This window comes from Eurosta solidaginis, chromosome 5 (genome assembly GCF_040869045.1).
Source record: "Eurosta solidaginis isolate ZX-2024a chromosome 5, ASM4086904v1, whole genome shotgun sequence".
In the NCBI taxonomy this organism is placed as follows: domain Eukaryota; kingdom Metazoa; phylum Arthropoda; class Insecta; order Diptera; family Tephritidae; genus Eurosta; species Eurosta solidaginis.
In genome coordinates, this window is record NC_090323.1 from 234019493 (window position 1) to 234307850 (window position 288358).

General features: G+C 36.3%; 1 long non-coding RNA gene and 1 pseudogene across 1 annotated transcript; one reads left to right on the forward strand and one right to left on the reverse strand.

Moving 5' to 3' along the window:
• Positions 1-12685: 12685 nt before the first annotated feature.
• LOC137252801 (phosphoacetylglucosamine mutase pseudogene) lies at positions 12686-243207 on the forward strand (annotated as a pseudogene).
• On the reverse strand, positions 22870-24936 carry LOC137252802 (uncharacterized). Its single transcript, XR_010953661.1, has 2 exons — positions 24683-24936; positions 22870-23939 (listed from the first exon to the last, which is right to left on the reverse strand). It is a non-coding gene; the product is annotated as an uncharacterized lncRNA (long non-coding RNA).
• Positions 243208-288358: the final 45151 nt, after the last annotated feature.

Below are 288358 nucleotides of genomic sequence, written 5' to 3' on the forward strand. Positions count from 1 at the left end.
AAACCTTTTTCTTATAGATTTCAGGAATAGTACAAAAAAGCATCTTGTTTTTTTTAATTAGTTGAACAATCGGATTTTTTCAGGTACTTATGCATATTCCTGCGAAATGAAATGAGCTCAGCTTTAAAAAAACACTTGCTTCACTTTTTCAAAAGAAAATTTCCTAGTAAATAGTTGATTATTTATGTATTCGCAGAGTTGAATAGTGTTACTAATTAGATATGTGTACAATAGCCGTATTTTTAATGAATAAATACAGAAAGGAATAAAGGGTCCAATTAATTAGTTTTATCTGTTTCCAAGCTATTTTTAAATATAAGGTACTACGTGATAAATTTTGTTGACGCGATTTATACCGAATTGGGTCTTGTATATAAAAAATAAACAAAACCTTTTTCTTATAGATTTCAGGAATAGTACAAAAAAGCATCTTGTTTTTTTTAATTAGTTGAACAATCGGATTTTTTCAGGTACCTATGCATATTCCTGCGAAATGAAATGAGCTCAGCTTTAAAAAAACACTTGCTTCACTTTTTCAAAAGAAAATTTCCTAGTAAATAGTTGATTATTTATGTATTCGCAGAGTTGAATAGTGTTACTAATTAGATATGTGTACAATAGCCGTATTTTTAATGAATAAATACAGAAAGGAATAAAGGGTCCAATTAATTAGTTTTATCTGTTTCCAAGCTGTTTTTAAATATAACGTACTACGTGATAAATTTTGTTGACGCGATTTATACCGAATTGGGTCTTGTATATAAAAAATAAACAAAACCTTTTTCTTATAGATTTCAGGAATAGTACAAAAAAGCATCTTGTTTTTTTTAATTAGTTGAACAATCGGATTTTTTCAGGTACCTATGCATATTCCTGCGAAATGAAATGAGCTCAGCTTTAAAAAAACACTTGCTTCACTTTTTCAAAAGAAAATTTCCTAGTAAATAGTTGATTATTTATGTATTCGTAGAGTTGAATAGTGTTACTAATTAGATATGTGTACAATAGCCGTATTTTTAATGGATAAATACAGAAAGGAACAAATGGTCCAGCTAATTAGTTTTATCTGTTTCCAAGCTGTTTTTAAGTATAAGGTACTACGTGATAAATTTTGTTGACGCGATTTATACCGAATTGGGTCTTGTATATAAAAAATAAACAAAACCTTTTTCTTATAGATTTCAGGAATAGTACAAAAAAGCATCTTGTTTTTTTTAATTAGTTAAACAATCGGATTTTTTCAGGTACCTATGCATATTCCTGCGAAATGAAATGAGCTCAGCTTTAAAAAAACACTTGCTTCACTTTTTCAAAAGAAAATTTCCTAGTAAATAGTTGATTATTTATGTATTCGCAGAGTTGAATAGTGTTACTAATTAGATATGTGTACAATAGCCGTATTTTTAATGAATAAATACAGAAAGGAATAAAGGGTCCAATTAATTAGTTTTATCTGTTTCCAAGCTGTTTTTAAATATAACGTACTACGTGATAAATTTTGTTGACGCGATTTATACCGAATTGGGTCTTGTATATAAAAAATAAACAAAACCTTTTTCTTATAGATTTCAGGAATAGTACAAAAAAGCATCTTGTTTTTTTTAATTAGTTGAACAATCGGATTTTTTCAGGTACTTATGCATATTCCTGCGAAATGAAATGAGCTCAGCTTTAAAAAAACACTTGCTTCACTTTTTCAAAAGAAAATTTCCTAGTAAATAGTTGATTATTTATGTATTCGCAGAGTTGAATAGTGTTACTAATTAGATATGTGTACAATAGCCGTATTTTTAATGAATAAATACAGAAAGGAATAAAGGGTCCAATTAATTAGTTTTATCTGTTTCCAAGCTATTTTTAAATATAAGGTACTACGTGATAAATTTTGTTGACGCGATTTATACCGAATTGGGTCTTGTATATAAAAAATAAACAAAACCTTTTTCTTATAGATTTCAGGAATAGTACAAAAAAGCATCTTGTTTTTTTTAATTAGTTGAACAATCGGATTTTTTCAGGTACCTATGCATATTCCTGCGAAATGAAATGAGCTCAGCTTTAAAAAAACACTTGCTTCACTTTTTCAAAAGAAAATTTCCTAGTAAATAGTTGATTATTTATGTATTCGCAGAGTTGAATAGTGTTACTAATTAGATATGTGTACAATAGCCGTATTTTTAATGGATAAATACAGAAAGGAACAAATGGTCCAGCTAATTAGTTTTATCTGTTTCCAAGCTGTTTTTAAGTATAAGGTACTACGTGATAAATTTTGTTGACGCGATTTATACCGAATTGGGTCTTGTATATAAAAAATAAACAAAACCTTTTTCTTATAGATTTCAGGAATAGTACAAAAAAGCATCTTGTTTTTTTTAATTAGTTAAACAATCGGATTTTTTCAGGTACCTATGCATATTCCTGCGAAATGAAATGAGCTCAGCTTTAAAAAAACACTTGCTTCACTTTTTCAAAAGAAAATTTCCTAGTAAATAGTTGATTATATATGTATTCGCAGAATTGAATAGTGTTACTAATTAGATATGTGTACAATAGCCGTATTTTTAATGAATAAATACAGAAAGGAACAAATGGTCCACCTAATTAGTTTTATCTGTTTCCAAGCTGTTTTTAAGTATAAGGTACTACGTGCTAAATTTTGTTCACGCGATTTATACCTAATTGGGTCTTGTATATAAAAAATAAACAAAACCTTTTTCTTATAGATTTCAGGAATAGTACAAAAAAGCATCTTGTTTTTTTAATTAGTTGAATAATCGGATTTTTTCAGGTACTTATGCATATTCCTGCGAAATGAAATGAGCTCAGCTTTAACACAACACTTGCTTCAGTTTTTCAAAAGAAAATTTCCTAGTAAATAGTTGATTATATATGTATTCGCAGAGCTGAATAGTGTTACTAATTAGATATGTGTACAATAGCCGTATTTTTAATGAATAAATACAGAAAGGAATAAAGGGTCCAATTAATTAGTTTTATCTGTTTCCAAGCTATTTTTAAATATAAGGTACTACGTGATAAATTTTGTTGACGCGATTTATACCGAATTGGGTCTTGTATATAAAAAATAAACAAAACCTTTTTCTTATAGATTTCAGGAATAGTACAAAAAAGCATCTTGTTTTTTTTAATTAGTTGAACAATCGGATTTTTTCAGATACTTATGCATATTCCTGCGAAATGAAATGAGCTCAGCTTAAAAAAAACACTTGCTTCACTTTTTCAAAAGAAAATTTCCTAGTAAATAGTTGATTATATATGTATTCGCAGAGTTGAATAGTGTTACTAATTAGATATGTGTACAATAGCCGTATTTTTAATGAATAAATACAGAAAGGAACAAATGGTCCACCTAATTAGTTTTATCTGTTTCCAAGCTGTTTTTAAGTATAAGGTACTACGTGATAAATTTTGTTGACGCGATTTATACCGAATTGGGTCTTGTATATAAAAAATAAACAAAACCTTTTTCTTATAGATTTCAGGAATAGTACAAAAAAGCATCTTGTTTTTTTTTAATTAGTTGAACAATCGGGTTTTTTCAGGTACTTATGCATATTCCTGCGAAATGAAATGAGCTCAGCTTTAAAAAAACACTTGCTTCACTTTTTCAAAAGAAAATTTCCTAGTAAATAGTTGATTATATATGTATTCGCAGAGTTGAATAGTGTTATTAATTAGATATGTGTACAATAGCCGTTTTTTTAATGAATAAATACAGAAAGGAACAAATGGTCCACTTACTTAGTTTTATCTGTTTCCAAACTGCTTTTAAGTATAAGGTGCTACGTGATAAATTTTGTTGACGCGATTTATACCGAATTGGGTCTTGTATATAAAAAATAAACAAAACCTTTTTCTTATAGATTTCAGGAATAGTACAAAAAAGCATCTTGTTTTTTTTAATTAGTTGAACAATCGGATTTTTTCAGGTACCTATGCATATTCCTGCGAAATGAAATGAGCTCAGCTTTAAAAAAACACTTGCTTCACTTTTTCAAAAGAAAATTTCCTAGTAAATAGTTGATTATATATGTATTCGCAGAGTTGAATAGTGTTCCTAATTAGATATGTGTACAATAGCCGTATTTTTAATGAATAAATACAGAAAGGAACAAATGGTCCACCTAATTAGTTTTATCTGTTTCCAAGCTGTTTTTAAGTATAAGGTACTACGTGATAAATTTTGTTGACGCGATTTATACCTAATTGGGTCTTGTATATAAAAAATAAACAAAACCTTTTTCTTATAGATTTCAGGAATAGTACAAAAAAGCATCTTGTTTTTTTTAATTAGTTGAACAATCGGATTTTTTCAGGTACTTATGCATATTCCTGCGAAATGAAATGAGCTCAGCTTTAAAAAAACACTTGCTTCACTTTTTCAAAAGAAAATTTCCTAGTAAATAGTTGATTATATATGTATTCGCAGAGTTGAATAGTGTTATTAATTAGATATGTGTACAATAGCCGTTTTTTTAATGAATAAATACAGAAAGGAACAAATGGTCCACTTACTTAGTTTTATCTGTTTCCAAACTGCTTTTAAGTATAAGGTACTACGTGATAAATTTTGTTGACGCGATTTATACCTAATTGGGTCTTGTATATAAAAAATAAACAAAAACTTTTTCTTATAGATTTCAGGAATAGTACAAAAAAGCATATTGATTTTTTTAATTAGTTGAACAATCTGATTTTTTACGGTACTTATGCACATTTCTGCGAAATGAAATGAGCTCATCTTTAACAAAACACTTCCTTCATTTTTTCAAAAGAAAATTTCCTAGTAAATAGTTGTTTATATATGTATTCGCAGAGTTGAATAGTGTTATTAATTAGATATGTGTACAATGGCCGTATTTTTAATGAATAAATACAGAAAGGAACAAATGGTCCACCTAATTAGTTTTATCTGTTTCCAAGCTGTTTTTAAATATAAGGTACTACGTGATAAATTTTGTTCACGCCATTTATACCTAATTGGGTCTTGTATATAAAAAATAAACAAAAATTTTTCTTATAGATTTCAGGAATAGTACAAAAAAGCATCTTGTTTTTTTTTTAATTAGTTGAACAATCTGATTTTTTACGGTACTTATGCACATTTCTGCGAAATGAAATGAGCTCATCTTTAACAAAACACTTGCTTCAGTTTTTCAAAAGAAAATTTCCTAGTAAATAGTTGTTTATAGATGTATTCGCAGAGTTGAATTGTGTTGTTAATTAGATATGTGTACACAGTCCCGACGAGTTGGGAGGGGGAAGGAGGGGATTCCCCCAGGCCTGGGGTTAGTTAGTTAGTTATTTATTTATTACGGCTTAAAGCCTAATTCAAGATACAAAATAGTACTATTCTATCTTATAGGTAGAGTTTTACAAAATTCATATAATTTTGCCTTAAAAAGTAAGATTTCATTGCAGTTTTTAATTTCCAATGGGAGCTCGTTGTAACTCTTTAGCCCTTTGTAAAAAATGTTTTGCTTATCTATTTCTGTTCGAAAAAATGGCAATTTAAAATTATGTCTATTTCTAGTATTTATATTGTGTGTTTGCTCCACTAGAACTACGTTACTACTTAAATATTCAGGTACATTTCCATGTTTTATATTAAATATCAATTTCATGGTATGAAAATAAATTTTTTGTTTGACACCCAACCAGTTCAACTTTTTTAACATATCAGCCGTTCTAGCATCTCTACGTTTTTTAAGTATAAACCTCATACATCTATTTTGAAGCTTTTGTAGTTTATCAATTTCTTTGTCCGCTATTATGAATAATATCGATGGGCAGTACACAAAGTGTGGTACAATAATAGATTTATAAATAATTATTTTATATTTTTCTTATATGTACTTGGTAGATCTCTGCACAACACCAATCTTTTTCGCGACTTTCCCAACTGTGTGTGTTTACATGTTCTTCAAATTTAAGTTTGTTATCAATTATAATCCCTAAATATTTTATGCTATTAACTTTTTGTATGCTTTCATTATTTTTTTTTTTTAGCCCACTTAAGTCCTCATCATTAATATTTTTCCTTGTTATGACCATATATTTCGTTTTGTTTATATTAAGCTTTAGCCTATTCGCACATAGCCATGTGTATAAGTTGTTGAGATCATTTTGCATTTTTAATACCGCAGTAGTAATATTATTATCACTGATCATAAGTAATACATCATCCGCAAATTGTTTGATATCACAGTCTTGTATCGCATTAACTATATATATCATTTATATATATTAGGAACAATACTGGTGCTAGGACCGAGCCTTGTGGTAAGCCTATGGGCACTTCCAATACATCAGATATCGCTGTTTTTATAACTGTTCGCTGTTTCCTATGTTTTAAATAACTGCGGAACCAAGCAAGCTCTATGTCTTTAATACCAATTTGTTGAAGTTTCTTGATAAGGATTTCCCTATCTACCGTTTCGAAGGCTCTTTTATGGTCAAGAAGGACAGCAACCTCCAACTTCTTATTATTTAGATCATCTTTCCACTCCGATATCACAAAGTTAAGAGCTGTTTCACACGAATGTTTTTTCCTAAAACCCGACTGTTGATTGACAAGTATTTTGTTTAAGTATAGATATTTTACCAATTGATGCTTATCATACACTTCAAGGATTTTAGCGTCACTTGGTATGGTGTTTATGGGTCTAAGCTCTTCTGGCTGTATTGTCTTTTTAATTTTTTCAACTGGAATCACCGTTGACATTTTCCACTTTTCTGGTACAATACCATCTTCCAAACTGCTATTAATTATTTGGGCATAGAAAAATTCTGTATACACTATAGAGTCCTTCATTACGCCATCCGACAGAATGTTCCTGCCGCCTATTTTGTATTCAAACTCTTGCAGGATTTTTATAACTTCATCAGTCGTTATTTTAGGAAACTTAAATTCAGAATTGGCTTGACTACCATTGAGTGCTATATCGAAATATTCTATATTGTTATTTATTTCTATCACACTATTTATAAAAAATTTGTTAAGGCCATTTACCAAGGCAAGTTCATCTTCTACCAATATACCGTCGATTACTGCTTTGTTAATACCATCGTTATCCCGCGGTTTAGAGGTACTAAGAAATTTTTTTTAATACAGGAGAGTCTTTGGTAGTTGCATGTGCAAATTTTAAACCGAATTTCAAAAGAAAGGAATATTGATTTTTTGCCTGGGTCTTCGAACAGTGAGGAGAAAATAAAAACATAAAGCAAAAATGTATATTTACATGAATCCGAAATCGTAAAGTATTCGTGGTGACACTGATGAGGTTCATCTTCAAAAAGTCTTCCAACAATACCACCAACTCTGTATCAACGTCCAGATTATTTAAGCGACTTCGATACCGGTACCGCGAATAATGAGTTTTTGCGATCTGAAGAAGTCAACGAAATAGTTCGTCGATGTCATCAAAAGTGTTCTGTTATTTTTCCACGTGATTGTCATGACGAGGGATTTCCTACCGCTTTGTCAAACAGAATCTTGCCAAACGGAGAGAAAGTGAAGCGTAACTGGTTAGTGTGGAGTGCCAGTAACAATGCTTTTTATTGCCTACCCTGTCGTCTGTTAAGCACTAAGACTTTAAATCGACCTTAAATTTGTAGTCCTGGCGGATATTCGAAATTTCAGGTATGGAAGAAGCTATACGATAAACTGTCATCACACGAAAATACTCAGGATCACATTAAATGTTATATTCAATGGCGATGTTTACAAAATCTAATTCAAAAGGAGGCTACAATTGATACACTTATCAATGACCAGCTAATCACTGAAACTCAAAAGTGGAAAGAAATTTTATAAATAATTTTGGACACTATTTTATTTTTGGGTGAAAGAGGCCTAGCTTTCAAAGACGAAAGTATATATCTTGGTGAACGAAACAATGGACATTTTTTTGGGCATCTAGGTTAGGTTAGTTTGAACTGGCCGGTCCATGAGGACCTCACATAGACTGATTGAGTCCGTAGTGTTACCAGAAGTTTGTTTTAACGACCAAACTGAAAAAATAACTCCGTCCGCTTCCTAGGACTTACGCCACTTGCTGCTCTAGATCTGACAGCTGTATCACTCCTAATAGCTGGAGTGTTAGCCTGGCAAGTGCAGGGCACGAGCAACTTCCTACATCTGCTATCACTGACCAAGCCTAATTTAAAGGCATGTGACGCCAGAAGGCAGTGTCCAGTCCTAATACCCGTCATGAGTCTACAGTCCTCTCTTTTTAATGATAGAAGCAACTTGGTTTGTCTAAGGTTGTAAGACCTACACATAATCTTCGACACTTTACGGCCCCGGGCTTGAACGCACGCCTTTCCCGCGTGGTCGATCCTATGCACCTCTCGCCTTCGCTTATTCTCGCCCAGTCTAATTGGGACGTCTACGGAGCAAGCTTCAAGGGAAGCGCCGTTTTTAGCTAGTTCGTCCGCTTGTTCATTCCCATCTATTCCCATATGCCTTGTGGCCCAATATAGATGTATGCTTCTCCCTGTCCCGATTCTCTCCAGAGACTGCTTATACTCTAACACGTATTTAGATGCTGTGCTATGCGAGATTATTGCCTTAATTGCTGCTTGACTATTAATATAAAAGTTAACACGGTTGCAGCTTAAGCTATTCTCTTCCAGGGTTTCTACTGCTTTGGTTACGGCTAATATTTCCGCTTGTAAAACCCTACAGTAATCCGGCAGCCTATAGGATCTGCTTATTTCCGGATCAGCACAGTATACCGCAGACCCTACTCCTTCCACTACTTTGGAACCATCTGTGTATACATGTATCGCCTCGTACGCCATTTGCGCACCCTTGCGCCAACGGTCCACCTCTATTGTGGCCTTAAGATCGCCCTCGAAGCGCAGATAGGGAATCAGGCAATTGTTGTTGTTGTTGTAGCAGTGCTTCGCCCCACCTAACAGCCGCGACCGATCACAAATTGTCATCAATATCCTCTAACGGCAGTCCAAGGAAACTTGCTGTTTCAACAGGGGTGGACCATAATGAAAGGGTTGTTGGAGGCGTTGGTTCCACATTACAATTAAAGAGATGGTTGGTGTCATGTGGGTATACATTGCAAGCGGGGCATACATTTTGAATGTCGGGGTTTATTCTGGATAGGTAAGAGTTTAACCTGTTACAGTATCCCGAACGAAGTTGAGCAAGAGTGGCACGCGTTTCCCTAGGGAGTATGCATTCCTCTTCCACAAGTTTTGGGTACTTTTCTTTGAGTACTGGATTCACCGGGCAATTCCTGACATAAAGTTCCGACGCCTGCTTGTGGAGTTCACCAAGGACCTGCTGGGGTTTTTTGCTTCATACGGCTGGGTTCTCAGGTGCCGTATTTCCTCAAAATGCTGTTACGTAACTGCCTGGTGCGGGAGAGGAGGAGTGGCGGGTTGGCATGGTAATAGCCCGGCTGAGGCTCGTCGGCTTTGAGGCGCGGTTCTTGCCACTTCTCCTTTCCCAACAGTTGCATAGCAAAATTTAGGTTCATGCCTGGGGAAAGAATTTAAACAAGAGAAGAAAAAGAAATATAGTAAAGCGGGAGAAAACCTGTCCGAGTCAGGTGGAGCCGTCCCACCCCTCCTGTTCACATGATGTGATCAGCCATCGAACTCTACTATTGCTCCGATTCCCGAGTAGACCGCCTTTAGGTACGTAAGTATCTTCCATCCTTACCCTCAACTACCCCAACTTACCATCAGTTGCCGCAAGGGCAACACCTACACCAACAAAGAAACTGCCTTTAGCCAGACATGTTTTATCTGAAATTCCCTATGTATAAAAATAATAATCCTCAACCCGTATAATAATAACGTATCTGGATGATTTCATAAAATTATACCAAATTCTTTATTAGTATACAACTCACGTAAAAATTTAAATATCCAAAAATAAATCTTCCTAACTTAATGGTTTAACCCAAGAAACGAAATTCAATTCTTGTAGCGATCATCAATTTACAGATTACCCCAACAAAAGTTATTTCTAATTATTTTATTTCAAAAGCAAAAAAAATTATAATTTATCATTATTCAACTAAGTCCTACAAATTAACTTTCAAAAATTCTTATCTTGCTTAACATTCCTTGCACATAGTCTATGTATGCAAATTCAATTTCCTTTAAATATGTACATACATACATATGTGTACGTTTAGTTATTAAAGAAAAATAAGTATATGTACCTGTGGTGTATATATGTTATTATATTAGCGTGAACTCACCTCGCTTTTGTCAACCGGGTTTGGTACCAAAGACGGCGTATTAAGCTGAAAGTAAAGAAAAATATACAACAATACATGTAGGGTACTCAGTCACTAGGGCATTGACCGAATAACCAAGATCAAGGACAGTTTTAGTTCTTGGTCTTTTTGATGTTTTAGTTTTCTTTTAGTTTCGATTTTTACTTCAGTTTCTTTTTAAGAAAAAATAATCGCGCGAGTACATTAAGTGAAAAATAAAAAGGTTAAGCACAATCACAAAAAGTGAAAAAAAGAAAATATTAATTGAATATAAAGTTCATGACCGTGAACAGATGTATTCACTGCAAAAAAAAATCTCCATAATATTGTTAATCGTTGATGATCAAAAGAAACAAATTAAAATTCATAATTTTGACAAATTAAAAAAAAAAATGTTTACAAAAATAAAAGAAATTTGTGTGCAAAAGTGGAATGAGTAAGTTTCATTAGAAGTGACTAACTCAATTAATGTAATTAAGAAAAAATTATACTAAAAAAGTCTAAAAATTCTTATTGTAAACAAAGCAGAAGAAAAATCCCAAAGAGAATATCTAACTGAAGCCTACTTATGACCTTTAACTAATTAAAAAGAAAACGCAATCAGTGGAAAAAAATTCAAAAGCAAACAAATTTTGCAAAAATAAAAAAAATTCTATCTTACAGCTTCGATTCTTATACAAGTTTTACAAAGATATGAAAAAAAAAAAACGGAAATGTGATTACTTAGAAGAAAAAATGCATAATATTTTTGTGTGATTGAATTATTAAATTTTCCTGGTGCGCCCTAATGACTTATCGGAGTGGTGGCCAGGTGGGATGATGAGAGCGCCAGTGGGGGAAATTTCATCGGCTCTCCCGTTCGCTCAATCAGTGATGTTGCTGATGTTCTGCTCCGTTGTTGCGGGTGAGTGATGTTGCGTGTTACATGTATTGATATTTTTGTGGTGGTGGATTCATAATGTTACCAATGTTGCTGTGTATTGTCTTGACTTGTTGCCAGCCACCGTGCAGAATGTTGCTGGGCCACTTACCAGTATGTTGCCGTAGTTATGTTGCGGGATTTTGTGTTCATGTGTGCTAGTAGATAATGTGTTGTGTCGTGTTCATGGATTTTACCTTGTGTATGCGTTTGCGTGTATTAGTGAAATATTCCTTGTGTTTTGCTCTGTTGATTATAGTTGTGTGCTGTTGTGTATCACGTATGTATTACTACCTCCAATTTTGTGCCAAACCAATTTTGTAAATCCTTGTGTGGATACTTGTCTCTTGGATCCTGATCCTTGAATTTTCGTACGTTGGTTGTTGTAGCTGTTGTTATACCCTTTATTCGTGCAATGATGTTTCTGCTGCTGTCTATATCGGGCTGACCTCGGTTGCGAAGTCGGTGTAAACTAGGTTGTGTACCTTTTTGTGTGGTGGTTTGATGTGTATAGTGTGAAGTTGCGTGTCTTGCCTTTGATGTTCGGGTTTGGTCTTATTTCCTTGTCGGTGTGATGTTGGTGACTTTTTGACTATGTTGTGTGCGCGTGTTTGTGTATGTGTTTGCGAAATTCTGGCGCTAATTCTTTCGGATGCTTTTGGCCAATAAAGCCTGGTTGGCTGCCCTTTTGGCCAGAAGCCAATCCCTTAATTGGACAATTGACCCCTTTTGTATGTGTGGTTGGTGTTTGTTGTTGTTTTGCGCGTTTTCTTCGACCAAATAACTTGTATCTTTTTGTATGTTTTGCGTGTGATTTTGTGTAAATTTTATGTGAAAAGAATGTCGCGGCCTTCGGCTGGCTTCGTGCGCTGCAAAAAGAGAACGCATATATATTTTCAAATATTTTTATTTTAAAGGATTTTTGTTTAAAATTGTTTCTGGATTTGAAAAAAAATTTAGTTATTTCGTTTCTCTTTTTTTCAATTTAAAATGACTTAACAAAAAAATATTTCAATTATCTCCTTTCTTCTTCTTTTAATCTACCTTTTGTTTGCATATGTGCTCGTGTACATATATATGTATATACCTATGTACGTGTAAGTGCACCTATGCATATTTTAATATTTATGAATTTTAAATTAAAACCAAATTCGATCGAATAAAAGTCAAATAAAATAAAAATTCACAACAAATATTTCGACGGGAATGCAAGTATTTACACCGAAAAACGGTCAAAATTTGAAAGAGAATTTTGGTCAAAAATGTTTAGCTTGATAATAGAGGAATGATTTTTGGATAAAAAGTGCCAAAGAAACATTTATGAAAATCTCTGCTTTCGCCGATTTAGCGATTCAAAACTATTTTTAATTCGATAATTTTTATTTTTTTTCTTGTATAAAATTCCGACAATAAAAGGGTTTACTAACAACTCTCTGGTTTCACAAAATTTACGAAAAAAAAAAATGTTTAGTTTCAAACAAAATTATTTAAATCAAGATTCAACAAAAATGTTCTAATAACAGGAAAAGGTTTAAAAAAATTTACGGGAAAAAACAAAGGTTTTTCAAAAAAAAAAAATTTTCAAATCTGACACTTTGACTTACCGGTGACTTTGCTGCTTTCTTGAGGGGATTTTTCCACGCCCAGTGGTGGCGATACTCCTTGCTCTGCGGTGCACCTAGGGAGGATTCCCTGGTATCAAGGTTCACTCTTATTTTTTTTTCGCTCGCGTTTACTTTTCGCGTGAAACCAACCTTTAAAAAATATTTTGTCACTCGCGCACCCACACTTTAAGGTGAACAAAACGCACTTTGAATATAAAACTTTTCACTTCACTTTTGGCACTAGTTAAGACCGCGAATTTTCGATTTTGAATGCTGTTGGTCAGCGGGACCCCCTTTTATACCCACTAAGCCTTGCGGCATTTAGGACACCGTAAGTCACGAATCGCCTTCCTGCTTTGGTTGAACCAATCCGCGTTCGCCCTTAGGTGGCACGCATATACACATATGTGCAAGCAACAGTTGAACCCACTCTCACAATCAAACATCCGCTTTGTTAATATCGTAAAGCGGATAAGGAGACTTGGTTAGCGGTTGCCTACACATCTGCTCATATACCCGCTTGCGTGTCGTCAGAGAAATCCTCAAAGGCTGTCGTTACAGGCTCTCATCCGCCGATGGTGCCTGCACCATGGAGCGTGTGCGTAAAGAAATTTATAACGCAGCCTTGGGTCGGTTTATAAGTGCAGGGCTAACGTGTGGCCTCGACCCACGACCTAATGCCGGGCTTCTAGTTCGCTTCTTACCTAACTTTTCACTAAAACATATACTACAACAACATGTATTTACTGCACTACAACAAAAATTAAATAAATTATCAAAAATCTAAACCTAACATCACCGGGTTCTAAAGCAAAAACTAACCTACAGTATCACAGATGGGTATCTTAATCCTATATCACAGTTTGAACTAAAACTAAATCACAGATTGGAGAAAATTAGTCTAGTTGCAAATGTATAAATGGATTAATATGTCAAGTTGGGAATGTATAATTAAATAAAAGTTAAGTCAAAACTGTATACATACATTAACAGGTCAACAAAACCTAAAATAATTGAATAAATAATTACAAAAAAAACTATAAAAGTGGATGTCAATTTTCTACGGGTCAAGTTTTTCAGGTACAAAGGTGAGTAATAAATAACATGCAACATTGAACATTAACTAACATCATGCCACAAATATGTCTTTAGCATGGTATACCCCGATTCTGTTTCCACTAACATCACCGAGTTCATACATCGAGTTACCTATTACTTTAAGTACTATGCATTTTACTTGTTTTGGGGCAAGTTTGGGATTATAGTTGTCGATTTGTGAACTCTGTTTAAAATTTCGGCGGTATACCACTTGTCCAATCTTAAACGTCACATCTCTACTTCGAGTGTTATATACCTTCTTGCTACGTTTGTGGGCTAACCTCAGCTCTTTCATAATATTATATCTAATCGCCTGAAGCTTATCTGATGTTAACTCTAGCTCGCAGTCCACATCCTTGACTGCGCCTAATTTTCGATACAATTCGTACGATGCACCATGTTGCACCATGGGCATACCAAACAACGCATAATACGGTGATGAGTTAATCGCCGAATGGATGACGCTTCGTAATGCAAAGGCCGCATCACTAATGTGTTTGTCCCAATTTTCTGGTTTTCGCCTACATATGACCTCACTATTTGCAATATTGATCGGTTGACCCTTTCTGCCGCGTTGCCTTGTGGCGAGTAGAACGCCGTTCTTACATGCGTCGTACCGTATCTTGCTAAAAATGATGTAAACATTTCTGAAACGAACTGTTTGCCATTGTCAGAGTGTACATAATCCGGTACACCAAACACATGAAAAACATACTGTTCTAAAAATTTTACAACTTCAGCTGAGGTTGCGCTACGCATGGGTTTCAAAAACACAAATTTCGAAAAGTGATCTAGACACACAAACACATAAACATTACCATCACATGTACGTGGGTATGGACCCATAAAATCTATAAATAAACGTTGAAAAGGGCGTTCAGTAACATGTTGTTTTCCCATCAACGATTTGTGGAAAGCATTTTGGGGTTTGTTGCCTTTACAGGTATCGCAACCTTTAATATATCTTTGTACATCTGTCACAAGTCCTGGCCAGTATTATCTTTCACGGATGTGCGCAAGGGTCTTGTGTATACCCCCGGTGCCTGCTGAAGGCGAGCAGTGCGATGCCTCTGCCAACCCAGAACGAAGTTCAGTAGGTACCCAAAGTTTCCAGGCATGGTCTCCTTGAAGCTCTTCCCCCTTGTCAAATTGCGACCGTCTATAAACGTATCCATCATATACGCACAGTTCCGGTAATTTGTCCTTGTTCGCTGTCACCGTGTCTATGAGTTCGTGGTACTCAGTCGTTTTAAATAAGGTGAATTTACGTCGATGTCCAGTGTTCTGTCGTTTACTAAAATTTCACTCATGTCGACCCTGAATAAAGCATCCGGCACTACATTTTGGGTGCCCTTACGGTGCTGGATGTCGAAATTGCAGCCTTGTAATTTTAAACTCCACCTTGCCAGCCGGCCAGACAAGTCCTTCTGACCCATCAACCACTTCAAGCTAGCATGGTCAGTTATTACCTTAAAGGGCAATCCCTCGATATAGGGCCGGAACCTCTTTATACTCAGGACCGCTGCATAACACTCTAGTTCCGTGATACTGTAGTTTCTTTGTGCCTTATTTAGTTTCGCAGATACGTAGGCAATCGGTAGTTCGTTTCCGTCCTCGTCTAGTTGGAAGAGTACCCCTCCGACTCCGTCCGTGGATGCGTCACATTGCACGTAAAAGCGCTTTTCAAAATCCGGATGTATTAACACCGGCGCAGATATTAATTTTTGCTTTAAGCAATCAAATGCTTACATCGCTTCGTCCGTCATTTTAAAAGATTTTATTTTGTCTTTAGTGAGGCAGTCGTGCAGCGGTGCTGCAATTGTCGCGTAATCTTGTATGAATCTGCGGTACCAGCCTGTCATCCCTAGGAACCGTCTGAGTTGCCTCGGTGTTCGGGGTTCAGGGAAGTCTCGCATCGCTGCCACCTTATTTAGATCCGTACGGATACATCCGTCGCCTACGACATAACCCAGATATCTTACTTCTTTAAAACAAAACTTACTCTTTTCAACGTTTATCGTCAATTTCGCATCACGAAGACATTTTGCAACACGGGACAACATATCTAAATTGGACGAAAAATTCTCGGAACAAACCAGTAGATCATCTAGGTACACAAACACAGATTCACGAAGATAAGCGGGGATGACCTTCTCCATTAAACGACACATTCGCTGTGCCGCGTTACACAGTCCAAAAGGCTTTACTGTGACAAGGTACAAAGGTCTACCAGGTACAGTGAAAGCAGTTTTCTCCCTAGACTTTCGCTCTAAAGGTATCTGCCAAAACGCGTATTTTAAATCAATGGCAGATATTTACCTGGTATTCTGAAGCCGACTTAGAATACCGTCTATATATGGGAGTGGGTAGGCGTCTTTGATGTTGCGATCATTTAATTTGCGGGCGTCCAAACATAGGCGATTTTTAGTTCCTTTGATGACGAGTGAGACGGGGGAATTCCAGCAACTGTTGCTCTCTTCAATAACGCCCATCTCCAACATCCTGTCCAGTTCTGCGAATATTAATTTTTGAATTGCCGGAGAAATAGGGTAGTGGCGCTTCTTCACAGGAAGGTTCTCATCCGTCACCTCGATGACGTGCTCCTCTACATCGGTCTTACCCAACCCAAATATTGCGAAGGAAGGAAACTGTGCTTTTACACGATCCAAAGCTACAGTTTCTTCGGGACTCAAATCATGTTGCACCGCATCGAATGATAAGTCACCATCCGCAGGAGTAAGCTCTGATACGACAGAAACCTTTGATTGGATTTGGGGCCCCCTACTGACTACATTAAGCTGGAAGGCTTTCCAGAAATCGATCCCTAGATTGACCTCTTGTTGTAGCCCAGGCACTATCAGAAATTCCAGCTCCCGAGTGGTACTATCCCAGAGTACTGGAAGAGTCACTGCACCGACAACCGCGGTTTCACCCCCATTGGCTGTCTTCACATTTTGACCCTGAATCGGCAGAATCAGGCTTTCCTTCCCTTCGAGTAACTTATGGGTGTTTTTCCCCAAGCAGCTTGCCCCGGCCCCGGAATCTAAGAGCGCGAGCACCTCGCGTCCACCGATCTCCGTTTTGGCGAACAACCTATTATCACCCTGCACAGTAACTATGGTCGAAATAATTTTTTTTCTAATCCTGTTGAAAATCTTGTGTTTTTCCCGCATCTTCCGTATTTTTTCGACATTTTTCTTCTTTTTTTAGCCTTGATCTCTTCGCAGAATATTCTTCTCCTTGCTTCCTCATACCTCAACTTCCTAATATGTAAACTATCTCTAACTAGCTCAACTTTCTTCTTTTCCTCTACTTTTTTCTTTACCTCGTTCTCTCTATCTCTTTTTAAAATTTCTATCTGCCTATCTCCAATTAATTCCCCGGGCGATCATGGTTTGAGGCAGAGCTCCCGGACATCTCTGCCAACGCCCTGTTTCCCGCCTCTGGTTTAAAGACACAAAAGGACGAATCACCTCCACACGCAAAGCATTTCATAAAGTGGAAATTCGACTTGCACTTTGTGTCTTTTGCTGCTTCTGCCGGGTTCTTCAAATAGAAATCCACCGGCATGCCACAAGCATAACACAACATAAGCTGAAACGGGGAGGGACAAAACAATTGGTTTTGGACAGGACTAACATTTTGACTATGGACATTGGACGACGAACTTGCGACAGGACTGGGAAAATTGGTTGGGATATTGGGTTTAGGATGGTTTTGTGTGACAGGGGCACGAGACGTATTCTTACTAACCCCTAAATTCCTATTGTCTTTGTTGAACGCCTCTATGCTAAACTCACTCTCCTGAACTTTTGACCAATCTACGTTGTTTGTCCCTAACTCGCTGACTGGCTTCGCCCTGGACCTGTTTTCCTTAATTAACTTTTCCGCCTTCTTGCATTCGGCCTTCAACTCCGCCAATGTCTCCGTCTTTGTCGCGAATGTCAGATTGGCCAGATATGACTTTAGGTTGCCCTTAATAATTTTGACCAGCTCGTTCTCCGGGATCCTTTGCCTCAGTCGGAACGTTAGGTCGTGGACGTCAGCATAGTATTCGTCGAAGCTCTCTTGGGGCTGCTGCTTCCGCTCCATAATCTCGCGTATTACCTTGTAGTCTGACTCTGCCGACTTAAATTGAGATAAAATTTCCCTCTTCAACCCAAAATAGTCAAACGACTCATCATCGGCGTGATCTTCCAGCACCTGCCAATACCACTTGAGAGCGGGCCCTGAAACTAGACAGTGAAAATCGGAAAACAACTGCTGATAAGACAATTGGTATTGTACGCGCATTCGTTCCAACCTGAAAACAAAACTTTGCACTTCATCCCCTTTGCTGACCCGTCGAACTTAAGCCATTTGTCTAAATCTACTTTTTTCGCCCAGAATAGCTGGAGTGGCCGGTGCCTCTATCTCTGTGGTTCGCGGCCTTGCAGGTTCGTGGTGATATCCCGATTTTGTCCTGGCGTGGACGTGTTCGGTGGAGGAGCTGATGCAGGAGCGCGCATAGATGTCTCCTCATGAGCGACACGATTGCTAAGAGTGGATATATCCTCCCTTACCTTTCGCACTTCGCCCATGTGATGATTCATCTCAGCGTTCTGCTGCATCATCACCTCCATCATACGTCCTAGCTGGTCGATGCGCTCTTCTAATGCCTTCTAATGCTTCTTCGATGCCTGCGTGCGCCTGTCTCCGCCAGTCCCCGCTGCACCTGCCCTGGGGTCTTGTATCCTTTCACCTCCAACAGCTCCATCCTCTGTGTCCGATATTTCCAACAATCTTTCCAATTTCTGTGAAAAATTCAGCGAGCGATCTGACGTGTTTATGACAACCCTATCAGTAACCGAAACCTCTGCTTGCCCAAATACCCTAGCAGTGCAAAGATTCCAGAGGTCTATTGGGACGAAATCGGCTGGTAATTCGATGCCTGTGTCGATTTTATTGAATAAGGACCCTACCACCTCGTTCTCCAAACCCCTTGCTACGCTACGTGTAATTCGCCTGTTGCTTTCTAACAGTCCTAAAACCCTCTTTGGAATCGCCCCCTGGTCCTAGGACTTGTCCATAAACTAAGGGACTGGTATCAAAAGGGAGTCCGCAACCCGACTACCGAAACGTAATGAAAAAAAAAATACAAACTCCAAAGTTGGACAAAGGAAACTTGGCTTTTGTACAGCAAAAAAAAAATTTTTTTAATTCAACGGTTATTTCACCTATGGATTTATTTCTTAAATCGGAGTTAAAAAAAATTTGAAATAAACAGTCGCAATTCAAATGATAAAGATGGTATGAAAGAAATATATGTATGTGTGGACATATGTATATAAGAAGTGTATAAAAAAGATACTTATGTGTATAAAGGGTAAAAAAAAATATATGTGCAAAATTCAAAAATGGACAATTCTTAAAGTATATGTATGTATATGTATTTAAAAGGGTAAAATTCAAAGAGGCAAAGAAATTCAAAATAAATAGCCTCGATAAAAACCTTTGACGGTGTACCGATATATATATATAAAACGCTTGTCTGATATTAATAAAAAAAACTAAAAACAGAAAAACTGTATTTCAATAATTGTTTTGAGTTTAACAAAACTGTTGCGCAGAATGACAGCAAAAATGCAAACCAAAAAAAAAAAAACGAATTCAAGAAAAATTCTTAAAAATATACTTATAAAAAAATTTCCAATATAATAATATTAAATTTTTCAATGACTTCTTCGAAACGCTAGAGAAGCTCTAAAAGACAATTGTTGTAGACCAAACCTCAAAGAGTAGCAAAAAAACCAGGGAAATGTATAAAAATTCAGAAAACTGTTTCCTGGAATACGTTTGTGTTTCAAAATAACTTAAAACGCAATAATATTAAATTGTAAAAAAAAATTTATAAAAAAGTAATAAAACTTCAAACAAGTGTTAAAAAAGTAATAATATACCTGTTTGTTTACAAAAAAAAACTCCAAAGTATAAATGATAAAAAAACTATAAGACAAATGTAAAAATCTCAGTATGATTAAGTATTTTAAATTAAGTTTCCAAATGAAATTTTAAACTTTCTGAAATATATTGTGGTACTGTTGGTGCATTTGGTGTTGTCCTCGCCTGATGGGCTCTGTGGGTAGTTGAGTAAAGTAATGAAGTATTCTGTCCAAAGTCAAAGTCAGCTAATCCCCTCTTAATTGTGAAATGTGGCACTACAGCGTCTTAAGAACTAGCACAAGACGTGGTTGCCACAATTCCCCCTTTACCCTGTCAAAGATCTACCCCCTGCAAACGTACAAAAACCTCACATTCGTACGGTGCTGGACCACACGCATGGCAGCTGATGTAGCTTGCAACAAAACAAAAACAAAAAAATTATCGTCTTAAAGTACTGCCGATGACTTCTGATACCACTTTTCAAAAACGTTGGAGTTGTTAAAGGGAACTCAGAAATCACCCCCACTGGTTTGTCACTTGGGCACATATCTCTCGTTGCTGACAACTAGCGATGTTGCCCTCGTGACCCTAAATCTGTCCGCGAGAAGGAAAATTAAGAAAACAGATGAGGTAGTGAAAAGCTAAAAAACATAGTATACTGAAAAGCAACTTGAGGTGAACGAAAAGAAAAATTGGAAAGTAAAAGAAACGAAATATGGGAAAAATTGGAAATTACTAGTGGGCTATATCGTTGGGCGCCATTGTTACGTAACTGCCTGGTGCGGGAGAGGAGGAGTGGCGGGTTGGCATGGTAATAGCCCGGCTGAGGCTCGTCGGCTTTGAGGCGCGGTTCTTGCCACTTCTCCTTTCCCAACAGTTGCATAGCAAAATTTAGGTTCATGCCTGGGGAAAGAATTTAAACAAGGGAGGAAAAAGAAATATAGTAAAGCGGGAGAAAACCTGTCCGAGTCAGGTGGAGCCTTCCCACCACTCCTGTTCACATGATGTGATCAGCCATCGAACTCTACTATGGCTCCGCTTCCCGAGTAGAGTTCCCTTAGACCTGACTAATGTCCGCCTTTAGGTACGTAAGTATCTTCCATCCTTCCCCTCAACTACCCCAACTTACCTTCAGTTGCCGCAAGGGCAACACCTACACCAACAACGAAACTGCCTTTAGCCAGACATGTTGTATCTGAAATTCCCTATGTATGAAAAATAATAATCCTCAACCCATATAATAATAACATATCTGGATGATTTCATAAAATAATACCAAATTCTTTATTAGTATACAACTCACGTAAAAATTTAAATATCCAAAAATAAATCTTCCTAACTTAATGGTTTAACCCAAGAAACGAAATTCAATTCTTGTAGCGATCATCAATTGACAGCTTACCCCAACAAAAGTTATTCCTAATTATTTTATTTCAAAAGCAAAAAAAATTATAATTTATCATTATTCAACTAAGTCCTATAAATTAACTTTCAAAAATTCTTATCTTGCTTAACATTCCTTGCACAAAGCCTATGTATGCAAATTCAATTTCCTTTAAATATGTACATACTGTAACGAATTTTACTTGCAAATCCTCTTATTTGCAATCCTCTGCTAAGTTCGAATCACTAAACTGTTGAATAAATAACTCCAATATTGAATAATGTAAAAATCGCCTTTATTAAAGTACTTCACAATGACACTTATACTTTGCTACTCGCTGGCTTAATAACCAAACTGATTGATAACTCAAATTGAACTCTACTATTGGCCGCCAGATCGCATGCTTAATCAATAACTGATTGATTGCTCAACTCAAACTGAGTTACTTTTTACTCGCTTGTGCCGCTTTTATAGTTTACGCTGCATACATCTAGGCTCTTCGATTTCCAGAACTTACCAACTATTTCGAGTGTTTATAGTTCTCATATAGTTTCTACTTGTTTACAATTTTCTACTTTTCAGCGTCTCTCAGATGTATGTGAGTTTGTAGTTTACAGTCTCTCGCACACACATAGGCGTATAAGTAAATGCATCTGTGTGTGACATCTCTTTCGGCTGCATATATGTGTAAACATGATTTGATTATTGACGTACTTGGCATGGCCTTAGCATCGCCTTAGTGATGGTATAGCTTAGTGATGCTAATATCCGTGACAATACATACATACAAATGTGTACGTTTAGTTATTAAAGAAAAATAAATATATGTACCTGTGGTGTATATATGTTATTATATTAGCGTGAACTCACCTCGCTTTTGTCAACCGGGTTTGGTACCAAAGACGGCGTATTAAGCTGAAAGTGAAGAAAAATATACAACAACAATACATGTAGGGTACTCAGTTACTAGGGCATTGACCGAATAACCAAGATCAAGGACAGTTTTAGTTCTTGGTCTTTTTGATGTTTAAGTTTTCTTTTAGTTTCGATTTTTACTTCGGTTGCGCGGACGTAAAAAAATATGAATTTTTGTGGAATAAAAAAATTTAAGAAAAAATAATCGCGCGAGTACATTAAGTGAAAAATAAAAAAGTTAAGCACAATCACAAAAAGTGAAAAAAAGAAAATATTAATTGAATTTAAAGTTCATGACCGTGAACAGATGTATTCACTGCAAAAAAAAAATCTCCATAATATTGCTAATCGCTGATGATCAAAAGAAACAAATTAAAATTCATAACTTTGACAAATTAAAAAAAAATGTTTACAAAAATAAAAGAAATTTGTGTGCAAAAGTGGAATGAGTAAGTTTCATTAGAAGTGACTAACTCAATTAATGTAATTAAGAAAAAATTCTACTACAAAAGTCTAAAAATTCTTATTGTAAACAAAGCAGAAGAAAAATCCCAAAGAGAATATCTAAATGAAGCCTACTTATGACCTTTTGCACACAAGCGACTGCTTATGTAAACTAATTAAAAAGAAAACGCAATCAGTAGAAAAAAATTCAAAAGCAAATAAATTTTGCAAAAATAAAAAAAAATTCTGTCTTACAGCTTCGATTCTTATACAAGTTTTACAAAGATATGAAAAAAAACGCAAATGTGATTACTTAGAAGAAAAAATGCATAATATTTTTGTGTGATTGAATTCTTAAATTTTCCTGGTGCGCCCTAATGACTTATCGGAGTGTATGGCTGGAGGGATGATGAGAGCGCCAGTGGGGGAAATTTCATCGGCTCTCTCGTTCGCTCAATCAGTGATGTTGCTGATGTTCTGCTCCGTTGTTGCGGGTGAGTGATGTTGCGTGTTACATGTATTGATATTTTTGTGGTGGTGGATTCATAATGTTACCAATGTTGCTGTGTATTGTCTTGACTTGTTGCCAGCCACCGTGCAGAATGTTGCTGGGCCACTTACCAGTATGTTGCCGTAGTTATGTTGCGGGATTTTGTGTTCTGCGTGCTAGTAGATAATGTGTTGTGTCGTGTTCATGGATTGTACCTTGTGTATGCGTTTGCGTGTATTAGTGAAATATTCCTTGTGTTTTGCTCTGTTGATTATAGTTGTGTGTTGTTGTGTATCACGTATGTATTATTACCTCCAATTTTGTGCCAAACCAATTTTGTAAATCCTTGTGTGGATCCTTGTCTCTTGGATCCTGATCCTTGAATTTCTCGTACGTTGGTTGTTGTAGCTGTTGTTATACCCTTTATTCGTGCAATGATGTTTCTGCTGCTGTCTATATCGGGCTGACCTCGGTTGCGAAGTCGGTGTAAACTAGCTTGTGTACCTTTTTGTGTGGTGGTTTGATGTGTATAGTGTGAAGTTGCGTGTCTTGCCTTTGATGTTCGGGTTTGGTCTTATTTCCTTGTCGGTGTGATGTTGGTGACTTTTTGACTATGTTGTGTGTGCGTGTTTGTGTATGTGTTTGCGAAATTCTGGCGCTAATTCGTTAGGATGCTTTTGGCCAATATAGCCTCGTTGGCTGCCCTTTTGGCCAGAAGCCAATCCCTTAATTGGACAATTGACCCCTTTTGTATGTGTGGTTGGTGTTTGTTGTTGTTTTGCATGTTTTCTTCAACCAAATAACTTGTATCTTTTTGTATGTTTTTGCGTGTGATTTTGTGTAAATTTTATGTGAAAAGAATGTCGCGGCCTTCGGCTGGCTTCGTGCGCTGCAAAAAGAGAACGCATATATATTTTCAAATATTTTTATTTTAAAGGATTTTTGTTTAAAATTGTTTCGGGATTTGAAAAAAAATTTAGTTATTTCGTTTCTCTTCTTTTCAATTTAAAATGACTTAACAAAAAAAAATATTTCAATTATCTCCTCTCTTCTTCTTCTTTTAATCTATCTTTTGTTTGCATATGCGCTCGTGTACATATATATGTATATATACCTATGTACATGTAAGTGCACCTATGCATATTTTAATATTTATGAGTTTTAAATTAAAACCAAATTCGATTGAAGAAAAGTCAAATAAAATAAAAATTCACAACAAATATTTCGACGGGAATGCAAGTATTTACACCGAAAAACGGTCAAAATTTGAAAGGGAATTTTGGTCAAAAATGTTTAGCTTGATAATAGAGGAATGATTTTTGGATAAAAAGTGCCAAAGAAACATTTATGAAAAACTCTACTTTCGCCGATTTAGCGATTCAAAACTATTTTTAATTCAATAATTTTTATGTTTTTTTTCTTGTATAAAATTCCGACAATAAAAGGGTTTACTAACAACTCTCTGGTTTCACAAAATTTACGAAAAAAAAAATGTTTAGTTTCAAACAAAATTATTTAAACCAAGACTCAACAAAAATGTTCTAATAACAGGAAAAGGTTTAAAAAAATTTACGGGAAAAAAACAAAGGTTTTTCAAAAAAAAAATTTTTCAAATCTCACACTTTGACTTACCGGTGACTTTGCTGCTTTCTTGAGGGGATTTTTCCACGCCCAGTGGTGGCGATACTCCTTGCTCTGCGGTGCACCTAGGTAGGATTCCCTGGTATCAAGGTTCACTCTTATTTTTTTTCGCTCGCGTTTAATTTTCGCGTGAAACCGACCTTTAAAAAATATTTTGTCACTCGCGCACCCACACTTTAAGGTGAACAAAAGGCACTTTGAATATAAAACTTTTCACTTCACTTTTGGCACTAGTTAAGACCGCGAATTTTCGATTTTGAATGCTGTTGGTCAGCGGGACCCCCTTTTATACCCACTAACCTTGCGGCATTTAGGACACCGTAAGTCACGAATCGCCTTCCTGCTTTGGTTGAACCAATCCGCGTTCGCCCTTAAGCGGCACGCATATACACATATGTGCAAGCAACAGTTGAACCCACTCTCACAATCAAACATCCGCTTTGTTAATTTCGTAAAGCAGATAAGGAGACTTGGTTAGCGGTTGCCTACACATCTGCTCATATACCCGCATGCGTGTCGTCAGAGAAATCCTCAAAGGCTGTCGTTACAGGCTCGCATCCGCCGATGGTGCCTGCATCATGGAGCGTGTGCGTAAAGAAATTCATAACGCAGCCTTGGGTCGGTTTATAAGTCCAGGGATAATGTGTGGCCTCGACCCACGACCTAATGCCGGGCTTCTAGTTCACTTCTTACCTAACTTTTCACTAAAACATATACTACAACAACATGTATTTACTGCACTACAACAAAAATTAAATAAATTATCAAAAATCTAAACCAAACATCACTGGGTTCTCAAGCAAAAACTAACCTACCGTATCACAGATGGGCATCTTATTCCTATATCACAGTTTGAACTAAAACTATATCACAGATTGAAGAAAATTAATCTAGTTGCAAATTTACAAATGGATTAATATGTCAAGTTGGGAATGTATAATTAAATAAAAGTTAAGTCAAAACGGTATACTTACATTAACAGGTCAACAAAAACTAAAATAATTGAATAAATAATTACAAAAAAAACTATAAAAATGGATGTCAATTTTCTACGGGTCAAGTTTTACAGGTACAAAGGTGAGTAATAAATAACATGCAACATTGAACATTAACTAACATCATGCCACAAATATGTCTTTAGCATGGTATACCCCGATTCTGTTTCCACTAACATCACCAAGTTCATACATCGAGTTACCTATTACTTTAAGTACTATGCATTTTACTTGTTTTGGGGCAAGTTTGGGATTATAGTTGTCGATTTGTGAACTCTGTTTAAAATTTCGGTGGTATACCACTTGGCCAATCTTAAACGTCACATCCCTACTTCGAGTGTTATATACCTTCTTGCTACGTTTGTGGGCTAACCTCAGCTCTTTCATAATATTATTTCTAATCGCCTGATGCTTATCTGATGTTAACTCTAGCTCGCAGTCCACATCCTTGACTGCGCCTAATTTTCGATACAATTCGTACGATGCACCATGTTGCACCATGGGCATACCAAACAACGCATAATACGGGGATGAGTTAATCGCCGAATGGATGACGCTTCGTAATGCAAAGGCCGCATCACTAATGTGTTTGTCCCAATTTTCTGGTTTTCGCCTACATATGACCTCACTATTTGCAATATTGATCGGTTGACCCTTTCTGCCGCGTTACCTTGTGGCGAGTAGAACGCCGTTCTTACATGCGTCGTACCGTATCTTGATAAAAATGATGTAAACATTTCTGAAACGAACTGTTTGCCATTGTCAGAGTGTACATACTCCGGTGCCTGCAGAAGGCGAGCAGTGCGATGCCTCCGCCAACCCAGAACGAAGTTCAGTAGGTACCCAAAGTTTCCAGGCATGGTCTCCTTGAAGCCCTTCCCCCTTGTCAAATTGCGTCCGTCTAAAAACGTATCCATCAGATACGCACAGTTCCGGTAATTTGTCCTTGTTCGCTGTCACCGTGTCTATGAGTTCGTGGTACTCAGTCGTTTTAAATAAGGTGAATTTACGTCGATGTCCAGTGTTCTGTCGTTTACTAAAATTTCACTCATGTCGACCCTGAATAAAGCATCCGGCACTACATTTTGGGTGTCCTTACGGTACTGGATGTCGAAATTGAAGCCTTGTAATTTTAAACTCCACCTTGCCAGCCGGCCAGACAAGTCCTTCTGGCCCATCAACCACTTCAAGCTGGCATGGTCAGTTATTACCGTAAAGGGCAATCCCTCGATATAGGGCCGGAACCTCTTTATACTCAGGACCGCTGCATAACACTCTAGTTCCGTGATACTGTAGTTTCTTTGTGCCTTATTTAGTTTCGCAGATACGTAGGCAATCGGTCGTTCGTTTCCGTCCTCGTCTAGTTGGAAGAGTACCCCTCCGACTCCGGCGCAGATATTAATTTTTGCTTTAAGCAATCAAATGATTGCATCGCTTCTTCCGTCATTTTAAAAGATTTAATTTTGTCTTTAGTGAGGCAGTCGTGCAACGGTGCTGCAGTTGTCAGGTAATCTTGTATGAATCTGCGGTACCAGCCTGTCATCCCTTGGAACCGTCTGAGTTGCCTCGGTCTTCGGGGTTCAGGGAAGTCTCGCATCGCTGCCACCTTATCTAGATCCGTACGGATACACCCGTCGCCTACGACATAACCCAGATACCTTACTTCTTTAAAACAAAACTTACTCTTTTCAACGTTTATCGTCAATTTCGCATCACGAAGACATTTTGCAACACGGGAAAACATATCTAAATGGGACGAAAAATTCTCGGAACAAACCAGTAGATCATCTAGGTACACAAACACAGATTCACGAAGATAAGCGGGGATGACCTTGTCCATTAAACGACATATTCGCTGTGCTGCGTTGCTCAGTCCAAAAGGCATTACTGTGAAAAGGTACAAAGGTCTACCAGGTACAGTGAAAGCAGTTTTCTCCCTGGACTTTCGCTCTAAAGGTATCTGCCAAAACGCGTATTTTAAATCAATGGCAGATATGTACCTGGTATTCTGAAGCCGACTTAGAATACCGTCTATATGTGGGAGTGGGTAGGCGTCTTTGATGGTGCGATAATTTAATTTGCGGGCGTCCAAACATAGGCGATTATTAGTTCCTTTGATGACGAGTGAGACGGGGGAATTCCAGCAACTGTTGCTCTCTTCAATAACGCCCATCTCTAACATCCTGTCCAGTTCTGCGAATATTAATTTTTGAATTGCCGGAGAAATAGGGTAGTGGCGCTTCTTCACAGGAAGGTGCTCATCCGTCACCTCGATGACGTGCTCCTCTACATCGGTCTTACCCAAACCAAATATTGCGAAGGAAGGAAACTGTGCTTTTCCACGATCCAAAGCTACAGTTTCTTCGGGACTCAAATCATATTGCACCGCTTGGAATGATAAGTTACCATCCGCAGGAGTAAGCTCTGATACGACATAAACCTTTGATTGGATTTGGGGCCCCCTACTGACTACATTAAGCTGGAAGGCTTTCCAGAAATCGATACCTAGATAGACCTCTTGTTGTAGCCCAGGCACTATCAGAAATTCCAGCTCCCGAGTGTTACTATCCCAGAGTACTGGAAGAGTCAATGCACCAACAACCGCGGTTTAACCCCCATTGGCTGTCTTCACATTTTGACCCTGAATCGGCAGAAGCAGGCTTTCCTTCCCTTCGCGTAACTTATGGGCGTTTTTCCCCAAGCAGCTTGCCCCGGCCCCGGAATCTAAGAGCGCGAGCACCTCGCGTCCACCGATCTCCGTTTTGGCGAACAACCTATTATCACCCTGCACAGTAACTATGGTCGAAATAATTTTTTTTCTAATCCTCTTGAAAATCTTGTGTTTTTCCCGCATCTTCCGTATTTTTTCGAAATTTTTCTTCTTTTTTTTAGCCTTGATCTCTTCGCAGAATATTCTTCTCCTTGCTTCCTCATACCTCAACTTCCTAATATGTAAACTATCTCTAACTGGCTCAACTTTCTTCTTTTCCTCTACTTTTTCCTTTACCCCGTTCTCTCTATCGCTTTTTAAAATTTCTATCTGCCTATCTCCAATTAATTCCCCGGGCGATCCTGGTTTGAGGCAGAGCTCCCGGACATCTTTGCCAACGCCCGGTTTCCCGCCTCTGGTTTAAAGACACAAAAGGACGAATCAGCTCCACACGCAAAGCATTTCATAAAGTGGAAATTCGACTTGCACTTTGTGTCTTTTGCTGCTTCTGTCGGGTTCTTCAAATAGAAATCCACCGACATGCCACAAGCATAACACAACATAAGGTGAAACGGGGAGGGACAAAACAATTGGTTTTGGACAGGACTAACATTTTAACTATGGACATTGGACGACGAACTTGCGACAGGACTGGGAAAATTGGTTGGGATATTGGGTTTAGGATGGTTTTGTTTGACAGGGACACGAGACATATTCTTATTAACCCCTAAATTCCTATTGTCTTTGTTGAAAGCCTCTATGCTAAACTCACTCTCCTGACCTTCTGACCAATCTACGTTCTTTGTCCCTAACTCGCTGACTGGCTTCGCCCTGTACCTGTTTTCCTTAATTAATTTTCCGCCCTCTTGCATTCGGCCTTCAACTCCGTCGTCGAAGCTCTCTTGGGGCTGCTGCTTCCGCTCCATAATCTCGCGTATTACCTCGTAGTCTGACTCTGCCGACTTAAATTGAGATAAAATTTCCCTCTTCAACCCAAAATAGTCAAACGACTCATCATCGGCGTGATCTTCCAGCATCTGCCAATACCACTTGAGAGCGGGCCCTGAAACTAGACAGTGGAAATCGGAAAACAACTGCTGATAAGACAACTGGTATTGTACGCGCATTCGTTCCAACCTGAAAACCAAACTTTCCACCGTCATCCCCTTTGCTGACCCGTCGAACTTAAGGTGCTATTTGTCTAAATCTACTTTATTTCGCCCAGAATAGCTGGAGTGGCCGGTGCCTGTATCTGTGTGGTTCGCGGCCTTGCAGGTTCGTGGTGATATCCCGATTTTGTCCTGGCGTGGACGTGTTCGGTGGAGGAGCTGATGCAGGAGCGCGCATAGATGTCTCCACATGAGCGACACGATTGCTAAGAGTGGATATATCCTCCCTTACCTTTCGCACTTCGCCCATGTGATGATTCATCTCAGCGTTCTGTTGCATCATCACCTCCATCATACGTCCTAGCTGGTCGATGCGCTCTTCTACCGATGCCTGCGTGCGCCTGTCTACGCCAGTCCCCGCTGCACCTGCCCTGGGGTTTTGTATCCCTTCACCTCCAAAAGCTCCATCCTCTGTGTCCGACATTTCCAACAATCTTTCCAATTTCTGTGAAAAATTCAATGAGCGACGTGTTTATGACAACCCTATCAGTAACCGAAACCTCTGCTTGCCCAAATACCCTAGCAGTGCAAAGATTCCAGAGGTCTATTGGAAAGAAATCGGCTGGTAATTCGACGCCTGTGTCGATTTGATTGAATAAGGACCCTACCACCTCGTTCTCCAAACCCCTTGCTACGCTACGCGTAATTCGCCTGTTGCTTCCTAACCGTCCTAAAACCCTCTTTGGAATCACCCCCTGGTCCTTGGACTTGTCCATAAACTAAGGGACTGGTATCAAAAGGGAGTCCGCAACCTGACTACCGAAAACGTAATGAAACGAAAAATGAGTCAGACTTCAAAGTCGTAAGGAGAAAACTTGAAACCCAAAAACTAATACTTTTCCCCCAAGGTTATACAAAAATGACCAATCAAATGAAAATAATTCAAACTTGGTACTTTACCTATGAATTTATTGAAAAAAAAAACTCGAAACAAACAAGGCATGCACGGGAAAATTCAAACGTAGAGGATATGTACGTGTGTATATATATGTATATATCCAAATAGGTAAATAAAATAAAAAGAAAATAATGATAAATGTGTAATTCAAAAAAATTGGAACTTTCTTAAGCATATATATGTATGTGTATGTGTATTTGTGTATAGGTATATGTATGTGTCCAAAAATTCAAAAAAGGCAAAATTCGAAAGCTAAAAATTACATGTATATTCGTACCTATGTATTAGTATGTATATGCGTATAAAAAAATTGTTTTCAACAAAATTCATGAATAGATTACTCTCTCAATGTAGGTGACGAGAAAGTGCATAAAGATAAAAATAAAATTCACTTTTAATCGTTAAAATATAAAAATTCGAAAAAAATAAATTAATAAAAAAATAATGAGCAAATAAACAGTATAGTTACAAATTGTTTGTTTAAGTTTTAGTATAGATAAAAAACTTAAAAAGAAAAAGATCCAAAAAAAACCTTCCGAGAGTTGAAATTAAAATGAAAGAAAAATCATAAAAAAATCAAAAAAAAAAAAATTGTAATCAACAATCTCCTCGATTTATACTCAAACCATTAACTGGAAAGTTGTAGTAAAAAAATTTATTGCAAAATATATATGGAAATTCTGAAAGTATAAATGATACAAAACTAAATGAAAAAAAAAAAATGTAAGCATCTCAGTATGACTAAGTATTTTAAATTAAGTTTCCGAATGAAATTTTAGACTTTCTGAAATATATTGTGGTAGTGTTGGTGCATTCGGGTGTTGTCCTCGCCTGATGGGTTCTGTGGGTAGTTGAGCAAAGTAATGAAGTATTCTGTCCAAAGCTAATCTCTTCTTAATTGTGAAATGTGGCACTACAGCGTCTTAGGAACTAGCACAAGACGTGGTTGCCACAATTCCCCCTTTTACCCTGTCAAATTATCTACCCCTGCAAACGTACAAAAACCTCACATTCGTACGGTGCTGGACCATACGCATGGCAGCTGATGTAGCTTGCAACAAAACAAAAACAAAAAAAAATTATTGTCTTAAAGTACTGCTTATGACTTCTGATACCACTTTTCAAAAAAGTTGGAGTTCTTAAAAGGAACTCAGAAATCACCGCCAGCACTCCCCCACTGGTTTGTCATTTGGGTACATATATCTCGATGCTGACAACAAGTGATGTTGCCCTCGTGACCCTGAATCTGTCCGCGAGAAGGAAAATTATGAAAAAAGATAAGGCAGTGAAAAGCTGAAACTAGTATACTGAAAAGCAAGTTGAGGTGAACGAAAAAAAAAATTGGAAAGTAAAAGAAACGAAATATGGGAAAAATTTAAAATTACTAGTGGGCTATATCGTTGGGCGCCATTGTTACGTAACTGCCTGGTGCGGGAGAGGAGGAGTGGCGGAGTGGCATGGTAGTAGCCCGGCTGAGGCTCGTCGGCTTTGAGGCGCGGTTTTTGCCACTTCTCCTTCCCCAACAGTTACATAGTAAAATTGAGTTCATGCCTGAGGGAAAGTATCTAAACAAAGTAAAGAAAAATAAATATAGGAAAGCGGGAGAAAACCTGTCCGAGTCAGGTGGAGCCTTCCCACCCCTCCTGTTCACGAGATGTGAACAGCCTTTGGACTCTACTATGGCTCCGCTTCCCGAGTAGAGTCCCCTTAAACCTGCATAATGTTCGTTTCTAAGTCTTTACGTCTCTTCCATTACTTACTCAAATACCCACAAGGCAATACCTGCACCAACAACTTGCAGCTTTTAGCCAGACATGGTTTACTTATGTCTTACCTAAAAAGATCACAAATTCAGCCCATGTATGCAAACAAAAATTAATTATGCAACACTTTCGTTTCCAAGTGACAACTTATTGATATAAACTATTTTAAAAAAAAATGTATATTGAAAACCTAAATAAATATCTCAAAAACTTATTCTTTCTATGCACTTACTACTATATGAATTAAATTCAATTATTACTTCTACCTATTAATGCTTAATCCAACTTTTCCTTAACTTTTCCTTTCTTTCACGTACTTTATATTATAATTCTTAGACACGGCCTAATACATCTCTAACCAGTTGTATACAAGCATACGCATAAACATGTGTATATCTGTACACTTGTGTGTGCGCTCACTCCCAAACAAATGTTGAACTAACTATATGTGTGGGTTTGTGCTACTTTACTCTGGGATTCTAATTACAAATATACGTGGGTTAAGGTGTGTGTGCATACGAATTTTTTTCTTTCTTTTATGAAAAACTCACCCCGCTTAGAACTCCGAGTTGGTACCAAATCGTTGTGCGAAGCTGAAAGTAAAAAAGAAAAAAAAAAAAACAAACAACATATGCAGAACAATGGAATTTATGTTCTGTTACAGGTCTTTGGCCGATTGACCGTGGTCACGGCTAATCCTATGCCCAAATGTCTTTGTCTTTAGTTTCGCGTTTCGGTTCAAAGCATGCGCATACTTTTATACACTGCTATAAAAACTCCATATAATAAAAAAAAACGCGGAGCACTAATTTACGTCAGAATAGAGTTACTTTTTCTGCGTAAAAAAGTGAGAAGAATTAAAAAATTTTTATAAAAAACCGCGAAGACCAGACAGTAGGAGTAACGACTGGATATTAATAAAAATAAATCAATTTAATAGAAATTGAAAGTGTAAGTAAAATAAATGTGATAATTAGGAATCCAAAAAAAATTTTGGATAGAATAAAAATGTTTCTTTTGGTTTATACAACAAGATAGTATTACAATTCCAAAGAAAAAATTAGTGTTTGTGAGTAAATTCCTGGCGAGTGGCTCATGCACCTCCAAATAGGCCTGTGTAGGGCTGGTACGAATGCCCAGAAATTAGTGTGAGTGTCGACAAAAACAATATATTGCTGATAGTGAAACTAGGGTAGGAAAAATCAAGGATACAAACATAGGTACTTATACGAATTAAATTATAGAACTAATAACAAAAAAAATTAACTAAATAAAAAATTAATTAAATTCATAAAAATTCAAAATTCAAATAACCTTTTCTTGTTTTTTTTTTGAGAAAAAAAGAAGTAATAGTTGTACGGCCTAATATAATAAATATAAATTAAAACTGTGGTGAGTAAATAAAAATATTCAAGTTGGCGAGTGCGCTCCGGGTGAGTCGCGCTTAACTTCTCTCGCTCTCAGATTTTTCAGTGATAGATTAGTGGTGTGTTGGGTTTCTGTGTAGCGAATAAAGGTGGATGCGTGTGGCCGATGATGTCGTGTTCTATGTTGCTAGCTACGTGGGTGGTTGTGCCACTAAGTGTTTAGCAACAAGTTAGCGACGACTGATGTTGCATGGCCAAAAAAATGTAAATATGTTGCTAATGAGCTGATGCAACCCGTTGCCAAAATTTGTTGTGTTGTGGATATACAAGTGTATTATATTACCTTTTGTTGGTTTTGTGAAAAATGTATGGTGTTGCGTGTTTGATTATATGTTTGAGCCCGAATGTAGCTATGCTGGAAGTTTGCTGACTGTGTTATGTGCGTGTGCCTGTGTGTGTGTTTGGGAAATTTTGGCGCTAATCCGTTTGGACGCTTTTGGCCAATATAGCCTCGTTGGCTGCCCTTTTGGCCAGAAACCAATCCCTTAATTGGATAATTGACACCTTTTGTATGCGTGGTTGGTGTTTGTTGTTGTTTTGCGTGTTTTCTTCGACCAAATAACTTGTATCTTTTTGTATGTTTTTGCGTGTGATTTTGTATAAATTTATGTGAAAAAAAAAATGTCGCGGCCTTCGGCTGGCTTCGTGCGCTCCAAAAAGAGAACGCATATATATTTTCAAATATTTTTATTTTAAAGAATTTTTGCTTAACATTGTTTCTGGATTTTGAATTAAATTTAGCTATTTCGTTTTTCTTCTTTTAAATTTAAAATGGCTTAACAAAAAATATTTCAATTATCTCCTCTATTCTTCTTTTTTAATTAAAAAATATAAAAATTCACAACAAATATTTCGACGGGAATATAATGAAAAATGTTGTTTACAATGAAAACGTTCAAAATTTAAAAGAGAATTTTGGGTCAAAGAATGTTTAGCTTAATAATAGAGGAATGCTTTTGGATAAAAGTACCAAGAAAACTCTACTTTCGCGAAGTGGAAAGCCGGTTTAGCGATTCAAAACTATTTGTAATTCCATTAAATTTTTTTTTTTTATAAAATTCCGAAAATAACAGGGTTTACTAACTGGTTTCACAAAATTTACCAAAAAAATGTTTAGTTTCGAACAAAATTATTTAAACCAAGATTCAACAAAAATATTTTAATAACAGGAAAAGGTAAAAAAAAATTCACGAAAAAACAAAGGTTTTTAAAAAAAAATTTTCAATTATCACACTTTGACTTACCGGTGTCTTTGCTGCTTTCTTGAGGGGATTTTTCCACGCCCGGTGGTGGCGGTACTTTTTGCTCGGTGGTCCACCTAGGGAGGATTCCCTACATGGTTTACTTATGTCTTACCTAGAAAGATCACAAATTCAGCCCATGTATGCAAACAAAAATTAATTATGCAACACTTTCGTTTCCAAGTGACAACTTATTGATATAAACTATTTAAAAAAAAAAATGTATATTGAAAACCTAAATAAATATCTCAAAAACTTATTCTTTCTATGCACTTACTACTATATGAATTAAATTCAATTATTACTTCTACCTATTAATGCTTAATCCAACTTTTCCTTAACTTTTCCTTTCTTTCACGTACTTTACATTATAATTCTTAGACACGGCCTAATACATCTCTAACCAGTTGTGTACAAGCATACGCATAAACATGTGTATATCTGTACACTTGTGTGTGCGCTCACTCCCAAACAAATGTTGAACTAACTATATGTGTGGGTTTGTGCTACTTTACTCTGGGATTGTAATTACAAATATACGTGGGTTAAGGTGTGTGTGCATACGAATTTTTTTCTTTCTTTTATGAAAAACTCACCCCGCTTAGAACTCCGAGTTGGTACCAAATCGTTGTGCGAAGCTGAAAGTAAAAAAGAAAAAAAAACAAACAACATATGCAGAACAATGGAATTTATGTTCTGTTACAGGTCTTTGGCCGATTGACCGTGGTCACGGCTAATCTTATGCCCAAATGTCTTTGTCTTTAGTTTCGCGTTTCGGTTCAAAGCATGCGCATACTTTTATACACTGCTACAAAAACTCCAAATAATAAAAAAAATCGCGGAGAACTAATTTACGTCAGAATAGAGTTACTTTTTCTGCGTAAAAAAGTGAGAAGAATAAAAAAAATTTTTATAAAAAACCGCGAAGACCAGACAGTAGGAGTAACGGCTGGATATTAATAAAAATAAATCAATTTAATAAAAATTGAAAGTGTAAGTAAAATAAATGTGATAATTATGAATCCAAAAAATTTTTGAATAGAAAAAAAATTTTTCTTTTGGTTTATACAACAAGATAGTATTACAATTCAAAAGAAAAAAATAGTGTTTGTGAGTAAATTCCTGGCGAGTGGCTCATGCACTTCCAAATAGGGCTGTGTAGGGCTGGGTACGAATGCCCAGAAATTAGTGTGAGTGTCGACAAAAATAATATATTGCTGACAGTGAAACTAGGGTAGGAAAAATCAAGGATACAAACATACTTATACGAATTAAATTATAGAACTAATAACAAAAAAACTAACTAAATAAAAAATTAATTAAATTCATAAAAATTCAAAATTCAAATAACCTTTTCTTGCTTTTTTTTTTTTTTTTGAGAAAAAAAGAAGTAATAGTTGTACGGCCTAATATAATAAATATAAATTAAAACTGTGGTGAGTAAATAAAAATATTCAAGTTGGCGAGTGCGCTCCGGGTGAGTCGCGCTTAACTTCTCTCGCTCTCAGATTTTTCAGTGATAGATTAGTGGTGTGTTGGGTTTCTGTGTAGCGAATAAAAGTGGATGCGTGTGGCCGATGATGTCGTGTTCTATGTTGCTAGCTACGTGGGTGGTTGTGCCACTAAGTGTTTAGCAACAAGTTAGCGACGACGGATGTTGCGTGGCCAAAAAAATGTAAATATGTTGCTAATGAGTTGATGCAACCAGTTGCCAAAATTTGTTGTGTTGCGGATATACAAGTGTATTATGTTACCTCTTGTTGGTTTTGTGAAAAATGTATGGTGTTGCGTGTTTGATTATATGTTTGAGCCCGAATGTAGCTATGCTGGAAGTTTGCTGACTGTGTTATGTGCGTGTGCTTGTGTGTGTGTTTGGGAAATTCTGGCGCTAATTCGTTCGGATGCTTTTGGCCAATATAGCCTCATTGGCTGCCCTTTTGTCTAGAAACCAATCCCTTAATTGGATAATTGACCCCTTTTGTATGTGAGGTTGGTGTTTGTTGTTGTTTTGCGTGTTTTCTTCGACCAAATAACTTGTATCTTTTTGTATGTTTTTGCGTGTGATTTTGTATAAATTTATGTGAAAAAAAAGATGTCGCGGCCTTCGGCTGGCTTCGTGCGCTGCAAAAAGGGAACGCATATATATTCTCTCGACTCTACTACGAAGATAGTAGTTATGAGTGGTAGCAGCTGTTTGAGTTGTTGGCGCCGCGGGGCGCGAGCAGCAGCGGGTACTAGTTGTGGCTTGCTGAGCAGCTCGGCTGCTGGAAGGTAGTGGGGGCGCTAAGGCGTAGACTACGGGGCGGCCTTGGACGTGAACAGCAAGGAGCCACAAAAGATTTATAAAAGTTACGTGGACGTCGGGTTTTGGGATCAAGCCCAGAACAACCTGTCCGATGCAACCATCCCTTACACGAGACACACTGAACAGAGTATGACCGTCCTAAAAAGATTCTTTTCCGGCAGATGCAGCAAAACCATTTCTCAGCACCGGGGTCAGGAGACGGACCCGGATTAGATTCGATACCTTCCCGGAGCAAGAGAATATGGAGCAGTCCCGCTGCAAGGAGCTGCTGGGAGGATGACAATTTGTGGGAGGGACGCAACAAATTAAATTGGGTTACTCTGAAATGACAGTCCTTGGTCTTGAAAAATCCCGAGTCGCTCCGGTACATAGAACCGACTGCCTTGGGAAGCGAATCAGGTAGTCTGTTCGTCTTGTGATTGATGACTCTATACTACTATGGCCATATGGTCGGTGCTCAAGCTGCCCCGAGGCACCGAGCCTGATTGCGGTTGTTAATGCTATGTTCTTTGCTACCAGGTCTACAGGTGGAATGTGCACAATGGCATACAGTGCCGCCGTCGGAGTTGTTTTCAGGACTCCCCTAATGCTAAGCATCGATAGTCTGCATACCCCCTCTAATTTTTTGAGGTATGTTCTAATAATATGTTGTTTTTTGTGTGGCTTTCCACCAAACAAGAACTCCATAGTATAGAATAGGGCTTACAATCGCTGTAAAAACCCAATGAGAAAGAGAGGGCGATAAGCCTCACGTACACCCCAGCATTCTTTTACATGTACAGAGTGCCGTTGAGGCCTTCTTGACCCTCTCCTCCACGTTGAGCTTCCATGACAGCATACTGTCTAGGATGATTCCTAGATATTTTGTGCAAGGTTTCTCCTGTAAGGTCACCCCTCCTAACATAGGCCTGGTCCAATTTGGGACCTCGTACCTCTTTGTAAACAAGACCATATCCGTCTTCTCCGCACTGACTATCAACCCGACATTGGATGCCCAGGTATGAAAACCCGAAGCGCCCGAACCATCAAAGAGCTAATCGATGGAAGGAACTTTCCACTTATGACAATTGCAACGTCATCCGCGTAAGCCGTAAGTTTTACGGGTCCCTCATCAAATCGCCTGAGCAGTTGGTTGATGACCAGCGTCCACAGCAGAGGTGATAGCACCCCTCCCTACGGCGTGCCCCTGTCCACTGATTTCGTGGCCTCGTACAATCCCCATTATGATGTAATCTTTCTGCAATTTAACATGCAGCCGATCAATCTGATTAATACAGGATGTACTTTAATGTAGTTAAGACCATCCATAATCGCCCATTTTGAAACATTATTGAAAGCCCCGGCAATGTTCAAGAAGACTCCTAGAGCATACTCCTTATATTCCAGGGATTTCTCTATGCTTGTTACCACCCTATTCAATGCGGTGTCTACCGACCTGCCTTTGATGGAAGCATGCTGTGTTTTGGAGAGCAGCTTTTCATCCACGTTGGACTTTATGTACATATCTATCAGCCTCTCAAAGGTTTTGAGCAGAAATGATGTTAAGCTAATGGGTCTGTAGTCTTTGAGATACACGTGACCGATCTTCCCCGCCTTTGGTAGGAAAGCTACACGAGCAGTTCTCCAAGAGTGCGGTACATGATTCAGCCTCATGCACCCATCGAATATTATTTTAAGCCATTCCACAACCGCCATACTTGACACTTGTAGCACGGCCGGGAATATACCATCTGGGCGCGGCGATTTAAACTTAGAAAACGTTTTCACTACCCAATCTATCTTGGTATCGGTCACCAAGCCCGGCACTACTAGCTCCGTGATCGAAGTGTGAGTGATGTCTGCTGGCTCTTCTAAACCGTCACCAGATGCGAAATGTGTGTCGAAAGCACCTCAAGGGATTCCTCACTATTACGTGACCATTCCCCGTTCTCTTTCTCTATTAGTCCCTGGACTATGTTTCCCCTTGCTAGGACTTTTTTCAACCGTGCTGTTTCGCTGGAGCACTCTATGTCCGCACAGAAACTTTTCCATGAGTTTCTCTTCGCCCTGGTAATTTCACGCTTGTAGATCCTCAGTAGATCCCTGAACTCGTCCCGACACGCTTCGCTTTCCGCGGTCTTTGCGAGCTTAAACATTTCTTTTACCTGTCTTCTTAGAAGACTCAGCTCATTCTCCACCATGGCGGCTTTGCTTTTCCTCTGAATCTTCTTAGAGAGCAAGCTTTGTTATACGCAGTCATAAGCGTCCTTGTTAGGAATTCATTCGACTCCTCCAATTCCTCCACACTGGCAACCTCTTTGGGTTGTCCCAGTTTTGTTTCTACATGTTTCTGGAATTTAGTCCAGTTCGCTGACCTAGGGTTTCTAAAGGTTCCTCCCTTCTCTACCCTCTTTAGGGGGATGCTGAAAATACACATGGTCGGAGAAGGATGGTCTATCAAGAACCATCCAATCATACCTTGATATATCACGCTCGGAGCTCAATGTAATATACAGAACATTGCTGGATGTTGGACGAATGTATGTAGAGTCATTTCCCCTGTTGGCTATCTGCAAATTGGTTTGCAGGATGTAACAAAATAGAGATTCGCCTCTCTCGTTCGTATCTGCTCCTCCCCACGCATTGTGGAACGCATTTGCATCTGCGCCTATGACCAACCGCCCTTTGCGACCTTCGTCCTGTACTAGCCTCTTGCTACCATCGATGGAACCTCCGCAGCATTGGCCATGTAGCAGGATGCCAGGATAAATGCCCGCTTATTCTTTTGCTCAACGGCCACCGCTACGAGGTCCTCAGTGGTGTAATTAGGCAGCATATATGAATGCAGCTGTTTCCTTACCATTACTACAGCTGTACCCATCCTTCCGTTTGCGGGTAGTAAACGCCAAACCCGCGCGTGCTAAGTACAGAAACCTTTCTTCCCGATGAGAGCCACGGCTACTGGATCAGCGCCACGTCAAACGAACCCTCCTCAAGGGTTAAGAGGAGTTCGTTCGACGCCACCTTCCTGTGTTGGAGGTTTATCTGTAGAACTCGCAGCACCATTGGGCTGTTTGTCCCCCTCCAGCACCTTCGTCGTGACGTCGTCGTCCTCCCCTTGCCCTTTTGGTTTAGAGTATTCGAGGCCCTCTTCAGCCTGTCGTGACTGTTGTGCCGGGTGTTCCTCTGTGCGAGTCACAGCACCATTTGGCGGTTGGTCCTCTTCTAACACCTTCGTGGTGACGTCGGGGACCTCCACCTGTCTTTTTCCTTTAGGCTTTAGAGGTCCCTTTCGACTTCGCCCACCTCTAGCATGTTAGGGTTTTTATCCTCGAGACTTCTTTTCCTGAGTCGCATATAAATTATGTGCATCTAAGATCTCATTAGCCATTATGTTCCGATACTTAGAGATCATTTGGAGAAAGTTAGGATTTCACAACGGCAGCACAAACGTTTACAAGTTCACTATCTTTCCCCATACATTGAGAACAAGTTTATAGAAATTTGTGCAAAGCACGTGAGGGAAACTATATTAGATCAAGGCAATCAAGCCAAGTATCTTGCTATTATCGTTGATGCTATGCCTAATGCTAGTCACGTTGACTACGTTCATTTTGCGCCAACTCCGTTTCAATTGGAAAGCAACAAATTTTACAATTCAAGAACGGTTTTTGGCTTTCGTGAATTGTAACCAAAAACTGGTCAGAAAATCGCTGATCTAATTTACCATACTCTAGGTAAACATGAATCCCATTAAAAGATTGTCCTGCACAAGGGTGCGATAACGGCGCCAGTATGAAAGGAGCTTACAACGGAGCATTACGTCACATTCTCGACAAAAACTCGAATGCTGATTACTCGCCTTGTGCAACCCACAGTCTCAATTTATGTGGTGTTTTTGGTGGTTAACCAAATATTTATTTTTATACTCAGTGGAGCAGAGCTCACAGAGTATATTAACTTTGATTGGATAACGGTTGGTTGTACAGGTATAAAGGAATCGAGATAGATATATCAAAATCATCAGGATCGAAAAAAAATTTGATTGAGCCATGTCCGTCCGTCCGTCCGTCCGTTAACATGATAACTTGAGTAAATTTTGAGGTATTTTGATGAAATTTGATATATAGGTTCCTGAAAACTCATCTCAGATCGCTATTTAAAATGAACAATATAGGACTATAACCACGCCCACTTTTTCGATATCGAAAGTTTCAAAAAACCGAAAAAGTGCGATAATTCATTACCAAAGACGAATAAAGCGATGAAACTTGGTAGGTGAGTTGAACTTGTGGCGCCTATACTTGTTGTCAATACACTGTACTTTTATATTATTTCTTTTGAACAAATATGCTAAGAGTTTTTTGTAAAAATATTGAAAAGTTTTTTTGGTGATTAAAAAAATTTAGTTGTTCAGAAAATATTCGTTTGTGTAAAAATTAATTTCTTAAAGATATTATTTAAGTGAATCCTTTTCTAAGGCACTTAAGTGGTGACCCCGTGCTTTATACGAATCCGAACAGCCACAACTTGATCAGCATGAAATGGAACAACAAGAGGAACATTTTGCTGATGCATCCAACATCATGGTCAACCCATCAAGTGCAGCAGCAGCCGTGTTAATTAAATCACAGCCACCAAAACTACAAGGATATGCAGTAACTAATATCCAATCATGGTTTATTCGACTAGAAGCATACTTTCAGATTCATGGATTGCAGCAGGATGCAGATAAGTTTAACGCCACCATCGTCAATTTAGATGAGCGCATTTTCGATCAAGCTTATGATGTTATCGACAATCCACCAATCAGCAACAAGTTCGGAGTGCTTAAAGAAACTCTCATTGATAAATTTTCAGCATCATCTTTAACTCGTCTACAGCAATTGTCCTCCGGTATACAATTAGGTGACAACAAACCAAGTCAGATGTTGACACAGCTTCAAAGGACTAATGTTAAGAGTGATCAACAAATTATAAAAGACTTTTGGCTGCAACGTTTACCAACTGCAGCACGTGCAGTAATTGTTGGTGTAACTAATACCCAACCGTCCATGTCAGTTGAAAGCCTTGCTAAAATTGCTGATGAGATAATTGACACTATGCGTAACAGCAATGTTGAAGCTGTAGGCACGCAACAACATGTCTAAGCTGTTCATCACAGTAGTAATCGCCATAACCACGATCGATTTTCACAAATTGAGCAGTCCATTGATCGTTTGGAAAGTAAACTTAATCAGTTACTCAGAAACGATGCTCAAACTTCAAAATTATCATCGCCTGTTAACATAAAAACTGCCGATGTGTGCTGGTATCACACAAAATTTCGTGAAAAAGCAAACCAGTGCAAGAAACCCTGTTCTTGTCAAAAAGACTAGTTTCGTCGACGACGTCATTTAATAGCGTCGTCGATGATCAAATTGCAACAAGCTCTGGACTTTCTAACAACTTGTTTTTTTCGAAACGTCTTTTTATCACAGATCGCTCCACCAAACGCAAGTTCTTAATCGATACTGGCGCAGATGTTTCTATGATTTCTTCCTCGGGTATTGGAAATTTGACAAGAACTTCTCCCGCACTTTTGGCAGCAAACAACAGCCCTATTCCAACTTTTAGCACCATTCGAATACTGATTTTGGACTTAAACGAAAATTCGAATGGCCGTTTGTAATAGCATCCACGCATTACAATATAATTGGGGCTGAATTTTTAAATAATTTCGGGTTAGTTGTTGATCTTAAAAACTCGTCTATCGTCGATGCACTCACTAAATTTCAATCAAGACGTGTGATTCATCCTCACCCTATAGTCAGCTCTTAGCCGAATTTTCTGACATAACTCAGTTAAACAAAATTTCATCGTCCTCATCTACGGCAACCGAGCATGTCACGGCAAAACCTCGTCGACTCACTGACGAGAAATTGAAAGCTGCAAAGGAAGAAGTTTTTTCCCTTATGCAGCTTGGCATATGTAGACCATCGAAAAGTCCGTATGCCTCACCACTTCATATGGTTCGTAAACCTAACGGATCCTGGCGGCCTTGCGGGGACTATAGAGCACTCAACGCACAAACGATGCCAGATAAATATCCTTTGCCACACATGCAAGACATTAGTAATATTATGTACGGAAAGTGTATTTTTAGTAAAATCGATTTAAATCGTGCTTACAATCAAATTCCGATTAGAACGCAGGATATTCCGAAGACGGCTATAATAACACCTTTTGGCCTTTTCGAGTTTACACGTATGACATTTGACCTTTGTAGCGCAGCACGGACATTCCAGCGTTTCATGCATAAGTTTTAGCAGGTTTAGAATTCACATTTTGCTATCTGGATGACATTTGTGTAGCGTCGTCATCATCAGCTGAACATTTACAACATTTGCGTAAAGTTTTTGAAAGGTTGCGTCTCTTTAGCCTCACCATTAATCCCTCAAAATGTGAATTTGGAAAGTCTGAAATACTTTTCTTAGGACATTTGATTTCCAGTACAGGCATAGCACCAAATCCAGCAAAAATTGGAGCCATCGTGAATTATCCGATACCCACGAAAGTTTTTGAACTTAAAGGTTTTCTGAACATGATAAATTTTCATAGGAGATTCCAGGAAACAATAAAAAAGACAAAAGCCTAATTGCATGGACGCCAGAAACACAACATCACTTCGAGCAATGTAAGCAGACTCTTGCCAACTTTACTCTTTTGACTCACCCTCAACCCAAAGCAGAAATTGTTGTATTATGCGATGCTAGTAACACGGCCGTTGGTGCGGCTTTACATCAAATTGTCAAAAATCAACCACAGCCACTTGGTTTCTTTTCGAAAAAACTATCTGCTGCTCAACAAAAATATAGCACATATGATCGTGAGTTATTGGGAATATATTTAGCTGTAAAAGATTTTAGGTATGCTTTAGAAGGACGCGATTTCGTCATTTGGACAGATCACAAACCGTTAACATTTGCTTTCTTGAAAAAAACAATACTCATCAACACCTCGTCAAATTCGTCACTTAGATTTCGTTGGCCAATTCTCAACATGCATTAAACATGTTCCGGGAAAAGATAACATTACAGCTGATACATTATTCCGAGCAAATGCTTTGCAATCGATGAGTACAGTTATAGATTTTGATACTATAGCACAAGAACAGCGCAAAGGCGCGGAACTAAAAGCTTTTCTTGAGTCTAAAACAACCTCTCTTCAGCTCAAACCTTTTAACTTTCCGCAGTTGTCCAATCCTATCGTTTGCGACTTTTCGACATCTTATGTAAGGCCTTTCATACCACGTCCTTGCAGAGACAATTTAATCGCAAAAATACACAACTTAGCACACATCGGTATCAAAGCTACTTCTAAAACCATTCGTGAACGTTTCGTGTGGCCGCACATGCAAAAAGGTATAGCAATTCTCGTTAAAAACTGCATCAATTGCCAACGCGCAAAAATACAAACACACACATCGACACCTTTACATCGGTACGTACTTCCATCTCAGCGCTTTGAGCACATTAATATTGATTTAATTGGTCCTTTACCCCCATCAAATGGATATCGTTATTGTCTTACTGTTATTGATCGGTTCTCAAGATGGCCTGAAGCTTTTCCAATTACTGATATCAGCGCGGAAACTGTGGCAAGCAAACTCGTAAGTGATTGGTTTTCAAGGTTTGGAGTACCACTTCGCATTACTTGCGATCAAGGAACGCAGTTTACATTCACAGTTTTTACTTAGTTATCAAAACTTTTTGGAATCAACCATATTAAAACAACCGCTTATCATCCGCAAGCGAATGGTTTAATAGAACGATGGCATCGTACATTAAAGGCATTTTTAATGTGTTTCAACACCAACAATTAGTCTCAACATCTACCTCTCATTCTTCTGGGCCTTCGGTCTACGTATAGACCAGATATTGGAGCCAGCCCTACTGAAATGGTTTTGGTGCTTCATTAAGGCTGCCGGGCGGAATATTTACCGACAGTAAATTCATTCCACAGAACGAGTTCGTAAAAAACTTAACAGATATAATGCGATCCATGCGTCCATCGGATACGGCACATCATACAGTTAAAAAGCCTTTTGTCAATTCAAATTTAATGAATTCCACGCATGTTTTTGTTCGAAATGATGCGATTTTTCCTGCACTTACTCCACCGTATGATGGTCCGCATAAGGTCAAAAAAACGTTATTCGAAATTTTACACAATTATTATCAAAGGAAAGCCGGTCAATGTTTCACTAGATCGTCTAAAGCCAGCATTTTTATCAACTACTTTCGATCAATAGTCCCACGAATCTATTCATAATTCAACTAGCTTTAAATTTAATTTACTGCGCCTATACTTGTTGTCAATACACTGTACTTTTATATTATTTCTTTTGAACAAATATGCTAAGACTTTTTTGTAAAAATATTGAAAAGATTTTTTTGGTGATTAAAAAAAAGTTTAGTTGTTCAGAAAATATTCGTTTGTGTAAAAATTAATTTCTTAAAGATCGCGGGTTCGAATCGAGCTCAAGACCTAACAATAATTTTTTATCATTATTATTGTTATGATAAATTTTTTCTTAATTGAAAAAATTTTTAAATTAGAATAGAAGAAAGAGAAAATTTTAGACAACTGCCAAAGCTCGTTGTATAGATCCATTTCGGGAACTGCTAAATTCCTTCATCGGTAACGTTTAGGCGCCGCTGCTATAACCACTCAGCCATCACAGCGGTATTTTGTTTGTCTTCATTAATCCTACTTCTATTCTGTTTCGTGCCAATTGATGTTGTTAGGCCTTGAGCTCGATTCGAACCCGCGATCTTAAAATCAGTAGGCCGATATAACAACAAAAATTGTTAATACATCCCAGAGCACGGGGAAAAAAGTGTCAATAAAATATGACACTATGGCAGCATTGCCAACAAACAAGTCCAATTTTCACAGCCATTCTGCAACAGATGTCGCAGTGTTGTGAATATCAATTGGCACGAAACAGAATAGAAGTAGGATTAATGAAGACAAACAAAAAACCGCTGTGATGTCTGAATGGTTATAGCAGCGGCGCCTAAACGTTGCCGATGAAGGAATTTAGCAGTTCCCGAAATGGATCTATACAACGAGCTTTGGCAGTTGTCTAAAATTTTTTCTTTCTTCTATTCTAATTTAAAAATTTTTTCAATTAAGAAAAAATTTATCATAACAATAATAATGATAAAAAATTATTGTTAGGCCTTGAGCTCGATTCTAACCCGCGATCTTAAAATCAGTAGGCCGATATAACAACAAAAATTGTTAATACATCCCAGAGCACGGGGAAAAAAGTGTCAATAAAATATGACACTATGGCAGCATTGCCAACAAACAAGTCCAATTTTCACAGCCATTCTGCAACAGATGTCGCAGTGTTGTGAATATCAATTGGTACGAAACAGAATAGAAGTAGGATTAATGAAGACAAACAAAAAACCGCTGTGATGGCTGAATGGTTATAGCAGCGGCGCCTAAACGTTGCCGATGAAGGAATTTAGCAGTTCCCGAAATGGATCTATACAACGAGCTTTGGCAGTTGTCTAAAATTTTTTCTTTCTTCTATTCTAATTTAAAAATTTTTTCAATTAAGAAAAAATTTATCATAACAATAATAATGATAAAAAATTATTGTTAGGCCTTGAGCTCGATTCGAACCCGCGATCTTAAAATCAGTAGGCCGATATAACAACAAAAATTGTTAATTTCTTAAAGATATTATTTAAGTGAATCCTTTTCTAAGGCACTTAAAACTTATGACGCAGAATAGAAAATCAGTAAAATTTTGGAAAATGGGCGTGGCACCGCCCACTTTTAAAAGAAGGTAATTTAAAATTTTGCAAGCTGTAATTTGGCAGTCGCTTAAGATATCATTATGAAATATGGCAGGAACGTTACTCCTATTACTATATGTATGCTTAATAAAAATTATCAAAATCGGAGTACGACCACGCCCACTTTAAAAAAAAATTTTTTTTAAGTCAAATTTTAACAAAAAATTTAATATATTTACAGTATATAAGTAAATTATGTCAACATTCAACTCCAGTAATGATATGGTGCAACAAAATGCAAAAATAAAAGAAAATTTCAAAATGGGCGTGGCTCCTCCCTTTTTCATTCAATTTGTTTAGGATACTTTAATGCCATAAGTCGAACAAAAATTTACCAATCCTTGGGAAATTTGGTAGGAGCTTAGTTTCTGGGACGATAAATTATTCGTGTGAAAAAGGGCGAAATCGGTTGAAGCCACGCCCAGTTTTTATACACAGTCGACCGTCTGTTCTTCCGCTCGGCCGTTAACACGATAACTTGAGCAAAAATCGATATACCTTTACTAAACTCAGTTCACGTACTTATCTGAACTCACTTTGTATTGGTATAAAATATGGCCGAAATCCGACTATGACCACGCCCACTTTTTCGATATCGAAAATTACGAAAAACGAAAAAATGCCATAATTCTATACCAAATACGAAAAAAGGGATGAAACATGGTATTTCGATTGGTTTATTGACGCAAAATATAACTTAAAAAAAAAACTTTGTAAAATGGGTGTGACACCTACCATATTAAGTAGAATGAAATGAAAAAGTTCTGCAGGGTGACATATAAAACCCTTGAAATCTTGGCAGGAATACTGTTCGTGGTATTATATATATAAATAAACTAGCGGTATCCAACAGATGATGTTCTGTGTCATCCTGGTCCACATTTTGGTCAATATTTAGAAAACGCCTTCACATATACAACTACCACCACTCCCTTTTAAAACCCTCATTAATACCTTTAATTTGATACCCATATCGTACAAAAAATTCTAGATTCACCTCTGTTCCACCTTTATGGCGACATCCCAAAAAGGCGTGCACCTATAGAACTAAGGCCTACTCGCTTTTAAAATACTCATTAACACCTTTCATTTGATACCCATATCGTACCAAACATAATCTAGAGTCACCCCTGGTCCACCTTTATGGCGATATCTCGAAAGGGCGACCACGTATAGAACTAAGGCCCACTCCCTTTTAAAAAGACTCATTAACACCTTTCTTTTGATACCCATATCGTACAAACAAAGTCTAGAGTCACCCCTGGTCCACCTTTATGGCGATATCTCGAAAAGGCGTCCACCTATAGAACTAAGGCCCACTCCCTTTTAAAATACTCATTAACACCTTTCATTTGATACCCATATCGTACAAACAAAGTCTAGAGTCACCCCTGGTCCACTTTTATGGCGATATCACGAAAAGGCGTCCACCTATAGAACTAAGGCCCACTCCCTTTAAAATGCTCATTACCCCTTTCATTTGATACCCGTATTGTACAAACAAATTCTAGAGTCACCCCTGGTCCACCTTTATGGCGATATCTCGAAACGGCGTCCACCTATGGAACTAAGGATCACCCCCTTTTAAAATACTCATTAACACCTTTCATTTGATACCCATATCGTACAAACAAAGTCTAGAGTCACCCCTGATCCACCTTTATGGGGATATCTCGAAAAGGCGTCCACCTATAGAACTAAGGCCCACTCCATTTTAAAATACTCATTAACACCTTTCATTTGATACCCATATCGTACAAACAAAGTCTAGAGTCACCCCTGGTCCACCTTTATGGCGATATCACGAAAAGGCGTCCACCTATAGAACTAAGGCCCACTCCCTTTTAAAATGCTCACTACCCCTTTCATTTGATACCCATATCGTACAAACAAATTCTAGAGTCACCCCTGGTCCACCTTTATGGCGATATCTCGAAACGGCGTCCACCTATGGAACTAAGGATCACCCCCTTTTAAAATACTCTTTAACACCTTTCATTTGATACCCATATCGTACAAACAAAGTCTAGAGTCACCCCTGGTCCACTTTTATGGGGATATCTCGAAAAGGCGTCCACCTATAGAACTAAGGTCCACTCCCTTTTAAAATGCTCACTACCCCTTTCATTTGATACCCATATCGTACAAACAAATTCTAGAGTCACCCCTGGTCCACCTTTATGGCGATATCTCGAAACGGCGTCCACCTATGGAACTAAGGATCACCCGGGAAAAGTTCCGGATGGATTAATGAAGACAAACAAAAAACCGCTGTGATGGCTGAATGGTTATAGCAGCGGCGCCTAAACGTTGCCGATGAAGGAATTTAGCAGTTCCCGAAATGGATCTATACAACGAGCTTTGGCAGTTGTCTAAAATTTTTTCTTTCTTCTATTCTAATTTAAAAATTTTTTTAATTAAGAAAAAATTTATCATAACAATAATAATGATAAAAAATTATTGTTAGGCCTTGAGCTCGATTCGAACCCGCGATCTTAAAATCAGTAGGCCGATATAACAACAAAAATTGTTAATTTCTTAAAGATATTATTTAAGTGAATCCTTTTCTAAGGCACTTAAAACTTATGACGCAGAATAGAAAATCAGTAAAATTTTGGAAAATGGGCGTGGCACCGCCCACTTTTAAAAGAAGGTAATTTAAAATTTTGCAAGCTGTAATTTGGCAGTCGCTTAAGATATCATTATGAAATATGGCAGGAACGTTACTCCTATTACTATATGTATGCTTAATAAAAATTATCAAAATCGGAGTACGACCACGCCCACTTTAAAAAAAAATTTTTTTTAAGTCAAATTTTAACAAAAAATTTAATATATTTACAGTATATAAGTAAATTATGTCAACATTCAACTCCAGTAATGATATGGTGCAACAAAATGCAAAAATAAAAGAAAATTTCAAAATGGGCGTGGCTCCTCCCTTTTTCATTTAATTTGTTTAGGATACTTTAATGCCATAAGTCGAACAAAAATTTACCAATCCTTGGGAAATTTGGTAGGAGCTTAGTTTCTGGGACGATAAATTATTCGTGTGAAAAAGGGCGAAATCGGTTGAAGCCACGCCCAGTTTTTATACACAGTCGACCGTCTGTTCTTCCGCTCGGCCGTTAACACGATAACTTGAGCAAAAATCGATATACCTTTACTAAACTCAGTTCACGTACTTATCTGAACTCACTTTGTATTGGTATAAAATATGGCCGAAATCCGACTATGACCACGCCCACTTTTTCGATATCGAAAATTACGAAAAACGAAAAAATGCCATAATTCTATACCAAATACGAAAAAAGGGATGAAACATGGTATTTCGATTGGTTTATTGACGCAAAATATAACTTAAAAAAAAACTTTGTAAAATGGGTGTGACACCTACCATATTAAGTAGAATGAAATGAAAAAGTTCTGCAGGGTGACATATAAAACCCTTGAAATCTTGGCAGGAATACTGTTCGTGGTATTATATATATAAATAAACTAGCGGTATCCAACAGATGATGTTCTGTGTCATCCTGGTCCACATTTTGGTCAATATTTAGAAAACGCCTTCACATATACAACTACCACCACTCCCTTTTAAAACCCTCATTAATACCTTTAATTTGATACCCATATCGTACAAAAAATTCTAGATTCACCTCTGTTCCACCTTTATGGCGATATCCCAAAAAGGCGTGCACCTATAGAACTAAGGCCTACTCGCTTTTAAAATACTCATTAACACCTTTCATTTGATACCCATATCGTACCAAACATAATCTAGAGTCACCCCTGGTCCACCTTTATGGCGATATCTCGAAAGGGCGACCACGTATAGAACTAAGGCCCACTCCCTTTTAAAAAGACTCATTAACACCTTTCTTTTGATACCCATATCGTACAAACAAAGTCTAGAGTCACCCCTGGTCCACCTTTATGGCGATATCTCGAAAAGGCGTCCACCTATAGAACTAAGGCCCACTCCCTTTTAAAATACTCATTAACACCTTTCATTTGATACCCATATCGTACAAACAAAGTCTAGAGTCACCCCTGGTCCACTTTTATGGCGATATCACGAAAAGGCGTCCACCTATAGAACTAAGGCCCACTCCCTTTAAAATGCTCATTACCCCTTTCATTTGATACCCGTATTGTACAAACAAATTCTAGAGTCACCCCTGGTCCACCTTTATGGCGATATCTCGAAACGGCGTCCACCTATGGAACTAAGGATCACCCCCTTTTAAAATACTCATTAACACCTTTCATTTGATACCCATATCGTACAAACAAAGTCTAGAGTCACCCCTGATCCACCTTTATGGGGATATCTCGAAAAGGCGTCCACCTATAGAACTAAGGCCCACTCCATTTTAAAATACTCATTAACACCTTTCATTTGATACCCATATCATACAAACAAAGTCTAGAGTCACCCCTGGTCCACCTTTATGGCGATATCACGAAAAGGCGTCCACCTATAGAACTAAGGCCCACTCCCTTTTAAAATGCTCACTACCCCTTTCATTTGATACCCATATCGTACAAACAAATTCTAGAGTCACCCCTGGTCCACCTTTATGGCGATATCTCGAAACGGCGTCCACCTATGGAACTAAGGATCACCCCCTTTTAAAATACTCTTTAACACCTTTCATTTGATACCCATATCGTACAAACAAAGTCTAGAGTCACCCCTGGTCCACTTTTATGGGGATATCTCGAAAAGGCGTCCACCTATAGAACTAAGGCCCACTCCCTTTTAAAATGCTCACTACCCCTTTCATTTGATACCCATATCGTACAAACAAATTCTAGAGTCACCCCTGGTCCACCTTTATGGCGATATCTCGAAACGGCGTCCACCTATGGAACTAAGGATCACCCCCTTTTAAAATACTCATTAACACCTTTCATTTGATACCCATATCGTACAAACAAAGTCTAGAGTCACCCCTGGTCCACCTTTATGGGGATATCTCGAAAAGGCGTCCACCAATAGAACTAAGGCCCACTCCCTTTTAAAATACTCATTAACACCTTTCGTTTGATACCCACATCGTACAAACACATTCTAGAGTCACCCCTGGTCCACCTTTATGGCGATATCTTGAAACGGCGTCCACCTATGGAACTAAGGATCACCCCCTTTTAAAATACTCATTAACACCTTTCGTTTGATACCCATATTGTACAAACGCAATCTAGGGTCACCCATGGTCCACCTTTATGGCGATATCTCGTAACGGTGTCCACCTATGGAACTAAGGATCACTCCCTTTTAAAATACTCATTAACACCTTTCGTTTGATACCCACATCGTGCAAACACATTCTAGAGTCACCCCTGGTCCACCTTTATGGGGATATCTCGAAAAGGCGTCCACCTATAGAACTAAGGCCCACTCCCTTTTAAAATACTCATTAACAACTTTTGTTTGATACACACTTCGTACAAACACATTCTAGAGTCACTCCTGGTCCACCTTTATGGCGATATCTTGAAACGGCGTCCACCTATGGAACTAAGGATCACCCCCTTTTAAAATACTCATTAACACCTTTCGTTTGATACCCATACTGTACAAACAAATTCTAGAGTCACCCCTGGTCCACCTTTATGGCGATATCTTGAAACGGCGTCCACTTATAGAACTAAGGATCACTCCCTTTTGAAACACTCATTAACACCTTTCGTTTGATACCCATATTGTACAAACGCAATCTGGGTACAAACACATTCTAGAGTCACCCCTGGTCCACCTTTATGGCGATATTTCGAAAAGGCGTCCACCTATAGAACTAAGCCACACGCCCTTTTAAATACTCATTAACACCTTTCGTTTGATACCCATATCATACAAACACATTCTAGAGTCACCCCTGGTCCACCTTTATGGCGATATATCGAAAAGGCGTCCACCTATAGAACTAAACCCCACGCCATTTTGAAATACTCATTAACACCTTTCGTTTGATACCCATATCGTACAAACAAATTCTAGAGTCAAACCTGATCCACCTTTATGGCGATATCCCTAAATGGCGTCCACCTATAGAACTATGGCCCACTCCATCTTAAAATACTCTTTAATACCTTTCATTTGATACACATGTCATACAAACACATTCCAGGGTTACCCTCGGTTCAGTTTGCTACATGTTGATTTGCCCTTACTTTGTCTCCACAGCTCTCAACTGAGTATGTACTGTTCGGTTACACCCGAACTTAGCCTTCCTTACTTGTTTTTTTTTTTAATTTGTTGAACAAGCAGATTTTTTAAGGTATATTTCTGCGAAATGAAATGAGCTCAGCTATACCAAAACACTTGCTTTAGTTTTTCAAAAGAAAATTTCCTAGTAATGACTTGTTTATATATGTATTCGCAGAGTTGAATTGTGTTATTAATTAGATATGTGTACAATAGCCGTCAGTGGTGGATCTAGGATTGTGCTTCCGGGGGGTTTTGTACTTCATTATTGTATGTCGTATATTTGATTATAACATGATGTAGGCAGTGTGTATTTATTTTTATTTTTACCGATGGCCAAAAAGGCAAAACGTTCTCCAGAAAAAAATTTCGATTATGCAACATGTAAGGAAGTCTAAGTTCGCGTGAAACCGAACATTATATACCCAGCTGTACACTTGAACCCACTATTTCGATATCGAAAATTTCGAAAAACCGAACAAGTGCGATAATTCAAAAGACGGATAAAGCGATGAAACTTGACAGGTGGGTTGACCCTATGACGCAGAATAGAAAATTAGTAAAGTTTTGGACAATGGGGGTGGCATCGCCCACTTTTAAAAGAAGGTAATTTAAAAGTTTTGCAAGCGGTAATATGGCAGCCGTTGGAGATATCAAGATGAAATTTGGCAGGAATGTTACTCTTATTACTATATGCGTGTCAAATAAAAATTAGCAAAATCGGATGACGAACACGCCCACTGTTTAAAAAAAATTGTAAAAGTCAAATTTTAACAAAAAATTTAATATCATTACAGTATATAAGTAAATTATGTCAACACTCAACTCCAGTAATGAGATGGTGCAACAAAATACAAAAACAGAAAAATAAAAGAAAATTTCAATATGGGCGTGGCTCTGCCCTTTTTTATTTCATTTGTCTAGAATACTTTTAATGCCATAAGTTGAAAAAAAAATTTACCAATCCTTGTGAAATTTGGTAAGGGCATAGCTTCTATGAGGATAACTGTGCCTGTGAAAATGGGCGAAATCGGTTGAAGCCAGGCCCAACTTTTATACACAGTCGACCGTCTGTCCTTCCGCTCGGCCGTTAATATGATAACTTGAGCAAAAATCGATATATCTTTACTAAACTTAGTTCGCGTATTCAAAATATAAAACTTTAGAAAAAACTTTGTAAAATGGGTGTGACACCTACCATATTAAGTAGAAGAAAATGAAAAAGTTCTGCAAGGCGAAATCAAAAGCCCTTGGAATCATGGCAGGAATACTGTTCGCGTGATTATATATATAAATAAATTAGCGGTACCCGACAGATGATGTTCTGGGTCACCCTGGTCCACATTTTGATCGATATCTCGAAAACGCCTTCACATATATAACTAAGGGCCCCTCCCTTTTAAAACCCTCATTAATACCTTTAATTTGATACACATATCGTACAAACACGTTCTAGAGTCACCCCTGGTCCACCTTTATGGCGATATATCGAAAAGGCTTTCACGTATAGAACTAAGGCCCACTCCCTTTTAAAATACTCACTAACACCTTTCACGGGAACTAACTGAACTTAACAAATTAAAATATGAGCTTTTCAAGCATGCGCAAAATACAAATGAATGGGACAATTATAATCATACAAAACGGCACTATAAGAAATTAATTAAAATAAAAAAGAAACAATTTATGGAAAATAAAATAGCGGCAAATTACAATAATCAAAGGCTAATGTGGAAATGTCTAAAATATGCCATAAACTTGAACAGTGACGCATCGCAAATAAAACGCATCGTTATAAATAATATGATCATTGAACAAGACTATGAAATTGCAAGCCAACTAAACCTTTACTTCGTCGAGAGCATAAGAACAATTTGCAATAATATTGAATCAACTACACCAGGTGAAACCCCAGAGGATAGTATTAGAAGTGTATTTAAATTTAAACAAATAAACGTAGAGCAGCTCATGAGAACAATTGCGACTTTAAAAAATAAGTACGGAGGAAAAAAGCTTGTATCTGAAGGTGTATTTAAAGACAGTATGGAATACTTAGGATACGCATATACGTGTATTATCAATGAAAGCTTTAAAAAAGTTGGAAAATCTCAACAGTTGTACCAGTTGAAAACGTCAAAGGGATGGAAAAACCGGAGGAAATACGGCCCATTAATACGTTGCCCAGCGATGAAAAAATTATAGAGAAAATCGTGAAGTACCAGCTTCTAGGGTGCCTGAACAATCAGAAAATTATAATACATGAGCAACCGGGCTTCAGGTCTAAACACTCTTGTGAAACTGCCATAAACTTGGTAATAACGGAATGGAAAGAAGCCATGTCAAAAAAAACTAATAACAGTTTCGGTCTTCCTAGACCTAAAAAGAGCATTCGAAACAATTGACAGATTTATCCTGTTGAGAAAGCTAAGACGAATAGGAGTATGAAATACAGCTCTTGATTGGTTTAAAAGCTACCTTACTGGAAGAAAACAAAAAACAGTAATCAGAAATGCACAGTCGCCCGAAATTGATGTTGAAATAGGTCTACCGCAGGGATCTGTACTTGCAGCAATTTTGTTCATTATTTACATAAACGATATTAAAAACTGTCTTAGCCATTTCAACATACGACTTTTCGCAGATGATGCATTATTGACAATAAGCTGTCCAACGGAGATAGAAGCTGTGTCCAAAATGCAAGCGGATTTGGATGCTATATATAAGTGGTTGTGCCAAAATAACTTAAAACTAAATATTGAATAAATATTGAAAAAATGGATGATCATGAGGAGAAAAATAACAGAAGGCAATATTGCCCTAAAAATAGCAATTAATACTATACAAAGTGTTGATGATATGAAATACCTAGGAGTAATAATTGATGAGAAACTCAAGTTTGATGGGTATCTGAAATATATAGAGGTAAAAATATCAAAAAAAAAATTGGATTTATGTTCCGAACGTGCAAGCACGTGAGCAAATATTACAAAATAATGGTCTATAGGTCTGTTGTAGAACCGTACTTCATATATTGCCCTACAATTTTATTTACGTTAGCTGACTCGAGCATTACAAAACTACAGGTGAAGCAAAATAAAGCTATGCGGTTCATCCTCAAAAAACGGTATGACACTCCAATACATGAAATGCTTAATAGCCTCAATTGGCTGAGTGTAAAACAACTCACTGTTTATTACACTTTAAAATTTATACATAATATCAAACTAGGTAAGCTGCCGACATATTTGAACGACCGGGTGTTATATAATAATGAGGTCCATGCTTATCAAACGAGAAATAGGAACAATTTTCATTTGCCAGCTGTAAGATCAGAATTCGACCAAAAAAATATATATTACGATGAAATAAGAGAATACAACGAGCTACCAAATGATATAAAACAATGTCGAAATAGCAATCAATTTAAGAAATTATTGTTCAACTACTGCAAAACAATGCCTTTTAGATAATTTAATGATGTAAACACAAAAACAAATTGCAATAACATAAAGAGATCTCATAGATGTAATTTTAGAAATTTAAGAAATTAAGTCTACAAGACTGTAAATAAATAAAATAAATAAATTTGATACCCATATCGTACAAAGACATTCTAGAGTCACTCCTGGTCCACCTTTATGACGATACAATATACGCTCACAAATTAGAACCACTTTGTTTTTAGGGTGATTCTAATTTCTGAAAATTTCTACTTCCTGGACTTTTTTTTATTTGTATAAAACTTTAAAAACATTAAATAACAATCCCGTACAATGCATAAAATAAATAAATTTAAGGCGCGATAACCTCCGAAGAGATATAAGGCCGAGCTTCTCTTTCAATTTGCGTCGTGCTCCTCTTGATTTTCCCTACAAATTGGCCGGATGGGACCTACATGTTTTATGCCCACTCCGAACGGCATCTGCAAAGCAGATGAGTTTTCACTGAGAGCTTTTTATGGCAGAAATACACTCGGAGCGCTTGCCAAACACTGCCGAGGGGCGACCCCGCTTAGAAAAATGTTCTTCTAATTGAAAAACCTTATTTCTAAAATTTTGATGTTGCTTTGCCCGGGGTGCGAACCCAGGGGATACATTGTGGTAGGCGGAGCATGCTACCGTCACACCACGGTCGCCCGTACAATGCATATAACATGTTTTTTATTAAATATACATATATGTATATTAGGCCGGGTCGATTTGTGGGGAGGCAAAAAAAACGCACATTGCTCTGTGAAAATCATATTATAGGGATCAAAATAAGAAACTTTGCCGAAGGAACCATACCTCTAAAACGAACTCTGATGTCCCCCAATTTGGGTCGAACTTTTGGGTAGGGGCAAATTTTGAAAAATCCCACTTTGACCCATTTAGAGTGCTCCAATCGAGTCCAAATGTATGACCGACCCCCACTAACTTTGGAGGTCCGACCCACCGATGCCAGTGGCACACCAACTGGAACCCCCCTGGGGGTTCACCATACAAACATTTCAAAAAATCGCCGGTTTTGCACTTTACATGAAAAAATCAGCTAAATGGCTATGTGGTAATAAGGCCAATTGACCTTATGGCCGTTGACCTTATGTCAATAGAAAAGAAATTTAAAAAAATTATTAGAAATTAGCGTTTTTACAGCCCTTTTAAAACCAAGGCATCACTGTGATGCATTTGCATGTCGTAAACATAGTTGTGTGGGTTTTTTTATTCAACCGTTTTAAAAAATGAAGGCATCACTGTGACACAATTGCAGATCGTAAAATTGCTTGTGTTGTTTTTTTTAAGCCACCAGACACAGCAAGTAGAATTGAAATTACCATTTCATTCTTATTACCTCGTCTCGTAGACCATATATAACGCAACAGTTTTTGTGAATGCATTAAGTCGTTGTGAAGACCTCAAAGCGTGAAGTGCTAATTTCAGATAAAAAAATATTTCAAAAAAATAATAAGTGAAGTGACCATTCCAAATCAAAAAGTTTACATTGAATCCACCATCCTCTACACCGCAAGATGAAGCAACTACATCAACAACTATCGAAAACCCAATGAGTCATATACCCAAGAACAGCAATTTGTTTAAAAGATCCGGCGGAGAAAAGTGCTGTGTGTTGGGGAGATGCTGGTGCACCTGCCGTTGCGGAAGATAAACTTTATGCGGTGCTATCAACTATGGTAAAACCTTTGGACCGCTTTTATCCGGCTATATATACAAGTATAAATAATAATGATGTTAAAGCTTTTATAGGATATGCGATGGGGCATGCTAACAGATCTTGAAATAAAAGAAATCAAAATAAAAAATGATTCATCATTTTGAATTTTCTGATTGATGAAAAACAAGGTATTTTTTATTGAAGCATTTCTTGAATAATGAATAACATTTTATCGTGAGTGATTTTTGTAAATTTTAAGTTAAGGGTTGAGTTATCTTTCATCATTTAAAAATATGGAATAAAATAAAATTTAAATGTTTATTCGGTTATTGAAAAATTAAATAAAGTAATTAAAAAAAAATTGTTTAAGTTAAACGGTTTTATTGAAAAAAAATACTTACATTAAGTAGTAATAATACTAAAAGATAGAAAAGAATTAGGTATTAGTCATCTCACTCCTCATTAGACAATTAAATAAAAGCGTTGGACGCGTAAAATTTCTATTGATAGTCATATATAAGATCAACTGAACGTTAATAAGGTTATGTGCTCTGCCTCACATTTTTAGAAATTTCACGCATCTAACGCTTTTATTTATGTGCTCAAAAGTATTTTGATGTCACTTCTACCGGACTGTATATAATGTTTGTTCAAAGAGCCAAGTCGGACAGATAAGTACGAGTTTTTTGAATATCTCAATTTTTGCGATACCTAGCGTGAATTTTTTTTACTAAAGCGGTTTCTATTTCTGTATGTCAAGTATGATTTCCAAATATGAGCCAAATCGTTATTGAGTTATCTTTCATCATTTAAAAATATGGAATAAAATAAAATTTAAATTTTTACTCGGTTATTCAAAAATTAAATAAAGTAATTAAAAAAAATTGTTTAAGTTAAACGGTTTTATTGAAAAAAAAATACTTACATTAAGTAGTAATAATATTAAAAGATAGAAAAGAATTAGGTACTAGTCATCCCACTCCTCATTAGACAATTAAATAAAAGCGTTGGACGCGTAAAATTTCTGTTGATAGTCATATATAAGATCAACTGAACGTTAATAAGGTTATGTGCTCTGCCTCACATTTTTAGAAATTTCACGCGTCTAACGCTTTTATTTATGTGTTCCAAAGTATTTTGATGTCACTTCTACCGGACTGTATATAATGTTTGTTCAAAGAGCCAAATCGGACAGATAAGTACGAGTTTTTTGAATATCTCAATTTTTGCGACACCTAGCGTGAATTTTTTTTACTAAAGCGGTTTCTATTTCTGTATGTCAAATATGATTTCCAAATATGAGTCAAATCGGACCACAAATACGATTTTTGTGAATATCTCGATCCTAGCGCCACCTAGTGGCGATTTTTTATAGGCCGCTTTCTATTCATGTATGTATTATGTATTCCAAATATGAGCGAAATCGGACCACAAATACGTGTGAATATCTCGATCCTTGCGCCACCTAGCGGCGATTTTTTTTTTTTATTATTGCATTGTCATCGGGTTCTGAACTATATTCCAAGTTTCAAGCTTGTAGCTTATCGGGAAGTTACTTAAATTTTAATTACAAAATTCGCGCTGGCCGGCCGGCCGTGCAGCCTGTCAAGTCAACCTAAATAAAACCGTTTAAAAATAAACCCTCGAGATGCCGTGAAAATATACCCATATGCGGAAACAGTTCGCGTGTAGTACTGAAGCTTCTTACAGTAATATTGAGATGATTTCGAGGTATTCGGGTATCATTTCGGAATGGTTTTGCGACTCCCTCGGGGTCATTTTGGGGTCGTTCCGAGATGTTTTTGGGCACTCCCTCGGGGTCATTTCGGGATGGTTTTGGGGACTCCATCAAGGTCATTTGGGGGACATTCTGGGATGTTTTTGGGGACTCCCTCGGGGTACTGCCGGGGAATTTTGGGGGTCGTTCCGGGCTGTTTTGGGGACTCCCTCAGGATGGTTTAAGGGACTCCCTTGGGGTCATTTGGGGCACATTCCGGGATGGTTTTGGGGACTCCCTCGGGGTCATTTGGGGGAGGTTCCGGGATATTTTGGGTACTCCTTTGGGGTCATTTGAAGGTCATTTGGGGGTCGTTACGGTTTTTGTATAAGAAATTATCCCGAAAAAGTCCCGGAAGGGTTTCGATATGACCCTGACGGGATTACAAATAAGGTGAAGCTAATTATCGAAGCATGTTAATAAGGCAACAGGCGCGTTGAAGCGAATGAAGAGTTAAAAACAAACATCAGGTAAAGCTAATAAAAGCGTTCTAGCAAAAACAATTGAAGGATGGCGGATGGCGGAAGGAGAAGGAGAGCACCACTGATCGTTTTTCCAAAATTGTTTAGATCGCGATCTATACGAGCCCGATAACAAAAATTATTGATGTTGGAGAAAATTTATATTGAGGTATAACAATAAGGGTGTCACTGCTCACTTTGTAAGCCCTCGACTTATTTTACCCATCGAGTTTGTATTATTGGTGAAGGTCAGTATACTTAAAGTTATAATGTGTAAAAATTATTTGGAAGTAATTTTTCGAGGCGTCGTCGACGCCCCCGCCCCTTCTTTCCATTTTCGAAAAATTTTTAGATAGTAGGCTATTGTCGATCTGTGTCCCAAATTTCCTCAAAATCCGTGTAGCCGTTCTTGCGTGATTGATTCACAAAGACAAACGTCTGGACACACAGACATTCAAACATCAAACATTCCCATTTATAATATTACTAGCCTTTACCCGCGGCCCCGTCCCCAAGGAGAAAATAAACAAGTTAGGAAGGCTAAGTTCGGGTGTAACCGAACATCAGTTGAGAGCTGTGGAGACAAAGTAAGGGAAAATCACCATGTTGTAAAAAGAACCTAGGCTAAGCCTGGAACGTGTTTGTATGACATGTGTATCAAATGGAAGGTATTAAAGAGTATTTTAAGAGGAAGTGGGCCATAGTTTTATAGATGGACGCCATTTAGAGATATCGCCGTAAAGGTGGACCAGGCCTGACTCTAGAATTTGTTTGTACGATATGGATATCAAATGAAATGTGTTAATGATAACTTTAAAAGGGAGTGGGCCTAAGTTCTATAGGTGGACGCCTTTTCGAGATATCGCCATAAAGGTGAACCAGGGGTGACTCTAGAATTTGTTTGTACGATATGAGTATCAAATGAAAGGTGTTAATGAGTATTTTAAGAGGGAGTGGGCCTTAGGTCTATATGTGGACGCCTTTTCGAGATATCGCCATAAAGGTGGACCAGGGGTGACTCTAGAATTTGTTTGTACGATATGAGTATCAAATGAAAGGTGTTAATGAGTATTTTAAAAAGGGAGTGGGCCTTAGTTCTATAGGTGGACGCCTTTTCGGAATATCGTTATAAAGGTGAACCAGGGGTGACTCTAGAATTTGTTTGTACGATATGAGTATCAAATGAAAGGTGTTAATGAGTATTTTAAGAGGGAGTGGGCCTTAGGTCTATATGTGGACGCCTTTTCGAGATATCGCCATAAAGGTGGACCAGGGGTGACTCTAGAATGAGTTTGTACGATATGGGTATCAAATGAAAGGTGTTAATGGGAGTGGGCCTTAGTTCTATAGGAGGATGCCTTTTCGAGATATCGCCATAAAGGTGGGCCAGGGGTGACTTTAGGATTTTTTTGTACGATATGGGTATCAAATGAAAGGTGTTAATGAGTATTTTAAAAAGGAGTGGGCATTAGTTCTATATGTGGATGCCTTTTCGAGATATCGCCATAAACGTCACCAGGGGTGAAATTTTCTTTTATTTTTGTATTTTATTGCACCATATCATTACTGGAGTTGAATGTTGACATAATTTACTTATATACTGTAAAGATATTAACTTTTCTTTTAAAATTTGAATTAAACAAACATTTTTTTAAAAAGTGGGCGTGGTCGTTCTCCGATTTTGCTAGTTTTTATTAAGCATACATATAGTAATAAGAGTAACGTTTCTGCCAAATTTCAGGATGATAGCTTCAAAGACTGCTAAATTACAAAACCTGCCAAATTTGCAAAACTTCTAAATTACCTTCTTCTAAAAGTGTGCGGTGCCACGCCCATTGTCCAAAATTTTACTAGTTTTCTATTCTGCGTCATAAGTTCAACTCACCTACCAAGTTTCATCGCTTAATCCGTATTTGGTAATGAATTATCGCACTTTTTCGATTTTTCGAAATTTTCGATATCGAAAAAGTGGGCGTGGTTATTGTCCGATTGCCCGGGAACCTACATACCAAATTTCATCAAGATACCTCAAAATTTACTCAAGTTATCTTGTTAACGGACAGACGGACGGACGGACGGTCGGACATGGCTCAATCTTATTTTTTTTCGATACTGATTATTTTGATATATGGAAGTCTATATCTATCTCGATTCCTTAATACCTGTACAACCAACCGTTATCCAATCAAAGTTAATAAACTCTGTGAGCTCTGCTCAACTGAGTATAAAAACAAGATGTTTTTATGCTCATCGTGCTCCGTTATCCAATCAAAGTTAATATACTCTGTGAGCTCTGCTCAACTGAGTATAAAAACATATGGGCTATTCACGTTAGCCTGTTTATCAAATTATCTGCTTTAAAAGATCTGTCTGTCTGAGGTATTTTATAGTTGTAATAGAGTAAAAAAATAGCTAAATGGGCTGATAGCCTGATAGGGTCCCCAAACGATCGAAAGGAAATGGCCCCGACGGTATCGCGGACGGATCCCGAAAACCATCCAGAAATGCTTCCGGAAGGATATCCAAATAATCCCGGAACAGTCCCAAAAAAGCCCTGAAATGCCAAAAGGCGCGATTCCCGGAAGGCTACCCAAATAGTCCCGGAAGGGCACCCAAATGATCCTGAAAAATTTCCGAAATTACCCTGACTAGCTCCCGGACGGATCCCGAAATCCATCCAGAAATGAGCCTAAAACAAAAAGTTTTTCAGTGGAATCTTGTATCCTCCTTTTAATGAACCCCTACCTTCTGTATATCACCTTTTGCTTATATCCGCGACTGCAAGTATTTCACGATTTGTTGGTACTATTTATTTTCTGGACGACCTCGTTATTTTTTCAAGATCATATCTTGGCATATCGTGCGGACTGGGACGCTGTTTTAGGCTTGTTTTACGAATATGTGAAAGATGAACAGACGTTTAAATCCACAAAAAATTAACGCCTTATTAAAACTTAACGAAATATATTGATTATGTCAGCACAATTAAGTTCGAGCAGTGTTGTTGCTCAGAATTTCGTGCACTTCTCCCAACTCTATGGTTTTTTCGCAGTAAACAATAGAAACTATTAGCAGTTTGAAAACAGATAAAACTAATTAAGAGAACCCTTTATATTTTCTGTATTTATTCACTAAAAATACAGCCATTGTACAGATATCAATTTGATAACACAACTCAACTGTGCAAATATACATATACTCGTATATAAACAAACAATTCCTAGGAAATTTTCTTTTGAAAAAGTATAGTAGTTAAGTACGAGTTACCTTGAATTTTTGGATAGTTGCCGCTTTGTGGAGATGGTTTGTGATGATGTGGTGATGGTGGGGATGCTGCTATGTGGACACTTCGTTGGCGCTGTGTTGGATGCGTCTCTTACAGAAACTCAGATCGGGCGCAACTCCGCTGTAGTGATTCGGATGTTGTGCAACTCCATGAGATAGTCATTCTTCCAGCGCTTGCTGAATTGATGATGTAAAACTTTCAAGCGTTCCCAACGGTAGATCAAAGAGAGGTGTTCATAGTTCGGTTCGTGGATGGCGAGAAGGGGTGCGCCTCGGAGAAACTGACCAGGTGTGAGGGCTGTGAGATCCGCTGGGTCCTGAGAGAGCGGGGAGATGGGACGAGAATTGAGTACGGCCTCTATACAAATTAATAAAGTCGAGAATTCCTCAAAGGTGAAGCTGTGTGTTCCGGCGACCTTTTTAAAATAGGTTTTAAAGCTTTTGATGGCAGATTCCCATAATCCGCTCATGTGGGGTGCGCCGGGGGTATAAAGTTCCACTCGATGCCTTGTGGCGCGTACTTTTGTACAATATCTGTCGAGCCTTCGTTGAGGAAGGTGGCGAACTCTACTTCGGTAGCTGGCTTAGCACCAATGAATGTTGTGCCGTTGTCGCTCATCATTTGTTTCGGGTACCCTCGACGCCCTACAAACCGGACGAAGAGAGCGAGAAAAGCCTTACTGGTGAGATCCGAACACAATTCCAGATGGATCGCCTTGGTGGTGAAGCAAACGAAAACGGCCATATAGCCTTTTACGAGGGTTGGAGATCGGAGCATCGAAACTTTTATTTGAAACGGGACGGCGAAGTCTACGCCAGTTGTAGTAAAGGGGGCGCGAAAGTATATCGTTCGGGGGGTAAAGCAGCCATTATTTGGGATTACGTTTGTCGCTTATGGATGGTGCAGACTTAACATTGGAAAATACATTTTTTCAGCTGAGGTTTGAGTCGGGGGTATAGAATTCCTGCCTCATAGCTTGTTGCAGGAGGCGGACGTTCGCATGGAGAAAGCTCTCGTGTAGAAACCTTATATAGAGGGCAGTAAACCGAGCCTTTTCGGGGAGAATGATGGGATGACACTCAGTAGGTCATGTCGGCGTTTACTAATCGTCCGTTGGCACGGAGAATCCCGTTTGTATCCAGGAAGTGGTCAAGTGCCAGTAGGGGACTTCGCTTTCCGATTGGTTTTGAATTTTCGAGGGAAGCCTTTTCGGAAGCGAAGAATCTCGACTGAGTCAAGCTCAGCAGACGGATTTTCGAGCGCCTGACGTCGGCGTAAGAGAGGCCGGGATCGTTAGGAGTACGATTGCCTCCTACAGCATTTCTAAGCTGAGTTATAAATTTCAACACGTACGCTGTTACGCGTAAGGCGCGGGGATAGGAGGAAAACCGTGATAAGACCTCTTCTGACTCTTCCGCTGCATTCAGTGCTTCGACTCGGTGAAGTTCGGGGGGTAGAATATTTCTGGCCGTTGGTGTTGGCCAGTCCTCGGGGGTTCGGGAAAGCCACTCTGGACCATTCCACCATAGCGATGAGTTAGCGAGATCGTCGGGGTTACATCCTCTGGTTCCAAGATCCGCGGGGTTGTCTTTACTTCGCTCATGTCGCAAAGGGATATTTTCAGCGAAGTCTATGATCTGCGCTGTTCGGTTGGAGACGTAAGTTTTCCACGAGTGGGGTGGCTTTTCCAGCCAGGCTAGCAAGATTTCCGAATCGGACCACATGATTAATTTTTCTTGACTTAGGCCGAGATGGGGTTGGACTACTGCGACTAATTTTGCTAATAGGAGCGTTCCGCATAGCTCCAGGCGTGGCAGGCTAATAGTTTTGAGAGGAGCCACTTTGCCTTGGACACTATAAGGTGAGAGTGGACCTGAGTACCGACGGTACTTCCTAGGTAAAAAGTTGCGCAATAAGCCTTTTCTTAGGCGTCGCAGAATCCATGGATATCAACATATTGATCGGGCGCAAAATTCATCCATCGGGGTATCTGGATGGCTGAGATAGAGGGAAGATTTTGAGAGAACTGCGCCCATTTGGCTAGACGGTTGGGTTTAACCTCCTCGTCCCATTCGGTCCCGTCTAACCACAATGCTTGCATGAGCATCTTCGCTTGGATCATTGTGGGCGTCAGCCTCCCTGCGGGATCGAAACGTTTCGCAATGGTGGAGAGGATTTACCGCTTCGTGGCTGCAGTGGATGCCGGATTTGTGTCGACGGTATACGAGAATGTATCCGTTAGGGCGTTCCACTAGATGCCCAGGGTCTTGCCGGTGCTAGTCTTTTCGAACTCGAGAAAGTTGGTTTCATGCAAATCCGTTTTCGGTATTTTTTGGAGGATATCGGGATGGTTTGCCGTGATCTTTTTTAGGGGAAATCCGGATGAATTGAGAGCGTCTATAGTCTCTGTTAGGGATTGCTCGGCTGCTCGGCGCGCAGTTAACCCCGAAGGTGACCGTTTTTAACTTGTAATCCTTTATTGGACTGTGTTCGGGGGTTCGGAATATTATCCGTTGGTAGTCTCGGTCATCGGGGTGCAAGAGAATTTGGCGGTACATTTTCTCGACATCGCCATTAAACACATATTTATATGTTCGCCATTTCAACAACATAAGTCGGAGATCGGGTTGGAGGGTTGGTCCGGTACATAAAACATCGTTAAGGGAATGACCGGAACCCGACTTTTTAGAGGCGTTGAATACAACTCTGACTTTTGTTGTTTTCTTGTCTGGCCTTACGACTGCATGGTGAGGGAGTTAGAATGAGCAGTATTTACCTCGAGATTCTACTTTAGTGGGACTGCATTCTTCCATGTGGCCTAGGGATAGATATTCTTCGAGTACCTGGCGTATTGCTGCTTGAGATCGCCCTTTTTTGAGAGGGTACGTTCCATGCCGTGAAACTGTTGTAGGGCTGCAGTACGGGATTGGCCTAGGTCGATATCGTTCGGGAATATTGGTTTAAAAGGGAGCCGAACTATATATCGACCGTCATCCATGCGAGTGGTTGTGCTTTGATAAAAGTATTCGCACATTTTATCTTCTGGGGTTTCCACTCGCACTTTGGGTATTTCTTCGATTTCCCAGAATTGCATTAGCTGTTCATTCAGCTGGACATTCGTCACTGCCCACGCTTGAGAGGAGTGTGGTCCGACCTTTTCGGGGGTTTGACCACTTATTATCCAGCCAAATATTGTGTTTTGGGCTAGCAGTGTGGGCGAGATCTTTTCTATGCCATTTAGCATGATTTGAGGGATGCGATCGCTGCCTAACACCAGATCGATATGGGAGGGCTTCTGAGAATTCTGGTCTGCTAGCTTGAGGTGGGACTATTTACGCATTTGGACGTTAGTTAGCCTGATTGTTGGGAGTTGCCTAGTGAGACGAGGTAGCACGATTGCCTGGGCCTTTATTTTCACCTTGTGGTCATTTGAGACTAGGGTCAGTGAGCACAACTTGTTGGAGGTTTGTACTACTCCGCCTCCCATGCCCGATATTTAAAATAGGGAGTGGGTATATAGGAGGCCTAGCTTGATTTGAGCTTTTGAAGAGATGAAGCTACGTTCTGACCCTTGATCCACTAAGGCTCTGAGCCTGAAGCAGTCCCCTCGGTGTTATATCGACACTATTGCTGTAGGGGGGATGATTTGGCTATCATTTTCTGCATGAAACGATTGGATGTGGGCAGCGTTTGTGGTGGTGGGAAGTTCTTCGTTAGGTTCTGGGTTGGCAACGTCCTGACTAGTGGCTACTTGGGATGCCGCTCCTCGAAGGCCATTGGTTTGGTGAGATAGTCCGATATCGTGGAGGGGGAGTTGTGGCGACCTTGGCAGTAGAGACACGTTCTTGTGCTTGTGCAGTCTTTAAAGAGGTGAGTTTGAGATAGGCAACTTTCGCAAAGGTTGTTACCTTTCACGACATTTTTTCGCTTAGGAATTGTCAGCTTCTTGTAACGAAAGCACCTTTGTAGCGTGTGTGAGAACTGCTTGCACATTCCGCAGGCGTAGATTTTTTGATGCTCTGCCACATGAGCATTTGTTGCTATTGTGCGGGGGGTTGCGACTTTGGGTTTGGGTTTGACCCTGCCTGAACTGGGAGCTGTTTTGACTTGGGGGAGGCCTTGAGATATTTGTGGAGGGTGGATTATATCGGGGTTTGGCTGGTCGCCATTGATCCACCCTTTCCACTATCTCGTAGCGAGTAGTCAGAAATTGATCCATTTGGGACCAGTTCGGTAGGTCTCTTCGCGAACTTAATGATTGTTCCCATAGCGCAACAGTGTTTTCTGGGAGTTTTAAGGTTACTAGATATATTAATATGGGATCCCAACTATCTGTCGAGACTTGTTGGGTTGCTAATATCTGGAGGCAGTTATTAACGGAAGATTGCAATCTTTGGATGTCTTCGCTGTTTTCAGTCTGAATGGCCTTGAGGTTCATGAGGACTTTTATTTGGTTATCGACCAAGACTCTTTTATTTTCATATCGGGATTTCAGGGCTTCTCACACCAGAGCAAAATTGTCATCACTAAGTGGGAATTGCTTCACTATTTGGCCCACTTTTTCTTGGATCTTGTACCTGAGGTGGTACAGTTTTTGGGCGCTCGAGAGTTTGGGGTGGTTGATATAGACCGCCGTGAACATATCACGGAAAGACGGTCATTGATCATAACTCCCGTAAAAGACTTCGGTGTCACAGGCGGGTACTTTGAGGTGCATCCCGGAACTTTCTTGGGGAGTGGTGTTTGTAGCGGGGACGGGATTGCTTAGTACCCTTAGCTGGAGCTGATCGCCTATTCTTGCCTTTGTGTCCTCATACGCTATAAGGCAGGCGCGTTATTTGTTGAAAGCTGAGGCCTTAAAGTCTTCGGGAAGGTCGTTGTAATCTGACTCTACGAGGGCGTCATATGCGCTCTGTACCCTTTCCCAGAACACATCGATATTTTTATCTTTTAGTTTTAGGGATGCCTCGGTGTTATCTTGGATGTCGGTCGTGCCAAACCGAACGCAGTAATCCGAAAAGAGATCCGTTTCGGATATAAATTTATTTTCGACCACAGTAGCCATTCTAAAAAGGGACTTGCTTAATTTCACTTTAGCTATTTTGGGAATTTTTGGGGACTGCCTGGTGTTTATTTATGAGGGAATACCAAAGGCAGAAGCTTTCCTGTTGGTCGATAGTGGAGTAGGCTAAGACCAGTTAGACTGAATTGGGAGTAGTCTGGGTTCAGTTGCGATGACCTGCAGAATTTACTGCTGGGTATTTCAAGCAAGGTAAATGTTACCTAATTTACTGCTGGGTATCGCGAATAATACCACAGATGTGGGGATATGTATTTAAATTAAACCGCAAGGGACACAAGTATTAAAGGGCAATGAGCTAACTTTGTGCAAGTGTGTGTGGGATTTGCCTCGAAATTTTTTAATGCACTGCTTTTATGTACAGGTGTATATTGGGGTGAGAATGTATATATATATATATAGATATATATATGATGTATTTTTTGCGGGAGAAATTTGTATTTGGCGGGAGCCACCAAAATTTATTCGGGGGATATACTTACGGCCCTATTCTGTGCACTTGACAAATTGTCAATAAGTTGACAAGTAATCAAGATTTTTATCAAGTTGACAAATATTTCTATTCTGTGCATAACTTGACAACTCTAAAAAGCTCTACGACCTGTGCTTTTCATCATACTGTGGTGACCTAAATAAAGTAAACAGAAATCAGCTGTTTAGTGCAACAATCGCAACAACAAATAATAACAACAATAACAAATATTTTAAAATCATGGTTTTTCCAAGGAAATCAAAGGTGGAATGTGCTACGCATGAGCAATTGGAGCGATGTCTCATTTTATGCTGCTAGCTCTGAAATGGGAATAGGAAAAAATAATCTGCGGGGTCATTTCGGCATAGCTTTGGAAACTCTCTCGGGGTCTTTGGAGATCATTCCCGGATGGTTTTGGGGATTCCATCTGGTCCTCCCGGGGTCATTTAGGGGTCGTTCCGGGATCTTTTTGGGGGCTCTCTCAGGGTCATTTGGGGGTAATTCCGGGCTGGTTTTGGGGACTCCCTCGGGTTCATTGGGGGGTCATTCCGGAATGGCTTTGGGGACTCCATCGGGTCGTCCCGGCGCCATTTAGTGGTCATCCCAACATCCCCAAGCCCCGAGGAAGTCCCCAAAAAGATGCTGGAATGACCCCCAAATGACCCCGAGGGAGTCCCAAAAGATCCCGGAACGTCCCCCCAATTACTCTGAGGGAGTCCCCAAAACCATCCCAGAATGACCCCCAAATTACCCCGAGAGAGTCCCCAAAACCATCCTAGAATGTCCCCCAAATTACCCAGAGGGAGCCCCCAAAACCATCCCGGAATGTCCCCCAAATGACCCTGAGGGAGTCCCCAAAACTATCCCAGAATGTCCCCCAAATTACCCCGAGGGAGTCCCCAAATGGCGACGAAGGACCATTAGTTAAGTACGAGTTACCTTGAATTTTTGGATAGTTGCCGCTTTGTGGAGATGGTTAGTGATGATGTGGTGATGGTGGGGATGCTGCTATGTGGACACTTCGTTGGCGCTGTGTTGGATGCGTCTCTTACTGAAACTCCGATCGCGCACAACTCCGATGTAGTGGTTCAGATGTTGTGCAAAATCCTCCTCCAAATGTTTTCGCACCAATAAAATAACCGCTTCTCTAGCTTATAGATATGGAACGATTGTCAACAGTAACACCCTTGCCGGGAATATAATCACCCAGACCAATCGTAGTCAGTGCACTGAAGCAATAATAAAATGTGTCCAAAGCCCCGAGTCGGTTCGATGTATGCGAAAACCGCCGTAGATATTGCAAGGAACGAGATACTCACAATGAAAGCTCCGATGAAAAATGCCTCAAGGAGACCCGGTATATTTGTATGCTGGTTTAATTGAATTAACAAATCATTGTCTTCATTTACATACAATTTTGATTTCACTTTTATTCGCATAGAATATGTATTTTGTACAGGAGGTTTCATCAACCACCAAATTGACCGAATGACAAAGGTTACGTTAATTATAATAAATTAAAGAGAAAACTGTGTACTTTTTATATTCTTTTTCTTTTATACGAAGCAAATTCTCGAAAAATATAACTATTGAGCAGAAAAATTATCACAATAATAATAACAATTTAGCAAATATACCACAGAATTTATACACAATGAGAAGGAGTTTTTGCTAGATTCCAACTTTTTTGCATGTGAACACGTCTTGCACTTCACCACACACAATCCAATTTCAATGTTAACCAGTTAACAGCAGAAAATTCTCTGTCAACAGTTTCAGCTGGTGTATAAATTCTCTGGATTTTCCCTTAAGATGATTTCTTTGTAGGAATATAGGTATTTAGTAGGATTAATTATATTTAAATTTTATTATTTGTAGCAATATATTTGCATCTTTTATGATTTAATATAAATTTGAATTTAATTAATATAATTTAGAAATTAATTTCTTGTATTCCGGCCTTTTAGTTAATATATTCAAAGTATGTTTGAGCTCTAGGCCAATATATACATATGTTTATTAAAATACAGCAAATGTGTTTAAACAATGTATATTTATTTGTCGAATGGTTTGTCTTGCCAATATTTCGACTTCAATCTGAAGTCATCTTCAGGACTGAAAAAACGAAAAACATTTATAGAGACATTGGTACATACATACATAATTATACAATTGTCGCAAGTGCCAACTTACACTTATGACTGCACCTGGTCGACTAACTTTATATTTTATATTTTAACAAACAAGGGTAAAAGAAGAACATTAAAAAATATAGACAATAAAATACAGTAATCGTAAACAAATTTTTATACAAACAACAATACATTAATTCTCCAACCGTAAGCGGCGCTCACATCAGCAGCAGGTGAACAATTGTGCAAACGAAGTCACACTCTTATTATAAGCCTTTTTTGTTGTTGCTCATAAGTTCTCTATAGGCGTAGGCGCTATGGTCTGTGTCTGATTTGAAATTTATGCGTTTGTCACTTGGCGTATTTATTATGTGTAACATTTCAAGTATATATCGTTTATTGCTGTTTCTCTCATGCTGCATTATTGTTACATTTTCCAAGTCGGGAGAGTGTCCAGTGGTTCTGCAGTGCTGAGTTAAAGCTGTCTTATTGTCATTAGGGTTGTCACGATTTTTGATATTTGATTTATGTCCGGAAATCCTCGTCTTCAATTTCGATTTAGTTGTCCCCACATATACTTTGTCGCATACGTGGGACCCGTCGCCATTACAATTAATTTTATATATAACGTCCGATTTATCAAATTTCTCTATTCTGCTTTTCGTATTGCTAAAAATCCTCCGTTGCAACGTATTGTTGTATGTGAAAGCTAATTTAAATCTCTATCTGTCGTATATGTTTGAATATTTTATTCTATTAGACAGACCAGATACAAATGTAGTCGATTTATAAATTTCCTTTGTATCACTAGTTGATTTATTTGTATTTAATTTTACGAAATAATCTCTTATATAGCTCTGTATTATATGTGTTGGAAACTCATTATTTTCTAATATGTTTTTTATTGCTTTTATATTCTCCTCGTGGTAGACTTCATCACTAATGGAGAGAATTCTTCGGACAAAATTCTTGGCTGTGTTGACTATCGTTGCCTTGTCATGATTCGAGTTATAATTGATTAGCCTACCCGATGCAGTGGACTTCTTGTACCAATCAAATGAAAGTTGGTTATTCCTTCTTATTATTAAGGTATCTAAAAATGGAAGCTGTCCATCAGTTTCGACTTTAACAGTAAACTTGATGCTCCTATTATATCCATTCAAAATATTAAGCATATCTTCCACGGCATCCATTTTTACGATGGCGAACAAATCGTCCACATATTTCGTTAATAAACGTGGCTTGTCATGTGAATCTTCTTCGAATTTCTGTAACAATTATTCCATCACAATGTCCGCTATTAAAGGAGATGCTGTTGACCCCATAGGCATTCCTGACCGTTGCTCATATATTTTATTGTTAAAACTAAAATATCTATTTTCTCATATGCAGAACCGAACCACATTCATAAATAGTTCCTTAGTGAGAGTTGTATGGTTCTTTATATCATCCCACTCGGAAGCTATAATTTCCAAGGCATGATCTACCAGGATGCTTGGAAATAATGAGACAACATCAAAGGAAACGAGACTCTCGTCGTCAAAGATGTAGGTATCTTTAATTTTGTTCTTAAAGGCGATATTGTCTTTTACGTTATATTTTCAAGGACATTGACAACATATTTACATAACTTGTATGATGGGGAATTGACAGACGAACAAATGGATCTCAATGGTAATCCTTCTTTATGGATTTTAGGAAAGCCATATAGTCTTGGCGCGATGGTCGTTCTGGTTATTAATTGGTATTTCTCTTTCGTATCGATCATTTTATGTTTAAATAGTTTCTCTACAATTTCATTATTTTTTTGGGGTCTCGTTTTAGTACTCTGTAAGTGGAAATGTCGTTAACCATCTGTTGTAACTTCTTTTCATACTCATCCTTATACATTAAAACCGTACCATTGCCTTTATCGGCATTCAGAACAAGTATATTTTTATTGTTTTTTAGGAACTTATTTGTAGAGTGCAGTGTATCTAATAAAAATTTATCTCTCACGCTACTTTTAGGCTTTCTCAGCTGATCCCGTATTAGTGTGGTTAGATTGTTCCTCTCAATTTCTTGCTGCTCTTTATCTTGAATAGTTTGAATGCAATCCTCTCCATCTGCTATCAATTTTAACAGCGGGAACTCAGTGCTAGCTATAGGTAGAGAGTATTTCGGACCTAAGGAGAGGAGCCACCGTCTGTCGGTATCTCCACCTTTGTCGCATTGTGTAACCACTTCGCTACGTTTTTAATGTTAAGAGACTGTTTTTGTATATGTTTAAGTCTATCAAATTTGTTTGTGTGTGTTTTCTCTAATGCTGCTGTCAAGTTATTGGTTAATAGTTTCTCACTATTTAAGAATGCAATGGCATCTTCCGCATCAAATTCTTTGCGTACTATATCTAATATGGAGCTTACCTCTCTCTCCTTTTGCTTTCTTATTGCATATTTGATCCATATAATAAGATTAAGAGTTTATTTTCCACCTTTCTTAGATATGCCGTTGCCGCGTTTATGATATTTCGTGGTATTCTATTGTCCTTAGTGTTGCAGTTGAGAACGTATGATATGTTCTTCGTGGCGTTGAGTATAAACTTTGGTGTTATTCCGCTCTTCCTGCATCTCACCAGAAACTTAGTTGATTGCTTTAACTTGATAAGCTGTTGTGTGCTTTGTTGGTAGCGCTTTGTATAATTTTTCGTCCCAATACCATATTTTCGTTTCAAATTTCTGTAAATTTCATGAGTGTTTTTGTTGTTTCGGTGTGCTCTCCGATCCATAATTAATTTCTTGTATTCCGGCCTTTTAGTTAATATATTCAAGGTATGTTTGAGCTCTAGGCCAATATATACATATGTTCATTAAAATACAGAAAATGTGTTTAAACAATGTATATTTATTTGTCTATATGGCTTACCTAAAATCCATAAAAAAGGATTACCATTGAAACCCATTTGTTCGTCTGTCAATTCCCCATCATACAAGTTACGTAAATATGTTGTCAATGTCCTTGAAAATATAACTAAAACATCTAAATATAACGTAAAAGACACTATCGCCTTTAAGAACAAAATTAAAGATACATACATCTTTGACGACGAGAGTCTCTTTTCCTTTGATGTTGTCTCATTATTTCCAAGCATCCCGGTAGATCATGCCTTGAAAATTATAGCTTCCAAGTGGGATGATATAAAGAACCATACAACTCTCACTAAGGAACTTTTTATGAATGTGGTTCGGTTCTGCATAAGAGATAATAGATATTTTAGTTTTAACAATAAAATTTATGAGCAACGGTCAGGAATGCCCATGGGGTCAACAGCATCTCCTGTAATAGCGGATAATGTGATGGAAGAATTGTTACAGAAATTCGAAGAAGATTCACATGACAAGCCACGTTTATTAACGAAATATGTGGACGATTTGTTCGCCATCGTAAAAACGGATGCCGTGGAAGATATGCTTAATATTTTGAATGGATACAATAGGAGCATCAAGTTTACTGTTAAAGTCGAAACTGATGGATAGCTGCCATTTTTTTTATTTTGTCTATATGGCTTACCTAAAATCCATAAAAAAGGATTACCATTGAAACCCATTTGTTCGTCTGTCAATTCCCCATCATACAAGTTATGTAAATATGTTGTCAATATCCTTGAAAATATAACTAAAACATTTAAATATAACGTAAAAGGCACTATCGCCTTTAAGAACAAAATTAAAGATACCTACATCTTTGACGACGAGAGTCTCGTTTCCTTTGATGTTTTCTCATTATTTCCAAGCATCCTGGTAGATCATGCCTTGGAAATTATAGCTTCCAAGTGGGATGATATAAAGAACCATACAACTCTGACTAAGGTACTTTTTATGAATGTGGTTCGGTTCTGCATAAGAGAAAATAGATATTTTAGTTTTAACAATAAAATTTATGAGCAACGGTCAGGAATGCCTATGGGGTCAACAGCATCTCCTGTAATAGCGGATATTGTGATGGAAGAATTGTTACAGAAATTCGAAGAAGATTCACATGACAAGCCACGTTTATTAACGAAATATGTGGACGATTTGTTCGCCATTGTAAAAACGGATGCCGTGGAAGATATTCTTAATATTTTGAATGGATATAATAGGAGCATCAAGTTTACTGTTAAAGTCGAAACTGATGGACAGCTGCCATTTTTAGATACCTTAATAATAAGAAGGAATAACCAACTTTCATTTGATTGGTACAAGAAGCCCACTGCATCGGGTAGGCTAATCGCTTATAACTCGAATCATGACAAGGCAACGATAGTCAATACAGCCAAGAATTTTGTCCGAAGAGTTCTCTGCATTAGTGACGAAGTCTACCACGAGGAGAATATAAAAGCAATAAAAAACATATTAGAAAATAATGAGTTTCCAACACATATTATTCAGAGCTATATAAGAGATTATTTCGTAAAATTAAATACAAATAAACCAACTAATGATACGAAGAAAATGTATAAATCGACCATATTTGCATCTGGTCTGTCTAATAGAATAAAATATTCAAACATATATGACAGAGAGTGATTTGAATTAGCTTTCATATACAACAATACGTTGCAACGGAGGATTTTTAGCAATACGAAAAGCAGAATAGAGAAATTTGATAAATCGGACGTTATATATAAAATTAATTGTAATGGCGACGGGTCCCACGTATGCGACAAAGTATATGTGGGGACAACTAAATCGAAATTGAAGACGAGGATTTCCGGACATAAATCAAATATCAAAAATCGTGACAACCCTAATGACAATAAGACAGCTTTAACTCAGCACTGCAGAACCACTGGACACTCTCCCGACTTGGAAAATGTAACAATAATGCAGCATGAGAGAAACAGCAATAAACGATATATACTTGAAATGTTACACATAATAAATACGCCAAGTGACAAACGCATAAATTTCAAATCAGACACAGACCATAGCGCCTACGCCTATAGAGAACTTATGAGCAACAACAAAAAAGGCTTATAATAAGAGTGTGACTTCGTTTGCACAATTGTTCACCTGCTGCTGATGTGAGCGCCGCTTACGGTTGGAGAATTAATGTATTGTTGTTTGTATAAAAATTTGTTTACGATTACTGTATTTTATTGTCTATATTTTTTAATGTTCTTCTTTTACCCTTGTTTGTTAAAATATAAAATATAAAGTTAGTCGACCAGGTGCAGTCATAAGTGTAAGTTGGCACTTGCGACAATTGTATAATTATGTATGTATGTACCAATGTCTCTATAAATGTTTTTCCTTTTTTCAGTCCTGAAGATGACTTCAGATTGAAGTCGAAATATTGGCAAGACAAACCATTCGACAAATAAATATACATTGTTTAAACACATTTGCTGTATTTTAATAAACATATGTATATATTGGCCTAGAGCTAAAACATACTTTGAATATATTAACTAAAAGGCCGGAATACAAGAAATTAATTATGGATCGGAGAGCACACCGAAACAACAAAAACACTCATGAAATTTACAGAAATTTGAAACGAAAATATGGTATTGGGACGAAAAATTATACAAAGCGCTACCAACAAAGCACACAACAGCTTATCAAGTTAAAGCAATCAACTAAGTTTCTGGTGAGATGCAGGAAGAGCGGAATAACACCAAAGTTTATACTCAACGCCACGAAGAACATATCATACGTTCTCAACTGCAACACTAAGGACAATAGAATACCACGAAGTATCATAAACGCGGCAACGGCATATCTAAGAACGGTGGAAAATAAACTCTTAAATCTTATTATACGGATCAAATATGCAATAAGAAAGCAAAAGGAAAGAGAGGTAAGCTCCATATTAGATATAATACACAAAGAAATTGATGCGGAAGATGCCATTGCATTCTTAAATAGTGAGAAACTATTAACCAATAACTTGACAACAGCTTTAGAGAAAACACACACAAACAAATTTGACAGACTTAAACATATACAAAAATAGTCTGTTAACATTAAAAACGTACCGAAGTGGTTACACAATGCGACAAAGGTGGAGATACCGACAGACATCTAGTGGCTCCTCTCCTTAGGTCCGAAATACTCTTAACCTATAGCTAGCACTGAATTCCCGCTGTTAAAATTTATAGCAGATGGAGAGGATTGCATTCAAACTATTCAAGATAAAGAGCAGCAAGAAATTGAGAGGAACAATCTAACCACACTAATACGGGATCAGCTGAGAAGGCCTAAAAGTAGCGTGAGAGATAAATTTGTATTAGATACACTGCACTCCACAAATAAGTTCCTAAAAAACAATAAAAATGTACTTGTTCTGAATGCCGATAAAGGCAATGTTACGGTTTTAATGTATAAGGATGAGTATGAAAAGAAGTTACAACAGATGGTTAACGACATTTCCACTTACAGAGTACTAAAGCGAGACCCCAAAAAAATAATGAAATTGTAGAGAAACTATTTAAACATAAAATGATCGATACGAAAGAGAAATACCAATTAATAACCAGAACGACCATCGCGCCAAGCCTATATGGCTTACCTAAAATCCATAAAGAAGGATTACCATTGAGACACATTTGTTCGTCTGTCAATTCCCCATCATACAAGTTATGTAAATATGTTGTCAGTGTCCTTGAAAATATAACTAAAACATTTAAATATAACGTAAAAGACACTATCGCCTTTAAGAAAAAAATTAAAGATACCTACATCTTTGACGACGAGAGTCTCGTTTCCTTTGATGTTGTCTCATTATTTCCAAGCATCCTGGTAGATCATGCCTTGGAAATTATAGCTTCCAAGTGGGATGACATAAAGAACCATACAACTCTGACTAAGGAACTTTTTATGAATGTGGTTCGGTTCTGCATAAGAGAAAATAGATATTTTAGTTTTAACAATAAAATTTATGAGCAACGGTCAGGAATGCCTATGGGGTCAACAGCATCTCCTGTAATAGCGGATTTTGTGATGGAAGAATTGTTACAGAAATTTGAAGAAGATTCACATGACAAGCCACGTTTATTAACGAAATATGTGGACGATTTGTTCGCCATTGTAAAAACGGATGCCGTGGAAGATATTCTTAATATTTTGAATGGATATAATAGGAGCATCAAGTTTACTGTTAAAGTCGACACTGATGGACAGCTGCCATTTTTAGATACCTTAATAATAAGAAGGAATAACCAACTTTCATTTGATTGGTACAAGAAGCCCAGTGCATCGGGTAGGCTAATCGATTATAACTCGAATCATGACAAGGCAACGATAGTCAATACAGCCAAGAATTTTGTCCGAAGAGTTCTCTCCATTAGTGATGAAGTCTACCACGAGGAGAATATAAAAGCAATAAAAAACATAATAGAAAATAATGAGTTTCCAACACATATAATTCAGAGCTATATAAGAGATTATTTCGTAAAATTAAATACAAATAAACCAACTAATGATACAAAGAAAATGTATAAATCGACAACATTTGCATCTGGTCTGTCTAATAGAATAAAATATTCAAACATATATGACAGAGAGAGATTTAAATTAGCTTTCATGTACAACAATACGTTGCAACGGAGGATTTTTAGCAATACGAAAAGCAGAATAGAGAAATTTGATAAATCGGACGTTATATGTAAAATTAATTGTAATGGCGACGGGTCCCACGTATGCGACAAAGTATATGTGGGGACAACTAAATCGAAATTGAAGACGAGGATTTCCGGACATAAATCAAATATCAAAAATCGTGACAACCCTAATGACAATAAGACAGCTTTAACTCAGCACTGCAGAACCACTGGACACTCTCCCGACTTATAATAAGAGTGTGACTTCGTTTGCACAATTGTTCACCTGCTGCTGATGTGAGCGTCGCTTACGGTTGGAGAATTAATGTATTGTTGTTTGTATAAAAATTTGTTTACGATTACTGTATTTTATTGTTTATATTTTTTAATGCTCTTCTTTTACCCTTGTTCGTTAAAATATAAAATATAAATTATTTAATAATTTGGGAAAAATTTAAACAACGTGACATCAGGACGGACAAGGCGACAGCTGTTTCGATTATACCTTGTAAATCTCTTCAAAGCCTTTTCTCCCGGGATTGGGAGTCGAACTCGCACTCCTACGATAGTTGAAATGGTTGCAAACGCATTCAGCTACGTCATGCCTGTTGTAAAGTTCTTCCCAATTGCCTTCTTTTTGCTTTTTTAATCTTTTACACATTGCATACTTCGTATGCAATTATGTTAAATAAATTATAAAATTAAAAAATTGCTTCAAATAAATGTTTTCATACATTTGAAAAAGCAATATGGGCAATCCCCGATTATTAAAATCATATAAAATATATAGTTAGTCGACCAGGTGCAGTCATAAGTGTAAGTTGACACTTGCTACAATTGTATAATTATGTATGTATGTACCAATGTCTCTATAAATGTTTTTCGTTTTTTCAGTCCTGAAGATGACTTCAGATTGAAGTCGAAATATTGACAAGACAAACCATTCGACAAATAAATATACATTGTTTAAACACATTTGCTGTATTTTAATAAACATATGTATATATTGGCCTAGAGTTCAAACATACTTTGAATATATTAACTAAAAGGCCGGAATACAAGAAATTAATTTCTAATTATATTAATTAAATACAAATTTATATTAAATCATAAAAGATGCAAATATATTGCTACAAATAATAAAATTTAAATATAATTAATCCTACTAAATACCTATATTCCCACAAAGAAATCATCTTAAGAGAAAATGCAGAGAATTTATACACCAGCTGAAACTGTTGACAGAGAATTTTCTGCTGTTAACTGGTTAACATTGAAATTGGATTGTGTGTGGTGAAGTGCAGACGTGTTCACATGCAAAAGAGTTGGAATCTAGCAAAAACTCCTTCTCATTGTGTATAAATTCTCTGCCTTTGCCAAATGAAATTTCCTAGCAATTGTTTGTTTATATATGTACTAGCAGAGTTGGATTGTGTTATTAATTTGAAACGTGCATAACAACCTTATTTATATTGAGTAAAAAAAAACCCTCACTAGGGTAGGCACCTTGTCGTTGGTATGAGGGCTTGGACGATCTCCATAGCGCTCGACTATGAGGCGGAGCTGTTTAGGACTGGCATCTACGCCGTTTCGCCTCATAGGAGATCGGCGGGATGTCGGTGACCAAGTACTGCCAACCCCCTAATGCAGGGTTTTATGCGGACCGTGCCTATTGGACGATTTGCAGCCAGAGGATAAATTCGGCTGTATTCGAACGGAGCCTTCCCGATACCGGGCCACCTCGGAAAGTATTGATGTCCTTACCACAGTAAAGGGCGCTGCCTTGGCTGACGGGTCTTTCCCCGTATACAATACTGGACCGCAGAGCCCGCCTTGTCGGGTAGGTGGACGTTCGACCAAGATGAACGACTCATTACGAAATTTTAATAAGGAGGATGATAAGAAGAGGACTGAGTCGCAAGCAAAGGACGGCAAATACGCATTAAGCGATGCGTTGGACTCGGGGAGCAAGAGAGTGCTGATTCAATGAACTCCGTGTTGGAAAAGCACACAAATGAAAACGGAGTAGAAGAGTGGAGAAGGGTACTGAGCAGAGGAAGTAAAAGAGCTCTCTCGCAGTACCGTGCAGCACTAAGAATTGTCCAACGCCTGGGAGCAGTGGTCAACCCAACAGAATATCGAGAGCTTGGAATGGGCCCATTAGGCGGTAGAAGTAGGTCGAAGGCTGGCAAAAGGTTTACAAGAGGCTGAAGAGGGCTTCAAATACTCTAAACCAAAAGGGCAAGGGGAGGACGACGACGTCACGACGAAGGTGCTGGACGGGGACAAACAGCCCAATGGTGCTACGAGTCCTACAGATAAACATCCAACACATTAAAGTGGCGTCGAGCGAACTCCTCCTAACCCTTGAGGAGGGTTCGTTTGACGTGGCGATGATCCAGGAGCCGTGGTTCTCATCGGGAGGAAAGGTTTCTGGACTAAGCGCACGCGGTTTTGGCGTTTACTCTGCGCCAACGGAAGGACGGGTGTGAGCTGTAGTAATTGTAAGGAAACAGCTACGTTCATATATGCTGCCTAATTACACTTCTGAGGACCTCGTAGCAATGTTTTGGATATTACACTGAGCTCCGAACGTGATATATCAAGGTATGATTGGATGGTTCTTGATAGACCATCTTCTCCGGCCAGGCATATATCAGCTTCCAGGGCGAAGAGAATCTCATAGAAAAGTGTCTGTAAGGACATAGAGAGCTCCAGCCAAACAGCTCGGTTGAGAAAAGTCCTAGCAAGGGGAAACATAGTCCAGGAACTAATAACGAAAGAGAACGGGGAATGGTCACGTAATAGTGAGGAATCCCTTGAGGTGCTTCTCGATACACATTTCCTATCGGTAAATAATTTAGAAGAGCCAGCAGACAGCACTCACACTTCGATCACGGAGCGGGTAGTGCCGGGCTTGGTGACACATACAAAGATCGAAAGAGCAGTGAAGACGTTTTCTAAGTTTAAATCGCCGGGCTCAGATGGTTTATTGCCTGCCAGGCTACAAGTTTCAAGTAGGGCGGTCGTGGAATGGCTTAAAATAATATTCGATGGGTGCATAAGGCTGAATCATGTACCAAACTCTTGAAGAACTGCTCGTGTAGCTTTCCTACCAAAGGCGGGGAAGATCGGTGACGTGTATTCCAAAGACTATAGACCCATTAGCTTAACATCATTTCTGCTCAAAACCTTTGAGAGGCTGATAGATGTGTACATAAAGTCCAACGTGGATGAAAAGCTGCTCTCCACAACACAACATGCGTACACCAAAGACAAGTAAGTAGACACCGCACTGCATAGGGTGGTAATAAGCATAGCGAAAGCCCTGGAGTATAAGGAATATGCTCTAGGAGTCTTCTTAGACATTGCCGGGGCTTTCAATAGTGTTTCTAAATAGGCGATTATGGATGGTCTTAATTACACTAAAGTACATCTAGCCTTAACGAGATGGATCGGCTGTATGTTAAATTGCAGGAAGATTGAATCACAATAGGGATTTTACGAGGCCGCGAAATCAGGGGACAGGGGAACGCTGCAGGGAGGGGTTCTATCACCTCTGCTGTGGACGCTGGTTATCAGCCAACTGCTCAGGCGATTCGATGAGGGACCCGTAAAACTTATGGCTTACGCGGATGACGTTGCAATTGTCATAAGTGGAAAGTGCCTTCGAACTATTAGCTCTTTGATGGATCGGGCGCTTCGGGATATTCATACCTGGGCATCAAATGTCGGGTTGAAAGTCAACTCGGATAAGACGGATATGGTCTTGTTTACAAAGAGGTACAAGGTCCCAAATTGGATCAGGCCTAAGTTAGGAAGAGTGACCCTACAGGAGAAACCTTGCACAAAATATCTGGGAATCATCCTAGACAGTAAGCTGTCATGGAAGTTCAACGTGGAGGAGCGGGTGAAGAAGGCTTCAACGGCACTTTATGCATGTAAAAGAATGCTGGGTTGTACGTGGGCTTCTCGCCCTCTCTTTCTCATTGGATTTTTACAGCGATTGTAAGCTCTATTCTATACTATGGAGTTCTTGTTTGGTGGAAAGCCACACAAAAAACAACATACCTCAAAAAATTAGAGGGGGTATGCAGACTATAAATGCTTAACATTACGGGAGCCCTGAAAAAGCCCCGACAGCTGCACTGTATGCCATTCTGCACATTCCACCTGTAGACCTGGTAGCAAAGAACATAGCGTTAACAACTGCAACCAGGCTCGGTGCCTCGGGGCAGCTTGAGCGCCGACCATAAGGCCATAGTAGTATAGCGTCATCAATCACAAGACGAACAGACTACCTGATTTCCTATCTGCTCTTCGACGGCTATCTTAAGGCCACAATAGAGGTGGACGGTTGCCGCAAGGGTGCTCAAATGGCGGACGAGGCGATACATGTGTACACAGATAGTTCCAAGGTAGTGGAAGGAGTAGGGTCTGCGGTATACTGTGCTGATCCGGAAATAAACAGATCCTACAGGCTGCCGGATTACTGCAACGTTTTCCGAGCGGAAATAGTAGCTGTAACCAAAGCAGTAGAAACTAGAGATGCCACACAATAGTGAATTGGCCGAATACCGAATACCGAATATTCGGCAACGCTGTCGGCCGAAGCGCCGAATATTAGGCCGCCGAATATTCGGCACGAAATACATGCTTGTCGGGGCGTTAACTGAATTAAGACAAGTCGCAACCTCTTTTCCTCGTTGCGTTGGCATGGCAGGCGACGACGGCGCGCGCACGTGGCGATGTGCAAGCAAACACTAAACAGCGCGTGCGAGTATTAGTTTCAATTTTCTATTGTGAGTAAATCACGTCACGGAACGATTTATCAGTATATAAATAATACATAAAATAAAACTTAATAACTATTTTGCTAAGAAGTTTGTTCCTTAGTTCATTTTCAATTGCTTGTTCACTAAAATTAATAAAAAATCGCCCATATGGGAATATTATAACATTTGTAGTGAAAATAATAAACTGGCCCAGTGTTTGTTATGTAGCATCAAGATATCAAGAGGCGGAGACGGAAAGAAAGCAAGTAAGTAAAATTTTAAGTTAATTTAATAGTTTTAAATAGTTTTATTCATTTAATACGTTTACGTAAACTACTTACTTACTTGTAGTACTGGACCTACTTGTAGATACTTACAAAATCGATTTTTTATTGCCCAAGTTGTTTCGGAAAGAAGTTTTATGAGAAATTATTTATTTATATTTATTCGATTTAATACAAGATAAACTAGGGAAATAAAATTACTATTTAATTATAATTAATTTAAGGTTTTTTTATTTACAGCTACAACCTCTTTAAAAAAACCATCTTAAAACCAAAAATGGTGCCCAATACGCTGCTTTAATTAATGTTCCATCGACAAGTGGCAGCAACACGGGCGGTATTTTTACTTCTACTGAATCCGAGATGCCAGCAGTGCCTGGAACGTCCAGATCAAAGTAAAGGCAGCTAACCCTGAAGGAAAATTCAGAAAGGAAATTGCTCTGGGATATTAATGATCCGAAATCAATAAAATATCATTACTTGATTGACGAAATGTTTGCTTTAGACAGCGAGCCATTATAACTTGTTGAACGAATTGGATTCCAGAGGCTTATGGCAAACGCTTTAAAGTACCTGGGCGCACTTACATGACCGAGAAAATTATTCCTGATATATACAACAGAATTTGTGCTAAAATAGAAGCCAGTATTTCGCAGGCAGCAGCATTATTAGTGACATCTGATATATGGACATGCCAGCACAATAACGAGAGCTTTCTGAGCTTTACTGCGCACTGGATATCTCCACAGTTCATTCTGGAACATGGCGTTTTAGCTATGAAATCATTTCCCGGCTCATATTCTGGTATCAATATTGCAAAAGAACTCAATGCTATTACCGAAAGACGGAATATTCCTCAATCCAAGATCCATTTGCTTGTCCATGATAGTGACTCTAATATGATAAAAGGTGTGTGAGATGCAGGATATGATTCAGGCAGGTTTTATTCATTCACTGCAACGAGCTATAGAGGAGTCACTAAAATCTCAACCAGAAGTACTACAGACGATAGCTGCTGCGAGACGAATTGTTACCCATTTTAATCATTCTGGCTTAGAAGAGCAGAAACTTAAATTCATTCAACAAGAACTTAACTTGCCAAACCGCCAACTAGTACAAGATGTGAGCACACGCTGGAATTCTACGTATTATTTAATGGAGCGATTATTAGAACAAAAGCGAGCTGTCTCCTTGTACATAACAGATCATGAAACTTTAATAAATCTGACGCACTCTCAATGGGAACTATTGGAACAATGTAACAAACTCCTCAAACCATTCGAAGAGATTACAAAAATAACCAGCTCAGGTATCTCTTGCATCTCTGAAGTGATTCCACATGCAGTAACTCTATTAAAATATCTGGGAAAATCAGAGACAGCTGAGATAGTATCAAATTTAGTAACAATGAGATCTTCACTGCAAGGCGAGCTTGAAAGGTGATTCAGCTTCAATGAAAAAAACAAATATCTAGTTGCTACTTTTCTGGATCATCGCTTCAAAACGAGTTTCCTAGGATTGGTTCAAGCAGAAAGAGCAAGACAAAAAATTCTTCTAGAAGCTCTGAAAATAAGTTGTGATGAATTTAGTAGTACCGATGACGATTCTTCTCTAGTTCATAAGAAAAGAAACTTGAATGAAAATGATAGGACTACTGAAATACACGACAGTTTCTGTAACTGCTTTGAGGAAGTCGCTACAGATAATATACGCAATGCTAATGAAGGAGAGGACGTGGAGAAGAATGCTGTCGCAAACGAGTTGGATTTTTATTTGAAAACAGTTCGCCTAGATCGCAAGGCCGATCTTTACAAGTGGTGGTTAGTAAACGAAGAACAATACCCAAACCTTTCGAAATTTGCTAAAATGTATCTTTCTTCTCCTGGAAGTATCGTGTATAGTGAGAGGTTATTTACGATAAAAAGCGTAATCGTTTGCTACCCATAAATGCTGAAAAGCTTGTTTTTATCCATCATAACTTACCACTGATGAATTTTAATTACTAAAGTGTTGTAATTTGGAAATAAATACATAATTTTGAGTAATATAACGTGTCTTTTTTATATGATTTGGTATTCGGTATTCGGTCGAATATTCGTAACAACTCAAGTAGAAACCCTGGAAGAAAATAGCCCAAACTGCAATCGTATTAACTTTTATATTGAAAGTTAAACAGCAATTAAGGCAATAATCTCTCATAGCACAGCATCTAAATGCATGTTAGAGTGCAAGCAGTCCCTGGTGAGAATCGGTACAGGGTGAAGCATACATCTATATTGGGTCTCAGGGCATATGGGAATGAAAAAGCGGATGAACTAGCTAAAAAGGGCGCATCCTTTGAAGCTTTCCCCGTAGACGTCCCAATTAGACTGGGCGAAATTAAGCGAAGGCGAGAGTGGCACATGATCGACCAAGCAGGAAAGGCGTGGGTTCAAGCGCGGGCCTGTAAGGTGTCGAAGATTATGTGTAGGTATTACAACCTTAGACTAACAAAGTTGCTTCTGTCATTAAAAGGACTGTAGATTCATGACGGGTATGCTGACTGGACACTGCCTTTTGGACTGGAGGAGGAAACAATCGAGCACGTTCTGTGCTCGTGCCCTGCGCTTGCCAGGCTAAGACTCCAGCTATTAGGAGTGATAAAGCTGTCCGATCTGGAAGCAGCAAGTGGCTTAAGTCCTAGGAAGCTTCTAGTATTGGCCAAGAGGACGGAGTTATTTTATAACATAGGTCCCGGTTTTTGATAGGGTTCAGTTTGGCCGTTAAAACAAACTTCTGGTAACACTACGGACTTATTCAGTCTATGTGAGATCCTCATGGACAGGCCAGTTCAACCTAACCTAAATACAAAAAAAAAAAAAAAACAAGATACACTTAATCAGTTTTATCTGTTTCAAAACTGCTTAATATGTTTTATTGTGTACTGCCACAAAACCATAGTTAGGAGAAGTGAACTATTTATTCACAAAATTGAAGGTATTTTTGTATATACCAGCGAAATGCATTGAGATCAGTCTTGAACAAATATTTTCCTTTACTTTTGCCAAAGGAAGTTTCCTAGCAATTGTTTGTTTATATATGTACTAGCAGAGTTGGATTGTGTTATTAATTTGAAAAGTGCATAACAACTTTATTTGTATTGAGTAAACAAAAAAAACAAAAACAAGATATAATTAATTAGTTTTATCTGTTTCCAAACTGCTTAATATGCTCTATTGTGTACTGCCATAAAACCACAGTTGGGAGCAGTGAATTATTTATTCACAAAATTCAAGGTATTTATGTATATACCAGCGAAATGAAATGAGCTCAGTCTAGAACAAATATTTTGCTTTACCTTTGCCAAAGGAAATTTCCTAGCAATTGTTTGCTTATAAATGTACTAGCAGAGTTGGATTGTGTTATTAATTTGAAACGTGCATAACAACTTTATTTGTATTGAGTAAACACAAAAAAAAAACAAGATACACTTAATTAGTTTTATCTGTTTCCAAACTGCTTAATATGCTCTATTGTGCACTGCCACAAAACCATAGTTGGGAGCAGAGAACAATTTATTCACAAAATTCAAGGTATTTATGTATATACCAGCGAATTGAAATGAGCTCAGTTCTGAACAAATATTTTGCTTTACTTTTGCCAAAGGAAATTTCCTAGCAATTGTTTTTTTATATATGTACTAGCAGAGTTGGATTGTGTTATTAATTTGAAACGTGCGTAACAACTTTATTTGTATTGAGTAAATACAAAAAAACAAGATATTCTTAATTAGTTTTATCTGTTTCCAAACTGCTTAATATGCTCTATTGTGAACTGGCACAAAACCATAGTTGGGAGCAGAGAACTATTTATTCACAAAATTCTATGTATTTATGTATATACCAGCGAAATGAAATGAGCTTAGTCTTGAACAAATATTTTGCTTTACTTTTGCCAAATGAAATTTCCTAGCAATAGGTTGTTTATATATGTACTAGCAGAGTAGGTTAGTGTTGTTAATTTGAAACGTGCATAACAACTTTATTTGTATTGAGTAAATACAAAAAAACAAGATACACCTAATTAGTTTTATCTGTTTCCAAACTGCTTAATATCCTCTATTGTGTACTGCCACAAAACCATAGTTGGGAGCAGAGAACTATTTATTCATAAAATTCAAGCTATTTATATATATACCAGCGTATTGAAATGAGCTCAGTGTTGAACAAATATTTTGCTTTACTTTTGCCAAAGGATATTTTCTAGCAATTGTTTGCTTATATATGTACTAGCAGAGTTGGATTGTGTTATTAATTTCAAACGTGCATAACAACTTTATTTGTATTGAGTAAACACAAAAAAAAACAAGATACACTTAATTAGTTTTATCTATTTCCAAACTGCTTAATATGCTCTATTGTGTACTGCCACAAAACCATAGTTGGGAGCAGAGAACAATTTATTCACAAAATTCAAGGTATTTATGTATATACCAGCGAATTGAAATGAGCTCAGTCTTGAACAAATATTTTGCTTCACTTTTGCCAAAGGAAATTTCCTAGCAATTGCTTGTTTATATATGTACTAGCAGAGTTGGATTGTGTTATTAATTTGAAACGTGCGTAACAGCTTTATTTGTATTGAGTAAATACAAAAAAATACATTAATTAGTTTTATCTGTTTCCAAACTGCTTAATATGCTCTATTGTGTACTGCCACAAAATCATAGTTGGGAGCAGAGAACTATTTATTCACAAAATTCTATGTATTTATGTATATACCAGCGAAATGAAATGAGCTTAGTCTTGAACAAATATTTTGCTTTACTTTTGCCAAAGGAAATTTCCTAGCAATAGGTTGTTTATATATGTACTAGCAGAGTTGGATTATGTTGTTAATTTGAAACGTGCATAACAACTTTATTTGTATTGAGTAAATACAAAAAAACCAGATACACTTAATAAGTTTTATCTGTTTCCAAACTGCTTAATATGCTCTATTGTGTACTGCCACAAAACCATAGTTGGCAGCAGAGAACTATTTATTCACAAAATTCAATGTATTTATGTATATACCAGCGTATTGAAATGAGCTCAGTCTTGAACAAATATTTTGCTTTGCTTTTGCCAAAGGAAATTTCCTAGCAATTGTTTGTTTATATATGTACTAGCAGAGTTGGATTGTGTTATTAATTTGAAACATGCATAACAACTTTATTTGTATTGAGTAAATACAAAAAAAAACAAAAACAATATACACTTAATTAGTTTTATCTGTTTCCAAACTGCTTAATATGTTCTATTGTGTACTGCCATAAAACCATAGTTGGGAGCAGTGAACTATTTATTCACAAAATTTAAGCTATTTATGTATATACCAGCGAAACGAAATGAGTTCAGACTTGAACAAAGGTTTGATGTTAATTTTCCAAAGGAAATTTCCTAGCAATTGTTTGTTTATATATATACTAGCAGAGTTGGATTGTGTTATTAAATTGAAACGTGTACAACAACTTTAATTTTATTGAGTAAATACAAAAAACGAGATACACATAATTAGTTTTATCTGTTTCCCAACTACTCAATATGTTCTATTGTGTACTGCCCTAAAACCATAGATGGGAGCAGGGAACTTTTTATTCACAAAATTCAAGGTATTTATGTATATACCAGCGAAATGGAATGAGCTCAGTCTTGAACAAATATTTTGCTTTACTTTCGCCAAAGAAAATTTCCTAGCAATTGTTTGTTTATATATGTACTAGCAGAATTGGATTGTGTTATTAATTTGAAACGTGCATAACAACTTTATTTGTATTGAATAAACACACAAAAAAACAAGATACACTTAATTAGTTTTATCTGTTTCCAAACTGCTTAATATATTCAAATGTGTACTGCCACAAAACCATAGTTGGGAGCAGAGATCTATTTATTCACAAAATTCAAGGTATTTATGTATATACCAGCGAACTGAAATGAGCTCAGTCTTGAACAAATATTTTGCTTTACTTTTGCCAAAGGAAATTTCCTAGCAATTGTTTGTTTATATATGTACCTGCAGAGTTGGATTGTGTTATTAATTTGAAACATGCATAACAACTTTATTTGTATTGAGTAAATACAAAAAAAGCAAGATACACTTAATTAGTTTTATCTGTTCCCAAACTGCTTAATATGTTTTTTTTTACTGCCACAAAATCATAGTTGGGAGCAGAGAACTATTTATTCACAAAATTCAAGGTATTTATGTATAAACCAGCGTATTGAAGTGAGCTCAGTCTTGAACAAATATTTTGCTTTGCTTTTGCCAAAGGAAATTTCCTAGCAATTGTTTGTTTATATATGTACTAGCAGAGTTGGATTTTGTTATTAATTTGAAACATGCATAACAACTTTATTTGTATTGAGTAAATACAAAAAAAAAACAAGATACACTTAATTAGTTTTATCTGTTTCCAAACTGCTTAATATGTTCTATTGTGTACTGCCATAAAACCATAGTTGGGAGCAGTGAACTATTTATTCACAAAATGTAAGCTATTTATGTATATACCAGCGAAAGGAAATGAGTTCAGTCTTGAACAAAGGTTTGACTTTAATTTGCCAAAGGAAATTTCCTAGCAATTGTTTGTTTATATATATACTAGCAGAGTTGGATTGTGTTATTAATTTGAAACGTGTACAACAATTTAAATTTTATTGAGTAAATACAAAAAACAAGATACACATAATTAGTTTTATCTGTTTCCCAACTGCTCAATATGTTCTATTGGGTACTGCCATAAAACCACAGATGGGAGCAGGGAACTTTTTATTCACAAAATTCAAGGTATTTATGTATATACCAGCGAAATAAAATGAAGTCAGTCTTGAACAAATATTTTGCTTTAATTTTTCCAAAGGAAATTTCCTAGCAATTATTTGTTTATATATGTACTAGCGGAGTTGGATTGTGTTATTAATTTGAAACGTATATAACAACTTTATTTGTATTGAGTAGCATAACACAGTGTCCAGCAGTGAACTATTTATTCACAAAATTCAAGATATTTATGTATGTACCAGCGAATTGAAATGAGCTCAGTCTTGAAAAAATATTTTGCTTTGCTTTTGCCAAAAGAAATTTCCTAGCAATTGTTTGTTTATATATGTACTAGCAGAGTTGGATTGTGTTATTAATTTGAAACATGCATAACAACTTTATTTGTATTGAGTAAATACAAAAAACAAGATACACTTAATTAGTTTCATCTGTTTCCAAACTGCTTAATATATTCTATTGTGTACTGCCACAAAACCGTAGTTGGGAGCAGAGAACTATTTATTCACAAAATTCAAGGTATTTATGTATATACCAGCGTGTTGAAATGAGCTCAGTCTTGAACAAATATTTTGCTTTACTTTTGCCAAAGGAAATTTCCTAGCAATTATTTGTTTATATATGTACTAGCAGAGTTGGATTCTGTTATTAATTTGAAACGTGCATAACAACTTTATTTGTATTGAGTAAATACAAAAAAAAAACAAGATACACTTAATTAGTTTTATCTGTTTCCAAACTGCTTAATATGTTTTTTTTGGTACTGCCACAAAATCATAGTTGGGAACAGAGAACTATTTATTTACAAAATTCAAGGTATTTATGTATATACCAGCGTATTGAAATGAGCTAAGTCTTGAACAAATATTTTGCTTTACTTTTGCAAAAGGAAATTTCCTAGCAATTGTTTGATTATATATGTACTAGCAGAGTTGGATTCTGTTATTAATTTGAAACGTGCATAACGACTTTATTTGCATTGAGTAAATACAAAAAACAAGATACACTTAATTAGTTTTATCTGTTTCCAAACTGCTTAATATGTTTTTTTGGTACTGCCACAAAACCATAGTTGGGAGCAGAGAACTATTTATTCACAAAATTCAAGGTATTTATGTATATACCAGCGTATTGAAATGAGCTCAGTTTTGAACAAATATTTTGCTTTTCTTTTGCCAAAAGAAATTTCCTAGCAATTGTTTGTTTATATATGTACTAGCAGAGTTGGATTCTGTTATTAATTTGAAACGTGCATAACAGCTTTATTTGCATTGAGTAAATACAAAAAACAAGATACACTTAATTAGTTTTATCTGTTTCCAAACTGCTTAATATGTTTTTTTTTGGTACTGCCACAAAATCATAGTTGGGAGCACAGAACTATTTATTCACAAAATTCAAGGTATTTATGTATATACCAGCGAATTGAAATGAGCTCAGTCTTGAACAAATATTTTGCTTTGCTTTTGCCAAAAGAAATTTCCTAGCAATTGTTTGTTTATATATGTACTAGCAGAGTTGGATTCTGTTATTAATTTGAAACGTGCATAACAGCTTTATTTGTATTGAGTAAATACAAAAAAACAAGATACACTTAATTAGTTTTATCTGTTTCCAAACTGCTTAATATGTTTTTTTGGTACTGCCACAAAACCATAGTTGGGAGCAGAGAACTATTTATTCACAAAATTCAAGGTATTTATGTATATACCAGCGTATTGAAATGAGCTCAGTCTTGAACAAATATTTTGCTTTACTTTTGCCAAAGGAAATTTCCTAGCTATTGTTTGTTTATATATGTACTAGCAGAGTTGGATTCTGTTATTAATTTGAAACGTGCATAACGACTTTATTTGCATTGAGTAAATACAAAAAACAAGATACACTTAATTAGTTTCATCTGTTTCCAAACTGATTAATATATTCTATTGTGTACTGCCACAAAACCATAGTTGGGAGCAGAGAACTATTTATTCACAAAATTCAAGGTATTTATGTATATACCAGCGTATTGAAATGAGCACAGTCTTGAACAAATATTTTGCTTTAATTTTGCCAAAGGAAATTTCCTAGCAATTGTTTGTTTATATATGTACTAGCAGAGTTGGATTGTGTTATTAATTTGAAACGTGCATAACAACTTTATTTGTATTGAGTAAATACAAAAAACAAGATACACTTAATTAGTTTCATCTGTTTCCAAACTGCTTAATATATTCTATTGTGTACTGCCACAAAACCATAGTTGGGAGCAGAGAACTATTTATTCACAAAATTCAAGGTATTTATGTATATACCAGCGTATTGAAATGAGCTCAGTCTTGAACAAATATTTTGCTTTGCTTTTGCCAAAGGAAATTTCCTAGCAATTGTTTGTTTATATATGTGCTAGCAGAGTTGGATTGTGTTATTAATTTGAAACATGCATAACAACTTTATTTGTATTGAGTAAAAACAAAAAACAAGATACACTTAATTAGTTTCATCTGTTTCCAAACTGCTTAATATATTCTATTGTGTACTGCCACAAAACCATAGTTGGGAGCAGAGAACTATTTATTCACAAAATTCAAGGTATTTATGTATATACCAGCGTATTGAAATGATCTCAGTCTTGAAGAAATATTTTGCTTTACTTTTGCCAAAGGAAATTTCCTAGCAATTGTTTGTTTATATATGTACTAGCAGAGTTGGATTGTGATATTAATTTGAAACGTGCATAACAACTTTATTTGAATAGAGTAAATACAAAAAAACAAGATACACTTAATTAGTTTTATCTGTTTCCAAACTGCTTAATATGTTTTTTGTGTACTGCAACAAAACCATAGTTGGGAGCAGAGAACTATTTATTCACAAAATTCAAGGTATTTATGTATATACCAGCGAATAGAAATGAGCTTAATCTTGAACAAATATTTTGCTTTCCTTTTTCCAAAGAAAATTTCCTAGCAATTGTTTGTTTATATATGACCCAGCAGAGTTGGATTGTGTTATTAATTCGAAACGTGCATAACAACTTTATTTGTATTGAGTAAATACAAAAAAACAAGATACACTTAATTAGTTTTATCTGTTTCCAAACTGCTTAATATGTTCTATTGTGTACTGCCACAAAACCATAGTTGGGGCAGAGAACTATTTATTCACAAAATTCAAGTTATTTAGTAAATACGAAAAAACAAGATAAACTTAACTAGTTTTATCTGTTTCGAAACTGCTTAATATGTTTTATTGTGTACTGCCACAAAACCATAGTTGGGAGCAGTGAACAAATTATTCACAAAATTCAAGCTATTTTTGTATATACCAGCGAAATGAAATGAGCTCAGGCTTGAACAAATATTTTGCTTTACTTTTGCCAAAAGAAATTTCCTAGCAATTGTTTGTTTATATATATACTAGCAGAGTTGGATTGTGTTATTAATTTGAAACGTGCATAACAACTTTATTTGAATAGGAAAATACAAAAAAACAAGATACACTTAATTAGTTTTATCTGTTTCCAAACTGCTTAATATGTTTTTTTGTGTACTGCCACAAAACCATAGTTGGGAGCAGAGAACTATTTATTAACAAAATTCAAGGTATTCTTGTATATACCAGCGTATTGAAATGAGCTCAGTCTTGAAGAAATATTTTGCTTTACTTTTGCCAAAGGAAATTTCCTAGCAATTGTTTGTTTTTATATTTACTAGCAGAGTTGGATTGTGTTATTAATTTGAAACGTGCATAACAACTTTATTTGTACTGAGTAAATACAAAAAAAACAAGATACACTTAACTAGTTTTATCTGTTTTCAAACTGCTTAATATGCTCTATTGTGTACTGCCACAAAACCATAGTTGGGAGCAGAGAACTATTTATTCACAAAATTCAAGGTATTTATGTATATACCACCGAATAGAAATGAGCTCAATCTTGAACAAATATTTTGTTTTACTTTTGCCAAAGGAAATTTCCTAGCAATTGTTTAATTATATATGACCTAGCAGAGTTTGATTGTGTTATTAATTTGAAACGTGCATAACAACTTTATTTGTATTGAATAAATACAAAAAAACAAGATACACTTAATTAGTTTTATCTTTTCCAAACTGCTTAATATGTCCTATTGTGTACTGCCACAAAACCATAGTTGGGAGCAGAGAACTATTTATTCACAAAATTCAAGTTATTGAGTAAATACAAAAACAAAATACACTTAATTAATTTTATTTGTTTCCAAACTGCTTAATATGTTCTATTGTGTACTGCCACAAAACCATAGTTGGGAGGAGAGAACTATTTATTCACAAAATTCAAGTTATTTATGTATATACCATCGAATTGAAATGAGCTCAGTCTTGAAGAAATATTTTGCTTTTCTTTTACCAAAGGAAATTTCCTAGCAATTGTTCGTTTATATATGTACTAGCAGAGTTGGATTGTGTTATTAATTTGAAACGTACATAACAACTGTATTGAGTAAATACAAAAAAAAAAAACAAGATACACTTAATTAGTTTTATCTGTTTCCAAACTGCTTAACATATTCAATTGTGTACTGCCACAAAACCACAGTTGGGAGCAGAGATCTATATATTCACAAAATTCAAAGTATTTATGTATATACCAGCGAATTGAAATGAGCTCAGTCTTGAACAAATATTTTGCTTTGCTTTTGCCAAAGGAAATTTCCTAGATTTTGTTTATTTATATATGTACTAGCAGAGTTGGATTGTGTTATTAATTTGAAACATTCATAACAACTTTATTTGTATTGAGTAAATACAAAAAACAAGATACATTTAATTAGTTTCATCTGTTTCCAAACTGCTGAATATATTCTATTGTGTACTGCCACAAAATGATAGTTGGGAGCAGAGAACTATTTATTCACAAAATTCAAGGTATTTATGTATATACCAGCGTATTGAAATGAGCTCAGTCTTGAAGAAATATTTTGCTTTGCTTTTGCCAAAGGAAATTTCCTAGAAATTGTTTGTTTATATATGTACTAGCAGAGTTGGATTGTGTTATTAATTTGAAACGTGCATAACAACTTTATTTGAATAGAGTAAATACAAAAAAACAAGATACACTTAATTAGTTTTATCTGTTTCCAAACTGCTTAATATGTTTTATTGTGTACTGCCACAAAATCATAGTTGGGAGCAGTGAACAAATTATTCACAAAATTCAAGCTATTTTTGTATATACCAGCGAAATGAAATGAGCTCAGTCTTGAACAAATATTTGCTTTACTTTTGCCAAAGGAAATTTCCTAGAAATTGTTTGTTTATATATATACTAGCAGAGTTGGATTGTGTTATTAATTTGAAACGTGCATAACAACTTTACTTGTATTGAGTAAATACAAAAAAACAAGATACACTTAATTAGTTTCATCTGTTTCCAAACTGCTTAATATATTCTATTGTGTACTGCCACAAAACCATAGTTGGGAGCAGAGCACTATTTATTCACAAAATTCAAGGTATTTATGTATATACCAGCGAATTGAAATGAGCTCAGTCTTGAACAATTATTTTGCTTTACTTTTGCCAAAAGAAATTTCCTAGCAATTGTTTGTTTATATATGTACTAGCAGAGTTGGATTGTGTTATTTATATGAAACGTGCATAACAACTTTATTTGTATTGAGTAAAAACAAAAAAACAAGATACAGTTAATTAGTTTTATCTGTTTCCAAACTGCTTAATATGCTCTATTGTGTACTGCCACAAAACCATAGTTGGGAGCAGAGAACTATTTATTAACAAAATTCAAGGTATTTTTGTATATACCAGCGAAATGAAATGAGCTGAGTCTTGAAGAAATATTTTGCTTTACTTTTGCCAAAGGAAATTTCCTAGCAATTGTTTGTTTATATATGTACTAACAGAGTTGGATTGTGTTATTAATTTGAAACGTGCATAACAACTTTATTTGTATTGAGTAAATACAAAAAAACAAGATACACTTAATTAGTTTTATCTGATGCCAAACTGCTTAATATGTTCTATTGTGTACTGCCACAAAATCATAGTTGGGAGCAGAGAACTATTTATTCACAAAATTCCAGGTATATATGTATATACCAGCGAAATGGAATGAGCTCAGTCTTGGAAAAATATTTTGCTTTGCTTTTGCCAAAGCAAATTTCCTAGCAATTGTTTGTTTATATATGTACTAGCAGAGTTGGATTCTGTTATTAAGTTGAAACGTGTACAACTTTATTTTTATTGAGTAAATACAAAAAAAAAAACAAGATACACTTAATTATTTTTATCCGTTTCCAAACTGCTTAATATGTTCTATTGTGTACTGCCATAAAACCATAGTTGCGAGCAGTGAACTATTTATTCATAAAATTCCAGGTATATATGTATATACCAGCGAAATGGAATGAGCTCAGTCTTGAAAAAATATTTTGCTTTACTTTTGCCAAAGGAAATTTCCTAGCAATTGTTTTTTTTATATATGTACTAGCAGAGTTGGATTGCGTTATTAATTTGAAACGTGCATAACAACTTTATTTGAATAGAGTAACATACCACAGTGTCCAGCAGTGAACTAGTTATTCCCAAAATTCAAGGTATTTATGTATATACCAGCGAATAGAAATGAGCTCCATCTTGAACAAATATTTTGCTTTACTTTTGCCAAAGGAAATTTCCTTGCAATTCTTTGTTTATATATGACATAGAAGAGTTGGATTGCGTTATTAATTTGAAACGTGCATAACAACTTTATTTGCATTGAGTAAATAAAAAAAAAAACAAGATACACTTAATTAGATTTATCTGTTTCCAAACTGCTTAATATGTTCTATTGTGTACTGCCACAAAATTATAGTTGGGAGCAGAGAATTATTTATTCACAAAATTCAAGTTATTTATGTATATACCAGCGAATTGAAATGAGCTCAGTCTTGAACAAATATTTTGCTTTACTTTTACCAAAGGAAATTTCCTAGCAATTGTATGTTTATATATGTACTATCAGAGTTGGATTGTGTTATTAATTTGAAACGTGCATAACAACTTTATTCGTATTAAGTAAATACAAAAAAACAAGATACACTTCATTAGTTTTATCTGTTTCCAAACTGCTTAATATGCTCTATTGTGTACTGCCACAAAACCATAGTTGGGAGCAGAGAACTATATACTCACAAAATTCAAGGTATTTATGTATACACCAGCGTATTGAAATGAGCTCAGTCTTGAAGAAATATTTTTCTTTACTTTTGCCAAAGGAAATTTCCTAGCAATTGTTTTTTATATATGTACTAGTAGAGTTGGATTGTGTTATTAATTTAAACGTGCATAACAACTTTATTTGTATTGAGTAGCATACCACAGTGTCCAGCAGTGAACTCTTTATTCACAAAATTCAAGTTATTTATGTATATACCAGCGAATTGAAATGAGCTCAGTCTTGAACAAATATTTTGCTTTAATTTTACCAAAGGAAATTTCCTAGCAATTGTTTGTTTATATATGTACTATCAGAGTTGGATTGTGTTATTAATTTGAAACGTGCATAACAACTTTATTCGTATTGAGTAAATACAAAAAAACAAGATACACTTCATTAGTTTTATCTGTTTCCAAACTGCTTAATATGCTCTATTGTGTACTGCCACAAAACCACAGTTGGGAGCAGAGAACTATATATTCACAAAATTCAAGGTATTTATGTATACACCAGCGTATTGAAATGAGCTCAGTCTTGAAGAAATATTTTTCTTTACTTTTGCCAAAGGAAATTTCCTAGCAATTGTTTGTTTATATATGTACTAGCAGAGCTGGATTCTGTTACTAAGTTGAAACTTGTACAACTTTATTTGTATTGAGTAGATACAAAAAAAACAAGATACACTTAATTAGTTTTATTTGTTTCCAAACTGCTTAATATGTGTACTGCCACAAAACCACAGTTGCGAGCAGTGAACTATTTATTCACAAAATTCCAGGTTAATATGTATATACCAGCGAAATGGAGTGAGCTCAGTCTTGGAAAAATATTTTGCTTTACTTTTGCCAAAGCAAATTTCCTAGCAATTATTTGTTTATATATGTACTAGCAGAGTTGGATTCTGCTTTAAGTTGAAACGTGTACAACTTTATTTTTATTGAGTAAATACAAAAAAAAACAAGATACATTTAATTATTTTTATACGTTTCCAAAATGCTTAATATGTTCTATTGTGTACTGCCATAAAACCATAGTTGCGAGCAGTGAACTATTTATTCACAAAACTCCAGGTATATATGTATATACCAGCGAAATGGAATGAGCTCGGTCTTGGAAAATTATTTTGCTTTACTTTTGCCAAAGCAAATTTCCTAGCAATTGTTTTTTTATATATGTTCTAGCAGAGTTGGATTCTGTTATTAAGTTGAAACGTGTACAACTTTATTTTTATTGAGTAAATACAAAAAAAACAAGATACACATTATTATTTTTATCCGTTTCCAAACTGCTTAATATGTTCTATTGTGTACTGCCATAAAACCATAGTTGCGAGTAGTGAACTATTTATTCACAAAATTCCAGGTATATATGTATACACCAGCGAAATGGAATGAGCTCAATCTTGTAAAAATATTTTGCTTTACTTTTTCCAAAGCAAATTTCCTAGCAATTGTTTGTTTATATATGTACTAGCAGAGTTGGATTCTGTTATTAAGTTGAAACGTGTACACCTTTATTTGTATTGAGTAAATACAAAAACACAAGATTCACTTAATTAGTTTTATTTGTTTCCAAACTGCTTAATATGCTCTATTGTGTTCTGCCACAAAATCATAGCTGCGAGCAGTGAACTATTTATTCACAAAATTCAAGGTATTTATGTATATACCAGCGAATTGAAATGAGCTCAGTATTGAACAAATATTTTGCTTTACTTTTGCTAAAGGAAATTTTCTAGCAATTGCTTGTTTATATATGTACTAGCAGAGTTGGATTGTGTTATTAATTTGAAACGTGCATTACAACTTTATTTGTATTGAGTAATTACAAAAAAAAACAAGATACACTTAATTAGTTTTATCTGTTTCCAAACTTTTATTTGTATTGAGTAGCATACCACAGTGTCCAGCAGTGAACTATTTAATCACAAAATTCAAGGTATTTATGTATGTACCAGCGAAATGGAATGAGCTCAGTCTTGAGCAAATATTTTGCTTCAATTTTGCCAAAGAAAATTTCCTAGCAATTGTTTGTTTATATATGTACTAGCAAAGTTGAATTGTGTTATTAAGTTGAAACGTGTACAACTTTATTTTTATTGAGTAAATACAAAAAAAAAAAACAAGATACACTTAATTATTTTTATCCGTCTCCAAACTGCTTAATATGTTCTATTGTGTACTGCCATAAAACCATAGTTGTGATCAGTGAACTATTTATTCACAAAATTCAAGGTATTTATGTATGTACCAGCGTAATGGAATGAGCTCAGTCTTGGAAAAATATTTTGCTTTACTTTTGCCAAAGCAAATTTCCTAGCAATTGTTTGTTTATATATGTTCCAGCAGAGTTGGATTCTGCTTTAAGTTGAAACGTGTACAACTTTATTTTTATTGAGTAAATACAAAAAAAAACAAGATACACTTAATTATTTTTATCCGTTTCCAAACTGCTTAATATGTTCTATTGTGTACTGCCATAAAACCATAGTTGCGAGCAGTGAACTATTTATTCACAAAATTCAAGGTATTTATGTATATACCAGCGAAATGGAATGAGCTCAGTCTTGGAAAAATATTTTGCTTTACTTTTGCCAAAGCAAATTTCCTAGCAATTGTTTGTTTATATATGTACTAGCAGAGTTGGATTGTGTTATTAATTTGAAACGTGCATAATATCTTTATTTGTATTGAGTAAATACAAAAAAACAAGATACACTTAATTAGTTTTATTTGTTTCCAAACTGCTTAATATGCTCTATTGTGTTCTGCCACAAAATCATAGTTGCGAGCAGTGAACTATTTATTCACAAAATTCAAGGTATTTATGTATATACCAGCGTATTGAAATGAGCTCAGTCTTGAAGAAATATTTTGCTTTGCTTTTGCCAAAGGAAATTTCCTAGAAATTGTTTGTTTATATATGTACTAGCAGAGTTGGATTGTGTTATTAATTTGAAACGTACATAACAACTGTATTGAGTAAATACAAAAAAAAAAAACAAGATACACTTAATTAGTTTTATCTGTTTCCAAACTGCTTAACATATTCAATTGTGTACTGCCACAAAACCACAGTTGGGAGCAGAGATCTATATATTCACAAAATTCAAAGTATTTATGTATATACCAGCGAATTGAAATGAGCTCAGTCTTGAACAAATATTTTGCTTTGCTTTTGCCAAAGGAAATTTCCTAGATTTTGTTTATTTATATATGTACTAGCAGAGTTGGATTGTGTTATTAATTTGAAACATTCATAACAACTTTATTTGTATTGAGTAAATACAAAAAACAAGATACATTTAATTAGTTTCATCTGTTTCCAAACTGCTGAATATATTCTATTGTGTACTGCCACAAAATGATAGTTGGGAGCAGAGAACTATTTATTCACAAAATTCAAGGTATTTATGTATATACCAGCGTATTGAAATGAGCTCAGTCTTGAAGAAATATTTTGCTTTGCTTTTGCCAAAGGAAATTTCCTAGAAATTGTTTGTTTATATATGTACTAGCAGAGTTGGATTGTGTTATTAATTTGAAACGTGCATAACAACTTTATTTGAATAGAGTAAATACAAAAAAACAAGATACACTTAATTAGTTTTATCTGTTTCCAAACTGCTTAATATGTTTTATTGTGTACTGCCACAAAATCATAGTTGGGAGCAGTGAACAAATTATTCACAAAATTCAAGCTATTTTTGTATATACCAGCGAAATGAAATGAGCTCAGTCTTGAACAAATATTTGCTTTACTTTTGCCAAAGGAAATTTCCTAGAAATTGTTTGTTTATATATATACTAGCAGAGTTGGATTGTGTTATTAATTTGAAACGTGCATAACAACTTTACTTGTATTGAGTAAATACAAAAAAACAAGATACACTTAATTAGTTTCATCTGTTTCCAAACTGCTTAATATATTCTATTGTGTACTGCCACAAAACCATAGTTGGGAGCAGAGCACTATTTATTCACAAAATTCAAGGTATTTATGTATATACCAGCGAATTGAAATGAGCTCAGTCTTGAACAAATATTTTGCTTTACTTTTGCCAAAAGAAATTTCCTAGCAATTGTTTGTTTATATATGTACTAGCAGAGTTGGATTGTGTTATTTATATGAAACGTGCATAACAACTTTATTTGTATTGAGTAAAAACAAAAAAACAAGATACAGTTAATTAGTTTTATCTGTTTCCAAACTGCTTAATATGCTCTATTGTGTACTGCCACAAAACCATAGTTGGGAGCAGAGAACTATTTATTAACAAAATTCAAGGTATTTTTGTATATACCAGCGAAATGAAATGAGCTGAGTCTTGAAGAAATATTTTGCTTTACTTTTGCCAAAGGAAATTTCCTAGCAATTGTTTGTTTATATATGTACTAACAGAGTTGGATTGTGTTATTAATTTGAAACGTGCATAACAACTTTATTTGTATTGAGTAAATACAAAAAAACAAGATACACTTAATTAGTTTTATCTGATGCCAAACTGCTTAATATGTTCTATTGTGTACTGCCACAAAATCATAGTTGGGAGCAGAGAACTATTTATTCACAAAATTCCAGGTATATATGTATATACCAGCGAAATGGAATGAGCTCAGTCTTGGAAAAATATTTTGCTTTGCTTTTGCCAAAGCAAATTTCCTAGCAATTGTTTGTTTATATATGTACTAGCAGAGTTGGATTCTGTTATTAAGTTGAAACGTGTACAACTTTATTTTTATTGAGTAAATACAAAAAAAAAAACAAGATACACTTAATTATTTTTATCCGTTTCCAAACTGCTTAATATGTTCTATTGTGTACTGCCATAAAACCATAGTTGCGAGCAGTGAACTATTTATTCATAAAATTCCAGGTATATATGTATATACCAGCGAAATGGAATGAGCTCAGTCTTGAAAAAATATTTTGCTTTACTTTTGCCAAAGGAAATTTCCTAGCAATTGTTTTTTTTATATATGTACTAGCAGAGTTGGATTGCGTTATTAATTTGAAACGTGCATAACAACTTTATTTGAATAGAGTAACATACCACAGTGTCCAGCAGTGAACTAGTTATTCCCAAAATTCAAGGTATTTATGTATATACCAGCGAATAGAAATGAGCTCCATCTTGAACAAATATTTTGCTTTACTTTTGCCAAAGGAAATTTCCTTGCAATTCTTTGTTTATATATGACATAGAAGAGTTGGATTGCGTTATTAATTTGAAACGTGCATAACAACTTTATTTGCATTGAGTAAATAAAAAAAAAAACAAGATACACTTAATTAGATTTATCTGTTTCCAAACTGCTTAATATGTTCTATTGTGTACTGCCACAAAATTATAGTTGGGAGCAGAGAATTATTTATTCACAAAATTCAAGTTATTTATGTATATACCAGCGAATTGAAATGAGCTCAGTCTTGAACAAATATTTTGCTTTACTTTTACCAAAGGAAATTTCCTAGCAATTGTATGTTTATATATGTACTATCAGAGTTGGATTGTGTTATTAATTTGAAACGTGCATAACAACTTTATTCGTATTAAGTAAATACAAAAAAACAAGATACACTTCATTAGTTTTATCTGTTTCCAAACTGCTTAATATGCTCTATTGTGTACTGCCACAAAACCATAGTTGGGAGCAGAGAACTATATACTCACAAAATTCAAGGTATTTATGTATACACCAGCGTATTGAAATGAGCTCAGTCTTGAAGAAATATTTTTCTTTACTTTTGCCAAAGGAAATTTCCTAGCAATTGTTTTTTATATATGTACTAGTAGAGTTGGATTGTGTTATTAATTTAAACGTGCATAACAACTTTATTTGTATTGAGTAGCATACCACAGTGTCCAGCAGTGAACTCTTTATTCACAAAATTCAAGTTATTTATGTATATACCAGCGAATTGAAATGAGCTCAGTCTTGAACAAATATTTTGCTTTAATTTTACCAAAGGAAATTTCCTAGCAATTGTTTGTTTATATATGTACTATCAGAGTTGGATTGTGTTATTAATTTGAAACGTGCATAACAACTTTATTCGTATTGAGTAAATACAAAAAAACAAGATACACTTCATTAGTTTTATCTGTTTCCAAACTGCTTAATATGCTCTATTGTGTACTGCCACAAAACCACAGTTGGGAGCAGAGAACTATATATTCACAAAATTCAAGGTATTTATGTATACACCAGCGTATTGAAATGAGCTCAGTCTTGAAGAAATATTTTTCTTTACTTTTGCCAAAGGAAATTTCCTAGCAATTGTTTGTTTATATATGTACTAGCAGAGCTGGATTCTGTTACTAAGTTGAAACTTGTACAACTTTATTTGTATTGAGTAGATACAAAAAAAACAAGATACACTTAATTAGTTTTATTTGTTTCCAAACTGCTTAATATGTGTACTGCCACAAAACCACAGTTGCGAGCAGTGAACTATTTATTCACAAAATTCCAGGTTAATATGTATATACCAGCGAAATGGAGTGAGCTCAGTCTTGGAAAAATATTTTGCTTTACTTTTGCCAAAGCAAATTTCCTAGCAATTATTTGTTTATATATGTACTAGCAGAGTTGGATTCTGCTTTAAGTTGAAACGTGTACAACTTTATTTTTATTGAGTAAATACAAAAAAAAACAAGATACATTTAATTATTTTTATACGTTTCCAAAATGCTTAATATGTTCTATTGTGTACTGCCATAAAACCATAGTTGCGAGCAGTGAACTATTTATTCACAAAACTCCAGGTATATATGTATATACCAGCGAAATGGAATGAGCTCGGTCTTGGAAAATTATTTTGCTTTACTTTTGCCAAAGCAAATTTCCTAGCAATTGTTTTTTTATATATGTTCTAGCAGAGTTGGATTCTGTTATTAAGTTGAAACGTGTACAACTTTATTTTTATTGAGTAAATACAAAAAAAACAAGATACACATTATTATTTTTATCCGTTTCCAAACTGCTTAATATGTTCTATTGTGTACTGCCATAAAACCATAGTTGCGAGTAGTGAACTATTTATTCACAAAATTCCAGGTATATATGTATACACCAGCGAAATGGAATGAGCTCAATCTTGTAAAAATATTTTGCTTTACTTTTTCCAAAGCAAATTTCCTAGCAATTGTTTGTTTATATATGTACTAGCAGAGTTGGATTCTGTTATTAAGTTGAAACGTGTACACCTTTATTTGTATTGAGTAAATACAAAAACACAAGATTCACTTAATTAGTTTTATTTGTTTCCAAACTGCTTAATATGCTCTATTGTGTTCTGCCACAAAATCATAGCTGCGAGCAGTGAACTATTTATTCACAAAATTCAAGGTATTTATGTATATACCAGCGAATTGAAATGAGCTCAGTATTGAACAAATATTTTGCTTTACTTTTGCTAAAGGAAATTTTCTAGCAATTGCTTGTTTATATATGTACTAGCAGAGTTGGATTGTGTTATTAATTTGAAACGTGCATTACAACTTTATTTGTATTGAGTAATTACAAAAAAAAACAAGATACACTTAATTAGTTTTATCTGTTTCCAAACTTTTATTTGTATTGAGTAGCATACCACAGTGTCCAGCAGTGAACTATTTAATCACAAAATTCAAGGTATTTATGTATGTACCAGCGAAATGGAATGAGCTCAGTCTTGAGCAAATATTTTGCTTCAATTTTGCCAAAGAAAATTTCCTAGCAATTGTTTGTTTATATATGTACTAGCAAAGTTGAATTGTGTTATTAAGTTGAAACGTGTACAACTTTATTTTTATTGAGTAAATACAAAAAAAAAAAACAAGATACACTTAATTATTTTTATCCGTCTCCAAACTGCTTAATATGTTCTATTGTGTACTGCCATAAAACCATAGTTGTGATCAGTGAACTATTTATTCACAAAATTCAAGGTATTTATGTATGTACCAGCGTAATGGAATGAGCTCAGTCTTGGAAAAATATTTTGCTTTACTTTTGCCAAAGCAAATTTCCTAGCAATTGTTTGTTTATATATGTTCCAGCAGAGTTGGATTCTGCTTTAAGTTGAAACGTGTACAACTTTATTTTTATTGAGTAAATACAAAAAAAAACAAGATACACTTAATTATTTTTATCCGTTTCCAAACTGCTTAATATGTTCTATTGTGTACTGCCATAAAACCATAGTTGCGAGCAGTGAACTATTTATTCACAAAATTCAAGGTATTTATGTATATACCAGCGAAATGGAATGAGCTCAGTCTTGGAAAAATATTTTGCTTTACTTTTGCCAAAGCAAATTTCCTAGCAATTGTTTGTTTATATATGTACTAGCAGAGTTGGATTGTGTTATTAATTTGAAACGTGCATAATATCTTTATTTGTATTGAGTAAATACAAAAAAACAAGATACACTTAATTAGTTTTATTTGTTTCCAAACTGCTTAATATGCTCTATTGTGTTCTGCCACAAAATCATAGTTGCGAGCAGTGAACTATTTATTCACAAAATTCAAGGTATTTATGTATATACCAGCGTATTGAAATGAGCTCAGTCTTGAAGAAATATTTTGCTTTGCTTTTGCCAAAGGAAATTTCCTAGAAATTGTTTGTTTATATATGTACTAGCAGAGTTGGATTGTGTTATTTATTTGAAACGTGCATAACAACTTTATTTGAATAGAGTAAATACAAAAAAAAACAAGATACACTTTATTAGTTTTATCTGTTTCCAAACTGCTTAATATGTTTTATTGTGTACTGTCACAAAATCATAGTTGGGAGCAGTGAAAAAATTATTCACAAAATTCAAGCTATTTTTGTATATACCAGCGAAATGAAATGAGCTCAGTCTTGAACAAATATTTGCTTTCCTTTTGCCAAAGGAAATTTCCTAGAAATTGTTTGTTTATATATATAATAGCAGAGTTGGATTGTGTTATTAATTTGAAACGTGCATAACAACTTTATTTGTATTGAGTAAATACAAAAAAACAAGATACACTTAATTAGTTTCATCTGTTTCCAAACTGCTTAAAATATTCTATTGTGTACTGCCACAAAACCATAGTTGGGAGCAGAGCACTATTTATTCACAAAATTCAAGGTATTTATGTATATACCAGCGAATTGAAATGAGCTCAGTCTTGAACAAATATTTTGCTTTACTTTTGCCAAATGAAATTTCCTAGCAATTACTTGTTTATATATGTACTAGCAGAGTTGGATTGTGTTATTAATTTGAAACGTGCATAACAACTTTATTTGTATTGAGTAAAAACAAAAAAACAAGATACAATTAATTAGTTTTATCTGTTTCCAAACTGCTTAATATGCTCTATTGTGTACTGCCACAAAACCATAATTGATAGCAGAGAACTATTTATTAACAAAATTCAAGGTATTTTTGTATATACCAGCGTATTGAAATGAGCTCAGTCTTGAAGAAATATTTTGCTTTACTTTTGCCAAAGGAAATTTCTTAGCAATTGTTTATTTATATATGTACTAGCAGAGTTGTATTGTGTTATTAATTTGAAACGTGCATAACAACTTTATTTGTATTGGGTAAATACAAAAAAACAAGATAAAATTAATTAGTTTTATCTGTTTCCAAACTGCTTAATATATTCTATTGTGTACTGCCACAAAACCATAATTGGGAGCAGAGAACTATTTACTCACAAAATTCAAGCTAGTTTTGTATATACCAGCGAAATGAAATGAGCTGAGTCTTGAACGAATATTTTGCTTTACTTTTGCCAAAGGAAATTTCCTAGCAATTGTTTGTTTATATATGTACTAGCAGAGTTGGATTGTGTTATTAATTTGAAACGTGCATAACAACTTTATTTGTATTGAGTAAATACTAAAAAACAAGATACATTTAATTAGTTTTATCTGTTGCCAAACTGCTTAATATGTTCTATTGTGTACTGCCACAAAATCATAGTTGGGAGCAGAGAACTATTTATTCACAAAATTCCAGGTATATATGTATATACCAGCGAAATGGAATGAGCTCAGTCTTGGAAAAATATTTTGCTTTACTTTTGCCAAAGCAAATTTCCTAGCAATTGTTTGTTTATATATGTACTAGCAGAGTTGGATTGTGTTATTAATTTGAAACGTGCATAACAACTTTATTTGTATTGAGTAAATACAAAAAACAAGATACACTTAATTAGTTTCATCTGTTTCCAAACTGCTTAATATATTCTATTGTGTACTGCCACAAAACCATAGTTGGGAGCAGAGAACTATTTATTCACAAAATTCAAGGTATTTATGTATATACCAGCGTATTGAAATGAGCTCAGTCTTGAACAAATATTTTGCTTTGCTTTTGCCAAAGGAAATTTCCTAGCAATTGTTTGTTTATATATGTGCTAGCAGAGTTGGATTGTGTTATTAATTTGAAACGTGCATAACAACTTTATTTGAATAGAGTAAATACAAAAAAACAAGATACATTTAATTAGTTTTATCTGTTGCCAAACTGCTTAATATATTCTATTGTGTACTGCCACAAAACCATAGTTGGGAGCAGAGAACTATTTATTCACAAAATTCAAGGTATTTATGTATATACCAGCGTATTGAAATGATCTCAGTCTTGAAGAAATATTTTGCTTTACTTTTGCCAAAGGAAATTTCCTAGCAATTGTTTGTTTATATATGTACTAGCAGAGTTGGATTGTGATATTAATTTGAAACGTGCATAACAACTTTATTTGAATAGAGTAAATACAAAAAAACAAGATACACTTAATTAGTTTTATCTGTTTCCAAACTGCTTAATATGTTTTTTGTGTACTGCAACAAAACCATAGTTGGGAGCAGAGAACTATTTATTCACAAAATTCAAGGTATTTATGTATATACCAGCGAATAGAAATGAGCTTAATCTTGAACAAATATTTTGCTTTCCTTTTTCCAAAGAAAATTTCCTAGCAATTGTTTGTTTATATATGACCCAGCAGAGTTGGATTGTGTTATTAATTCGAAACGTGCATAACAACTTTATTTGTATTGAGTAAATACAAAAAAACAAGATACACTTAATTAGTTTTATCTGTTTCCAAACTGCTTAATATGTTCTATTGTGTACTGCCACAAAACCATAGTTGGGGCAGAGAACTATTTATTCACAAAATTCAAGTTATTTAGTAAATACGAAAAAACAAGATAAACTTAACTAGTTTTATCTGTTTCGAAACTGCTTAATATGTTTTATTGTGTACTGCCACAAAACCATAGTTGGGAGCAGTGAACAAATTATTCACAAAATTCAAGCTATTTTTGTATATACCAGCGAAATGAAATGAGCTCAGGCTTGAACAAATATTTTGCTTTACTTTTGCCAAAAGAAATTTCCTAGCAATTGTTTGTTTATATATATACTAGCAGAGTTGGATTGTGTTATTAATTTGAAACGTGCATAACAACTTTATTTGAATAGGAAAATACAAAAAAACAAGATACACTTAATTAGTTTTATCTGTTTCCAAACTGCTTAATATGTTTTTTTGTGTACTGCCACAAAACCATAGTTGGGAGCAGAGAACTATTTATTAACAAAATTCAAGGTATTCTTGTATATACCAGCGTATTGAAATGAGCTCAGTCTTGAAGAAATATTTTGCTTTACTTTTGCCAAAGGAAATTTCCTAGCAATTGTTTGTTTTTATATTTACTAGCAGAGTTGGATTGTGTTATTAATTTGAAACGTGCATAACAACTTTATTTGTACTGAGTAAATACAAAAAAAACAAGATACACTTAACTAGTTTTATCTGTTTTCAAACTGCTTAATATGCTCTATTGTGTACTGCCACAAAACCATAGTTGGGAGCAGAGAACTATTTATTCACAAAATTCAAGGTATTTATGTATATACCACCGAATAGAAATGAGCTCAATCTTGAACAAATATTTTGTTTTACTTTTGCCAAAGGAAATTTCCTAGCAATTGTTTAATTATATATGACCTAGCAGAGTTTGATTGTGTTATTAATTTGAAACGTGCATAACAACTTTATTTGTATTGAATAAATACAAAAAAACAAGATACACTTAATTAGTTTTATCTTTTCCAAACTGCTTAATATGTCCTATTGTGTACTGCCACAAAACCATAGTTGGGAGCAGAGAACTATTTATTCACAAAATTCAAGTTATTGAGTAAATACAAAAACAAAATACACTTAATTAATTTTATTTGTTTCCAAACTGCTTAATATGTTCTATTGTGTACTGCCACAAAACCATAGTTGGGAGGAGAGAACTATTTATTCACAAAATTCAAGTTATTTATGTATATACCATCGAATTGAAATGAGCTCAGTCTTGAAGAAATATTTTGCTTTTCTTTTACCAAAGGAAATTTCCTAGCAATTGTTCGTTTATATATGTACTAGCAGAGTTGGATTGTGTTATTAATTTGAAACGTACATAACAACTGTATTGAGTAAATACAAAAAAAAAAAACAAGATACACTTAATTAGTTTTATCTGTTTCCAAACTGCTTAACATATTCAATTGTGTACTGCCACAAAACCACAGTTGGGAGCAGAGATCTATATATTCACAAAATTCAAAGTATTTATGTATATACCAGCGAATTGAAATGAGCTCAGTCTTGAACAAATATTTTGCTTTGCTTTTGCCAAAGGAAATTTCCTAGATTTTGTTTATTTATATATGTACTAGCAGAGTTGGATTGTGTTATTAATTTGAAACATTCATAACAACTTTATTTGTATTGAGTAAATACAAAAAACAAGATACATTTAATTAGTTTCATCTGTTTCCAAACTGCTGAATATATTCTATTGTGTACTGCCACAAAATGATAGTTGGGAGCAGAGAACTATTTATTCACAAAATTCAAGGTATTTATGTATATACCAGCGTATTGAAATGAGCTCAGTCTTGAAGAAATATTTTGCTTTGCTTTTGCCAAAGGAAATTTCCTAGAAATTGTTTGTTTATATATGTACTAGCAGAGTTGGATTGTGTTATTAATTTGAAACGTGCATAACAACTTTATTTGAATAGAGTAAATACAAAAAAACAAGATACACTTAATTAGTTTTATCTGTTTCCAAACTGCTTAATATGTTTTATTGTGTACTGCCACAAAATCATAGTTGGGAGCAGTGAACAAATTATTCACAAAATTCAAGCTATTTTTGTATATACCAGCGAAATGAAATGAGCTCAGTCTTGAACAAATATTTGCTTTACTTTTGCCAAAGGAAATTTCCTAGAAATTGTTTGTTTATATATATACTAGCAGAGTTGGATTGTGTTATTAATTTGAAACGTGCATAACAACTTTACTTGTATTGAGTAAATACAAAAAAACAAGATACACTTAATTAGTTTCATCTGTTTCCAAACTGCTTAATATATTCTATTGTGTACTGCCACAAAACCATAGTTGGGAGCAGAGCACTATTTATTCACAAAATTCAAGGTATTTATGTATATACCAGCGAATTGAAATGAGCTCAGTCTTGAACAAATATTTTGCTTTACTTTTGCCAAAAGAAATTTCCTAGCAATTGTTTGTTTATATATGTACTAGCAGAGTTGGATTGTGTTATTTATATGAAACGTGCATAACAACTTTATTTGTATTGAGTAAAAACAAAAAAACAAGATACAGTTAATTAGTTTTATCTGTTTCCAAACTGCTTAATATGCTCTATTGTGTACTGCCACAAAACCATAGTTGGGAGCAGAGAACTATTTATTAACAAAATTCAAGGTATTTTTGTATATACCAGCGAAATGAAATGAGCTGAGTCTTGAAGAAATATTTTGCTTTACTTTTGCCAAAGGAAATTTCCTAGCAATTGTTTGTTTATATATGTACTAACAGAGTTGGATTGTGTTATTAATTTGAAACGTGCATAACAACCTTATTTGTATTGAGTAAATACAAAAAAACAAGATACACTTAATTAGTTTTATCTGATGCCAAACTGCTTAATATGTTCTATTGTGTACTGCCACAAAATCATAGTTGGGAGCAGAGAACTATTTATTCACAAAATTCCAGGTATATATGTATATACCAGCGAAATGGAATGAGCTCAGTCTTGGAAAAATATTTTGCTTTGCTTTTGCCAAAGCAAATTTCCTAGCAATTGTTTGTTTATATATGTACTAGCAGAGTTGGATTCTGTTATTAAGTTGAAACGTGTACAACTTTATTTTTATTGAGTAAATACAAAAAAAAAAACAAGATACACTTAATTATTTTTATCCGTTTCCAAACTGCTTAATATGTTCTATTGTGTACTGCCATAAAACCATAGTTGCGAGCAGTGAACTATTTATTCATAAAATTCCAGGTATATATGTATATACCAGCGAAATGGAATGAGCTCAGTCTTGAAAAAATATTTTGCTTTACTTTTGCCAAAGGAAATTTCCTAGCAATTGTTTTTTTTATATATGTACTAGCAGAGTTGGATTGCGTTATTAATTTGAAACGTGCATAACAACTTTATTTGAATAGAGTAACATACCACAGTGTCCAGCAGTGAACTAGTTATTCCCAAAATTCAAGGTATTTATGTATATACCAGCGAATAGAAATGAGCTCCATCTTGAACAAATATTTTGCTTTACTTTTGCCAAAGGAAATTTCCTTGCAATTCTTTGTTTATATATGACATAGAAGAGTTGGATTGCGTTATTAATTTGAAACGTGCATAACAACTTTATTTGCATTGAGTAAATAAAAAAAAAAACAAGATACACTTAATTAGATTTATCTGTTTCCAAACTGCTTAATATGTTCTATTGTGTACTGCCACAAAATTATAGTTGGGAGCAGAGAATTATTTATTCACAAAATTCAAGTTATTTATGTATATACCAGCGAATTGAAATGAGCTCAGTCTTGAACAAATATTTTGCTTTACTTTTACCAAAGGAAATTTCCTAGCAATTGTATGTTTATATATGTACTATCAGAGTTGGATTGTGTTATTAATTTGAAACGTGCATAACAACTTTATTCGTATTAAGTAAATACAAAAAAACAAGATACACTTCATTAGTTTTATCTGTTTCCAAACTGCTTAATATGCTCTATTGTGTACTGCCACAAAACCATAGTTGGGAGCAGAGAACTATATACTCACAAAATTCAAGGTATTTATGTATACACCAGCGTATTGAAATGAGCTCAGTCTTGAAGAAATATTTTTCTTTACTTTTGCCAAAGGAAATTTCCTAGCAATTGTTTTTTATATATGTACTAGTAGAGTTGGATTGTGTTATTAATTTAAACGTGCATAACAACTTTATTTGTATTGAGTAGCATACCACAGTGTCCAGCAGTGAACTCTTTATTCACAAAATTCAAGTTATTTATGTATATACCAGCGAATTGAAATGAGCTCAGTCTTGAACAAATATTTTGCTTTAATTTTACCAAAGGAAATTTCCTAGCAATTGTTTGTTTATATATGTACTATCAGAGTTGGATTGTGTTATTAATTTGAAACGTGCATAACAACTTTATTCGTATTGAGTAAATACAAAAAAACAAGATACACTTCATTAGTTTTATCTGTTTCCAAACTGCTTAATATGCTCTATTGTGTACTGCCACAAAACCACAGTTGGGAGCAGAGAACTATATATTCACAAAATTCAAGGTATTTATGTATACACCAGCGTATTGAAATGAGCTCAGTCTTGAAGAAATATTTTTCTTTACTTTTGCCAAAGGAAATTTCCTAGCAATTGTTTGTTTATATATGTACTAGCAGAGCTGGATTCTGTTACTAAGTTGAAACTTGTACAACTTTATTTGTATTGAGTAGATACAAAAAAAACAAGATACACTTAATTAGTTTTATTTGTTTCCAAACTGCTTAATATGTGTACTGCCACAAAACCACAGTTGCGAGCAGTGAACTATTTATTCACAAAATTCCAGGTTAATATGTATATACCAGCGAAATGGAGTGAGCTCAGTCTTGGAAAAATATTTTGCTTTACTTTTGCCAAAGCAAATTTCCTAGCAATTATTTGTTTATATATGTACTAGCAGAGTTGGATTCTGCTTTAAGTTGAAACGTGTACAACTTTATTTTTATTGAGTAAATACAAAAAAAAACAAGATACATTTAATTATTTTTATACGTTTCCAAAATGCTTAATATGTTCTATTGTGTACTGCCATAAAACCATAGTTGCGAGCAGTGAACTATTTATTCACAAAACTCCAGGTATATATGTATATACCAGCGAAATGGAATGAGCTCGGTCTTGGAAAATTATTTTGCTTTACTTTTGCCAAAGCAAATTTCCTAGCAATTGTTTTTTTATATATGTTCTAGCAGAGTTGGATTCTGTTATTAAGTTGAAACGTGTACAACTTTATTTTTATTGAGTAAATACAAAAAAAACAAGATACACATTATTATTTTTATCCGTTTCCAAACTGCTTAATATGTTCTATTGTGTACTGCCATAAAACCATAGTTGCGAGTAGTGAACTATTTATTCACAAAATTCCAGGTATATATGTATACACCAGCGAAATGGAATGAGCTCAATCTTGTAAAAATATTTTGCTTTACTTTTTCCAAAGCAAATTTCCTAGCAATTGTTTGTTTATATATGTACTAGCAGAGTTGGATTCTGTTATTAAGTTGAAACGTGTACACCTTTATTTGTATTGAGTAAATACAAAAACACAAGATTCACTTAATTAGTTTTATTTGTTTCCAAACTGCTTAATATGCTCTATTGTGTTCTGCCACAAAATCATAGCTGCGAGCAGTGAACTATTTATTCACAAAATTCAAGGTATTTATGTATATACCAGCGAATTGAAATGAGCTCAGTATTGAACAAATATTTTGCTTTACTTTTGCTAAAGGAAATTTTCTAGCAATTGCTTGTTTATATATGTACTAGCAGAGTTGGATTGTGTTATTAATTTGAAACGTGCATTACAACTTTATTTGTATTGAGTAATTACAAAAAAAAACAAGATACACTTAATTAGTTTTATCTGTTTCCAAACTTTTATTTGTATTGAGTAGCATACCACAGTGTCCAGCAGTGAACTATTTAATCACAAAATTCAAGGTATTTATGTATGTACCAGCGAAATGGAATGAGCTCAGTCTTGAGCAAATATTTTGCTTCAATTTTGCCAAAGAAAATTTCCTAGCAATTGTTTGTTTATATATGTACTAGCAAAGTTGAATTGTGTTATTAAGTTGAAACGTGTACAACTTTATTTTTATTGAGTAAATACAAAAAAAAAAAACAAGATACACTTAATTATTTTTATCCGTCTCCAAACTGCTTAATATGTTCTATTGTGTACTGCCATAAAACCATAGTTGTGATCAGTGAACTATTTATTCACAAAATTCAAGGTATTTATGTATGTACCAGCGTAATGGAATGAGCTCAGTCTTGGAAAAATATTTTGCTTTACTTTTGCCAAAGCAAATTTCCTAGCAATTGTTTGTTTATATATGTTCCAGCAGAGTTGGATTCTGCTTTAAGTTGAAACGTGTACAACTTTATTTTTATTGAGTAAATACAAAAAAAAACAAGATACACTTAATTATTTTTATCCGTTTCCAAACTGCTTAATATGTTCTATTGTGTACTGCCATAAAACCATAGTTGCGAGCAGTGAACTATTTATTCACAAAATTCAAGGTATTTATGTATATACCAGCGAAATGGAATGAGCTCAGTCTTGGAAAAATATTTTGCTTTACTTTTGCCAAAGCAAATTTCCTAGCAATTGTTTGTTTATATATGTACTAGCAGAGTTGGATTGTGTTATTAATTTGAAACGTGCATAATATCTTTATTTGTATTGAGTAAATACAAAAAAACAAGATACACTTAATTAGTTTTATTTGTTTCCAAACTGCTTAATATGCTCTATTGTGTTCTGCCACAAAATCATAGTTGCGAGCAGTGAACTATTTATTCACAAAATTCAAGGTATTTATGTATATACCAGCGTATTGAAATGAGCTCAGTCTTGAAGAAATATTTTGCTTTGCTTTTGCCAAAGGAAATTTCCTAGAAATTGTTTGTTTATATATGTACTAGCAGAGTTGGATTGTGTTATTTATTTGAAACGTGCATAACAACTTTATTTGAATAGAGTAAATACAAAAAAAAACAAGATACACTTTATTAGTTTTATCTGTTTCCAAACTGCTTAATATGTTTTATTGTGTACTGTCACAAAATCATAGTTGGGAGCAGTGAAAAAATTATTCACAAAATTCAAGCTATTTTTGTATATACCAGCGAAATGAAATGAGCTCAGTCTTGAACAAATATTTGCTTTCCTTTTGCCAAAGGAAATTTCCTAGAAATTGTTTGTTTATATATATAATAGCAGAGTTGGATTGTGTTATTAATTTGAAACGTGCATAACAACTTTATTTGTATTGAGTAAATACAAAAAAACAAGATACACTTAATTAGTTTCATCTGTTTCCAAACTGCTTAAAATATTCTATTGTGTACTGCCACAAAACCATAGTTGGGAGCAGAGCACTATTTATTCACAAAATTCAAGGTATTTATGTATATACCAGCGAATTGAAATGAGCTCAGTCTTGAACAAATATTTTGCTTTACTTTTGCCAAATGAAATTTCCTAGCAATTACTTGTTTATATATGTACTAGCAGAGTTGGATTGTGTTATTAATTTGAAACGTGCATAACAACTTTATTTGTATTGAGTAAAAACAAAAAAACAAGATACAATTAATTAGTTTTATCTGTTTCCAAACTGCTTAATATGCTCTATTGTGTACTGCCACAAAACCATAATTGATAGCAGAGAACTATTTATTAACAAAATTCAAGGTATTTTTGTATATACCAGCGTATTGAAATGAGCTCAGTCTTGAAGAAATATTTTGCTTTACTTTTGCCAAAGGAAATTTCTTAGCAATTGTTTATTTATATATGTACTAGCAGAGTTGTATTGTGTTATTAATTCGAAACGTGCATAACAACTTTATTTGTATTGGGTAAATACAAAAAAACAAGATAAAATTAATTAGTTTTATCTGTTTCCAAACTGCTTAATATATTCTATTGTGTACTGCCACAAAACCAAAATTGGGAGCAGAGAACTATTTACTCACAAAATTCAAGCTAGTTTTGTATATACCAGCGAAATGAAATGAGCTGAGTCTTGAACGAATATTTTGCTTTACTTTTGCCAAAGGAAATTTCCTAGCAATTGTTTGTTTATATATGTACTAGCAGAGTTGGATTGTGTTATTAATTTGAAACGTGCATAACAACTTTATTTGTATTGAGTAAATACTAAAAAACAAGATACATTTAATTAGTTTTATCTGTTGCCAAACTGCTTAATATGTTCTATTGTGTACTGCCACAAAATCATAGTTGGGAGCAGAGAACTATTTATTCACAAAATTCCAGGTATATATGTATATACCAGCGAAATGGAATGAGCTCAGTCTTGGAAAAATATTTTGCTTTACTTTTGCCAAAGCAAATTTCCTAGCAATTGTTTGTTTATATATGTACTAGCAGAGTTGGATTCTGTTATTAAGTTGAAACGTGTACAACTTTATTTTTATTGAGTAAATACAACAAAAAAAAAAAACAAGATACACTTAATTATTTTTATCCGTTTCCAAACTGCTTAATATGTTCTATTGTGTACTGCCATAAAACCATAGTTGCGAGCAGTGAACTATTTATTCACAAAATTCAAGGTATTTATGTATATACCAGCGAAATGGAATGAGCTCAGTCTTGGAAAAATATTTTGCTTTACTTTTGCCAAAGCAAATTTCCTAGCAATTCTTTGTTTATATATGTACTAGCAGAGTTGGATTCTGTTATTAAGTTGAAACGTGTACAACTTTATTTTTATTGAGTAAATACAACAAAAAAAAAAAAACAAGATACACTTAATTATTTTTATCCGTTTCCAAACTGCTTAATATGTTCTATTGTGTACTGCCATAAAACCATAGTTGCGAGCAGTGAACTATTTATTCACAAAATTCAAGGTATTTATGTATATACCAGCGAAATGGAATGAGCTCAGTCTTGGAAAAATATTTTGCTTTACTTTTGCCAAAGCAAATTTCCTAGCAATTCTTTGTTTATATATGTACAAGCAGAGTTGGATTGTGTTATTAATTTGAAACGTGCATAACAACTTTATTCGTATGGAGTAAATACAAAAAAACAAGATACACTTCATTAGTTTTATCTGTCTCCAAACTGCTTAATATGCTCTATTGTGTACTGCCACAAAACTATAGTTGGGAGCAGAGAACTATATATTCACAAAATTCAAGGTATTTATGTATACACCAGCGTATTGAAATGAGCTCAGTCTTGAAGAAATATTTTTCTTTACTTTTGCCAAAGGAAATTGCCTAGCAATTGTTTTTATATATGTACTAGTAGAGTTGGATTGTGTTATTAATTTAAACGTGCATAACAACTTTATTTGTATTGAGTAGCATACCACAGTGTCCAGCAGTGAACTATTTATTCACAAAATTCAAGGTATTTATGTATGTACAAGCGAAATGGAATGAGCTCAGTCTTGAATAAATATTTTGCTTTGCTTTTGCCAAAGGAAATTTCCTAGCAATTGTTTGTTTATATATGTACTAGCAGAGTTGGATTCTGTTACTAAGTTGAAACTTGTACAACTTTATTTGTATTGAGTAAATACAAAAAAACAAGATACACTTAATTAGTTTTATTTGTTTCCAAACTGCTTAATATGCTCTATTGTGTACTGCCACAAAACCATAGTTGCGAGCAGTGAACTATTTATTCACAAAATTCCAGGTATATATGTATCTACCAGCGAAATGGAGTGAGCTCAGTCTTGGAAAAATATTTTGCTTTACTTTTGCCAAAGCAAATTTCCTAGCAATTATTTGTTTATATATGTACTAGCAGAGTTGGATTCTGCTTTAAGTTGAAACGTGTACAACTTTATTTTTATTGAGTAAATACAAAAAAAAAACAAGATACACTTAATTATTTTTATCCGTTTCCAAACTGCTTAATATGTTCTATTGTGTACTGCCATAAAACCATAGTTGCGAGCAGTGAACTATTTATTCACAAAACTCCAGGTATATATGTATATACCAGCGAAATGGAATGAGCTCGGTCTTGGAAAAATATTTTGCTTTACTTTTGCCAAAGCAAATTTCCTAGCAATTGTTTGTTTATATATGTTCTAACAGAGTTGGATTCTGTTATTAAGTTGAAACGTGTACAACTTTATTTTTATTGAGTAAATACAAAAAAAACAAGATACACTTTATTATTTTTATCCGTTTCCAAACTGCTTAATATGTTCTATTGTGTACTGCCATAAAACCATAGTTGCGAGCAGTGAACTATTTATTCACAAAATTCCAGGTATATATGTATACACCAGCGAAATGGAATGAGCTCAATCTTGTAAAAATATTTTGCTTTACTTTTGCCAAAGCAAATTTCCTAGCAATTGTTTGTTTATATATGTACTAGCAGAGTTGGATTGTGTTATTTATTTGAAACGTGCATAACACCTTTATTTGAATAGAGTAAAGACAAAAAAACAAGATACACTTAATTAGTTTTATCTGTTTCCAAACTGCTTAATATGTTTTATTGTGTACTGCCACAAAATCATAGTTGGGAGCAGTGAACAAATTATTCACAAAATTCAAGCTATTTTTGTATATACCAGCGAAATGAAATGAGCTCAGTCTTGAACAAATATTTGCTTTACTTTTGCCAAAGGAAATTTCCTAGAAATTGTTTGTTTATATATATACTAGCAGAGTAGGATTGTGTTATTAATTTGAAACGTGCATAACAACTTTATTTGTATTGAGTAAAAACAAAAAAACAAGATACAATTAATTAGTTTTATTTGTTTCCAAACTGCTTAATATGCTCTATTGTGTTCTGCCACAAAATCATAGTTGCGAGCAGTGAACTATTTATTCACAAAATTCAAGGTATTTATGTATATACCAGCGTATTGAAATGAGCTCAGTCTTGAAGAAATATTTTGCTTTGCTTTTGCCAAAGGAAATTTCCTAGAAATTGTTTGTTTATATATGTACTAGCAGAGTTGGATTGTGTTATTTATTTGAAACGTGCATAACACCTTTATTTGAATAGAGTAAAGACAAAAAAACAAGATACACTTAATTAGTTTTATCTGTTTCCAAACTGCTTAATATGTTTTATTGTGTACTGCCACAAAATCATAGTTGGGAGCAGTGAACAAATTATTCACAAAATTCAAGCTATTTTTGTATATACCAGCGAAATGAAATGAGCTCAGTCTTGAACAAATATTTGCTTTACTTTTGCCAAAGGAAATTTCCTAGAAATTGTTTGTTTATATATATACTAGCAGAGTAGGATTGTGTTATTAATTTGAAACGTGCATAACAACTTTATTTGTATTGAGTAAATACAAAAAAACAAGATACACTTAATTAGTTTCATCTGTTTCCAAACTGCTTAACATATTCTATTGTGTACTGCCACAAAACCATAGTTGGGAACAGAGCACTATTTATTCACAAAATTCAAGGTATTTATGTATATACCAGCGAATTGAAATGAGCTCAGTCTTGAACAAATATTATGCTTTACTTTTGCCAAATGAAATTTCCTAGCAATTACTTGTTTATATATGTACTAGCAGAGTTGGATTGTGTTATTAATTTGAAACGTGCATAACAACTTTATTTGTATTGAGTAAAAACAAAAAAACAAGATACAATTAATTAGTTTTATCTGTTTCCAAACTGCTTAATATGCTCTATTGTGTACTGCCACAAAACCATAGTTGGGAGCAGAGAACTATTTATTAACAAAATTCAAGGTATTTTTGTATATACCAGCGTATTGAAATGAGCTCAGTCTTGAAGAAATATTTTGCTTTACTTTTGCCAAAGGAAATTTCCTAGCAATTGTTTATTTATATATGTACTAGCAGAGTTGTATTGTGTTATTAATTTGAAACGTGCATAACAACTTTATTTGTATTGGGTAAATACAAAAAAACAAGATACAATTAATTAGTTTTATCTGTTTCCAAACTGCTTAATATATTCTATTGTGTACTGCCACAAAACCATAGTTGGGAGCAAAGAACTATTTACTCACAAAATTCAAGCTAGTTTTGTATATACCAGCGAAATGAAAAGAGCTGAGTCTTGAACGAATATTTTGCTTTACTTTTGCCAAAGGAAATTTCCTAGCAATTGTTTGTTTATATATGTACTAGCAGAGTTGGATTGTGTTATTAATTTGAAACGTGCATAACAACTTTATTTGTATTGAGCAAATACTAAAAAACAAGATACATTTAATTAGTTTTATCTGTTGCCAAACTGCTTAATATGTTCTATTGTGTACTGCCACAAAATCATAGTTGGGAGCAGAGAACTATTTATTCACAAAATTCCAGGTATATATGTATATACCAGCGAAATGGAATGAGCTCAGTCTTGGAAAAATATTTTGCTTTACTTTTGCCAAAGCAAATTTCCTAGCAATTGTTTGTTTATATATGTACTAGCAGAGTTGGATTCTGTTATTAAGTTGAAACGTGTACAACTTTATTTTTATTGAGTCAATACAAAAAAAAAAAAACAAGATACACTTAATTATTTTTATCCGTTTCCAAACTGCTTAATATGTTCTATTGTGTACTGCCATAAAACCATAGTTGCGAGCAGTGAACTATTTGTTCACAAAATTCAAGGTATTTGTGTATATACCAGCGAAATGGAATGAGCTCAGTCTTGGAAAAATAATTTGCTTTACTTTTGCCAAAGCAAATTTCCTAGCAATTCTTTGTTTATATATGTACTAGCAGAGTTGGATTGTGTTACTAATTTGAAACGTGCATAATATCTTTATTTGTATTGAGTAAATACAAAAAAAAACAAGATACAATTAATTAGTTTTATCTGTTTCCAAACTGCTTAATATATTCAATTGTGTACTGCCACAAAACCATAGTTGGGAGCAGAGAACTATTTATTCACAAAATTCAAGCTAGTTTTGTGTATACCAGCGAAATGAAATGAGCTGAGTCTTGAACAAATATTTTGCTTTACTTTTGCCAAAGGAAATTTCCTAGCAATTGTTTGTTTATATATGTACTATCAGAGTTGGATTGTGTTATTAATTTGAAACGTGCATAACAACTTTATTCGTATTGAGTAAATACAAAAAAACAAGATACACTTCATTAGTTTTATCTGTTTCCAAACTGCTTAATATGCTCTATTGTGTACTGCCACAAAACTATAGTTGGGAGCAGAGAACTATATATTCACAAAATTCAAGGTATTTATGTATACACCAGCGTATTGAAATGAGCTCAGTCTTGAAGAAATATTTTTCTTTACTTTTGCCAAAGGAAATTGCCTAGCAATTGTTTTTTATATATGTACTAGTAGAGTTGGATTGTGTTATTAATTTAAACGTGCATAACAACTTTATTTGTATTGAGTAGCATACCACAGTGTCCAGCAGTGAACTATTTATTCACAAAATTCAAGGTATTTATGTATGTACAAGCGAAATGGAATGAGCTCAGTCTTGAACAAATATTTTGCTTTGCTTTTGCCAAAGGAAATTTCCTAGCAATTGTTTGTTTATATATGTACTAGCAGAGTTGGATTCTGTTACTAAGTTGAAACTTGTACAACTTTATTTGTATTGAGTAAATACAAAAAAACAAGATACACTTAATTAGTTTTATTTGTTTCCAAACTGCTTAATATGCTCTATTGTGTTCTGCCACAAAATCATAGTTGCGAGCAGTGAACTATTTATTCACAAAATTCAAGGTATTTATGTATATACCAGCGAATTGAAATGAGCTCAGTATTGAACAAATATTTTGCTTTACTTTTGCTAAAGGAAATTTTCTAGTAATTGCTTGTTTATATATGTACTAGCAGAGTTGGATTGTGTTATTAATTTGAAACGTGCATTACAATTTTATTTGTATTGAGTAATTACAAAAAAAAAACAAGATACACTTAATTAGTTTTATTTGTTTCCAAACTGCTTAATATGCTCTATTGTGTTCTGCCACAAAATCATAGTTGCGAGCAGTGAACTATTTATTCACAAAATTCAAGGTATTTATGTGTATACCAGCGAATTGAAATGAGCTAAGTATTGAACAAATATTTTGCTTTACTTTTGCTAAAGGAAATTTTCTAGCAATTGCTTGTTTATATATGTACTAGCAGAGTTGGATTCTGCTTTAAGTTGAAACGTGTACAACTTTATTTTTATTGAGTAAATACAAAAAAAAAAAAACAAGATACACTTAATTATTTTTATCCGTTTCCAAACTGCTTAATATGTTCTATTGTTTACTGCCATAAAACCATAGTTGCGAGCAGTGAACTATTTATTCACAAAACTCCAGGTATATATGTATATACCAGCGAAATGGAATGAGCTCGGTCTTGGAAAAATATTTTGCTTTACTTTTGCCAAAGCAAATTTCCTAGCAATTGTTTGTTTATATATGTTCTAGCAGAGTTGGATTCTGTTATTAAGTTGAAACGTGTACAACTTTATTTGTATTGAGTAAATACAAAAAAACAAGATACACTTAATTAGTTTTATTTGTTTCCAAACTGCTTAATATGCTCTATTGTGTACTGCCACAAAACCATAGTTGCGAGCAGTGAACTATTTATTCACAAAATTCCAGGTATATATGTATACACCAGCGAAATGGAATGAGCTCAATCTTGTAAAAATATTTTGCTTTACTTTTGCCAAAGCAAATTTCCTAGCAATTGTTTGTTTATATATGTACTAGCAGAGTTGGATTCTGTTATTAAGTTGAAACGTGTACAACTTTATTTGTATTGAGTAAATACAAAAAAACAAGATACACTTAATTAGTTTTATTTGTTTCCAAACTGCTTAATATGCTCTATTGTGTTCTGCCACAAAATCATAGTTCCGAGCAGTGAACTATTTATTCACAAAATTCAAGGTATTTATGTGTATACCAGCGAATTGAAATGAGCTCAGTATTGAACAAATATTTTGCTTTACTTTTGCTAAAGGAAATTTTCTAGCAATTGCTTGTTTATATATGTACTAGCAGAGTTGGATTGTGTTATTAATTTGAAACGTGCATTACAATTTTATTTGTATTGAGTAATTACAAAAAAAAAACAAGATACACTTAATTAGTTTTATTTGTTTCCAAACTGCTTAATATGCTCTATTGTGTTCTGCCACAAAATCATAGTTGCGAGCAGTGAACTATTTATTCACAAAATTCAAGGTATTTATGTGTATACCAGCGAATTGAAATGAGCTAAGTATTGAACAAATATTTTGCTTTACTTTTGCTAAAGGAAATTTTCTAGCAATTGCTTGTTTATATATGTACTAGCAGAGTTGGATTCTGCTTTAAGTTGAAACGTGTACAACTTTATTTTTATTGAGTAAATACAAAAAAAAAAAACAAGATACACTTAGTTATTTTTATCCGTTTCCAAACTGCTTAATATGTTCTATTGTTTACTGCCATAAAACCATAGTTGCGAGCAGTGAACTATTTATTCACAAAACTCCAGGTATATATGTATATACCAGCGAAATGGAATGAGCTCGGTCTTGGAAAAATATTTTGCTTTACTTTTGCCAAAGCAAATTTCCTAGCAATTGTTTGTTTATATATGTTCTAGCAGAGTTGGATTCTGTTATTAAGTTGAAACGTGTACAACTTTATTTTTATTGAGTAAATACAAAAAAAACAAGATACACTTTATTATTTTTATCCGTTTCCAAACTGCTTAATATGTTCTATTGTGTACTGCCATAAAACCATAGTTGCGAGCAGTGAACTATTTATTCACAAAATTCCAGGTATATATGTATACACCAGCGAAATGGAATGAGCTCAATCTTGTAAAAATATTTTGCTTTACTTTTGCCAAAGCAAATTTCCTAGCAATTGTTTGTTTATATATGTACTAGCAGAGTTGGATTCTGTTATTAAGTTGAAACGTGTACAACTTTATTTGTATTGAGTAAATACAAAAAAACAAGATACACTTAATTAGTTTTATTTGTTTCCAAACTGCTTAATATGCTCTATTGTGTTCTGCCACAAAATCATAGTTGCGAGCAGTGAACTATTTATTCACAAAATTCAAGGTATTTATGTGTATACCAGCGAATTGAAATGAGCTCAGTATTGAACAAATATTTTGCTTTACTTTTGCTAAAGGAAATTTTCTAGCAATTGCTTGTTTATATATGTACTAGCAGAGTTGGATTGTGTTATTAATTTGAAACGTGCATTACAATTTTATTTGTATTGAGTAATTACAAAAAAAAAACAAGATACACTTAATTAGTTTTATCTGTTTCCAAACTTTTATCTGTATTGAGTAGCATACCACAGTGTCCAGCAGTGAACTATTTAATCACAAAATTCAAGGTATTTATGTATGTACCAGCGAAATGGAATGAGCTCAGTCTTGAGCAAATATTTTGCTTCAATTTTGCCAAAGCAAATTTCCTAGCAATTGTTTGTTTATATATGTACTAGCAGAGTTGAATTGTGTTATTAAGTTGAAACGTGTACAACTTTATTTTTATTGAGTAAATACAAAAAAAAAAAACAAGATACACTTAATTATTTTTATCCGTCTCCAAACTGCTTAATATGTTCTATTTTGTACTGCCATAAAACCATAGTTGTGATCAGTGAACTATTTATTCACAAAATTCAAGGTATTTATGTATGTACCAGCGAAATGGAATGAGCTCAGTCTTGGAAAAATATTTTGCTTTACTTTTGCCAAAGCAAATTTCCTAGCAATTGTTTGTTTATATATGTACTAGCAGAGTGGGATTCTGCTTTAAGTTGAAACGTGTACAACTTTATTTTTATTGAGTAAATACAAAAAAAAACAAGATACACTTAATTATTTTTATCCGTTTCCAAACTGCTTAATATGTTCTATTGTGTACTGCCATAAAACCATAGTTGCGACCAGTGAACTATTTATTCACAAAATTCAAGGTATTTATGTATATACCAGCGAAATGGAATGAGCTCAGTCTTGAAAAAATATTTTGCTTTACTTTTACCAAAGTAAATTTCCTAGCAATTGTTTGTTTATATATGTACTAGCAGAGTTGGATTGTGTTATTAATTTGAAACGTGCATTACAATTTTATTTGTATTGAGTAATTACAAAAAAAAACAAGATACACTTAATTAGTTTTATTTGTTTCCAAACTGCTTAATATGCTCTATTGTGTACTGCCACAAAACCATAGTTGCGAGCAGTGAACTATTTATTCACAAAATTCCAGGTATATATGTATACACCAGCGAAATGGAATGAGCTCAATCTTGTAAAAATATTTTGCTTTACTTTTGCCAAAGCAAATTTCCTAGCAATTGTTTGTTTATATATGTACTAGCAGAGTTGGATTCTGTTATTAAGTTGAAACGTGTACAACTTTATTTGTATTGAGTAAATACAAAAAAACAAGATACACTTAATTAGTTTTATTTGTTTCCAAACTGCTTAATATGCTCTATTGTGTTCTGCCACAAAATCATAGTTGCGAGCAGTGAACTATTTATTCACAAAATTCAAGGTATTTATGTGTATACCAGCGAATTGAAATGAGCTCAGTATTGAACAAATATTTTGCTTTACTTTTGCTAAAGGAAATTTTCTAGCAATTGCTTGTTTATATATGTACTAGCAGAGTTGGATTGTGTTATTAATTTGAAACGTGCATTACAATTTTATTTGTATTGAGTAATTACAAAAAAAAAACAAGATACACTTAATTAGTTTTATTTGTTTCCAAACTGCTTAATATGCTCTATTGTGTTCTGCCACAAAATCATAGTTGCGAGCAGTGAACTATTTATTCACAAAATTCAAGGTATTTATGTGTATACCAGCGAATTGAAATGAGCTAAGTATTGAACAAATATTTTGCTTTACTTTTGCTAAAGGAAATTTTCTAGCAATTGCTTGTTTATATATGTACTAGCAGAGTTGGATTCTGCTTTAAGTTGAAACGTGTACAACTTTATTTTTATTGAGTAAATACAAAAAAAAAAAACAAGATACACTTAATTATTTTTATCCTTTTCCAAACTGCTTAATATGTTCTATTGTTTACTGCCATAAAACCATAGTTGCGAGCAGTGAACTATTTATTCACAAAACTCCAGGTATATATGTATATACCAGCGAAATGGAATGAGCTCGGTCTTGGAAAAATATTTTGCTTTACTTTTGCCAAAGCAAATTTCCTAGCAATTGTTTGTTTATATATGTTCTAGCAGAGTTGGATTCTGTTATTAAGTTGAAACGTGTACAACTTTATTTTTATTGAGTAAATACAAAAAAAACAAGATACGCTTTATTATTTTTATCCGTTTCCAAACTGCTTAATATGTTCTATTGTGTACTGCCATAAAACCATAGTTGCGAGCAGTGAACTATTTATTCACAAAATTCCAGGTATATATGTATACACCAGCGAAATGGAATGAGCTCAATCTTGTAAAAATATTTTGCTTTACTTTTGCCAAAGCAAATTTCCTAGCAATTGTTTGTTTATATATGTACTAGCAGAGTTGGATTCTGTTATTAAGTTGAAACGTGTACAACTTTATTTGTATTGAGTAAATACAAAAAAACAAGATACACTTAATTAGTTTTATTTGTTTCCAAACTGCTTAATATGCTCTATTGTGTTCTGCCACAAAATCATAGTTGCGAGCAGTGAACTATTTATTCACAAAATTCAAGGTATTTATGTGTATACCAGCGAATTGAAATGAGCTCAGTATTGAACAAATATTTTGCTTTACTTTTGCTAAAGGAAATTTTCTAGCAATTGCTTGTTTATATATGTACTAGCAGAGTTGGATTGTGTTATTAATTTGAAACGTGCATTACAATTTTATTTGTATTGAGTAATTACAAAAAAAAAACAAGATACACTTAATTAGTTTTATCTGTTTCCAAACTTTTATCTGTATTGAGTAGCATACCACAGTGTCCAGCAGTGAACTATTTAATCACAAAATTCAAGGTATTTATGTATGTACCAGCGAAATGGAATGAGCTCAGTCTTGAGCAAATATTTTGCTTCAATTTTGCCAAAGCAAATTTCCTAGCAATTGTTTGTTTATATATGTACTAGCAGAGTTGAATTGTGTTATTAAGTTGAAACGTGTACAACTTTATTTTTATTGAGTAAATACAAAAAAAAAAAACAAGATACACTTAATTATTTTTATCCGTCTCCAAACTGCTTAATATGTTCTATTTTGTACTGCCATAAAACCATAGTTGTGATCAGTGAACTATTTATTCACAAAATTCAAGGTATTTATGTATGTACCAGCGAAATGGAATGAGCTCAGTCTTGGAAAAAAATTTGCTTTACTTTTGCCAAAGCAAATTTCCTAGCAATTGTTTGTTTATATATGTACTAGCAGAGTTGGATTCTGCTTTAAGTTGAAACGTGTACAACTTTATTTTTATTGAGTAAATACAAAAAAAAAACAAGATACACTTAATTATTTTTATCCGTCTCCAAACTGCTTAATATGTTCTATTGTGTACTGCCATAAAACCATAGTTGTGATCAGTGAACTATTTATTCACAAAATTCAAGGTATTTATGTATGTACCAGCGTAATGGAATGAGCTCAGTCTTGGAAAAATATTTTGCTTTACTTTTGCCAAAGCAAATTTCCTAGCAATTGTTTGTTTATATATGTTCCAGCAGAGTTGGATTCTGCTTTAAGTTGAAACGTGTACAACTTTATTTTTATTGAGTAAATACAAAAAAAAACAAGATACACTTAATTATTTTTATCCGTTTCCAAACTGCTTAATATGTTCTATTGTGTACTGCCATAAAACCATAGTTGCGAGCAGTGAACTATTTATTCACAAAATTCAAGGTATTTATGTATATACCAGCGAAATGGAATGAGCTCAGTCTTGGAAAAATATTTTGCTTTACTTTTGCCAAAGCAAATTTCCTAGCAATTGTTTGTTTATATATGTACTAGCAGAGTTGGATTGTGTTATTAATTTGAAACGTGCATAATATCTTTATTTGTATTGAGTAAATACAAAAAAACAAGATACACTTAATTAGTTTTATTTGTTTCCAAACTGCTTAATATGCTCTATTGTGTTCTGCCACAAAATCATAGTTGCGAGCAGTGAACTATTTATTCACAAAATTCAAGGTATTTATGTATATACCAGCGTATTGAAATGAGCTCAGTCTTGAAGAAATATTTTGCTTTGCTTTTGCCAAAGGAAATTTCCTAGAAATTGTTTGTTTATATATGTACTAGCAGAGTTGGATTGTGTTATTTATTTGAAACGTGCATAACAACTTTATTTGAATAGAGTAAATACAAAAAAAAACAAGATACACTTTATTAGTTTTATCTGTTTCCAAACTGCTTAATATGTTTTATTGTGTACTGTCACAAAATCATAGTTGGGAGCAGTGAAAAAATTATTCACAAAATTCAAGCTATTTTTGTATATACCAGCGAAATGAAATGAGCTCAGTCTTGAACAAATATTTGCTTTACTTTTGCCAAAGGAAATTTCCTAGAAATTGTTTGTTTATATATATAATAGCAGAGTTGGATTGTGTTATTAATTTGAAACGTGCATAACAACTTTATTTGTATTGAGTAAATACAAAAAAACAAGATACACTTAATTAGTTTCATCTGTTTCCAAACTGCTTAAAATATTCTATTGTGTACTGCCACAAAACCATAGTTGGGAGCAGAGCACTATTTATTCACAAAATTCAAGGTATTTATGTATATACCAGCGAATTGAAATGAGCTCAGTCTTGAACAAATATTTTGCTTTACTTTTGCCAAATGAAATTTCCTAGCAATTACTTGTTTATATATGTACTAGCAGAGTTGGATTGTGTTATTAATTTGAAACGTGCATAACAACTTTATTTGTATTGAGTAAAAACAAAAAAACAAGATACAATTAATTAGTTTTATCTGTTTCCAAACTGCTTAATATGCTCTATTGTGTACTGCCACAAAACCATAATTGATAGCAGAGAACTATTTATTAACAAAATTCAAGGTATTTTTGTATATACCAGCGTATTGAAATGAGCTCAGTCTTGAAGAAATATTTTGCTTTACTTTTGCCAAAGGAAATTTCTTAGCAATTGTTTATTTATATATGTACTAGCAGAGTTGTATTGTGTTATTAATTTGAAACGTGCATAACAACTTTATTTGTATTGGGTAAATACAAAAAAACAAGATAAAATTAATTAGTTTTATCTGTTTCCAAACTGCTTAATATATTCTATTGTGTACTGCCACAAAACCATAATTGGGAGCAGAGAACTATTTACTCACAAAATTCAAGCTAGTTTTGTATATACCAGCGAAATGAAATGAGCTGAGTCTTGAACGAATATTTTGCTTTACTTTTGCCAAAGGAAATTTCCTAGCAATTGTTTGTTTATATATGTACTAGCAGAGTTGGATTGTGTTATTAATTTGAAACGTGCATAACAACTTTATTTGTATTGAGTAAATACTAAAAAACAAGATACATTTAATTAGTTTTATCTGTTGCCAAACTGCTTAATATGTTCTATTGTGTACTGCCACAAAATCATAGTTGGGAGCAGAGAACTATTTATTCACAAAATTCCAGGTATATATGTATATACCAGCGAAATGGAATGAGCTCAGTCTTGGAAAAATATTTTGCTTTACTTTTGCCAAAGCAAATTTCCTAGCAATTGTTTGTTTATATATGTACTAGCAGAGTTGGATTCTGTTATTAAGTTGAAACGTGTACAACTTTATTTTTATTGAGTAAATACAACAAAAAAAAAAAAACAAGATACACTTAATTATTTTTATCCGTTTCCAAACTGCTTAATATGTTCTATTGTGTACTGCCATAAAACCATAGTTGCGAGCAGTGAACTATTTATTCACAAAATTCAAGGTATTTATGTATATACCAGCGAAATGGAATGAGCTCAGTCTTGGAAAAATATTTTGCTTTACTTTTGCCAAAGCAAATTTCCTAGCAATTCTTTGTTTATATATGTACTAGCAGAGTTGGATTCTGTTATTAAGTTGAAACGTGTACAACTTTATTTTTATTGAGTAAATACAACAAAAAAAAAAAAACAAGATACACTTAATTATTTTTATCCGTTTCCAAACTGCTTAATATGTTCTATTGTGTACTGCCATAAAACCATAGTTGCGAGCAGTGAACTATTTATTCACAAAATTCAAGGTATTTATGTATATACCAGCGAAATGGAATGAGCTCAGTCTTGGAAAAATATTTTGCTTTACTTTTGCCAAAGCAAATTTCCTAGCAATTCTTTGTTTATATATGTACTAGCAGAGTTGGATTGTGTTATTAATTTGAAACGTGCATAACAACTTTATTCGTATTGAGTAAATACAAAAAAACAAGATACACTTCATTAGTTTTATCTGTCTCCAAACTGCTTAATATGCTCTATTGTGTACTGCCACAAAACTATAGTTGGGAGCAGAGAACTATATATTCACAAAATTCAAGGTATTTATGTATACACCAGCGTATTGAAATGAGCTCAGTCTTGAAGAAATATTTTTCTTTACTTTTGCCAAAGGAAATTGCCTAGCAATTGTTTTTATATATGTACTAGTAGAGTTGGATTGTGTTATTAATTTAAACGTGCATAACAACTTTATTTGTATTGAGTAGCATACCACAGTGTCCAGCAGTGAACTATTTATTCACAAAATTCAAGGTATTTATGTATGTACAAGCGAAATGGAATGAGCTCAGTCTTGAACAAATATTTTGCTTTGCTTTTGCCAAAGGAAATTTCCTAGCAATTGTTTGTTTATATATGTACTAGCAGAGTTGGATTCTGTTACTAAGTTGAAACTTGTACAACTTTATTTGTATTGAGTAAATACAAAAAAACAAGATACACTTAATTAGTTTTATTTGTTTCCAAACTGCTTAATATGCTCTATTGTGTACTGCCACAAAACCATAGTTGCGAGCAGTGAACTATTTATTCACAAAATTCCAGGTATATATGTATCTACCAGCGAAATGGAGTGAGCTCAGTCTTGGAAAAATATTTTGCTTTACTTTTGCCAAAGCAAATTTCCTAGCAATTATTTGTTTATATATGTACTAGCAGAGTTGGATTCTGCTTTAAGTTGAAACGTGTACAACTTTATTTTTATTGAGTAAATACAAAAAAAAAAACAAGATACACTTAATTATTTTTATCCGTTTCCAAACTGCTTAATATGTTCTATTGTGTACTGCCATAAAACCATAGTTGCGAGCAGTGAACTATTTATTCACAAAACTCCAGGTATATATGTATATACCAGCGAAATGGAATGAGCTCGGTCTTGGAAAAATATTTTGCTTTACTTTTGCCAAAGCAAATTTCCTAGCAATTGTTTGTTTATATATGTTCTAACAGAGTTGGATTCTGTTATTAAGTTGAAACGTGTACAACTTTATTTTTATTGAGTAAATACAAAAAAAACAAGATACACTTTATTATTTTTATCCGTTTCCAAACTGCTTAATATGTTCTATTGTGTACTGCCATAAAACCATAGTTGCGAGCAGTGAACTATTTATTCACAAAATTCCAGGTATATATGTATACACCAGCGAAATGGAATGAGCTCAATCTTGTAAAAATATTTTGCTTTACTTTTGCCAAAGCAAATTTCCTAGCAATTGTTTGTTTATATATGTACTAGCAGAGTTGGATTCTGTTATTAAGTTGAAACGTGTACAACTTTATTTGTATTGCGTAAATACAAAAAAACAAGATACACTTAATTAGTTTTATTTGTTTCCAAACTGCTTAATATGCTCTATTGTGTTCTGCCACAAAATCATAGTTGCGAGCAGTGAACTATTTATTCACAAAATTCAAGGTATTTATGTATATACCAGCGTATTGAAATGAGCTCAGTCTTGAAGAAATATTTTGCTTTGCTTTTGCCAAAGGAAATTTCCTAGAAATTGTTTGTTTATATATGTACTAGCAGAGTTGGATTGTGTTATTTATTTGAAACGTGCATAACACCTTTATTTGAATAGAGTAAAGACAAAAAAACAAGATACACTTAATTAGTTTTATCTGTTTCCAAACTGCTTAATATGTTTTATTGTGTACTGCCACAAAATCATAGTTGGGAGCAGTGAACAAATTATTCACAAAATTCAAGCTATTTTTGTATATACCAGCGAAATGAAATGAGCTCAGTCTTGAACAAATATTTGCTTTACTTTTGCCAAAGGAAATTTCCTAGAAATTGTTTGTTTATATATATACTAGCAGAGTAGGATTGTGTTATTAATTTGAAACGTGCATAACAACTTTATTTGTATTGAGTAAATACAAAAAAACAAGATACACTTAATTAGTTTCATCTGTTTCCAAACTGCTTAACATATTCTATTGTGTACTGCCACAAAACCATAGTTGGGAACAGAGCACTATTTATTCACAAAATTCAAGGTATTTATGTATATACCAGCGAATTGAAATGAGCTCAGTCTTGAACAAATATTATGCTTTACTTTTGCCAAATGAAATTTCCTAGCAATTACTTGTTTATATATGTACTAGCAGAGTTGGATTGTGTTATTAATTTGAAACGTGCATAACAACTTTATTTGTATTGAGTAAAAACAAAAAAACAAGATACAATTAATTAGTTTTATCTGTTTCCAAACTGCTTAATATGCTCTATTGTGTACTGCCACAAAACCATAGTTGGGAGCAGAGAACTATTTATTAACAAAATTCAAGGTATTTTTGTATATACCAGCGTATTGAAATGAGCTCAGTCTTGAAGAAATATTTTGCTTTACTTTTGCCAAAGGAAATTTCCTAGCAATTGTTTATTTATATATGTACTAGCAGAGTTGTATTGTGTTATTAATTTGAAACGTGCATAACAACTTTATTTGTATTGGGTAAATACAAAAAAACAAGATACAATTAATTAGTTTTATCTGTTTCCAAACTGCTTAATATATTCTATTGTGTACTGCCACAAAACCATAGTTGGGAGCAAAGAACTATTTACTCACAAAATTCAAGCTAGTTTTGTATATACCAGCGAAATGAAAAGAGCTGAGTCTTGAACGAATATTTTGCTTTACTTTTGCCAAAGGAAATTTCCTAGCAATTGTTTGTTTATATATGTACTAGCAGAGTTGGATTGTGTTATTAATTTGAAACGTGCATAACAACTTTATTTGTATTGAGCAAATACTAAAAAACAAGATACATTTAATTAGTTTTATCTGTTGCCAAACTGCTTAATATGTTCTATTGTGTACTGCCACAAAATCATAGTTGGGAGCAGAGAGCTATTTATTCACAAAATTCCAGGTATATATGTATATACCAGCGAAATGGAATGAGCTCAGTCTTGGAAAAATATTTTGCTTTACTTTTGCCAAAGCAAATTTCCTAGCAATTGTTTGTTTATATATGTACTAGCAGAGTTGGATTCTGTTATTAAGTTGAAACGTGTACAACTTTATTTTTATTGAGTCAATACAAAAAAAAAAAAACAAGATACACTTAATTATTTTTATCCGTTTCCAAACTGCTTAATATGTTCTATTGTGTACTGCCATAAAACCATAGTTGCGAGCAGTGAACTATTTGTTCACAAAATTCAAGGTATTTGTGTATATACCAGCGAAATGGAATGAGCTCAGTCTTGGAAAAATAATTTGCTTTACTTTTGCCAAAGCAAATTTCCTAGCAATTCTTTGTTTATATATGTACTAGCAGAGTTGGATTGTGTTACTAATTTGAAACGTGCATAATATCTTTATTTGTATTGAGTAAATACAAAAAAAAACAAGATACAATTAATTAGTTTTATCTGTTTCCAAACTGCTTAATATATTCAATTGTGTACTGCCACAAAACCATAGTTGGGAGCAGAGAACTATTTATTCACAAAATTCAAGCTAGTTTTGTGTATACCAGCGAAATGAAATGAGCTGAGTCTTGAACAAATATTTTGCTTTACTTTTGCCAAAGGAAATTTCCTAGCAATTGTTTGTTTATATATGTACTATCAGAGTTGGATTGTGTTATTAATTTGAAACGTGCATAACAACTTTATTCGTATTGAGTAAATACAAAAAAACAAGATACACTTCATTAGTTTTATCTGTTTCCAAACTGCTTAATATGCTCTATTGTGTACTGCCACAAAACTATAGTTGGGAGCAGAGAACTATATATTCACAAAATTCAAGGTATTTATGTATACACCAGCGTATTGAAATGAGCTCAGTCTTGAAGAAATATTTTTCTTTACTTTTGCCAAAGGAAATTGCCTAGCAATTGTTTTTTATATATGTACTAGTAGAGTTGGATTGTGTTATTAATTTAAACGTGCATAACAACTTTATTTGTATTGAGTAGCATACCACAGTGTCCAGCAGTGAACTATTTATTCACAAAATTCAAGGTATTTATGTATGTACAAGCGAAATGGAATGAGCTCAGTCTTGAACAAATATTTTGCTTTGCTTTTGCCAAAGGAAATTTCCTAGCAATTGTTTGTTTATATATGTACTAGCAGAGTTGGATTCTGTTACTAAGTTGAAACTTGTACAACTTTATTTGTATTGAGTAAATACAAAAAAACAAGATACACTTAATTAGTTTTATTTGTTTCCAAACTGCTTAATATGCTCTATTGTGTTCTGCCACAAAATCATAGTTGCGAGCAGTGAACTATTTATTCACAAAATTCAAGGTATTTATGTATATACCAGCGAATTGAAATGAGCTCAGTATTGAACAAATATTTTGCTTTACTTTTGCTAAAGGAAATTTTCTAGCAATTGCTTGTTTATATATGTACTAGCAGAGTTGGATTGTGTTATTAATTTGAAACGTGCATTACAATTTTATTTGTATTGAGTAATTACAAAAAAAAAACAAGATACACTTAATTAGTTTTATTTGTTTCCAAACTGCTTAATATGCTCTATTGTGTTCTGCCACAAAATCATAGTTGCGAGCAGTGAACTATTTATTCACAAAATTCAAGGTATTTATGTGTATACCAGCGAATTGAAATGAGCTAAGTATTGAACAAATATTTTGCTTTACTTTTGCTAAAGGAAATTTTCTAGCAATTGCTTGTTTATATATGTACTAGCAGAGTTGGATTCTGCTTTAAGTTGAAACGTGTACAACTTTATTTTTATTGAGTAAATACAAAAAAAAAAAACAAGATACACTTAATTATTTTTATCCGTTTCCAAACTGCTTAATATGTTCTATTGTTTACTGCCATAAAACCATAGTTGCGAGCAGTGAACTATTTATTCACAAAACTCCAGGTATATATGTATATACCAGCGAAATGGAATGAGCTCGGTCTTGGAAAAATATTTTGCTTTACTTTTGCCAAAGCAAATTTCCTAGCAATTGTTTGTTTATATATGTTCTAGCAGAGTTGGATTCTGTTATTAAGTTGAAACGTGTACAACTTTATTTGTATTGAGTAAATACAAAAAAACAAGATACACTTAATTAGTTTTATTTGTTTCCAAACTGCTTAATATGCTCTATTGTGTACTGCCACAAAACCATAGTTGCGAGCAGTGAACTATTTATTCACAAAATTCCAGGTATATATGTATACACCAGCGAAATGGAATGAGCTCAATCTTGTAAAAATATTTTGCTTTACTTTTGCCAAAGCAAATTTCCTAGCAATTGTTTGTTTATATATGTACTAGCAGAGTTGGATTCTGTTATTAAGTTGAAACGTGTACAACTTTATTTGTATTGAGTAAATACAAAAAAACAAGATACACTTAATTAGTTTTATTTGTTTCCAAACTGCTTAATATGCTCTATTGTGTTCTGCCACAAAATCATAGTTCCGAGCAATGAACTATTTATTCACAAAATTCAAGGTATTTATGTGTATACCAGCGAATTGAAATGAGCTCAGTATTGAACAAATATTTTGCTTTACTTTTGCTAAAGGAAATTTTCTAGCAATTGCTTGTTTATATATGTACTAGCAGAGTTGGATTGTGTTATTAATTTGAAACGTGCATTACAATTTTATTTGTATTGAGTAATTACAAAAAAAAAACAAGATACACTTAATTAGTTTTATTTGTTTCCAAACTGCTTAATATGCTCTATTGTGTTCTGCCACAAAATCATAGTTGCGAGCAGTGAACTATTTATTCACAAAATTCAAGGTATTTATGTGTATACCAGCGAATTGAAATGAGCTAAGTATTGAACAAATATTTTGCTTTACTTTTGCTAAAGGAAATTTTCTAGCAATTGCTTGTTTATATATGTACTAGCAGAGTTGGATTCTGCTTTAAGTTGAAACGTGTACAACTTTATTTTTATTGAGTAAATACAAAAAAAAAAAACAAGATACACTTAATTATTTTTATCCGTTTCCAAACTGCTTAATATGTTCTATTGTTTACTGCCATAAAACCATAGTTGCGAGCAGTGAACTATTTATTCACAAAACTCCAGGTATATATGTATATACCAGCGAAATGGAATGAGCTCGGTCTTGGAAAAATATTTTGCTTTACTTTTGCCAAAGCAAATTTCCTAGCAATTGTTTGTTTATATATGTTCTAGCAGAGTTGGATTCTGTTATTAAGTTGAAACGTGTACAACTTTATTTTTATTGAGTAAATACAAAAAAAACAAGATACACTTTATTATTTTTATCCGTTTCCAAACTGCTTAATATGTTCTATTGTGTACTGCCATAAAACCATAGTTGCGAGCAGTGAACTATTTATTCACAAAATTCCAGGTATATATGTATACACCAGCGAAATGGAATGAGCTCAATCTTGTAAAAATATTTTGCTTTACTTTTGCCAAAGCAAATTTCCTAGCAATTGTTTGTTTATATATGTACTAGCAGAGTTGGATTCTGTTATTAAGTTGAAACGTGTACAACTTTATTTGTATTGAGTAAATACAAAAAAACAAGATACACTTAATTAGTTTTATTTGTTTCCAAACTGCTTAATATGCTCTATTGTGTTCTGCCACAAAATCATAGTTGCGAGCAGTGAACTATTTGTTCACAAAATTCAAGGTATTTATGTGTATACCAGCGAATTGAAATGAGCTCAGTATTGAACAAATATTTTGCTTTACTTTTGCTAAAGGAAATTTTCTAGCAATTGCTTGTTTATATATGTACTAGCAGAGTTGGATTGTGTTATTAATTTGAAACGTGCATTACAATTTTATTTGTATTGAGTAATTACAAAAAAAAAACAAGATACACTTAATTAGTTTTATCTGTTTCCAAACTTTTATCTGTATTGAGTAGCATACCACAGTGTCCAGCAGTGAACTATTTAATCACAAAATTCAAGGTATTTATGTATGTACCAGCGAAATGGAATGAGCTCAGTCTTGAGCAAATATTTTGCTTCAATTTTGCCAAAGCAAATTTCCTAGCAATTGTTTGTTTATATATGTACTAGCAGAGTTGAATTGTGTTATTAAGTTGAAACGTGTACAACTTTATTTTTATTGAGTAAATACAAAAAAAAAAAACAAGATACACTTAATTATTTTTATCCGTCTCCAAACTGCTTAATATGTTCTATTTTGTACTGCCATAAAACCATAGTTGTGATCAGTGAACTATTTATTCACAAAATTCAAGGTATTTATGTATGTACCAGCGAAATGGAATGAGCTCAGTCTTGGAAAAATATTTTGCTTTACTTTTGCCAAAGCAAATTTCCTAGCAATTGTTTGTTTATATATGTACTAGCAGAGTTGGATTCTGCTTTAAGTTGAAACGTGTACAACTTTATTTTTATTGAGTAAATACAAAAAAAAACAAGATACACTTAATTATTTTTATCCGTTTCCAAACTGCTTAATATGTTCTATTGTGTACTGCCATAAAACCATAGTTGCGACCAGTGAACTATTTATTCACAAAATTCAAGGTATTTATGTATATACCAGCGAAATGGAATGAGCTCAGTCTTGAAAAAATATTTTGCTTTACTTTTACCAAAGTAAATTTCCTAGCAATTGTTTGTTTATATATGTACTAGCAGAGTTGGATTGTGTTATTAATTTGAAACGTGCATTACAATTTTATTTGTATTGAGTAATTACAAAAAAAAACAAGATACACTTAATTAGTTTTATTTGTTTCCAAACTGCTTAATATGCTCTATTGTGTACTGCCACAAAACCATAGTTGCGAGCAGTGAACTATTTATTCACAAAATTCCAGGTATATATGTATACACCAGCGAAATGGAATGAGCTCAATCTTGTAAAAATATTTTGCTTTACTTTTGCCAAAGCAAATTTCCTAGCAATTGTTTGTTTATATATGTACTAGCAGAGTTGGATTCTGTTATTAAGTTGAAACGTGTACAACTTTATTTGTATTGAGTAAATACAAAAAAACAAGATACACTTAATTAGTTTTATTTGTTTCCAAACTGCTTAATATGCTCTATTGTGTTCTGCCACAAAATCATAGTTGCGAGCAGTGAACTATTTATTCACAAAATTCAAGGTATTTATGTGTATACCAGCGAATTGAAATGAGCTCAGTATTGAACAAATATTTTGCTTTACTTTTGCTAAAGGAAATTTTCTAGCAATTGCTTGTTTATATATGTACTAGCAGAGTTGGATTGTGTTATTAATTTGAAACGTGCATTACAATTTTATTTGTATTGAGTAATTACAAAAAAAAAACAAGATACACTTAATTAGTTTTATTTGTTTCCAAACTGCTTAATATGCTCTATTGTGTTCTGCCACAAAATCATAGTTGCGAGCAGTGAACTATTTATTCACAAAATTCAAGGTATTTATGTGTATACCAGCGAATTGAAATGAGCTAAGTATTGAACAAATATTTTGCTTTACTTTTGCTAAAGGAAATTTTCTAGCAATTGCTTGTTTATATATGTACTAGCAGAGTTGGATTCTGCTTTAAGTTGAAACGTGTACAACTTTATTTTTATTGAGTAAATACAAAAAAAAAAAACAAGATACACTTAATTATTTTTATCCTTTTCCAAACTGCTTAATATGTTCTATTGTTTACTGCCATAAAACCATAGTTGCGAGCAGTGAACTATTTATTCACAAAACTCCAGGTATATATGTATATACCAGCGAAATGGAATGAGCTCGGTCTTGGAAAAATATTTTGCTTTACTTTTGCCAAAGCAAATTTCCTAGCAATTGTTTGTTTATATATGTTCTAGCAGAGTTGGATTCTGTTATTAAGTTGAAACGTGTACAACTTTATTTTTATTGAGTAAATACAAAAAAAACAAGATACGCTTTATTATTTTTATCCGTTTCCAAACTGCTTAATATGTTCTATTGTGTACTGCCATAAAACCATAGTTGCGAGCAGTGAACTATTTATTCACAAAATTCCAGGTATATATGTATACACCAGCGAAATGGAATGAGCTCAATCTTGTAAAAATATTTTGCTTTACTTTTGCCAAAGCTAATTTCCTAGCAATTGTTTGTTTATATATGTACTAGCAGAGTTGGATTCTGTTATTAAGTTGAAACGTGTACAACTTTATTTGTATTGAGTAAATACAAAAAAACAAGATACACTTAATTAGTTTTATTTGTTTCCAAACTGCTTAATATGCTCTATTGTGTTCTGCCACAAAATCATAGTTGCGAGCAGTGAACTATTTATTCACAAAATTCAAGGTATTTATGTGTATACCAGCGAATTGAAATGAGCTCAGTATTGAACAAATATTTTGCTTTACTTTTGCTAAAGGAAATTTTCTAGCAATTGCTTGTTTATATATGTACTAGCAGAGTTGGATTGTGTTATTAATTTGAAACGTGCATTACAATTTTATTTGTATTGAGTAATTACAAAAAAAAAACAAGATACACTTAATTAGTTTTATCTGTTTCCAAACTTTTATCTGTATTGAGTAGCATACCACAGTGTCCAGCAGTGAACTATTTAATCACAAAATTCAAGGTATTTATGTATGTACCAGCGAAATGGAATGAGCTCAGTCTTGAGCAAATATTTTGCTTCAATTTTGCCAAAGCAAATTTCCTAGCAATTGTTTGTTTATATATGTACTAGCAGAGTTGAATTGTGTTATTAAGTTGAAACGTGTACAACTTTATTTTTATTGAGTAAATACAAAAAAAAAAAACAAGATACACTTAATTATTTTTATCCGTCTCCAAACTGCTTAATATGTTCTATTTTGTACTGCCATAAAACCATAGTTGTGATCAGTGAACTATTTATTCACAAAATTCAAGGTATTTATGTATGTACCAGCGAAATGGAATGAGCTCAGTCTTGGAAAAAAATTTGCTTTACTTTTGCCAAAGCAAATTTCCTAGCAATTGTTTGTTTATATATGTACTAGCAGAGTTGGATTCTGCTTTAAGTTGAAACGTGTACAACTTTATTTTTATTGAGTAAATACAAAAAAAAACAAGATACACTTAATTATTTTTATCCGTTTCCAAACTGCTTAATATGTTCTATTGTGTACTGCCATAAAACCATAGTTGCGACCAGTGAACTATTTATTCACAAAATTCAAGGTATTTATGTATATACCAGCGAAATGGAATGAGCTCAGTCTTGAAAAAATATTTTGCTTTACTTTTACCAAAGTAAATTTCCTAGCAATTGTTTGTTTATATATGTACTAGCAGAGTTGGATTGTGTTATTAATTTGAAACGTGCATAATATCTTTATTTGTATTGAGTAAATACAAAAAAAAAACAAGATACAATTAATTAGTTTTATCTGTTTCCAAACTGCTTAATATATTCAATTGTGTACTGCCACAAAACCATAGTTGGGAGCAGAGAACTATTTATTCACAAAATTCAAGCTAGTTTTGTATATACCAGCGAAATGAAATGAGCTGAGTCTTGAACAAATATTTTGCTTTACTTTTGCCAAAGGAAATTTCCTAGTAATTGTTTGTTTATATATGTACTAGCAGAGTTGGATTGTGTTATTAATTTGAAACGTGCATAACAAATTTATTTGTATTGAGTAAATACAAAAAAACAAGATATACTTAATTAGTTTCATCTGTTTCCAAACTGCTTAATATATTCTATTGTGTACTGCAACAAAATCATAGTTGGGAGCTGAGAACTATTTATTCACAAAATTCAAGTTATTTATGTATATACCAGCGAATTGAAATGAGCTCAGTCTTGAATAAATATTTTGCTTTGCTTTTGTCAAAGGAAATTTCCTAGCAATTGGTTGTTTATATATGTACTAGCAGAGTAGGATTGTGTTATTAATTTGAAACATGCATAACAACTTTATTTGTATTGAGTAAATACAAAAAAACAAGATACACTTAATTAGTTTTATCTGTTCCCAAACTGCTTAACATGTTCTATTGTGTACTGCCACAAAACCATAGTTGGGAGCAGAGAACTATTTATTCACAAAATTCAAGGTATTTATGTATATACCAGCGAATTGAAATGAGCTCAGTCTTGAACAAATATTTTGCTTTACTTTTGCCAAAGGAAATTTCCTAGCAATTGTTTGTTTATATATGTACTAGCAGAGTTGGATTGTGATATTAATTTGAAACGTGCATAACAACTTTATTTGAATAGAGTAAATACAAAAAAACAAGATACACTTAATTAGTTTTATCTGTTTCCAAACTGCTTAATATGTTCTATTGTGTACTGCCACAAAACCATAGTTGGGAGCAGAGAACTATTTATTCACAAAATTCAAGGTATTTATGTATATACCAGCGAATTGAAATGACCTCAGTTTTGAACAAATATTTTGCTTTACTTTTGCCTAAGGAAATTTCCTAGCAATTGTTTGTTTTGTAGCATTAGCAAAATTATAATAAGGTATCCTATGTGGTCGGGGCTTTAGTGGTACTTGACAGGCGCGCAGTGGCAACACGCATGTCAAGTACAACTGCAGCCAACGTCACACAAAAGAAATAAAAAATAAGATAGAGGAAAAAAAGAACGAAGCGTTACTATATTTTCGCCACTGTAAAACTTCGGACGCGCTTCTCAATTTTTTAGTTCAATAAACCCCAAGTAAAGTTTTAAATCAAATTAAAGTTTTTTTATTACAACCTAAATGAGTTATTGGCGAAGGAGACCGCCTCGTGAAGAATTTTAGGTAACAGTATGGCGACAATATGGAGGCGGCGACCTCCAAGACGGTAAACCAGTGGTAAGAAGGTAACGCACATGGCGTACGATAAGCAGTGTCGGGCACGATGGGATCCGAAGATAACAGGTGACACAAAATGGCGACCGTGAGGCTGGAGCCTCGGTCATTTTGAAATTGGGCAGTCAAAAAGTGAGTAGAGTGGAGAGAAAAAGTGGTAGTGCAGTGAAATACAAGCAAATTTAACACAACTTATTAAATTTAAAATAATCAAAAATAATAATACCAACGACTAAATTTTACAGAAATAAAAGAACATAAATTAATCTATAATATACAAAAAACCTAAATTCTACGGAGATAATCAAAATTTTACAAAACTAAAGTACAAAATTTAAGTACGGCAGAAATAAGAAAATTATAAACGAAATCTTTAATGAGAAAGGAGGTAACAAAATTTAACAATGAGTAAAACCATAATACAAAATTTTAATCGAAACGGAAATAACACAAAATCTTCGATATAATAAAACCAAATAAAACAAACAGAAATAATACAAAATTAAGAAAAGCAGAAAAAATTTTCAATATTAATTTATACGAAAATAATTTAAAGTGCGGAATTAATTCGCAAACTGTACCACCAGTCACCAAATTTCATAACGGCACTCCTCCACTTGCTCATATAGCGGCACGAAACCCACGCCATATACATACATATAGACGCATAACGGCGCGAAAACCACGTCATATAAAATTTGTAAAATTTGTACACCAGCAGCAAAGAGAGTAGAAAATAAGAGGCACCAACTGCGAATGTCGGGCAGAACTTCAATTTGTCAATGTACCTATTTCGGCCATTCCGTCTCTTCTTATTTTTCGTAAATTGTTGTCTCATATTTTTTGTTTCGCCTGACGAAAATTAAGTAGAAAAGAAGTAAAAATGAGTGACATTGAGTTATTTTCTGCATTTGAGCTTTTTGAAGTTTTGTTTACTTTTGTACAAATGCTTAGAAAATGCAATTTTCATGCAAAATGACATGCTATTACATTTGCACAAATACTACTTAGAATATTAATGTACAATATTTATGGAATATTGAAAGATTGTATGACCTTAAATAAATAAATTATATAATAGGTCAATTCAATTAATCAGAGGGAAGTGTTGCGTTTTGCCGACGGCAAATCATAATAATGGCAACCAAAATGTACATGCTTTGGAAATGTAATTTTATGCCAAAGAGCATGCACAATATTTATGCAACAAATATATAATAAATTATATAATTTGTAAACCACAATATACCTACACCTGAACATACGTATGTCAACTTTCAAAAATAACTATGTATGTAATTTATGTGAAATATGTCAATATACTTTTCTTTGATATTCAGTTTTCATAGATATGCATAAAAATATTGTGAATTGAAAATCCTTCTGATTTATCAAACATCAAATTAAAAAAATAAATAAATTAAAATAAAAGAGCATTTAAATAAAAATAAAATAAGTTTATAAACAAAGCTACATACATACATCTTCTAACAACCACTTCCCTTCCCTGCAAAAATCGTTGGATCATGTGGTCCACTGGAATACTTAACATTATACTCCACTGTAATGCAGGAATGGACCAACTAATGTTTCTACATGAACATATTGTAAGCCGACCATTGCTCGTTTAATTTTAATTTAATTATCTACCCTCTTTGGTATGGTCTTTGTACGAATAGGAAGAGACGTATGCATGTAAACTCACAGGTCCTACACGGCTTGAAGGCGCCTACAATGCTGATGAGTAAATACAAAAAAACAAGATACACTTAATTAGTTTTATTTGTTTCCAAACTGCTTAATATGCTCTATTGTGTACTGCCACAAAACCATAGTTGCGAGCACTGAACTATTTATTCACAAAATTCAAGGTATTTATGTATATACCAGCGAATTGAAATGAGCTCAGTATTGAACAAATATTTTGCTTTACTTTTGTTAAAGGAAATTTTCTAGCAATTTCTTGTTTATACATGTACTAGCAGAGTTGGATTGTGTTATTAATTTGAAACGTGCACTACAACTTTATTTGTATTGAGTAATTACAATAAAACAAAATGCAATTAATTAGTTTTATCTGTTTCCAAACTGCTTAATATGCTCTATTGTGTACTGCCACAAAAGCATAGTTGGGAGCAAAGAACTATTTATTCACAAAATTCAAGGTACTTATGTTTATACCAGCGACTTGAAATGAGCTCAGTCTTGAACAAATATTTTCCTTTAATTTTGCCAAATGAAATTTCCTAGCAATTGTTTGTTTATATATGTACTAGCAGAGTTGGATTCTGCTATTAATTTGAAACGTGCATAACAACTTTATTTGTATTGAGTAATTACAAAAAAACAAGATACACTTAATTAGTTTTATCTAATTCCAAATTGCTTAATATGCTCTATTGTGTACTGCCACAAAACCATAGTTGGGAGCAGAGAACTATTTATTTACAAAATTCAAGGTATTTGTGTATATACCAGCGAATTGAAATGAGCTCAGTCTTGAACAAATATTTTTCTTTACTTTTGCCAAAGAAATTTCCTAGCTATTGCTTGTTTATATATGTACTAGCAGAGTTGGATTGTGTTATTAATTTGAAACGTGCATAACAACTTTATTTGTATTGAGTAATTACAAAAAAACAAGATACACTTAATTAGTTTTATCTGATTCCAAATTGCTTAATATGCTCTATTGTGTACTGCCACAAAACCATAGTTGGGAGCAGAGAACTATTTATTCACAAAATTCAAGGTATTTGTGTATATACCAGCGAATTGAAATGAGCTCAATCTTGAGCAAATATTTTTCTTTACTTTTGCCAAAGAAATTTCCTAGCTATTGCTTGTTTATATATGTACTAGCAGAGTTGGATTGTGTTATTAATTTGAAACGTGCATAACAACTGTATTTGTATTGAGTAATTACAAAAAAACAAGATACATTAATTAGTTTTATCTGATTCCAAATTGCTTAATATGCTCTATTGTGTACTGCCACAAAACCATAGTTGGGAGCAAAGAACTATTTATTCACAAAATTCAAGGTATTTGTGTATATACCAGCGAATTGAAATGAGCTCAGTCTTGAACAAATATTTTTCTTTACTTTTGCCAAAGAAATTTCCTAGCTATTGCTTGTTTATATATGTACTAGCAGAGTTGGATTCTGTTATTAATTTGAAACGTGCATAACAACTTTATTTGTATTGAGTAAATACAAAAAAACAAGATACACTTAATTAGTTTTATCTGTTTCCAAACTGCTTAATATTTTCTATTTTGTACTGCCACAAAATCATAGTTGGGAGCAGAGAACTACTTATTCACAAAATTAAAGGTATATATGTTTATACCAGCGTATTGAAATGTGCTCAGTCTTGAACAAATATTTTGCTTTGCTTTTGCCAAAGGAAATTTCCTAGCAATTGTTTGTTTATATATGTACTAGCAGAGTTAGATTGTGTTATTAATTTGAAACATGCATAACAACTTTATTTGTATTGAGTAAATACAAAAAAACAAGATATACTTAATTAGTTTCATCTGTTTCCAAACTGCTTAATATATTCTATTGTGTACTGCAACAAAATCATAGTTGGGAGCTGAGAACTATTTATTCACAAAATTCAAGTTATTTATGTATATACCAGCGAATTGAAATGAGCTCAGTCTTGAATAAATATTTTGCTTTGCTTTTGTCAAAGGAAATTTCCTAGCAATTGGTTGTTTATATATGTACTAGCAGAGTAGGATTGTGTTATTAATTTGAAACATGCATAACAACTTTATTTGTATTGAGTAAATACAAAAAAACAAGATACACTTAATTAGTTTTATCTGTTCCCAAACTGCTTAATATGTTCTATTGTGTACTGCCACAAAACCATAGTTGGGAGCAGAGAACTATTTATTCACAAAATTCAAGTTATTTATGTATATACCAGCGAATTGAAATGAGCTCAGTCTTGAACAAATATTTTGCTTTACTTTTGCCAAAGGAAATTTCCTAGCAATTGTTTGTTTATATATGTACTAGCAGAGTTGGATTGTGATATTAATTTGAAACGTGCATAACAACTTTATTTGAATAGAGTAAATACAAAAAAACAAGATACACTTAATTAGTTTTATCTGTTTCCAAACTGCTTAATATGTTCTATTGTGTACTGCCACAAAACCATAGTTGGGAGCAGAGAACTATTTATTCACAAAATTCAAGGTATTTATGTATATACCAGCGAATTGAAATGACCTCAGTTTTGAACAAATATTTTGCTTTACTTTTGCCTAAGGAAATTTCCTAGCAATTGTTTGTTTTGTAGCATTAGCAAAATTATAATAAGGTATCCTATGTGGTCGGGGCTTTAGTGGTACTTGACAGGCGCGCAGTGGCAACACGCATGTCAAGTACAACTGCAGCCAACGTCACACAAAAGAAATAAAAAATAAGATAGAGGAAAAAAAGAACGAAGCGTTACTATATTTTCGCCACTGTAAAACTTCGGACGCGCTTCTCAATTTTTTAGTTCAAAAAACCCCAAGTAAAGTTTTAAATCAAATTAAAGTTTTTTTATTACAACCTAAATGAGTTATTGGCGAAGGAGACCGCCTCGTGAAGAATTTTAGGTAACAGTATGGCGACAATATGGAGGCGGCGACCTCCAAGACGGTAAACCAGTGGTAAGAAGGTAACGCACATGGCGTACGATAAGCAGTGTCGGGCACGATGGGATCCGAAGATAACAGGTGACACAAAATGGCGACCGTGAGGCTGGAGCCTCGGTCATTTTGAAATTGGGCAGTCAAAAAGTGAGTAGAGTGGAGAGAAAAAGTGGTAGTGCAGTGAAATACAAGCAAATTTAACACAACTTAATAAATTTAAAATAATCAAAAATAATAATATCAACGACTAAATTTTACAGAAATAAAAGAACATAAATTAATCTATAATATACAAAAAACCTAAATTCTACGGAGATAATCAAAATTTTACAAAACTAAAGTACAAAATTTAAGTACGGCAGAAATAAGAAAATTATAAACGAAATCTTTAATGAGAAAGGAGGTAACAAAATTTAACAATGAGTAAAACCATAATACAAAATTTTAATCGAAACGGAAATAACACAAAATCTTCGATATAATAAAACCAAATAAAACAAACAGAGATAATACAAAATTAAGAAAAGCAGAAAAAATTTTCAATATTAATTTATACGAAAATAATTTAAAGTGCGGAATTAATTCGCAAACTGTACCACCAGTCACCAAATTTCATAACGGCACTCCTCCACTTGCTTATACAGCGGCACGAAACCCACGCCATATACATACATATAGACGCATAACGGCGCGAAAACCACGTCATATAAAATTTGTAAAATTTGTACACCATCAGCAAAGAGAGTAGAAAATAAGAGGCACCAGCTGTGAATGTCGGGCAGAATTTCAATTTGCCAATGTACCTATTTCTTGGACTCGGCCATTCCGTCTCTTCTTATTTTTCGTAAATTGTTGTCTCATATTTTTTGTTTCGCCTGACGAAAATTAAGTAGAGAAGAAGTAAAAATGAGTGACATTGAGTTATTTTCTGCATTTGAGCTTTTTGAAGTTTTGTTTACTTTTGTACAAATGCTTAGAAAATGCAATTTTCATGCAAAATGACATGCTAATACATTTGCACAAATACTACTTAGAATATTTATGTACAATATTTATGGAATATTGAAAGGTTGTATGACCTTAAATAAATAAATTATATAATAGGTCAGTTCAATTAATCAGAGGGAAGTGTTGCGTTTTGCCGACGGCAAATCATAATAATGGCAACCAAAATGTACATGCTTTGGAAATGTAATTTTATGCAAAAGAGCATGCACAATATTTATGCAACAAATATATAATAAATTATATAATTTGTAAACCACAATATACCTACACCTGAACATACATATGTCAACTTTAAAAAATAACTATGTATGTAATTTATGTGAAATATGTTAATATACTTTTCTTTGATATTCAGTTTTCATAGATATGTATAAAAATATTTTGAATTGAAAATCCTTCTGATTTATCAAACATCAAATTAAAAAAATAAATAAATAAAAATAAAAGAGCATTTAAATAAAAATAAAATAAGTTTATAAACAAAGCTGCATACATACATCTTCTAACAACCACTTCCCTTCCCTGCAAAAATCGTTGGATCATGTGGTCCACTGGAGTACTTAACATTATACTCCACTGTAATGCAGCAATGGACCAACTAATGTTTCTATATGAACATATTGTAAGCCGACCATTGCTCGTTTAATTTTAATTTAATTATCTACTCTCTTTGGTATGGTATTTGTACGAATAGGAAGAGACGTATGCATGTAAACTTTTCCTCCCTCACAGGTCCTACACGGCTTGAATGCGCCTACAATGCTGATGTGCTGAGATCAGGTGAGTGAGAAAATGAAGAAAGGAAAAAAACAAAAAAAAAAAAAACAAAAAACTATCATATTCTTCTCTTTGCATATATACGTATGCAAGCATTGACCTATATATATGCCTATGTACATAATACCTTAGCCTAGGTCAGGAATATGCAATAACTTTAGCTGCTTTGGTTTCGTTATTTTATATATGTATATACATACCGGTTTAGTAGAAGGAAAGATATGACAATGATTCTTTTTGTAGAAGCAAAGTATCTTCCTAATACAGGATACATTAGGGGGTGACGAGTTACACACAACCCTCAATATCGTTCACATAATTTTGTTTGAATTAAACTATTTTTTTCTGCTTCCAACTGGATTGTTTTTTTTTTTTGAATTATGGTCGAAAAGGTATTTGAAGATGTTAAGCTCTCGTTTATATAGATATATTGTATTACTAAATAGAATTGTCAAACTACTTTATTAGCCTTTTTTTTGCGATAATTTTGTTTTTACACGTAGATTTAAGAATAGTGGTTAGGGTATCATCTATTTATTTTGCTTGCGACTTTAAAATTGAATAAAATAATGTTTATAACATTGGCAAATTTGAAAGGTTGAAGCTAAATTTATTTCGGTAATGGAAGGCTAACTTTTCAACTCTTTGGTGTGGGTGTTGTTCCTGGTAAGAAGAGGGGAAGTGGGAGGGACGATGACGTGAAGGACCCTTAGACAGACGAACTTGAGTCAGGTATTGGGGGCACTGGAAGTAGATAGGAGTCAGCACAGTGCCAACGGTGCGGTGCAACTTGCACTGCAGAGGGAGGGTAGACTCCACCTGACAGGACAGGCCTTGATCTTTTTCCCCCTCTTAACTTGCCCCTTACGTTTATTCCTATATTTTTCAGCTTTCTCTTCTTTTACAACACACGCAGGTATGAACCCTTTTTGTTCATGTGGCTGCGGGTGATGTCGGTGGTCCAGTACCCCGCCCAATACGACGAGCTAGCTGGGCCCGCAAGCAAACCTGCTTGCCGCCGCTCCTCACCACCCTAACAAGCCAGCCACGTAACAGGGGGTCGGGAAAGCCACTCTGGACCATTCTACCATAGCGATGAGTTAGCAAGATCGTCGCGGTTACATCCTCTGGTTCCAAGATACGCGGGGTTGTCTTTGCTTCGCACATGTCCCCAAGGGATATTTCCAACGAGGTCTATGATCTGCGCTGTTCGGTTGGAGATGTATGTTTTCCACGAGTGGGGTGGCTTTTCCAGCCAGGCTAGCACGATTTCCGAATCGGACCACATGATTAATTTTTTTTGACTTAGGCCGAGATGGGGACTGATATTTTAAATAGCCGTGGCACCGCCCACTGTGATAAAATCAATTTTACAAATATTATTAATCATAAATCAAAAATCGTTAAACTTATCGTAACAAAATTCAGCAGAGAGGTTGCCTTTACTATAAGGAATGCTTTGAAGAAAAATTTACGAAATCGGTTAAGGACCACGCCCACTTTTATATAAACGATTTTTAAAAGGGTCGTGGACGAATAAAATAAGCTATATCTTTTGCAAAGAAGAGCTATATATCAATTGTATTTCATATCCCAAGTGTATTTATAACAATAAATAGGAAAAACTTCAAATTTTAAAAAATGGGCGTGGCACCGCCCTTTTTATGACTAAGCAATTTTCTATGTTTCGGGAGCCATAACTCAAAGAAAAATTATCGGATCGTAATAAAATTGGGTAACAAATTTTTTCTATAGCCATATAAAATATTTTTTAAAAGGGGACCAGAATAATAAGCTATAACTTAGCAAAAAAGAGTTTTGAGTCAATGATATTTCACTTATCAAGTTTTATTGTAAGAGGACGGTGCCACGTGTTATGTAGAACAATGTCTACATATGCACATAGTATGTAAGTATGTACATATGAATATGCAAACGTACATTCAACATTATCAAATATATGTACCTATGCAGATATCATGATAACAAGATTGATAAGAGCATCTGCACATTCATATAATTTCATTCATACATACATATGTACATACCTACATCTGCACACGATTAAATTACGAACACACACTACATACCTATGTACATACATGAGTGACATCATGATAACGAGATTGATAAAAACATCTACAAATTCTTATATGTAATTCTCTGATATGTATGTACAAATGCGTGTTTGCTAAAATCAAAAGAAACGCATGCCCTACATATCTACATAATGAATGTATGTATGTTAAAATGTTCTAACCATCTGATCTTCTATACAAATATATGTACCTACGTACGTTTGTAATTCCACACAAAACTTCATCCTCGACGCTATGGCTAAAAAATAACAAACACACATTAAATACATGTGTCTTGACATAAATAATAAAATATATAAATTATTATTTTATTTATGGTCACACATGTATGTAGATATATGTGAATGTATGTAGATATATGTGAATCAATAGATTAATATGCAGACAGTTGAAGGCCAAGATTTTAAAGGGCCCGTCATGGCATACACTGCAAATATGTAAATCTTAAACCAGGCAAATGAAAGTGCAAATCATACATAAAGAGGGATAAATGCGATGGATGGTGGGATGCAAAAGGATAGTGGTTTTTAATATTTTTAAACCAGGTGAAGTGGTGAATTACCATTCAACAATTTCAAACCTTCCACCCAAATTAAACCTACCTACCCACACTCCTACTTTTCAATTTAGTACTTGTTACTTTAATAGCAAAGTATCAATACAAGCATAATATGCATTAATAAAGGGGCCCATTAAGCGCCTTACAAAAACACTGCCAAATCTCATCTAAAAATGGCAAGTTGTAGAAGCTCATAAGGGTGTTCATGAATAAGCGCCAACTTGAAATTTTGCATATTGATGAATGTAGTGTAAAACTGTTAATGGAAAATGTCAAAAAATATTATGCTATATTGCACAATGATTTTGGGGTTTCCGTTCTTGACGTTGCTATCATATAAATATGTAGAGTTACTGAGCATTAAACAAATTTTGGTTTTTGAATTTTCTCTCAAAAGTATGATGAAAAAAATGTATTTACCTATAACATACCTTAGGGCGAGACCACTAGTCTTAATGTCTGATAAATTCAACCATATATACGGTAAGAAAAAATTCTGATTATTCTTTAGATACAAAAACGGTCATTGTATTTGGGAAATTCACCTAGAGGAGAGGGATTCATACACAATTTTTCACATTTAGACAATAAATTTTTGACTGCTGTATAAAATGGGCATATTTGTATATGTCTTTATAAGGCAAAATCAATTAATTGCAGAAAAATTAACAAAACAAAAAAATTTGTTTTCACAAAGCCAAATGTGCAGGTTACACTTGCGCATAGAGTGAATACCCCTAACTTTGTTCGAGACCAAAAATTGTAAAAATTTAAAATTGTGATTCCTTCAAAGAGCTGTGTTGTCACATTTCAGCTCGGTGTCTCAGAAAAGGAGTTATGTTGCCACTTTTCATTCAACAACTTCAACAAATTTGCTTGATTTTTCGCATTTTTGTTGAAAGTTGAGAAGAAAACTTTTCTGATGGCATTTGCAAAGACAATTATAAATGGAAGACTGGCTGACGCCAATGAATATACATATGTCCATTTGTATGGTATTGTTTTGTATTTTTAGATTATTGCTTTTGATTAGCGATTGGCATCTTCTGCAGCGCAGAGAATGGTTTGTTTTTGTATATCATAAATATGTATGTATGTATATATGTATGGGTTAGACGGTTTTGAATTTTTACAGCATAGCTATAAGAAGGGGTTGTTGGACGAAGTTTTGTTTACGCACGCACGTATATATGCATGTATGTACGGTTATATATAGAGATCAGCCGGTTCGAACTTTGAGTATCAACCAGTCATGCGTATGAATAGGGTTTGTTTTGATTTCAACCACACCATGCTTATGATTACATATGTATACAGCGTTGGCAAGGGAAGTGGTTGTTAGAAGATGTATGTATGTAGCTTTGTTTATAAACGTTATTTTATTATACTCAGTTGAGCAGAGCTCACAGAGTATATTAAGTTTGATTGGATAACGGTTGGTTGTACATATATAAAGGAATCGAGATAGATATAGACTTCCATATATCAAAATAATCAGGATCGAAAAAAAATTTGATTGAGCCATGTCCGTCCGTCCGTCCGTCCCTTCACACGATAACTTGAGTAAATTTTGAGGTATCTTCATGAAATTTGGTACGTAGATTCCTGGGCACTCATCTCAGATCGCTATTTAAAATGAACGATATCGGACTATAACCACGCCCATTTTTTCGATATCGAAAATTTCGAAAAACCGAAAAAATGCGATAATTCATTGCCAAAGGCGGATAAAGCGATGAAACTTGGTAGGTGGGTTGATGTTATGACGTAGAATAGAAAATTAGTAAGATTTTGGACAATGGGCGTGGCACCGCCCACTTTTACAAGAAGGTAATTTAAAAGTTTTGCAAGCTGTAATTTGGCAGTCGTTGAAGATATCATGATGAAATTTGGCAGGAACGTTACTACTATTACTATATATGTGCTAAATAAAAATTAGCAAAATTGGATGAAGAGCACGCCCACTTTTTAAAAAAATTTTTTTTTAAATTCAAATTTTAACAAAAAATTTAATATCTTTACTTTATATAAGTATATTAAGTCAGAATTCAACTCCAGTAATGATATGATGCAACAAAATACAAAAATAAAAGAAAATTTCAAAATGGGCGTGGCTCCGCCCATTTTCATTTAGTTTGTCTAGAATACTTTTAATGCCATAAGTCGAACAAAAATTTACCAATCCTTCTAAAATTTGGTAGAAGCATAGGCTCTATGACGGTAAGTGTTTTCTGTGAAAATGGGCGAAATCGGTGGAAGACACGCCCAGTTTTTATACACAGTCCACCGTCTGGCCTTCCTCTCGGCCGTTAACACAATAACTTGAGCAAAAACCGATATATCTTTACTAAACTTAGTCCACGCACTTATCTGAACTCACTTTATATTGGTATAAAAAATGGCCGAAATCCGACCATAACCACGCCCACTTTATCGATATCGAAAATTACGAAAAATGAAAAAAATGCCATAATTCTATACCAAATACGAAAAAAAGGATGAAACATGGTAATTGGATTGGTTTATTGACGCAAAATATAACTTTGGAAAAAACTTTGTAAAATGGGTGTGACACCTACCATATTAAGTAGAAGAAAATGAAAAAGTTCTACAAGGCGAAATCAACAGCGTTTGGAATCTTGGCAGGAATACTGTTAGTGGTATTGCATATATAAATAAATTAGCAGTACCCGACAGATGATTTTCTGGATCACCTGGTCCACATTTTGGTCGATATCGCGAAAACGCCTTCACATATACATATAAGGGCTACTCGCTTTTAAAACCCTCATTAATACCTTTAGTTTGATATCCATATCGTACAAACACATTCTAGAGTCACCCCTGGTCCACCCTAATGGCGATATCTCGAAAAGGCGTCCACCTATAGACCTAATGCCCTCTCCCTCCTAAAATGGTCAGTAACACCTTTCCTTTGATACCCATATCGTACAAACATTCTAGAGTCACCCCTGGCCCACCCTAATGGCGATATATCGAAAAGTTGTCCACCTATAGACCTAATGCCCACTCCCTCTTAAAATGCTCAGTAATACCTTTCGTTTGATACCCATATCGTACAAAGATTCTAGAGTCACCCTTGGTCCACCTTTATGGCGATATCTCGAAAAGGCGTCCACCTATAGAACTAAGGATTACTCCCTTTTAAAATACTCATTACCACCTTTCATTTGATACCCATATCGTACAAACACATTCTAGAGTCACCCCTGGCCCACCTTAATGGCGATATCTCGAAAAGGCGTCCACCGATAGACCTAAGGCCCGCTCCCTCTTAAAATGCTCAGTAACACCTTTCATTTGATACCCATATCGTACAAACATTCTAGAGTCACCCCTGGCCCACCCTAATGGCGATATATCGAAAAGTTGTCCACCTATAGATCTAATGCCCACTCCCTCTTAAAATGCTCTGTAACACCTTTCGTTTGATACCCATATCGTACAAAGATTCTAGAGTCACCCTTGGTCCACCTTTATGGCGATATCTCGAAAATGCGTCCACCTATAGAACTAAGGATTACTCCCTTTTAAAATACTCATTACCACCTTTCATTTGATACCCATATCGTACAAACACATTCTAGAGTCACCCCTGGCCCACCTTATTGGCGATATCTCGAAAAGGCGTCCACCGATAGACCTAAGGCCCGCTCCCTCTTAAAATGCTCAGTAACACCTTTCATTTGATACCCATATCGTACAAACATTCTAGAGTCACCCCTGGCCCACCCTAATGGCGATATATCGAAAAGTTGTCCACCTATAGACCTAATGCCCTCTCCCTCCTAAAATGCTCAGTAACACCTTTCGTTTGATACCCATATCGTACAAACATTCTAGAGTCACCCCTGGCCCACCCTAATGGCGATATATCGAAAAGTTGTCCACCTATAGACCTAATGCCCACTCCCTCTTAAAATGCTCAGTAACACCTTTCGTTTGATACCCATATCGTACAAAGATTCTAGAGTCATCCTTGGTCCACCTTTATGGCGATATCTCGAAAAGGCGTCCACCTATAGAACTAAGGATTACTCCCTTTTAAAATACTCATTACCACCTTTCATTTGATACCCATATCGTACAAACACATTCTAGAGTCACCCCTGGTCCACCTTTATGGCGACATCCCTAAATGGCGTCCATCCATAGATCTATGGCCTACTCTCTCTTAAAATACTCTTAAATACCTTCCATTTCATACACATGTCATACAACCACATTCCAGGGTTACCTAGGTTCATTTTCCTACATGGTGATTTTCCTTATTTTGTCTCCATAGCTCTCAACTGAGTATGTAATGTTCGGTCACACCCGAACTTAGCCTTCCTTACTTGTTTTTATTTAAATGTTCTTTATTTTTATACCTTTCATGAAAATGAAATGGTATATTAATTTCGTCACGAAACCGAAAATTGTAAGTCCTTAAAGGAAAATAGATAGACCCACCATTAAGTATACCGAAATAATCAGGTTGAAGAGCTGAGTTGATTTAGCCATGTCCGTCTGTCCGTCTGTCCGTCTGTCTGTTTGTATGCAAACTAGTCCCTCAATTTTTGAGATATCTTGATAAAATTTGGTGAGCAGGTGTATTTGGGTGTCCGATTAGACATTTGTCGGAACCGACCGGATCGGACCACTTTAGCATATATCCTCCATACAACCGATTTTTCAGAAAAAGAGGATTTTTGTAATATCTTACCCAATTTAACAGATTGAAGCTTCAACCTTCACCATATACTTTCGTATATTGCACATATTGTTGCCAGAAAAAATTTATGAGATCGGTCGTATATATAGTATATATCCCCTACAACCGATTGTTCAGATAAGGAACTTTTCGTAATTACTGCCCTATTTTAAGAGCTAGAGGCTTCAAATTTCAGCGAATGCTTACGTATATAGCATATATTGTTGTCTGAAAAAATTATAAAGATCGGTGGTATATATAGTATATATATGGTGGTATATATAGTATATATATATAGTATATATATATATATTTTCGCAAATTTTAGCCCCATTTTAACGGCTAGAAGCTTCAAATTTCACCGAATATTTACTTATATAGCATATATTGTTGTCTGAAAAGATCATAGTGATCGGTTGTATATATAGTATATATCTCATACAACCGATTGTTCAGATAAGAAACTTTTCGCAATTTCTACCCCATTTTAACAGCTATAAGCTTAAAATTTCACTGATTGCTAACGTATATAGCATATATTGTTGTCTGAAAAAATCATAGAGATCGGTTGTATATATAGTATATATCTCATACAACCGATTGTTCAGATAAGAAACTTTTCGCAATTTCTACCCCATTTTAACAGCTAGAAGCTTCAAATTTCACCAACTGCTTACGTGTATAGCATATATTGATGTCTGAAAAACTCATTGAGATCGGTGGTATACATAGTATATATCTCATACAACCGATTGTTCAGATAAGAAACTTTGCGCAATTTCTGCCCCGTTTTAACAGTTAGAAGCTTCAAATTTCACAAAATGCTTTCGTATATAGCATATATTGTTGTCTGAAAAAATCATAGAGATCGGTGGTATATATATTATATACTTCATATAAACTGTCATATTGCCCCCTTTTTTACGGCTAGAAGCTTCAAGATTCATCAAATTTCATCAAATAGTTACGTTTACGTCATATATTTTTGAAATACGTGATTCGTAGCCATAGTTTTTACATGCAGACCACAAAAAACGTGAAGCTTTGCATCCTCACACAGATGGCCTACCTATTTTTATAACTTTCATGAAAATGAAATGGTATATTAATTTCGTCACGAAACCGAAAATTGTAAGTCCTTAAAGGAAAATAGATAGACCCACCATTAAGTATACTGAAATAATCAGGTTGAAGAGCTGAGTTGATTTAGCCATGTCCGTCTGTCCGTCTGTCCGTCTGTCTGTTTGTATGCAAACTAGTCCCTCAATTTTTGAGATATCTTGATAAAATTTGGTGAGCAGGTGTATTTGGGTGTCCGATTAGACATTTGTCGGAACCGACCGGATCGGACTACTATAGCATATATCCTCCATACAACCGATTTTTCAGAAAAAGAGTATTTTTGTAATATCTTATCCAATTTAACAGATTGAAGCTTCAAACTTCACCATATACTTTCGTATATTGCACATATTGTTGCCTGAAAAAATTTATGAGATCGGTCGTATATATAGTATAAATCCCCCACAACCGATTGTTCAGATAAGGAACTTTTCGTAATTACTGCCCTATTTTAAGAGCTAGAGGCTTCAAATTTCAGCGAATGCTTACGTATATAGCATATATTGTTGTCTGAAAAAATCATAAAGATCGGTGGTATATATAGTATATATATGGTGGTATATATAGTATATATATATAGTATATATATATATATTTTCGCAAATTTTAGCCCCATTTTAACAGCTAGAAGCTTCAAATTTCACCGAATATTTACTTATATAGCATATATTGTTGTCTGAAAAAATCATAGAGATCGGTTGTATATATAGTATATATCTCATACAACCGATTGTTCAGATAAGAAACTTTTCGCAATTTCTACCCCATTTTAACAGCTATAAGCTTCAAATTTCACTGATTGCTTACGTATATAGCATATATTGTTGTCTGAAAAAATCATAGAGATCGGTTGCATATATAGTATATATCTCATACAACCGATTGTTCAGATAAGGAACTTTTCGCAATTTCTACCCCATTTTAACAGCTAGAAGCTTCAAATTTCACCAACTGCTTACGTGTATAGCATATATTGATGTCTGAAAAAATAATTGAGATCGGAGGTATACATAGTATATATCTCATACAACTGATTGTTCAGATAAGAAACTTTGCACAATTTCTGCCCCGTTTTAACAGTTGGAAGCTTCAAATTTCACAAAATGCTTTCGTATATAGCATATATTGTTGTCTGAAAAAATCATAGAGATCGGTTATATATATATTATATACTTCATATAAACTGTCATATTGACCCCTTTTTTACGGCTAGAAGCTTCAAGATTCATCAAATTTCATCAAATAGTTACGTTTACGTCATATATTTTTGAAATACGTGATTCGTAGCCATAGTTTTTACATGCAGACCACAAAAAACGTGAAGCTTTGCATCCTCACACAGATTACCTACCTATTTTTTATATTATATTTATCTTAAAAATCGTTTAGATATGTTCAAATTTCACCAAATGCTTACGTGTATAGCATATATTGTTGTCTGAGAAAATCATAGATACCGGTGGTATATATAGTATATATCCCATACAACCGATTGTTCAGATAAGAAACTTTGCGCAATTTCTTCCCCATTTTAACAGTTATAAGCTTCAAATTTCACCGATTGCTAACGTATATAGTATGTATTGTTGTGTCAAAAAATCATAGAGATCGGTGATATATATAATATATATATGATGGTATATATAGTATATATATATAGTATATATATATTTTTTTACGATTTCGGCCCCATTTTAACAGCTAGAAGCTTCAAATTTCACCAACTGCTTACGTGTATAATAGCATATATTGATTTCTGAAAAAATCAGTGAGATCGGTGGTACACATAGTATATATCTCATACAACCGATTGTTCAGATAAGAAACTTTGCGCAATTTCTGCCCCGTTTTAACAGTTAGAAGCTTCAAATTTCACAAAATGCTTACGTATATAGCATATATTGTTGTCTGAAAAAATCATAGAGATCGGTCGTATATATATTATATACTTCATATAAACTGTCATTTTGACCCCTTTTTTACGGCTAGAATCTTCAAAATTCATCAAATTTCATCAAACAGTTATGTTTTCGTCATATATTTTTGAAATACGTGATTCGTAGTCATAGTTTTTACACGCAGACCACAAAAAACCTGAAACTTTGCATCCTCACACGAAGTACCTACCTGTTTTTTATTTTATATTTATCTTAAAAATCGTTAAGGTATGTAGATCTGTTCACTATATATTTCTTATCTTATACATCCGATTATTCGGAGATTACGAACGGGATAAGATTATTGTTCAGCCCCATTCATGAAAGGTATGAAGTCTTCGGCACAGCCGAAGACAGTCCCGTTCTTACTTGTTATTTATTTATTTTTATAATTTGATGTTTGATAAAGGGATTTTAAATTCACAATATTTTTATACATATCTATGAAAACTGAATATCAAAGCAAAGTATATTAACATATTTCACATAAATTACATACATAGGTATTTTTGAAAGTTGGCATATGTATTGTATATTGTGGTTTACAAATTATATAATTTATTATATATTTGTTGCATAAATATTGTGCATGCTCTTTTGCATAAAATTACATTTCCAAAGCATGTAAATTTTGGTTGCCATTATTATGATTTGCCATCGGAAAAACGCAACACTTCCCTCTGATTAATTAAATTGACCTATTATATAATTTATTTATGTAAGGTCATACAACCTTTCAATATTCCATAGATATTGTACATAAATATTCTAAGTAGTATTTGTGCAAATGTATTAACATGCCATTTTGCATGAAAATTGCATTTTCTAAGCATTTGTACGTAAACAAAACTTCAAAAAGCTCATATGCAGAAAATAACTCAATGTCACTAATTTTTACTTCTTCTCTACTTAATTTTCGTCAGGCGAAACAAAAAATATGAGAACAATTTACGAAAAATTGGAAGAGACGGAATGGCCGAGCCCAAGAAATAGGTACATTGGCAAATTGAAGTTCTGCCCGACATTCACAGCTGGTGCCTCTTATTTTCTACTCTCTTTGGTTTAATGATCCAAAAATTCCATCACACTTACAAGGAACGGAACGACATGTTCAATTACTAGCTAGCGTTTCCAAACGGTTTATACGGGAAAATGTAGAGGCTGTTATGGCGACGACATTAGAGAGCCGTGCGAAATTGCCCAGACTTGAAAGTAAAAAAGACTTCAAACAATAATTTTTTTTAGTTTCTTTTCTATAACTCACTTAAATTAATTTTTTCATTTACATATGTTCTGACTAAATAAATTTCTTAAGAGAAAAAATAGATATTATTATAAATAAATAATAAATATTATTATAAATAAATAAATAAAAATAAAGAAAAAACATATCCATTTAGCTGATTTTTTCATGTAAAGTGCAATACCGGCGATTTTTTGAAATGTTTGTATGGTGAACCCACAGGGGGGTTCCAGGGGGTGTGCCACTGACATCGTTGGGTCGAGCATCCAAAGTTAGTGGGGGTCGGTCATACATTTGGACTCGATTGGAGCACTCTAAATGGGTCAAAGTGGTATTTTTCAAAATTTGCCCCTACCCAAAAGTTCGACCCAAATTGGGGGACATCATAATTCGTTTTAGAGGTATGGTTCCTTCGGCAAAGTTTCTTATTTTGATCCCTAGAATATGATTTTCACAGAGCAATGGGCGATTCTTTTGCCTCCCCACAAATCATCCCGGCGTAGTATGTATATATTTAGTGTTATGGTATGTATATATTTAATGTTAGGGCTGTGAGTAGGTTATTGTGACGTAGCAATTTGCTACGTTACAGTCCCCCTCCCACTTCAGGGGAAAAAAAGCTTCGGCATTCGGGAGTTTGTGGCCTTAAGGCATGCACTGCCGTGGACCAAGTGGTCCCGGTATATTTTTCCACTTTGGCGGTGGCGCGGCCGACGTACGTGTGTGTATTTGTTGTCCGGTATTTTCCTTTATTCATATATTTACTTATATATATATATATTATTTTTGTTTTTTTTTTCCAAACTTGTATATGATTCAGTATAAAAAACATTGTTCATTGTATTGTTATTATTTATTTTTGTTTATGTAAAACAAAAATTCGTCTTTTAGCTTAGTACTAATTAATTTAAATTCATGTGTAAGTCTCCTGTTTTGCTTTTGTAGGAGTGTTTGTATAAAGTTGTACATTTTGTTTGAAAGGTATTTTGTAGTAAAAAAAAAATGGGTATATATTTGAACAATATTTTTTTCCAGTTTTAGAGGTAAATGTTTATGATATATATATTACGTACAATCATTCATAAAAAATAATTGTTTTCAACTTACATTTAAAATTGTTAACAAAAAAGTTTTGTGGCAATGATTTTCTCAAGCTAACAATAAAGTCGCAACAACATATTATACGATTTGAAGAATGGTGTGTGTTTTGCGGGGCAGTGGACCCGGGGAAGTCGGGCGTGTGCGTTGCAAATAAAAGAAATAAAACACCGAATTAGTATCAAAACAATAACAATTTATTCACTATGTACAGAAGATGTGGTTATTAATTATCAAGGGTTCGCTAAGGTGAAAGTTCAAAACACAAAAGGTGTGCAAGAGTACACTCGCGGTATGTAATGAAGGGGCCTAATCAATTCCAACTCAAAGTATTGGGTAAAGAAAGAATTAATTAAACGTACGCTTCACTATGCACAAATAATTACTTGCAATATTAATTCCCGGAATTTAAGATGGGAATTAATTTAATGCACAAGGATGAAAATAATTATTTGCACACACTTCAACATACAACTTATTACCGCGTACAATATGCACTTGGCACATTCAAATTCATACGAATGAATTGCAAAAAAAGGCAAATTGAAAATTAAAGTTATGTGACAATGGCTAGGAGCCAAAATTGTACAAAATAAATTCAAGAGGCAACTCAGATTTTTAACATTAATTATTTTCAAATCTTAATTCACTGACACTCGCACTGTATAAAATGGCTGATTTAAATAACTCACTTTTTTTCTTACTCACCTGGGGCTGGCTGCTGGCACTTTGACGTTCCAAATAGAAAAGAAGGTTCAAAACCGCGAACAAGTCCGCGGCACCTGCCGATAGCTAACTTTCGTTGAGTTTTTCCCCTTCAAAGTTAGCTCTCGGCTGGTGTTAGCCGTTACCGGTAATAATAATAAATAAATAACTAATGTGCGTGTTAGGGTGGTCCGAAATATTTAGGCTGGTGGCCTAAACATGCCGGCCCCCTTGCGGCGAGCAACTTGAAACTCGGTGAGTACGCCAGCAACCTTCCCAAGGCGGGATAAACTAAATAAATTTAAACAAGTAAGAACGGGACTGTCTTCGGCTGTGCCGAAGACTTCATATCTTTCATGAATGGGGCTGAACAATAATCTTATCCCGTTCGTAATCTCCGAATAATCGGATGTATAAGATAAGAAATATATAGTGAACTGATCTGCATACCTTAACGATTTTTAAGATAAATATAAAATAAAAAACAGGTAGGTACTTTGTGTGAGGATGCAAAGTTTCTGGTTTTTTGTGGTCTGCGTGTAAAAACTATGACTGCGAATCACGTATTTCAACAATATATGACGTAAACGTAACTATTTGATGAAATTTGATGAATTTTGAAGCTTCTAGCCGTAAAAAGGGGGCAAAAATTGAGTTTATATGGGGTATATAATATATATACCACCGATCTCTATGATTTTTTCAGACAACAATATATGCTATACACGTAAGCATTTGGTGAAATTTGAAGCTTCTAGCTGTTAAAATGGGGAAGAAATTGCGCAAAGTTTCTTATCTGAACAATCGGTTGTATGGGATATATACTATATATACCACCGGTATCTATGATTTTCTCAGACAACAATATATGCTATACACGTAAGCATTTAGTGAAATTTGAACATATCTAAACGATTTTTAAGATAAATATAAAATAAAAAATAGGTAGGTAATCTGTGTAAGGATGCAAAGCTTCACGTTTTTTGTGGTCTGCATGTAAAAACTATGACTACGAATCACGTATTTCAAAAATATATGACGTAAACGTAACTATTTGATGAAATTTGATGAATTTTGAAGCTTCTAGCCGTAAAAAAGGGGCAAAAATGAGAGTTTATATGAAGTATATAATATATATACCACCGATCTCTATGATTTTTTCAGACAACAATATATGCTATATACGTAAGCATTTTGTGAAATTTGAAGCTTCTAGCTGTTAAAACGGGGCAGAAATTGCGCAAAGTTTCTTATCTGAACAATCGGTTGTATGAGATATATACTATATATACAACCGATCTCTATGATTTTTTCAGACAACAATATATGCTATATACGTAAGCAATCGGTGAAATTTGAAGCTTATAGCTGTTAAAATGGGGTAGAAATTGCGAAAAGTTTCTTATCTGAACAATCGGTTGTATGAGATATATACTATATATACAACCGATCTCTATGATTTTTTCAGACAACAATATATGCTATATACGTAAGCAATCGGTGAAATTTGAAGCTTATAGCTGTTAAAATGGGGTAGAAATTGCGAAAAGTTCCTTATCTGAACAATCGGTTGTGGGGGATATATACTATATATACGACCGATCTCATCAATTTTTTCAGGCAACAATATGTGCAATATACGAAAGTATATGGTGAAGTTTGAAGCTTCAATCTGTTAAATTGGGTAAGATATTACAAAAATCCTCTTTTTCTGAAAAATCGGTTGTATGGAAGATATATGCTATAGTGGTCCGATACGGTCGGTTCCGACAAATGTCTAATCGGACACCCAAATACACCCGCTCACCAAATTTTATCAAGATATCTCAAAAATTGAGGGACTAGTGTGCATACAAACAGACAAACGGACAGACGGACATAGCTAAATCAACTCAGCTCTTCAACCTGATTATTTCGGTATACTTGATGGTGGCTCTATCTATTTTCGTTTAAGGACTTACAATTTTCGGTTTCGTGACGAAATTAATATACCATTTCATTTTCATGAAAGGTATAAAAATATGAGACGTATGTATAGTAGGATCGTAAGTACGATCTCCGGCGGACATCCGTGCTCGCAGTAATGCAGCCTCGCTGAACTGTGGATGAAAAAGAAAAGCGTTAGTATTCAAGTACGTGGGGTTGCTTGGTTTAAAATGCACCTTGTGGTATAGTTTACGGTTTTATAGTGGGTGGGCTCCGGACACGACGAGGCCGAATATTGTGGCTTGGGTGAGGAGCCCGCCGACAGTCGACGCGGGTGTGCCGCCGACCATAATATTGGCGTAGACGTCGGCGCCCAAAGTGAGCAACACTGGCGACGATCGGTAAAACGTCGGATCGCCCAGCTTCATGAACTGGAATGGGGCCGCTACCGACGGGTCCAGATTTGCTGTGGGGTTTAACCTGGCATAGTTTGCTATTACGGTGGCTTGGGTCGTGATCTTTCCCGCTACCCCATACTTTCCTCGAAGAACGATGGTGCACCTCGACAGACGTGCGGTATTGTTACGCTCCAGGTGTAGATCCTTGCACAAATTGGCATCGATAATGCTGGTGGGAGCGCAGGCATCTAACAGGGCGCGGACCAGGTGTAAACGGCCCCCTGCCTCAATTCGGACTATGGCTGTCGGCGCGATGGCGATCAATGCTCGAGTTATAGTCGGTGCCGCTAAATTATCCCGGAGTCGACCACTTCTGAAGCCGGCTGGGGTTGTTGTTTGGCGCGCGAGGGTGGTTGTGGTACCCTCCTTGCGTGGTTGATACGGGGCCGCTCTGCCAGTAGAGAGTCGGGTCGAGCGGAACGGACGCGGCTCCGCGCCGCCCCGGCGCCCACTGGCATTGCGGTGCGATGGGCGGAAAGGACGGGTCTCCGCGCCATCCCCGTGTTCCATGTGTCGCTGATAGCTTTTCTGCTTCTCATGCTGAAGCAGCGGTCGGAAGGATCGTGCTTCTCCACTGGCCGTTGGGGCGATGGCTAAGGCGGCTGCACCTCTCGTGAACTCTTCCATCTCCTTCTCCTCCTCTTCCACCTGTTGGGCCCACGATCGTGTGTCCTCGGTGATGTTGATCGATAGCACCTCGTCGCTTTCGTCGTCGTCGCGCTCTTCGCAAGGGATCGGGCGTGGCCGTGCTTGCTCGTCCTCCATGTGAAGCGTAGTGTGGTGTGGTTCACGGCAGCGGTGGCAACGGTCGTTGCTAGGGCATATCTCTAACCGATGGAACGGCGATAGGCAATTGGGGCAGTGCCGGCGTATAAGGACGGCCCGGGGGCGTTCTTCTGCCGACATTCCCCTGTACCGCGGGCATAGCCGTATGCCGTGGTTCTTCTGGCACAACCGGCAGGAGACGGTGAAGGAGTCAACGCGTTGCTCCGTCTTGGTGCGTTTGACCGAGAAACCCGTCATTCTGGAACGGGAACTTGTTATTATTTGTTTTGCATTTTAAGGGAGTTGGGTGGCGTATGGGCGGAGAGTAGAGGCTTAATTGGTCGAGCTTGTGGTTGGCGTACTCGGGATAAAGGGTTGTGTGGAACGAATAATCTTATTAAGTTATTCTGTCGATGTAATGATGGGTTTGTAGTGGTTGAAACCACTGTTATATTTAATATAATTTTATTGAGATACGCCTAAAGGTATCTTTAATTTTGGTAAATATCCTCATCATAATGAAATTCTGATATCGAAAGCAGTCATTTTTTGGCGTTTGCCTAATACAGGCAATATGCGGTAATATACGCTACATTTGTGTAGCAGATGGTATCACGAGTTACCCGTGTATTTTCACGGCTCCTTGTAGTTGCCCTACAAAAATTTGGTCACAAAACTCACCCACGCCGATACAAATGTGGCTGTGAATATAACCTATGAATCCCTGTAAAATGACTGGTCAAATGACGTCGTGCATATAAATGTGCGACAAATGTAAAGAGGCCTTTACTCGCTGTCTGGGAACACTCTTTGTGTTGATTTGGGCCATGTTGTGTGAGAATCACAAATTGTGGTGTGTTTGTTGATTTCAACACAACCCTGGTGGGAATAGCCTACACTAACGAGTGTGGCAATTTGTAGAGCTGTCAGCTGTTCACTCTTCCAATCGTTGGAATGTGACAGCTGTGCGGTGCTGCCCATTGCAATGTAATTATACATAATGGTCATGTCAAGAAGGTATTAAGGGAAAACTCGCGTCGGAGTTCTGACGCGACATAAATTCATAGGCCTTTCTAAAAGTTTAATTTCTCCCTTATTTGTAGTATCGAAAGCATATAGGACACTCCTTTGTTCTTGCTTGGATTTCAAGCTAAAAGGACTGACGAAACTTTATCGGAACTTCAATACGCAAAGACAATTTCTATCATGAAAGCGAGACCACTATTGAGTGTGACATGTTTTTGTTTGTGTTTTACATTTTAATCATGCACAGATAAACCGCGAAAATTATTTTGGTCTCGAGTGGTTAACCCCCCTTTTTTTTTCTTTTTTTTGTTTCACAAGCAGGCTGATTTTGATTGTGTTTTTATGCCCAAATTTTCAAACTAAAAACTTTTCTCAAAAAAAGAAAGAAGAAAAAGGCGGCCGAATGTCAGGAAAACTATCGAAATACAACCTGGCGCGTGTGTTTTCAGTGAAACCAGGCTGTATCTTCAGGGTTTTCGTTAGTTGATTTTTTGTTCGGTTACTAACACTCGAGTTCGTTGGATCCCGCGGACCCGAGTTGTGATACTCTTTGGATCGCGTGCAATGTGCTTACTACGCAAGAACCAAAGAAACGAATGTCATCGAGTGGCAACCTTGATTCGTTCATTCAAAATGTTATTCATTCATGGAAATGAGTATAGAGACATTTTGAATGAATTTTCACTATGAAGAAAACTGGTGATGGGTAAGTATAAGGATGCCAGTATCGTTCCCTTTTTTTATAATTTTATAAATTTACTAATCTTTTATTCTTTTATTTCATTTCAGGTACTCTTTTTATTTCATTGCAGGTACACTGAAAGGGTGTCCAAATCATTGTCAATGGGGAATTGCACAAAGGTGGATGCCATCAATAAAGGTGATGGCAAGATCAATGAGAATTGTTGCGCTGATTACGTTATAGTAAAGCAAATGGCTCCCACAGGTATGCCAACTGTGGAGCCATATACTCGTTTTGTGAGCGTGGATGGTGGTGCTGATCGAGTTTTGTACTTTTTCACTGATGATGCAGATAAATTTCGGTTATTGGGTGGCGATCGTAAGGTAGCTTAGTGGCAGATTATCTTATGGATATAGTGAAAGGCTGTGGTATTGCTTTAAGTATGGGTTTGGTGCAAACAGCATACGCTGATGGTGGCTCCACTCATTATATTACCGATACATTGAAAGTGCCGGTGGCATGGGTACCTACTGGCGTAAAGCATTTACATCATAAAGCGTTACAATACGATATTGGTGTGTATTTTGAGGCCAATGGCCATGGTACTGTTATTTTCAGCGACAATGCCAAAAGTTTGATAAAAGCGGCGTCGGAAACGAATGCTCATGCTAACATGTTATTGCAGATAATAGATCTGATCAATGAAACTGTTGGTGACGCAATATCTGATATGCTGTTAGTTGAGACGATACTAAATCATAAAGGTTGGGATGTCAAGCAGTGGTGAGCCACATACGAGGATATGCCTAATCTACAATTGAAAATTAAGGTTCACGATCGGAATGTGATTAAAACACCGATGCGGAACGCGTTTGTGTAACACCTGTGGGTCTGCAAGAAGGCATCGACAAAGTGGTAGCCAACTATAAACGTGGACGCGCATTTGTGCGACCCTCTGGTACGGAAGATGTTGTTCGCGTTTATGCTGAAGCCGCTACAAAGAATGAAACAGAAAGCTTAGCTTATGAAGTATGCATTTTGGTGCAACAATTAGCTGGTGGTGTCGGACCTGAGCTTATACATCCTAGCAAGACAATAAGTGCTCACATCTAGACCTCATATATATTTCTTCTTTAACTGCTAATGTCGAATCGGTGTTGCCCTTTGCGGCGAAACGGTTTTTAAGCATTAAAATTCACGATTTGCATGCCTTTAAAGTGCCTACATGCATATGCCCTAATTAGTAATAATAAGTAGATGGTAATCGATGCGTTCATTTGCTTTCATCTGTTGTTGTTGTTGTAGTGATAAGGACGGTACCCTTTCGGTAACACGCACCATAAAGGTACTAGCCCGACCATCTCGGGAACGATTTGGTATGAATACATGAGACCTTCTAGGCCATACCGCTGTCCCGCTCCCTAGATCCATTTGGAGTTCAGGGCCGCCAGAGCCTCGCCTGTTAATGAAACAGAATTCGCCACTGGTAGGAGTGAGGTTGACATTGGGTTAGAGGAGCGCTGGAAACCTCTTTAAAGGGTTACGCTACCCCTTGAATCAATTTGGTAGTTTAGTCACCCCTTTCGGCAGGCATACCGACCGCGGTTGCATCGTTAGCCCCTTAACCCGCTGGGGCATTTGTTTTCATCTCTTTTCTAACTGTTCTGTTATTTTATTATTTTGTGACAGCAGCTGGATACCGGAACTTTGTTGGAAGTTACAGAAAAAGCGAAGGATGGGGCCATTATGCATGGTATTGCTATGCGCTCTAAAAGAAATTTTATTCCAGATGCTTTAAATTTCGCTCCATTCATTTTAATACCGTTCATTCCCACGTAAGGAATTTGAAAATGCTGTAAATTTATAAACCGTCATTAATCAGCTAATGCATAGTGTACAAATGGAATTAAAAAATATTCAAAACGCTTGACTGCAATGTGTCGCGTCCATTGCCAATACATTTCTTGAGTCGTTTTCCCAAAGCAGCCAACGTGGAAGATAACCATCATGCAATGGCCATATTTCCTCGAATTAACATCGATAGGGTACGATTTTGCATCATATAAGCCATCAAGGACTGCCGCTGCATCCCTATTTTTAGCTTTACATTTGCTGAAAGATAATTCAAATTACCAACTGGTTTCAACACCAACCACTGGACATCAACAGTTTCAATGGTAGGAGATAATTCGTCTAATTTCTTAGATTTATATTATTTATATATTATATTTTCGTAAAACTTAGGTAGCGAAGTACATACACTGCACGTTGGCAAGAGATGGCCGTCGAAATAGATGCAGCCCTAAGGTTGGAAGGCAATGCCAGCACTGGCGCTTCATCTCTTGCATATGCAATCCCAGTGGGCAATATGACGGCCTCCACTATAACGGTGCCCTGGAACGGTCTATGTGTGGTAAGAGGTGAGCTAATATGCACGTTTGTTATTGTATTTTTTATATTATTTTTAGTTTTGAAGTGAGTACTTAGGTTGTATGGTAGGATTTCAAAAAGGGGCTTGTGTAGTTTTATGGGTTTTAACTGTGGTCAATTTTTAGATTGAAACCCGTGGGTGTTCCCTCCCCTTTTTTTTTCCAAGCCGCGTTTGCGCCAACTAAAACGTCAGTAAACCTTTATGAATTTCTCTACATCTCGATGCAATTTGGTTACTCTTTCTGATTAGATAATGAGTTCATTGAACAAAGAGATAATCACTGAACCATATGAGTACTTTGATGATCGAAAACTGAATATAGTTCTCAATCATTTTTGGAGTCATATGCGAATCGAATATGTTTACTTTAGATGGTCAACGATTTTCTTTAGTCATTTTCCATTCAGCTTTCTGAATCTGCCCTGCTATCTTGATTGATTAATGAATATTCTACGTGTTAAAGTTTTACCTCTCATTGAAGATTTAATTTGGTCTGAGACATGAATCAGAAATGATTATTTAAGCATAATCACATTTAAGATACATTTTCTTCTCGACAATAAATTATCTTTTGAACCGAAAATACCTTTGAATATGAACGTTTTTAATCGTCCTGGAGCATGATGTGTGAATGTTTGAGTCGCTGGATATTCTGGTGGTGATATGAATAAAATTTTTTTTTTTTTTTTTTTTTGGGGGGTATGCGGTGGCAGATAGCTTATCTGCTTTAGGCTTCGGTTGGCCTCGTTCGTGGTGAACGAGAGCTGGGTTACGGGATTTGTTGGCCTCGTTCGGGGTGAAAGAGAGCTGGGTTACGGGATTTGTTGGTTATAACGGTTGGGAGTTACAAGTCTCCCTCACCCTCACTGGAGGGTGGTAGTAGGACCAATTTCGTGATTGGTCTGGTGGTTTGTCCTCTTGCCGTATCAAGTTCGACGACTCGAACTCGGTTATCGGGGCCATAATGGAGGTTGGCTATCCGACCTAGTCTCCATTCGTTGGGGGGCAGATTGTCCTCTTTAATGACGACTAAGTCCCCCTGTTTGAGATTCGATTGTGGATGCTTCCACTTAACGCGCTTCTGCAGTTCGGTGAGGTACTCCGTTTTCCACCGCTTGCAGAAGGTTTGATGCAGCGCCTTAAGTTTTTCCCATCGATTGACGAGTGAAGCGCGATTCTCGCTGACGTCAATCTCGGGTGGCGCTAGTAGGTGGCCCCCGACTAGGAAGTGCCCGGGGGTGAGTGGCTCCAGGTTGGACGGGTCATTGGAAGATGGGCTTAGGGGTCGGGAGTTGAGACAGGATTCAATCCTACACAGGAGGGTGCTAAACTCCTCTAGAGTAAATTTATGATCCAATGCGATCTTTTTGAAATGAGTTTTGAAACTCTTGACTCCCGCTTCCCACAGGCCGCCCATATGAGGAGCAGCTGCTGGTATGAAATGCCATGTAAGGGTTTGGTGGGCATATTTAGAGAGGGTTTGGTTGCGCGCATCAACGAGGAATGCCTTGACCTCTGAGCGGAGAGCCCTCGACGCACCGACAAAGTTCGTTCCGTTGTCGGAATAGAGGTTTTTCGGGCATCCTCGTCTGGAGACAAACCGACTAAATGCTGCTAGAAACGCGGCGGTGCTGAGGTCGCTAGTCGCCTCTAAGTGGATCGCCTTAGTCGCAAAGCAGACGAATAGGCAGACGTAACCCTTAGACATGCGGCATCCTCGTCCGCTGTAAGACTTTATGTCAAACGGTCCTGCGAAATCCACCCCGGTGTTGGTAAATGCCCTGCTAAAGGTAGTGCGTTCCGCAGGGAGGGTTCCCATGAGTTGCGTCGGGGAACGTTTGCGGAATAGCGTACAGGCCTTGCAGTTGTGTATGATGGATCGGATCATGTTTTTGACCCGAGGTATCCAATACTGCGTGCGTAGGAGCCGCAGCATTATTTGGTTTCCGCCATGTATGGAAATGGTGTGGACAAACTGGACCAGGAGACGGGTGAGTCGGCAGGCGTAAGGGAGGATTATCGGGTGACGCTCGTCGACGGGAACGTCCCTGGATGCGTTGAGGCGACCCCCCACCCGAAGGACATTATCTTCGTCGATAAAGGGGTTTAGAGAGAGAATCTCGCTTTTGGTCGCGATGGGTTTCCTAGTTCTCAGAGAGCTTATTTCTTCGGCATTGTGGTTGGTTTGGGATATCCTTATGAGGCGGCTAGTCGTAGCCTTGATTTCGTCGGGCGAGATCTGGTGAGACTCTGCTTTAAAGGACATTTTAGTTTTTGGACGTGTTCTATTCGAGAATCGTATAATGTAGGAGATTACCCGCAACGCTCTTGATAGATCGGAAAACCGATCAAGAATATCCTCGCTATTGTTGATGTTCGTTGCTACATGCACTTGTACTCGTTTTTCTTCGATGTTTGTGTGGTACTCCTGTTCGCCTTGAGATGGCCATTTTGCTTTGCCTTCTTGCAGCCAAGAAGGTCCCTGCCACCACAAAGAGTTGTCGACTAGGTCCGTGGCTGGAAGTCCTCTGCTGGCTAAGTCCGCTGGATTTGATGCGGACTCGACATGATGCCATGCTTTAGTTCCTACCTTCTCGACGATTTTCGTTACCCTGTGAGCTACAAATGTTGACCAGGAACAAGGGGGTTTTCGAATCCATGCGAGGACGATGGTCGAATCTGTCCATAGGTGCATGTTAAATGTGCCTAAGTTCAGGTTCTCCATCACATTTTCCAAAGTTTCAGCCAGCAAGACGGCACCGCATAACTCCAATCTTGGTAGTGAAATTGTTTTTACTGGTGCCACCCTCGTTTTCGCCATGAGTAGACTAACGTATGCCCTATCGTTGATCTTAGCTCGCACGTAAACCGTAGCCGCGTAGGCTTTTTCGGACGCGTCACAGAAACCGTGAATTTCTATATCGTTGGTTGGGGTGAAGTGCACCCACCGAGGTATACGAATCCGGTTAATGGCGGGGTACTCCTGCATAAAGGTTTGCCACCGATCTAAAGTGATTGTGGATACCGGTTCATCCCAATCCGTCCCCTCCAGCCAAATGTTCTGCATTAATATCTTAGCTACGATGATAACTGGAGCAAGCCAGCCTAACGGGTCGAAGAGTTTGGCGATGGCCGATAGGATCGCCCTTTTTGTTAAGATGTCTTGGTTTTCGATTGGTTTCGCTGTGAAATAGAAATAGTCGGAATGCGCGTTCCAACGGATGCCTAGGGTTTTTACCATGCTCGCGTCCTCGAATTCCAGAAAGTCTTCCGTAAGCCTGTGAGGTTTGGGTATGCCTTGTAGTATCCTACTGCAGTTGGATGTCCACTTTCGCAGAGGGAATCCTGCTGACTTTAATGCAGCTGTGATTTCATCGCGGGCCGCGATTGCTGCCTCGATGCTATGTCCCCCTGCAAGGACGTCATCGACGTACATACTGTTTCGCAAGATATGCGCTGCGGTTGGCAGAGACGCCTCGACGTCATCAGCAAGTTGATGTAGGGTTCTGATCGCTAGATAGGGGGCACAGTTTACCCCAAAGGTTACCGTGTTGAGCTCAAACACGCTGACAGGGTCCTCTGCTTTGAGTCGAAAAACTATTCTTTGGTATTGGGTTTGATTTTCCTTTACCCAAATTTGCCTGTACATCTTCTCAATGTCGCTGTTGAAGACGTACTTGTAGAATCTCCATCGGAGGAGCAGTATTGTTAAGTCGGATTGAAGTACTGGGCCGGTGTGTAGAATATCGTTCAGGCTTGTGCCATTGGATGTCGGGCATGACGCGTTGAACACGACCCTCACTTTAGTCGTTGTACTCTCCTCTTTGATAACCGCATGATGCGGCAAGAAGTAACAATCAGATGATTGTGGTGGCACTACGGTGTGCACCTTAGACATATGCCCTAACGTGACGTATTCTGTCAGTACCCTATTGTATTCCGTCTGTAGGGCCGGTGTCTTGGCTAGGCGTGTCTCGTTCCGATAGAACTGAGAGCAGACGCTCTTAAGAGATGGGCCCAAACAGAGCGTCTTTGGGAAGTCTTGTTTGAATGGAAGGGCGAGGGTATATCTTCCATCTGAATTCCTTTCCGTTGTGTTTTTATATAGTGCCTCACAATAGGCATTATCTTCGGTCAGCGCCTTTTTTGTAGGTACGTTTTCAAGTTCCCAGAAAGCGGCTAGCTGCTTGTCTAGGCTAATTTCATTGAAAAAGGATACTCGTGTATTGGTTGGGTGAGGTGCATCTGCACGACCGGTTAAAATCCAACCGAAGACGGTTTCTTGGGCGAGAAGCGTATTTAGGACGTTCTTCCGTATACCGTTTAGTATGATCTGGGGATAAATGTCGCCTCCAAGTATGAGGTCGACTGGTTCATTAATGAAGAACCTCTTATCCGCCAGAATCAGATCAGGGAATGCTTGCCGAGTCGTTGCGCTCACATGGCAAGTCGGAAGGTCCCCTGTTAATTGAGGCAGGACTAGGGCCACTGTATGGATGCTCACTAAGGGGTCTGTAAGCGAACCTAAGTTAATTGAGCATGATTCCTTTACCTGTGCCGATGGTGTATTATTTATTCCTGACACCTGCACATGCAAACGTTTGGACGGAAGGTTTATTCGCTTCTTTAGTCTTTCAGTTATGAAAGAGCATTCGGACCCAGAGTCTATCAGCGCTCTGGCGGAAAATTTCACCCCGTTGTAGATTATATGAACCCGCGCTGTTCCTAATAACACACCTTTAGTGGTGTTAGCATGACACGAAGAGACGTTATTAGCATTATCTTGTCTTTTTTCAGACTCCATCCTTGCCCTAGCCTGTTGTGATGTTGAAGGTGTATTATCGGTGGTGTTTTGAGTCCACCTTTGAGGAGTTGTCTTTGGTTGTGCTGTCGGAAGATGGAGCAAGGTGTTGTGCCTTGCATGGCACGTGCTGCAATTAAATTGGCTAGTGCATCGTGTCACGGTGTGTCCACCCGACAGACAATTCAGACAGTAACTATTGTTCTTGACAAATTCGATTTTCCCTGACGTAGACAACCTACGGAATTTTTGGCAATTTCGTAATTTGTGCTCCGTACTGTTGCACATCTTACATGCCGATTTTGGTACGCTGGCTTGGTAAACCCCAAGTTTTGTAGAATTTTCCATAGAATTCGAATTTTGACTTTTGGGTGCTTTTGTAGTTTTGTTACCCCTAAGATCGGAAACCGTCTCTAATGTCTGGAAGCGATTGGACAGGAAAATTTTCATATCCTCCCATTTCGGGATATCTGTCTTCCGTTCTACGGTCTGCTCCCAAAGAGCCAATGTAGATTCAGGGAGTTTTGTGGAGCATAAGTAAGTTATGATTGCATCCCAATTTGTGAGGTCAATATTATGACATTGTAGCGCAGAAATGCAATTGTTGATCTCACGTTGCAATTTTTTAATTGATGTTCCACACTCCTGCTCGACTGCCGTCAGATTAAATAAAAGTTTTAGTTTCGTACCTGTCGCTTAGATTTTTCCAGGCGGTTGCAAAACCCTCGTTTGTTAATGAGCACCTGCCCACTATTTCTTTTGCCTCCCCTTGAGTTTTTTGTTTTAGATAATATAATTTTTCGACATCTTTCAGATCAGTATTGTGGATGTATATCGCCGTGAACATATCTCTAAAGGCTGGCCAGGAAAGGTAGTCGCCTTTAAATACATCGGTGTCACAAGGTGGCAGCCGCATTTTATGTCCCCGGCGCGAAGAATCTTCATCCTTTGCTTCATCCTTGGCCGGCTGTGGAGTGATGGCTTCGGCTTCAGCCGCCACAGCAGACATGCATTGCAGGTAGCATGCAAAGCAACTTTTATTCTTCTTTCTTAATGAGCTGAGCTCGTCTTTGGACAGTTCAGAATTGCTGAGACGACTTTCATATGTGGACTTGGTCTTCTTCCATAGTGCCCTTAGCTCCTCTTGCAGTAGTGCAAGGGTGTGCTTGTTCCGGGATTCGGCCGGGGTGGAGTTGAAGTCTTGTTCAAACTCCACTATGGAATCAGCCAATCTAATATAAGTCTCCATTGATTTTAAAAATTTGAATATTTTGTTTCTTTGAAGGTGTCGAGCTTGAAGGCAAAAGACTTAGTGGCGTTGGTGTATATTCAACCGCAGCAAAAATTATAAGAGTGTTTTGTTTTTTTTTTTGTACGTAGCCCAGCTATCAATCCTGCTGTGTGAGTAAAGTCTAAAAAATACACGGATTTGAACTCTGATCGGATTGTATGTGTTAACACAGAAAGCAATCTTATGTGAATTTAGTGATAAGAAAAAATTTGAATCAGATGTAAATCTTGACGTGGTGTAATGTATGGCCAGTGATATGAACCACTTATAGAGATCCTCATGAGGATTATGTAAGCCACAGATAGAAATCCTGACGAGGATTTAATGTGTACACAGTGTTATAGATAGAAATCCTGACGAGGATTTACTGTGTATATAGTGATATGCAGCACAGATAGAAATCCTGAAAGGTTCTAGTGTGTACAAAATGATATCAAACACAGATAGAAATCCTGACGAGGATTTAATGTGTCTACAGTGATGTGCAATGCAGAGAAGAGAATTCGTCTGCAAATATTTAATGTGTCTAAAGGGTGTGTTGGATACAAATAGAAATATTTTCTGAAAACTTAGTGTGTCTAAAAAAAGTTTAAAAAACGCAGATGTAATCCCGATGTGGATATGATGTGTAATCCTCGAGATTTGAAACACAAATAGAAATCCTTATGTGGATTTAATGTGTTTAAAGGGTGAAATTTGACCTACGGATAGAAATCCCGACGAGGATTTAATGTGTATACAAGTGAAAGTGAAACACAGATAGAAATCCTGACGAGGATTTAATGTGTATACAAAATGTGTTATGTGATCGTTGATGAGTATCGCCGAGTAGCCAACCAGGGTATCTTTCCCAATATAAATAAGACAATAAATTTCTTCATCCAACTTAATGTGGAAAATTACACTTTCAATTATTTATTATGAAAAGGCTGAAAACCTACAGCTATTAATACAAAAACGATCAGTATAAAATTGTGTTTGTGACCAATTGTGATGAGCCACTAGCCACCCAACGTAGTGATACTTTTTGGCTTTTGGTAATATTTCAGCTCGCAAACTGATTACTAAAGTGAATTCTGTGATAGACATGCTAAGGCTATCAACCAAGTGAAAATATGGTTCCGGACTAGGAAGTTTTGTCAACGACTGTGACGACGAGGGGTACAATACAGTGCAGTGATGAATGTGAAAAAAAACTAAAAAAAATTCACTGCCTGTCTGCCTTGAGCGGTGTCGAGTAACCCTTACCACTGGTGGGGGGAATTACCCGATCGTCAAAAGGCGATTGTGTGCTTAAAAAACACGAAATCTAACAATTTTCACTTGCTTTGCTTCTTTTTGTAACTATCACACAGTGCACTTTTACGTAAAATACGTAAATTAAATTTAAAAAAAAATATGTGCAATACCAAGCAACCACGTACCTTGTGTTTTTAGTTGATTGATGTGATAAATGGACTGTATGCGATAATAATGGACTGTATGTGCCGTAGATGATGTGATGAATTGAGTAATGTGATGATGTGATGTGATTAACTGTGGGATGTTGTATGTGAACTTGAAGAGTGTACTGCGATATTGAAAATGTATGATGTGCTGTTGACTGTAATGGACTGTATGATGTTATGACCTGTGATGATCAATGGATTGTATGTTATAATAGATTTTATGATGTGATGATTTTATGGCAGTGTGTGTTGCGTGATAGCGAGTTGCCAAAAATGTTATGCTAGATGACGAGTTGGTCGGCTATATTGGTTTGTTGTCTCGCTGGTTTTGATGATTTTAATGTTTAAGTAAATTATAATTTCCAATTCTCAACTTTCCCAAATGTTTTTATTTTCTGGGTTTTTGTCACAAAATATGCTCAAATTTTTTACTTTCCTCGGCGCGTAAGGATCAATGTTTTGCGGGGCAGTGGACCCGGGGAAGTCGGGCGTGTGCGTTGCAAATAAAAGAAATAAAACACCGAATTAGTATCAAAACAATAACAATTTATTCACTATGTACAGAAGATGTGGTTATTAATTATCAAGGGTTCGCTAAGGTGAAAGTTCAAAACACAAAAGGTGTGCAAGAGTACACTCGCGGTATGTAATGAAGGGGCCTAATCAATTCCAACTCAAAGTATTGGGTAAAGAAAGAATTAATTAAACGCACGCTTCACTATGCACAAATAATTACTTGCAATATTAATTCCCGGAATTTAAGATGGGAATTAATTTAATGCACAAGGATGAAAATAATTATTTGCACACACTTCAACATACAACTTATTACCGCGTACAATATGCACTTGGCACATTCAAATTCATACGAATGAATTGCAAAAAAAGGCAAATTGAAAATTTAAGTTATGTGACAATGGCTAGGAGCCAAAATTGTACAAAATAAATTCAAGAGGCAACTCAGATTTTTAACATTAATTATTTTCAAATCTTAATTCACTGACACTCGCACTGTATAAAATGGCTGATTTAAATAACTCACTTTTTTTCTTACTCACCTGGGGCTAGCTGCTGGCTCTTTGACGTTCCAAATAGAAAAGAAGGTTCAAAACCGCGAACAAGTCCGCGGCACCTGCCGATAGCTAACTTTCGTTGAGTTTTTCCCCTTCAAAGTTAGCTCTCGGCTGGTGTTAGCCGTTACCGGTAATAATAATAAATAAATAACTAATGTGCGTGTTGGGGTGGTCCGAAATATTTAGGCTGATGGCCTAAACAGTGTGTATTACTAAAAAAAAATAACTGTTTTTTTCTACGTGTGTTGTTGTTGTTTTTTTTTCATTTTTTTATAATAGTAACAATTCATACAAGAGTATAGTGTTTTATTCTTCTCTTCTTACTGATACCGTGTATAAAAACTATTTCTCTGTGTGTATGACTTTATATAAATTTAAAAAAATGTAACTCCTTTGTTTTCTACGGTTGCATGGATTTTTTTTTTTAATTTTTGTTATCATGCAATAAAATAAATAAAAACAAGTAAGGAAGGCTAAGTTCGGGTGTAACCGAACATAACATACTCAGTTGAGAGCTATGGAGACAAAATAAGGAAAATCAATCTGGGGTAACCCTGGAATGTGGTTGTATAACATGTGTATCAAATGAAAGGTATTAAAGAGTATTTTAAGAGAGAGTAGGCCATAGTTCTATGGATGAACGCCATTTAGGAGTGATCCTTAGTTCCATAGGTGGACGCCTTTTCGAGATATCGCCATTAGGGTGGGCCAGGGGTGACTCTAGAATGTTTGTACGGTATGTGCATCAAACGAAAGGTGTTACTGAGCATTTTAAGAGGGAGTGGGCATTAGGTCTATAGGTGGACGCCCTTTCGAGATATCGCCATTAGGGTGGGCCAGGGTTGACTCTAGAATGTTTGTACGATATGGGTATCAAATGAAAGGTGGTAATGAGTATTTTAAAAGGGAGTAATCCTTAGTTCTATAGGTGGACGCCTTTTCGAGATATCGCCATAAAGCTGGACCAAGGGTGACTCTAGAATGTTTGTACGGTATGGGTATCAAACGAAAGGTGTTACTGAGCATTTTAAGAGGGAGTGGGCATTAGGTCTATAGGTGGACGCCTTTTCGAGATATCGCCATTAGGGTGGGCCATGGTGACTCTAGAATGTGTTTGTACGATATGGGTATCAAATGAAAGGTGGTAATGAGTATTTTAAAAGGGAGTAATCCTTAGTTCTATAGGTGGACGCCTTTTCGAGATATCGCCATAAAGCTGGACCAAGGGTGACTCTAGAATGTTTGTACGGTATGGGTATCAAACGAAAGGTGTTACCGAGCATTTTAAGAGGGAGTGGGCATTAGGTCTATAGGTGGACGCCTTTTCGAGATATCGCCATTAGGGTGGGCCAGGGTGACTCTAGAATGTGTTTGTACGATATGGGTATCAAATGAAAGGTGGTAATGAGTATTTTAAAAGGGAGTAATCCTTAGTTCTATAGGTGGACGCCTTTTCGAGATATCGCCATTAGGGTGGGCCAGGTGTGACTCTAGAATGTTTGTACGATATGGGTATCAAACGAAAGGTGTTACTGAGCATTTTAAGAGGGAGTGGGCATTAGGTCTATAGGTGGACGCCTTTTCGAGATATCGCCATTAGGGTGGGACAGGGGTGACTCTAGAATGTTTGTACGATATGGGTATCAAACGAAAGGTGTTACTGACCATTTTAAGAGGGAGTGGACATTAGGTCTATAGGTGGACGCCTTTTCGAGATATCGCCATTAGGGTGGGCCAGGGGTGACTCTAGAATGTTTGTACGATATGGGTATCAAACGAAAGGTGTTACTGAGCATTTTAAGAGGGAGTGGACATTAGGTCTATAGGTGGACGCCTTTTCGAGATATCGCCATTAGGGTGGGCCAGGGTGACTCTAGAATGCGTTTGTACGATATGGGTATCAAATGAAAGGTGGTAATGAGTATTTTAAAAGGGAGTAATCCTTAGTTCTATAGGTGGACGCCTTTTTGAAATATCGCCATTAGGGTGGGCCAGGTGTGACTCTAGAATGTTTGTACGATATGGGTATCAAACGAAAGCTGTTACTGAGCATTTTAAGAGGGAGTGGGCATTAGGTCTATAGGTGGACGCCTTTTCGAGATATCGCCATTAGGGTGGGCCAGGGGTGACTCTAGAATGTTTGTACGATATGGGTATCAAACGAAAGGTGTTACTGAGCATTTTAAGAGGGAGTGGACACTAGGTCTATAGGTGGACGCCTTTTCGAGATATCGCCATTAGGGTGGGCCAGGGGTGACTCTAGAATGTTTGTACGATATGGGTATCAAACGAAAGGTGTTACTGAGCATTTTAAGATGGAGGGGACATTAGGTCTATAGGTGGACGCCTTTTCGAGATATCGCCATTAGGGTGGGACAGGGGTGACTCTGGTATGTTTTTGTACGATATGGATATCAAATTAAAGGTATTAATGAGGGTTTTAAAAGCGAGTGGCCCTTAGATGTATATGTGAAGGCGTTCTCGCGATATCGACCAAAATGTGGACCAGGTGATCCAGAAAATCATCTGTCGGGTACTGCTAATTTATTTATATATGCAATACCACTAACAGTATTCCTGCCAAGATTCCAAGGGCTGTTGATTTCGCCTTGTAGAACTTTTTCATTTTCTTCTACTTAATATGGTAGGTGTCACACCCATTTTACAAAGTTCTTTCCAAAGTTATATTTTGCGTCAATAAACCAATCCAGTTACCATGTTTCATCACTTTTTTCTTATTTGGTATAGAATTATGGCATTTTTTTCATTTTTCGTAATTTTCGATATCGATAAAGTGGGCGTGGTTATGGTCAGATTTCGCCCATTTTTTATACCAAGAAAAAGTGAGCTCAGGTAAGTACGTGGGCTAAGTTTAGTAAAGATATATCGGATTTTGCTCAAGTTATTGTGTTAATGGCCGAGCGGAAGGACAGACGGTGGACTGTGTATAAAAACTGGGCGTGCCATCCACCGATTTCGCCCATTTTCACAGAGAACAGTTACCGTCATAGAGTCTATGCTCCTACCAAATTTGAGAAGGATTGGTAAATTTTTGTTCGACTTATGGCAATAAAAGTATTCTAGACAAACTAAATGAAAATGGGCGGAGCCACGCCCATTTTGAAATTTTCTTTTATTTTTGTATTTTGTTGCATCATATCATTACTGGAGTTGAATTTTGACTTAATTTACTTATATACAGTAAAGATATTAAATTTTTTGTTAAAATTTGAATTAAAAAAATTTTTTTTTTAAAAAGTGGGCGTGTTCTTCATCCAATTTTGCAAATTTTTATTTAGCACATATAGAGTAATAGTAGTAACGTTCCTGCCAAATTTCATCATGATATCTTCAACGACTGCCAAATTACAGCTTGCAAAACTTTTAAATTACCTTCTTGTAAAAGTGGGCGGTGCCACGCCCATTGTCCAAAATCTTACTAATTTTCTATTCTGCATCACAACGTCAACCCATCTACCAAGTTTCGTCGCTTTATCTGTCTTTTGTAATGAGTTATCGCACTTTTTCGGTTTTTCGAAATTTTCGATATCGAAAAAGTGGGCGTGGTTATAGTCCGATATCGTTCATTTTAAATAGCGATCTGAGATGAGTGCTCAGGAACCAACATACCAAATTTCATCAAGATACCTCAAAATTTACTCAAGTTATCGTGTTAACGGACGGACGGACGGACGGACGGACGGACATGGCTCAATCAAATTTTTTTTCGATCCTGATTATTTTGATATATGGAAGTCTATATCTATCTCGATTCCTTTATATATGTACAACCAACCGTTATCCAATCAAACTTAATATACTCTGTGAGCTCTGCTCAACTGAGTATAATAATAATATAAAAAATATTGAATACATCGGAGCCTAAGATTACGGTAGTGCCCAGGTTAATCCTTATATTTCATTATTCTCTTGCACCCCGCGATCTTCACTAAAGCGTGGTCCGCGTTCATGTGCGTGCAGTACACATGCTGTTTGCCATATCGAAAGTGCAATTGGGGCGTATTCGTCTTTGGCTGCTTCACGCAGTTTATTTTTTTTTTAAATGTTTTCTCCACTTGATCTTCTTGATTTTTACGGTCGGTTGTGTTGTCTGCGCACTCGCTTATGCTTAGCAGCGGGTGTACTGTTTGCATCAAGGGGGGTCGTGAAAAATTTGTACCTGCTGTATGATCACCTTGTTGGGTGGCCATGGCCTTGCCTCGAATGGCGGTACCCATTCCTTTACCTTTTGTGGCGAATCCGGTGAGGCTGGCTGACGCATCGTAATCTGGAGAGCAGAGTTATGTACGTGTTGTGTTAGGTGGAGATATACTGGTTCGGCAGTGAGTGGGCGTTCGTCGGCGTTCGTCGACGTATGGTTTTAAATCCTGTAGATGCGTATGCGTGGGGCCGTGTGTAGAAGTCCACGAAAGTGGGGAAAGCTTCCGACCGCCATTCACCTGGGAATGTCCAGAGCGATTCTTTTGCATGCGGTTCAAGCAGATCACTACTGCCGGTCGCTTGCGGCCAAGTATCCTCTGGGTAGCCGCTAAACACCCGTTTAGCTGTCTTCTGATCGAAATACTCGCAATCAGATCGATCACGTTGTGATAGACGGACGGCATGCCTCCAGTGTTTTAGATGTGCGCACGATCCGAGGACCTAACATCGATTCGGACCATTATCTCGTTGCAGCCAAAATACGCACCCGCCTCAACGCGGCTAAAAACAAGGAACAAAAAACACAAGGAAAGCTAGACGTCGAAAAGCTTCAATCACAACAGACTGCCAATGATTTCGCAACTCGACTCTCACACCTGCTCTCTGAGGGCATAACTCATCCTGAAGGAATACAGGAGCAGTGGGAGCATATCTCCAAAGCACTTCGTACCGCCGCCGAGGAAAAAATTGGTTACCGGCGGCCACGAAAAAACAACTGGTATGATGAAGAATGCCGCGTTGCAACCGAAAGAAAAGACGCTGCCTACAGGGCTACGTTAAAAGCGAGCGCGACAAGAGGAGTGTGTGAACGCTATCGTGAGTTGAAAAGGGAAGCGAGACGCCTTTTCAGGAAGAAAAAAGCAGAAGCAGAAAGGCGTGAGTGCGAGGAGCTTGAGCTGCTAGCCACCAGGAATAACGCCCGAAAATTCTACCAAAAAATACGGCGACAGACGGAAGGTTTTAAGACCGGGGCAAACTCCTGTAGGAATGAAAACGGCGACCTTGTAACTGATGTCCAGAGAGTGCTTAGATTATGGAGGGAACACTTCTCTGCTCTCCTAAATGGAGGCAGCAATTCACCGCGAGGAGATGAAGAACCCGATCCCGCAATCGATGATGATGGAATATATGTCCCCCCGCGCGATTATGACGAAGTTAGAATAGCAATAACCAGATTGAAAAACAACAAGGCCGTGGGCGCTGATGGATTGCCTGCGGAGCTATTCAAGTTCGGCGGCGAGGAGTTGGTAAGGCGCATGCAGCAGCTTCTTAGCAAAATATGGGCGGACGAAAGCATGCCCGACGGTTGGAATCTAAGTGTTCTTTGCCCAGTCCACAAGAAGGGGGATACTGCAAAATGCACCAACTATCGTGGAATCAGCCTTCTTAATATCGCATATAAGGTCCTTTCAAGTGTATTGTGCGAAAGATTGAAGCCCACCGTGAACCGGCTGATTGGACCTTATCAGTGCGGCTTCAGACCTGGTAAATCTACCATCGAACAGATTTTCACAATGCGCCAAATCTTGGAAAAAACCCGTGAAAATAGAATCGACACACATCACCTCTTCGTCGACTTTAAAGCCGCCTTCGACAGCACGAAAAGGAGCTGCCTATATGTCGCTATGTCTGAATTTGGTTTCCCCGCAAAACTTATACGGCTGTACAAAATGACGTTGAGCAACACCATCAGCTCAGTCAGAATTGGGAAGGACCTCTCCGAGCCGTTCGAAACTAAACGAGGTTTCAGACAGGGTGACCCCCTATCGTGCGATTTCTTTAATTTGATGCTGGAGAAAATTATACTAGCTGCAGAACTTAACCGCACTGGAACAATATACTATAAAAGCGTGCAATTACTGGCATATGCTGATGACATTGATATCATCGGCCTAAACACCCGCGCTGTTAGTTCTGCTTACTCCAAGCTTGAAAAAGAAGCGGTAAAGATGGGTTTGATGGTGAATGAGGACAAAACGAAGTACCTGCTGTCATCGAGCAAAGAGTCAGCGCATATGCGCCTTGGCAACCACGCTACTGTTGGCAGCCATAATTTGGAAATAGTAAAAGACTTCGTTTATTTGGGAACCAGCATCAACACTAGCAACAACATCAGCACTGAAATCCAGCGAAGAATCAATCTTGCCAATAAATGCTACTTTGGACTAGGTAGGCAATTGAAAAGTAAAGTCCTCTCTCGGCGAACGAAAATCATACTCTACAAGTCACTTATCGTACCCGTCCTGCTATATGGCGCAGAAGCATGGACCATGACAACAGCAGATGAAGCGGCTTTGGGAGTGTTCGAGAGAAAAGTTCTTCGAAAGATTTATGGACCTCTACGCGTTGGCGATGGCGAGTACCGAAGAAGATTTAATGATGAGCTGTACAAGCCATACGCAGACATCAACATAGTCCTGCGAATTAAAACGCAGCAGCTGCGCTGGCTAGGCCATGTTATGCGAATGAAAGATGATGCTCCGGCCAAGAAAGTGTTTCTATCGGTACCCGCCTATGGAAGCAGAGGTAGAGGTCGGCCCCCACTCCGTTGGAAGGACCAGGTGGGAAACGATTTAAACTCCCTTGGTGTAACCAATTGGCGCCGGTTGGCGGAGCGAAGGAGCTACTGGCGCGCCTTGTTGGACGGCCATAACCGTTTAGACGGTTAAGCGCCAATTAAGTAAGTAAGTAAGTAAGATGCGTATGCGCTGTCCGTTTGTGATGCTCTTCGGTGTGTCTCAGCTGGACGGTATTGGATGATATGTATTTTTCTACCACATAGGGTCCGGAGAAATTTGGTGCTAATTTTTGTGTAAATTTATTGACCGCGGAGTAGAGCGGATGCTCTCGTTTCATCACCTTTTCCCCAACCTGTGGTTTCCAGGGTCTACGGCGCAGATCGTAGTATTTTTTCTGTGTCTTGGCTGCTTTAGCCAGATTCTCCTTAATCTCTTCCCATAGGTCGGTGATTCTTCGGGGCGGTGCCTTCGGTGCGTATTTGCTGGGCTGTCGCGATGTTTCTTCCAAGGTTGATTTCAGCAGCCGATGCTTGGGTTGCTTCGTGATATGCTGTGTTCATAGCGAAAGCGATTTGCGGGATTTCCCTGTCCCAGGTGCGGTGATCGGCTTTTGAGTGCTGCGCTATCATGGTCTTGATTACTCTGTTAGCTCTTTCGGTAGGGTTTTCGTGGGGGGCGTATGCGGCCGTGAATTTGTGAGTTATTCGATGTTCGTCAACTTCAGCATTTATTACCTGTTGCATCGCTGGGTTCCGTGGGTAATATCGCTGTTTTAGCGGGCGATCATATTTCATCGAGATTACATGTTCTGCTACCCTGCTGGGACCAGTTATTCCCCCGAATATCCGTTGGTGGTCGTTTAAAAAAACTGCAAGTTCGGCATTTTGAGTTGCTCTTAAATGCTTTCTTTCTATCGCGGTACTTAGTTTTGCAATTATGGTGTTCTGGGTTGGCGTGGCTGGCGGTAATAAGTTTCTATCTAAGCTGAGGGTGAGCCCCATTTCACTGAGAAAGTCCATGCCTAGAATCATGTATTCGGCCAAATTATGCAGGGTGGACACTCGCATGTGGGTCGGTTTATTGTTACAGAGTATGGTTACTTGGTAGGTGTACGAACTAACAACGCACGTCCTATCGGCGAGCGGTACGTTGCGGACGCTGGGTGCGCATGCTATTTTCTTACCTTGCAGATGCTTACGTATAGTGTCACCTACGTTGGTGAGCGTTGCGCCGGTGTCCACCAAGGCTCGGACGTTTAACCTTTCCATGGTGACCTTGACGTAGTGACGGCCATCCATCTTTTCATTCGGCGGTTGTTCGTCGATGGCTGCGGATTGTGGTATTTTCCTGTGCCGTAGCCTGACGGGAGTCAAGGTGCTCGCCTTATCGCACCTGCAATCTCTGGACAGGACGGTCACATCTGGAGCAGAATAGTCTTCGGCCTCTTCGGCATTGGTAGTGCATATGTCCTCGTTCCTTGCATCTCCAACAGGATTCCTCTCGGCTATATTCTTCGGTCAATGGTGACAAATAATGCGCTGTTTGTCTGCTTTGGCTGGTGGCCTCCAATTGTAGCAGCTCGAATTCGTCGGTGAGCTCCATCAGCTCTTCAATAGTTCGGAACTCGATACGCTTTGCGAATAACCAGTATTCGACACGAAGTCCGTCGTAAATGCGTTCTAGGTGGTTCTCTCGTGACATAATTGGATGTTGTCCGATCATGGTTTGCATAGCGAGAATATAATCCTTAGCCTTTTCTCGCCCCTGCTGTCTCCTCTGGCATATGGCGTCCTCTAGTTGGTGTAGATGCCGTCTGGGTAGGAAGAATTGCTTGGCCACTGTGCGGAACTAACTGTGCCCACGAGAGTATCTCGGGTTTGCGTACACGGAACCATTGCAGTGCCTTACCGCGCAACGTCTATGGCAGCGTGAGGAGCTATCTGTCCAATGGAATGCTATAGCACTCGGCCAGCTCCTCAATTCTCTCCCAAAAGTCGTAAAGTGTGTCTCCACCAGTGAAATGGACATCCCATCGGCGGACCGTATTCATATTTGCTTTGACGTAGGCACTGAGGGCTATGCGTAGCCCAGCGACAGTGCTGCCGTTAACGAATATCCGGTTTCTCGTGCACTCCTCGATGATTGTCTCTTTCTTCAGCGAATATATCCAGTTTAAGCTGTCGGTATTCAATAGGTTGGTGTTGTCCTCTGATTGTGGTTGCGTGTTCGGAGGCCCATCTCCCGGCGGGCTGGTGCTTGTTGTTGCTTTTACACTTTCCTCTCCGGAGATGGGTCCCTGCTCGGGCGCCATTCATGAGTTGTTTTTTGTCTAAGGCTGAGGTAAGCTCAGCCGCTCCAGGGTCAGGCGAAAATCCCACTAACCTCTACCATTTAATAACACAATCAGTTTTTGTTTTGTTCCGAACACGCACACACACACGATGCGTCTTTTGCCTGTCGATACCGGCAGCCTTTGATCCCAGAGAGAGAGAGGGAGAGAGAGATAGGGGGAGATAGAGAGGGAGATGCCATGGATGATAGCGCAGGAGCGGCGGAAATTTGACAGTACGGGTCGCGGTTCTCAGGGAACGGTGGTGATAATCCTCAAGTATCTTACCCCAGAGAGAGCTTACGGATTGGTTCAGGCGTGTTGCGGTGGTACTCCTATGGCTAACGATAGGCGGCGGCGGGCAGTAAGGGCGCAGTTTCACCTAGGTGAAGTATATCTATGTTAGTAATACCCAACGTACAAATATACGTGTATACATGGGTGCTGGGTAGATTCAGTACTCCTCTCAGGGAGCCTCGGACAAGAGTCCTAGCGACCATGAGCGTGTAGTGAAGGTCACCGTTGCATTCGGCTCGGCACCCCAATCAGGAGGCGGGGGAGGGAGATGCTCCTCGGCCACCCTGAGTGAACTGTCCGCGCCTCATGCTATCCCCATTTGTTGCTGGGTGGACTCAGTACTCCTCCCAGAGAGCCTCAGACAAGATTCATAGCGGCCATGAGTGGTGTAGCGAAGTCCACCGTTGCATATGGCTCGGGACTTCAACCAGGGAGCGGGGAGCGAGATGATCCTCGGCAACCTTGGGTGAACTGTCCGCGACAAATGCCACCCGTATTGATATTTATTGGGCCTGGCATGTCCCTCAAGTGCAGCCCAAGACTGGTCCTGGACACGCCTTAGGGGAACTACCAGTGCCCATCCGTCCTTCAAGGTAAAAGGGGACCGTATCCCCTCCTACCTCATGGGACGTTGTTCAAAAGGTTGGTTTCCCATAGGTGGAGGGGGGGGGGGAGATCCATGATCCCGATGGGTTCGCTGAGAGTCTGCCCCGTACACCTTGGGACCCCTTTGATACCTACCATTGTAAGTTGGCCTTGGCCTTACTTACCTAGGTGAATTATGCAGTAGGTGATGGCGTTTACCATTATATACTTGGCAGCGAATAAAGTTGTTAAGAATTCAGCTCATCAATAACTCCTCGTTACGATAGCGAATGAAAAATACACGTCAAATAGTCAGTACCACGCGTGCTGAGTATGTTTGGTTGATCACTGTAGGTACTTGGCATACCATGTGCGGGTGATTGTTCGCTGTGCAAGGCGATCGTAGGTTATGTATATTTAATTGGCATATTATGTGCGGATGGAACGTAGGGTATGTATATATTTAGTGTTAGGGTATGTATATATTTAATGTTAGGGCTGTGAGTAGGTTATTGTGACGTAGCAATTTGCTACGATATACATTTGAGCAAAGTATTTGTTTTGAATTACAAAGAAAAAAATGTTTGTACTCGAGCCTCAAAAAACGAAATAACTTTTTTTTTTTTTTTTGAGGAATTGAAATGTAGTCAACTTCTTTGCTTTGGAGGAAAGGAATTCACTACTTTCCTCAAGTACATGTAATGGGGAATTGTGTGTTGATTACTTTCAAAAGTTTGTAAGATATTGGCAAAAAATGTTTGTTCTAAGTTCACAATATTCTATTTGAACAAAATTTGTGAATAAATTTCAGTGGCCTCTCTTCGCTACACTGTTTCCGAAAATAAAAAGGTTTTGTGATTTTTTCTCTAAACGTTATAATTTTAACTTTTCTATTTATTCATCGGTAATTAATGAAAATAATTCAATGACTCTTTAATAATTCACTGACACTTTTCACAAACTTTTGCTCACGTCGATGGCAGTTCGTATGTGTTGGCGCCTTCCAATTCGCAGCGCACGGCTGCGCATAAGAATGGCACACGCCGCCGGCGAAATATGGAGGAAGTCGGCTTAGGCATTCTGCCTGGGGCGTATAGTGGTTCGTAAGGCACGACTGGCCGTATTACGCCGTTGGCATTGCAACTCTTGTAGCCCTTTTCAGATTTGGGTTGTGCCGCCGTTTTCTTTATTGGGGTGGCCCTTTTAGATACTACAGGCGCAGGTGTGCTTCTTCTTCCGTTTGGGCTTCGGCTTCCGTGACGCTTGCCTTCTCTTACTGCGGATTTGTGCTGCCCATGTTGACTTTTCGGCCAACCGTGCAGGAGGTTATGATGTGCCAAATCGCAAATTATGCAATTTCCTCTTGAGTCGCATTCCCCGCAGTCAATTGAAACAATAGCCCTGTGCCACTGTTGCACGCTCTGGTGGCCGCATCGCCTTAAAGGCCGGGCAGGTCCGTAACAGCGGTGGCAGAGCCGACACTGAATGCAGTTATCGGTCTTTGCCGTGGGAGCCAGTGGGCATGCCGGTCTGGATGCCATGGTGTGTGTCGCCCTGAAAGTATAAGAGCAGACAGAGAAACGAAAAGTAGTTGGATACAGCGGATGGTAAACAGAAATTTAATACGGAATTAGTTGGAAGAAAGCCTAGTTTAATTAAGCCGAACGTTCTCAATTCGTCCCAGGCGCCACTGGGTGGGTGTGAGCGAATCTTCTTTGATTACTACTAGGTCACCTGGTTGAGGATTTCGATGTGGCGTTTGCCATTTATAGTGCTTCTGAAGCTTCGACTGAATTGGTGATGAAGCGATTTGAGTTTTTCCCATCGAATTATCAAGGAGTGGTCTTCCGAGTTTCGCTCAGGAATGGCTAATAGCGGTGCACCTCGAATGAAGTGACTCGGAGTAAGCGCTGCGAAGTCAGCTGGGTCCGGGGATAATGAGGTTAGAGGCCTCGAATTAAGACTGCTTCAATACGCAACAAAAGCGTCGTGTATTCTTCGAATGTAAACATGTGAGATACAGCGGTTTTTTTGAAGTGGATTTGACAACTTTTTACTGCGGATTCCCAAAGGTCACTCATACGAGGGGCACTGGATGGAATATACTGCCAATTTGTTCCCTGGGGGGGATTATTTTTGGACAATGTCCGCGGAACATTTCTGAAGGAATTTAGCGAAGTCGCGTTCAAGTGCGCGCTGAGCGCCAATGAACATTTTGCCATTGTCGCTAATAATTTTTGAGGGATATCCTCGTCTGCCAACGAAGAATTGGTGTTATCCGACGCTCTTTCAAAGAATTAAAAATTTCGCAGGCCTGTATTTTCTTCCAGTGAGTAACCTTTAGACTTGGCGACCATATCAATCGGCCGGCCAATTGCTTTGTGGTAATGAGCGTTTCTTTATCTTTACTCCAAGTCCTGCCGGCAAGGGATTTGAGGATTTTTTTACGGCTCTGGATTTTCGGTATAATTGCGGCTGCATGCTCTCCAAAATGTAGATCCTGATCAAACGTCACACCCAAAATCTTAGGGTGTAAGGCAGTCGGTAGCGTGGTGCCATCGGCGTAGGAAAAGATAGTAACTCCTTCTAGTGGTGAAGGTAGCTTTGATAGGTAGAAGTTAAACAAAATTGGAGATAGGACACCACCCTATGGCACCCCTTGTTTAATTCTTCTAGGTTTGGATGTTACGTTCTTGAATTGCACCGATGCTTGCCGACCAGACATATAATTTGCGGTTCACCTTTTGAGACTTGGGGGAAGGGGACACCCTCCTAGGTCTTGCAGTATCGTGCCGCGGTTAACCGTATCAAAAGCTTTTGACAGGTCTAACGCAACGAGTATTGTCCTATGGTGAGGGTTTTGATTTATTCCGCGGATCCGTGTAATCAAACCCACAAACTATTGAAAAGGCTGGTATTGCCGCATTTTTTCGGCGCTTCTCAGTCGTTTTGAAGTTATACTTATTTAGGCGCGTTATGAAAAATTAATGAGAGAGAAATTTAAAAAAATGTGACACAAAAGTCACATGTTTGAAAATGCAGTTCGTGTATATGTTCGCTGTGAATTGAACGCGTAAACTTGCTTTGAGTGGAATGAACATATGTATACGGATGTACATATGTATCAACAAAATAGAAATAGCGCCTCTATTTCTGGTATGTTTGTAAGTATGTATGTACATATGTATATACTAATGTTTATGAACTAAGGCAATTTAATCAATCTTATATACATATGTATATATTTCTTCTGTACATGCGGTTGTATTTAAAAATAAGAACATTCGATTAATTCGCGAATTTACGCTACAATTAATGTGAGGAAACACATTTTTATTTATTAAACTTTTCAAATTTAAACTGAACTTTATTGACAATGTTTTTCCAGTCCCCTTATTGTTTTATTGAAATTAGTTATGAGCGTGCAATTAAAAACTATTTTTGAATGATGTCTTAAGCTCATTAATTAAACGAATATGTTAAAGATGATCAGATGTTTAAATCGGTAGCAAATTAACCTCCCATTAACACCTAATACAAGATCTTGATTATGTCAATCCATTTAGTTTCGAGCAGTGTTGTTGCTCAAAATTTAGTACACTGCCCCAACTATGGTTTTGTGGCAGTAGAATACAATAGAACTAATTAGTAGTTTGAAAACAGATAGAACTAATTAAGTATACCGTTTGTACTTTTCTCTATTTGTTCATTGCAAAATTTACTAATTTTCTATTCCGCGTCATAAGGTCAATCCACTTACCAAGTTTCATCGTTTTATCCGTCTTTGGTAATGAGTTATCGCACTTTTTCGGTTTTCCGAAATCTTCGATATCGAAAAAGTGGGCGTGGTTATAGTCTGATTTCTTTCGTTCATTTTAAATAGCGATCTGAGATGATTTCATTAAGATACCTCAAAATTTACTCAAGTTATCGTGTTTACGGACAGACGGACCGACAGGCGGACGGACATGGCTAAATGAATTTCTTTTTTGGCCCAGATCATATTGATATATAGAAGTCTATATCTATCTCGATTAGTTGATGCTTTTACGGGGTACCGTTATGCGAACAAAATTAATATACTGTCTGAGGTCTGCTCAGCTGAGTATAAAAATAAGAAATTCTTAATAATTGCATTGAAATTGGCCTCAATTTAAAGAAATTGTTTAGGAAAGGTTTTTTTTTTTGCATTTTGCATACAGTATATTTCACATACAAATCACATCAATGATCAAGCGTAAGTACATACTCGTAAATAAATACTGAATAGAAAATTTCAAACAAATTTTACGATCAGCAGTCTCGGTGCCCATTACCGGCCAAACGTAAAATTAGCAAGGTTGGAAAAAGGCGGTGTATGCGTATACGGGTTTTAGCCCAAACGCCGTGCGACTATAAAAGTACTACAACGTGAACCTAACAGACGAGCAGCCTAGTGCTCAACCCATCTCCCTTACTGACTTTGAGGCTTTCGATGCTTTCTCCAAAGAAAATAAAGGGTACGCGTACTTATGTACACGTTTTACTTCTTTGTCATCTTAAAAAAGTAGTTTCTAATTGCACGTAAAAAATTAAGTACAGTAAAATAATAAGAGGACTGGAAAAAGATTATCAATAAAGTCAATCAAGTTCAGTTTAAATTTGAATTGTTGAATAAATAAATATTTATTTGTTTACATTAACTGTAGCATAAATTCGCGAGTTAATCGAATGTTATTATTTTTAAATTATGGCCACTGCCGTAGCATCTTCCATTAATGACTGAATCGGAACATCAGTTATCAGTGGCTTATGATAAAAAGGGCTAGGTACCTATGTATATATATATATATATAAGTTAAGGAGCCCAAGGACTAGGGCTCCAAAAAGTTAAAGTTGGGGGCCGCCCCGCGGCCCCATTGCAACCTGAAAAGATCCAAATAAAAATAGCTTTTTCCGCTTAACGATATTTACCATTTATTCTTCCTCAATGTCAAGAACAGACTGACTCTATCATTCACTTAACCTAAGCTCTAAGCTTCTACATTAATCTAAGTGATTTCATAATTGCTGACACTGCACTTCCCACGGTTGGCCAAAATAATATTTTTCGCTTGTGTGGCGAATCACACGGCTTGCATTTTGTCCGCATATCATATCGCTTACGCTGCAGTTCCCATGGATTGCATTTTGTCTGCTTACACAATATGATATCGGATCGTTGGCTTTGCTTGTGTTTGTTGAAGTGTGGTGTCAGCACATTCTTACAAGTAAGTGTGTCTGCCCCCTTGTTAAGTACCCCCCCTTTAAACATCTGCGTCCCGCAGATGAGCTCCTTTTTCAGAAGGATCCTTTGCATGGCTTGGCTGGTCCTGATCTGTGGTCTGATTTAGTCTAGGAAAGTTGATTGTAGTAGTGAGCTTTCTCCAGATAATGTAGCATACGGCTGCTAGAACGGCCAAGGCAAGTGCGTCAAAAATTAGCGAAAAGTGAAAATTGTTGCCAAGTTGTTTAAGCTGATTAATATTTTCCATGCTCAGGCCGTGAATGTAGTTAAGGTTCAATTTTAGTCCTTCGCTCGTGATGTTTACCAAGGGCGGTGGCAGGGCCTGCGCTGTGCGTACTGATCTGCTGGTGAATGTTTGATTTCCCACCGTGACTGTTTCGTTGTTCAAAATAATGACGTACGTTCCATTTAGGGTTGTGGAGTAGTTCTTCCCTTGTAATAGGCCTTCAAAGTTTGTAACAAATATTGTTGAGTCTGTGATCATCTCGACGGTTTTGGTGTTGTCTGGTTCAAAGCGGCATTTGGCATCGCCACCTTTAACTAGCCTAGCTAGGCACCCGTTTTCCCGTAGTTTAGTCAGGGATTTGGGAGAGCAAATTGTTGTGTTGCTGATCGAAGGGCAATCCTCGGTCACCCCAAACGTTTCAACTTCGTTTATTAGCATTTTTTTATAGCTGAGGTCAACGTGTTGTCCTTTTATAACAGCGGCCCGTGTTATTAGGAGTCGGTAGCCATCTGGTTTTACCTTTGGCATTGAGAGTACGTACAAAAGTGTGCTACCGTTTGAATACACGGAGGCCGACCCGTACTCTATGGCTTCAATGGTGTTCTGATATGGTAGGGAATCTTCCTCCATTATGAGCCTTCCAATCTCGTCTTGATCAAGAATATTTGTGTTGATTACGCCAGATTTCGCCATTTGGCACGCTTGGACGACTTCTGACACCTGTTCCTTCAAGATAAGGACTTTGCTTAGGTCAAGTAGTTCGATATTCTCCTCGCTAATGTTTTTGCTTATAGCGTTAATGTGGAGCATCGCTTCGTTTGCTTTCTCGATTGCCTCGCGGGTACCGTTGAATAGTTTTTCGTTGACCCGGTACTGGTGATTGTTGTTTATTATCACGTCATTCATGCTTCGAAGAATATAGTCCCAATCCGCTGCATTTGGAGACCCAGCTATCCACTTCCATGCTGAACCAATCCAGTCAATGGAACGCACCCTTCGTGATTTGCTTATTTGTAGTTCGTCGAGACGCAGCTTAGTTTGATTTAGGTGGAATTGTAGCACAGTCCGCACAGCCCTGCTTGTAATATCGTGCTCTGTTGACTCCATCAATTTGACCAAAGCCGTGTTGAAGTAGTTTAGGTCGACCACATGGACTAAACTGAAGTGTCCGTTCAGGATCCAACCACGCCCGTGCTCAATAGTTACTAGTGGGGAGCCATAATTGTAGATGTTGAGGCCGTACACGCCATATATTAAAAATAAACTGTGTTCCATTATGGAGAGAAAAAAACTCATTAGTGTTGGTAAGATTAGTATTGACCATTTTTTGTTTTTAGGCACTTTTATTATTTATCCCAGGGACGGTGAACTAATAATAAATGGTTACATAATGTAAATATTGTTTTCTTTCGTATTTTTTCCTTTTATTATTATTATTTAAAGAACATTCTATTGTATAATAAAAAAATCTTTCCACACTAAGGGAAGAGTTAGAAAAAAAATTTTGTGTGCTTTTTTGAAGTTTATTATTTTATTTATGTGTTTTTTGTTGCGTTTAAATGTATTCCTATATCCTACCACCGTCCCCGGCTACCCATCGTGGTACTTGGAAGGTCCACAGGATCCGAGAGCATGGATATGAAAGGGAGGTAGTTTGTAATTATTTACTTTTGTTTGAAAGGTAGCGTTAAAGGCTACTACCCTTGGATCCTGCCGCCTTACAAAAACTCGTGGTAAAGAAGCTGAGGAAAGAGGATAATATTTCTAAGAATTACTGAAATGTTTCCTCTTTACCCCCTTCTTTAAAGTTTTTTTTTTTTTTTTTTTTTTTTTTGTTTTTTTTTTTTTTCTTGTTTTTTTTTCTATTTGTCTAATTTGCCTTTTTTAGTAAGCGCATAATTAGTTTTTTGTTGTGGGCAGATTTCTTAAGAAAAAATTTTATTTTTTATTTTGCCTCTTTTATTAAGCGTGTAATTAATATTCTTGTGGGCAGATATTGCTTCATTAAAAAAAATTTTTTAAACGAAAAATCGTTTCCTCTGTTTTTTTGTATTTTTTTGTTGTTGTTTTTTATACTCAGTTGAGCAGAGCTCACAGAGTATATTAAGTTTGATTGGATAACGGTTGGTTGTACATATATAAAGGAATCGAGATAGATATAGACTTCCATATATCAAAATAATCAGGATCGAAAAAAAATTTGATTGAGCCATGTCCGTCCGTCCGTCCGTCCGTCCGTTAACACGATAACTTGAGTAAATTTTGAGGTATCTTGATGAAATTTGGTATGTAGGTTCCTGAGCACTCATCTCAGATCGCTATTTAAAATGAACGATATCGGACTATAACCACGCCCACTTTTTCGATATCGAAAATTTCGAAAAACCGAAAAAGTGCGATAGCTCATTACAAAAGACAGATAAAGCGACGAAACTTGGTAGATGGGTTGACGTTGTGACGCAGAATAGAAAATTAGTAAGATTTTGGACAATGGGCGTGGCACCGCCCACTTTTACAAGAAGGTAATTTAAAAGTTTTGCAAGCTGTAATTTGGCAGTCGTTGAAGATATCATGATGAAATTTGGCAGGAACGTTACTACTATTACTCTATATGTGCTAAATAAAAATTTGCAAAATTGGATGAAGAACACGCCCACTTTTTAAAAAAAAAATTTTTTAAATTCAAATTTTAACAAAAAATTTAATATCTTTACTGTATATAAGTAAATTAAGTCAAAATTCAACTCCAGTAATGATATGATGCAACAAAATACAAAAATAAAAGAAAATTTCAAAATGGGCGTGGCTCCGCCCATTTTCATTTAGTTTGTCTAGAATACTTTTATTGCCATAAGTCGAACAAAAATTTACCAATCCTTCTCAAATTTGGTAGGAGCATAGACTCTATGACGGTAACTGTTCTCTGTGAAAATGGGCGAAATCGGTGGATGGCACGCCCAGTTTTTATACACAGTCCACCGTCTGTCCTTCCGCTCGGCCATTAACACAATAACTTGAGCAAACTCCGATATATCTTTACTAAACTTAGCCCACGTACTTAGCTGAGCTCACTTTTTCTTGGTATAAAAAATGGGCGAAATCTGACCATAACCACGCCCACTTTATCGATATCGAAAATTACGAAAAATGCCATAATTCTATACCAAATAAGAAAAAAGTGATGAAACATGGTAACTGGATTGGTTTATTGACGCAAAATATAACTTTGGAAAGAACTTTGTAAAATGGGTGTGACACCTACCATATTAAGTAGAAGAAAATGAAAAAGTTCTACAAGGCGAAATCAACAGCCCTTGGAATCTTGGCAGGAATACTGTTAGTGGTATTGCATATATAAATAAATTAGCAGTACCCGACAGATGATTTTCTGGATCACCTGGTCCACATTTTGGTCGATATCGCGAGAACGCCTTCACATATACATCTAAGGGCCACTCGCTTTTAAAACCCTCATTAATACCTTTAATTTGATATCCATATCGTACAAAAACATACCAGAGTCACCCCTGTCCCACCCTAATGGCGATATCTCGAAAAGGCGTCCACCTATAGACCTAATGCCCCCTCCCTCTTAAAATGCTCAGTAACACCTTTCGTTTGATACCCATATCGTACAAACATTCTAGAGTCACCCCTGGCCCACCCTAATGGCGATATCTCGAAAAGGCGTCCACCTATAGACCTAGTGTCCACTCCCTCTTAAAATGCTCAGTAACACCTTTCGTTTGATACCCATATCGTACAAACATTCTAGAGTCACCCCTGGCCCACCCTAATGGCGATATCTCGAAAAGGCGTCCACCTATAGACCTAATGCCCACTCCCTCTTAAAATGCTCAGTAACAGCTTTCGTTTGATACCCATATCGTACAAACATTCTAGAGTCACACCTGGCCCACCCTAATGGCGATATTTCAAAAAGGCGTCCACCTATAGAACTAAGGATTACTCCCTTTTAAAATACTCATTACCACCTTTCATTTGATACCCATATCGTACAAACACATTCTAGAGTCACCCTGGCCCACCCTAATGGCGATATCTCGAAAAGGCGTCCACCTATAGACCTAATGTCCACTCCCTCTTAAAATGCTCAGTAACACCTTTCGTTTGATACCCATATCGTACAAACATTCTAGAGTCACCCCTGGCCCACCCTAATGGCGATATCTCGAAAAGGCGTCCACCTATAGACCTAATGTCCACTCCCTCTTAAAATGGTCAGTAACACCTTTCGTTTGATACCCATATCGTACAAACATTCTAGAGTCACCCCTGTCCCACCCTAATGGCGATATCTCGAAAAGGTGTCCACCTATAGACCTAATGCCCACTCCCTCTTAAAATGCTCAGTAACACCTTTCGTTTGATACCCATATCGTACAAACATTCTAGAGTCACACCTGGCCCACCCTAATGGCGATATCTCGAAAAGGCGTCCACCTATAGAACTAAGGATTACTCCCTTTTAAAATACTCATTACCACCTTTCATTTGATACCCATATCGTACAAACACATTCTAGAGTCACCCTGGCCCACCCTAATGGCGATATCTCGAAAAGGCGTCCACCTATAGACCTAATGCCCACTCCCTCTTAAAATGCTCAGTAACACCTTTCGTTTGATACCCATACCGTACAAACATTCTAGAGTCACCCTTGGTCCAGCTTTATGGCGATATCTCGAAAAGGCGTCCACCTATAGAACTAAGGATTACTCCCTTTTAAAATACTCATTACCACCTTTCATTTGATACCCATATCGTACAAACATTCTAGAGTCAACCCTGGCCCACCCTAATGGCGATATCTCGAAAGGGCGTCCACCTATAGACCTAATGCCCACTCCCTCTTAAAATGCTCAGTAACACCTTTCGTTTGATGCACATATCGTACAAACACATTCTAGAGTCACCCCTGGCCCACCCTAATGACGATATCTCGAAAAGGCGTCCACCTATAGACCTCATGCCCACTCCCTCTTAAAATGCTCAGTAACACCTTTCGTTTGATACCCATACCGTACAAACATTCTAGAGTCACCCCTGGCCCACCCTAATGGCGATATCTCGAAAAGGCGTCCACCTATAGACCTAATGCCCACTCCCTCTTAAAATGCTCAGTAACACCTTTCATTTGATTCCCATATCGTACAAACACATTCTAGAGACACCCCTGGTCCACCTTTATGGCGATATCTCGAAACGGCGTCCACCTATGGAACTAAGGATCACTCCTTTTCAAAATACTCATTAACAGCTTTCATTTGATACCCATATCGTACAAACACATTATAGAATCACCCCTGGTCCACCTTAATGGGGACATCTCGAAAAGGCGTCCACCGATAGGCCTAAGGCCCACTCCCTCTTAAAATGCTCAGTAACACCTTTCATTTGATACCCATATCGTACAAACAAATTCTAGAGTCAGCCCTGGTCTACCTTTATGGCGATATCCCTAAATGGCGTTCATCCATAGAACTATGGCCTACTCTCTCTTAAAATACTCTTTAATACCTTTCATTTGATACACATGTTATACAACCACATTCCAGGGTTACCCCAGATTGATTTTCCTTATTTTGTCTCCATAGCTCTCAACTGAGTATGTTATGTTCGGTTACACCCGAACTTAGCCTTCCTTACTTGTTTTTTTTTTGTTTTTTGCAATATTTTATGTTGCCTCTTTAATCGCTTATGTGGTTTGTTATAGAAAAGATATTTGATCTTGAAATTGACGCCTTTTTCGCGTCGTCTGTGCTATAGAATTTCAAATCTTTGGGTCCCTTATTGGGACATCTTTTTGTTGTTGACTTCCCGTGGTGACCTTTTTATCTTTTTTTTTTTTTTTTTTTTTTATGTTGGCGTATTTTTTATCTGCGCTTTATGAATCCTTTTGCCAGTGTCTGTGAGCAATGTCACTGTATTGTCTTTACCAACCGTTTCTTTTTTGTAAAGTGCCTTTTGTTTTGATTTTATATGTTTATCCCTGACGTAAATCTCATCTCCTGGCCTAAATTCCTTAGCTCTTTTCCTTTTTTTATTCAATCGGAAATTTCTTAACTCCTGGTTTCTCTTGATTTGTTCCCTAATCTCCTTGTGGACCCTACTTTTGAAGTTGGTTAGGCCTTGGTAGTTAATTCTTTCGGTTCTGTTGAAAAATATGTCGCTAGGCTTCCTCTTTGTTACAGAGTGTATTGTTGTGTTGTAACGATCGACAGCAATATACACCAATTCCTTTGGTCTAGCGTTATTAATTTCTTTCCGGAGACACCGATAAATCTCAATAATGGTAGAGTGGAATTTTTTGATCTGGCCGTTTACTTCACTTCTTTGAATTGGAGTCTGATATAGTTCGATTCCCAAACCTCTTATGTAGTTACATACCAATGGAGTCATAAATCCCCTCTCATTGTCGGTGACTATCATTTTAGGAGTTGTGAAATAGTGTATTACTTTGGCTAGCTTAGCGCGGAGAGTGACGGATGCTTTATTTTTAATGTGGAAAAGCTTGGCAAATTTTGAAAATTTGTCTATGCAAGATAAAAATTTCTCCCCTTGAATTTCAAAAATGTCCACATGCACTATTTCGCATGGATATTTCGGCACTGGGGTCTCTTTTATCGGTGGTACTGCCGGATGCCTATCATACTTGTTAGCAAGGCAGGTTTCACAGTTAGAAGTGAAATTTTTTATCTTACTAGCCATTTTGGGAAAATAATACTTTTCCAAGATTTGTTCCCTATTTTCTTTTGAGTTTCTATGGGCCCTCCTATGTTCTGTCTCTATTATACCGCAAATCCTATCCTCGTTGGCCACATCCTCGACCACCCTCTGAGTTATCCTAATTTTGTATAAAAGGAAATTTTCTATATATACTTCTTGTAGGAGTTGTAAGTAACTTTCTGGAATCTTTATTCCATTTATGAGTGCCGGGTTTAGGCGTTCCTTCAAGGCTTCGGTTAAGCTGGACTTTTCAATTACATCTAGTCTCACATAATGACGAGTGAATCCTGGATGTGGGTTTTCAACACAAGTCATTGCATTCCCCTCCGTAAAAATTATTTGGTTTCGGAAAACGTTTAAAGGGGCTTCAACGTGTGGAATAAGGTCCGAAGAATCCTGTTCAGCACTGTGAGCTGTCCCCTCGTCACTTCTAGCTTCTGTTGGTGCATCGTTGGGTTCCGATGGTGCTGTCAAATGGTTTGCCTGGTATGGAATTCTGGAGAGAGCATCCGCCACGACATTCGATTTACCAGGAGTGTAAATCAATTCGTGGTTATACTCTTCTATTCTAGCCTTCCACCTCTTCAACTTGGCGTTATAGTTTCGACTTCCTAACGCAAAAGTGAGAGGCTGGTGGTCAGTGAAAATTCTAACTTTTTTCGCCCCATAGAAGTAGGATCTCAAGTTGTCTAGAGCCCAAACTATAGCCAACATTTCCTTCTCGTTTGTGGCATAGTTTTCCTCTGTTCTGCTTAAAGATCTTGAGATGTAGGCGATGGGTCGATCTTTCCCTGTTTCTCCTTGGGATAGCACCCCACCAATGGCATAGTTTGAGGCGTCGGTGGTAAGGTTGAACGGTTTTTCGAAATCTGGAAATGCGAGAATATCTGAAGAAACGAGTAGTTTTTTTAGAGTATCGAAGGCCTGAAGGGCCTCGGAATTCATTTTGATACGCACTCTTCTAGATTGGTTTGCCTTGACCTGCGAATTCTCACCGCGTGTGAGATTGGTCAAGGGTTTAGCAACCTTAGCGTAATCTCGAATGAACTTTCGGTAATACGACGTCATTCCCAAAAAGCTTTTTAGTTCCTTAAGCGTTTCTGGGGGTGAGAGGTTCTCTATAGCTTGGACCTTTGAAGGATCTGCCTTCATCCCGTCGGATGTTATTACATATCCCAGAAATTCTACTTCCGTTCTCATAAACTTAGTTTTTTCCAAATTCACTCTCAAATTAGCATCCGCAAGCCGTTTAAACACTATCTCTAAATTTACTAAATGTTCGTCGGTACTTTTTCCAAAGACAATAATGTCGTCGATATACACGTAGCATATCCTCCCTATATACTCTTTAAGAACGTCATCAATCATTCGCTGGAATATAGCCGGAGCGTTTTTTAACCCAAAAGGTAATCTCAGAAATTCGTACTTTCCATTCATTGTTGAAAACGCTGTTTTGGGTATATCTGTTTCTTTCATTGTGATTTGGTGAAAGCCTGAGGTCAGATCTATAGTTGTGAAATATTTTGCGTTCCCTAAACTGGCCAGCGTTGCATTAATATCTGGGATAGGATAGGCGTCTGGCACGGTGACTGCATTCAGACGTTTGAAGTCCACTACCATTCTATACTGCTTTTCACCAGAGGGTTTGGGTTTTTTCGGAACTACCCAAATAGGAGAATTGTACGGGCTTTTGGATGGTCGTATAATTCCTTCTTCAAGCAACTCAGTAATTTGTTTTTCTACCTCTTCCCTCATGTTTGCAGGATATGGGTAACTTTTCGTGTATATGGGCTCATTCGTGGTAGTCTTTATCTCAGCTCGAACTGTGGTTTTAATATTTGATTTGATGTTAAGTGGACCGAACAAATGAGAATACTTTTCTATCATGGCTTTTAGGCTTGGGAGAATTGCGTCGGGTATATCGTCAGTTTCGAAAAAATTTAGGCTTCCTACGACTTTGTTTTTGAGCGGAATTCTTATATTGGGATCTATTGTAAGGACATGTTTTTTCCTGTCTATGACGGCACCCAGTTCTTTGAGGGTGTCATCGCCTATTATCCCATCAAACGAGCTTAACCCAGGAAGTGCGTAAAAGGTCACTATAGCTTCGTTACCAGCATTCTGGAAAAATCTCCCGCTGATTTTTTTGTTTATTACTACAGGTCCCGCTACGGTGGTTACTGAGAAAGGTGGATTGACTGGGACTGTATTAGTTGCCAATTCAGGTTTTATAAAATTTTTATTTGCCCCTGTGTCAACTAAGAACTTTAGGGCTACTTTGTTTGGTGTCAAACAAGTGAGATAGGGTATACTGGATTGCGCGGTAGTGCTCATATGAAATAGGCTGATGGCCCGTCCGCCATAAAATTTACCTGCTGGAAGTTGTCTTCTGTCGATTCAGCATACGTCGAAGGTCCGCTTTCTACATCTGCGCTGTTGGCTTCCATGTTGTAGAGCCTCTGCTGTTTGGGCATCTTTTCAATCGATGATGCAGGTCCCCTTTTGAAGGCGTTGTAATTCGTCGGTCGGTTCATGTAGTTCACCTGTCTGGTTTGAACACTGTCGTCGACATCCATTCTTTCCGCAGGTCTTGGGGCTGCGGGTCTAGCAGGAGGTGCGGTGTTCGTCCCTTGATTGCCTTGGAATCTGTTGTAGGATGACCGGCCATTCCCTTGAGTATTGTTCCGATTCGTCCAGTTGTATGTAGACCGTGATCGAGGAGGTAACGGTGGTCTCTGAGTAACTTGCGACAGGGTATTGGTGGGGACAATTACTCTATTTGGAGTGTTTGCATGGACTATTGTGTTCCTTAACGTTAGGTTCTGGATGTCAAGGCAGGCCGTGTACGCTTCTGGCAGTGTTTTTGGCTTCTGCACTATAAGCATACGTGACAATTCTGGACTGAGGCCCCGTATGAAAACATCGAGTGCCCTGTTACGGTACGTTTCCACAAGGACCGACACGGTTTCCTGGCTATAGTCATCGCACTTGATTTTGTTCACTTTTAGAGACAACTGATGATTGACCGTTGCGTAGAAATCATCTAATTTTGAACATCTCTGAGCTAGCTGATTCAGTTGGTGCTCTAAAGTCCTAATGTCCCTTTTGTCAGCGTAATGCAGTGATAATACCCTTTTTATTTCTACCCAATCGCTATCGAAAACATTATACGCTACCAGTGCTGCATCGGCAAAGCCACGGATTTTCTGCCTAATATGTTGCAGGATGGCACGATACAGGGGCCTTTCCTTGACGATGTCGTAGTCCGACAGAATTCCTTCAACGCTGTGAACCCAAGAGATGTATTGAGAAGGGCTGCCTTCAAAAACTTGCAGCTCCTTCACGCAGTCGGGGAGTCTGCCAATATCCTTTAGGTCTTGCTCCGACAGTGGTGTTCGCACCGCTGCCAATACCCCCTGTGGCTGCGTTCTTACGCCACCCTGTTCTACTCTTCCCAATCGCTCATCGATTCTGGCAAGATTTTGTTCTAAACTAGCGTTATTGCATTCAATTTCCCCTAGCCTAGAGTTCAGAGCAACACCGTTGCTTTCTATACCCCCAAGGCGTGTCTCAAGCCGCCTAATCTGCTCGAGCAGAGCATTAATGCCCCCATTAAGTTCATTAACTTTCGTGGCTAAAGCGTTCATTTCAGATAAAAAAAAATTTTAGTTTGAGATTAAAAAATATATTTTTAAATTTTAATTTGGCACACGGTGGCTCTTTAAAAATTGTTTTTTATTATTTTTTTTTGTTACTTACTGGCGTTCGCGATCACCTGACGGGATAGTCCTTATAGCACAGACGATTTATTTGTTTTTTGTTTCAGTTTTAAGGTTGTCTTACACTTTGACAGTTTCCTGCAAAGAAAAAGAGGACTTTAGTTACATTTGTGAAACTTTTACCGTGTTCTTATGGCAACGGCGACATGTACCAAGTTGGCGTTTCACAGTACATTAGTCTTTAAATAATTATGGTTTTGGTCAGGGGAGGCTGTGTCACTCCTTTTTAGTCGTCGACAATCAGATTGAAGGCAACCTACTAAGGCACAGTTGCTCCACAACGCCCTGGACATATTGCGAATCTTTAGCGTGTTCTTATGGGTACGCTGAAAGTATCGCAAGTAACGAGTGACCGTTTCCAGTGTGCGCTGATGTGTACCCTGGAAACTTCACAAAAGGATAAGCCGGCCCAAGTGTGTTCTTATGTGTACGCTCAGGTTAACTTTTAAAGCCGGCCCAAGTGTGTTCTTATGTGTACGCTCGGGTTAACTTTTTCAGAAGGAAATTTTTGCCGTATCCTGAAGGGAGCGGCAAGTTGCATATTGCAAAAAAAATTTTGTGTACATGACACGGTCACAGGAGTCGTTAACCATTTTTCGGCCTTTGGTATGGTGAGGTCCGTCCTAGAAGTATAGGTATACGGACTCACCCAGCCAGTGTGATTATACGTGCACTTGGAATAGCAATAGTGGGGCCGTAGGATAATTCACTTATAAAATGTTTCAATTTTCGTGTTGGATTTTATTCGCGCGCCAGAGGATCTTAGGGATCACAGGCTCGCTTCTTTTAATATTATTCCTGTATAGCCCTCTGAGGGCTTTTAGGATTGGACGTAGTAATTTACTGCGTGTAGCATCACTTTTCACTCAACTTTTTGTTATTCACTTGTTTTTTTTTATTATTTGTTTTACCTCTCCTGAGGAGAGGAGCTTTTATACCCTGGAGGTTCCCGAAGGGAATCGCAGAGTTAAGCTATCGTTATAACCGGAGGGTCCCCTCGAAGGTGAATCTCGGTTTTGGTATTTTCGTTATTGGCTGTACAAGCCTTAAATTATCTAAGCTGAGGTCTTGCCTCTCTATATTTTTTTATTCCTTTATCGGTAAAATTTCTATTATTTTTTTTTCTTAGCACTCCACTATCACTATCACTTTGTCACTAATCACTATGGACCTCACATTTAAGGAGGTCCTTTTTGAAGGACCCACTTGCCAGTGGGTCCCTGCTCGGGCGCCAGTTAAGGAGCCCAAGGACTAGGGCTCCAAAAAGTTAAATTTGGGGGCCGCCCCGCGGCCCCATTGCAATCTGAAAAGATCCAAATAAAAATAGCTTTTTCCGCTTAACGATATTTACCATTTATTCTTCCTCAATGTCAAGAACAGACTGACTCTATCATTCACTTAACCTAAGCTCTAAGCTTCTACATTAATCTAAGTGATTTCATAATTGCTGACACTGCACTTCCCACGGTTGGCCAAAATAATATTTTTCGCTTGTGTGGCGAATCACACGGCTTGCATTTTGTCCGCATATCATATCGCTTACGCTGCAGTTCCCATGGATTGCATTTTGTCTGCTTACACAATATGATATCGGATCGTTGGCTTTGCTTGTGTTTGTTGAAGTGTGGTGTCAGCACATTCTTACAAGTAAGTGTGTCTGCCCCCTTGTTAAGTTATATATATATCAAATTTCAAGTAAATCAAACCATAAATAGAGTTTATTGGAATGGTACACTTTCCGAAAAGAAAGGAATTTCCCCTATACCAAATTTCTAGCAAATCGCACTATAAACTGTTTCACGTTGAATAGGTCGGCACCGGTTCTACTTCCTGGAATGAAAAAATTCTCAAATATTATCTTTGTCACAGAGGTACCGCTGTACCGAATTTCGAGATTAAGAATTTCATAAGATTATTTTCAATAGGTCGGCCTTGGCCCAATTTACGGACCAAATTGTGAATATAAACAATTCTCCAACCCCCTTGTATGTTATAGAAAAAAGTGGCAAGTTGTCAACTTTAACTAAAGTTTAAACTCGGACTGAAAAACCAGGCATTATGGCACATGCACTAGCTTATACACATGTTCATGCATTCATCCAAACATACCAAAAATAGAACCTTATGGAATGGGGAAAGGGAACCTATTAGTGAGATTTGTTGGGGTGTTACCTTATGCAGAAGTTCTGTTTGGTCACCTATGAAGTATGCCGGCCATTTTCAGTAAAAATCCTCCATTCTTCGAAAATAAAAGTGTGAAGACTTGAGTGGGGTCCACCAGCCGGGAGAGATTCATTTTTATTTTCCAATCCCATTTTTTGGTTTTTTGAAGAAAATTATACTTACCCCTGTAGAAAATTATACTCACCTGTCTAGAAAAGATACTTACCTGCGAAGGAAACTGTTCTCACCTGTGAAAATTTCACAAACCATAATTTATTAAAATACAAAAAAATGAATACCTTAAAAATCCATGTGAAAAGAGTTGCAAAAACAAATATATGGCAGCGTTTATACCCATACAAAGCGTGCAAAATCTAATCCACACAATCATTGACCTGCATAAGTGCGGTGACCATCCGTTCTGATTTTGGCCGAACATATCTGTTTTTAACGCGCTTGTTCTGCGTAGTTTTTTTACGGACGGAAATAACAAAAATGTTCTGTTTTTCGTAGATGTTCTGTATTTTGTTCTACTTTTATGAACTATACAAAACATATATTTTTGTGGCGGCAACCCTTTTATCAAATTAAGTTGTTAATTAGTAATTTATTTATTAGTAAAATCAGATGGTTAACTTTGAAGCCAGCAATTGAACGAATTTTAAAACTTTTCAAGCCACTAAAAAATATTTCTTAGAACCATCGCACTGTCCAAGCATTCTTTGAAAATCGAACCTCAGAAATGTGGCTTTTGTTTACACATTGCCAAGCATCTCTTTTCCATAATTACATTGCTCAAATTGAATCACAGAATATTTGTATGGTTGAAGTGTCTTTACTTATAAAAGAACTTAAATTAAAAATCACAGAACGCAGGAATGCAATCTTTTACCACTCATGGTGAAGCAAATAATTTCAGAGTTTGAGAACATAGGAACTGAAAATGTAAATAAAATGAAAGATCATATTAAACAGTTTTATATTAATTGCACTGAATATTTAATCCAGTGGGATAATGCATTTAACGAGGTTGAAGTGATGGAATGGGCACTTACATATGCTTAAAATACTTTCTTGGCAAGATGTTGAAAGAAATTTGAGTTTTATTACGGGAAAGAGAAGTTAAATTAAAACAAGTAAGAACGGGACTGTCTTCGGCTGTGCCGAAGACTTCATACCTTTCATGAATGGTGCTGAACAATAATCTTATCCCGTTCGTAATCTCCGAATAATTGGATGTATAAGATAAGAAATATATAGTGAACAGATCTGCATACCTTAACGATTTTTAAGATAAATGTAAAATAAACAAGTAAGGAAGGCTAAGTTCGGGTGTAACCGAACATAACATACTCAGTTGAGAGCTATGGAGACAAAATAAGGAAAATCAATCTGGGGTAACCCTGGAATGTGGTTGTATAACATGTGTATCAAATGAATGGTATTAAAGAGTATTTTAAGAGAGAGTAGGCCATAGTTCTATGGATGAACGCCATTTAGGGATATCGCCATAAAGGTAGACCAGGGCTGACTCTAGAATTTGTTTGTACGATATGGGTATCAAATGAAAGGTGTTACTGAGCATTTTAAGAGGGAGTGGGCCTTAGGTCTATCGGTGGACGCCTTTTCGAGATGTCCCCATTAAGGTGGACCAGGGGTGATTCTATAATGTGTTTGTACGATATGGGTATCAAATGAAAGCTGTTAATGAGTATTTTGAAAAGGAGTGATCCTTAGTTCCATAGGTGGACGCCGTTTCGAGATATCGCCATAAAGGTGGACCAGGGGTGTCTCTAGAATGTGTTTGTACGATATGGGAATCAAATGAAAGGTGTTACTGAGCATTTTAAGAGGGAGTGAGCATTAGGTCTATAGGTGGACGCCTTTTCGAGATATCGCCATTAGGGTGGGCCAGGGGTGACTCTAGAATGTTTGTACGGTATGGGTATCAAACGAAAGGTGTTACTGAGCATTTTAAGAGGGAGTGGGCATGAGGTCTATAGGTGGACGCCTTTTCGAGATATCGTCATTAGGGTGGGCCAGGGGTGACTCTAGAATGTGTTTGTACGATATGTGCATCAAACGAAAGGTGTTACTGAGCATTTTAAGAGGGAGTGGGCATTAGGTCTATAGGTGGACGCCCTTTCGAGATATCGCCATTAGGGTGGGCCAGGGTTGACTCTAGAATGTTTGTACGATATGGGTATCAAATGAAAGGTGGTAATGAGTATTTTAAAAGGGAGTAATCCTTAGTTCTATAGGTGGACGCCTTTTCGAGATATCGCCATAAAGCTGGACCAAGGGTGACTCTAGAATGTTTGTACGGTATGGGTATCAAACGAAAGGTGTTACTGAGCATTTTAAGAGGGAGTGGGCATTAGGTCTATAGGTGGACGCCTTTTCGAGATATCGCCATTAGGGTGGGCCAGGGTGACTCTAGAATGTGTTTGTACGATATGGGTATCAAATGAAAGGTGGTAATGAGTATTTTAAAAGGGAGTAATCCTTAGTTCTATAGGTGGACGCCTTTTCGAGATATCGCCATAAAGCTGGACCAAGGGTGACTCTAGAATGTTTGTACGGTATGGGTATCAAACGAAAGGTGTTACCGAGCATTTTAAGAGGGAGTGGGCATTAGGTCTATAGGTGGACGCCTTTTCGAGATATCGCCATTAGGGTGGGCCAGGGTGACTCTAGAATGTGTTTGTACGATATGGGTATCAAATGAAAGGTGGTAATGAGTACTTTAAAAGGGAGTAATCCTTAGTTCTATAGGTGGACGCCTTTTCGAGATATCGCCATTAGGGTGGGCCAGGTGTGACTCTAGAATGTTTGTACGATATGGGTATCAAACGAAAGGTGTTACTGAGCATTTTAAGAGGGAGTAATCCTTAGTTCTATAGGTGGACGCCTTTTCGAGATATCGCCATTAGGGTGGGACAGGGGTGACTCTAGAATGTTTGTACGATATGGGTATCAAACGAAAGGTGTTACTGACCATTTTAAGAGGGAGTGGACATTAGGTCTATAGGTGGACGCCTTTTCGAGATATCGCCATTAGGGTGGGCCAGGGGTGACTCTAGAATGTTTGTACGATATGGGTATCAAACGAAAGGTGTTACTGAGCATTTTAAGAGGGAGTGGACATTAGGTCTATAGGTGGACGCCTTTTCGAGATATCGCCATTAGGGTGGGCCAGGGTGACTCTAGAATGTGTTTGTACGATATGGGTATCAAATGAAAGGTGGTAATGAGTATTTTAAAAGGGAGTAATCCTCAGTTCTATAGGTGGACGCCTTTTTGAAATATCGCCATTAGGGTGGGCCAGGTGTGACTCTAGAATGTTTGTACGATATGGGTATCAAACGAAAGCTGTTACTGAGCATTTTAAGAGGGAGTGGGCATTAGGTCTATAGGTGGACGCCTTTTCGAGATATCGCCATTAGGGTGGGCCAGGGGTGACTCTAGAATGTTTGTACGATATGGGTATCAAACGAAAGATGTTACTGAGCATTTTAAGAGGGAGTGGACACTAGGTCTATAGGTGGACGCCTTTTCGAGATATCGCCATTAGGGTGGGCCAGGGGTGACTCTAGAATGTTTGTACGATATGGGTATCAAACGAAAGGTGTTACTGAGCATTTTAAGAGGGAGGGGGCATTAGGTCTATAGGTGGACGCCTTTTCGAGATATCGCCATTAGGGTGGGACAGGGGTGACTCTGGTATGTTTTTGTACGATATGGATATCAAATTAAAGGTATTAATGAGGGTTTTAAAAGCGAGTGGCCCTTAGATGTATATGTGAAGGCGTTCTCGCGATATCGACCAAAATGTGGACCAGGTGATCCAGAAAATCATCTGTCGGGTACTGCTAATTTATTTATATATGCAATACCACTAACAGTATTCCTGCCAAGATTCCAAGGGCTGTTGATTTCGCCTTGTAGAACTTTTTCATTTTCTTCTACCTAATATGGTAGGTGTCACACCCATTTTACAAAGTTCTTTCCAAAGTTATATTTTGCGTCAATAAACCAATCCAGTTACCATGTTTCATCACTTTTTTCTTATTTGGTATAGAATTATGGCATTTTTTTCATTTTTCGTAATTTTCGATATCGATAAAGTGGGCGTGGTTATGGTCAGATTTCGCCCATTTTTTATACCAAGAAAAAGTGAGCTCAGGTAAGTACGTGGGCTAAGTTTAGTAAAGATATATCGGATTTTGCTCAAGTTATTGTGTTAATGGCCGAGCGGAAGGACAGACGGTGGACTGTGTATAAAAACTGGGCGTGCCATCCACCGATTTCGCCCATTTTCACAGAGAACAGTTACCGTCATAGAGTCTATGCTCCTACCAAATTTGAGAAGGATTGGTAAATTTTTGTTCGACTTATGGCAATAAAAGTATTCTAGACAAACTAAATGAAAATGGGCGGAGCCACGCCCATTTTGAAATTTTCTTTTATTTTTGTATTTTGTTGCATCATATCATTACTGGATTTGAATTTTGACTTAATTTACTTATATACAGTAAAGATATTAAATTTTTTGTTAAAATTTGAATTTAAAAAATTTTTTTTTTAAAAAGTGGGCGTGTTCTTCATCCAATTTTGCAAATTTTTATTTAGCACATATAGAGTAATAGTAGTAACGTTCCTGCCAAATTTCATCATGATATCTTCAACGACTGCCAAATTACAGCTTGCAAAACTTTTAAATTACCTTCTTGTAAAAGTGGGCGGTGCCACGCCCATTGTCCAAAATCTTACTAATTTTCTATTCTGCGTCACAACGTCAACCCATCTACCAAGTTTCGTCGCTTTATCTGTCTTTTGTAATGAGCTATCGCACTTTTTCGGTTTTTCGAAATTTTCGATATCGAGATGAGTGCTCAGGAACCTACATACCAAATTTCATCAAGATACCTCAAAATTTACTCAAGTTATCGTGTTAACGGACGGACGGACGGACGGACGGACGGACGGACGGACATGGCTCAATCAAATTTTTTTTCGATCCTGATTATTTTGATATTTGGAAGTCTATATCTATCTCGATTCCTTTATATATGTACAACCAACCGTTATCCAATCAAACTTAATATACTCTGTGAGCTCTGCTCAACTGAGTATAAAAACAGGTAGGTACTTTGTGTGAGGATGCAAAGTTTCTGGTTTTTTGTGGTCTGCGTGTAAAAACTATGACTACGAATCACGTATTTCAAAAATATATGACGTAAACGTAACTATTTGATGAATTTTGAAGCTTCTAGCCGTAAAAAAGGGGCAAAAATGAGAGTTTATATGAAGTATATAATATATATACCACCGATCTCTATGATTTTTTCAGACAAAATATATGCTATATACGTAAGCATTTTGCGAAATTTGAAGCTTCTAGCTGTTAAAACGGGGCTAAAATTGCGCAAAGTTTCTTATCTGAACAATCGGTTGTATGAGATATATACTATATATACAACCGATCTCTATGATTTTTTCAGACAACAATATATGCTATATACTTAAGCATTTGGTGAAATTGAAGCTTCTAGCTGTTAAAATGGGGTAGAAATTGCGAAAAGTTTCTTATCTGAACAATCGGTTGTATGAGATATATACTATATATACAACCGATCTCTATGATTTTTTCAGACAACAATATATGCTATATACGTAAGCAATTGGTGAAATTTGAAGCTTATAGCTGTTAAAATGGGGTAGAAATTGCGAAAAGTTTCTTATCTGAACAATCGGTTGTATGAGATATATACTATATATACAACCGATCTCTATGATTTTTTCAGACAACAATATATGCTATATACGTAAGTATTCGGTGAAATTTGAAGCTTCTAGCTGTTAAAATGGGGCTAAAATTTTCGAAAATATATATATATATATACTACATATATATATATACTATATATACCACCGATCTTTATGATTTTTTCAGACAACAATATATGCTATATACCTAAGCATTCGTTGAAATTTGAAGCCTCTAGCTCTTAAAATGGGGCAGTAATTACGAAAAGTTCGTTATCTGAACAATCGGTTGTGGGGGATATATACTATATATACGACCGATCTCATCAATTTTTTCAGGCAACAATATGTGCAATATACGAAAGTATATGGTGAAGTTTGAAGCTTCAATCTGTTAAATTGGGTAAGATATTACAAAAATCCTCTTTTTCTGAAAAATCGGTTGTATGGAGGATATATGCTATAGTGGTCCGATCCGGTCGGTTCCGACAAATGTCTAATCGGACGCCCGCTCACCAAATTTTATCAAGATATCTCAAAAATTGAAGGACTAGTTTGCATACAAACAGACAGACGGACAGACGGACATGGCTAAATCAACTCAGATCTTCAACCTGATTATTTCGGTATACTTAATGGTGGGTCTATCTATTTTCCTTTAAGGACTTACAATTTTCGGTTTCGTGACGAAATTAATATACCATTTCATTTTCATGAAAGGTATAAAAATAGGTAGGTAATCTGTGTGAGGATGCAAAGCTTCACGTTTTTTGTGGTCTGCATGTAAAAACTATGACTACGAATCACGTATTTCAAAAATATATGACGTAAACGTAACTATTTGATGAAATTTGATGAATTTTGAAGCTTCTAGCCGTAAAAAAGGGGCAAAAATGAGAGTTTATATGAAGTATATAATATATATACCACCGATCTCTATGATTTTTTCAGACAACAATATATGCTATATACGTAAGCATTTTGTGAAATTTGAAGCTTCTAGCTGTTAAAACGGGGCAGAAATTGCGCAAAGTTTCTTATCTGAACAATCGGTTGTATGAGATATATACTATATATACAACCGATCTCTATGATTTTTTCAGACAACAATATATGCTATATACTTAAGCATTTGGTGAAATTTGAAGCTTCTAGCTGTTAAAATGGGGTAGAAATTGCGAAAAGTTTCTTATCTGAACAATCGGTTGTATGAGATATATACTATATATACAACCGATCTCTATGATTTTTTCAGACAACAATATATGCTATATACGTAAGCAATTGGTGAAATTTGAAGCTTATAGCTGTTAAAATGGGGTAGAAATTGCGAAAAGTTTCTTATCTGAACAATCGGTTGTATGAGATATATACTATATATACAACCGATCTCTATGATTTTTTCAGACAACAATATATGCTATATACGTAAGTATTCGGTGAAATTTGAAGCTTCTAGCTGTTAAAATGGGGCTAAAATTTTCGAAAATATATATATATATATACTATATATATATACTATATATACCACCATATATATACTATATATACCACCGATCTTTATGATTTTTTCAGACAACAATATGTGCTATATACCTAAGCATTCGTTGAAATTTGAAGCCTCTAGCTCTTAAAATGGGGCAGTAATTACGAAAAGTTCCTTATCTGAACAATCGGTTGTGGGGGATATATACTATATATACGACCGATCTCATCAATTTTTTCAGGCAACAATATGTGCAATATACGAAAGTATATGGTGAAGTTTGAAGCTTCAATCTGTTAAATTGGGTAAGATATTACAAAAATCCTCTTTTTCTGAAAAATCGGTTGTATGGAGGATATATGCTATAGTGGTCCGATCCGGTCGGTTCCGACAAATGTCTAATCGGGCACCCAAATACACCCGCTCACCAAATTTTATCAAGATATCTCAAAAATTGAGGGACTAGTTTGCATACAAACAGACAGACGGACAGACGGACATGGCTAAATCAACTCAGCTCTTCAACCTGATTATTTCGGTATACTTAATGGTGGGTCTATCTATTTTCCTTTAAGGACTTACAATTTTCGGTTTCGTGACGAAATTAATATACCATTTCATTTTCATGAAAGGTATAATTAATGACAGCGAATTATTTGATGAGTTCACATGCGTCAAAACTTATGTCACTCAAAGTAAACTAAAAGAATGGACGGACGGAGGAAAGTTAGTTGACAGTAAACGGGTTGAAATATTTCAACATTTTATGAAAAATTGTATACCTTTTAAAAATATTTTGAAAACAGTTGAATTTAACTTGTGTTTACGTGGGTCAAATGCACCCAATTAAAGAATATTTTCTATACTAAACTAATTTGCTAAATTGAGACTATAAAAGCTATTTACATAACTAGATGCAACTATGAACTTAGTTGCTTAGAATTTAAGGAATATTTACAAAACGAAGAAAATATAATAAAACAAATTTATGTGGGTTCTACTCCGTTTGGTAAATAAAACAACACCGGTTAACATGAAATATAATAGTTTTAATTGGCAATAAATTATTTAGTCGCGGTCAAATTGGTCAAGCGTCCGATTCTTAGCTTAGCGGCTGAATTATTTCTCCTCCCTTCCACTTAGTCTTTTTTAGTTGTCATTCGTCAGGGTTGTATTGGCAAGTATGTTAGGTGCGATCGTACGTCTGTCCACTACGGGTTGTGCGGTTATCGATTCCCACATTCGGCCATCCTGCGCGTTCATTCGACCCGAATGAAGGGTCCCATTTCTTCATGAATTTCGCGACTGTTGTAGTTCGTCCAGGCCCCTCGTGATCTCCGACTTTCGCAACCTCATATCTGCCATGTTCAAGTTTTTCCAATATTTTATAAGGTCCGAGGTACTTCGGCTTCAATTTTAGGCAAGAACCATACTGTGTACGTTTAATCGCTACCAGCTCGTTTACGTTGTACTCTACTTCAGCTTTGCGACGGGCGTTATATGTTCTTCGGTTTTCGTCCTGGATCGTAGCAATGTTTTCTCTCGCTTGATGGCGGCTTTGCTCGCGATCCGAATTGATTTCTTCTATGGCAACATCTTCTAAGAGTTCTTGAAGTTCTGGAATACCGTTTACGCGCATATCTAACCCGGTAAGAATTTTGAATGGTGATATTTTTGTACTGCGTGGTGGAGTGTTGTTAATCGTTTGCTGTACTCGATCTAAGTGCTTATACCAACTTCCAGGACTCTCACTACAGAGTTTAGATACCATAGGGACTACGATTTTGTGCATGCGCTCCACCTGGCCATTCCCTCTCGACACACCTGTAGCAATCATTAGATGCTGGATACGTGGTCTATGTGGTATGTACCTAAAGGGCGGTCTTCCTTTTTAATAGGTTAAGAAACCCTTCCTTTTTTCCCATCTTACTATCCGTTACGATGCACTCAATACAACTTTCGACAACGCGTGCTGCTTTTGACTTTAGCTGTGGAATAAAAAACGATTTCTCAACTAATTCTTGAGTCCTTTTACTGGAAAAATGACCTTGCTTGTGTGCTGTTCGGATTATCTCCTGTTCCATGAGCGACGGGACAACAATCAACTCTTTGACGGGATCCTTGTGTACCACGCCATGCTTCATATAAAAATCTTCGTACTCGTCCTTTTCAAAGATCTTACGCACAGCTCTTACCCAATCGTCTTTTTCTTGGGCTTGCTTTAACCGATGGTGCAATGCGTCTTCCATAAGCAAACAGGAAACTCTGCTCAAGGCGTCTGCATGCCGCATCTTGGTGCCACTTCTGTGTTCGATTTCGTAGTCGAAATCTTGTAAGTACATTGCCCAATGAGAAACTCTCACTGGTACGTCTCGTTTTCTCATCGTCATTGCAAAGGCATTGCAGTCCGTAATGATTTTGAACTTGATGCCCATCAAGTACACTCGCCATTTCTTTAGGGCTTCTACGATGGCTAGCGCTTCTAGCTCGTAAGAGTGATAAGTTTCCTCACTCGGTTTCGTCCTCCTGCTCATAAATTGGACAGGGTGAAACTGTTGATCGTCCGGGTTTCTCTGCAAAAGCACCTCAGTCACAGCTTTCGGGTCGTACAATGTTAGCACTGGTGCGTTAACTAGAGCGGCTTTGAGCTGCTGGAATGCAGCTAGCTATTCGTCGCCCAACGCGAACCTTACATCTTGCTTCAGCGTATCTGAAAGTGGCCTTGCTATGTTTGCGTAACCTTCGATGCATCTTCTGAAATAGGACGTCAAGCCGAGAAAACGTTGCATAGACTTGCGATCGCGAGGCAGAGGGAAATGCTTAATGGCGTTCGTTTTTACCTCGGATGGTTTAATCGTATTGTTCTCGATGACGTATCCCAGAAATTCGACTCTACGTAAAAGAAATTGACACTTATTCCACTGAATTTTCAAGCCATTTGCTGCAGCCGTCTTCAACACAAACTCCAACTTTTGAATACCTTCAGCTTCATCCTTGGAGGGAATTACTAAGTCATCCATGTAGGCTATGACTACTCCATCTGTAATCAAATCTCTCAGAACGGTAAATATAAATCTTGAAAATGCAGCCGGCGAATTACAGATGCCGATCTGCGCGTATAAAAACTCAAATTGACCACTCCAAGTAACGAATGCGGTGTATTTGCGGGACTCTGTATTTAAAGGAACATGGAAGAAACCGTTTTTCAGGTCAAGCGTCGTGAAAACCTTGGCTCCCTGCAAGCGTTCGAGGACGTCATCCATAACTGGCATCGGAAAATTATCTCGCACGATTTTGACATTCAATCTTCTGTAATCGCAACAGAGTCTTTCTTCGCCATTTTTCTTGGGTACGAGGACAATTGGTGAGGCATATTCTGAGGTATTGGGTTTAATGACCCCCTCCTTTAACCACTGAGTTACCTTCTCCTGCACCAAACACTGATCCGCATAAGACATTCGCCTTGGTCGCTCATACACCGGCTCATCGTCCTTCATGATTATTTTCATCTCAACTGGCGCCTTAGCGCCGCGCATTGGCTTGTATGCATCTATTAGTTGTCTGACCTTGCTTGCTTGGTTGCTACTAAGGTGAGATAATTCTGCTACGGATAATTTGCTCGCATCTACCGTCAGGCACATGTCGCCAAACTCTCTTCAGCTCAGTAATCCTGTTTTTATCTTCTCCCTGATCGCGTGTATTACCATTTTCCTCCGCAACTGCTTCGCCTGCCCCGATATCTTTGTTTGATGACGATGATATCGGTTCGGCCTTCCCGTCGCTAGGACGCTCTGTCACTGTTGACTTAATAAACTTGCGCTCCGCGGCGCTCACGCCGCCCTTCTTCAAATCATATGCTGACACCTTCTTCTGCCCAAGCAGTTCACCAACTTCATTCATGTGCGCCATAGCGCTTACGCTGCCCTTCTCTGCAGCAGTTACTGACACCCGACTGTGCCCACGCAGTTCACTAACTGCATTCACGCGCACCCTAGCGCCCACGTTGCCTTTCTTCGCAACACATGCCGACATCTGGTTGTGTCCACGCAGTTCACCAACTGCATTCGCGAGCTTCAATATGGTCGGCTGCTGCCCTCCTACTGCCCCTTCGGTCTGCTCTTCGCGTGAGTCGCCCGATGTATGTGCGCATACCTGTGACTGCGCAACCAATTCCGTCGTTAACTTCTCCTGCTTAGACCCCTTCCTGTGAAACTCAACGCCTTCTTCTGTAACGGTCAAGTGAACTTGTTTAAGAACATCGTTGCCAACCACAATAGCATAACTCAGATCTCGCTCATTGGCTACGTTGAATGTTATGTGCAAGGGAATATCGTCAATGATCATATGTTGCGTGAAACTACCTATGGTTACTAGCTTGCTGTTGCCTATGCCTACTAATCGCTGCTTTTCTTTAGTTAGATCGACGTCCAACCGTAGCATCACCAACGTATCATGTCGCATTAGACACAAATCCGAACCAGTATCTATTAACGCTGACATAGTTTGGGGCATCATATTCGGCGCCGTGAAAACCAAATCTTTAAAAATCAGACCACCCCTGATACCTGTCATCGTGTTAACACTATCCTTGTCCGACTTCACTTTTACATCTGGTTTGCATTCCGCTGCACGGTGGGCCTCTTCACCGCATTTAAAATATTTTACTTTGCTACGCTTACAATTTCTGGCGATATGCGAACTGTCGCCGCATCGGAAACATTTCCTCTCACCGGAGCTGTAACTAGGTACTGCCTTGTTTGATGACGATGGCTGTACCGAGCTGGGAGCAAAGGGTTGAGATTTTCCTTGCTGAACTTTTTCGTAAACTTTTATTTGATACTTGAGATCATCTATGGACTTCGCTTGATACAAGTTGATTTTGTTTGAATTCGCATCCGGTATGCCGTCGATAAAATACTGTATTAGGCTGTGGTCATCCAAGCTTATACATTTCCCGATTTCCATCAAGCTATACAAATATTCGCGTGGATCTTCTCCATGACGCTTACGGCGATTTCTCAGGGCCCGGTGTACCTCGATAGATGACACTGCAGTTCCGAACTCTTCTTTCAGCGCTGCCTTGAGTGAGCCCCAATTGCTAACACCTGTCTGGCTTCGTATGAACATTTTCGCAGCTCCCTTTAGTAACTGCTTGGCATAGATGTATTTTTTCAGCTCACTCCATTGTACGGCTATTGCGTTCTCTTCGAAATCCTGGACCCACTGCTCAAAACTAGGGTGCCCTGATCCGCTTAGTTGCGTCATAGAGTCTACAATGTCGCGTAGAGTAAATATTGAACGCTCGGTAATGGGAAAATGGGCACTGCGTCTACTACCTGCGTCATCGGATTCGACATAATAATCTTCGTTGGCGTTCGGGCCGAAGTGTTCCAACAACCTATCCTGTAGTGTAGCCTTCCGTTCAGTAGTCGCCAACCCAAGTTCTTCTAATGTTTCTTTTAGTCCGTCTACGGTCAAGCCTAGTATCTGTTCGCGGTTCATAGTCTTACGATTTGATACAAAAGGTTATTTAAAATATTATGGTATATGAAATATGAATTAATATTATTATGTACGCCTATATCTATACTCAGTGGCGGACACTATTTGATTCTCAAACAAAATTAAATAACATTTCAAAATTTTATTATTGTACTTTGACAATGTCTAGTAATATATATTCAAGCAGATTTTTGATTAGCTATTAGTGTATGAAATTGGTTTTTTTTTAAGTGTCCTTTTTTCGCCGCCACTACTGTGTGCAATTATCAACTATTTTAATATTGTAAAAAAAAACTTATCAAAAAGAATACATACAAGACATAAAAACTTAGCTGTGATGTCTTCAACTTCGCTGCTTGCTACTGCTCAGCCGTTTCCGAACTTCGCTGCTGTCACGATAAATAAAATAAAATAATATACTGAAAGCTTGCTTTTCATGCGTGTCGTTGTCGCCTGCGTCGGTTGTGCTGTCTCCTCTGCTCGCGCCACTTGCTTGGCCGTAATGTCGTGCTGGTACGATATGCGTTCGTTTGTTGCTGCGCTGTTTCTAAAATGTTGGCGCTCCTATGACTTGCGCTGTTTGATCGCCCAAATGTCGTACTTCTGCCAATGAACTGTTGATACCTCGGCCTCAAAATACCGTTTTTTTCGATTACGGTTTTTTGTAGATTTATGGCGAAATGCACCTTTTTTAATTTCTACGCCAATTATGTACTTTGTTATTTCGATAACTTATTTCTGCTATTTAATGTTCGAGCAGTTCAAATTTTTTACTTTGATGTTTTTTCGTTTGGCCGATTGCCTTTTAAATTTTTTTAAATGCACGTCTTCGCATGTGTATGAATATGCATGCACTTTTCTTTTGCAAAGTGTTCTTTTTAATGAAATAACTACTGCAAAGATAAATCACTGCGAAGTCATCCCACTTCTGACACCAATTTGTGGGTTCTACTCCGTTTGGTAAATAAAACAACACCGGTTAACATGTAATATAATAGTTTTAATTGGCAATAAATTATTTAGTCGCGGTCAAATTGGTCAAGCGTCCGATTCTTAGCTTAGCGGCTGAATTATTTCTCCTCCGTTCCACTTAGTCTTTTTTAGTTGTCATTCGTCAGGGTTGTATTGGCAAGTATGTTAGGTGCGATCCTGTACTAGTACGTCTGTCCACTACGGGTTGTGCGGTTATCGATTCCCACATTTATTTATTTATTTATTTATTTATTTATTTATTTATTTGACATAGTGGTTGTATCTGTAAGACAAAGTCTTTTTAAGTACATCAGCAAGTTTTAAAACAAAATAAATAATATAAAATTGAAGTTGTTATAACAACTTTAATACTTAACCTAGAATACACGTTTGATAAGAACATGAAAGTGCTTAAGTTTATTAAGAAAGAAAGAATAGAATATAGATGAAATTATGTTGTAACCACATTAATCACACTGAATTGAAGTAACTATGAATTAGCTTCCCGTAGTTGCTCCTACCCATATCAGCCTTGAGAGAGTCAGGAATGGAGTTCCAGAGCCTTACAGCATTAACAAAAAACAGCCTCGATGAGGACAAATATAAATATCGTGGTATTATTAGCTTGCGGTGTCTAGAAGACTTGGAAAATTTTAGTTTTTCATAAAGATAATTTGGTGTTTTGAATTCAATAAGTTTGAACATAAATATACAGTTTCGTGCAGCAATATAATCAAAAATACTTCATCCTAGAACTTTGCACCTCCATGTGGAGATGTGGTCATACTTTTTCAGGCCATAGACATAACGCGTTATATTATTAAATGCAACATCAATTTTATGGCTCGAAGCAGAATCTAATTGACTGTAGACAAGCCCGGAGTATGTTATGTGTGGCACAATCAATTGTATAGCTAACTTTTTCCTGGTCTCCAAAGGTGTAAAAGAAGCAGAAGCTCTTAAACGGCGCAAAATAGAATAAACATTACTTAGGATTTTATTAACGTGGTCAATACAGGTCAACTTGGAGTTTATCACAAAACCCAAATTTCGAATCTTTTCAGTAAACGAGAGGGCACTATTTCCAACAAGGAGCTTTGGGATATCTTCAACATGTACAACGCTACTACTTATGGGCAACACATATGACTTTTCAGCATTTAAGCATAGACAGTTTTCACAAGCCCATTTCCAGATTGCAGACAAGTCACTATTTATTTTATAACATAAATCTTCGACAAGGCCAACACGACTAGATAGGTATAACTGGATGTCATCAGCATATGCGTGGACATTTACGTGCTGACACACTGAGAAAACATCATTGACAAAAAGACTAAACAGAAGAGGACCAAGCACAGAGCCTTGTGGCACACCAGTAGGGACAACACGAGATTTGGATGCAGAGTTTTTGCAAACTACCTTCTGGGTTCTTCCCTCCAGGTAACTGGCCATAAGCTCAACAGATGTAGTGGAGAACCCGAAGTAGAATTCGAGTTTTTTGCAAAGGAGGTTGTGCTGCACTGAGTCAAAGGCCTTAGAAAAGTCAAGGAGGCACAAAAGGGTTAGGTCACTTTTGTCAAAACTAGTTCTTATGTCGTCAAGTATTTTGATCATTGCAGTAGAGCAACTATGCTTAGGTCTGAATCCAGATTGCACTGGACTCAACAGGTTGTTCTCCTTAACATAAGCTGAAATTTGACCCGCCATCAAGGACTCACACACTTTAGCAAATGCAGCTAAGATGCTAATTGGCCTATAATTGCAAGGCTCAAGAGCATTATATGTTTTGGCGACAGGAATAATTAACGCCTTCTTCCACTCCCCAGGGAAACAAGAAGTTGTGAAGCAATGATTAATAATATGTGTGAGAGTTCCTAAAATGAATGGCAGAACGAGTTTGATGAACTTCAAAGAGATACCATCATCCCCAATAGCATTAGATTTGATGTTCAAAATTGTTTTACATACTTCTAATTCTGATACTGCTTTAAATTCAAATTTAATCACTGGCTCAAAATGTCTTATAATGTCCAGAGGTATATGACTGTCCCGATACTCACTTGACCTAAAAAAATAATCGTTTAGGATATCTTGGTCGACTTGACAGTCCTTTTGACACTTCCCATGTACGTTAAGACTCCTCAAGTTTCGCCATAAATCTTTTGACGGAAGTAACGGGTTTAATTTATAATTGCAATACATCTGCTTCGATTTTCTTATGATAACGGTGGCTTTGTTTCGGGCGATTTTATATTAAGACCAAGCAGACTCAGTTTGTCTCCTCTTCCATTTCGCGTAAAGTCTATTTCGTTCTCTTATAGCAGACCTGACTTTAAAGTTATACCAAGGAACAGAATTGATATCAGCCCGAGCTCTACGTAAAGGGACATGCTTGTCATACAGCTTACACAAGTTTTCATTTAGAAATTCAAGTTTGCCGTCCACAGTAATAATAAACCAACACAAAGACCAATCAACATTGCACAAATCACCAAACAAAGCATCCACATTAACAGCCCTAAAATCGCGATAAACAGTGGTAACAGTGTCAACAGGACGATTGAACGTAACATCTAGTGAACAAAAAATTAAATCATGGTCAGAAATAAAGCTGATTTGGTCAAATTTTGTAATATGGTCACGACTTGACGTAATAATCAGGTCCAACAAGCTTGGAGTCGAATTATGTGCGTATCGTGTTGGTACATGTTTGTTGACTATAGTAAGGCCAGCAGTTGAAATATGGTCAAGTAGTTTATTTACATATGAGTCATTTAAGAGTAAATTAATATTGAAGTCACCACAAATAACAAAACCCGCTGTTGCGGGTTAAACATCCTGCCCGCCCTGCAGGGAGGTGCTTGTAAGGACCTTTAATTATACAGGGGAAACATATATAAGTTAGAGCGCTGTGCTCGAAGAGTGCTCCATTGGAAGGAAGCACAGTTTAACTAAGGTGCGCATGACAAGCCCATTTTGGGTGCGAACCTCTACAACCCGAACATGGCAGTCAGGTCCGAGGCGAACGTTCTCGATTCGTCCCAGACGCCACTCGGTGGGTGGGAGCGAATCTTCTTTGATTGCGACGAGGTCGCCTGGTTGAGTATTTCGCTGTGGCGTTTGCCATTTATAGCGCTTCTGAAGGTCCTTCAGATAATCCTCTTTCCAGCGTCGACTGAATTGGTGATGAAGCGATGTAAGTTTTTCCCATCGATTTATCCAGGAAAGGCCTTCCGCGTTTGGCTCAGGAATGGCTAATAGCGGTGCACCTCGAAGGAAGTGACCCGGAGTGAGTGCTGTGAAGTCAGCTGGGTCCTGGGATAGTGAGGTTAGAGGCCTCGAATTTAGAACTGCTTCAATACGCACCAACAGCGTCGTGAATTCTTCGAATGTAAACTTGTGGGATGCAGCGGTTTTTTTGAAGTGGGTTTTAAAACTTTTTACTGCGGATTCCCACACGCCGCCCATATGAGGGGCACTTGGTGGAATATACTGCCAGTTTATTCCCTGGGGGGCATATTTCTGCACAATGTCCGCGGAGCATTCGTTAAGAAATTTAACGAAGTCGCGTTCGAGTGCGCGCTGAGCGCCAATGAACGTTTTACCATTGTCGCTCATAATTTTTGAGGGATAACCTCGTCTGCCAACGAATCGGGCGAATGCTGCGCGAAAGGCTTCGGTGGTAAGGTCGGAGCATAGCTCGAGGTGTATTGCCTTTGTGGAAAAACAGACGAATGCAGCCACGTACCGTTTTATGATAGTGGTCGACCTCAGAACCGATGCTTTTGTTTTGAATGGACCTGCAAAGTCTACTCCTGTTGTGGAAAAGGGGAGTGAGAAATTACAGCGCTCAGGTGGTAGAGCTGCCATTATTTGCGTGCGCGTTTTCTGTTTGAAAAGCGTGCACGATTTGCATTGAAAAATGCATTTCTTTATAAGAGGCTTTAGTTTTGGTACGTAGTACTCTTGCCTCATTTGGAGCATTAACCGCATTTCTGCATGAAGAAGCAGGCGGTGTAAAAACTCTAGATACAACTTTCATAACCTTGAATCCGGAGGAAGGATTACTGGATGCTTCTCGTTGTATTGCATTGTAGAATGTTCCAATCGGCCACCGATACGTAGGAGTCCGTATCCATCCAGAAATGGATCAAGAGCCAGAAGGGAACTCTTTTTGCTTATTGGCATTTTGTTTTGTAAGGCGCTCTTTTCCGCCCCGAAATGGCGAGATTGTGCCATTGCCACAAGCCGCGTTTTCACATGTTGCAACTCTTTTTACGTCAGATGGGGATTATGTGTGGTTGCCACCGATTTGGATTTGTTGCAGGCATTGTTCGCAAAGCGGAACACGTATGCAATCACACGGAGAGCTCGAAAGTATGAGGAGAAACGTTGAAGAATATCGTCCTCTTCCTCGAGTGAGTGATATGCTTCGACCTTGCGTTTCTCGGGTGGACAAGCGCTACCTGCTTTCGGCTTTGGCCATGCCGAAATGTGGCAAGAAAGCCATTGTGGTCAGTGCCACCAAAGTGAAGAGCCTATCAAATCATGCGGCTTGCAACCACGTGTGCCAAGATCAGCAGGGTTGTCTTGGCTAGATACATAGCGCCAGGTGCCGCTGGGAAGATATTCTCGAATTTGAGAGGTACGGTTGGCCACATAAGTCTTAAAGGTCGATGGAGATTTCTATAGCCAGGCAGGTACAATCTCAGAATCTGACCATAAGAATGTGTTGCATGCTTGTAAGTCGAGCTGTTTTCGAACAGTTGAAGCCAGTTTGGCGAGTAGGACTGCACCACATAGCTCTAAGCGGGGTAAGCTTGCAGTTTTTATGGGGGCAACTTTGCCTTTCGCAACCAAAAGTGAAGATTTTATTTGGTTGCCCACATGTGTGCGGATGTAAATCGCTGCGCAATATGCTTTTTCCGAGGCATCACAGAACCCGTGGATTTGGGTGTCTTGCCCTGGAACGACATTAACCCATTGAGGGATTTCGATGTGGCATATGGCTGGCAGGTTTTCTGCGAAATGTTGCCATTTTGATAATGTTGTGGGCTTGGCGCTTTCATCCCAATCGCTGCCATCCAGCCAGATTTCTTGGAGAAGCATCTTGGCCTGGATCATAACTGGCGACAGCCATCCTGCCGGGTCAAAAAGTTTTGCAAAAGAGGATAAAATTTGTCGCTTTGTGACCGCATTTTGGGTGTGTTCCGGCAGAATGGTGTATGCAAATTTGTCCGTGAGCGCGTTCCATCGAATGCCAAGAGTTTTGGTATTGGAAGTGCTCTCAAATTTCAAGAAGTTGGAGTCTAGAAGATCCTCCTTCGGAAACTGTTCTAATATGGCCGGGTGATTAGCCGTTAATTTCTTTAGTATGAAACCAGCTGATTTTAGGGCGTTTATCACTTGAACGAGTGATTCAGTGGCGTTATCGATGGTATGACTTCCTGATAGGATGTCGTCGACATACGTTTGCGTCTTGAGAATTGTTGCAGCCAACGGAAATGTCGCTTTCGAGTCATCGGATAGTTGATGTAACGTACGAATAGCGAGACATGGTGCACAATTGATGCCGAATGTAACCGTTTTCAGATTGAAATCGCTAACAATGGAGTTGGCCGATTTGCGAAATAGCATTCGCTGAAAATATTTATCGTCCTCGTGTATGAGGATCTGACGGTACATTTTTTCAATGTCTCCATTGAACACATATTTATGCATACGCCACTGTAGAATTAGAAGCATGAGATCTGGTTGGAGAGTTGGACCAGTGTATAGCACGTCATTCAGGGATTTTCCTGACCCAGATTTTTTAGAGGCGTTGAAAACCACACGAACTTTGGTGGTGACCTTATCTGGTTTGACTACCGCATGATGTGGCATGTAAAATGAGAAGACCTTGCCATTCGAAGTTATTTCTTGCAACACATTGTTGTACATTGTACCTAACTCCCCCTTTTTCTGAAGCGATCGCTCCATGCTGAAAAACTGCTGCAGAGCAGCCGGGCGGGATTTGCCGAGGGAGAGTTTTTCAGGAAACTCTTCCTTGAATGGAAGTCGCACAATGTATCGACCGTTTGGTGCAGGTGTCGTGGTTGTTGCGTATATCTGCTCACACGCTTGATCCTCGGGGGATATCTGTGGAGGTTCTGGAATTTCCTCCTCTCCCAAAAATTTTCTCAGTTGAGAATTGAGTGCCTCGTTTGACGCTTGGACTTGCGTCGAGAATGGCACAACATTTTCAGTTATTGGACCACTGAGAATTCAACCAAAAATGGTTTGTTGCGCAAGTATGCTACCGCACACCCTTTTTATACCTTCCAGCAGAATTTGTGGAAGTATGTCGCTGCCAATGACCATGTCAGTCTGACCCGGTATGTAGCAACTGGGATCAGCGAGCTCAAGGAGTTTGAACTGCTGCCAGATTTTGCGACTAATGGTGGAAGTTGGCAGATTTTTTGTCAGTTGCGGCAACACAATGGCATGAGCCTCTATCCTTTTCATGGCCTTGGATGCAACCAGTGTCAAAGGACAAAGCTTGGAGGACTTTTGAACGACTTGTCCACCCATGCCAGAGATTTCGAACTTTGAATGTTCGAATGGAAATTTCAACCGTTTTTGCACTTTCGAGAAAATAAAATTTCTTTCCGAGCACTGATCAATAAGGGCTCTCAGTTGAAATAATTCCCCTTCGTGTTCGACTGCGACCATAGCAGTAGGAAGGAGAATTTGGTTATCATTGGCTGCATGCAATGATTGGACCGGTGCGTGTTTTGAACAACACGGTAGCTCGCTAGAATCGGAGCTATTCTGCGTTTGTCGAACGGGGATGTTGACTCAGCAGTGGTGTGCTGCACGTTTGGTGCATTCGTTCGCGGGGTGGAACATTGAGCTTGTGGGCTCGCATGCAACAGCGTGTGATGCCGTTGATGACATGTCGAACATGACCACTTGCTCGTGTACTCATTGATGATATGAGTGCTGCTAAGGCAGTGTGTACACAGCTTAGCTTGTTTTAGGAATTGTGTCCGGTTTTGCACAGACATTCGTTTGAATCGTGGACAAAATCTAATAAGGTACGGGGAGTTGCAACATTGGCAAGTTTCCTTTTTAGATTCTGCCACAAGGGTTTGCGTCCTGTTGAAGGACCTGTTTTGCGCAGAATTTTGATGAGCGACTGGTTTTTGTTTGCTTGGTTGAAGCCTATTGATCCTTTCAACGACTTCATATCTCGAGGTGAGAAAGGCGTTCATTTGTGACCATGAGGGTAGATCTCTTCGAGAAGAGAGGGATTTTTCCCGAAGTGACAGGGTTGTTTCTGGTAGCTTTGATGAACAAATGTACACCAGAATCAGATCCCAACTGTCTGTCGTAACTCCTTGGGAGTGAAGGACGCATAGGCAGTTGTTGATTGTATTTTGCAATTTCTGAAGTTGCTCACTGTTTTCGGATGGAATAGTGGCAAGAGTCAGTAAGGATTTTATCTGGTTGTCAACCAAGATACGCTTGCTTTCGTATCGTGACCGTAAAGCTTCCCAGGCAAGGTCAAAGTTATCATCACTCAACGCATATTGTTTGACGATGGAGCCGGCTTTGCCTTGGGTTTTGTACCGGAGATGGTACAATTTCTGAGCACGCGAGAGCCTTAGGTGGCTAATGTACACCGCTGGAACATATAACGAAAAGCGGGCCATTCTTCATAGCCAACATAAAAGGTCTCCGTGTCGCATGCTGGGACTTTGAGGTAAATATTTGCCTCAGCCGGTGGTTGTTCCACGCGGGGTGGTGGACTTGGCGTTGGCATCATTTTGATCAACGAAAGTTGATCGGGAATCTTTGCTTTTGTCACTTCATACGTATCAAGGCAGGCGCATTATTCGCCTTGTACTGAACTCTTAAAATCTTCAGGAAACTTTCGTCTGGTTTCGATATAATACCAGATCGTAAACCGATTAAAGTCGTGCCCAATAATCATCTAGTGATTTGTCCTTTATCATGAGATACGATTCAGTGTGATCGTGGATCGGTGCTTCGTTGAATTTTGCACAGTATCTCATCAGATTGTCACTTTCCGCGATGAACTTTTGCGCGGATGGGTCAACTGATTTGGATTTCCGGCGGGGAGATGTTGGCCTTTCCTTGGCCGTTTCTTCCTTTGGCCACCTTTTGGTTTTGTCCCGGTTTCGGACACTTTTGTGGGACTGAGAGGCATTTTATGCAAACTTTTGGGTTTTCACCAAAAAAACCGAATAAAATATTTGTCCGCTCAGAGAACGTTCGCAAAATTCGAAGATGGAAAACTCTTCGTGCCACAGAAATTTAAAAAAGGGAATTTAAATTGGTGGCGGTGTTTGTGTTTTTTTTTTTTTTTTTGAAAAATAGAGTCAAGCACGGACAACGGGACGTTCCTTAAATGATTTAAATCCGCCAAATTCGGAATTTAATAGTATGCATATTGTTTTGTAAAAACAAAAAGTATAAAATTTAAAAAAAATCACAAACACTTTTCACTAATATATACGTGTAAATATACGTGTGGAAATAAACGTGTATTTGTAAATTACTGGTATATATAGGTATGCATATATTAGAAAATAATAATACTTTGAGGTGTGTAGGGATATTTTTTGAAAAGTTCGTATAGGGACGAAAATATCTCAAACTTAGTTTTGTACGACAGAATAAGTACAAATGTACATGCGCAATATACAAACGTATGTATGTATATATGTTTGTTTGTGCGAACGTATGCACGTTAATCAGATGAGCTTATCTCAGGGATGCACCTTAACGTTAAGGTAATCGTTTATCAAAAAATTTCCACCGTTTCGGTTGAAACACTTCGAAATATTATCGATAAAGAAATTCTCAAGATAAATTGTATCTCGTTTTTAACCGAAACGAAAAGCTTTCGTTAACGTTAAAAACGTTAACGAAAACGTGATACTTTATGTTTGAATTGTGCTGGCAATGCTATAGCCATGGTGAAGCCGTAAGGTGGCAACAACGAGCGCACATACACACACAAACTCTATGTAATTTGTTTGTGTAATTCGTTGGTGGTAATGTCAAAAATACTCTGAGAAATGTTCGTACTGTCAAAATTCATGAGAAAAGTTGCAATCAGCTTGGATAATGCTTTCACCTTTAATGACTCCGCCATCAATCAGCTTTGCCAGCATAGTTTGAAATTAATAATCAACATAAACGATTTGATTTCGTTTTGATATGGCAGAAAACGAAACGAAATCATTTCGTTAATTTGACGATCTTAACGTTAATAAACGAAACGAAATGACTTCGTTTCGTTTATTAACGTTGATTATCGTAACGAAATGATATCGTTTCGTTGGTTAAGCATGCCTGGCTTATCTGTTTATGTTTACAAACAGACGAGTTTGTTTTGATTCGCTTCTTCGTCGCTTTAATGTCGCGTTTCTTTGTGAAGCTGAGTGCGCTTGATTGCACTGTTGGGAGAGTGCAGCAAAGAAAGATGAAAAAATTGCAAATATGAGAGAGGTTGAGAAATTTGATCAGCTAATGTAGCTATACGTGCTGTGAGAATGTCGCTGGAAGAGCGACTTGAACGTGTGAGTAAACACGTATGATGTTCTCAGAGTGGAGAAATAGGAATGTTGGGAAAGCAACTTGAAATCAGTGTTGCCAGGTTAGCCTTTTCGAGGCTAGATTTAGAATTTTTTTTTTTGCCTTAGCCTCGAAATTTTGTGTTTAGCTTCGTGACTTTTTTCTAGCCTTTTTTACTCCGAATGTATTTTTAAAAATTTCTAAAATAAAATAATTTCAATAGTTCCTGTGAACACCTAATACCTAATAATATGAGTTCTCTACAAAAGATTAATTCTTTTCTGCTGAAAATTCGTTGAAAATTTCAAAGCCAGATGTATTTTCTTACTTTGAAAAAGAGAGATATAGTTATTCTTCAAGTCAAATAGCATTAATAGAGATGCAGTGGCGAAAACTTATAACTGCAATGGAAAAATGTACACTCCACCATGGAATTTACATAAAATTGCATTAAACGAACCTCCTTTTTTAGAACTTGTCGAATTCATATTTAGTTTTTTAGTATTACCACTTAGTAACGCGGAGGTTGAAAGGGTTTTTAGTGGCATGAATATTCTGTAAACTAAATTAAGGAACAAACCAAATATTAAAATGCTTAATGCGCTGCTTAATATTAGATGCTCGTTAAAACGATTATCTAAATGTTGTAATGACTTTAAAATTACCGATGATCTAATATCTATGGTAAATAGCCAAACTTTATACCCAGACTTAAGCTCTTCTGATTCTTCAGACGGGGAATATTTTATATAAATAATTAGTTTGTAATATTTTTTTATGTATATACACATATGCAATCATTTAAAGTAATTCCATGTGCTAGTCAAAGAAAATGTGCCTGATATGTTTTGAAGCAGGAAGTTATGCTTAAGTTATGTTTATAAGTTTTTATTTACAAATGTGTAAACTAAAATATAAAAAAATTTAATGAATTAACCAAAAAATTTCTGGCCTTTTTTTAACTTCTTTTTTTCTAAATTTAGCCTTTTCTAACCTTTTTTTTTGCCAATTTAGCTTCTTTTTTTTTGCATCACCTGGCAACACTGCTTGAAATTATTTGTACATGTATGTAAGTATGTACATACGTATGAATATTATACTTTTCTATATGCTGCGAGGCAGAAAAAATGATTTGGAAGTTGAACTGTATCGCCAAGCAGTGTTGCCAGGTTAGCCTTTTCGAGGCTAGATTTAGCCTTTTTTTTGCCTTTAGCCTCGAAATTTTGGGTTTAGCTTCGTGACTTTTTTCTAGCCTTTTTTACTCCGAATGTATTTTTAATAATTTCTAAAATAAAATAATTTCAATAGGGTCTGTGAACACCTAATACCTAATAATATGAGTTCTCTACAAAAGATTAATCCTTTTTCTGCTGAAAATTCGTTGAAAGTTTCAAAGCCAGATGTATGTTCTAACTTTGGAAAAGAGAAGTATAGTTATTCTTCAAGTCAAATAGCATTAATAGAGCTGCAGTGGCGAAAACTTATAACTATACAATGGAAACATGTACACTCCACCATGGAATTTTGGTCGGAAGTCCGAGAACATAAAAATGCATTAAACGAACCTCCCTTTTTAGAACTTGTCGAATTCATATTTAGTTTTTTAGTATTACCACTCAGTAACGCGGAGGTTGAAAGAATTTTTAGTGGCATGAAAATTCTGAAAACTAAATTAAGTAACAAACTAAAAATTAAAATGCTTAATGCGCTGCTTAATATTAGATGCTCGTTAAAACGCTCATCTAAATGTTGTAATGATTTTGAAATTACCGATGATCTCATATCTATGGTAAATACCCAAACTTTATACGCAAACTTAAGCTCTTCTGATTCTTCAGACGGGGAATATTTTATATAAATAATTAGTTTGTAATATATTTTTTTTTATGTATATACACATATGCAATCATTTAAAGTAATTCCATGTGCTAGTCAAGGAAAATGTGCCTGATATGTTTTGAAACAAGAAGTTATGTTTATAAGTTTTTATTTACAAATGTGTAAACTAAAATATAAAAAAAAATTTAATGAATTAACCAAAAAAATGTCTGGCCTTTTTTTAGCTTCTTTTTTTTTTTAAATTTAGCTTTTTCTAACCTTTTTTTTTTGCCAATCTAGCTTTTTTTTTTTCCTCACCTGTCAACACTGTCGCCAAGTTCAACGCTCGCCAAGTTCAAAAACTGCAATTTTTTGTTGGTTAAAAACCACTAGAAATATGTATACATATATATATATATATATATATAATTGGCGTATTTCGCCTATTGGTATAGCGGGATATTTTCTACCAATTTTTGGTTGCAAAAAGGTTGCAGTAAAACCAACGGTAAGAAAATTTCCGCAATATTCATATATGTGTGTATGTGGATATATATTGTAACGTATTTGCTGCAAATCCTCTTATTTGCAATCCTCTGCTAAGTTCGAATCACTAAACTGTTGAATAAATAACTCCAATATTGAATAATGGAAAAATGGCCTTTATTAAAGTACTTCACAATAACACTTATACTTTGCTACTCGCTGGCTTAATAACCAAACTGATTGATAACTCAAATTAAACTCTACTATTGGCCGCCAGATCGCGTGCTTAATCAATAACTGAGTGCTCAACACAAACTGAATTACAGCGCCTATACTCTTTGGTTTCCTCGTTCGCTTTTTTCTAGAATCTACTAGCATTGCCCATGAGCTCTCAAACTTCTCAGCTATTACTAAAATTGCACAATTTTATACATCTTTTAGGCGCTTCCAGAATCTACTAGTCCAGTAGCTCTCAAACTTCTCAGATATATGCATGTGTTAGTGCATTGACCCTCCGCTGCTTGTATTCGTACATGGTACATATGTGTAGACGCAATTATTTATTTGTTTATGTAGATACATAATGATTGAATTATTGATGTGAATGTTTGTAGTTTACAGTCTCTCGCGCACACATAGGCGTATAAGTAAATGCATCTGTGTGTGACATCTCTCGGCTGCCTTATATATGTGTATACATGATTTGATTATTGACGTAAATATCGCTTAGCATGGCCTTAGCATCGCCTTAGTGATGGTATAGCTTAGTGATGCTAATATCCGTGACAATATATATGATTTTGCAGTTTACAAAAATAATATAACCTTTGTGGAAAAAAGTTGTATTATTTTCTATATTTTTATGAAAAATAAAAAACTGCCTACTCACCAATTCCTGTATGTACTGCTTCTTATTGTGTTGTTGCTGCCTGGTCGCTTGATGTTGTTGGATGCTGCTTAGCTGGCTGTTGGTGATACTGCTTGGCTTTGTAAAAATGATGTTTTAAAAAAATTTTTTTTTTATCTATATTTCTTGTATTTTTTTTTTTTTTTTAAGTGTGTACCACAAAGGAATTTTCAAAACCAATTTTGTGTATATAGGTGAATATTTCACAAAATCTTACTTTTTGTGTTTTCTTTTGCACTGTACTTTGAAAGTACAAAATTTTGTGTACTTTTGTATAAAACGTGTGTTTATGTATGCACCCACTGCACTGATCCACTTAGAATTTTTTTTACTTTTTTTGAGCTTTTTCGCAATATTTTTATTTGTGTTTTTATACTCAGTTGAGCAGAGCTCACAGAGTATATTAAGTTTGATTGGATAACGGTTGGTTGTACATTTATAAAGGAATCGAGATATATATAGACTTCCATATATCAAAATAATCAGGATCGAAAAAAAATTTGATTGAGCCATGTCCGTCCGTCCGTCCGTCCGTTAACACGATAACTTGAGTAAATTTTGAGGTATCTTGATGAAATTTGGTATGTAGATTCCTGGGCACTCATCTCAGATCGCTATTTAAAATGAACGATATCGGACTATAACCACGCCCACTTTTTCGATATCGAAAATTGCGAAAAACCGAAAAAATGCGATAATTCATTGCCAAAGGCGGTTAAAGCGATGAAACTTGGCAGATGGGTTGACGTTATGACACAGAATAGAAAATTAGTAAGATTTTGGACAACGGGCGTGACACCGCCCACTTTTACAAGAAGGTAATTTAAAAGTTTTGCAAGCTGTAATTTGGCAGTCGTTGAATATATCATGATTAAATTTGGCAGGAACGCTACTACTATTACTATATATGTGCTAAATAAAAATTAGCAAAATTGGATGAAGAACACGCCCACTTTTTAAAAAAATTTTTTTTTTTAATTCAAATTTTAACAAAAAATTTAATATCTTTACTGTATATAAGTAAATTAAGTCAAAATTCAACTTCTGTAATATGATGCAACAAAATACAAAAATAAAAGAAAATTTCAAAATGGGCGTGGCTCCGCCCAGTTTCATTTAGTTTGTCTAGAATACTTTTAATGCCATAAGTCGAACAAAAATTTACCAATCCTTCTCAAATTTGGTAGGGACATAGATTCTATGACGGTAATTGTTCTCTGTGAAAATGGGCGAAATCGGTGGAAGCCACGCCCAGTTTTTATACACAGTCCACCGTCTGTCCTTCCGCTCGGCCGTTAACACAATAACTTCAGCAAACAACGATATATCTTTACTAAACTTAGCCCACCTACTTACCTGAACTCACTTTATCTTGGTATAAAAAATGGCCGAAATCCGACCATAACCACGCCCACTTTATCGATATCGAAAATTACGAAAAATGAAAAAAATGCCATAATTCTATACCAAATACGAAAAAAGGGATGAAACATGGTAACTGGATTGGTTTATTGACGCAAAATATAACTTCAGAAAAAACTTTGTAAAATGGGTGTGACACCTACCATATTAAGTAGAAGAAAATGAAAAAGTTCTACAAGGCGAAATCAACAGCCCTTGAAATCTTGGCAGGAATACTGTTTGTGGTATTGCATATATAAATAAATTAGCAGTACCCGACAGATGATTTTCTGGATCACCTGGTCCACATTTTGGTCGATATCGCGAGAACACCTTCACATATACATCTAAGGGCCACTCGCTTTTAAAACCCTCATTAATACCTTTAATTTGATATCCATATCGTACAAACACATTCTAGAGTCACCTCTGGCCCACCCTAATGGCGATATCTCGAAAAGGCGTCCGCCTATAGACCTAATGCCCACTCCCTCTTAAAATGCTCAGTAACACCTTTCGTTTGATACCCATATCGTACAAACATTCTAGAGTCACCTCTGGCCCACCCTAATGGCGATATCTCGAAAAGGCGTCCACCTATAGACCTAATGTCCACTCCCTCTTAAAATGCTCAGTAACACCTTTCGTTTGATACCCATATCGTACAAACATTCTAGAGTCACCCCTGGCCCACCCTATTGGCGACGTCTCGAAAAGGCCTCCACCTATAGACCTAATGCCCACTCCCTCTTAACATGCTCAGTAACACATTTCGTTTGATACCCATATCGTACAAACATTCTAGAGTCACCCCTGGCCCACCCTAATGGCGATATCTCGAAAAGGCGTCCACCTATAGACCTAATGCCCACTCACTCTTAAAATGCTCAGTAATACCTTTCGTTTGATACCCATATCGTACAAACATTCTAGAGTCACCCTTGGTCCACCTTTATGGCGATATCTCGAAAAGGCGTCCACCTATAGAACTAAGGATTACTCCCTTTTAAAATACTCATTACCACCTTTCATTTAATACCCATATCGTACAAACACATTCTAGAGTCACCCTGGCCCACCCTAATGGCGATATCTCTAAAAGGCGTCCACCTATAGACCTAATGCCCACTCCCTCTTAAAATGCTCAGTAACACCTTTCGTTTGATACCCATATCGTACAAACATTCTAGAGTCACCCTTGGTCCACCTTTATGGCGATATCTCGAAAAGGCGTCCACATATAGAACTAAGGATTACTCCCTTTTAAAATACTCATTACCACCTTTCATTTGATACCCATATCGTACAAACACATTCTAGAGTCACCCCTGGCCCACCCTAATGGCGATATCTCGAAAAGGCTTCCACCTATAGACCTAATGCCCACTCACTCTTAAAATGCTCAGTAACACCTTTCGTTTGATACCCATATCGTACAAACACTATAGAGTCATCCCTGGCCCACACTAATGGCGATATCTCGAAAAGACGTCCACCAATAGACCTAATGCCCACTCCCTCTTAAAATGCTCAGTAACACCTTTCGTTTGATACCCATATCGTACAAACACATTCTAGAGTCACCCCTGGCCCACCCTAATGACGATATCTCGAAAAGGCGTCCACTTATAGACCTAATGCCCACTCCCTCTTAAAATGCTCAGTAACACCTTTCGTTTGATACCCATATCGTACAAACATTCTAGAGTCACCCTTGGTCCACCTTTATGGCGATATCTCGAAAAGGCGTCCACCTATAGAACTAAGGATTACTCCCTTTTAAAATACTTATTACCATCTTTCATTTGATACCCATATCACACAAACACATTCTAGAGTCACCCCTGGCCCACCCTAATGGCGACATTTCGAAAAGGCGTCCACCTATAGACCTATTGCCCACTCCCTCTTAAAATGCTCAGTAACACTTTTCGTTTGATACCCATATCGTACAAACAAATTCTAGAGTCAGCCCTGGTCCACCTTTATGGCGATATCCCTAAATGGCGTCCATCCATAGAACTATGGCCTACTCTCTCTTAAGATACTCTTTAATACCTTCCATTTGATACACATGTCATACAACCACATTCCAGGGTTCCCTAGGTTCATTTTCCTACATGGTGATTTTCCTTATTTTGTCTTATTTTATAGCTCTCAACTGAGTATATAATGTTCGGTTACACCCGAACTTAGCCTTCCCTATTTGTTTTTTTTTTGCTCAATTTTCTGTTTTGGGTGGATTGGGTTTTGCACTTTTTTTTTCCCCAAAAATTGTTTTGTTTATATTTATGTAAATGTTTTTCTGTTTTCCAGCACTTCCTTCACTCCTCAGTTTTTATTCACTGTGTCTCCACTTTTGTATGTTTTGTTTTAAAAATTTTTTATTTATTTTCCAAACGAACGAAAATTCGATTTTTATAATTTAATCTTAATTAAATTTTTTAGGGGCGGGCCAAAGATGGCTGCGAAGGACCATGAATAAAACTGTGGGTCTCTCTTCACTTTACTCTGCACTAAATAAATGGGTTCAGAGTTTTTTTCATAAAACGTTATAATTCAGTTTTTATTTATAAGTGTTCAAACTAAATACAAATTCAAAGTATTAATTAAATTTATATAAAAGGAGCGCGTCCGCGATTGTCGGCTAATAGTACTTGACTAATTCGTTGAAAAAAGGATCGTTGCTGATGATGGCAGTGCTTGTGAATTTGCCTTTCCACTCGCCGCGCACGGCTGCGCATAAGAATTTTTCCGCCGTCTGGATCTTATTGGAGGCGGCTTAAACAGGTGTTTCTATGTGCAGGTGCCTTTTTCGCTCTTTCGTACAAACAAATTCTAGAGTCACCCCTGACCCACCTATATGGCGATATCTTGAAAAGAACTAGAACTAAGGCCTACTCCCTTTTAAAATACTCATTAACACCTTTCATTTGATACTCATATCGTACAAAAAAATTCTAGAGTCAGCCCTGGTCCACCTTTATGGCGATATCTCTAAATGGCGTCCACCTATAGAACTATGGCCCACTCTATCTTTAAATACTCTTTAATACCTTCCATTTGGTACACAGGTTATACAAACAAACACATTCCAGGGTTACCCTAGGTTCATTTTCCTACATGGTGATTTTCCCTTATTTTGTCTCCATAGCTCTCAACTGAGTATGTAATGTTCGGTTACACCCGAACTTAGCCTTCCTTACTTGTTAAGATTAATTATATCACAGGATTTTTTTATTGGTTGAATGAAATCTTCCCTAGCCCTAACGATTCTTCCATAGGGTTAAGCATATGATCGCGTACCAGCCGCTTCATACAAAGCAAGGAAGGCCTTCTTCGCTTCGTGGGACAGCGTTGGACTAAGTAAACCAGAAAAAAATGTAAGTAAACATAATTATTTTGTCCACTAACTATTTTAGTATAACTAGAGAAGGTGCCAATTACACATGTACTTACATACATATTAGTTATGTATGTACGTAGATGCATTAGATTTTTTTGTTTGCCTGCGCTAAAGTTGCACATAAGTCCATAGATATATATGTATGTATATAGGCACCTCTTCTTTGCTTTTTTTGGTATCATTAATTTCTTTTTGCGAGTGGATTTTTGAGAGCTCTGATTTGCCAAGCAAAGATAGTTAGAGTTGGTTTTTTCTTCCTTTTCTATTTATTTTTTTTTTCTTTGGAATAAGCCCCAATTCTACGAGAGTGACAAGGTCGGAATACATTATGTATGTATTGTTGAGTTAGGTTGGTTTTGCTCAGCTGTTTTATACCCCCAAACAAATAAATGTTAGTAGTTTAGGAGATAAGTAAGAAATTGTAATCTTAGTGTTAGAATTATACCTACGTTATCCCTGTTTTGAAGCTTCTATTAAAATATAAGAAGAATGAATTGAGCTTCAATAAATATTTGTAATTATGGAATTTTAAACTTAATTGTGTTGGTCTGATTCCATAGTTAGTCAGGTTGGATTTATTGGGGCTTTGTTAACATTTTTAAAGCCATAGTAGGGTGGGTTATGAGCAGCCGCTGACATTCTATACGCGCTGCAAGGTATGGGGGTTTAACAGGTCGAAGTGGTGATACTCTGGCTTCCTGGTAGCTTTTCCATAGTGTGCAAATTAAATTTCATGTTAGGCCCCCAAGCTGAAGTATGATGGCTTGTTTCAGTAAAAGTGTCTCGAACCCTCCCCAGGCTGAAGCTCCCGTACTAACGCAGTGCACACACCACTTTTACCAACATGCTAGGTAGGCCCATCTTAAGTAAGAGGCTGAAGGGGCTCGTAACAAACTGCTTTTAAGAACAAGTACTACATGATAAATTTTGTGGGCGCGATTTATACCTAATTGAGTCTTGTGAATAAAAAATAAATAAAGACTTTTTCTTATAGATTTCAGGAATAGTACAAAAAAACATCGTGTGATTTTTAATTAGTTGAACAAACAGATTTTTTTAAGGTAAATTTTTCTGCGAAATAAAATGAGCTCAGCTTTAACAAAACACTTGCTTTAGTTTTTCAAAAGAAAATTGCCTAGTAATCAGTTGTTTATATATGTATCTGTAGAGTTTAATTGTGTTATTAATTAGATATTTGTACAATAGCCGTCAGTGGCGGATTTAGGATTGTACTTCCGGGGTTTTTTTACTTCATTATTTTATGTCGTATATTTGATTATAACATGATGTAGGCAGGGTGCATTTATTTTGATTTATACCGATAGCCAAAAAGGCAAAACGTTCTCCAGAAAAAAATTTTGATTATGCAATAAGTAAGGAAGTCTAAGTTCGGGTGAAACCGAACATTACATACCCAGCTGTACACTTGAACCACGCCCACTTTTTCGATATCGAAATTTTCGAAAAACCGAAAAAGTGCGATGATTCATTACCAAAGACGGATAAAGCGATCAAACTCGGCAGTTGGGTAGACCCTATGACGCACAATAGAATATTAGTAAAATTTTGGACAATGGGCGTGGCACCACCCACTTTTAAAAGAAGGTAATTAAAAAGTTTTGCAAGCTGTAATTTAGCAGTCGTTGGAGATATCATGATGAAATTTGGCAGGAACGTTACTCCTATTACTATATGTGTGCTAAATAAAAATGAGCTAAATCGGATGTCGAACAAAAATTTGTAAGGTAAAATTTTACCAAAAAATTTAATATCTTTACAGTATATACGTAAATTATGTCAACATTCGACTCCAGTAATGATATGGTGCAACCAAATACAAAAAAGGAAAATTTTAAAATGGGTATGGCTTCGCCCTTTTTCCTTTAGTTTGTCTAGAATACTTTTAATGCCATAAGTCGAACAAAAATTTACCAATCCTTGTAAAATTTGGTAGGAGCATAGATTCTATGACGATCATGAGCTCAGCTTTAACAAAACACTTGCTTTAGTTTTTCAAATAAACTTTCCTAGTAATGAGTTGTTTTCATATGTACTAGCCTTTACCCGCGGCCCCGTCCGCAAAGAGAAAATAATATATATGGACTATTCACGTTAGCCTGCTTATCAAGTTATCTGTTTAAAAATTATTATTGTCAATGCATTTGATATTTGTAATAGAATAAAAAAAATAACTAAATGAAGTGATAACCTGCAAGGCACGCTTACGTGAGTAGTACAATACAGTTTTTTCAAATTAGAAAAATACATTTTGTTTTTAAGTTAAATTAATTGATATGACAGGGGTAAAGGAATTACTATTCATAGAACAAAGGAGTGAAACTACAATTAGCTAAAACCAAAGAGAATTTTTAAGATGAAAATAGTTTTGTTTTTCAGGTATTTAATTTTCACGCAGCAAATTCAATTTGGATTGCTCTCAAACAAGTTGTATGTGAATGAGACATTTTTGACAGAAAATGACTTGCGAGCGTTTATATTAGGTTGGCTTGTAATGGACACAGCAGAATACAATCGGTTGTTGGCGAGATGATAGAATGCGTGCGTGCGGGGATGTGTCGTGCGCTTGCATATGCGGTGCGCTTGCCGAAACGTTTTACAAAAACAATTGCGTTAAAGCGCTTATGGGGTGGCGACCACTGCTCTAATGCCATGCATTTGCTGATGTGTTTATATAAGAGTGAAGCACGATGAGAACTCTGCCTCATCCCTCCACTTTATGGCAAAAACCAAAGTCACATCCCTGCACACAGTTAACTTGCCACGACTAGAACTCTGCGGAGCCATGTTATTGTCGAAATAAATAACTCAAACTCAATTTCAATTGAAGTTGCCAACACCCGAACTGACACTCTGTTAAGATTCCTCCATTGTGTTGGCTAGAATAACCCCGACATACATGAAAAACTTATGTGGCATACAGGATTACCGAAATTTTGCAGAACGTCAGCAACACAACCCCACCGATTTAGGAACTCGAAGATGCAAACAACAAGATTTAGTTGACTGCTCATTATGTTGGAATGGATTCCAATAGCTCTCTAAGCCGAACACATTCTGGCCAAAATGCTCCAATCCATCTCCTCCGGAAAAAATACATTAAAGCCGTTTCATATGTCACACTCAAAACCACTCGATTCCCAATTCGATAGCATGATACAGAAGGAATACTTCATCTGCAGACTGAAGCAAAAAGTGAAAAAATGTATATACATATATTCAACTGCAAGACGTGCACGATATATAAGCAACGAAGGCATTCGCAAATAATGGCCGCTCTGCCCCGAACGCGTCACTTACTCGGTGTCCTTTTACGTAATGAGCGTTGACTTCGCTGGCCCATATATGGTGGAGACGTCCCCCTTGCGACGAGCTTCCTACTCAAAAGCATACATTTGTGTATTTGTATGCTTCTATACTAAAACGGTTCATCTAGAATCTTGCACAAGTTAGACAACTGAGGTCTTCAGAGCAGCCATCTCTCGCTTCGTTGGTGTATGATAATGGACATTCGGTGTTGCTCAACGAGCTATTCAAAAAGAGCTCGCAATATTCATCAAAGAAACAGCTGTAGATATCGCTGAAAGATTTGTGATACCAGGTTTTTTTTTTGCAGTTTATACCTCATTATGTCTCACACATAGGCGGCCTATAGGAATCCGCGGTAAAAATCTTCAAGACACATTTCACCAAAGTAGCAGGAAGTCAAAGGTTTACGTTCGAAGAATTTACAACGCTCATCTTTCGAATAGAACAGGTGCTTAATTCTCGCCCACTCTCTCCTATGTCACAGGACCCAAGTGATTTATAAGCCCTCTCTCAAATGCACTTCCTTTCAGGGCTCTCCCTTAGCATCCTTGCCAGAACCGAAAGCCGAAAACTTATCTCCGACTACAAAAAGGTAAAGGTTGAAAGTTCTGTATCACCAATCTAGCTCACGATGAAAGATTTACACAAGATATATAAATAGAAACATCCCCAACGGAACGTTCGCGAAGGAGATATGTTTAAAGACGACTTACACCACCCAAATGACAGACGTTTCTTTATTTGCATTGTATAATGATTCTTACTTGTACCATGTACCAATTAAAGTAATTTATCGTTTCCTTAACTTTGCATATTCAAGATAATACAACAAAAGATATCCTTTTTTAAGTTAGGATGTAAGCGACCCAACGGAGTGGACTACCTTAAGTTAAATAAAAGCGACATTCTTAATACAAATATACAATAATTATAATTAATAAAGTTTATATTTATTTACAATTAAAACAAGAGTTGTGGGTTTTTATTTCTAAAAGTGAAGTGCCGATATCTTCCCTAAACTATTTTCTTAGTGCTCCATACCCATAAAAGTGCAATTTTATAGGGCTTCAAGAACGAAGTTTTTACCGTTTATAATGCAAAATATCAATAAGCACGTTTTGTCCTATTTCCAAGCCAAACTTCTTCTGGCTCACTTTTTCGCAAAAGAACAACCTTAAAATGCTATTTTTGTAGGGTGCACTATTCCAAGAGATATATTGAAGTGCTGCTTATGTAACTCATTTAGTATTTAGCACTATATGTCCCTATTATTTTTTCCACCTTTGTATATAAATAAATAAATAAATACAAGGCGCGATAACCTCCAAAGAAATTTAAGGCCGAGCTTCTCTTCCAATTTGCTTAGTGCTCCTTTTATTTTTCCTAAAAATTGGCGGGACTGGGCCTAAATGTTTTATGCCGACTCGGAGAAGCATCTGCACGGCAGATTCATTTTCACTGAGAAGCTTTTCATGGCAGAAATACAACCGTAGTGTTTGACGAATCACTTCCGAGGGGTGACCAAAGAAATTTAAACAACTTTTTATTGATTTTTTTGATGATTTTGGATTGAACTGGATACAAGGAAGAAAAATATAAAAAATATATAAATATGTCGTTGTTCGAACCAACAATCAACAAACGTTGCGCGCGCAGCGGGGCGAGGACATTATCAAAAATTTGAATGAAATTTTGTTAATTGCTTCACAATTTCAATACGCATTACTATGCTCAGATGCAACTGAAATGTTTGTCTATGTTTTACCTCTCCACTACCTCTATGTATTACATCTACAAATGGACTGTGTCCACTAGTCACCGCAACCGATTCAACTATAGGTTATACACTATGGCCAACAGACGTGTAAATAAAAACACGGCATTGGGGTGACCCCGCTTAGAAAATATGTGTTTCTAAATTTTTGATGTTGAAACCAGGACCCTAGGAGTGATAGGCGGAGCACCCTACACCCGCACCACGGCACACGCCAATTACCATATGTATGTATATGTCATACTTCTATATTGCTACTACAGGCTGTGTACACCCACAAACATCATAGTGCCGATATATTGCTGTGTTAATTTTATAATTTATTTAATAATTTGGGAAAAATTTAAACAACGTGACATCAGGACGGACAAGGCGACAGCTGTTTCGATTATACCTTGTAAATCTCTTCAAAGCCTTTTCTCCCGGGAGTGGGCTGTGTTAATGTTTTTCTTTTTGTATTGAATAATCGAATGTACCTAAATTAAAATTTTTTCTTGTCACACTTATGCTGCTACAAACACACAAATTTAGTTGGCTGTCTTTTTTCCAATTCAAAACTCATTTTTATTTACACAACAAAATTTTGTATAAATAGCACCCACATTTGCCATCTTCCTTCACTTTACACTTAAAAATTTACGGGAAATCTTAAATTAAAATGTATTTACGCAAGCTTTTCGCGATCGTTTGTTCGATTTTTGTCATCCTTGTCAGTCTTTCAACTAATACCAATTCGGAAAATCGCATTGTAGGCGCCTCTAATTGGGATGTAAAGAATAGCGCGTATGTGGTGGCAATATTTTATAACGGGAAATATCGTTGTGTTGGGACTTTAATCTCCATAAGAAGGGTGCTTACATCTAAATCTTGCGTGGGAACTTCACCCGCAGATCCCTTCACTGTTATAGCTGGTAGATCCAATTTACAAACAGAAGGAGTAAAACGCGAAGCGTTACGTATATTGCGTCCATATGATTTTAATTCGGGTTTCGTAGAAATGGATTTAGCTGTCATCGCACTGAAAAAAGATTTTACCGAGAGCCAATTTATAAAACCAATATCTTTATGCGAAACTGAATTATACCCCGGCGTAAAAGTGCGAGTTAGTGGATTTGGTTCGATACATCCCCAGATTGATGCCTCTTATTATATACTCCAATCTGCTCAATTTGAACTATTCCCAATCAACCAATGTAGGGATTGTTATGCGCCTCGTTTTGCGGAAGCAAGGACAAATTTCCCAACAACAGCAATTTGTTTAAAAGATCCGGCAGAGAAAAGTGCTGTGTGTTGGGGAGATGCTGGTGCACCTGCCGTTGTGGATGATAAACTTTATGCGGTGCTATCAATTATGGTAAAACCTTTCAACCGCTTTTATCCGGCTATATATACAAGTATAAATAATAAGGATGTTAAAGATTTTATAAATCATGCGATAGGGGATATTCGCAGGTTTTTTTAAATAAAACAAATCGTAATAAAAAATAAAAAATTATTCATCATTTTGAATTTTCTGATTGATGGAAAACAAGGTATTTTTTATTCAAGCATTTCTTGAATAATGAATAACATTTTATCGTGAGTGATTTTTGTAAATTTTAAGTTAAGGGTTGAGTTATCGTGAGTGATTTTTGTAAATTTTAAGTTAAGGGTTGAGTTATCTTTCATTATTTAAAAAATATGGAATAAAATAAAATTTAAATTATTACTCGGTTATTCAAAAGTTAAATAAAATAAATAAAAAAAAAATGTTTAGCTGTTTCGATTATACCTTGTAAATCTCTTCAAAGCCTTTTCTCCCGGTACTGGGATTTGAACCCGCACTCCTACGATAGCTGAACGTGTTACAATCGCATTCGGCCAGGTCATGCCTTAGTTGTTGTAAGGTTTTTCCCAATTGCCTTCTTTTTTTTGCATATTTAATCCTTTACACATTACATACTTCGTATGCAATCCCCGATTAAATCATACAAACAGACAAAATTGGTTAATTCGTTGTAATTGTATAAATAGAACAAAAAATAAATAATAGTTAAAAAAAACTAAAAAACACGCTGTTATAGCTAACCGAACTAAAAAATAGAAAATAATTTCCAATTAAAAAGAGTTTATATAACAGTAGTAGAAGGTCAAACATTCATTTATAGTTAATCACCTCAAAATAAAATTATAATAAAATTTAAGTTATTAAGAGAATAATTTAATTCAGATTAAAAAGCGTGGGGTGCATTTGACTACATTTCATATGTTTCCTCTCAGATAGTTGCCAATAGATAGATTGTATCATTCAATATCAAGAACCCCACGCTTTTTACTGTGAATTAAATTGTTCTGTTAATAACTTAAATTTTATTATAATTTTATTTTGAGGTGATTAACTATAAATGATTGTTTGACCTTCTACTACTGTTATATAAACTCTTTTTAATTGGAAATTATTTTCTAGTTTTTAGTTCGGTTAGCTATAAAAACGTGCTTTTTTTAGTTTTTTTTAAACTATTATTTATTTTAAATTTTTTTGTTCAAGTAATTTTAAAAGTTTTGTCGAGAGTGATGAAACCTCGAAACGCCAGCGGTCCATAAATGAATCGAACCCCACGGCACCGAAAAGGGCTAAGACGCAGGGAGGCTGGACGCGGTCTTTCGCCGAAATGCCAAGGGTCGGCAGATCATTGGCATTATAGACGAGAGCAGCGAAGATGGCAGGATCCCGAAACAACAGTGGAAGTGGATCGAGGCCGCACTCGCTACGGTGGCCGTTAAGGTTAAGAAAGACAACCCTGGTCCACCGCCATCTTACACCGATGCAGGATGGTTCCAGGGCAATGTCAAGCTAATTGCCTGTGGCGACGCCAGGTCGGTAAACCTCTGTAGGGCCGCCGTCACGCTGATAGGGGTGGTATATCCGGGCACGCGCCTCAAGGTAGTGGAGGCGCGTGATATCCCCCCACGACCAGGGACTAGAGCCTGGGTTCCAGTGACGCCAACGGACCCAGCTAACATCCTGGAGCTGCTCCAGGAGTACAACCCGCCACAGGTGATGAAGTCAACCCGGATAAAACCGAGCTTGTCCTCTTCGCGAGGAGGTACAAAGTACCAAATCTTACACCGCCAAGAATTGGGGATACGTTCTTAGCGTTTAGCGATCAAGTCAAGTATTTGGGAGTCATTTTTCGGAGGAAGCTATTATGGCGTGACCATATAGTGGACCGATCCAAGAAGGCAGCAGCAGACCTGTTCACCTGCAAGAGGGCAATTGGCACCTCCTGGGGATTCTCTCCTAAGGTGACCTTCTGGATTTACACAGCCACTGTGCGCCCGATTCTTCTTTATGGTGCCTTGGTCTGGTGGCCTGCATTACCGGGGCTCTCGGCTCCACTCCACATTCCGTTACATATATACATGGATACATAGATACATAGATATATACAGGCCAAGCTAATAAAAGTGTGTTAAAAAGGGCTCCAGTATGCTCTTTCGTAGATGTGCCATGCATCCACTTCTACCAATAATGAGTTTTTCGCATTATGTGCAAGGTTTCAAATCTATGGCCATTTGGGGTGGTCATAAGTTCAATTGACCTTATGGCCGTTGACCTTATGTCACCGCACCATCATATTAATGCATTGTCATCGAGCCTTGATACGTGTGCAAAGTTTCAATCAAACTTATGGCCATTCAAAGTGGTAATAAGGCCAATTGCCCTTATGGCCGTTGACCTTATGTCACCACATCATCATATTAATGCATTGTCATCGGTCCTTGATACGTATGCAAAGTTTCAAATTAATCAGACTTCTAGAGACCGATGAAAATTAAGCTCAAAGATTCCGTTACATAGATACAGGCCAAGTAATAAAAGCGTGTTAAAAACAACAACAATACCAAAGTTTCTTTGAAAACCGCCTTACCAACAAGCATAGCTTTAACACATAATTACATACGAAGTATGCATTGTGTAGAAGATTAAATATGCCAAAAAAAAAGAAGGAAATTGGGAAAAACTTTACAACAACTAAGGCATGACGTGGCTGAATGCGTTTGTAACACGTTCAACTATCGTAGGAGTGCGGGTTCAAATCCCACTCCCGGGAGAAAAGCTTTGAAAAAAATTTTAATTAAACAGTTTTATTGAAAACAATACTTACATTAAGTAGTAATAATACTAAAAGATAGAAAATAATTTTAGGTAGGTCCTAGGTACTAGTCATCACACTCCCCATCAATCTAGGGCGTTGAGCAGACAATTAAATAACAGCATTGGACGCGTCAAATTTCTATTGATAGTCATATATAAGACCAATTGAATCTTAATCAGGTTATGATACGCCTCATATTTTTAGAAATTTCATGCGCCCAACGCTTTTATTTAATTGTCTGATCAACGCCCAAGATTAATGAGGAGTGGGATGACTAGTACCTAGGACCTACCTAAAATTATTTTCTATCTTTTAGTATTATTACTACTTAATGTAAGTATTGCTTTCAATAAAACCGTTTAACTAAATTTTTTTTTTTATTTTATTATACTGAAATTTCACTAGCAAAATTTGAATTTATGTGCTCCAAACTATTCTGACGTCACTTCTACCGGGAAATGAATTTTTGTAATGAAATTTCACCAACAAAAAGTATTTTGCTGTAATTTCTACCGGGAAATTTTTTTTTACAGAAATTTCACTAACAAAATTTGAACTTATGTGCTCCAAAATATTTTGATGTCCTTCTACCGAATTGTATATAATATTTGTTCAAAGAGCCAAATCGGACAGATAAGTACGAGTTTTTTGAATATCTCAAATTTTGCGACACCTAGCGTGAAATTTTTTTACTAAAGCAGTTTCTATTTCTGTATGTCAAATATAATTTCCAAATATGAGCCAAATCGGACCACAAATACGATTTTTGTGAATATCTCGATCCTAGCGCCACCTAGTGGCGATTTTTTATAGGCCGCTTTCTATTCATGTATGTATTATGTGTTCCAAATATGAGCGAAATCGGACGACAAATACGATTTTTGTAAATATCTGGATCCTTGCGACACCTAGCGGCAATTTTTTTCATAGGTAGATTTCTATCCACGTATGTATTATATGTTCCAAATATGAGCCAAATCGGACCACAAATACGATTTTTGAGAATATCTCGATCCTTGCGCCAGCTGGCTACGATTTTTTTCATAGGTCGCTTTCTATTCTTGTATGTATTATGTGTTCCAAATATGAGCGAAATCGGACCACAAATACGATTTTTGTGAATATCTGGATCCTTGCGCCACCTAGCGACGATTTTTTTCATTCGTCGCTTTCTATTCACGTATGTATTATATGTTCCAAATATGAGCCAAATCGGACCACAAATACGATTTTTGAGAATATCTCGATCCTTGCGCCAACTGGCGGCGATTTTTTTCTTATTATTGCATTGTCATCCGGTTCTGAACTATATTCCAAGTTTCAAGCTTGTAGCTTATCGGGAAGCCACTTAAATTTTAATTACAAAATTCGCCTCGAGATGCCGTGAAAATATACCCATATGCGCAAACAGTTCGCGTGTAGTACTGAAGCTTCTTAAAGTAATATTGAGTTGATTTTGAGATATTCGGGTGTCATTTCGGAATGGTTTTGGGACTCCCTCGGGGTCATTTTAGGGTCGTCCCGGGATGTTTTTGGGCACTCCTTCGGGGTCATTTCGGTATGGTTTTGGGGACTCCCTCGGGGTACTCCCGGGGAATTTTGGGGTCGTTCCGGGTTGTTTTGGGGACTCCCTCAGGATAATTTAGGGGACTCCCTTGGGGTGATTTGGGGCACATTCCGGGATGATTTTGGGGACTCCCTTTGGGTTATTTGGGGGATCGTTACGCGTAGTAAACACCAAACGCGCGCGCTAAGTCCAGAAACCTTTCCTCCCGATGAGACCCACGGCTTCTGGATCAGCGCCACGTCAAACGAACCCTCCACAAGGGTTAGGAGGAGTTCGCTCGACGCAACTTTACTGTGTTGGAGGTTTGTCTGTAGGACTCGCAGCACCATTGGGCTGTTTGTCCCCCTCCAGCACCTTCGTCGTGACGTCGTCGTCCTCCCCTTGCCCTTTTGGTTCAGAGTATTCGAGGCCCATTCAGCCTCTCGTAACTGTTGTGTCGGGTATTCCTCTGTGCGAGTCACAGCACCATTTAGCGGTTGGTCCTCTTCTAGCACGTTCGTGGTGACGTCGGGGACCTCCACCTGTCTTTTTTCCCTTAGGCTTTTGAGGTCCTTTTCGACTTCGCCCACCTCTAGCGTGTTAGGGATTTTATCCTCGGGACTTCTTTACCTGAGTCGCATGTTGATTTTGCCAGTACCAAAGGACATTTTGCCAAGCTGCGTGTACAAAATATCCTCCGCTTGCTTGTTTATTTGGAAGATGTAGAACTAACCATCCTCGGTAGGCCGAGATACAGTAAGTACCTTCCAATCCTGTGTCGGTATGTTCGGATTCTGATTCTGTAGAAGTCGCAGTGTATCCTCCGACTTCATCACGCATAGTATCCATACCTTAACTTTTGGTACCGTGGGAATTTGCGCTTTATCCACCACCTCAAACCGCGCGTTCGTGCCTTGCCTTTGGAGGTTTGGAACCACTTCCTCCAGCTACTGCAAGCTCGCGATGTTGTCGAACGCTAACTTCTTCACACCGTTATACCATCCCCCCGAATCAAAGGTTGGAAGGGGCTTACTTGGTTGTTCCCGCATCATCTTAAGCATTAAGCTAATAAGCTCCCTTTCCACAGATCTCCACCTTTCAGTAGTTATTTGTCCGAAAGGACTGCTACGATCAACCAGCGCCACAGTCAGTGACTGCTTTGCCACATCACTCATCTTCTCGGGAAAATCAGGAGTCTTAGTGTTATCTCCCTTTGGCACCTCCGAGAAAGCCGCAGTCTTAGCCTTAACTCCCTTTAGCGCCTCCGAGAAAGCCGGAGTCTTAGCGTTATCTCCCTTTGGCTTATCTCCTACTTCCTTAATTGGAACTTCCCTCTGACTCGCAGCTTTCGAGGTAGTTGCTACCTCGCTATTGGAGCCCATCTGTCTTACAGCTTTGGGCCTACTTGTCTTGTCTATGCGACTGCCCTGCCTCGCGGCTCTAGGACTGGGTCCTTTCTGCCTCTTGAAAGCAGGCTTGTCGCCTTCCGCCGAACGTTGCCTCTTCATTCTGCCATTCGACGCTTCTTCCTCCTCGTACCGATTGCAGAACCGAGGGTTTCTCGCAGCAAACCTTTTGAACTGCCTTCGACCTACTTCTACCGCTTCATGGGCCCATTCCAAGCGCTCGATCTCCACTTCTGTTGGGTCGACCACTGCTCCCAAGCGTTGAACAATTCTTAGTGCTGCACGGTTCTGCGAGAGAGCTCTTTTACTTCCTCTGCTCCGTAACCTTCTCCACTCTTCTACTCCGTTTTCATTTGTGTGCTTCTCCAACACGGAGTTCATTGAATCAGCACTACTCTCGCTCCCCGAGTCCGACGCATCGCTTAGTTCGTATTTGTCGTCCTCGGATTGCGACTCAGTCCTCCTCTTTACATCGTCCTTATTACAGTCAGTTAATGAGTCGTTCATCTTGGTCGTACGACCACCTGCCCGACAAAGCGGGCTCAGCGGTCCAGTATTATATACGGGGAAAGAACCGTCCGCCACAGCAGCGCCTCTTGCTGTGGTAAGGCCATTAATACTTCCCGAGGTGGCCCGGTATTGGGAAGGCTCCGTTCGAATACAGCCGAATTTATCCTCTGGCTGCAAGTCGTCCAATAGGCACGGTCCGCATAACACCCTGGATTAGGGGGTTGGCAGTTCTTGGTCACCGACATCCCGCCGCCCTCGTATGAGGCGAAACGGCGTAGATGTCAGTCCTAACCAGCTCCGCCTCATAGTCGGGCGCTATGGAGTTCGGCTAAGCCCTCACACCAACGACAAGGTGCCTACCCTAGTGAGGGGTGTGTTGGTAATATGGGATGAATGCACCATGGCGAACCGGACAGCCGTAGAAGCTGTGGACAGAACGCTGAGGGATATACGCCAAAATGACCAAGCAATGGGTGGTGTTAATTTTCTCTTTTGTGGAGATTTTCGGCAGATACTACCGGTCATACCACGCGTAACATTAAAAGAATGCATTTAACAGAAAATATGCGCGCTCGAATCGGAGGCAACATAAGTGCGCAGAACTTCTCCGAAACTTTGCTAAAGATTGGAAATGGTACATACCCCGAAGAAGAGGGAAAAATTACACTGCCCGATAATTTGTGCCGTACCGTACATTCTTTGCAAGAACTAATTTCTACTGTTTATAATGATCTAGGAGTCTGTCATGATAACTTTTGGCTTTGCGAGAGGGCTATTTTGACGCCACGAAATGACCGGGTTTTGAAAATCAATTCGTATATACTCAACGATATTCAGGGAGAGGAGGTCGAATACTTTTCAATCAACAGAGTTTTGGAGCAAGATGACTCAAAAAATTTCCCTGTGGAGTTTTTAAATAGCCTTAGTGCACCTGGACTTCCATCCCATAAAATTATTTTGAAAATCGGCGCACCAATTATTCTGTTGCGTAATCTAAGCCCACCAAAATTGTGCAATGGAACGAGGCTCAAAGTTGTTTCTCTAAAACAAAATATAATTGAAGCAGAAAGTTTGACAGGCAGTGGCAGAGGAGAGAGAGTCTTTATACCACGTATCCCCCTTATACCAAAAAACTTTCCCTTTAAATTTAAACGTGTTCAATTCCCGGTGAGCTTTTGCTATGCTATGACAATCAACAAAGCACAAGGCCAGACGATGAGTGTTGTGGGCGTTGATCTGACTGTGAGTTGCTTTTCACATGGCCAGCTTTACGTGGCGCTCTCACGTGTTAGTGAAGCAGACAAATTAATCGTCTATGCTCCTAACACTTCCACATCAAACGTTGTTTATAAGGAAGCATTATAAAACAATTCTTTTTTTTTTAATAAGCATTAAAAATGTTAAATTTTGTATTGCAAGTTAACTCTCCACACATACACATACATTCACACTGAAGAGCTTGGAATAATTTTGTTTTATGTGTGCTAAGTATGAAAGCATTCACTTTTATAACAATCATAATGCTATATATGTCTATGTATGCGCATAAGTTATTCTATAACAGTTTTATATAATTCGCCTTAATGTATGCAACAATTAAAAATTAGAAAATCGTAAAAAGCTATCAAAATGAATTCTTTTAAAATTATTCACTCAACAAAAAAGTATTATAATTTATTTAATAATTTGGGAAAAATTTAAACAACGTGACATCAGGACGGACAAGGCGACAGCTGTTTCGATTATACCTTGTAAATCTCTTCAAAGCCTTTTCTCCCGGGAGTGGGAGTCGAACTCGCACCCCTACGATAGTTGAAATGGTTGTAAACGCATTCAGCTACGTCATGCCTGTTGTGAAGTCTTTCGCAATTGCCTTCTTTATGCATATTTTAATCTTTTACACATTGCATACTTCGTATGCAATTATGTGTTAAAGCTATGCTTGGTACGGCGGTTTTCAAAGAAACTTTGGTTTTTGTTGCTGTTTTCGTTCTATTTATAGAACTACAACGAATTAACCAATTTTGTCTGTTTGTATGATTTTTTAATAATCGGGGATTGTCCATATTGCTTTTTTAAATGTATGAAAACATTTATTTGAAGCAATTTTTTAATTTTATAATTTATTTAATAATTTGGGAAAAATTTAAACAACGTGACATCAGGACGGACAAGGCGACAGCTGTTTCGATTATACCTTGTAAATCTCTTCAAAGCCTTTTCTCCCGGGAGTGGGAGTCGAACTCGCACCCCTACGATAGTTGAAATGGTTGTAAACGCATTCAGCTACGTCATGCCTGTTGTGAAGTCTTTCCCAATTGCCTTCTTTATGCATATTTTAATCTTTTACACATTGCATACTTCGTATGCAATTATGTGTTAAAGCTATGCTTGGTACGGCGGTTTTCAAAGAAACTTTGGTTTTTGTTGCTGTTTTCGTTCTATTTATAGAACTACAACGAATTAACCAATTTTGTCTGTTTGTATGATTTTTTAATAATCGGGGATTGTCCATATTGCTTTTTTAAATGTATGAAAACATTTATTTGAAGCAATTTTTTAATTTTATAATTTATTTAATAATTTGGGAAAAATTTAAACAACGTGACATCAGGACGGACAAGGCGACAGCTGTTTCGATTATACCTTGTAAATCTCTTCAAAGCCTTTTCTCCCGGGAGTGGGAGTCGAACTCGCACCCCTACGATAGTTGAAATGGTTGTAAACGCATTCAGCGTTCAGCGTAAAAAATTGCTTCAAATAAATGTTTTCATACATTTAAAAAAGCAATATGGGCAATCCCCGATTATTAAAAAATCATACAAACAGACAAAATTGGTCAATTCGTTGTAGTTCTATAAATAGAACGAAAACAGCAACAAAAACCAAAGTTTCTTTGAAAACCGCCGTACCAAGCATAGCTTTAACACATAATTGCATACGAAGTATGCAATGTGTAAAAGATTAAAATATGCATAAAGAAGGCAATTGGGAAAGACTTCACATCAGGCATGACGTAGCTGAATGCGTTTACAACCATTTCAACTATCGTAGGGGTGCGAGTTCGACTCCCACTCCCGGGAGAAAAGGCTTTGAAGAGATTTACAAGGTATAATCGAAACAGCTGTCGCCTTGTCCGTCCTGATGTCACGTTGTTTAAATTTTTCCCAAATTATTAAATAAATTATAAAATTAAAAAATTGCTTCAAATAAATGTTTTCATACATTTAAAAAAGCAATATGGGCAATCCCCGATTATTAAAAGCTCAAAAAAGTATTATTTTTTCCAACCTAATTTGTAAAAACTAACAATTTTTAAAATGTGTACGTAGTTTTTTTTTATCAAACTCAACGATTTTGCAAGCGAAATAAACACGTACATATGTACCCATATATAAAAAAACTTTCTTTTATTCTCTGGTATATCAACAGGATCTGTAAATATTTTCTGTTTTATATTTTGAATGTGTATGTATATCCATATATATATGTAAGTTACGGCTTATAACTTTTAACCGATTGAAGCAATATTTACTGATTTTATTGCATGCTTTAGCGGTAAGCTTAGACAAAAGAACTGAAAATAAGATATGGTAATAGAAATGTGGGGAAGAGTGAAGAAAATACCGAAAAGAGGTTGAGCGCGAGATAAGAAGAATGGGATCGCCAGAAAAAGGCACAGAGTAAAGTAAGTGGGATGGACCAAGCAATAAAAGGGGAGGAGGGATAATGTGGGAAAATAAATATTGTTTTATTTAAACGAAGCCTGCACATAGTTTCGTGATTTAGGTTAGCAGAAATGTTTTAAAATTTGTTCAGTTAAAGACCCAAGATATCGATATTTTAAAAAAAAATTAGGGCCACTTTAATATAAATACGCATCCCGAACAACGTCGGGCACCCTGCTAGTTATACATATAATATTCTCGAATCTCGAAATACTCGTAATACTCGCGAGCTTCTCGACTTTCAATTCAGATGCTGCGTTGGCAGCATTCTATACATTTCGGTGTTTTTTAGTTGTGGTTTTGTGGAAATTTTCGCTTGTGCTCCAGAAGAAATCGTAAACTCTATATAAAACAGCCAATGAATTGATTAAATTGAATGTCGAGAAGCTCGCGAGTATTACGAGTATTTCGAGATTCGAGAATCTCGCGAGAATGTGAGACCCGCTAGAAATCTCTTCTCGAACAAGCTCGAGAAATCGTACACTCTATTTTTTATATACATATGAAAATTTTTTAGTAGGTCATCAAAAAAACCTTAAAAATCAAGGTCGAAAAAAAGTAAAAAAAATTAAATTTCGCAGGCTCGAAAATTATTTTTTTGGGTATGCGTCGTGGAACTTTTTTTCCTGAGCCCAAATCCTATCGAAAAATCGATGGCGCGATATCGGTTAACTTTCGTACATACAAATCGACCCACCCTAGCGGTCACGCATAAAGGCGACTTACGGCTGCTATTAATGGTCTATTAATACTCATAACTCTCGTGGCACAGGGCGCCCCCAGTTTTGTCGGCTGTTTTTAAGAGCTACAATTCCCGATGTGCGAAGAGAAGCAATCCCAACCACCAGTCGCTACCACGCCTCCTGACCCTCACACCATATGCCAGCACAGAAGATATAGGACTGCGACTTCGCACTCATACCTTCGTCGACGTCACTTTCCTAGAAGCTTTAGGTGTAGCTCCGAAGACTTTCAAACGGATGTTTTTGTCGCGTTATGCTGCCGAGCTACACCAGAGAAACACCATGGAATGTTAGGGAGGAACTATTCGGCCAAGGATGCCGCCCTTGAAAAAATAAGAAGTCTAAGTGGATGTCATTGCGTAACTCATGGGTGAAAATCGTATAATCTTCGGCGTATCTACATAATTAAAATTTTACAACGATCCTGGATAACATTTTTTAGATGTTGACCAAAGTTTGCAGACGTTTGTGTTCACATCATTGTTTTCAATAGACTTCGTTAAATCAAAACGATATTTTAGAATGAAAGTGGGCCGATTTTAAGTTGAAAGATGTTAACTGCTGTTTTCCGGCCTTACGATATAAGAACTCATTATGGATGACCGCGTAGCTTCAGTTTTCAAACTAGTTCGACTGTTCAATACGTTAGGGTAGTAGCACACACGGTCATTAGTTCGACTGTCTTAGGAAAGCTTTTGCTTCACCACTTTGAGTGTTCGTGCGAAGGGCAAAGCCTTACCTTGTAAATATATGTCCCTACGTATTCGCATTTGTAAAAGGAGCCGTAACGTGTAGGTGATATTTAAAATTGGTTGATAGGCTATAATCAACGTGATTCACTCCAGGGGACTAGTTTTGGATAGGGCCGCCAACTTTATGTCAAACCGGGAGGGTGTTGAAGGATGAAATGTGAAAATCAAAATTTACATTTCAGAAGCTATTGTATAGTTTCGCAAATAAACAACAGATGTTTGAATGTAAGCCCAAGTGATGTTTCAAACCCTTCTCACACGTACATATATCTTCAACTTAAGCATGAGGTAAGAATCATTTCAAAGGAGTGTTTGTGCTCCTAGAACCTACTAAAGGATTTTGCATCACTAATTTCGCTTATTCTTTCCGCCAATCGCAATATAAATTTTGTTTTAAAAATCGGCACCATTTTTGGGTAATTTGCATTTTTTTAACAACTTAAAGACAATTTGAAAACATGTTCGCCTTGGGTAATTTTATTTGAATTCATTGTTATTTTATTAATTTTTTGAAAAAAAGAAATAAAATAAAATAAAATAAAATAAAATAAAAAAGTGAGCATATAAATTTATTATATAACTTTTCTTTTAGTGTTTTGTTTTAATAAATTGGTGAATTGGGTGATGCTAAGTGCGTGTTAAGCTGACATCGAAAGTGCCAATTTTTATACTCAGTTGAGCACAGCTCACAGAGTATATTAAGTTTGATTGGATAACGGTTGGTTGTACATATATAAAGGAATCGAGATAGATATAGACTTCCATATATCAAAATAATCAGGATCGAAAAAATATTTGATTGAGCCATGTCCGTCCGTCCGTCCGTCCGTTAACACGATAACTTGAGTAAATTTTGAGGTATCTTGATGAAATTTTGTATGTAGGTTCCTGAGCACTCATCTCAGATCGCTATTTAAAACTAACGATATCGTACTATAACCACGCCCACTTTTTCGATATCGAAAATTTCGAAAAACCGAGAAAGTGCGATAATTCATTACAAAAGACAGATAAAGCGACGAAACTTGGTAGATGAGTTGAACTTATGACGCAGAATAGAAAATTAGTAAAATTTTGGACAATGGGCATGGCACCGCCCACTTTTAAAAGAAGGTAATTTAAAATTTTTGCAAGCTGTAATTTGGCAGTCCTTGAAGATATCATGATGAAATGTGGCAGGAACGTTACTCCTATTACTATATATACGTTTAGTAAAAATTAGGAAAATCGGAGAAGGACCACGCCCACTTTTAAAAAAAAAAATTTTTTAAAGTAAAATTTTAACAAAAAATTTAATATCTTTACAGTATATAAGTAAATTATGTCAACATTCAACTCCAGTAATGATATGGTGCAACAATATACAAAAATAAAAGAAAATTTCAAAATGGGCGTGGCTCCGCCCTTTTTCATTTAATTTGTCTAGGATACTTTTAATGCCATAAGTCGAACAAAAATTAACCAATCCTTTTGAAATTTGGTAGGGGCATAGATTTTATGACGTTAACTGTTTTCTGTGAAAATGGGCGAAATCGGTTGATGCCACGCCCAGTTTTTATACACAGTCGTCCGTCTGTCCTTCCGCATGGCCGTTAACATGATAACTTGAGCAAAAATCGACATATCTTTAATTAACTTAGTTCACGTGCTTACTTGACTCACTTTATCTTGGTATGAAAAATGAACGAAATCCGACTATGACCACGCCCACTTTTTCGATATCGAAAATTACGAAAAATGAAAAAAATGCCATAATTCTATACCAAATACGAAAAAAGGGATGAAACGTGGTAATGCAATTGGATTGTTTTATTAACGCGAAATATACCTTTAGAAAAAACTTTATAAAATGGTTGTGACACCTACCGTATTATGTAGAAGAAAAGGAAAAAGTTCTGCAGGGCGAAATAAAAAACCCCTAAAATCTTGGCATGTATTACATATACAAATAAATTAGCGGTATCCAACAGATGATGTTCTAGGTCACCCTGGTCCACATTTTGGTCGATATCTGGAAAACGCCTTCACATATACAACTACCACCACTCCCTTTTAAAACTCTCATATCGTACAAACTCATTCTAGAGTCACCCCTGGTCCACCTTTATGGCGATATCTTGAAAAGGCGTCCACCTATAGAACTAAGCCCCACGTGCTTTTAAAATACTCATTAACACCTTTCATTTGATACCCATACCGTACAAACATATTCTAAAGTCACCTCTGGTCCACCTTTATGGCGATATCTCGAAATGGCGAACACCTATAGAACGAAGGCCCGCTCCCTTTTAAAAATACTCATTAACACCTTTCATTTGATACCCAAATCGTACAAACAAAGTCCAGAGTCACCCCTGGTCCACCTTTATTGCGATACCTCGAAAAGGCGTCCACCTATAGAACTAAGGCCCACTCCCTTTTAAAATACTCATTAACTCCTTTCGTTTGATACCCATATTGCACAAACGAATTCTAGAGTCACCCCTTTTATGGCGATATCTCGAAACGGCGTCCACCTATGGAACTAAGGATTACTCCCTTTTAAAATACTCATTAACACCTTTCTTTTGATACCCATATTGTACAAACAAATTCTAGGGTCACCCCTGCTCCACCTTTATGGCGATATCTCGAAAATGCGACCACCTATACAACAACCACCACTCCCTTTTAAAACCCTCATTAATACCTTTAATTTGGTACCCATATCATACAAACACATTCTAGAGTCACCCCTGGTCCACCTTTATGGCGATATTTCGAAACGGCGTCCACCTATAGAACTAATGCCCACTCCCTTTTAAAATAATCATTAACACCTTTCGTTTGATGCCCATATTGTACAAACAACTTCTAGGGTCACCCCTGGTCCACCTTTGTGGCGATATCTCGAAACGGCGTCCACCTATGGAACTAAGGATTACTCCCTTTTAAAATACTCATTAACACCTTTCATTTGATACCCATATCGTACAAACGCATTCTAGAGTCAACCCTGATCCACCTTTATGGCTATATCCCTAAAAAGCGTCCACCTATAGAACTATGGCCCACTCCCTCATAAAATACTCTTTAATGCCTTTCATTTGATACACATGTCATACAAACATATTCCAGGGTTTCCATCGGTTCATTTTCCTACATGGTTATTTTCCCTTATGTTGTCACCATAGCTCTCAACTGAGTATGTAATGTTCGGTTACACCCGAACTTAACCTTCCTTACTTGTTATTTTTTATTTTACCTTTATATTAAGTCGCTTTCATGTTTGTCTCCTCATTTCCATAAGAATTTTTGACCCAAGGAAAAGTATTTTTCGGTAAATCCCCGTTGAGCTAGCTTGATACTTAGAACGTAGTTGAGATCTGAGAGACATTACAATGCAAGTGAAAAAAATCCGCTAGGTGGCGCACGGATCAAGATATACAGAAAATTTATTTTAAAATGGAAATTTTGCGATCGACTTTTAACTAACTTCTCGCTGATCCAGAGACTTGAAATTTAGCACGTAGTTTGCGAGTCGATGGCATTACAATTCGTGGAAAACAAAATGCCGCCAGGTGGCAGACGAATCGAGATAAACGAAAATCCCTGAAAAAACGCAGGGAATCTTGCAATCGATTTTTGAGTAACTTCCCGGTGAGCTGGGGATATGAAACTTGAGCCGTAAGTCAGAACCCGGTGACAATGCAATATTTTATCAAAAAAATTCCGCTAGGTGGCGCATGGATCGAGATATTAGGAAAATTAGTTTTTGCGACGTGTTTTTTCAAATCCCTTGAAAGTTACATACCAGGGGCGTAGCCAGAAAATTGCCTTGGGGGGGGTTCAAAAAAAATTTTTTTTTTTCAGTTAAATAAATAAAAAAAAATGTTGTCTTTAGCTTTAACATTAAAGTACGTGTATTTAGAATATGATATGAAAAGGGTTACATTAAAAACTCAAGCGCATGCGGCGGCTTTTCTTTGCCATTTCATTTAAAACTACATCAACGGTAACAATTTGATCACGGTGGATATTTAGTGATGCACAGCCATTCAATCGATTTTCACTAATCGTGTTTCTCAAACAGTTCTTAAGTTGAAACAGATCTCTCGTTCGTTGCCATTGTTACTGGAAGCGTACACAAGATTTTCAACTACATGTGAACATTAGGAAAAGTCACAGAATCGCATTCCTGTAATATTAATCATAGATAAATTGATAAAAAAAAAACCGAAGTACCTCCTTCAGGAATAAGTAGAATTCCTGCTTTTTGAGCCTATGCATGAGATCTATCGTATATGTATATAAAATTCAAAAGAAAGAAACTGATCGAATAGACAAAAATTTTATTTAAAAAAGTCATATCTACACGGAAAAAACACTAATGTGTTTTTTACATTTTAAAATGTGAAAAACACATTATTTTTTCATTTGTCAAATAATTTGAATTTTACATTTTTGAAATGTGTTTTTGACATAAAAAAATGTAGATATTACATTATAATAATGTGTTTTCCACATGAAAAATAATGTCAAATTTGCATTATATTTCAATATAGGAAATGTGTACTTCAAAAAAATGCTGTAAATTTAACATTATTTAAATGATAAAAATATTTGCCTTTTCATTCCGATGAATGTAATCGCTGTTGAGGCAAACGAGCAAACGCCTGCATTGATTATATTCACGCATGCAATTGATTTTAAATCAATGTCGATTATGTTCGTTTTAGCAAGTTGGATCATTGAACACGATCATGTTGCCGAATGTAATCGAACGTTGTTGTGTTCGATTTTTGCTGTTCTCTGATATGTATGTAGATGGTCTTTAGGCAAATTTACAAGGAAACTTCTTTATGAAATTATGGTTAAAGTTAACATGTACATTTGTATATTTAATAAATTGCAGAATTATTATAAAACCGCATATGATTAAAATATAGGTGTTCAATTCGTACATACATATGCTTGCATATTAGAAATATAATATCACCAACAAATTAAATACGTAGTCGAATTATACAGAAATTTATTAACATAGACATAAACACATCAAATATTTGAATTGTATCGACCTAAAAAATCAAATGATCCTATGGCAAAGGGGGGGGAGGGGTTAAACCCGAAGGAAAAGGCCGAACTACACGCCTCTCATAAGCAACAATTTAAATTTGTTTCATCCGATGCTAAGGTAACATGTTATAGAACTCGTCACGAACAATTTTCCAAGCATTATACGAAGGAGAACAGTGTTTGTTACTGCAAAAACATTGCTGGGCTATTCAAACCATGGAATAAATATTACAAGATAAAAGTGAGAGCCGAAATGACGTTTAAAAAAATTTTAAAATTCTCACTGCTCTCACATTTTTATTTTTTTATTTTGGGCTTGTTTTCATAACAAAAATATAACAAACTCTAATATATTTGGTAATTCTATACGACAGCATGACACTCTTAATACACGTGCAAAAATATCAAGAGGGGTATCAAAAGACGCGTTTTGGATCCAGGATCGCGAATCCGAAAGCGAAGGTAAATAATTTTAGGTCTGTCAAGAGATATTTGCAGAAACAATTTTGAAAATTTGCATGTGGTTGTTGTAATTTTGATGATTTTGAGCACCCACAAAAAAAAATTGTGAACATAAGTGTTTTGCGCGGATATAGCTTTGGTCTCCAAACCGATGATGGACCCACCCAAGGTAATTTTTTGTAAGTGCGGTCAAAGGCCGCCAATGCGGAAAGGTTTTCCGTGCAAAAATACTATGGATCCTACCCTCGGTTTCGGAGCACTTCGGGGTCATTTTTCGGTTTTTCGTTAATATCTTATGAACGATCTATAATTTTTAATTTCCGCCTTCGGATTATTGTTGTCGAGGTCAATACGAGTCTTTTGACACCTCTCTCGGTATTTTTGAACGCGTATTACCAGTGCCATGCTGTCGTATAGAACTACCATATATTTCTGCGTTCTAACATTAATATTATGATATTTTATCCAAAACCGAATTTTTTATTGGTGGAAATAAGTTTTTTGGTGGGAAAGAAATCTCAACGGTCAACCGCATTCCAGAATTTTCAATTCAAGAATTGTGTTGTGGTTTCCCGCAAAAAGAAGCATCAGATCACGATCCTCTTCCGAGGAATTTTTTTCAACAAATTGTTTAGAAATTTATCTCCGTCTGCGCGACGGAAAGAAAACCCCAACTTACCGCCAAGCAGAGCTGTAAAAAGATTGAGTCAATTGAGTATGCATTATTTCAGAATTCTTTTAAAAATTTGTGATTTTTTGGTTGCATATTATAAATCTCCATTCCTGTATGGCTTAAAATACTTTAACTCAAACCTAAAGTGTGTGTGTTATTGAATGGTAAAATATAATTCAATATAGAGTGTGAATGTAGAAACCATTCCCAATCTTTAATAAATGTAAACTGGAAATGAAAGCACACTTTTTTTCCATTGAGTACTAAATACTTTTTCCCCAAGGTTATTTTTTTGTATACTTTCATTGCCATCAGATATGTTAAATCAATTTACGAGTTGGGTGCAAAAAAGGCATAAAATTGGTCAATAGGAAAAATAGCCCCTTCTAATTATTCAAGTTGTTTAATATTTAAGAATTCATGAGCTTAGCACCCGCTTATAATTATTGAATATCAATTATTATATTTGTTTAAGAGGAACTGAAAGGAAAGAAGAATTTACTGATATATTGCGATGGACCATTTCGAAAACAAACAAACAAGTAGTTAATTATAAACCAGGAAAATCTTAAATCATTTTCATGGTGTCCGTATATAAGACATACAGAAATAGTACATCATAGAAGATTTTGTATACTTCGTAATTGGGTTGATTTTTTTTTTATTTCTCTTGTGAGATCAAAAAATGTTAGGCTCTTGTGCGTTGATTGGTTTCCTTTCTAGGTAAATCTCACGGATAACTCGCTTACATAAAACCATAGGGCTCTTGATTATATAAAGTATTCAAAAGGCATGAAGATATAGTCGAATTTGGCTGAAACTTCGCAAAGAAAATCTATTGTTTTCTTGCTATATGTCAAAATTCTACTACTTATTTTGCTATTGTTGTAAAATGGATTTTGTAAATGAACACATTATGCATTGACCAAATAGAGTAAATTGTGGATATTTTTTGTCGATAATATAACAAAAACAGATACTTGAGTTTACGTCATTTAAATACATCAAAGTGCGTAGGTCCATCGGCGATTTCGTTGGAGCTTCCTAATTACGAGAATTTCGATTTATTCACTGGCTCCATCGAACTAAAGTTTTTTTACAGCTGATATTTTAACAGTGATTGAGAATAGTCTCTCTGCCTATTTGAACGGCATTGGTAAAATATTGTTTTGGTTGAATTCTATCTTATACGCCAATTACACGGCTCAAGTATCCTTGTGCCAATTACCAATTTTCACAAGGATTTGCCTGGTGTGTGCACTGGTTGCGCTATTTGCGCAGAGAACTGCGCTAAAATCAAAACGATTTTGATATTTACTCATGTTTGCAAATATTGCACATGCTTTTTTCTTCGTGTGTGGTGAATCTTACACAGTTTACGTGTGGTTTCTGATAATATAACATCAGTAATTATTGCTTAAAAATGTTAATATCGAAGGCGTAAGGACCATCTGTAGCTTGTACCAGGAATTCACACAAATTCAATAATACATAATTTTTTATACAATTAGAATACATGTTTCATTTGGTGCGCTAGTTGAAAAATGAATATTGCGCAGTGCTGCAATGAGTTGAGCTAGTCTTGCAATTAAAATATAAAATTATAAATACAATGGAAAATAAACGCTTCTGGTGCGAGTTTTTCGACTTATACTGTGAATTACCAGCACTGTGGAAAATAAATAGTGTTTTTTTATACAATTAGTGCCTTTTTTATACAATTAAAACACATGTTTCATTTGTTGCGCTACATTAAAAATGAATATTGCTCAGTGTTTTTGAGCCGTGTATGTCAAAATTTTCATTTGCACAAATTCCGTCGTTTTATATTTGCGCATGGCTTTTGTGTCATGTATGGGCCGTCTTACTTGAGCAGATTTGTATTCAAGGTTAATATCCTTGGTATCAAAAAAGCTCCAACTACCTATATAGCTTCCTTAAATTTCTGTTATTACAAACTATTGTGTTTAGAAGAATATTTTTCTTAGAAAATATGATATTGCTATTGCAATTTGCAAACTCACATACCAGTATAGATACAGTATTTGACCATATATCGCTAGGAAGAATATATGGGGGAACTTAAGAGCTTTTATAATGTATTGCCTTTTCTTCAATTGTTTAATCACCAATTGAGGACGTGCAAATGTAGGCTAGTACTTTTTAATGCAAGTCTTTTATATGGCACATTGGCAACGCTTATTTAGAACGATATAATTTTCGGAACAGAGATGTTGAAATATTTTTAATTTGTTTTTATTAACACGCTTTTATTAGCTTGGCCTGCATCTATGTAACGGAAACATTGAGCTTAATTTTCACCGGTTTCTAGAAGTCTGATTAATTTGAAACTTTGCATACGTTTCAAGCACCGATGACAATGCATTAATGTGATTGTGTGGTGACATAAGGTCAACGACCATAAGGTCAATTGGCCTTATTACCACTTTGAATGGCCATAAGTTTGATTGAAACTTTGCACACGTACCACGGCTCGATGACAATGCATTAATGTGATGGTGTGGTGACATAAGGTCAAAGGCCATAAGGTCAATTGCCTTATTACCACTTTGAATGGCCATACGTTTGATTGAAACTTTGCACACGTATCAAGGCTCGATGACAATGCAATAATGTGATGGTGTGGTGACATAAGGTCAATGGCCTTATTACCACTTTGAATGGCCATAACTTTGATTGAAACTTTGCACACGTATAAAGGCTCGATGACAATTCATTAATGTGATGGTGTGGTGACATAAGGTCAACGGCCATAAAGTCAATTGGCCTTATTACCACTTTGAATGACCATAAGTTTGATTGAAACTTTGCACACGTACCAAGGCTCGATGACATTGCAATAATGTGATGGTGGGGTCACATATGGTTAACGGACATATGGTCAATTGAACTTATGACACCCAAAATGGCCATAGCTTTGAAACCTTGCACATAGTGCGAAAAACGCATTCCTTTATTAATGATAGAAGTGGATGCATGACACATCTAAGAAAGAGCATACTGGTGCCCTTTTTAACACGATTTTATTAGCTTGGCCTGTGTATATCTATGTATATATGTATCCATGTATGTATGTAACGGATTCTGTAGTGGAGCCGAGAGCCCCGGTAATGCAGAGCTCAAAATTCCGTTGCACCTTTTGAAGCATTTTATGATAGGTTCTTTTAGCTAGTGCAGGCCACCAGACCAAGGCAGCATAAAGAAGAATCGGGCGAACAATGGCTGTGTAAATACAGTAGGTCACCTTAGGGGACAATCCCCAGGAGGTGCCAATTGCCCTCTTGCAAGTTAAAAGCTCTGTTGCTGCCTTCTTGGACCGCTCCACTATATGGTCGCTCCATAATAGCTTCCTATCCAGAATAACTCCCAAATACTTGACTTGATCGCTAAACGCTAAGAACGTACACCAATTCTTGGAGGTGTAAGATTTGGTACTTTGTACCTCCTCGTGAAGAGAACAAGCTCGGTTTTATCCGGGTTGACTTCCAAACCTCTGGAGGGTTGTACTCCTGGAGCAGCTCCAGGATGTCAGCTGGGTCCGTTGGCGTCACTGGAATCCAGGCTCTAGCCCTTGGTCGTGAGGGGATATCACACACCTCCACTACCTTGAGGCGCGCGCCGGGATATACAACCCCTATCAGCGTGACGGCTGCCCTATAGAGGTTTACCGACCTATCGTCGTCACAGGCAATTAGCTTGACATTGCCCTGGAACCACCCTGCATCGGTGTAAGATGGCGGTAGACCAGGGTTGTCTTTCTTAACCTTAACGGCCACCGTAGCGAGCGCGGCCTCGATCCACTTTCACTGTTGTTTAGGGATACTGCCATCTTCGCTGCTCTCGTCTATAATGCCAATGTTCTGCCAACCCTTGGCAATTTCGGCGAAAGACCGTGTCCAGCCTCCCTGCGTCTTCGCCCTTTTCGGTTCCCTGGGGTTGGATTCATCCATGGACCGCTGGCGTTTCGAGGTTTCATCACACTCGACTAAAACTTTTAAAATTACTTGAACTAAAAAATTAAAAATAAATAATAGTTTAAAAAACTAAAAAAACACGCTTTTATAGTAAACCGAACTAAAAAATAGAAAATAATTTTCAATTAAAAAGAGCTTGTGTAACAGTAGTAGAAGGTCAAACAATCGTTTATAGTTAATCACCTCAAAATAAAATTATAATAAAATTTAAGTTATTAACAGAATAATTTAATTCACAGTAATAAGCGTGGGGTGCTTGATATGGAATGTTACAATCATTCTATTGGCAACTATCTGAGAGGAAAGATATGAAATGTAGTCAAATACGCCCCACGCTTTTTACTCTGAATTAAATTATTCTGTTAATAACTTAAATTTTATTATAATTTTATTTTGAGGTGATTAACTATAAACGATTGTTTTACCTTCTACTACTGTTATATAAACCCTTTTTAATTGAAAATTATTTTCTATTTTTTAGTTCGGTTTACTATAAAAGCGTGTTTGTTTAGTTTTTTTAAACTATTATTTATTTTAATGATACACTATTGACGTAAATGTATATGGGTGATATAGGTCTACTGGGGAACCGAGTTCCCAAAACTAACTTCGGTAGCGCGCCAACGGGGACCTTCCGGGTGGTTTGGAAAAACCTGTTTTTCAATTCAATTTCAAGTACTTTCACCATAATTCTATGTCAATTTCATTTAATTTTACATAATTTTTATATTTTTGTTTAAGGAGCTCCATACCAAAACGTTATAATTACATTTGAAAATTTTGTAGAAAATTTAAGAAAATACAATCAAAAAGTACAAAGTCTTAGACCAAATTCAAAATTTTAAAGAAAATGTTAAGTAAATTAGACCAGTTTGCTATATTTCCTACAATTAATGCATAGACTGAATTGAAAAAAATACACGTTGGTCGAATTTCGACCACAGGCGATACTAGTATTTATTATTAGGCTAACTTTGTTGGATTATATATCCATTAAGCGGATGCTTAGATCCCATAAACCTAATTTGTTTATGTCGCTTAAAATTATGAAATTAATTTTATTTTAGTAAATATGTTTGCGTGAATAATTTCAATGTTTTTGTTTGTTTTTCTTTTCTTTCTAATTTATTCTGCTTTGTTATATCTTAGTATTATATTGTTCACAGATGGTAGACATGGTCACATATATTCATGAAATGGAGTGTTTACAAATTTAATACAAATTAATTACGTACATAGATCTCAATGGGAATCCCAACATTGAATATCCGAACATTAGAATCTTCATATTTCCACAATGATCACAATAAACCCGGAAAAAATTCTAAGTGCACTTATTGCGTTTTTATATGGAACTGTTTGGTCACTTAACTTAATTTTTCGCAATTTAAGTTCTTCATTTTTTTTCCTTTAATTAAACATTTTTTTAGTAAACTCTGCCTTCTTTCTCATTACATAATTTTTTTATATTTCTATTTTATTTTTTATGAAGTTATCCTCTATTCTACTCGAAATTTTTGTTTTGTGTCACACTTACATATTAGATATGTATTTATACAAAATTAAACGGGTTGCGTGAAATAGGCTAAATTCCTTTAGCAAATTTCTTCGTTTTTAACTAAAAGTTCGTGTTTTTTGAATTATGACACTATCGACGTAAATGGGCGATATATGTATGGCTGATATAGGCCTACTGGGGAACCGAGCTCCCAAAACTAACTTCGGCAGCTCGCCAACGGGGACCTTCTGGGTGGTGTGGAAAACCCTATTTTTCAATTCAATTTCAAGTAATTTCACCATAATTCTATGTCAGTTTCATTTGCTTTTACATAATTTTTATATTTTTGTTTAAGGAGCTCCATACCAAAACGTTATAATTACATGTGAAAATTTTGTAGAAAATTTAAGAAAATACAATTAAAAAGTACAAAGCCTTAGATCAAATTTAAAATTTTAAAGAAAAAGTTAAGTAAGTTAGACCAGTTTGCTATATTTCCAACACTTGATGCATAGACTGAGTTGAAAAAAATACACGTTGGTCGAATTTCGACCACAAGCGATACTAGTATACATAAATACCTTGAATTTTGTGAACAAATAGTTCACTGCTCCCAACTATGGTTTTATGGCAGTACACAATAGAACATATTAAGCAGTTTGGAAAGAAATAAATCTAATTAAGTGTATCTTGTTTTTTTGTATTTACTCAATAAAAATAAAGTTGTGCACGTTTCAAATTAATAACACAATCCAACTCTGCTAGTACATATATAAAAAAACAATTGCTGGGAAATTTCCTTTGGCAAAAGTAAAGCAAAATATTTGTTGAAGACTGAGCTCATTTCATTTCGCTCGTATATACATAAATACCTTGGATTTTGTGAATAAATAGTTCTCTGCTCTCAACTATGGTTTTGTGGCAGTATACAATAGAACATATTAAGCAGTTTGGAAACAGATAAAACTAATTAAGTGTATCTTGTTTTTTTTTTTTGTATTTACTCAATACAAATAAAGTTGTTATGCACGTTTCAAATTAAAACACAATCCAACTCTGTTAGTACATATATAAACAAACAATTACTAGGAAATTTCCTTTGGCAAAAGTAAAGCAAAATATTTGCTCAAGACTGAGCTCATTTCTTTTCGCTCGTATATTGTTGTGTGTTGATAGTAAAGTTAAACAAAAGTATAAGTTCTAGCGCTTATGCTCAGCGCAGACATCAGAATTTCCTTTATTCGTGAATACTTTCTATTTTATACAAATGTTCTTAACCTATACATATATACATTCTTACATTAATAATTACATACAAGAGGTGCATGACTCAATAGTAAAAAATGCTTTATCAGTGAATTATTATATTGACCTACATATTGTCAATATGATTCCTACTTGAGCAATTTGGGTATGACGTATTAATGTATTAGGTGACTTAGCGAAAGCGAATGAACTTATGGTAGTTACCTGGGTCAATGAACGAGCGTTTGTATTGTTAAGCGTGTTTTAAATGGGGTGAGTTCCACGCGATACTACACTATCGGCCTTTTAAGTGAGCGTATATAATTTTATGCTTAATTATAGACGGTCACTCCAATGTCACTGTGATGAGTGTGCCGTGTTGTTTCATTTTTCGTTGAATGACCCAGTCAACTTGCTTGGTGTTACCAAAAAAAAAATTTTTTTTTGCATTCAGTTGTAATTTATGTCATTGTGGTAACTTGATATTATGTGTATGTATGTTATCTTTTTGCTTTTATTCGTTTGCATTTGCTTTACGTACAGTGCCCGTTATGCTCATTCTCACTTTTTCATAATAAGCTGTTTTTTTCTATTTTTTTTGTGTATTTACTATAATGAGTAATTTTTCTTACATTTTTTTTTGTGCAAAATTTTGGTTTGTTTTTTGTTGTGGTTGAGTGCTTACGATTTTTCTATTGTTCTTTTGTTTGTGCTTTTTTTTTTTTGAAGTATCATATACATGTACATTTGTATGGTTATGTGCTTGTGATTATGAATAATGTTTTGTATTAAGTGGTATTTTACTTATTTACTTATTTTACTTATTTGACTTATTACACAGTCGGATTTTAAATGTGTGCATCCACTAAAGATCCGCTTGTCTTCTAGAAATTATTTTCTAATATTTATATACAAATATGAAGCTGAGAAAAAAAAATTTGTTTTCAATTGCTTAGATACAAATTATTATTAAATAACTGAGTAAATTGGAATGTTTATTTTTGGATTATTTCCTTTAAGTTATCAAGAGATATCGTAAATGTGTTTAAGCCTATTCTTATGGACTACTAATTCCTTATCTTTATTGCTTCTATTACTAGTTTCTTCTGTATATGGTATTAAAGCAAAATTGTTATTTTTGTCAATTTTCTCTACCTTATACCGTCCTTTATATCTACCGTCTAGCTTAGGGCTAGCTTCTTCTCTAACTAATACTAGATCGCCTAATTTTATTTCCTTACCGGTGCTACTTTTATCGTAATTAACTTTTTTTTTCTTTGACTTCTTTTACTAATTTCCTAGCTCTTTGTTGTGCTATTTGAAGTCTATATTTAATTTCCTTGTCATATGCCTCGTGATTGTACACTGGACTTATTTTATTCTCGTTTAAGGATTCGCACGTCGGGGGATTTTTTGCAAATATAAGCTCGTAAGGGCAGTCCGTGTACGGTCGATGGGGTCGTTTTGTAGCAGTACGCGAAATACCTGAGGTATTTGTCCCAATCATCCTTATCACTGGATATGTATGAACGTACATATTCGTTAAACGTCCTATGACTACGTTCTACAGTGCCCAAAGTTTGATGATGGTATGGTGTTGAGGTTTTATCCTCAACTTTTAACAGTTTGCATAGTTCTTCGAATAAGAAATTTTTGTATTCGGTTCCCATGTCTGTTAGGATTGTTTTCATGCACCCATAAATCAGAATGAAGTGTTCGAATACAGCTATAGCAACTGTTATCGCGTGTTTGCTTGGAACTGGAATTGCTACAAATTTTTGGTGAGATCGCATATGATGGAAACTGCGTATTCGTTCCCGTTTATTGATTTCGGTAATGGTCAAACCGTATCGACTTCTACTATATCAAAAGCCTTCGGAGGTGTCTCCTTTATTGTCCTTGGTTCCTTTATATTCCTATTAGAGGGGAATTTCACATACGAGAAAGCAGAGACTCTCAGACAGTAAAGATATCTGCGCTTGACGATCTGCATGGCTTTTACTAAAATTATTATGTTTGAGCATTCTTCACTCTATTTTATAAGTTTATTTTTATGCTCTTCCTTTCCTTTCTCCTATTCTCCTCTTAAGCTTCGACATTCAATATCAAGTGCTGGCATGGTCAGTTTAAGTGGGATACTCAATATCTATGTTTTGAGATTCAGTGTTATAGTTGTTTTGGGTTGTCTGTTTTTTGTTTATGTCTCCTAGCAGAGGCGTAAGTGGTGCTTTCGATAACAGCCTTGCGATGGTAAACTTGCTGTGTAAACAACAAACGGGATTCAACATTGTTCACTTCAATGCTAGAAGTCTATGCAATGAAAAGATGGATTACGCCAGGTATGTGTTTGAATCTTCTGCTGGGGATGTAATCTGTGTTTCAGAAGCTTGGTTTACGCCAGAGTTGGATGACATTAACGCTACCATCGATGGCTATAGCCTAATCCGAAATGACAGAAAGGATAAAAAAGGTGGAGGCGTTGCGATATATTGCAAAAATAGTATCAAAATGAAATGTATAAAGATGTCTGAGGGTCCAGGGGTAGAGTATTTGTTTGTCGAATTGTATAGTAATTCTGTTAAAATGTTTGTCTCATGTGTGTACAATCCCCACAAGTCGATAAGCCTTGACGCACTATTTTCGTCTTTGGCTTCATATGTAGTCGACTATAATTATTTGCTTATATGTGGAGATCTAAATGTCAACCTTCTTGTTCGCGAGTGTTCCAGTGTTAGGCTCCTTGATAACTTAGCTGGGGCAGGTCTCTCTGTCGTTAACACAAGTGTACCTACTAGATATGCTCATAACTGTAGTCCTAGCCTGTTGGACTATTTTATTATTATTGACCCTACAATTGTCCTAAAATTTGACCAGTTATCGTTTATTTCAGACCATGATATTATATTTTGTTCACTTGACCTCAAATTTGACCCACCTAGCATAGGAACTACATATAGTTATAGAGATTACCGCTCACTTGACCAAAACGCTCTTTTCTCCCATTTGTCTAGTGTCGATTGGTGTGAATGTTGGCGTCTTCCAACCATAAATGAGAAGCTGGGGTTTCTTAACAACAAAATAACTGATGCACTTGAGAATCATGTCCCCATACGCACTCGAGAGGTTAAGTCCTTAACATGCCCCTGGTTTAACAGGAAAGTGATAGATGCAATTAAAACGAGGAATAAGGCCTATTCCATTTGGAAAAAGAAAAGGCGGGAATCAGACTGGGACTTTTATAAATATACGCGAAATACAGCCACAAATATTATTAAAATGCAAAAGTGCAAGTTCTACTCGTCACGTTTGGGTTCAGATCTTCCACCCAGTGTTTTGTGGCGAAATTTAAAAAGTTTGCGTGTTTGTGGTAAGGCCATTTCCTAATGCTCCTTGAAGTCAGATGACCTTAATAATGCATTTCTTAGTGGTCCTATGTGTAGTTTAAGTTCTGTGAATTCCCTGTATTGTGTACCTGCATGTAATTCGGGGGAGAGGCTTGAGTTCTCTGCGGTGACAGAAGTTGATGTCATAAGGTGCATCCTCAAAATTAAAACCAAGGCTATGGGTGTGGATGAAATCCCTATCAAATTTTTGAAAATTATTCTTCCGTTCGTAATAGGGACAATAACTCATATCATCAATCACTCTATTACAACCTCATGCTTTCCGGATGTATGGAAAGTGGCCAAGGTTCTACCTCATCCTAAAAATAGGAAGGCAAACTCTCCGGGATACTTTAGACCTATAAGCATTTTACCAATTTTGTCTAAAGCATTCGACGGTTTACTAGCGGAGCAAATTGGCACACACATACTTAAACATAACTTATTATCTCCGTGTCAGTCTGGATTCAGAGCTGGACATAGCTGCTCAACTGCCCTAATAAAAATTTTGGATGACATACGTGTCCCCTTTGACAAAGGCCAACTAACGCTTCTATGCTTACTTGCCTTTTCCAAGGCATTCGACTCTGTTAACCACTCATTGTTATGTTACAAGTTGCAACGATACTTTAGATTCGGTAACAACGCTCACAACTTGATAAAAAGTTACCTATTCGGCCGGTCACAATTCGTGAGCAACGGTGCTGATGTATCGCAGCCAAAGGAGTTAACAGCTGGTGTTCCTCAAGGGTCTATACTTGGTCCTTTGCTATTTAGTCTCTTTATAAACGATGTGTTTAATGTGTGTAAATTTGTTAATGTGCATGCGTACGCTGACGATATTCAGTTGTATTTGTCTAGTGAGTTTACTGATATATGTGACTTATATTGTCGAGTAAATAGGGATTTGTCATCCATATTATGTTGGGCGAATGACAATGGCCTATGTCTCAATGTTTCAAAATCATACATGTTACCTATTGCTAAGAAAAACATATCGAGCCTTCAAATACCTGCAATAATTATTGGCAACTCTAACGTGAAGACCGTCAATAAAGTAAAGAATCTTGGTATAGTGATTAATTCCAGTCTTAATGGCAGCGACCATATTAACGCCGTGATGGGTAAAGTTTATGGCACTTTGCGTAATCTGAGGCAGTCCGCGCCCTACTCTCCCTTTCAAATTAGGAGAAAGCTAGCCATACAGCTCATTATGCCAATCATAACATACTCAGAGTTGGTATACAATGCATTAGACTCGAGCTCTGCCCATAAAATGGAGGTTGCTTTCAACCACGTCACTCGGTATGTGTATGGCTTGCACAAATTTGACCATGTATCTGCATGGAGATCTCGCATATTAGGTTGCCACATAGCTGAGTATCAAAGGGCAAGGAGTTGCATATTTTTATTCAGACTAATCTTAACGAAATTTTCCCCATACTTGTATGACAAACTTGCGTTTAATAGGTCCACCAGGTCATGTACTCTGAATATACCCAGTTTTAAGTATGTCGGCTAGGCTGTTCTTCGTCAACACCTTACGTCTCTGGAACTCAATACCGTCTACTGTGAGAAACTCTTTAAACCAAAACAACTATAGACGTGTTCTTTATAGTTTTTTTTTCTAATAAACATAAACAAACTATCAGCATAATGCTCTACTGACTTCTTACCTTCCTTTTTCTATGCTTTTTATACTTAAGCTATTTATTCTGTTTAAAATTTGTTAAATTAATTATATGTATGTATATTTATAAATGAATACGATTCAGTTGACTTGTAATAATTTTGTGTTGTACGATAAAAGGTTATGTTATCTTACTGTACTAATAACGAACTCTTAAATAAATGATGATGATGATGATGATGATGATGCTTATTTATTTTATTTTTCTTGCTGTGGATGAAGTTATTTACGTAATTCTTTATGTCACCTCGCATATTTTTCCAGCTATAGCTTTGTTCGATTTTCTTTATCATGCGAATTATTCCTAGGTGGCCACCACTAATAGGATCATCATGATATTTCTGCAGAATTTCTTTAATTTTCCCGGGATTAGTCACGTACATAACCTCTGGGGTTAGTGCAATTGTTAGTTTTTTGAGAACCCTATTTCCTATTTCAATAAATTTGCCTACTCGAGTATAATAACTTTTAAACAATTTGTCCCCTAAGGACAACTATATCTTTTCAAGTCCTAAATTGGCGGCTTCTTTTTCAAGCCTGATAAAGAATTTTCCTAATTCAATTTTATCATCTACAATTAGGTTGCTTGTATTCATAGTGCTATAAATTTTCTTTCCCTTTTTGAAATATAATTTCGGAAGATTGAAAATGAGCCTGACATGTCTTATTACTTCAAATTTATTTAGCGCTTCATATATTTTGGGTTTCTCTGTGTGACTTTCTTCAGTTTTTACATTATTTTTGATATATTTAGCTGCTGATCTAGTTGTACTTTCATTATTTTGCATGCTTCCACTGACAGTTCTTTTAAATTTGTAATGTTAATGCGAGACAAAGCATCCGCTTCATGATTTTCTTTTCCGGCAATGTACTCCACTTCAAAATCGTATTCTTCTAAATCGAGTCTTACTCGTGTTAACTTAGATGAAGGACTCTTCATCTAGAAAAGGTAAGTTAAAGGGCGATGGTCGGTCTTAATTAGGAATTTTCTTCCATAGCCGTATGGTCTGAAGAAGGTTATGGCCCAATGGATTGCTGCTAGTTCTTTTTCTATTGTAGCTTTGTTAGTTTCACCTTTTGTGAAGGATCTAGAGGCGTAGGCAATTGGTAACTGTTTTCCATCGTGTTCTTGGATAAGGACTGCTCCGCAAGCATACCCGCTAGCGTCTGTTGTTATGCAGAATTCTTTATTGAAGTCGGGGTATTGCAAAAGTTTTGGGCTAATTAATGCTTCCTTTAAGTAGGCAAAAGCTTTTTGACATTCTTGTGTCCAGTCGAAAGAGACATTCTTTTGACAAAGCCGAGTTAGTTTTCTTGAGTATTCCGCGAAATTCGGTACAAACCTTCTGTAATAATTGCAGAACGCTACGAATCTTTTGACTTCATCAGCTGTTTTTGGTGTTGGGTTGTTTTGAACTGTTTCAAACTTGCTTGGGTCGGGTAGTAGTCCCTTGCTTGTGCATTTATGTCCTAAATAAGTTACCTCTTGGCTGAAAAATAGACATTTATCTGGATGTAATTTTAAGTTGTATTTCCTACACGTGGAGAAAACATCTCTTAAATTTTTCAGAATGTGTTTTTCTGAACGCACTAGTACAACTAAATCATCCATATATAGAAATGCTTGATATGGTTTGAGGCCTGCGAAAGCCAATGTCATCATTCTTTGGAACGAGTTTGGTGCTTCTTTTGAATCTATGTGTGCCATTTTCCGCTGTGAATGAGGTTATATCTCTCGAATCTGGGTGTAATTCTATTTGATGAAAGCCTGACATAAAATCTAGGCATGAAAAATATTTTGCTCTTCCAAGTTGGTCTAGAATATCATCGATTCTTATTAACCTGTTTACTTATTTCCACATTTTGTGTCTCGGGCAATCTATAGTTTTTTATGTAGACTGGTGTGTCGTCTTTCATGTGTACTTTTTGTTTGTAAAATTCTTAGTGGAAATTGGTTCTGTTTCTAGTGCAAAAATGTCTATGAATTCTGTGCATAATGAAGTTAATTGTGAGTTGACAAATTTTGGGAAATTTTTGGTTAATCTGTTTAATTTTTCTGTGTCATCACTCTGTTTATTGTGTGTGTTTGTTTTAATTAAATTATAGTCATCTAAGTTTTCAGTGTGTATTTTGTAATTTTGAATAGTTGTGTTTTTATGTGTGGTGTTAATAATTCTGACAAAATTTTGATCTTTGCTTGTGATTGTGTTTGCTACAAAAATGCCTTCCACGAGATCTTGGTGGGGTATGAAGATGGTTTTATTATCAGTGTTTACTGTTAACTGTCTAATGACTTGAGATCTAGCAGGGATTGTAATTGTGTTGGCGGTCAGGTAATTTATTTCTTCAAGATTGAGCTCATTTCATTTCGCTGGTATATACAAAAATAGCTTGAATTTTGGGAATAAATAGTTCACTGCTACCAACTATGGTTCTATGGCAGTACACAATAGAACATATTAAGCAGTTTGGAAACAAACACAACTAGGTAAGTGTATCTTTTTTTTGTGTTTACTCAATACAAATAAAGTTGTTATGCACGTTTCAAATTAATAACACAATCCAACTCTGCTAATACATATATAAAAAAACAATTCCTAGGAAATTTCCTTTGGCAAAAGTAAAGCAAAATATTTGTTCAATACTGAACTTATTTCGTTTCGCTGGTATATACAAAAATACCGTGAATGTTGTGAATAAATAGTTCACTGCTACCAACAATTTTTTTTATGGCAGTACACAATAGAACATATTAAGCAGTTTGGAAACAGATAAAACTAATTAAGTGTATCTTGTTTCTTTTTTTTTTGTGTTTATTCAATACAAATAAAGCTGTTGTGCGCGTTTAAAATTAATAACACAATCCAACTCTGCTAGTACATATATAAACAAACAATTGCTAGGAAATTTCCTTTGGCAAAAGTAAAGCAAAATATTTCTTCAAGACTGACCTCATTTCATTTCGCTGGTATAAACATAAGTACCTTGAATTTTGTGAATAAAAAGTTCCCTGCTCCCAACTGTGGTTTTATGGCAGTACTCAATAGAACATATTGAGCAGTTTGGCAACAGATAAAACTAATTAAGTGTATCTTGTTTTTTTGTAATTACTCAATACAAATAAAGTTGTTATGCACGTTTCAAATTAATAACACAATCCAACTCTGCTAGTATATATATAAACAAACAATTGCTAGGAAATTTCCTTTGGAAAAAGTAAAGCAAAATATTTGTTCAAGACTGAGGTCATTTCAATTCGCTGGTATATACATAAATAACTTGAATTTTGTGAATAAATAGTTATCTGCTCCCAACTATGGTTTTGTGGCAGTACACCATAGTATATATTAAGCAGTTTGGAAACAGATAAAACTAATTAAGTGTATCTTGTTTTTTTGTAATTACTCAATACAAATAAAGTTGTTATGCACGTTTCAAATTAATAACACAATCCAAGTCTGCTAGTACATATATAAACAAACAATTGCTATGAAGTTTTCTTTGGCAAAAGTAAAGCAAAATATTTGTTCAAAACTGAGCTCATTCCATTTCGCTGATATATACATAAATACCTTGAATTTTGTGAATAAATAATTCTCTGCTCCCAACTATGGTTTTGTGGCAGTACACAATAGAATATATTAAGCAGTTTGGAAACAAATGAAACTAATTAAGTATGTCTTGTTCATTTGTATTTACTCAATACAAATAAAGTTGTTATGCATGTTTCCAATTAATAACACAATCCAACTCTGCTAGTACATATATAAACAAACAATTGCTAGGAAATTTCCTTTGGCAAAAGTAAAGCAAAATATTTCTTCAAAACTGAGCTCATTTCATTACGCTGGTATATACATAAATACCTTGAAAATGAAATACCCAATTATGGTTTTATGGCAGTACACAATAGAATATATTGAGCAGTTTGGAAACAGATTAAACTAATTATGTGTATCTTGTTTTTTGTATTTACTCAATAAAAATAAAGTTGTTGTACACGTTTCAAATTAATAACACAATCCGACTCTGCTAGTACATATATAAACAAACAATTGCTAGGAAATTTCCTTTGGCAAAAGTAAAGCAAAATATTTCTTCAAGACTGAGCTCATTTAAATACGCTGGTATATACATAAATACCTTGAATTTTGTGAATAAATAGTTCTCTGCTCCCAATTATGGTTTTATGGCAGTACACAATAGAACATATTGAGCAGTTTGGAAACAGATAAAACTAATTATGTGTATCTTGTTTTTTGTATTTACTCAATAAAAATAAAGTTGTTGTACACGTTTCAAATTAATAACACAATCCAACTCTACTAGTACATATATAAACAAACAATTGCTAGGAAATTTCCTTTGGAAAAATTAAAGCAAAATATTTGTTCAAGACTGACCTCATTTCATTTCGCTGGTATATACATAAGTACCTTGAATTTTGTGAATAAGTAGTTCCCTGCTCCCAACTATGGTTTTATGGCAGTACACAATAGAACATATTGAGCAGTTTGGAAACAGATAAAACTAATTATGTGTATCTTGTTTTTTGTATTTACTCAATAAAAATAAATTTGTTGTACACGTTTAAAATTAATAACACAATCCAACTCTGCTAGCATATATATAAACAAACAATTGCTAGGAAATTTCCTTTGGCAAAAGTAGAGCAAAATATTTCTTCAAGACTGACCTCATTTCATTTCGCTGGTGTATACATAAGTACCTTTAATTTTGTGAATAAAAAGTTCCCTGCTCCCAACTATGGTTTTATGGCAGTACACAATAGAACATATTGAGCAGTTTGGAAACAGATAAAACTAATTATGTGTATCTTGTTTTTTGTATTTACTCAATACAAATAAAGTTGTTATGCACGTTTCAAATTAATAACACAATCTAACTCTGCTAGTACATATATAAACAAACAATTGCTAGGAAATTTCCTTTGTCAAAAGCAAAGCAAAATATTTGTTCAAGACTGAGCTCATTTCAATTCGCTGGTATATACATAAATAACTTGAATTTTGTGAATAAATAGTTCTCTGCTCCCAACTATGATTTTGTGGCAGTACACAATAGAACATATTAAGCAGTTTGGAAACAGATAAAACTAATTAAGTGTATCTTGTTTTTTTGTATTTACTCAATACAAATAAAGTTGTTATGAATGTTTCAAATTAATAACACAATCCAACTCTGCTAGTACATATATAAACAACCAATTGCTAGCAAATTTCCTTAGGCAAAAGCAAAGCAAAATATTTGTTCAAGACTGAGCTCATTTCAACTCGCTAGTATATACATAAATAACTTGAATTTTGTGAATAAATAGTTCTCTGCTCCCAACTATGGTTTTATGGTAGTACACAATAGAACATATTAAGCAGTTTGGAAACAGACAAAACTAATTAAGTGTATCTTGTTTTTTTGTATTTACTCAATACAAATAAAGTTGTTATGCATGTTTCAAATTAATAACACAATCCAACTCTGCTAGTACATATATACACAACCAATTGCTAGAAAATTTCCTTTGGCAAAAGCAAAGCAAAATATTTGTGCAAGACTGAGCTCATTTCAATTCGCTGGTATGTATATAAATAACTTGAATTTTGTGAATAAATAGTTCTCTGCTCCCAACTATGGTTTTGTGGCAGTACACAATAGAACATATTAAGCAGCTTGGAAACAGATAAAACTAATTAAGTGTATCTTGTTTTTTTGTATTTACTCAATACAAATAAAGTTGTTATGCATGTTTCAAATTAATAACACAATCCAACTCTGCTAGTACATATATAAACAACCAATTGCTAGAAAATTTCCTTTGGCAAAAGCAAAGCAAAATATTTGTTCAAGACTGAGCTCATTTCAATTCGCTGGTATATACATAAATAACTTGAATTTTGTGAATAAATAGTTCTCTGCTCCCAACTATGGTTTTGTGGCAGTACACAATAGAACATATTAAGCAGTTTGAAAACAGATAAAACTAATTAAGTGTATCTTGTTTTTTTGTATTTACTCAATACAAATAAAGTTGTAATGCATGTTTCAAATTAATAACACAATCTAACTCTGCTAGTACATATATAAACAACCAATTGCTAGAAAATTTCCTTTGGAAAAAGCAAAGCAAAATATTTGTTCAAGACTGAGCTCATTTCAATTCGCTGATATATACATAAATAACTTGAATTTTGTGAATAAATAATTCTCTGCTCCCAACTATAGTTTTGTGGCAGTACACAATAGAACATATTAAGCAGTTTGGAAACAGATAAAACTAATTAGGTGTATCTTTTTTTTTGTACTTACTCAATACAAATAAAGTTGTTATGCACGTTTCAAATTAATAACACAATCCAACTCTGCTAGTACATATATAAACAAACAACTGCTAGGAAATTTCCTTTAGCAAAAGTAAAGCAAAATATTTGCTCAAGACTGACCTTATTTCATTTCGCTGGTATATACATAAGTACCTTGAATTTTGTGAATAAAAAGTTCCCTGCTCCCAACTATGGTTTTATGGCAGTACACAATAGAACATATTGAGCAGTTTGGAAACAGATAAAACTAATTATGTGTATCTTGTTTTTTGTATTTACTCAATAAAAATAAAGTAGTTGTACACGTTTCAAATTAATAAGACAATCCAACTCCGCTAGTATATATATAAACAAACAATTGCTAGGAAATTTCCTTTGGCAAAAGTAAAGTCAAACATTTGTTCAAGACTGAATTCATTTCATTTCGCTGGTGTATACATAAATACCTTAAGTTTTGTGAATAAATAGTTCACTGCTCCCAACTATGGTTTTATGGCAGTACACAATAGAACATATTAAGCAGTTTGGCAACAGATAAAACTAATTAAGTGTATCTTGTTTTTTTGTAATTACTCAATACAAATAAAATTGTTATGCACGTTTCAAATTAATAACACAATCCAAGTCTGCTAGTACATATATAAACAAACAATTGCTAGGAAGTTTGCTTTGGCAAAAGTAAAGCAAAATATTTGTTCAAAACTGAGCTCATTCCATTTCGCTGATATATACATAAATACCTTGAATTTTGTGAATAAATAGTTCACTGCTGGACACTCTGGTATGTTACTCAACACAAATAAAATTGTTATGCACGTTTCAAATTAATAACACAATCCAACTCTACTAGTACATATATAAACAAACAATTGCTAGGAAATTTCCTTTGGAAAAATTAAAGCAAAATATTTGTTCAAGACTGACCTCATTTCATTCCGCTGGTATATACATAAGTACCTTGAATTTTGTGAATAAAAAGTTCCCTGCTCCCATCTATGGTTTTATGGCAGTTCACAATAGAACATATTGAGCAGTTTGAAAACAGATAAAGCTAATTATGTGTATCTCGTTTTTTGTATTTACTCAATAAAAATAAAGTTGTTGTACACGTTCCAATTAATAACACAATCCAACTCTGCTAGTATATATATAAACAAACAATTTCTAGGAAATTTCCTTTGGTAAAAGTAAAGCAAAATATTTGTTCAAGACTGAGCTCATTTCATTTCGCTGGTATATACAAAAATAGCTTGAATTTTGTGAATAAATAGTTCACTGCTACCAACTATGGTTTTATGGCAGTACACAATAGAACATATTAAGCAGTTTGGAAACAAATACATCTAGGTAAATGTATCTTGTTTTTTTTTTTTTTTGTGTTTACTCAATACAAATAAAGTTGTTGTACACGTTTCAAATTAATAACACAACCCAACTCTGCTAGTATATATATAAACAAACAATTGCTAGGAAATTTCCTTTGACAAAAGTAAAGCAAAATATTTGTTCAAGACTGAGCTCATTTCACTTCGCTGGTATATACAAAAATACCTTGAATTTTGTAAGTAAATAATTCTCTGCTATCAACTATGGTTTTGTGGCAGTACATAATAAAACATATTAAGCAGTTTGGAAACAGATAAAACTATTTAAGTGTATCTTGTTTTTTTGTATTTACACAATACAAATAAAGTTGTAATGCACGTTTCAAATTAATAAAACAATCCAACTCTGCAGGTACATATATAAACAAACAATTGCTAGGAAATTTTCTTTGGTAAAAGTAAAGCAAAATATTTGTTCAAGATTGAGCTCATTTCAATTCGCTGGTATATACATAAATCCCTTGAATTTTGTGAATAAATAATTCTCTGCTACCAACTATGGTTTTGTGGCAGTACACAATAGAATATATTAAGCAGTTTGGAAACAAATGAAACTAATTAAGTGTGTCTTGTTCTTTTGTATTTACTCAATACAAATAAAGTTGTTATGCATGTTTCAAATTAATAACACAATACAACTCTGCTAGTACATATATAAACAAACAATTGCTAGGAAATTTCCTTTGGCAAAAGTAAAGCAAAATATTTCTTCAAGACTGAACTCATTTCAATACGCTGGTATATACATAAATACCTTGAATTTTGTGAATAAATAGTTTTCTACTCCCAATTATGGTTTTATGGCAGTACACAATAGAACATATTGAGCAGTTTGGAAACAGATAAAACTAATTATGTGTATCTTGTTTTTTGTATTTACTCAATAAAAATAAAGTTGTTGTACACGTTTCAAATTAATAACACAATCCAACTCTGCTAGTATATATATAAACAAACAATTGCTAGGAAATTTCCTTTGGAAAAAGTAAAGCAAAATATTTGTTCAAGACTGAGGTCATTTCAATTCGCTGGTATATACATAAATAACTTGAATTTTGTGAATAAATAGTTATCTGCTCCCAACTATGGTTTTGTGGCAGTACACCATAGTATATATTAAGCAGTTTGGAAACAGATAAAACTAATTAAGTGTATCTTGTTTTTTTGTAATTACTCAATACAAATAAAGTTGTTATGCACGTTTCAAATTAATAACACAATCCAAGTCTGCTAGTACATATATAAACAAACAATTGCTAGGAAGTTTGCTTTGGCAAAAGTAAAGCAAAATATTTGTTCAAAACTGAGCTCATTCCATTTCGCTGATATATACATAAATACCTTGAATTTTGTGAATAAATAATTCTCTGCTCCCAACTATGGTTTTGTGGCAGTACACAATAGAATATATTAAGCAGTTTGGAAACAAATGAAACTAATTAAGTATGTCTTGTTCTTTTGTATTTACTCAATACAAATAAAGTTGTTATGCATGTTTCCAATTAATAACACAATCCAACTCTGCTAGTACATATATAAACAAACAATTGCTAGGAAATTTCCTTTGGCAAAAGTAAAGCAAAATATTTCTTCAAAACTGAGCTCATTTCATTACGCTGGTATATACATAAATACCTTGAAAATGAAATACCCAATTATGGTTTTATGGCAGTACACAATAGAATATATTGAGCAGTTTGGAAACAGATTAAACTAATTATGTGTATCTTGTTTTTTGTATTTACTCAATAAAAATAAAGTTGTTGTACACGTTTCAAATTAATAACACAATCCGACTCTGCTAGTACATATATAAACAAACAATTGCTAGGAAATTTCCTTTGGCAAAAGTAAAGCAAAATATTTCTTCAAGACTGAGCTCATTTCAATACGCTGGTATATACATAAATACCTTGAATTTTGTGAATAAATAGTTCTCTGCTCCCAATTATGGTTTTATGGCAGTACACAATAGAACATATTGAGCAGTTTGGAAACAGATAAAACTAATTATGTGTATCTTGTTTTTTGTATTTACTCAATAAAAATAAAGTTGTTGTACACGTTTCAAATTAATAACACAATCCAACTCTACTAGTACATATATAAACAAACAATTGCTAGGAAATTTCCTTTGGAAAAATTAAAGCAAAATATTTGTTCAAGACTGACCTCATTTCATTTCGCTGGTATATACATAAGTACCTTGAATTTTGTGAATAAGTAGTTCCCTGCTCCCAACTATGGTTTTATGGCAGTACACAATAGAACATATTGAGCAGTTTGGAAACAGATAAAACTAATTATGTGTATCTTGTTTTTTGTATTTACTCAATAAAAATAAAGTTGTTGTACACGTTTAAAATTAATAACACAATCCAACTCTGCTAGCATATATATAAACAAACAATTGCTAGGAAATTTCCTTTGTCAAAAGCAAAGCAAAATATTTGTTCAAGACTGAGCTCATTTCAATTCGCTGGTATATACATAAATAACTTGAATTTTGTGAATAAATAGTTCTCTGCTCCCAACTATGGTTTTGTGGCAGTACACAATAGAACATATTAAGCAGTTTGAAAACAGATAAAACTAATTAAGTGTATCTTGTTTTTTTGTATTTACTCAATACAAATAAAGTTGTAATGCATGTTTCAAATTAATAACACAATCCAACTCTGCTAGTACATATATAAACAACCAATTGCTAGAAAATTTCCTTTGGAAAAAGCAAAGCAAAATATTTGTTCAAGACTGAGCTCATTTCAATTCGCTGATATATACATAAATAACTTGAATTTTGTGAATAAATAATTCTCTGCTCCCAACTATAGTTTTGTGGCAGTACACAATAGAACATATTAAGCAGTTTGGAAACAGATAAAACTAATTAGGTGTATCTTTTTTTTTTGTACTTACTCAATACAAATAAAGTTGTTATGCACGTTTCAAATTAATAACACAATCCAACTCTGCTAGTACATATATAAACAAACAATTGCTAGGAAATTTCCTTTAGCAAAAGTAAAGCAAAATATTTGCTCAAGACTGACCTTATTTCATTTCGCTGGTATATACATAAGTACCTTGAATTTTGTGAATAAAAAGTTCCCTGCTCCCAACTATGGTTTTATGGCAGTACACAATAGAACATATTGAGCAGTTTGGAAACAGATAAAACTAATTATGTGTATCTTGTTTTTTGTATTTACTCAATAAAAATAAAGTAGTTGTACACGTTTCAAATTAATAAGACAATCCAACTCCGCTAGTATATATATAAACAAACAATTGCTAGGAAATTTCCTTTGGCAAAAGTAAAGTCAAACATTTGTTCAAGACTGAATTCATTTCATTTCGCTGGTGTATACATAAATACCTTAAGTTTTGTGAATAAATAGTTCACTGCTCCCAAGTATGGTTTTATGGCAGTACACAATAGAACATATTAAGCAGTTTGGCAACAGATAAAACTAATTAAGTGTATCTTGTTTTTTTGTAATTACTCAATACAAATAAAATTGTTATGCACGTTTCAAATTAATAACACAATCCAAGTCTGCTAGTACATATATAAACAAACAATTGCTAGGAAGTTTGCTTTGACAAAAGTAAAGCAAAATATTTGTTCAAAACTGAGCTCATTCCATTTCGCTGATATATACATAAATACCTTGAATTTTATGAATAAATAGTTCACTGCTGGACACTCTGGTATGTTACTCAACACAAATAAAATTGTTATGCACGTTTCAAATTAATAACACAATCCAACTCTACTAGTACATATATAAACAAACAATTGCTAGGAAATTTCCTTTGGAAAAATTAAAGCAAAATATTTGTTCAAGACTGACCTCATTTCATTCCGCTGGTATATACATAAGTACCTTGAATTTTGTGAATAAAAATTTCCCTGCTCCCATCTATGGTTTTATGGCAGTTCACTATAGAAAATATTGAGCAGTTTGAAAACAGATAAAACTAATTATGTGTATCTCGTTTTTTGTATTTACTCAATAAAAATAAAGTTGTTGTACACGTTCCAATTAATAACACAATCCAACTCTGCTAGTATATATATAAACAAACAATTTCTAGGAAATTTCCTTTGGTAAAAGTAAAGCAAAATATTTGTTCAAGACTGAGCTCATTTCATTTCGCTGGTATATACAAAAATAGCTTGAATTTTGTGAATAACTAGTTCACTGCTACCAACTATGGTTTTATGGCAGTACACAATAGAACATATTAAGCAGTTTGGAAACAAATACATCTAGGTAAATGTATCTTGTTTTTTTTTTTTTTGTGTTTACTCAATACAAATAAAGTTGTTGTACACGTTTCAAATTAATAACGCAAACCAACTCTGCTAGTACATATATAAACAAACAATTGCTAGGAAATTTTCTTTGGTAAAAGTAAAGCAAAATATTTGTTCAAGATTGAGCTCATTTCAATTCGCTGGTATATACATAAATCCCTTGAATTTTGTGAATAAATAATTCTCTGCTACCAACTATGGTTTTGTGGCAGTACACAATAGAATATATTAAGCAGTTTGGAAACAAATGAAACTAATTAAGTGTGTCTTGTTCTTTTGTATTTACTCAATACAAATAAAGTTGTTATGCATGTTTCAAATTAATAACACAATCCAACTCTGCTAGTACATATATAAACAAACAATTACTAGGAAATTTCCTTTGGCAAAAGTAAAGCAAAATATTTCTTCAAGACTGAGCTCATTTCAATACGCTGGTATATACATAAATACCTTGAATTTTGTGAATAAATAGTTTTCCGCTCCCAATTATGGTTTTATGGCAGTACACAATAGAACATATTGAGCAGTTTGGAAACAGATAAAACTAATTATGTGTATCTTGTTTTTTGTATTTACTCAATAAAAATAAAGTTGTTGTACACGTTTCAAATTAATAACACAATCCAACTCTGCTAGTACATATATAAACAAACAATTGCTAGGAAATTTCCTTTGGCAAAAGTAAAGCAAAATATTTCTTCAAGACTGGCCTCATTTCATTTCGCTGGTATATATATAAGTACCTTGAATTTTGTGAATAAAAATTTCCTGCTCCCAACTGTGGTTTTATGGCAGTACACAATAGAACATATTGAGCAGTTTGGAAACAGATAAAACTAATTATGTGTATCTTGTTTTTTGTATTTACTCAATACAAATAAAGTTGTTATGCACGTTTCAAATTAATAACACAATCCAACTCTGGTAGTACATATATAAACAAACAATTGCTAAGAAATTTCCTTTGGCAAAAGTAAAGCAAAATATTTGTTCAAGACTGAGCTCATTTCAATTCGCTGGTATATACATAAATAACTCGAATTTTGTGAATAAATAGTTCTCTGCTCCCAACTATGGTTTTGCGGTAGTACACAATAGAACATATTAAGCAGTTTGGAAACAGATGAAACTAATTAAATGTATCTTGTTTTTTTGTATTTACTCAATACAAATAAAGTTGTTATGCATGTTTCAAATTAATAACACAATCCAACTCTGCTAGTACATATATAAACAACCAATTGCTAGAAAATTTCCTTTGGCAAAAGCAAAGCAAAATATTTGTTCAAGACTGAGCTCATTTCAATTCGCTGGTATATACATAAATAACTTGAATTTTGTGAATAAATAGTTCTCTGCTCCCAACTATGGTTTTGTGGCAATACACAATAGAACATATTATGC